Source organism: Lissotriton vulgaris, chromosome 9 (assembly GCF_964263255.1).
Source record: "Lissotriton vulgaris chromosome 9, aLisVul1.2, whole genome shotgun sequence".
NCBI classification, from domain to species: Eukaryota; Metazoa; Chordata; class Amphibia; order Caudata; family Salamandridae; genus Lissotriton; species Lissotriton vulgaris.
In genome coordinates this window covers 613,832,532-614,120,889 of record NC_141697.1, presented here as the reverse complement: position 1 = coordinate 614,120,889, position 288,358 = coordinate 613,832,532, and the positions used below count along the sequence as shown (strand labels likewise).

General features: G+C 45.3%; 1 protein-coding gene across 1 annotated transcript; it reads right to left on the bottom strand.

The window, feature by feature from the left end:
• Nucleotides 1–55,132: 55,132 nt before the first annotated feature.
• On the bottom strand, nucleotides 55,133–204,114 carry LOC147691956 (flavin reductase (NADPH)-like). The gene is made up of 5 exons (XM_086938243.1): nucleotides 203,901–204,114; nucleotides 176,849–177,010; nucleotides 104,859–104,948; nucleotides 73,075–73,206; nucleotides 55,133–55,995 (listed from the first exon to the last, which is right to left on the bottom strand). Exons 1-5 carry the CDS (start codon nucleotides 203,983–203,985, stop codon nucleotides 55,844–55,846), a joined length of 621 nt encoding a protein of 206 aa, XP_086794369.1. The 5' UTR covers nucleotides 203,986–204,114; the 3' UTR covers nucleotides 55,133–55,843.
• Nucleotides 204,115–288,358: the final 84,244 nt, after the last annotated feature.

Here is a 288,358-nt window from a genome sequence, read left to right as displayed (position 1 = left end):
TAAAAAAGTATCCCTGACAATTTTTCTGCAATTGTAGTCTGCGACACAACTTTATTGATATTTAGTATGATGAAGTTCACTACATTTTCTCTTCTTTCCGCTAGTTCATTAGTGCTTTGCTCTTGGTACTCGTAGGTTGGTGGCAGCACTTACAAGGTCCCGCTTGAGCATTTGGGGGCAGACTGCGAGCCTGTTAGAGGTGTGGAGCTCTTCTGCCACTCTTTTTTACCACTTTACCTCTCTGATGAATTTTTAAATTGAAATAACCATTGTTTCTGAACTATTTTAATTTTGTAACTGCCTTGTACTATTTGCCTGACTGGTTCTGGGACAACATCGCAGGTGATTTAATACCTGCAATCGCTCCAGGGTGTGCCTCCCTGCCCCGTTCCACCGTGGCTGATGTGCCGATTGTTGTGGAGGGCAGGCTCCATCTTGGGTGAGGACCCGGATCCCGGTGGGGCCGCTCGCTGCGGTCTAGCTGGGGGTGGGGCTAAGTTACAAATTGCAATGGCCATCAGGACGCGCAGCGGACGAGCGCAGCGGGAGCGCCGAAGGGAAGCCAAAGGGAAGCCCGGTTTTTATTTCTTCTCTCCTTCACCACTACCTCCCATCGCGCAACCTTTGTTCCTTCCATCTCGCCCTCCTCACGACTCCCACTTTTAAGCGCAAAAAGCATGGTGGCCTCAGATTTCCGTTTCTCGTCCCCTCGCGCTGGAATACACTCCCTCTGGAGCTCAGACTTACCGCTTCTTACGCCCATTTTAGGTCCCGCCTGAAAACTTTCTCGTTCTGTAAAGCTTATGACTAAAAACTCCTTCTCTCTGTTGCCTTGACTTTTGACTGTCCGTCCTCTTTTGCTCACAGCGCCATGAAACCGTTGGGTGTAAGTGCGCTTTACAAGAATTTTAACATAACATAAAATAACATCTCTTCTAACCATACCACTGCTTAGCAATTCCTCCCAAGTCTGCCTATAAGCTGTCCTAGTAATCTGTGCCAGTGAGTTTTCTATTAAACTAAGTAGTTTTATTTACTCTACCAACTCCAATATCTCTGTTATTACCTGTCTTTCTCAGATCTGCTCTGGGTGCCAAACTATCGAATCTCTGCCACTGTGAACAAGACAATATGTCTGCTATTGTATTATCACACCTGGCACATGTTTGGCTCTAAATATATTGCTGAATATTAAGCACTGAAGCATGAAACATTGCAACAAATTCAACAACCTTTTTTTGTTTGCTTTCTACCCATTCACCAGGGATACACTGTGGTGTTATAAACATGAAATGTCACTGTCTTGTGAGACAAGTCATTTATCCACAAAGTTAGGGCCACCAATCGTAGAAAGAATTCAAAGAACACAATAATCCTCCCTTCTTGTATCCAGTGCTAAGGCCATCGCTTTGAGTACTACTCGTCTTCACAAAAAGGCCAAATCTGTCCGCATGTGCAACATCCGGAAAAATCTCAACTTGCCAGTGAAAATCCTCATCTGCTTTCCACATGGTTGTCCATTGAAGCCTTTTAAAAACATTCTCCAGACTTCCAGATATGCCCGTACTGAAGCTGAGACTCTGATCCTGTGATGTGGTAGTTTAGCCTCTGCATGGCATAGCCAATTCTCCTACAGAATTACCTGCCAACTCTAACTACCTTACAAGGAAGTTAAGATGACCTAGTAATCTTTGTATTTGTTGAAGCTGTAACTTAGGTTCATCCTTAGATTCATCCAAAAGCTGTACCAACTATTTGATCTTGTTCTCAGGTAATCTAGACTCCATCTTAACAGTCTCAAGTTCAATGCCCAAAAACACCAATACTGTGCATTGACCTTTTATCTTTTCCGGTGCAAGTGAAACCCCAAGCTTCCTGAAATTGCTGTAAGGCCCAGTTGCACCTTCCTGTGCCTTCAATTCCTACAAACAAGAAGTCATCTTAATGCTGTGCAACATACTCCTAGTCAGTTGCCACAGTAAAAAACCATTGCAAAAAAGTACTGAAACATTCAAATAACCTACAAAACACATTACATCCCATGGGTAATACCTTATCCACATACATTTTCCATCAAACAAAGCCCAACAAAGAGAAATCAAGCAGGTGTACTGGAAGCAGCCACAAGGCAGATTTTGTGTCAACTTTTGCCACGTTGGCACCCACTCCACACCAATAATAAATCATAGGGCTAGTGTTCCTTGGTGAAACTGGAAAGTAAGGGAGGCACAGATCCCCTAAAATGTAGAGGGTGCCTCTGTTGGGGTATTGGGAGAGACAGACAATAAGACTGTTTATGTTGCTCTCACACATCCCCAACAGGATGTCATGCTTCATCATTGGGCAATGCTCCTCATTGAGCAGGCATTGCAATGCCCAATGGGTCCCCCAAAGGGTCGCTTTGGCGAAGATCTTTTCCAAGGCTGTCGTGTAGATGAGTGCAAGTGAGGAATGTTATTTTTGATGTGGGGTGTGGGGTGTAAGGTAACTGGTAAGGGAGTTTCCTAACACAACACTTAATTGACAGGAATACCCTTTGATGGATAAAAAGCCTATTGTAGGTTGGGGCTACCTCTGGGTTTCAAAGGAAACAAGGTAGTCTACAAGTGTGAAAACAGGTAAGAGAACTACACATACTGTCTTGAGAGTGAGACCTAATGGTGGGTGCCCCTCAAACCAAAAAGGGGCTTCATCAGGACAACAAAACGTACAAATGTATAGTGGATAAACTACCCCACCATGAGCAGTGCCAGTTCGCGCTACCTACTGTGTGTGTGTTATGTTGTTCGAAGTCCGACCTGTAGGGAGAGAGAAAGCACAGTGGTCGTAATATTAAAGCACTTCTAAAGTGGGTTTAGTTCCAGCAGTGAAGTCCCATGGTCGGAAGGTTCTCCCATAGTACTCCAGTCATGCATCAAATTGACTATGGTGGCGAATAAAAACAAAATTATATACAAGTGAATTAAAACATGATTAGCAAAAGAAACTCAGAATGATGGTCATTGTATGGAACCCACAAGGTTCTCGTAGGTGTAGTGCAGTCCATAGAAGATGCTGTGGTCTGGAGCTTTCAACCTATATGTATCTTGCTGGAGAAACCTGAGGGAGATCTAAAACATATATTGATGTTGATTCAAGTGTTACCATCTGTATAGCTTCGTAGAGTCTACCTGAATGGTATATATATCAAATGCAAACTACAGACACGAGCCCCGTAAACTGTCTCAAGATGGTGTATGTTGCTTGTATATAGCCTAAGATCCTGGTTGTTTATGTACCCATGGTTGGTGTCACCTTGTATCTTACCCCATGTGTAGATAATCGTTGGTGTCATAGGAAGATGTTGTTATTACTTGAGGCATACACTGTACTCATACAGTGCAGCGTTAAGGTATGGGCACAGATGGACACATATATATATTTTTTTGGGGGGGGGGAAACATGGCGGCAGTCGGCTGACTGCCGTAGTGCTCCGCTCCGTCCCCGCTGTTCGTGACAGCTCGCTAATATGCCACCTAAAAGTAAAAGCGAGGTGTAATTTTGGCAAAAAGACTGAAACTGGTTTTTTTCCGCGTTGTATGCACATTCGGACTACGAGGACTACGAGGCTCATATTCACCGCGGCTCCAGCCCCGCCTCGATGTGCGTGGATTAAGGTGTGGAGGCGGAGAGCTCCGAAGCCGACAGCGGGAGACGCCCAGCGAGAGAGCAGCGGGCGTCTGAGCTGCTGCACTGGAGGCAGGCCGCCCTGGAGCTCCGGAAGAACAGGCACAAACGGAGTCTCCGTAAGGACTCCCACACGAGCCAAAGTAGAGAGAGTGCGCTAGCTTCCAGCGCTGACACCAGACTACATGTAAGTGGACTGCTTGAAGAGGAAGACGAGGCTGACTGTACAAATGAGGTAAAGGGGAAGAAGGGAGGGTGTGAGTTGAAAGCCTCTGAATTACCCCCCCTCGCATATGAAAGCAGCAGAAACTTTCAAATGAATCCAAAGCAAAAGTTTAGTAATAGATCTGGGAAATACTGAAAATAGCCTGGAAGCTGATGTGCAAATACCTCCTGAGTCTCTTTTGGCTTCTTGTCCCGCTGACGGCAGTGTTTTTCTTAGTCTTGAGGAAAATGGAGCCTTGGATCCTAGTTCCGTTCCTATTTCTGTCGCTTCATTGCAGCAGATGTTTGCAGCACTATCAGCCGAGATTAAGCGAGACTTTGAGGAGTCTGCCTCAAACCAAAGAGAAATAAGAAGTTTCTGCGAGTCCCTAGACGAAAAGATTGTTGGTCTCTCGGTAAGAACTCAAGCATTAGAAGAGACAGTGGGGCAAATCTCTATGCGTGCAGAAGGCGCTCAGGAAGATATACTGAAGTTAAAAAGAGAAGACATGGCCTTATCAGAGAGAATGGAGGTTGTGGAGAACAATGCCAGACGAAGCAATATCCGCATTTTAAATGTCCCAGAAGGCAGTGAAGGCACAGACATCAAGGGCTTCATTATCTCGCTGCTAAAAGAGTCTCTTAACCTGCAGCACTCCAATGAGGGCCTAGCAATGGATATACAACGTATCCACAGGGATCCATTCAGCGTAACCCGCAGAGGACCAAGCCGAGGAAAATCCTTGTGAACTTCCACACGTATACTTTGAAAGAGCAAATTTTGAACCTCGCCTTAAAACAAAAATCTTTAGCAGGCAAAGGATTTAATTTCCAAATACGCTCGGACCTGTCTAGATTTACTCTCGACAAACAGTGGGAGCTGGGCAGGAGAATGGATGCTTTTCGAAAGCTGGGTGCTACGGTGCAGATGGGTTTCCTCGCATCTCTTAAAATAATGCATGACAACAAAATGCACAATATTCGATTGGTTCAGGCTGCAGATGAGTTGCTACTGTCTCTAGGCAGTAGGAAGGAGAATCCGACTTGGTAAGTAGCTCTCAACTAGGCACAGGACCAAACAAAAAAACCCCAATTCCCTATCTAACTGAGGTTCGGACATGAGACGCTTAAACGAAATATACCTTATTTTCAGCGTCCCATTCCGACATCGATCGTGAAGCGAGTGGACGGCCATCAAGCCCTACTCGAACAACTCAACATCTTTACCCACTAACCAAGGTAGGCTTAACACACCTTAGGTAATAGGTTCTTCGACCTGACCCAACCGACCAAGTCTCTAACAGCTTCATCCTATTAACTTTAAGTATTCCTTTCTAGCCCGCCAAACCAGGCTCAATTGAAAGAACCAGGACACCTTCCCTCCATATTCCCAATGGATTCTAACAGGAGTGTAAAACATAGCAACTAACGGGTATGCATCTTTATACACTCTCTCCACTTCCCCTGTTCCAACGTCATCTGGGCCCACATTTACCAGTTTTCATTGTTCCCACAGTTCGGCTCAATGCCGCAACGGAACACATGAGAATATTTCCAGCGCTACCTGCGCTTCGGCTTGGATATCTAAAGAACATCCCACCCATATGTTCCATTTTTGAGACCAGCCCATTCATTTCCCTAACTCCAAACCTCTCAACCAGAGGTATGTCCGTTGTATATTCTCCAGCCTTATTGAATCACCGGGATACAGATCCCCAAACATATATAGATGCTCGGCTCAACCACCAACTCACTGAGCCCTGAGCATGTCCTACACACACGTCCTGCACGATCCAGTTCAGTCACTTGTTCTGCACAATCCTTAGCTTTCATCGCACCAATGTCACTGCGATTCCGAGGTTTACTGTTTATAAAAGAGTGTATTATGATCTGTAAACAAGCACTGTCACCCCACACAGTCACACACTGCGATTCCGAATTCTGTTGCAAAGATGAAAGACATGCGCTGACCGCCCTCCATCATTTTTAATTCTTTAAAATTCTTTCACCTTCTCTTTTTCTCCCAACAGGCTTTGTTACATTCAGGCAAATCTAATTTTAAGTCCTGATGATGATCCCAGTTATGTAATTGAGCAATAGGGATCGAAACGTCGACACCCATGAGTGGGCATACATGCAGTATATTGTAAATGTAATTGTGTATGTTCCACTCCAGGCGACACTGTCACTATCCTTTAATTTACTTACAGTGCCATGTTTGCTCCTTTTTCTTGCCTGAAAACACCCTTTTCACTCTGTTCGACTTTCTTCCTCCTTTAGTACGGCACAGGCTTGTGCCACACTACTTGTGTAGAAACATACTGTAACTATATTTGACATTGTTTTATAAATAAATTCCTTGTCCGGCTGGGCAAGGAGACTTTCACGTATAGCAGCCTATTGTGTTCAATACTGTATTGTGATGATTCAAAATAAGCTAGGAACCTCTGTTTCCATAACGTAGGAAGGAGAAGGGGCCAGCTGACTAGGACAATAGGATGATCCATTATCTAAAGTTCTTATAAGTTCTCCCTACAGCATCCTTTACTACTACAGGTTTAGGTCCAGGAGGCCATGGTAGAGTCAACACATAACAAAAGGAAAAAATACACATAAATAGAAAAAAAAGTTGAATAATTTCTAGCTAAAGCTTGGTAAGGAACTATACCAAGTCTCCTAGGATGAAATAATAACAACAATAATCATTTGTAATAAAATAAAAAAAAGGGAAAAAAAGGTGTAAGGTGAACATAACACGATAAAATAAAAATGAGAGGCACTTGTGGTGGGGGCTGGGAAGAGTAGGGGCACTTACTTCCGGAACTTCCGGATAGGGAGTACAAGGGTTTCTCATGGGAGGGGGGGAGGTTTGGGGTGTCACTGGGGGGTGAAGGGACGCAATAAAAAGAAAAAAAATATCTATTCTCGATTGAGCTCCAATCAAAGTACATTTGGGAGTTTTCTCTTATTTTTATTTGGCAGATAAACGTGGAATTGTACAAACTGGCAGTTTTTTCTTTTAACATCAACTCCCAGGGCTATGAGTAGGCTCAAGATTCTATCCTGGAATGTTAATGGTCTCCGCACCAAACCCCGTGCTAATAAAATTATGCAGTATCTACGGGACGCTGATGCAGGAATCATTATACTCCAGGAGACACATTTAATTGAGAGTGTAATGCTTGAGCTAGTTAAGAAGAACAGGTGGATAGATACATCAGTCTCTACTTCTCAATCATTGAATATAAGGGGTGTGTCTATCCTGTTCAAAAAACCCATGAACATGAAAATCTTACAGCAGAAGGCGGACACCAGAGGGAGATGGGCCATTGTAGCAGTCGAGATAGGTGGCACTGCTTTAACATTAGCAGGTTATTACAGGCCTAACTGCGATGACCCTACTACACTAGAATCATTATTTTTACACCTCCTAAGATTTCCAGAGCCAGTTATAATAACCGGCGATTTTAACATCGTTCTGAATCCTTCATTGGACAAGTCCCCTACTAGTAGACAGCAGGCTTTTTCTAAATCTAGAAACTGCTTATTAGGGTGTATGAACCAATACGGTTACGTCGACATCTGGGAGGGTTAGAGAGGGGCAGAGGCAAGGCTTCTCGTTCAGAAACCTCAAATATCGTCATCGATCAAGGATAGATTTTATCCTAATTAGCCGAGCCCTGGTTGACTCTGTCAAGAGTGTAGACTACATTCCTTCGCACCTCTCCGACCATTCTGCTATGAAGCTGGAACTTGAGTGGGGGGATAAGCCTCCCATCCGAATGTGGTCCTTTGATAGATCTCTCCTTACCTCTATGGAAGATATAGAGTTTATACAATCAGAAGCACAGGAGTTTTTCATTACCAATACTGGCACTGCACCAATTGGCATAGTTTGGGATGCTTTCAAGTGTTCATTAAGAGGAATAATTAAGAGCAGGACTGTATATAGAACAAGGCAGTATATGGAAGAGGTGTCTTCTATTGAGACTAGTATGACAGCAGCTCAGTTAGATATCGATATCTGCTGGGCTGACGACAGCCACGACTTATCTTTGAAACTTGCAGAATTAGATGAACTGAAGAATAAACTGTCATCGGTCCTCGACAAGCGTGTCTTGCAGAGATGGGAGGCAAGCAAACTATCTCATTTTCAATACGGGAAGGGGCTGGCAGATTGTTTGCCTGGAAAGTTAAATCTGACCGGGTCCGAAATAACATCGACTCGGTTACATCAGACAGAGGCACCTTCACAAGAGACGCAGAAATTAGGGAAACTTTCAAAGACTTCTTCCAATCAATATATCATGAAGATCTTAGTGTTACATCTGACGACATTACGAGCTGGTTAGAGGATATTTCCCTACCATCCTTGTCATCTGAACAGAGCAGTTTCCTGGACAAGGAAATAACTAAGGCTGAGGTAGAGCAGGCCATAAGGGGAGCTAAGGGATGCAAGGCTGCAGGAACCGACGGCTTACCGAATGAAATGTACAAAAACCTGATATTAGAAGTGTCTCCTATTCTGGCGGCCTTATTCAACCAAATATTGAGGGAAGGAGAGGCCCCCCCCGCCTCCTGGGATAACGCCTCTATAACACTCATCTTGAAGCCAGGAAAGCCTTCATCTGACTGCGGCTCGTATCGGCCAATATCAATTCTAAATGCCGACTACAAAATCTTTGCTACCATATTGGCCAAAAGGCTTGGCCAGGTAGCCCCCGACATATTGCATCCCAAACAAAAAGGTTTTGTAAAAGGGAGGCAGCTATATGAGCTCACTTACGATCTAGTAGGCGCCATAGACGTGGCCACAAAGGAAGCTTTGCCCCTATCGGTTCTCACGTTGGACGCTACCAAGGCCTTCGGCAGGGTGAACTGCTTATACCTGTTGGAGGCCCTGCAAAAATTCAACGTCGGGGACAAATTTCGTAGAGCAATAAACCTGCTTTATGGAAGCCCTTCAGCCTCAATTTTGATCAATGGGGGCCTATCTGAGCCATTTAGGGTAACGAGGGGAACGAGACAGGGGTGTCCCCTGTCTCCTTTGCTATTCGACTTATACATACAGCCATTTGCGCATAACTTAAGAGAAAACAAACTGATAAAACCTTTTGTTTTTGGCGATTGGGAAAAAAAAGTGGCACTCTACGCAGATGACATTATGATTTTTTCAACAGATATCAACACTGCGTACCCAGAGGTCATAGACTTAGCTCTGAAATTTGGGAAAGTTTCAGGTTACAAGGTGAATGCCTCCAAATCAGAGTCAATGTCATGGAATGTTAACTCAATTATCCATAAAGAAACATCAAGAGCTCACTTGCGGTACCTGGGGATTAATATAGTTAAAGATATAAATCTGATAGCCTCTTCAAATTTTGTTAAAGTAGCTGCGCAGTGCCGAAAACTGATGAGAGACTGGACACACCTCCCGCTTACCATTCTGGGTAAGGTAAATCTTGTAAAAATGTCCATTCTGCCAAAGGTTTCTTTCTTATTTAATTCAATTCCGCTTTTTTTTATCCCAAATTAATTACTAAGCTGCAGAGCGCGATTTCTACTTTCATTTGGAGCAACAAGAATCCAAGAATCTCTTGGAAAAAGATAAGACGTCGCAGGGAGAAGGGCGGGTTGGCGGGCCCAGATCTCCAGGTTTACGCATGGGCATTTCAGCTATCACATGCACGAATGCTATTAAAAACACCAACAGAAACAGGCGTAGTTCACATGTTTTCCACCTTGTTGAAGTGTGTGGGAGTTGGACAGGGCAGCTTCTTGTTTAAATTTGGAGACCCCAAATTTAAAAAAAAATAAAGCTGAAGGTACTACAGGGGATGGCCAATACGTGGCATAAAGTGAGGCACACGGTCAAACTAGGGTATTACTCAAGTAGAGCTCCAATATGGGATTTACCCGCGCCCCCAGCCTGGGCGGAAGATGTACTAACACTACCACTTAAAGAGGCTGAAATTGTATCCTGGGGCGACCTGTTTATAGATGGATCTCTACTCCTTTGGGATTATTTGGTCAACAAAGTTGGGCCTAGGCTTTCAAGATTCAAATATATACAAATATCAAGCTGGGCTCAGGCATCCCGCACACAGCCTTCGCGGAACAGCAGCTTAACTATAGGGGGAGGTAGCGAATTAGAGACGTGTCTGCTGGACAATCCCTCTGCAAAGAAGGAGATCTCGCTTTGGTACAATATGTTCTTAGAGGAAGCAGACGGTAAATTTTGTCTCCCAACGCTACTGTGGGCTGACTCAATGCCAGGTAAAGACGTGGAAGAACTTTGGTCAACTTCATGCAGGGTGATGTGGGACTTGGTCAAACCGAAGGAACCATCTATTTACAATGCATAGGGCCTACTACTCCCAGCAGAGGCTGTCAAAATTTTCCCCGACAGGCCCGGTCTCTTGCCCAAGTTGTGGACTAGAGGCAGCGTCTGACATCCACATGCTTTATGAATGTCTGCAAATTACCTCATTCTGGGATTCCATTAGTAGCAAATTGTCCTCGTTATTGGACTCTCACATCTCCATTGATCTCGGCCTTGTCATCTTTGGTCTGAGCGGAAAGTCCCGCAGCGCTGCCTCTAACTTGATGTTTTATTCCATTCTGGCGGCGCGTAGGGAAATTTGCAGACACTGGAAGGACGTCTTGCCGCCCACCTTCTATGAATGGCGTTCCTCAATCCTCCAGATCTCAAAACTCGATCTGGCAAGGGGTGGGAACCAGGGTAGGAGAGCATTTTGGAAACAGCTGGAGCAGTCATGTTGAGCCTGGTTTTTTTTTCCCCCAGGTCCTATGATTAATGCAGACATGGCTCACCCTTGGTTCTACGGCAGGACGCCGTGGCGCCTTTGGGGCCCTGGTACCTCGGGCACTATTGACCACAAAATTGCCCAAACGCTTGAGTTTTCATGGCTTGCTAGTAGTTACTGTTGGGACTTGGCCGCCACCCTCCCCTATGCTATCCCTGCCAGCTGACGCTGAGACAGTACAGAGGCACAGCCTGATTTCCTGCTCTGTGGTAGCTCTTGCTTTGATAGATTGGAGCCATGTATGCCAATGAGGAAACAAAAAAAAAAAAGATGGACACATATACATTGACATACAAACACAAAAATAGTGCCCACTCAGTAAATGCAAGGTGTTAACTGCAGAGGCTGTGGTGGATGATATAGCTATGTCAAGTTATCACCATGATTGTGCGGCCACACACACACTGTGCTTGCCAAAAAATATCCGATCTCATAACTCGTGGTGCAAAAAAAGGGGATGGTCTAGAAGGGAGTCCAGGATATCGAGCTTACCTAAGTTCTGTGGATTCCTGCATCATCGGGTGACTCGGAGGTGCCGCATGATACGCATGCTACCTCAAAGTATTTATACAAATTACAACCCATCAGTAATTGTAACCGACAGAGGAGCAAGTTAGTTGGTATAGGATTGGACTGTACTCATGGTTTTGTTGTGCGGCCCAATCGACAGCACCTACCTTCCTCCGAGTCCCCAGAAGAATCTGATCCACAGTAGATGCAGTTGATTTAAGACTTGTTCCAGCCTTGGCCAGGCTAGAGCACTAACCTGTCTAATTGACGGTACTGCGCAAGACTAGCGGCCATCTTAAAATGGAGGGGTGTCCCGGGGGGGTGTCCCAGAGAAAAAGAGAAAAATAGAAAGAAAAAGAGAGAGAGAAAGCATTGTAATCCATCCGATTGGTGCAAAATTTACAAAGGCCCCTTAGAAATTAGGCTGAGATCCTCCTAACATGGATAATGCAAATGTTGAAGTCTTAGTATGAAATCATCCTTATCCCTGGTAAAGATTAACAGAATAAAGGAACTAAGCATGGTGTGAGGTAAGCCTCAAATTGTTAGTGCAGCAAGTGCAATAGCAGGCGCATAGAGTGTGTCATCCAGGTTTCCCCTATTTATAGCTCAAGGCTGTAGTGACCTATACATCCTGTAAAGGCGAATTGTGCAGCATGCTTGGACCCTGGTGGTGTGAGGGTGATCCAATATGTGTACCAAACTGAGTAATGAGGCTGATGTTAGACCTCAGAGTATCATAAGTAAGCAGGTGACATTGAGTGAGGTTGTCTCTATCTCAGTCCAGGGAATCTCTTCATTGAGCCCATTGGTGTTGGTCTGGAGGAGGAACACCCACCGTTGTTCACATCTGAAGATAGTGCTTCTGCTCTAGGACGGATCCGACTCTAACACAGTCCACCTGAAGTCGGCGGTTGCATGGTTAGCCTCTTTAAAGTGGTTGCTTATTTTTGTAGCATTCCTGGCGCATCTGATGGTACTTCTATGTTCCCCCATTCTTACCTTGACTGGTCGAAACAAGAGATTTCATGTAAAGTATGTTGGCCAGACGAAACACTCCCTATGATATGAAACAAGAGTTTTTTTGTGATAAATGGGGAACATGGCTGTGGTAAGTCAAGACGGCTTTCAGGACCTAACATATATTTATTTGTCTGGAACATGGAAATCCTGATGTAATAATTCTGAAATTGGGTGCCGCTCGTAGTCGGGGATTGAACTCGCGCTGCAGAGACTTTCTTGCTCTGACCTGCCATTGTCCAGAGGAACTCTGACCTGTAACCTGGGAGCCCGTGTGCTCGGTTACCAACCTTGCTGGGTGCTGCTGTGGGGAGAGCCTACGCCTGACACCGGGAGCGGGACTGTGAGGACCAGAGGTGCTTGCGCCAGGATATCGCGCGCACCTGGTGCCTCTTCCTACTTAGCAAAGCCCACTGACGCGAACGCGGGACGCGCGCAGACGAAAGCGCGGGCGAAGACCGGGCAAAGAGCGGGCTGTTTGAGGCCGTTCGAGGACAGAAGAGACCGGACCGGGCCACCCTCATATTGAGGCTGTAAACCTCCCTCCGTATACCATTACTAGGACTTTGCCAGCCTCCATAAGCAGTTCTGCTACAATGAGCAAAATGGAGACTAGGAGCAAAACCAATTTGGCTGCGGTTGGACCTACCACTGCCGCAACGGCCCAAGGTAAAATTGACAATTACTTTCTCAAGGCGGGTTCCTTGCTGATCGATGATATTACTGTTTTAGAAAGACGCATCTCCCAGGAAATTGAGTGGGTTAGGAGATCATCCATGGGCATCCTAGCGCTGGCTAAAACCCCTGAGGAAAGGTTGAACATAAATGGCTCGCTCGATGGAGCTTGTGGAGGGGACCAACCACCTATCAGTCTAGATCTCTCCGAGGAAACCTTAAGCGACCTTGAAGACATGAGTCTACTGACACTCCCACTGACCCAAATTGCACAACCTTCAACCTCTATTATTGTGGAGGAACACACTGAACTAATTCCTAACTCATCTAGGGAAGAACTCCCATCGGTAATGAACATCTTAGGCGCAATAGATCCACCAAGTATAGCTAGGGGTGCAAGGGAAGGAGCAATACAAAAAAGGAAAATGGGGAAACCAAGTTATAGAGAAAGGAAGGCTAAAATGCCGAGGCTAGGCACATTACATAACAAAGGCAGTCCTGACAACATCAGACTGGAGACTCCACCACAAGTTAGAACGGAGCCCCCCCCCCCCTCCAGTCAACGCTTCCATTGAACTTCCACCTTCCACAGCAGATCATATCACGGAGATAGTCGAAGAGGACATTACACTCGCAGACATAGGAAACTTGCACAGGTCATTGCTCAGTCCCATAGAAGCTCGCCTGATTAAGATAGAAGCGAGGCTCACTAAATTCGAGAAATCCACCACCCAGTTTATGGATAGCTGGAAAGTTGTGAACAACTCCCCCATAGTACCAAGTGCAGACCCAAAACACAAGAAGGGCTTTGAGTCTCAGACCTCGACCAAGAAAAAGGAGGCTGAAAACACGAAATCTTCAACCTTAACTGTAAATCCAAAACCAGCCACCCATCATGCACCTAGCCTAAAGCAAAATAATCCCTCCTCCAGTGCACAGCAACCAGCAACTCCCGCAGGCGTATCTCACAAACAACCCCCCTGCTTACAGCAAACAGCAGCAGCTACCGACGCATTACATTCACAGTCACTAACCACAACTGTATCCAAACCTCTACAAATCAATACAAAAAACCCCCAAAACCCTAATACTACATTGCAAAAAACACAAAAAACAGTAACAGTAAATCTTCCACCAGAGGTAGCTGCATACACTGTCATTTTAGCCGGGGCACCAGAATTAAAACCTGCGACCAGCGAAACAGGGGCCTCGTTAACAAAGAAAGTTATTAACTGGCTATCTACATTTAGACCACTTCCCAGAGGCATGACTAGTGATATTCGTATGGTGAGAAGAGTTTCATGGGTAGGGAAGACGCCCAAAACAATCAGTGGCGACTGTATACTGGTCAGCTTTAAAGAACCAGGAACAGTTTCCTACATTTGTGGTTGTTTCCCAGAGGACGAGGGAAACAATACTCACCCACTTCCCCTCCCATTCTTCTATCCATCAAATACCCACATAGCCTACGATCAGAGATGGGAATACCCACATGAGTCACTGGGAAACTGGGGGGGAAATCAGGGAGGGAGGAGGAACCCTTATAACCAAATGCGAATGGCACCGGGTCACCCTTTGACTCATGATGACAATCAGGGATGGGAAACTGTCCAAAGAAGAGGGATGGGAAGGGGCGGCTTTGAGCGAGGAGCAATCTGGCCCCCCAGATACTATCAGCCCCCATTCCTTCCGACTTTCAACCGATTTGATTGCCTTGAAATGGTGGATTGACAGCATGACTTTGAAGACAGGGCACACCCGTAGCTACTTGGACAAGCCGCACCCAACACCACCGGTGACGGAGGGCATAAACCCTCCAACTTTACCCATGGGGATGAGCAGTCTGCTCTCAGAAATTCAGAAAATTCCCCACAGAGAGTAGACAGGGAAATAGAACCAGTGGATGTACATAGGGGACAAGGGTCCACACGGGGGACATCCCCAAAAGTTCATACCAATTTAATGACAAACCAAGGCACAAGGGGAAACAGCAAGCATGCCCCTCACATACTAAAGCTGCAGTCATGGAACGTCACAGGACTGGCCAATAAAATAGATTCCCAATCATGGGCTGAATTAATCAACTCTAAAAAAAAAAGTGTCTGCCTCTTCCAAGAGACTTGGGCAAGGGAGGAGCATACCTCTAGGGGCTTCGAGATATTTTCGATACCAGCAAAATGGGGCGGGAGAGGCCGCCCATCGGGAGGTTTGGCAATCTGGGTGGCATCGCACCTGGGCTGCCTAGCTACACAACACAGTGCGGACTCAGAAGACATACTGGCTGTCCTTCTTGAATGGCCTAGATCATTTAAATTACTTATAATAAATGTCTATTCCAGACCACTCTCTATATCCAGCACTTCAAAAACCATTGAAGAACTGTCCTCTCTCCTAGAGGCCATTCCGGAGGGTACATCATACCTAGTAGGGGGGGACTTCAACTCGCATTTTGAGCCACTACCGGGCCTACTTGATGGACCCTCCCTAGAGGAGGATTCAAGTTGGCAGGTTCCACCGACTGAGGCCCCCCTCCGAGAGCATGGACACCATTAGCCGTGCAGATAAATATGCTTACCCTTACTCATGGCCTCAGGGCTTGTAACGGTCGTGTTAAGTCCGATATCCCGAGCAAATGCACATACAATAAAATCGGGAGAGAATCAAGATTAGATTACTTTCTGGTGCAATTATATGCTTGGAAAAGGGTGATAGACTTCAGAGTAATATCCAGAGAAGACAGTGACCACAATGCGTTGGAACTGGAATACGCCATCCCCCGTACTGAGGATAGGGCATCGAACGGACAAAACCCCAGGGAAGGTTACCTCCTAGAAAACAACAGAAGGAGGATAAGATGGGAAAAGCTGTCCACTAGAGAAGATAAGTTAGCTACTCTTTACGCTAGGATTACTCCAATTTTAGCAGAGGCATTTGCCTCATGGACCCCAGTGAGCACGCAGGAAAACAGAGAGCATCTCCGGCACGTACATGAACAACTAATTAAAACTCTAGAGACGGACCTCTTTAGCAGCGGACCTCCCAAGACCCAGGGATCACACAAAGGCACCTGGTTTAATATCTCATGTCGAAACGCTAAAAGTGACCTTCTACTTACCATCAAAGCTGGAGGTCCGAGGGAGGAAATCCGCACTAGAAGGGGGGCATATAATACACTCGTGGCTAATGCCAAGATAGAGTGGGATCTCCAATACTGGGAGAACCTCTCGGAGTCATTAGCAACGAGGGACTCCCGCAAATTTTGGCGTGTAGTCAATTATGGTTCTGAAGACCTTCCCTCGGCAATTGAACCAAACATTGCCCCGAGTGTCTGGCAAAATCACTATCAGTCATTATACTCCCCGGAGGCTGGAGGGTTAGAATCTCCACTTCCTATCACTCAAAACAATCAGGTTCCGGATCCTTTCACTGAGAAAGAGGTTAGGATGGCGATAGCAGGGTTATCCTGTGGAAAGGCACCTGGCCTGGATGGGGTGCTGGGCGATTTATTCAAACAGGAACCAGGAATCTGGGCACCTTATCTGCTAGTGATGTTCAATGCAGTGCTTGAGGGGATGGAATTACCTGATACTTGGCTGGGGGCAGAGGTGGTCCCGATTTCTAAAAAGGGTTCTCCCCTGCTCCCAGCCAATTATCGCCCAATAAGCCTCATTGACGTCTCGCAGAAGTTATTTGGCAGACTAATACTCAACAGGCTACAAACTTGGTTAGAGGAGACTGATATCCTTAGTCCATTGCAGGCGGGATTTGGAAAAGGAGTTTCCACAGTCGACCAAATAGTCCGATTAAACATCATTTACTGGAAGACAGTACTGATCGAGGGCGGTACACTTTATGCGGTCTTTGTGGACCTTCGTGCCGCCTTCGATCTGGTCCCACGGGTCAAACTGTGGGAGGTACTGGCCAAGTTGGATGTCCCAGGAGACATCCTTCATATCCTAATTAGGCTGCACAAAGACAATTATGCCCGAGTTAGATGAGGGAAAGGTGGCAGGTTGACCGACAGGTTTCCTTTTCGCAGAGGGGTACGGCAGGGTTGCGTATAAGCCCCGACCCTGTTTTGCCTCTTTGTGAACGGGGTGAAAGAGCATCTGAGCAGAATTCCCAATATTGATGCACCACAATTGAACGGCAGCAGGGTGCCCGCGATCATGTTTGCGGACGACACCCTGCTGCTGTCCAAATCGCCAATGGGGTTACAGAGGGTCTTGGATGGCTTTTTGGGTTTCTGCAATGAAAGGGGGCTTGAAATAAACCCTTCAAAAACAAAATTTATAATCCTTAACCCCAAGCCCAAAAACTGCCCAAACCCTCGCCTGGGCTCAACATCCCTGGAAAGGGTTTACACAATAGAATATCTCGGAATAACCCTAAACCAGAACCTAACATGGTCGGCCCACATAACAAAAGCGACCACAAAACTAGCTCAGAGGGCGGGAGGCATCACAAGAATTGCTAGGAAATCCCCTCTTCGCCCGCTGGCACCTGCCATTCATATTTACAAAGCTCAAGCTCGGGGGGGAATCACTTATGGGGGCGAGCTCTGGGGACACATCTTGTCACACACTATCCAGGCTACAGAAAATAATTTTATCAGACAACTGGTTGCACTCCCCCCTAGCACCCCGCTTCTCCCGCTAAGACTGGACCTGGCACTGCGACCCATCACTGAGGAACTGGGCCTCAAACCGCTGACCTATTGGCGTCGCCTGTGGAGTAGTCAGGACCTTGCTAATTACAGAAATGAGTTGCAGGAATTTCTCAAGTTACCTAATGCCACTAAAATCCCCTGGCTAAAGTACATCAGGAGTATGTGCACGACTCTCGGAGTGCCAGAGTTATGGACAGACCCGGAAACTGCGTCTGTAAGGATCTCCAGAAAAGCACTTTCCAACCTATTCTATAGCTTCATGCTCCAAAAAATACTGAACACCACCCGGGAAGGGTCTCTAACCGACCTCTTCATCAAAAGAAAAGACTCATACCGCCATGAATGCGTATTAGATGGCATGACACCAGTGTTCGCACGGAAGATCTACCTGCAATGGAGGTACTGGTCTCTCCCTTTAAGGTCCTTCACAAAATCTTGGGTTGGTCGATTGGAGACAGGGGCATGTCCGGCCTGTGCATACAAACTGGAAAGCGATCTGCACGTGGTTTTGTTCTGTAGAGCCTACAGTAGAATTAGGAGTTACTGGTTGGTCCCTCACCTAAAAAACCTGGGATTCAGAACATATGCCCCGGCCTACAGAGTTCTAAAGACAGATCTATCTGTACCAACAGTGTTTGCTATGGCAAAATTCTTGACTGCAATGTGGCGAGCGCGTGCACGAATAATTAAGGACACTATAACTGTGTGAAACATCTTTTTTACCCCTCTTACAATTGGTCTAGCTGTGTTTCTTAATAATTGTACTTTACGTACCATCGGCATAACCATCTCTTTCGGAAATTGTATTTTAAAAGATAGTATATTTTTATAATGCTTTTTAAATTGTTCACAATGTTTAATTAAATTGTACATCTTTTATGATCTATCATGATCGAAATAAAGATCTTTGAATTGAATTGAAATTGGAAGGGATCAGGTTTCCGATTCGTGAGGACCGTAACCATCTGCAAAATAGTGGAGAAATAAGAATCTACAGACATTGGTCATATGGGAGATAGGTATGTATTAGCCCAAATAATGGATAGGGAGTATGAGCCTCTTTGAAACCTCCTTTTGGATACCCAGGGGTTTATTATGTTCTTTATTGTTACAAGGATCCTGCTCATACACAGAACTGTGCACAGAGACATAGGACATCATTGAATAGTGGTGTACCAAAATCTCACCTTAGTACCTAGAAAAACACCAACCAGCTAGCAACAGTGTCACATTAGCTGTTCGTCCTATAGCAAAGTAACCAATGATTAGACAACCTAGAACATGCGACTTAGGACCATCTCCGGAAGGGTGGGAAGTGAGAACACTCTTTCATTATACTCTCATACCAGTCCACAACAGGAGTAAATAAGAGACACAGTAAGGTTAAAATATTTATTTTAACAACAGGATCTCATGTGCAGTATCTTAGCCAACATAAGCATACATATGATTAAAAATAATATGGTCAGAATTGTTACAATTCCATAAAATACAAAAGGAGAAATCATATTACAATGATGGTGAAAACAGGTCTTATAGCGCCTAGTGTTAACACAGTCCCTATATAGGATCTATGTATTATAAACTACAGAAGGTCTCTTGGGCTTGTTTGGGGGACCCCATTACCTTTCCCCTCAGTAAGAGTAAACCACATCTGGATCAGGATAAACTCTCTGCATCCCTGGAAACGGAAATCTTCCAAGTGTGTGGAATCATGGCAAGTGTGCAATAATAAGGGCGCCAGAATCGATCATGTCGAAAAACAGCTACCATGTTTTGATAACCTTGACGGCTACAGCACTCACTGTGTAGACTAGGGGCACAATGTAAGTCTAGAGATGTCGAAAACAAAACCCTTTCTCATGTGTAGACCTTCACGAAGGCTAACTTACAAAAACAGCTATGCAGTGTTGTATGCAAAACCAGCAAAAGGTAAAATGGCGTTTAAACTTCTAATAAGCCATGCTAACATAACATAACATACGCGCAAAGCAGACCTTCGGCCATACTACATTATTGCTTACACATATAGACCCCTTCATCTTTATTGCTACTTGCACAGTGTGTCACTTTTGAAATATACAGGTAATTATGTCCTGTTTTATTGGCCTGTAGAGTGATGAGGATATCTATAATTCCCTATTTGTAAATTAATTGTTTTTTTATAGATTTTAAACCTTTTATTGGGACACTGGACCAGAATCACTCGGCCACACGTCTCTAAATGCCTTAGAGTATATCGAAGACTCTTAAGAGCTGGTGTGATTCAGAAATAAACCTGGAAAGGTATCACACCTAATGAGTTTTCTACACCTGGGTGTGATGTGAGCATGAGTTGGAATGTGGTAGCATGATTCAGCTGGTTGCGGTGATGATTGTATCATCAAGATATACATGATTTTTATTAGAATTGTAAATTTAGGAAACTTCTTATGCCAGATTTTTGTCTTTGCATTCCTTTTTCTTCTCTTTGTGTATATGTATTTTAGATTATACAATTGATAACCTGGAGTTATCAACAATCCTGAAGGAGGTGATTTTAACAGACTGCTACCCATCAAAACGCGTCAATGCTTTTTATGTATAGACACTAGATCACTAGGATATCTGCAAGTCAATAAAAAAGACTATGAAAAGTATTTCAACTGTGACAGATAATCTAATAGTTACTGGTGGTTCTATACAATGATATGAACTGTTTTTGTCTATTGCTCTCTTCCACTTTTTTGTATAAAAATGAAAAATTGTTTGATTTTTATGTTTTTTTATGTATGTATACAATTGAGTACGTATAAGATATGCAAAGATTTTTTCAAGCTTTTTTAACACAAATGTGTTTTAATTAAATTGTTTTTACTATTTGAAATAAATATTTGCTATAAGCATTTTAGATTTGGTACATTTATGCTCGGATTATGCGATTTGGATATTTTGTGTGGTTGTAATTGAGATAATTCAGCTGTGACTGTGCCAAAGAGGATATTTATTTTTTTACTTAATTCTATTTGGTGCTCTACGTCTTTTGGTTTTAGGAGCCCCTCTCATTTGTTGAGATAAGATGGTCTTGTGGTCATGCCACATAGTACAAAGTGCATGGGCAGGTAATGAGGTAGATACAATTTTTTGTGTTACAATTTGTATGTTCTCTTTGTATCCACCTAAAACTGCACAGCTGTAGGACATTCAAGTGGCTAGTGGAGTTACATGCAATACTGTTCCCACACGGATGGTGTCCTGTGACTGGTGGGAGGTTCCAAAGGGTGCCTTGAGTGTTATTTTTTAGTCCATGGTCTAGTATGTACCAGTTGGTCCCTCAAGTTCGGTGTTCTCTTGAATACGAAGCGTGGGCATTCCAATGTCATGCTCCCCGTATTTAGGATCCTCCAGTGCTTTAAAATTATAGATTTCACTTTGTTGGAGAGCAGGGTGAAGAAGGTGACGCACGCCACAATGTTTTCTTTGGTGCACACATTGTCTTCCAATAGACGTTCTCTGTTATTATTGCAGGCCCTCCGTTCTGCTAGTATCACCATCCTTAGTGGATATTGTCTTTCCAGAAGATTGTGCCAGAGTTCCTTGGCCTGTTCTTGGTAATCTGTAAGGTTGGCACAGTTCCGCTGGAGGCGAAGGAACAGTCCGTAAGGGAGATTCTCCCAGAGGGCCTTAGGATGGTGGCTCGTGAAGGGGAGGAGGCTGTTACAGTCCGTACTTTTTCCATATATTTTGGTTAACAGTTAGCCTTGTTTAAGGCTGATCTGGAGGTCTAAGAAAGGGATTTCCTAGTTGGAAACAGGTAAGGGTTGCGAGTGTTAATCCATTCTGTGAAGTAGGTACAGCTCTTCGACTCTTCCTTCCAGAGGACCAAGACATTGTCTATATAACACCTCCACAGCACCTAATCAATGCCATCCCCACATCTACTGATACAAATAATACCATAGTATTCTCTCTCGCAATAAAGTCATTCACTAAGAAAACGTCTGGCCAAGACAAGTGATGTATCAATCTGTATTCCACTGAGCTTTCTTTTGTATCAAACCCATTTGGGAAATCATTCAATCTTACAAAGGCCAGTAATCACAGGGACCCGCTAGCCTGCGTTCAGCAACCTTCTTACACAATTCTGCCTTACCACTTGCGGCAGTTCTTGGTCAGATTTCAGATTGTCAGCAAATCTCGACTCTCTTGGTCCCTGATATCCCAGCCTGAAACCTTCTTTGAAACCCTGTTTCAAAATCAACACTACCTATCAATGTATATCTACTTTAATTCATGTAGAAGCCTTTTTGCCCAAATTGGTTTTTCCTATTCTCCCTCTACCTTGCACCATGAATCCAAAATGTGTCTATTTCCCAAAGTATTGCAAAACTGAATGTTTGCCTCTGCACCCTGCACATTCATGTTTGTATTTGCAGGGATTCCTGGGGCAGTAGCTTCTTTTAAAACTCCAGCAAACTCCTGAGTTGGGGGTGGTCTACCTATTCCAAGAACACCCCCCTCCAGGGGTGGGTCTACCAAGAAAGGGCAGATATTGCACTGTTAGACCACTGGTGATATGCGGCATTGGATAGACCACTAGCAGTATGCAGCATTGGAGGCAGATGCATCGGATACATCAATTGTAGCCACAGCTCATTATCCAATTCATCCCATGGTTTACCTACCTTTAAGATTAGCCTAGCACTGAACTCCTCATCAAAGTGTAGCCATGCATTTCCTCTGAAATTCATGTGTGCTTTCCATATAATATCCATATACTTAAATATGGACACTGATCTGTCCAGAAATTAGACCCTTACGTATATTAGAAAAACTGACATCCATGTCTCATTGTTTGTGGGCTCCCTAGGGCATTTTGCTAACTCCATTATTCTTCTTTGGATCCCTGCTTGGTCTGCACTTCCCTATGCAATTACTTATACACATTTGCAAATTCTCCCTCCCACTTTTTCTCTTTAGTGGCTGATGAAAGTTGTGCACCCAATGGCAAGCATTTTAAACCTTTTGATTTTGACTTACAATCAACTTCTATTGACTGTCCCTTCCCGTCTTTAACATCTTTCACTTCATTACTGGTTTCTTTGTTTTTTAGAACACAACATGTATGTTGCTTGGCAGTTTAGACCCCCACCATTTCATCAGTCCCCACACGGAATTTCCCCTTCTAGTTCTTCTTCGTCCCCTTCATAATCCAATTCATTCTCATTGTCCCAACATGCATCTACATTTTTACTTCCACTTGGAAGTTTGCCATCACCCACACCACCATTAAATTCTCTCCAATCTACTTTATGTGGGGTATTACACATTTTAGTCTGTTTTTATCTCCTTTGCTGTTGGAATGGATGTAGTGATCCCCTCCTTCTCTTCAGCCTAGTGCCCGCAGGCCACTTCAGACCATACTGGTGTCTGCAAGCCTCACTTGGACTCTGTATCCAGCATCTTCCGTATAGTCTTTCAGGTCACCTCAACCTGATGGAACTGTGGTCCCCTGCTGTTCACCTACTTTAGTTACCTGGTCTTGTGTTAGGTCTCTTGCCCCCTCGTCATCGGCATCCCTCGACGTGAAAACATCAGCCAACACCTACGAAGTCTCCACTGGCTCCTTGTGGAGAAAAGAGTCACTATCAAAATCCTCACTATGCCTACAAATGTCTAAACAACAACAGACCCAAAGACCTCAACAACAGAATCAACGTCCACATACCCAAAAGAAACCTCTGAACTTCCAACCTTGCACTGGCCAAAACACCACGCATCCACAGAGCCAGAGCAGACGGAAGATCCTTCTCTCACATTGCAGCCAAGACCTGGAACGAGCTACCGGCAGACATCAGACGCGCCTCCTCCCTGAACACCTTCAAGAAGACCCTCAAGACCTGGCTCTTTGGCTAAACAGATCTGCGGAACGCCCTCCTCAGTGCTTTGAGACCCTCACAGGTGAGTAGCGTGCTTACAGTTCCCTGATTGATTGATTGATACTGATATAAAAGTACTCAATACCCATGTATATGCTATATGTCAATGGCCATTAAATCAAAAATATCGTTGTCTGCTTCTACTTCCTATTGTACTCTAAGATATCTGCATGCTAGTTTCTACTCTGTAGGAGATAGAACCTTAACTACAGAAAGTGAAAGGATGCCTTTACTACATAACTGTTGCACCAGCAACAACACTGAATGCAACACAAACCTACAACGTTTAGTACAAATAACTAGAAGTGCAGGAACAAACTTTTTAACTATCCCATTGGTAGCCAAGACCATAGGCAGGACCAGTCCATGAAGTCTGTTACTTTCTCTGCGCTTACAAATATTTTAACAGCGTGCTTAATTTGGGCAGCATCCATTGTGATTTTGCCACTTCTGCTGACATAGTAGCAACGGAACAAATTCATTACAACATACTCATCCCTGTTGGAAGGTCAGAAGGTCAAGCGCAATTCTATTTTGAATTGTCATGACGCCCACCGAAGTAATTTAAATCTGGAACTCTTGAAGTGCAAACCTAGTTGCATTGAATGCAATAGGTAATTCTGAAGAAATGTTAACAAGGGTCAATTCTAAGTCATATATACCATATCCAGGGAGAAATAGACACATTAGTTAAAAAACAGACCATGCCCTGTCTCTAAAATAGGAGCATGTCTTCTATAACTATGAGTCAAACTCCCCAAATTTAATGGCTCATGTGCTGCAACGTGCTGCAAAACTGAAATGTTGGGTGTTAGATAAGTGATGACACACATACCTTCCCAATGATGGGGAAGCACCTTGTAGGCTCTTGTGCCATGAATTAAATACATACCTACCAGTAACTGTGTGTCTAATGTGTGATATTTGCTAGCCGGAACGCTTACCCCCTCTAGGAAAGTGCTTTGAACTTTATCACACAATTTATAATTAATCCAGGTGGCATTGACAAGTGTAACATTTGCCCACGGTGTCATGTGAGAACAGTGAGCTGGCCATGAGGGATATTCTAATATCTTAGAAATCACACGCAGTGTAATAGCATCATCATTCTGTCTTTCTATTAGCAGGTCATATAAAAGACTATCAGGTGTTACCAACAATGTCTCTTCTTATATAATGAACTTCCAATACCATAAAGTGTAGTTCTATTGTTTCCCATCTACCTAAGTGGTCGAGTGCCTACTCACTAACTCTCTGCCCTTCATGTACCTATTATTGGTGGTGTTATCAAATTTAATATGTTAGGGCACTTATTGCTTGCTAAATTCCCTAAGTATCGGGCTGCTGAGTTACACCCTGAAACATGATGCTTAATACATACAGGAAATGCATTGTCTTTGGCGATGTCTTTCACAACTGGTGACACTTGATATTGGGTCCATCGGGTGCCATCCTATCCTCCCTGCTCCACAGTTACATTAGATATTTGACATCTTCAGGTGTTTCATAAAGTCCAAGAGGGGCACTAGGGTATCTTTATAACTGTCCACAAATCATCTAGCCCTACAACTTGGGCACATTTCTCATGTACTTTGATGAGGGGATGGTCAGTTGGTGGCCGTAATATAGGTAGTGCATACATTAATAAGGAGCTAAAAAATATTGTTTGCTTTATGTGATGAATTACAGTAAAAGTGGTAAATATAGACATAAAAATTAAAAAAGTTTAGTCCTTGGACACTTCCTCTAGGTCTCACTAATGCAAAGGCATGTGATTTTTTTGTCATCTGCTTCTCCTCCTGGTCTGCAGTTATCATGTTCATGGGCGGTTTCTCAGACCTGCCCTGTGGTGTCCTCTTTTTTCGCTGTCCTTCACTCAACAGCATCAGTTGGTGTCACAGTTCCGGTGACACAAAGAAGTGGGTCCTCAGCTTGGCTTCCTGTAGTTGACTGGGATTGGCTCCCCCTTTACTAGTGTTTTGCTTTGCCCCTCAGGCGACAGATGCTCATCATTTCATGGTGCCTCAATCTCAGACTTTGTTGGTGCAGCTCGGTATCTTGTCCCATGACTGCACTCAGAAAATCCTTCCACCGTGACTGCCATCCATATCACCAGGAGCACGAGGGTTGGCCCAGTCCACCCAGAACTAAGAGAAACATCTTTTATTTTTCTCACCATGACCATGTCTTCAGTTTTAAAGGGGTGAATTGGCTCGGAGTACGGATTGAGCAAACTTTCCTTCACCTGGAGATGATAGTGCCTCAAGACAGCAGACAATTGTACAGTATCATCAAAAATGTTCTCATCTGTCCACAGCAGTGCTGCTTGGGAGGTTGTGAGAGGCAACCTCACCCGCATGGACATAGGCCACCCCATCAGTACCTAGTGTGGGGACAAAAGAGTTGTTCTACTAGGCATTGTAGTTATTGCATGCATCAGGCCATTCAGGGCCTGCTGCATCAGTAGTTTTTGCCAATCTATTTTTAAGTTCTCTCTCTTCATTTGGCCAGCACTTTGTGGGTGGTAGGGTTGTGCAGTTTCAGCTCCATTCCCAAACATTCACACATCTTTTGCACAAAGGTAGCCAAAAACTCACCCCCACGGTCACTATTTATTCTTTGGGGGACCCCAGACTGGTGTATAATGCAACTACTGCTGCATCATTCTTTCTTCTGGGAAATGCCTCCACCCACTTTGAAAATTGATCAACACACACTAGCAATCCATTCACCAGGGCATGTAAGTGAAATCCATCAGAATGTTTGTGAAGGGACCCTGTGATACAGGCAAATGATCATGTGTAGCAGTGGACCCCCCTTTAGAATGTTGGGTACAGACAAGGCATTGGGAGCAGAATTATGCAGTGAAAACTGTTATCCTTGGTGCAAACCACTCTTGTCTAATCAAAGCATTATTCCCTCCTTTTGCCATGTGAGTTGGTCCTTGCACAAGTCTTCTAAGGGGAAAGAACATTTGTAGGGCCAGAGGCCTTCTATCAGGGTGGACCAATAGTCCCTCTTCATTTTGTTCACATCCTCATCTGGTGTGCCGACCCTTGTAATTCCTTTACATCATCTTGTACTGAAATGCTGGTATGCTTTTGGCCATTAAAGGAACCGTCTGTACTGGCTGTAACATGCTGTCTCTTGCTGCTGTGCAGCCATTATGTGTCTCTGGCAATTTCAGAGTTGGGTTTCACACTTTATTACAGCTAGTGTGTGAGGTAGTAATACTGCCTTCAACAAGTTTTTACTAAGGGGCCATTTTGAATGAGCCGCCCTGCAGCTGTTATGAAACCACTATACTGCCACAGTTTGCCAAAATCAGGAACAACTCCAAAGGCAAAACATGAGTCAGTGTAAATCTTACCTGTCTTCCCTTCACATAGGATGCGTACAGTTCAGCTTGTTGGGCAGAAGTGCCAGGATGCAGGGCAGAGTGCTCTACTATGGTGTCAACTGTGGTAATAGCATAACCAGCTCTGTAGTCAGTGTCTGTCAGTCTGCTGGAAGAACTATCAGTTTACCACTCATAGTCAGCCTGGTGTAATGGTGTCTGCTGCAAGTCTGGTCTGGGTGTGGTGCATTTCTCTACAAGCTCAAGACAATCATATTCAGTGGTGTCCTCAGAATCAAGCGTGGCAGCTAATACTGTTGCCAAATTAACAAGTGGGCATCTTTTAATGGTATTATTGTTGTTAGACAGCAAAGTGACCTCATAACCTGTGTGCCTAGCAGTCAGTGTTCCTGCACAGAGCAACAACAACTGCACCAAATGTGGCACATAAACAATACAAGGATAATCTAACACAATGGGAGCTGTCCTCTCTACCATCACAGCGATTGCAGCCACAGCTCACAAAAAGGAAGGATGACCAATCACTGCTGAAGGCAAAGTCCCAGAGTAGTATGCCACATGTCTTTTTCCAGAGCCATGTTGCTATGTCAGCACATCATTTGCAAAGTCATCTTGTTCTGCCACATAGAGTTGGAAGGGCAGTTTGTAATCTGGCAACCCAAACACTGGTGCATTGCATAATGTGTCTTTCAGTTTCTTGAAACAGTCTGCAAGTTCATTAGTTCACACAATTGTGCTTGGGGGCATCTTTTAGTATGCCTTGTCTTAAGGTACCATCAAGGGATCAGTAGTCAGGGATCCTTTTGTGGCAATAGTTCATCATTCCCAATAAGGCCATCGTTCCTTTCTTGGTGGAAGGGGGCTGCATGCTTTGAATCAATTTTATTCTGTCAGGTTACATGCGGCATATACCTTTCAACACCACATAACTCAAGTAAGTCACTTCTGGTTGGCAGCACTGCCATTTTGACAATGAGGCTTTGTGTCCTCTCTCCTGTGGGTGGTTCAACAGTGCTTTAGTATCTTTTTCACATGCCTAAAGTGAAGGAGATGCCACAAGGAAGCCGCCAACATACTAAAAGATGACAAAACCACATTCCAGGTATAGACTGTCAAGGTCACTCTATACTGCCTGGGAATAGATGGTTGAAATATCAAGAAAGCCTTGCACAAGTTTTTTACTAGTGTACTAGGTATTTTTTAATGTACAAGCAAAGAGGAATTTGATCCTAGGGTGTATTCCTATTGAAAAGAACGCAGAGGCCAGGTTAATAATGCTAAATACCTCTGCCTCTACTGGAATAGATGATAATATAGCATTCGTCTCAGGCACAACAGGTGCCGAGGGAACCACAATGTTGTTTATCTGGCATAAAAACCTGCACACATCTATAGTGTCCTGCATTGTCCTTGGGCAGAGGAATAATATGACTTTTACAAGGGCTGGTGGTCTTTTTTATGATACCCTGTTGTAACAGGGACTCAATCATAGGCCTTATTCCTTCCTCTGTCTGAGGTGATAATCTATACTGATGCACATAAGGCAAATCTTCATTTTCTTTGAGTGCCACTTTATGGAGAGGGCATGTTTTCAACAATCATGCCTCATTTTGTGTTTTGCCCAAGGGTCTGGGTGCACACCATCAAGAACCTTGGTTTTAGTCATCTGTAAAATCACATTCCCTAAAATTTTGACAAAAAGGCAGTCCTGTCATTTGTGAGCATGCACAAAGTCCAACACCATCCTTGACAATTTCCCAACAGTGACACAACACCCAAAGGAAATATAAATTCTTTAGTTCTTGGTAAGTCTAGAAGACGTTTTACCATGGGGCCCAAATCTTAGGGGTGTAAGCCTGGTGCCACAACTATAGACATGTGGTTCTGAATCTGGTACTTGGAATAACTGCTCCTCTTGTGGTCCTAACTCAATGCTAACTGCACAACCTTCCTCGTCCACATACAATGTGTCCTCTAGAAACTGCAGTGTTTCGTACAGGTGTCTAACTGCCATGTAGGCCGTAACACTCAGGCACTAGAGTGGGCAGGTCCTGCAATTAATGTCACCTGCAGGAAATTAATAAACAAGGCAGTGTCAATTTCAGAGCTGTATTTATACAGTTCTTGAAACATATTACCATAAAAATCTCCCTGCTAGGGAGACCTTTGGTACCATATTGGAGAAAGAGACAAGACAGGGGGTTCACACAACACTGAACCCTCACTCAATTTGCAAGCAGTTAGTGCTCTATTAGCCATGTACTTGTAGGAAATTCCCATTTTGTGAAAATTATAAGGTGCCATGCAATTTACAAAGCAGGTCCCGACCCATCAAATTGATGGGTACATCTGGTGATAAATGAAACTGGTGAGTCATTTTATACTCCTCAACATATACTGGATGGGGTTCAGTTAACTCTTCGTGCATCAGCATTCCATTCACAGCCACAGTGGTCACTTTCTGGCCACTGCTTAGTTCTTCCTTATGATCCCTTACCGCTGATACAGTGGCCCCACTATCTATTGAGAGATCAAGCTCTTTACCGCCTACCTTAATTTGAAACACGGGATTCTCCTCGGGCGTGTCCGATACCTTCATCATAAAACACTGGTCTGGGGTTTCTTAAATTTTGGTCACCGTCCTTCTCTCCGCATTGCTCTATGCTGATCTCTGTTGTCCTCCGAAAGGGTTCATTACTTCTGTAATTCCTTTCCCCATCTTTCTCTTCTATTCTCTCTCCCTCGGTTACTTCAACACTCTCAGCCCTAATGTCCGTATCTTTTACAAACATAGCGCTCTTGTCTCTTCTCTTGTATCTTTGCCATCCATCCTGTCTACGTGATAGCCCTTGGTAGTACATTCCCTCAGGGGTCTGTGAAGTATTCTCAATAAATCCAGAAGAGGTGTTGATTCATAAAATGAAGTTTAATCCAGGAAATAAAGATCCCATCCACATACAATGCCAGCAGACATCAACTGACACCAATTAGAACATTTCCATGACACATACAGTGACATAGCTAGTGATGTCCTTAAGATTCTATTAAAGCTGCAGTGATAAATATCACACATCCTCTTCCCTCAAAACAAACAAAGAAGAGAAAAATAAATAAATAAATAAGTTATGCAAGGTACACAAAATTATCAAGATACACAGATCATACAAAATCAGTGAGATAACTAGGCCTTTTAGACACACGTGTAGAAGACCTAATGTTTCCAGAAACCATTGCTTTACTATTTTCCAAATCCTTTTCCTTGGAATCAGAAGTCAGTCCTTCTTGCAATTTCCTTCTAACAATGACAACTCTATTTAAGTTCCAAATGCGATGCTCTTGAGTTTGCACTGCATTGTTGAAAATTTTGATTACTTTGATAGGCTTCATGAACTTTGTTTCAGAACAGCCCACCATGCCAGGTCGTTTCACCATGACCATATCGCCAACACAGACAACTGTTTTTTTAACATTTTTTTTAACATCAAAATATGCTTTTCTACGTTCTGCTTTATCATTCTCATTTTCAACAATTTCATCTTTGTTGCACACACATTCTTTACCCTTTGACACTTCATACTTATTAACCCAGAAAGGTTCAACCTGCGTGTTCGGAATTCTCCCACGAAACAACAAAAATGGAGTCTTACCAGTTGTGGCATGAGGAGTATAACGGTATTCTTCTATTTTTGCCAAAACACATTTCCTCCAATCAGAAGACAAGTTCCTAGCTAAACTAATAGTGTCCTTAATTACTTTGTTAAATCTCTCGACCATACCATTGGCCTCAGGGTGGTAAAGAGAACAGGTCTTATGAGCAATACCCCTGGAAGATAAATAATGTTCCATTTCCTTGGAAACAAATTGAACACCATTATCTGACAAGATGGTCGCAGGAAAACCTTCTCTGCAAAATAACTCACTCAAACATTGAATAATCCTACTTGAATCAATTCCTGACAAAAAAAATACCTCAGGCCATCTTGAGTACATGTCAATAACCACCAGTATAAAAACCTGAGAATCTCTATGTTGTATGGGACCCACTAAATCCAGAGCTATGTCCTGCCAAGGACCATTAGGTCTTCTTCTCAAAAACATAGGTTGTGTGTGCGTACTATAAGACTTGTCACTAACATTACAGTGTATAAAATCTCTAATCACCCTTTCAACCATTTTATCCATGCCCGGCCACCAATATGACATGCGAAGCCTCTCCTTACTTTTGGATAAACCGGAATGAGCAACATGAACTAAATCTATCAAATCTTTCCTAAGACTAGATGGAGGAATCAACCTTGTCCCACGAAACAGTAAATCATTATCAACAGATAATTCACTGCGAACAGTCCAAAAAGGCTTAGTCAAAGCAGAACCTACTTTGCAATTGACCCAACCATTTTTCAACAAAGGCATAACCTCACATAACGTAACATCTTTTCCCAACTCTTCAGACCATTTCTTCTCAGATAGAAATTCATAATCCACAGAACAAACTAGTTCATCATCAAAATCCAAATAATCATCTTCCAAATCTTTTTTAGAAACTAAACGTGAGAGAACATCTGCTATACCATTCTCCACACCCGGAATGTATTGAATACCAAAGCTATATTCTTGTAAGCCAATAACCCATTTTGATATCCTACCAGATACCAGATCCAAACCTTTCTTGCTAAAAATTTCCACTAAGGGTTTATGATCAGTATGGACATCAAAGACCAGACCCCAAAGAAATTTCTTTAGCTTTCTCACTGCCCAAAATACAGCCAAAGCTTCCCTCTCCACAACGGAATAACGAGTTTCAGCATCTCTCAAACTTCTGGACAGAAACATTATGGTTTGCATGCCTTCAGGACCATTCTGCTTCAAAACAGCACCTAACCCTTTCTCACTAGCATCAGTGGCTAGAATAGATTTGAACTTAGGATTGAAACTTTTTAGCACAGGAGCACTGTTTAACCTTTGTTTAATTTTGACAAATTCATTCTCACATTGATCAGACCACTGAAATTCCACACCTTTCCTCAACAAACACCTCATGTTTACTGTTAATTCAGCAAAGCCTTTGACGAATTTTGCATAATATTCTATCATGCCTAAAAGCTTCATGAGTTCAGTTTTATTTTCCGGTGCCACCATTTTGTTTATGGTGTCTACCAATTCGGATTTAGGTTTTACGCCATCACCTGAAATGTTATGTCCTAAATAATTAATAGAATCAGACCTGAATTTACATTTGCTTGCTTTCACAGTGAGATTATGTTTGCTGAATCTTTCCAATACCACATTTAATGTAATATCGTGGTCACACACATTATCTGCAAAGATTAAAACATCATCTTGATATATACAAACACCAGGAACATCTTTTAATACTTTTTCCATAACCCGCTGAAACACAGAAGAAGCGGATACTAATCCAAATGGCATCCTCTTGAATCTATATGTGCCAAAAGGTGTAATAAAGGACGTTAGATCTCTGCAAGACTCCTCCAATTCAATCTGGTGATAGGCAGAGGTAAGATCTATTGTGCTAAAGACATTAGCATTTCCTAACAATACCAATAACTCTGCAATATTGGGTAAAGGATATCTATCCACTATTACACATTTATTCAGTTGCCTGAGATCAATGCATAAACGCAAATCGCCATTAGGTTTTCGCGCTGCGACGACTGGAGCCATCCATTCACAACCCTCTATTTCTTCAATTATGCCATTTTCCATGAGTTTTCCAATTTCTATTTTCATATCTTTCTTTACGGCTAAAGGTACACCCCGGACCTTACAGCTTACAGGAATGGAATCATTCTTTACCCGTATCTTGTGTTGATAACCTTTAAGACAAACTAGAGTTTCTTTAAAAACATTGGGAAATTTCTCTTTTAACTCACTTGTAAATTTGTCTCCAATTAATTTCCCATCAATTAATTTCTTCTCTTCAATTAATTTTTCTTCTTCATTTGTAACATTGAGAATTCTGTCTCTCAATTGTATGCAAGGAGTGGCATTGGGATCTAAATATACACCCAAATCACCTTGATGAAACCAGCTGATGATACTATCTCCCTTCTTCGAGACATACACTTTACCAGACACAAGCCTAGACTTGTATTCTATAAGACCCCAAAAATAACCATGTAGTTTTATGGGTTTCTTATCATATCCTAGTGGAATGATGTCCGGTTTTATCAGAGATACTTTACCTTTCAATTTCCTAGTGAAAAATTCATCAGAAATGATGGTAATTTTGGCACCAGAATCGAACAGAACTTTGGTTTTTTCGCCATCAACTAAAATTTCATCTATAGGATCAGGTCTTTTACGCGGGATTACCCCACCATCCCCAATAGCTTGAACAACTTCAATATCACAATCAGATCCAGAAGAAGTTCTCTCAAAAATTTCTACCTCTTTTACCTTAGATCTACTTTTTGTTTTACATAAAGAGGAAACATGACCTTTCAATTTACATTTAGAACATGTTTGTTTGAGAGCAGGACATTTTTTGTCATTGGCAAGATGACCTGGTTTGCCGCATCTGAAACATTTAAGTTCGGAACCAGATTTTTTAAACTCTGGTCTAGTGGCATCTTTGACATATTTATCATTTTTAGTCTTTACCATCTGGACCTTATTTTATTTTTCAGCATTTTACCTATTTATTCAACATTATTTTAGTTTCTTATTTATTTATTATGGTGTCTTTTCAGATAATAACAAAATGCAAAACGTTACAGCTGCTCCATTTTTCTTATCCTGTCCTGGTGAACCTCCAATCAGATGGAAAAAATGGAAAGTAGTTTTTGAACGCTATGCCAAGGTTTGTGGGACTTCTCTTAGCGCTGAAAGAAAATGCTCTTTGTTACTTCATTGTTTAGGATCTGAAGGCCAGGACATTTTTGATGATTTGCCTGACCTTTCACCTTCAGAGGCAAATGGTTTAAATGAATATGAAATTAGCATAAAAAAGTTAGATATTCATTTTTTGCCTAAAGTTAGTACTATTCTTGAAAGGTACCAATTCACCAAATGCATGCAAAATGATGAAGAAACTATTGAATCGTATGTAACTCGTTTAAGAAAGCTTGCATCTTCATGCAAATTTGGAGCTTTAATTGATGAACGTATTCGTGATCAATTTATGTTTGGTTGTGGGATAGAAAAAGTTCGAGATGAGTTATGGCTAAAAGATGAACCTTCACTTGATGAGGTATTATGTATTGCCAACCGTGTTTAAATGTGAAGACACGAGAAGACTGCACAGCTGTATTAGTCTAAGAGGCAGCATTCAAAGTTTCTGCATTTCCGTGTTTACGTGTGAAGAAAACAAGCAGACTGCAATAATAAAGCCTTGGGAGCTCGCGTTTAAAGTCGCGTTAATTCAGCTCACGAGGTAACAGCGTCTCATGTTACTTCCAATTAGAGACACAGGCTCATTCTCGTTCAGTCAGGCTCAGCTCCCGAAGCAACAGGGTGTAATGTTTACTTTTAATAAAAGACACGAGCCCATTTACACGAGCCCATTTACTTTCAGTCAGGCCACGAGATCGAGCGCGAGCATAACGTTCAATGACAGCTTTCCTTCACGTCAGCTGCTAGCGCTTCCTCTTTCACGCTCGGGTGCTCGCGCATAACCTGTTTATTTTCAATTAAGTTGCATCAGGCACGGCTGCTCGCGCTTGGGTTAAGCTGTTAATTAGAGTCCTTCACGCTTGGCTGTTCGCGCTTGGCTGCACTTGAAAGTTGAAAGGGATAATAATTCAAAAGTGCATAAGTATTGCAACGTAGGAGTTAAACTAAAGTTTTGCGCTTATCACACGAGGAGAGTTTATGCAGTTAGCATATGAGGAAAATAAAAGCGCAAAGCACAGAAATAAAGCAGATTACTCACAAGTCGATTGAGTTCTTACTTTTCATTGATGTCGATTGACATTAATTCTTGCCAAAAAGAATAAAGATGATTCTTCTCCTCACAAAGGTTTGTGTTGGGATCTGTTCTTGATGATTCCTGAATGAGTATCCTGCCGACTACGCCAGTGAAGTATTCTCAATAAATCCAGAAGAGGTGTTGATTCATAAAATGAAGTTTAATCCAGGAAATAAAGATCCCATCCACATACAATGCCAGCAGACATCAACTGACACCAATTAGAACATTTCCATGACACATACAGTGACATAGCTAGTGATGTCCTTAAGATTCTATTAAAGCTGCAGTGATAAATATCACACACTCCTCTCTTTACACCTGCTGCATCATCATCCCTTTGTCACTTTTGGCTGTGTCTTTCTTTTCCTTAACATTGCCATCTCTTTCCATATTTATCATAAGCATGCACAACTCTTCATACCCTTTAGAAGTCCAATCAGTGTGGCGCAGTTTACAACTAAGGTCCACTGAAACTAATAATCCATTCATAAGGGTCTGAGTAGCCAACACTTTATATGCTTCTGTTGTCCGTGGTACCCCAGCACTATTGTCCCATGATTCATTGTACCTTAAAATGTAATCAGCCACAGATTAACCTGGCTTCTGCAATGTGGCCATAACCTGGGAAAAATCTTCAATGTTTTATGGCTAGGCCATTAATTGTGTCCTGTACAGAAACTAATTAAACCCTCATTTGATGTTCTGTGGAATCCATATTATTATTCAGCTCTGTACAATCTCTTTCTTGTGGGTAAGCACTCTTTACTAGTGGCAATCTCCTTCCATAGCATATATCTAATAACATTTCTACATCTTTAGGGAGTGGAATGTATGCTATGCACATTTTATGGAGCCACTCACAATATTTTACACTGGCTGTGAACGGGTCAGGGGCATCTTTAGCCATCTGTGCTGCCTCCATGGGTGTCCATGGTTTTAGCATTACTGTCCCTCCTAGAACTATTTTTGCTGCAGCTATTTTAGGTCCCAATAGTGATGTAGCTGTACATATGTCCTCTCCCTTCTCTCCTAGTGTCTGTGCATGTGACCATGTAATCATGTGTTGTTCCCACTCCTCTATCGGACCCTTAAGTTTATTATGGGAATGGTGTATTTTTTCCACTTCTCTATCCTTCACCTGGTACGATTCTGCTGCCTCCGTCTGCACTGTGTCCTAAATCATCCCTTGGGAGAGAAGCAGGGATCTCCATAGTTCCTGCCATTTCCCCTCCAAAAGATGTGTGCCTGTTCTGGACAGGAGTTCTAAAGCCACTTTTTCAAGGGGCCAGTCAGCGTTGCAGACATCATCGTCAAAAAATGAAAATAAGAGACACATGTAAATCCAGTTTGTGAACCACATGTCTGTGCATGCCTTATTCCTTTAAAATTGTAAGTAGGGGCCTGTAAAAGATGAATAAACAGAAGTTGACAGAGGAGGGGCTGCAAAGTGAGACGCAGATGGAACAATCTGTGCAGAAAAGAGGCTGCCAGCTAAACCCCATTCTTGTACCGTGTGACCCCTCCAGCTGCTGTTGTCTTTACTCAATCAATCAATCAATCAATCTCAATCAAAGCATTTATATAGCGCACTACTCACCCGGAGGGTCTCAAGGCGCTAGGGGAGGGGGGATCCGCTACTGCTCGAACAGCCAGGTCTTGAGCTGCTTCCTGAAGGCAAGGTGGTCGTGGGTCGGGAGGGAGTTCCAAGTCTTGGCGGCCAGGTAGGAGAAGGACCTTCCCCCTGTGGTGGCTCTTCGGATGCGGGGGACGGAGGCGAGGGCGTGGCCAGTCGATCGAAGCTGGCGTGTGGGGGCGTAGAAGTTGAGGCGGCTGTTGAGGTATCCTGGGCCTTGGTTGTGTAGGGCTTTGTGTGCGTGGGTGAGGAGACGGAAGGTGATTCTCTTGTTGACCGCCATGCCATGAATTATTACCTCCACTCCTATTCATCTTGTCATTTCCTTTCTTCTTAGGCTAACAAACAGACCTCTGTTTCACTTCATGTAGAATTAACAACATGCTTCCTCCCTCCACCAGCTTGACATACAGTCCTTTTAGTTGAGCGGCAACAAACAATTTCTTTAACTTATTAATGTCAACATGAACTTGTCTGTGCATCCACAGACACATTAAAGCTGCACACATGCGAGAGAAAGTGGGGTTGTGAATTGCTCTACTCCAATCTGCTTCAGCTGTTGCAAAACCACAGTGTTTGCACAGTGACAGAAAATGTTGCTCTGCTAGCACGCTGTTACTGAGCTCTAGTAAACACTGGCTATACAACAAAGGCCACTCTTTCCCTCATTCCATTTCTTTCCTATTTGTCAGCGCACACTCACTCTTCACTGCAGAACAGTCATCAGGTGCTGTGACAAGAGGCAGCTGCGGTTTCATATTTCCTTGTCCTTTCTTCTTTGGCTCTCCTTTTAGCAGCTCAATGTCCCTGCTACAAGCAATCAGTCATGTAGTGGAAATCCCATGCAGGGCCAACACTTAAATCTATAGTCTATATCAAATATTTAATATTGTCTATGTCAAGGGAACCATATTCAGGCCCCTTCTCGCTAGTACATTTCCACACTACAGAACAGAAAGGAATTGCATAATTTGCACAGTTCATCTCCTCGACCAACTGAGCTGTGGAGCTATCTGGTGGCAACTTGAAACCTTTCTTTTCTGCTAACTGTTTAACACTACCTCCCCAGTGCTGCCGTCGGGCAATGGCCGACGCGGCCCCGCCCGCGCACGGAAACGCCCGCACCGCGGCGGAATTACCGCCACGGTTAACGGGTTAAATAACGTTTTCGCTTTTTCTGCATGGGGACCTATCACCTTCCCCCTAGTGTAGACCGTATAATGCCCATCATACTCATGTAATGTACATCTTTCAGTACAACGTGCATTTACTATCTGAAAAAGAAACACAATAAAACTTATTCTGCAAGGGAAAAGAGGTTAGGCAGCAGACAAGAAAAATCAACAGCTGACGACAACTCAGAGACATCTTCCATGAAAACTGTTCAACAACCACCTCAGGGAAACACCACTTCACATATAATGCATTCAAGCACTGTTCAATATATAATGCAATGAGAACACATGTTGATATCAACACCATTCAACATATATTTTCAAACGAAACCACTATTCAACAGACAATTTCAAATAAGTGTACTTTTAAAAATCATTTCCCTGTGTTCTTATGCAACCAAATACTAAGGGTGGGCGGTGAACTCCTCTCCGCCAGCAGAGTTTTGCCAGGCCTGCTGGGAGCGCAGAATTCAGTAAAAACTCTGATTCCTCTGGTGGAGTTTGACCCTACCGCCCTCTCATAGGTAACGCGTATGGAGTGAATTTCTGCTGGCAAGCAGACTCCTCCTAATGGCGGCATTGACAGGACTCAGGGGCATATTAGCAACAAATAGCGATAATTATAGCTAAATGTGCTTAGCGCATTTTTTTTTTTATCGCCGGCTATCACCGGATATCATTGCAGAGATAACGTGCTATTAGCAACGTTTATCTCCAAAGCGATAAAATATCCGGCAATATCAGCGAAATGTGTGAATATCGCGGGGAATCCAGCGATATTCAGGCATCATCGCTAATGGGGACTTAACCTGAATAACCACTTCCCATTGGATATACAGGTTAAGAAGTGGTCTGAGCAGGTGTTAGGTTCGATTTTTTTTATTGCTTCGCCTGCCTTGCTAATAGGCGATAGCTGTGTTAGCAACTGTTTTCAGTCGCTAACAGTTTGGGTACGCCCACATTGCATGTCATTAGCGATAAATATCGCTAACATGCAAAGCGGGCCCCAAACCTGTAGCTATCGCCTAAAAGCTGTTGCTAACTGCTGTGGCAGGGTATGCTCAGACGTGAGTCCCTTGCTCACTTTACCACTGGATTCAAGCAAACCGGGCTGAAGACGGCTGGATTGCCAGAAACCGGTCCTCGGAAGCTTGTTTCCGGTCCAGGGAAGGCATGGCTTGGCAGTTCGGGCTGGACTGTTCCCATGAGGCACAGGGTCAGATTGATTTGCATATAGCCATGTCTGAACTGAGGTGGCAAAGTGTGCTAAAGAACGGTGATGGATCAAACCCAGATCTTCTGACTGGGTGTGAGTTTTTGATTGGTTCAGATGCTCCGTCCATCACCACCCTCTTTTGTATCGCCTTTTGGCCGCCATAAGCGTGGCAGGGTATGCTCAGACGTGAGTCCCTTGCTCACTTTACCACTGGATTCAAGCAAGCTGGGCTGGAGACGGCTGGAATGCCAGAAACCGGTCCTCGGAAGCTTGTTTCCGGTCCAGGGAAGGCATGGCTTTGCAGTTCGGGCTGGACTGTTCCCATGAGGCACAGGGTCAAACTGATTTGCATATAGCCATGTCTGAACTGGGGTGGCAAAGTGGGCTAAAGAACAGTGATGGATCAAACCCAGATCTTTTGACTGGGTGTGAGTGTTTGATTGGTTCAGATGCTCCGTCCATCACCACCCCCTTTTGTACCGCTTTTGGCCGCCATAAGTGTGGCCGGGTATGCTCAGACGTGAGTCCCTTGCTCACTTTGCCACTGGATTTAAGCAAGCCGGGCTGAAGACGGCTGGAATGCCAGAAACCGGTCCTCGGAAGCTTGTTTCCGGTCCAGGGAAGGCATGGCTTGGCAGTTCGGGCTCGACTGTTCCCAGGAGGCACAGGGTCAGACTGATTTGCATATAGCCATGTCTGAACTGGGGTGGCAAAGTGGGCTAAAGAACGGTGATGGATCAAACCCAGATCTTTTGACTGGGTGTGATTGTTTGATTGGTTCAGATGCTCCGTCCGTCACCACCCCCTTTTGTACCGCTAACTGCTGTTAGTGACAGCTTGCTAATAGGGCGATAAAAATATTGCCGCTTTAGCGGGAAAAAGTCCCGCTAAAGCGGCGATATGGCCCACAGTCTCTGCCCCACAGCAGCTCTCGATGCACCATCCATCGCCGAAAGCCATCCAACTTGTATCGACATCGCAAGTGAGTCACGTCCGCTGCCCATTCCTGTATATTATCATTCCTGCATAAGACATTTGAACAAACCAGCACTGACAGTGTCATCAAAATGAGAGGCTGTCTACGAACCTGGATGAAGGTAATGGGCGAGAAATCAGAAGATTTCTTTTTTTTTTTTTTAGTTTCCCTTTTAAACGTTTTTCACAAGTTGTGGAAGTGGCTGTGGAAGGGGCCGGCTAGGTGGTGGCAACTGAAACTCGAGGGAGGGGGTGGGAGCTCTTCATGCGCTGCCTTTCTGTAGGCACTGGACACCCCATGCACAAACACCATGGCTGGCGAGGATGAACCCAGCACAGTCAGGTGCCCACCACCACAGCTGTCAGCTTGGTGGCCGTCCAGGCAGGGGACTGTAGGCCTGTGGTGCCCATGCAAAAGGTACGTCCCTGACACCTTGCTTCCTGACCTTCTCACACTAATAAGATATTGAGCCTTTTCTGTTGAAAGGTGTGTCTTTAGTACTTGCGACTTTTATGACACTTAAGCACGATACCCTGCAGGCCAGATCTCAAATGCTTATGATGTAGGTTCCGTTTTCAAACTAAAATAATAAGAATGTGTTAACATTCAGGAAGAAGGTCTTAAACCAATAATTTACTTTTTTCCACTTTCAGAAAAAATATTTAAAAAATTCCAGTTGCAGAAGTAAGCCAGTGGAGTTACTTCTTAAACTGGTAGGCCGATATATTTTGAAAAATGCATGCACGCTTTAGAGAAGGTAACCTTGGCTTGTCCAGCTCGGACCATGTGCTTGCTAATGCCCACTGAAAGCTGGAGATATTAGGGCAGAGCATAACTCCACGGAATTCCACTGAGGTTTTATGCAACTTTTCGGAATTTTGCATATTACAACTCCGCAAACTCCACCCACCCCTACCCAGTAGTCAGATGCCTCCCTACCACACTCCGGAAGTGTACCCCTGGAGTCTCCCAAATCCCTCCAGCACTGGCTCTGCTGCACAGAATTTACGATTTCCCCTTAGGGATCTGGCATTGTCGGCCAACTTACCGACATGGAGCCACTCATGGTTAACCCCTCAGTCTCCGGTTCTACTGCCTGAGAGGAGAGAAAGACCGCACTCAGTGTTGAAAGGTCACAGTGGGAGGGTACTTACCATTCACTGGCAGGACCTTCCCCACTTCCCTGAAACAGCCACCATTTGTCAGGGAATAACGCCTCACCCTTGGCAGAAGGACGGAAAGAAGGACTCCAGGTGCTCAGGAACAAACAGCAGCAGTTTCTTCATGAGGCCGGCGGAGGGTCTCCCCGCCCAATGCGAGATGTGCAGGAAAAAATAAAACAGCAATGTAAAGATTTCATTGGCGTTTTATTTGTTACTGATATGCACACCGCACAAACCAGTCTTCCCCCAAGCCCAGAGACATGAGGGGTGTGTCCTTTGCTACCGACAGGCAGCATAAAGGACTGAAGCAGTGGCTGGCCCCGACACTTTAAAGTGTGCCTTTCACTTTAGCTGCCTGTCCTGCCCGGGCAAAGTGACATGCCCACTTGGAAGCTCTCCACCCAGCTGTTTAAGACAGCTGGATAGCTGGGTGGGACAAAGCACAGGCCTCCAGGGCCTGAAAGAGCGTACCGCAAGCCTGCTCCAGCCAATCCAGGCACTTCAATTATCTTGATTGGTGAGGGGAGTTCGACTTCCACAGCAGACTGCAGATTCAGAAGTGAAACACCGAGGAGGATTTGCAGCCATAGGTAAGTAAAATGTAGTTAAAATGTTATTGTCGTTTTTTTGGGGCTTTTAGAGGGAGGAGGTGTTTTATTTTAGGCTTTTGGAGGGAGGGGGTATTTTATTTTGGCCTTTTGGAGGTAGGGGTGTTTTACTTTTGGGTTTTGGAGGGAGGGGGTGTTTTATTTTGTTTTTTGGGAAGTGGTGAGGCACTTCACTCGCCCCACCACTTTCAAGGGGTACCAGCTACCCCTGCGAACAAACCGAATATATATGTGCGTACCAATGCATAACTCATAATATTGGCTGTCAGAGACTTGGGAAAAGAAGTGTCAGGTATGTCTACGTCTTTAGAATGTTATAATTAGCTTGCCTAATATGGGAGACTTGCTATCAGATGTTTAAGGTCCGAGAGAGAGCAGGCAAGAGAAAGGGAGTTGAGTCTTGGTTCCGGGCTGGAATACGATCTGGGAGAGAGGGGGTAAGCTGAAGAGGCAGTTCCTGTAGTTAGAGGAAAGATCGTTCAGTGGGTTGGGAAGGAGCAGATAACAACTGGAAATAGATACGTAGTACATACATACATCAAACTGCCATAATAGCCCCTCCCCTATGTCTGAATCCTCCAATCCATGACCACCATGGGCCTGGAATGCACCACTCGCCCAAGTAACCCAGGAGGGGACTTCCATATGGATGCTACCCCGAGGGGCCCACATTTGTAATTTTTCAGATCTGTATTGTTTTGAAAAATAATCAGGGATTCTGTAATTACCATCTTTAAATGCTATGATGAATACAACAAGACAGCCTTTGGTCTATGGTGAGTGTAAGGACTGACAGAAACAGCACGCAAAAGCCAAACACCTCACCTAAGGTGTGGGTGCAGGTTCTGAGAAAAGCATGTCAAGCTGAGAGTTGCTAGTGACGTAGGCAAACGCTAGTTTCACTTTTAGTAGGACTTATGGTCATGGATTGCTTTAACAATACAAAAGGCCCCTTATCCAGCAATTGATTCACAGAAGCCCTATGTGGTTTGGGTACTCATGTCAGAGTTTACACACAGGATTTTCCTTGTTTTTTTTCTTCATTGCCAACTCAAAACCTTCCTGCTAATCCTGTTAGCATTTATGCTGCACACTTCCCTGTACGGCTTTGGTTCGTCAGAGATCAGAGGAAGAAGCAAATATGCAACAATCTGAGACATACTGGGGCTTATTCATGAGCCCTTGCGTCACTTTTGCATCGCCTGTGCGTCACTTTTTGTGACGCACCAGCAGGGTAAAAAATGCGCCACCTCGAGTCATATTTACAAAGTGACGCATCCAGGTATAATGTATGCAGGGTGGGCGTTCTGACGCAAGTAAGCCTCGTAGAAGTGACCCAGTGAAATCTATGAGATTTCACTGCATCACTTCTAGGACACAAATGTGTCAATATCTTACGCTTTCCTCACAGTTGGCGTTAAACTGACGCAGGCACAGTTGAAATGGGACTTGCCAATGTGAATTGACCCAATGATGGAGTTGCGTCACTTTCGTGACACACTCCAGCAATGCGTCATTTTTGCACCTACTGTTACTTCAGAAATACGGACGTATCTGTAACTGCAAGGAGGGCTCGATGAACAGTGACGCATCGCTGTTTTCACGCATCGATGCATCACTTTTCATAAATGAAGCCCACTGTATCTGAATGTATTCTCTAAACATTTGTTCTAGAATTCCTGTTTCTTCCCTCTCTTTGGACTTGTGTACTGTGTTTTCCTCTCTTTAACTTCACCCCAATGCCTGGAGCAACAAGCAGCAGTAAATCATTGAAGAACCCATACCAAGGGCCATTTGAATTATGCAAGGGGATGGACCAAATTATGAGGCAAGTAATAGCAAATTAAGCGCCGTAATGTGGCACATCTTGTGCTTGCATTACCTTTTTTCTTTTTTACTCATGTTAACACTAAAGCAGCAAACGTTTCACCCCATTAATACCAATTTAACACCCTAACACATTGAGAAACTAAAATATTACCTCTTTGATGTCTTCATCTTCTATGTCTTCAATAGCGTGGTCCGGACAACATTATGGAAGAGATTATCTGACCTAGGAGTGGAGGCCAACCTGGTGCAGTTCCTGAGAGCATAACATAATGACTTGTCATCTTCAGTTAGGTTTGGCCCATCAGGAGAATGGACAGACAGCTTTAAGTTGGGAAGTGGGGTGCGTCAGGGTTCCCTTATTGTTTCTTCTGTATGTTAATGGCCTGGGTGCTGCCCTTTCCAATATAGTTTTGGATGCCCCCTCAGTTGGCAAGAAAAAGGTCTGAGTTTTATTACATGCAGAAGATGCTATTTTACTTTCTAGAACACTTAATGGTCTTAATATTTTATTTCAATTTTTTAAATCTTTTATGGGGACATTAAATTTGGTCACCAATCAAACTAAAACTTTTATTATGATCTGCAAGCCTAGACAATATAAGATGCAGGGCATAACTTTGCAAGACCAACCTGTTGCTCAGACCCAGCACTTTTCATATTTGGGCTTAGTTAGGGATGCAAAAAGAAACTGGGTACCATTCATTGCTAAAGTGCCACATAAAATGTTCAAGTTCGGTGGGGTATATTTTAAACATGGCTAACCGCATTGGGAGGTCCTTTCTTATGGTGCAGGAATTTCAGTTTATTCTAATATAAGCTCCCTCCAAATTGAGAAAAATAGGGTCCTCAAGCAAATCCTGGGTGTTTCACCTGCATGCTCCACTTACTTTATGTACCAGAAGTTTTGGATGGAGTATTCTGACGATCTTATCATAATGCCTCTCCTGCCTCTGTTGTGTGCATGCTTTGTTAAATAGAGAGATTATTAACAATCACCCCGCATGCAAGAAAGGCTCGAAAATCCCCTGGTTAGGCTATATTAAGTCAAGAGTGATGAAGCTGGGAAGGCTGACTCTTTTTACTAATCCATCCACTATAACCTAAACTGATCTTTTATTCAAGTTAAGGACCTGGACAAGAGCTCTTAGGGGGATCTCAAACTCAACAGACTGTTGAGTTCTTCGCGCTTGGAACCATACTTGGAATGGATTGACGGTTCCTGGAATAGACTATTAACTAGGCTCAGATTAGGATTTGTGAGGTGGTACCTTGGTTTCCCCCTTGGCCAATTTGAGTCATCAAAGGTATTGTTATATCCCTGTGATGAATCCTCCCCACAAAGTTTGTTGCATTTTATTTCGTCAATTTTATGATGATCTTCCCAAAAGGGTTTTAATTCCTAATATATGGGAGCGGGGAATCAGAACTTCTCGATTAGCCTCGGTTTACCTGCAACAACTTGATTTCCGATCTAACTGAGTCGGTATTTGTTCTTTTCCAAATGTGCAATTAGCAAGAAGAAAACCATTCATGTTTTAACGGGACGGTATTTTTCATGGTGGGTTGTAATATGTTTTTCACTGAGCCTTCTGCTGTGATTGCTGATTTATAAGAACATTTTTTTTTATTATTACCATTTTATCTTGGCCCGTGTGTGATTTTATGTTATATGACATTTGAACTTCCATACATTTGTTTGCAAGAAGGAAAGAAATCTGCACTTTATTGAAAATCGCTTTGTAAGCTATGACCAAGGTAATGACATTTGCATTTTATATGCACTTATCTCTCATGTAAAATGGAATTATTTGTGCACTTAATTGAATTAGCGTCACAACATATGATTATGGTATACTGTGGTGATGTTTCCTTTTGTTTTTTTTTAACAGGGACGTGTATCAGCTGGTGTTATTATTCTAACTTTCTATGTAAATTTAATCTGAGGATTTGTTGGATGAATTTTTTTAAACTACTATGTGCTTTTATGGCTACATTTGTAACCGAAACCAAGTGAATTTGAACTTTGATCCAAACACATCAAGCAACAGAAATGTGACCAGTTAAACTTTGTGAAGGGTCCTCCACAGCGTCGTAACAGTGTTTTTTGTTTTTAGTAAATATTTGACTTGCTAGAACTAGAAAGATTTTTTGTTAAAAGTCTGAAGATTATTTGGTAAATCCATAGTAATGTAGAAAACGCTGCTGCTGGAGAATCGCATAATTCCAGTGGACCTGCCCATATCACATTGTAGTGCGTTCCCTTTTCTTACCTCTGTTTTCCCCACTGGAATGGAGTTTACTCTACTTTGGTTGTAGAGCTGGTGCTGAGCCTGGGAGGACCGGTTGGCGCTTTATCTGCATACAACTGCTTTGTTGTTAACCTGACCACATGTTTGAATGGAGTAAACTGTGTTTGTGCAACATCTCCATAGGGAATGTTGTTTGCTACTTTTTGTTCGTGGCCACTAGTCACACATAAAATTGCAATGGTGGCTGTTGGTGTATGAGGACCTTCTGTGAAGTATTTGAATAAGGACATGCTATTTAATATCTAGAAACAATATTCTTTGTTGTGTTCTAGTGTTAGTTCAACATTGCATTTGTTTTGATTTAGCAACTCAATATCAAGTAATACATCATTTATACCTATATGAGCACTATTTACTATTTGTAGAGTCTAGTAACAACTGAAATGCTATATATGTAAATATGTATGCACTAATATTTCAACTACAGGTAATTTCATTACACTCGAGCCTCTTTTTCCTCGTTCGAATCCTTACTTTTGAGGAGCCCGTCTCCACCAGCAGATTACCTATTAGTCCCACCCCATATATAGAGCCATGCCTTACTCTTATTTTGTTTATTTATTTAAAGAGATTTATATAGCGCTGGCTAGACCTGAAGGTATCAGAGCGCTTTACATAAGGTTCCACATAGTTGCAAACTTACATCAGTTACAAGTTACCAAAGATACGAGTAAAAACATTTAAAGAGCGTAGAAGAAAAGGAAAATGGGGGGGGGAAGGGAGAGGGGGTAAGGGAAAAAGGGGTAGGGTATAGATACAATGTAGAGACCAAAGGGAAGTTTGCCCAAGGTCCAGCTGGGTAGGTGATGGCCGAGGGGGAGTCTGCAGCCCATCTCCTCTTCAGCTAACAGGTAGCTCCACCGGGCATCGGTCAAATAGCTAGGTCTCAACAGAAACACATAAAATGGTAGAAGGCAAGAAGAAGGGAGCATAGAGGTGGAAAGGGGTAGGGTGAAGGAGTAGGAGGGGGGTACAACAGAGAGATGAAGGAACGTCTGCCCAAAGTCCGGCTGGGTAGGTGAAGGCCGAGGGGAAATCCACAGCACATATTCTCTTCAGCTAACAGGTAGCTCCACCGGGCATCGGTCAAATAGCAGGGTCTCCAAGGTCGAAGGAAAGTTCAAAGAGAATATGTCCTCTTACAGCTCTTGAAAAATACAGCCATGGGCCTACAACCGCGGGGGCTGGCCGCTAGATAGAGTAAGACCACCGATATTACAGTACTACACAGCCCATCAGCCGACAACCCAGAGGTTTGGCGGCGATTCAGGACAAAACTGGTATAAGAATGCATAATTAAGTTTCAGAATAAGTCAAAGGTTGCGTTTTGTATTATATGAGAGAGAATCAGGTGCCATACAATCAAACCAAATAATGCGGGGGACAGGGTAAGAAACAGGATAGACACATAATAACCACTGTGATGGAGAATCGGCACCAAAGGATACAGATCGATGCAAATGAACACACAATATACATTCCATGTTGCGCCAATTCTCGGAGCCTGCCCACCCGGAAATCGGATATCAGAAAAGCATGAGCACTAGAGACAAGCATACGATAAAAGTCCGAATGATTCGTAGCTATACTGATCCTTAAGAAAGAAATGAAAGGAAAAGAAAAGCCATAGAAAATAAAAAAGGCAAAATAAAAAAAAAAACGTCCAGCCCCCCACCCTGCAGATGGCTACAGCCTAACCCCACTAGCAGCGTGCCTGTCGCCCCTAATAACTAAAACCCTAAAGGAAGGAAAAAGAATGGAGGAGGGCATAGACATTCGGGCTCCCAGCCCCTTTAGACCCCCCGCCAGATACAGCCACCCCCTATTAATAAAAGAACACTTATGACAACACTATAGAAGAGAGTAGAGGGTACCGGAAAACACCGCCCAGCCTCTTAGAGCAAGCAGTTACAGGTCGAACACTTGTGAAAGTCACTCCTACCCTTCCCAACCTAGTCAATCCTAACCTTGGCCCTTCCGAACAAGAACACGGACCCCTCCCGTCGAGACCCAAAGGCACACAAAGAGGTAATAAAGGAGAAAAGAGTCATCAAAAAGCAATCCATGGCGACTCGCAGGCAGTAGGTCCACAGGAACTTTAGACACTGAAGACCTCTCCCTCCTGGCTGAACAGTCCCAATGTATTCTGCACAGGAGTCGTAGAGTCACCAAGAGAGGAGAAGACGACCACAAAGTGAAAGGAAAGTCACAAACAAAAGTCTCCGGGAGGGGAACGCCCTTTGATATCTCCAGAGCCGGTAGCGGCGGAAGGTTCGGTGATACCATAACATCCTCGGGAACACCGTCTCCCAGGGCACCATCCGATGGTTCCAATGCCGGTTTCCTCACGGGGCTCTCGCACAAAGTCAAAATGGCCACGGTTTGAATGGCTGCAGATTCCAGTTTCAATCGTAAGGCCGGGTCCGGGTCTAGCAAGAGCATCTCTGATAGGCGCGAGTCCAATTTGCTCAATAAGACATCAACCTGTGATCGAAACGCCCACATTTCCGCCAGTACTGACTTCAGCGATGGCTCATGCATCGTTCGATCCACGGTCTCATTCCCGATATCAATCCCAATCACCTCCCCGGGTGAATCCGACATCCTCGGGGGGGGGGGGGACAAACAGGATCGCGAACGTGCAGATGCGGAGGGTGACGGGTCTTTGCTCGCAGCCACGGTCCACACCGTTAAGGCCGCAGGCCAGAGGCCCCGAATCACGAACCTCGGCGGCCCCACTTACCGGGTCCGCGGGACAGGGACCCCCACTCACAGCCAGCAATAAGCAGGATCACTCCTCCATCGATAATGAGCTATTGAAACGATCGCCGCCAAATTCGGGCTTAAACAAAGCCTCCACTCCAGTTGACCGGACCCAGCCTGGTTCTTCTGGCCGATGTTGTTGCACTGCAGCCTGGCTGTGAAAGTAATCGAGGCCCCGGCTTCACCGCTGGAGCAGGCCGCAAACTTCAACATAACAGAACTTCTTCCAACAAGCCGATAAAAGTTTCCGGATTTCACCATCGGAGTGCGGAACAGTTCATGCACACAGAGACCAGGCGTAAAGTCAGGATAATGCACAGGATATCGCCGCAGGTTACGGAGGTCGGCGGAGCTGGGAGCCTAAGCAGCCATCTTGTTTGCTGACGTAGCTCCTCCTCTTACAACTCTTAATACTCTTACAACGCCTGTCATATTTAAGCCCTTAAGCCTGGCCTAAAGTGCAACCACAAGAGTGTGGATGGATCTTAATGACTGGTGTGAGGAAGAAAGAATCTGAGTAACGAAATACTAGTAAGTAATTGAAACATCACCTCCTTGTTAACTTCCTCGCTCCAGTCTTTAGTTTTGAGGCACATCCAAGCTTTTGCCATTTTGGGTTATAACACAGAGAAACTAGAATAAATGGATATAAATGAGATTTAATCAGCTCAAGAAATTACAACAGTTAAGAATTCACAGCTGTAGAAAGCACTATTGTACCAAAATCCCCGGAACGCTCAGTGCCACACTGGATTCTGTAATGATTTACAAATGTAGAAGACAGAGCCCACATAGCTGCTCTACACACAAAATCAAAGCACCTTGAACCTCACCCAAAGACATGGACATCCATCTACATAAAGAGGAGACTGATGGTTTCATATCTTTACTTGCTGAAGGAATAGTAACAAACAATCAGCCTTTCTAATAGAAAAAACCCTCTCTAAGCAAATAAGAACTGTTCTCTCAATATCCAAAGTACCTAGAGATATCTCTTCCACAGTAGCAGGATCATGAACACATTCAGGTAGGATTTCTTCCTGCTACAAATGGAACTGTAACTGGCTTTACCAAGGAAAGAGGCACCCAGTATACAGGCCAGTTTATCGGTGTAAATTCCCAAGTATGGAGGTCTACAGGACTAAGCTCAAACCTCACTAACCTTGTAGCAGATGTTAACTGGACAAAAACTTTCCTTGTCAAAAACTGGAGACTGTAAAGAATCAATCAATCAGGATTTATAAAGCGTGGCTAACTGCCCGATAGATTATCCAGGCCTTTGCAGGCCCAAGAGGCTCATTCGAACAGCCAGGTCTCTAGGGCCATTCGGAATTCCGGAAGTGAGGTGATGGTCCAGAGGTGCATGGGAAGGCTGTTCCAAGTATTTGCCGCGATGTGGGAGAAAAAAGCCTCATCCACTTCTGCTTTGGTAGATGCGGGGAATATGGGCAAGTGAAAGGGAGGAGGGGCGTAGTCTTTTCGATGGTTAGGTGAGTCAACAGCTTGAATCAGCACCTCTTCTGTACAGGGAGCCAGTGGAGTTTCCTGAGGAGGGGTGTGATGTGGGTTTGTCGGGGAAGGCCAAGGATGATTCTGGCTGCGGAGTTCTGTATGGTCTGATGTCGCTGTAGAAGATAAGGCGATTCCTACGTTGAGGGCATTGCCATAGTCCAGCCGGAGGGTGATGAGGGATTGTGTCACAGTAAGTCTTGTGCGTAGGGTTAGCCACTTGAAGCTTTTGCATAGCATGTGCAGAGTGAAGAAGCAGGCGAAGGAGATGGTGTTGATCTGTGATTTCATGGTGAACTTGTTGTCAATGAGGATTCCGAGGTTTCTGGTGTGGTTGGAGGGAGTGGGTGTGGCTCCTAGATCTGATGTCCACCAGGAATTGTTTATTGTGTTGCTGGTGTTGCCATAGATCAGCACTTCCGTCTTGTCTGTGTTCAGCTGCAGGCAGTTGTTCTTCAGCCAGTCGGTGTCGTTTGTCATACATCTGTGGGGTTGTCAGTGAGTGAGAGAAGGAGCTGGGTGTTGTCTGCATAGGAAATTATTCTGAGACCGTGGGATCTGACAATGTTGGCCAGCACATCGCAGGTGATCTCCTTGGGTTCAAAGGTGAAAGGTGGGAGTGGATCCTCTAAGTTCTTCTGTTGAGGAAGAAGGTGATCCATCTGTCCCCTTGGATGTCGATGTGGTTGAGTCTTTCAATCAGTGTATGGTGGGATACAGTGTTGAAGGCTGCTGAGAGCTTGAGGAGAATAAAAGCTGCTGTTTCTCCTCGGTCAAGGAGGGTTCACATGTCATCTGTAGCTGCGATCAGGACAGTTTTGGTGCTGTGGTTGCTGCAGTAGCTGTATTAGGAGGTGCTGAATAGCTGGTTCTGCTCCAGGTGTATCATGAGTTGATTGTTGATGATCTTTTCCAGTACCTTATGTGGGATTGGGAGCAGGGAGATTGGCCGGTAGATTTTGAGTCCGCTGGGGCTGGCGGAGGTTTTTTTGAGTAGTGGGCTGACTTTGGCGTGTTGCCCGGTGTTAGGAAATGTTGCAGTGGTGTCAGAGGTGTTGAGTAGGGTGGTGATTTTTTGGCATTACTGTCTCTAACAAAAAATTTCAATTGTGGCGGAATATACTTTGGGATAATGGAATGTATTTGCGGCTCAGAATTAGTAATACTTGATAGACAACTGAGATTGGATATTGCCTACTCAAGTGTTCAAGAGTCTGGATCAGATCTGGGGCCCTTGTGTGCAGGAGCTGTTTGCATCACAACTAAACAAACAACTCCTGATTTTCTACAGCTGAACACTGGATCAGATACACTCAGCCACTGATGAGTTTCTCCAGGACTGGTCTGGGAACAGAAACTATGCCTCTCCCCTGTTTGTGATGATCCCAGGTTCTTGACTCAGGTGAGATGTTAGAGAGCGGAGCTAGTCTTAGCGACTGCAATGTGGAAAGCTCAACCATGGTTTCCATTGTTACTCGTAATGTCGCCTGAGTCACCAATAAGGTTTCAATATTTTAGGGAACTCCTGGTGGATCAGTTGGTCCTCACAGGGCAGACAACCCTTGTAGCCTTGAGGGTTTCAGGGAAAGTTGGAACATGCCTAGGATTTCCCAGCAAGATAGTTTTTACATCCAACAAGCCTGGTCAGCTAATACCTGTAAACAATATGCTTCAGCATGGAGAAGATGGGTTAGCTGGTGGAACAAACAGGGTGTGGAGGGTGAGCCAGTAGGGCAAGATACCCTGGTATGCAAGCTACTGAGAGGCATTAGATTAGCTAATCCTCCCACTCCTTGGTACACAATTCTATGAGAAGAGAATGTAGTTCTTACATTTTTGGAGAAATGGCCAGATAATGAAGATTAATCCCGCAAACAGTTGTCTGACAAATTAACGATTTTGTTATACCTGATATCATGGTTTGAAGTTATCTGAAATATTTGTTCTCGACTTAATCATAGAGCGTTTTCTCTGAGTGGAGTTTCTTTTGCAGTTAAAAATTTCTTTTACAGTTACGAAACATCCTAACACTAATTCATGCTGTATGTCCTATCCTTCCTTTCCTCACAACCATAAGTTATGCATAGTATGATATTTAGGAGGAGGTCTTCGAGGCATGCACTAGAGAAATAAGACAAGATACATCTTGGATGTTCTACTCTTGAGAAAAGAAAGTGTTGAAAAGATGTCTCTCATACTTAAGGACAAATGTACTATCTGATTGGTGGATGGATCACATGACAAGTCAGAAAATGGGCATGGTGGACAGTTTATAATCTGTAATATTTTCATTGGCTGCTGGACGTTTGCAGTAAAGTAAAGAATATCATTTTTCCCTCTGGGTCCTTAATAGAGCTAAAAATTCTTGATGGGACAGGTAGAAATGTTTGCGCTGTATACCGCAAGCCTACCTGAAATGCATTGGAGTGCTGTACATGCCTGAAGACTGAGATTCATTTGTATAGTGATAGTGTTGGTGGGCGGGTAATGGAGAGGAGTTGCTGGATTGAGAGAGTAGAGGAGAATAACTAGTTACAATGTTTAATGTAACCACTTAAATAAAAGAAAATACAGAGCCCTCAATTCTGCTTACTTGCCGCATTTGCAACCAGTATCTACCGCTGTCACTCGGGGAGAACCGGGGACGCCTGCTGCTGATTGGGGCTGAGAACTACATTACCCATCATCCCGTGCTCCACGCCGCGTCCTGCATAGAGTGCGCCAGGAGGTGCTTAAAAGGGGCACAGGGCTCCCGCGGCGTGGGATCGCCCGGGCCAAGGGCGGGCCCGTCCTTGCCCGTCATCGACCGAAAGAGGCTGGGCTGGACCACGGCTCTTGGCTGTTTGCTGCAATATGGGTATTTGAAGGTACTGTGTTCCTGATTCCACGCATATATAGTATAAGGGAACTGTCTGCACCCGTATTTGTATCGGACTAATTGGAAACAAAGTATATTGTCGGACCAACTGTGTACTTGTAATACCGTGGGAATCCGTGAATTATTGACAGTTTCTATTGTGTGAAATTGGATGTAGAATTACGTTTTTTAGTATTAAGCAAGAGGATCTTATTAGTAAGCAAGAGGATCTTAATAATTTTACTCATTTATCAAACGTGAAACTGAGCCAGCATGGGGAAGAGAAAAACATCAACCATATCACAAAAGAAGAAACAGAGTAAAACGGGGAAGGTCCTTGACTATCCTTATTAAATTATTTAACAGGCACAATGGGCACAATAGAAAAGCAAATTTTAACTGTAGAAGAGGCCATGAACCCAGATAGGAATAATACTGCAGAGGGTCCCATTATATTTGATAATGATAATGATAAAGTGATAACCAATCCCCAGGTGGGAAGGTGTAGTGGACTAGAAGAAAAAAATGGTTGTGTCGTGAATGTCTCAGACCACATCATAGAATGTGATCCTGAGAGTCATCCTCAACCGCCTTCTAAGCGACCTAGAAATCCAGATAATCCACCAAAGCAGAAGAAAGAAACTAGTATAAAGGATCTGGTAACATCAATTTTAACACAAATAAAAGTTTTAAAGAAGGGTATGACTCCTGTAATGAACAAAATGTGCGGGTGGGAAAAGGCGTTAGCTAGTTCAAATTCAGGTGCACTGAATGAAGTTTTAAAAGTGAGAAATAAATTGGGATGACCTCGATAGCTACCTTAGGAAAACTTTAAATAATATGAGTGGAAGATTGAGGGCAATAGAAGACGTTTTGTCCAAATGCTATAACAAATGTGAGTTTCTATCCGATTCCAATGACACACATAGCGCTTGTAGAGTGAACACCAATCCCAATACCAGTATCCAGCCAAACACCCTTACTCCAAGTGTGCATTCGATAACTGGTAATAGAATCACAGGGTCTTGTCCCAAGCCAATTATCCACGGTGGAACTACAGCTAATCAGGCAGAGGGGCCCAAGGTGATGAAAGAACTTAGAGCTATGTAGGGGCCCGAGCTTGAAAACCAGGCGACATACATAGACTTACCTCCAGTGGCAACCCCTTACACAGTGGTTCTAGCTAATGTCCCTAAGTTGCGACAGGGGATGGTTGAGCCATGTGAAAGTCTGAGAAATAAATTGTTATCTTGACTCGGGACTAGGACTGGTCTAACTGATAGACTCTTTCTAGAGTTCAAAATGGCAAGAAGGGTGAGCTGGATAGGGAGGGGGCGTAAGGACCTGGCTGGTGATTGTGTTATAATACATTTTAAAACCCACAATTGATTCAGTCAGTCTTGAGCAGGGTGGGTAATAGTTCGATTTTAGCAGAACATATTACTATTGTTCCACTAGGATATTTTTATAAACCCAGTTATCTTGACTATGGCGGACAGAGCAGGGTGGTCCCGCTGACAATTCACAATACAAGATATGGCATACCCACTCATAATCGTTTTAATGTACTACCTTGTCTGGAAGAAGTGGATTGACAGAAGGTGACTGTCAAGAATGGAGTTAAATCTAAGTATATGAGTAGTTCATTTAAGAATCCAATTGACTCTTTAATTCCCGACACAAGTAGTAGGAATGAAGTATCAATGATCCGTGAGGTCGAAAATGTAATAGGGGGAATAGATTAATTTGGCCCACATGATAATACAGTACAATGCGATACATCAGACATAGACTTAGCGCAGACTATTTGTAAAGGAAACACCGCAACCATTTATGATGCAAGACTTACTCCCTCCTTACCTATTACTGTGGCTGCGCCAATATTATCTACTTCACTGGAGAACAACCAATTGACATCAAGTAGAGAGGAAAGTCTGATTTCTAATATAGGTGTCATTGGATGTGGCAGATGTCATTTTATGTTTTGGAATGTAGCCGATTTAAAATCTAAAGTGACAAATGGATTGTGGAATTATTCAGCAATTTGAACTTATTAGTCTGCAGGAAACAGGGGCGGTGGAGTCTATCCATATAAATGGTTATAAAACCCTACATGCACCCGCAATAGCCTCTATGCACGGAAGAGCCAAAGGGGGGCTCTGCACCTCTGTCTCGAACCCAATGAAATGAGCTTGAAGAAGTGACGCCCAGTGTGACACGCAGATCTCTGAATTAGTGCCTTACTGGTTATTCTTTATGTTCTCAATCACGTTCTAAACTGTGATGAACCAGCAAAGAAAATGTAGACAAACACCCGACACACAGCAGTTTAATATGACTTGAGTGCAGAAACAATGAAGAATTTTGATTACATTAAATATTACTCATGAGACTTAAAAACATTTTATCAACAGACTCTGCAGCCTTCCGTTATGGTCCAGCTTCCACCTCACGTTAGCTACTTCGAACCTGTTCCTCGCGGCCAGGCACAACAATCTCGAGCATTATTTCTGAAATCAAGTAGCAATTGTCTGCAGAACAAATCCTGCAGAATTCCAATACCAAGATGTTGAAAAGCTATGTTCTCCCAATTCCTATCCTCGTTCCAGCCACCAAGGATTGGAAGTCTGCTGTTTTTAATCCAATGACTCAAGTTGCCAAAGCCGGTAGTAATTCTAAAAGTGTCTGAATACACTTTAGAGACTGGTGCATGCACAGAAGAGGCAAGGATACAATTTGCTTCACTTTTCTGTTAGATTTATAAATTGGAAAGAGAGGCTGAGCAGAATTAGATATCAGCATTAGAAACCTATCTGGAAGGTTTGGAAAAAGAATGAATGTTTTATTTATAAGCATTAGTGCTGTTGCTTGATAGGTAAAATAGAAAAGAACAATAAGAACCATATGTCTAAAGACAGAATCTGTAAAGGCTGGATCATCTTAAAGAAGGAAGGGGGATGTTGGATACAACCGATGCTGGGGCCTTTAGTCTGGATTGGAAATGTCGCTGCTGTACCAGACATTTCAATAATCTTTGAAGAGTGTGACTCGCTTCCCATCATACTCCGATGTTGTCAGGCATTTGAGGAAGAAGTGAGCCAGGTCAGGTTTAGAGATGACTTTTCCACCCCAGGCCTCAATCGAAATACCGTAATCTCCAGTGAAAGGCTTGTCACCTGGATAAAAATATACAAAAACAAAGGTTACAGATTTTTCCAAATTTCCTTTACACTAGTTTTGAAATTCGTTTTTTGCAATTAAATCCAATCTATCTTGGTTTCCTTCTCTCTACCTGCACCCTACAAGCTGCATTTAGATTCTGTGGATTTATAGGAAACCGATTCTACAGGCACTCTAAGGACCACATTTACTAGAAAATGAGGGAGTGAGGCGCTGCAAGCCATCTTGCTACGCTGTACTGCGTCATTAGGATGTGCAGGGATGCATCGTATTTACAGCAATATGATACATCCCTGTGCTGGAGCACAGTTGGCTGCCTAGCGCCAACGCAGGCACCCTTGCACCGTGCCTGCTTGCAGGGATGATTGTTTTTGTGCAAACCAATCATTGATGGTGTTTTCCTCCTTCTTTGAGGACTGCGGAATGCAGCACACATAGAAAGAGCAAATAAAGAGTAGAAATAAAGGTATTTCTCCTTGTTGCCCACTTTAACACCTCCCCTAGCAAGGGTCTGATGCATCCCTAGGTTTACGAAACTGTGTAAATATGGGAATGCGGCACAATCCATGGGTGTTGCATAGCACAAAGCAACACCCATGGAACGCCCCTTTCACGCAGAGTAATGTGTGAAAGCAGCCATAATAAAATGAAAAGCCATGCAGGGTGGCTTTGTGTGGCCTTGTAAATATGGCTCAGCATTACGTGCCACTGGAACATCCAAAAAATGACACTTCAGTGGTGCAGGGGCCTTGTAAATATACCCTTATGTCTACTAATCTACCTATTCTAAAGCAGAATCAGACCCTAATGTGATTTCATAGATGAGGCATGCAGGCTGCATCTGGAAGCCTTAGGGAATGCTATGATATTGCTGCCCATGAGGAACCACTACAATACCAGTATCTCTCCGTCCCTACTGTCTTCTCTTTTGTACCACAATCATTGTCCTATTCAAATTAGCAGCAAAGCTCCTGCCCCAATGTGGTTGGTTTCATTATAGTCTACAGCCATTGGTATACTCTGACAGGCTACTAGATGTCAGTATTACATCTTCACTTGTCTTTTTTTCTCTCTTACGACCAATGTCCCATTATCTAATCCACCTTGTTTCAACTGCAGCGTTTTCAGCAATCTGGCACGTTCAATAAAGCCAAAGGGGGATGGAATTCTATTGGCTGATTCCGAGTTTGTTGGTTTCTAAAAACCCTTCTTTTCAGGGCAAACCCTAAATTCGAAGTGGATTCACCATCTGAATTGCTTCACAATGATTTCCCAATGGAGGAAATTAAGGCGGTGGATTCTGCTACCACTACTCGCACCCAATATACATTCTCGTGCTTTTAATGCCCATACTGTGAAAAACATTTCCTTCTTGAGCCCCCCCCCATCCCTTATGAGGAGAGGAGTGCTAAATTTGCTTTTGTCTAATTAAACACAATTACACAAAATTTACGCAAAGTTGCACAAAATCCAAAACAGGAATTTAGCGTAATATATTAGATGGCACAAGAACGAATATCATGCAAAACAAAAAAAGTACAAAATACACAAGTGTTGTGAACAACAGCCACTCACATTCTGGTAGTTTGTGTTGTGCCGGTGTCCCTTTGGCATAATTATGCGACGTGGCAGTATGGGGAATTTCAATCAAAGAGGGGGGACTGAGGGCGTTTAAAAGGTCCAGCATACGTGCCCTAATGAGAATACAAAACAAATAGGTATGCAGTTCCTAGGGGGGAGAGAAAGATGAGAAGGCGATATCCTAAGGCGGAAGCACACAGGTTATTCACGAGAGGAGGGAAGGGGAAGTCCTTCCTTTCGGACAGGTGGCCTTCACACACCCAGCCCGCTGGGTGTCATGCTTCATCATCGGGCATGCTCCTCGTTGGGTCGACGCTGCAATACCCGACGTGCACCCTATGCATGGGCTCTTTGGCGGAGATGTACAAGTTACTTACCTTCGGTAACAATATATCTGTAAGAAGCATTAGTAGTGATAGATTCCTTACCTTAGAATTCGCCCAGGTGTCAGAATGGATCCGGAAAGTTTTTCGTCAGCACTACCCCTGCGGATCGGTAGGCGTCGTCGTGCGGCTCCGCGTTCGTCATTGGCGCCGGGATGAAGTCGCTGGAGCTACTTAGATGCGCCCATGCGCGCTGACGTCAGTCCTGTACACGACCTTGCGTGCCAGGAACGCATAGCCATGCAAGAAACTGACCACTAGTGCCATGAATACTAAGGCCCTGAAAGGGATGACCTTAACCCTAGAAATCAGTTCGCAGAACGGGGATGATGGGTGGGGTGGTAAGGAATCTATCACTACTAATGTTTCTTACAGATATATCGTTACCGGAGGTAAGTAACTTGTGCATCTGAAAGAAACACGTAGTGAAATATTCCTTAGCTTAGAATAGATTGTGAGAAGTTAGCCTGGCATATGATGTCCACTAGTTCTAGTGGGCACCTTGCACCAGTCTAATCAACCCTTATTGATGGTGGTTGTAAAGTCAACCTTATAGAAAGCTATCCTAGTGGTAGTATGAACCAGCAGTCATCAGGCTAAGACTTCAGTGAGCGAGTTCAGCAAGTTGTTTTACCAATTATAACCCCTTGTTTACCAAATGAAAGGACACAACACAAGGTATATATCAAATATATATGCATTTAATCTAAACACAACCCTTCTGCACTCTTTATGAGGTCAGAGGTAAAAATGCAATACAAGTCACACAATTAATATACAATAAGTTGCACAGTATACTTTATGCCCTCGGGGCCTCACGAACCATATACTAAAATAGTGGAATAAGAACCACGAGAGAGTTAGAAAGCAGGCCTGGGGCCTGTGGAATCGCTGGGGCTACTCTACACAACCAAAGGTTAGGACGGAGGAGGCCCACGGGAGACATGTGCAGTGTCTAAATACCAGCGCGGGTTACCATTGACTTTCTATGGGAAACGTAAAAGTTACAGATATACAATTTAAGGACACTTCCAGATGGACAAGGATGGAACCCTTTTAAACTAGAACACTTCGAGAGTCAAGACCCACGGGAGCACCGGAATACTCGTGTTACCTCACCCAGGGAAGCCGGGTGCCTAGGTGTCTTTTCGTGTCGGGTTTCGCCGTCGTTTTCTATGGAGTGCTGCAGGCGACCAGAGGAAAAGTGTCCGGGTGGATCTAAGGGTGGATCGAAGATCTGAAGAACCTGAAAGCAGAAGGGACAGAGTCTGGGTCACTAACCAGTGACCAGGAAGGAACCAGGCGATGCCGGGTGATTTCAGGTGAAGTAGTCGAAATTGTCTCTTCAGCCACGAGGTCAAGGAGGCATCGACGGTGACCAGGCGCTGGATTTGAGCTGTCCCATGACGGATCTAGTTGATTGCGGTGTCGGTATCCGGATTGGACCAAATAAGCCTTGGCAACCGCAACCCATGCAGGATGTCGAGATTGGCTCTGTTGCAGGCCAGCAAGGTCTGTGGCGCTTCTCCTTTGCAAGGAAGCTGGAGCAAGCCTGGAGCAACCAGGCAAGCAAGTTAAGTTCAAAGAAAAGTCTTCAGGGGGCTTACTAGCCAATGGGCAATAAACCAAGAAGACGCGGCGAGCTCAAAAGCAAAAGCGGGGCCCACGGAACACTCGTGGAGTGTGGGGGCCTGGGCTTCGGTGCAAATGGTGCTCGGGGTTGGGGCTTCAAGCACCCCAAAGCACAACTTCGAGATACCTCTTAGAAAGAGTGCAGCTTGCAAAATGCAGGATGTCCAGGAGTTCCGGTTCCACGTGTGAGTCGGGGTCAGAGATGTCTGGAAGTCCGTGTCCTGTGTCGCAGATTCTTCGGGATCCGGCGGGAGCCTCGAAAAAATGCAGACCGGCAAAGTTGCTGTTGGTGCCTGTTTGAACAGGGTGGTCACTCCTTGACCACAAGGGAGATGTCTTCCGTCTTCCAGTTGAAATGGAATGTCGAAGGTCCAGGATTCTGTATCAAAGTTTCGTCCAGGGTAATCTATAGTCCTAGGGACACAGCTCCTACATTTATACTAAGGATGGGGGCTGGACTACCTGGCTAGGTCCCTCCTATGGGTGGACCTGGGAAGGGGGTGGTTACACTCCTTTCCCTTTGTCCAGTTTCGTGCCTATGCTGGGGCTGTGTGCCCCAGCAACCGGTTTGAACTGAGCTATGCATGGAGGACCTTGTGTGCCCCAGGCAGTGTCTGGAAAGCATTCACTGAATGCAGCCCTCCCTGCCCAAACACACTAAAAGTCTGTCTAGGGAGGTGCCAGCACCTCCCTGGATAGGAAACCTATTGTCCAGGCCTCCCCTGCCGGAGTTTCGTCCAGCAGGAGGAGGTCAGACTAGGGTCTGTGGCAGCAGCATCCATTTTGTGATGCTGAGGCTCTGTTTAACTTTAACCGGGTAAACCAGTAACTACATGTCTTCTCCCTCTAGAAGGGTGGAATGCTACCCCCACTGCCAGGACTGGCGGGAGGGTGGTATTCCAAAGTGTTTAACACCTTACACGACATGTTTTGGTAAAGCCAAATCAAAGTTAGCATTAACCGCGAGGATTATAATGCACTTAAGAGTATATGGTATGGCTATATCATAGAACAGCTATAAGGAGATGGTTCCAAAAGCTGCAGAGGGGCTCAGCTCATGCTAGGGCACCCTCTCACATAAAACCAAGCACTCTGCCTCAAGGATTGTTGAGGCCTACCATAGGAGTGACTTATAGGTGTATATGTGTCTATATGTATAGGTAGATATAGGGATACTATATCTAAGTAAGGGGTGATTACACCACCTTAGCCAGGCTGGGTGAACAGACCTGTGGTGTCCGTTTGGAAGGCAAACCAGTGGTGGCACAATACATGCTGCAGCCCCTGGTAGGCCTAAGGTGCACCTATGCCCTGGGTACCTATGGTACACTATACCGGGGCTCACAAGGGTGACCCAGTAACCAATCTGGTATGTACCTAAAGTGCATGGTTTCAATTTAGAGAGAGAACAGCTGGGCTATGGGTCTGATTGGCAGGCTCACAGCCACACTAAAGTCGAAAAACCAGAGAATCACAGCAAAAAGTGGGGGTAACCATAGGAAGCAGACCCTACTCTCCTACATAGATACCCCAGCAATACCAACCCCGGTGGTGGGTTTGCGAACCAAGGTCAACCCAGAAAGTCCTGGAGAACAGAACGGCCAAAGAAGCCGTCTCTTCGGACTTGGCTGTCCAGGGAGTAGTGCTTGGTAAACGTGTGCAGCGAAGCTCACGTAACATCCTGACAGATGTCTTCCAAGGGAACTCCTCGTCCCAGAGCAGTAGTGGCTGCCGTCGCCCAGGTAGAGTGGACGTGCAACCCCACCGGAGGCTTCTTTTTAGCCAAGGAGTAACAAGCTTTTATGCACAGAACGACCCACCGAGAGATGGTTCGTTTGTGCACAGCCCGGCCTTTCTAGGCGCCCACGTAGCCAACAAAGAGCTGGTCATCCACCCGGAACTGTTGTCTGCGGCTCAGATAGAAAGAGAGGGCACATTTTGGGTCCAGACGGTGGAGTCTCTCTTCCTCTTTAGAAGGATTCGGATGCGGAAAGAAGGTGGGTAAAGTGATGGCCTGCCTGATGTGACAGGCAGTGACAACCTTTGGCAGAAAAGAAGGAATAGTCCTTAGAACAACTTTGACCGGATGGACAGAGAGAAAAGGAGGATTAGAAGAAAGAGTCTGGAGCTCACTGACTCTTCTGGCTGAAGTGATGGCAACCAGGAAAGCAGTCTTTAGAGTGAGAAGACGAAGAGGGCAATTATGAAGTGGCTATAAGGGAGCGCACACCAGTAAGTTAAGAACTAGATTCAAGTCCCACTGAGGCAGCACGAAAGGAACAGGAGGAAACATGTGCGTGATGCCTTTAAGAATCTATTTACAACAGGGCACTTGAAAAGGGAAGGCTGATTTGGGAGCCTTAAAAAGGCAGAAATGGCAGAGATATAGCCTCTGATAGTGTCCAGAGTAGATCCCTGCTAGGCCAGAGAGAAAAAAAAGAAGGACCTCTGAAAGAGGGGCAAATAAGGGGATCCACAGCCTTTGCTGTGCACCATGCCACAAACTTATTCCACCTACAGGAGCATACTGTCTTAGAGGAGGGATGCCTGGCTGCCAAGATAACAATACAGACTTCGGGCGGCAGGCCAAAAGACGTCAACTGTCGCTGCTCAATCTCCACGCAAGGAGGTGGAGGCTGGACAGGTTCGGGTGGAGGACCGTCCCCTGCTGCTGCGACAAAAGATCCTTTCGAAGAGGAAGACAGATCGGGGGATCGATGCTCATACTGAGTTTCTCGGGATACCACACTCTTCGAGCCCAGTCCAGAGCCACAAGAATAACGTGGGCCGGTCGTGCCTGATCTTCTTCAGCACTCTGGGCAGAAGTGGTATAGTCAGAAAGGCATACACAGACCGCAACTCCACTCGTGACGAAAAGCATCGCTGAGCGAGTGCCGCATTGGAAATTCCAACGCGCAGAACTGATGACATTAGGTGTTCTCTTCGGTGGCGAATAGATCGAACGAACGCTCTCCCTTCTGCTGAAAGAGACCCTGCGCCACGTCCGAGTTCAGACGCCATTCGTGATCTATCATGCACCGGCAGCTGAGTTCGTCCGCCCTGACGTTCAGAGAAGCTGGTGTTGAATCACCAGGGACATGCCCTGATGTTCCAGCCAAGCCCATAGGCGCAGAGCCTCTTGGCATAGGGTCAACGACCCCACCACGCCCTGTTTGTTGCAGTACCACTTGGTGGTGGTTTTGTCTGTGAACACCTGCACTACTCTCCCCATGACAGAGGGGAGGAATGCCTTCAGTGCAAGTCTGATCGCCCGAAGCTTCAGCAGGTTGATGTGGCGCCTGGCCTCTGAGCTCCGCCTTTCCCATGTGGCCGCCCCATCCCAGAAGGGACGCGTCCGTCACAACTGTATGTTCCAGTTGGGGAAGGGAGAGGGTCCTGCCATTGACCCAATCGCGATTCGTGAGCCACCACTGCAATTGCTGTGCAGTGCCCTACTAGATCTGGACGTGATCGGACATGTTGCCCTGATGATGTGCTGACTGGAAATTCAGGTCCCACTGCAGAGGCTGCATATGCCATCTGGCATGATCCACAAGCAGGATGCAGGAGGCCGGAGGCCATCAGGCCCAGTAGTCGAAAGGTCATCCTGACCGAAACCCGGGACAAAGGCTGAAAGATCAGAATTAGAGCCTGATGTCCCGGACTTGCTGTTCGGGCGGATAACCCCGAAACCGCGCCGAGTCCAAAACCGCTCCGATGAAAAGGACGTAGTGTGAGGGAATCAGGTGCGACTTCGGCACATTAATGGAGAACCCGAGCAAATGCAGGAGGTCGGCCGTAGTCTGGAGTTGGGAGACAACAGCCTGGGGCGAGCCCGCCTTCAACAGCCAGTTGTCGAGATAGGGGAAGACTGAAACCCCTGATCTGCGCAGATGAGCTGCGACCACCGCCATCACTTTCATGAACACCCGAGGGGCGCTGTAAAGGCCGAAGGGGAGCATTGTGAACTGAAAATGCTTGTGGCCTTCTGTGAATCGCAGGTAGCGCTTGTGGGCAGGCAGGACGGGAATATGAAAATAGGCGTCCTACAAGTCCAACGCCACCATCCAGCCTTGCGGGTCCAGGGCAGACAAGACCTGAGCAAGTGTGAGCATCTTGAACTTCTACTTACGGAGTAAGCGATTGACGTTCCAAAGGTCTAAGATAGGACGCAGGCCCTTGTCCTTCTTGGGAATGAGAAAGTAATGGGAATAACAACCACGACCTACTTCTGGGGTCGGAACGCGCTCAATGGCCCCCTTGGTCAAGAGGGCCACAACTTCCTGATGGAGACGTGCCAAGTGATCCCCTGACATGCGGTGGCACTGAAGTGGCAAGGCTGGAGGGGTTGTCTCGAAGGGGAGGGAGTAGCCCCTTTGGACAATTTGCAGCACCCACTTGTACGAAGTGATGTTGCGCCAGTGGTGGAGATGATGGCATATGCGTCCACCCACTGGCGTCTGCTGGACCTGAAAGGTCGTACTAGGAAGACTTGGAAGCGGATGCTGTGGGGGTGGAGGTGGACTGAACCACCCGATGGCCCCCTGAACCGCCTCAACGGTTCCCACGTCCGGGGCCACGCTGAGGTTGTTGCTGTTGTGGCCTGTGGCTCTGCAAACGCTGTGGGGCACCCCTTCCGTGGCCACAAAAGGAGCAAAAAGCAGAAGGCAGAGGAGGCCGAGCTGCCGACAGGCCCAAGGACTTGGCCGTAGCCTGGGAGTCCTTGAAGCGCTCCAACGCACTGTCTGCCTTTTTGCCAAAAAGACGAATGCCATCAAAGGGCATGTCCATCAAGGTGTTCTGGACATCCCCTGAGAAGCCAGTTGTCCTCAACCAGACATTGTACCGAAGCGCCACCGTCGGTGAAATCGACCTGACCTGTGTTTCTTCCAGCCGCAATCGCCTGGGAAAGAACTGCCTGGGCCTTCTCCGGGCAGTACCTGCGCAACCGTGTCCCACAGAGAGGTGGTATGACGGCCCAAGAGGCATGCAGTGTTCACCAACCGCAGCCCTAAGCTGGCAGATGAAAACAGCTTCTTGCCAAGCTGATCCTGCTTCTTGGATTCCCTATTGGAGGTGAGGTAGGGAACGCGCTCTGGGATATGGAGGCTTGGACAACCAAGCTCGAAGGGGTGGGGTGTTGGGTAAGGAAGAGGGGGGTCGCCCAGAGCCGGGCGATGGCGTCGGGCCACGTTCCTATCCACAGGAGCCCCTGTGTTGGGCCTGGACCAGGTGCCCAAAAGATCGTCTGAAAGTGCTTCATTAAAAGGCAGCAAGGGATTCGAAGAGGTAGCCACTGGTTGGAGCACTTCTGTCAGGAGGTAAGTCCTGACGGCCTCGGTAGGGAGTTCGAGGTGGAGAGCCTTGGCTGCCCTACGCAGCACCACTACGTAACTGGCTCCCTCCTCCGTAGCCACGATAGGAGGAGACAGCATGCCAAGGTCAGGTGTGGTGTCAAGGCCACTGACCTCCCCCAAATGCTCTCCCCAGTCCGCATCATAAGTACAGTCATGTGCTAGAGGGTCCTCAGACCCCTCCCAGTCCTCACCTTCCTCCGAAGTCTGTGGAACAGGCTCAAAATAATGAGGACGGACATAGGGCACAAAAGGTCCCATCAGCGTCAGGCGATGCCGATACGGCACCATGTCCAGGTCAGGGCTGAACCTTGGGACGACGTTGTCCCGGGGAGCGGGCGATGTCGGAAGTGGTGCCGGGGAGATTAGCGCCGGTGGAGGTGTCACTAGGTCAACCGGTGTCGATCGGGATCCAATCCCTGGAGGGCCTGCAGTGTCGGGCCGTAGCTGGCAGCGACACCGGGGCCGTAGCCGCCGTAGATGGCAAAGCAGGAGGCAACGTTGCAGGCTCCGCCGGAGCAGCAGGGGTGGCACTGCCTGCTCCCACGTCGCGAGAGGGGGAAGTGAAAGAGCGACAATGCTTCTTCTACTTCTTTTTGGAATGCTTCCACTTATCTGACCCCGAGTGTGAAGACTTTGATCCAGAAAAATGGTGATGAGGACTCCGCGACCGGTCTCTCGACCTCCCATGGGAACGGGCGCGGAGCCGACTGCCGGACTTCAAGCAACCTTCGGGTGCTCCCGCAAAGTCTTCGCGCCATGGTCCTGAGTCGGGGCACGACTTGGGGTCGTGGTCGCGCCCCAGGCAGTAGAGACACACGCAGTGGGAGTCTGTCACCAACATCATGTGATAACAGTCCCCACAGTTCTTAAAACCCTGCATCCCTATGATACCAGGAGTCAATCGACTCAAAAAGATAATGTAAAAGGCCTCAAAAAGCTCAGTCAAAAAATGACTGGGGGTACTTGCTCTTCCCGGATCTGTGGTTGCTGGCGCGGAAAAAGAAAGAACTGATGTCAGCGCATGAGGGAGCGTCTAAGTAGCTCCAGCGATGTCACCTACCGACGCGCAGGGGTACTGCTGAGGAAAAACTTTCTAGATCCAGTCTGACGCCTGGGGGTAATTCTAAAGTAAGGAATCTATCACTACGTGTTTCTTTCAGACCTTTTATTTCTTGCAATTTGGTGCAGTGTGTGTAAGGGGCCTAGGAAGTGTATTAGTGTAAATATGTTGGTAGTGTAGACCATGTGAGTTAAAACAGGGATAAGGAAGAGTAAGGTGAAATAATTTTAATGATTTTGCCTTTCACCCTGGTTAAAAAAGCAGATGATAATGCAGTGTGTTGCTCTCAATCTTATGCGGTAAACATGTTTCTTGCCTATTACTCAGAGCGATCTAGCGGTAATTCTATAGGACCTAGTGATAAATGTGGTGAATCTACACTAAAACCAATGGTAATGAGGTGTTCTAACCTAATAATACCATAAGTGGCACCAAGAGGTGTAGTACCTGTCAATGCGGCAGCCAATCTATAAAGAGAAAAAGTGAGAAATTCATTGCAGTCAAGGTAAATGAATACAGGATTGCTTTGAGGATCACACCATCATTCTTCCCTATAAAACACCAAAGTGGGTGCACACGCTACAAAAGTGAGCTTTGTTTTGTGAAGGGGGCTGAGAACAACTGAATGCAGCCAAGCTCGCTCCATATTGGACAAACACAATTAGTGTAGCTGCAGTGATAAAAATGTGCTTAAAAAGTAGTAGCAGAGTGGTGAGATCAAACAACTCACCTACGAATTAATAGCGACTGGCCCCATGAAATCACGCCATGCCATGGACACGTTAAAGTAACAAGTGTCCTATGTAGTGGGCCAAAAGATGTGAACCGTTCCTACAGGTAGGCAGGGAGTTGAGGTCCCCTCTATATATTCAGAATGAAATAACAGCCTTTGATGCAGTGAGAGTAGTTACTGAGGTGACTAGTAGTCAGAGCCCCATGTCATGGTCCATAAATCACAGTCTTATGATGCCTGCACCGGAAAATACAGTTATCGGCAGCAACTCGTGGAGATTTGCCCCAGGTCGCTAGTGAACTGCTGCTATTGAAAAGGATATCATAGCCTAAAACCTCAATAGCTCACTTCGTACAACCAGTAACTGCTAGATATCCTGTGGATGGAAGAAGCGAGGATACTCACATCAGAGTCGCGCCCAGGGGACGGAAGACCTACTCCGCAATGCTGGATCCGGGAGGTAAATACCCACTCGGTTATGGCAGCTATATACTAGCGGAAAATTGCGCGCATTGAGGTCCGTCTCCAAAGGCAGCAGAACACTAGAAAGTTACCGGCTTCAACGTGAGGAGAAAATAGTGGCGGTCATGTTGGAAGTGCCAGAATAGCGGGAAGCACCATGGGCGCCATCTTGAAGGGTGCAAGTGTGCGTGGTAACGCTTATAGGTGTATAATAACAGACCAAGGAGAGCCTAAATTAGGGCAAAATGTCATCTTATAGAGTGGTAGTAAGCGTGAGACTGTTTGTTATTGTATAGTAACAGACCACTGAGATCCTCAAAATGAAGCAAAGAGTTGAAATGGCAAAAGGGTGAAGACTCAATTTGATACTATGGTAATCGAGCACACCCTGAGGAACAAGTTTAATCGCACAAATGCTGGCATGATGTAGTGCCCAGAACCGGGGGCCTGTCCTCAGCAACTGTAATATTGACTATCCTTGTATACTCCCATTCCCTCTTGAATTCAGCACCCCTTCCCTAATTTATAGTATACTCTTGTGATATCATGCCTATTGTATGACTCTTTGACTCCGCTCTGATACCCTAACAGGTCAAGTTCGGGCTCTATAAAACACTAAAATAAATAAATAAATATCCATAATTGGGCTAAGGGAAGTAGGTCAACGATGATGCGGTTGCACCCGGCGGCACCATATTGGAAGGAACTATGTAGGGGTCGCACTCCGGGGGTGTGGCTACTTCAGGGCTACATGCCCCTTGGGAACAGGGTTTGGCGACTGGTTTCCACTCTCTGCTCCCCATGCCAGCCTGTCTACCTAAACAATGGGGCAGTCCTACTCCCTAGTACGATACATCACCCTTCAAAGGTGGCTTGCCCTTTGAAGCCTGCCTTTTGGGGTTGTCATCTTCCTGCAGGAGTTAGGTAACACCTCCCTGGCTTGCAATCCCTCATTGTTCTCATTCTTGAGGGTCACTGGTCCGTCTCTCCAGGAGGGCGGAAATCTGTGTCATGGAACAGGCTCCATGTGGGACTGGAAAGGCACGAGTATTATAGGCAACAAAGTGGCAGCTTGGCTGTACACAATCCTAAGCTGACTCAAAGCAACACCGTTTAAACCAATCCACAAAGAGGATTTGAAGTTTCTCTCCAAGAAAATGGCTTTACTTCTGATGCTGACCTCTTTCAGAACAGTAAGTGAACTGGACTACCTATAACACAGACCATCCTAGCGAGGTAACTGCCTATTTTACCCGTCTTTTTCCCCTTACCTCCTCTCCTTGTGCACGTATTTCTCCCACCTCCACCTTTATCACACTGCAAGGTGTAGCACCCCATCACAAGGGAACCTCTCTGGTCACCAAAGTACAACATTAAAATACTTTCCAATAGGATCAAAGCAAATACAACACTCTTTCACAGTGTAGCATGGTGCCTGCCTAAAAAGGATGCACTTTAGTGCCCAATGTAGAGATATGAAGCACTATATAAACGCTATAATACAATACAATTACATCAAGAAACCCTTTCTCAAAAGACAAACTGGTACTGTACCTAAATTCAAGGTTTATGCCTTAAGTACAATGAGGCCTCTATGAACTGGTGGTACTCTTTTCCTGAACCCTGTCTTACATGCCGTGTCGAGTGATCCTTGCACTCTCTGGAGATGCGCATGCTTCTTAAATTTTTATCTGAAAAAGAGGCACTGATCAGATCTTCGTGGCCTTTGGCTATCCTGGGAGGGGTTGACCTGTATCTATGCAAGACTTTAAGCCTGCCTCGTTTTCTCCAACATAAAAAATAAAATCATCCTTTGTGAGGAAGAGTGTTTGTGCACACCAATAGAAGTGTGTTTCCAACAACATGCTGGAGTGCCTCAACATCTCATCGTGTCCTGCTGTGACCTGGAATAGAAGGCGCATGCTCACAAGCTCTACTGCCTGCATATGGATGCAGCAGATACTCCCTGTGACAAGCAGGGCCGGGTCCTGCTCGCTGACCCTTATTCTGAAGCCGTGTTCATTGGCTGTGCTCTGCTCTGCATATGCTTTGTAGGCTCAGCAGACTGTGGATAAGGACACCAAACTAGAGAATTTTATTAAAATGAATAAACCTTTGCCTTTGATTAAACAAACATTAAAATCATTAAATGTCTATGAACAATGATACAACAGCTCAAAACTCAGATCAACATTTCGGTTGAACGGCATTCCTCTAAACCAGTTTCATGACACCCCATACTTTAAGTGTGGCTTTCCGGGTCCAGAATCTAGTCACTGATATATCTCATCAACTTGGAGGGTATCATACTGGTCAACCCTCTGTTCCAAATTATGGTTTTCACACACGTCACTCAAATCCACCAGCAGAGAGCCCGTGATGACTTTACCTGCCCGGATGTGGTCGGTGGGCATAGTTTGCGAAAAAGACTCAACGGCGTTGCAAGATAACATAAAGTCATCTACTGCAAAGAAAATTTTCAAAGGGATACATGCTCTTTTCGTTTTTCTCCAAAATGCTGGGCTACGTTCTACGCTTGCACTCTTTCACACTCAAACTAAAGAGCAGTGGTCACTCTAGGCTTGATAGCCACAATACTTTGTGTTTAAGGCTTCCCAAATATCTTACTGCTGACAAAGAGCACAAAGCCCTGCATCATTTTGGGCCCACATTTTCCGAAACTGAGCCACATCTTTTCTCTTCTGACAAAAATGTACTTGCTAGTGGCTGAGATGGGAGATCTGCTGACCTTCTCTAGAGATATGTCTTCAACCCCCTGTGGAACGCTTGCACGACAGTAGCGTGAAAGCACTAGTATTAATATACATTGAATTGGAGCATCTAACAACCTGATCCTCCCATGAAGTTTACGTGGACTGGGAGAAAGAACAAGAAAGTGGGACGACATCAGATTTTGTTTCAGAAAATAAATCTGCAAGCCTCAAAATAAATGGTCACAGTTCACTTTTCAAAACCAATTTTTTTTGGGCACAGCAAATAGACAAGATCTGTGACTCAGTCAATGTAAACTTGCAGAATGCTTGAATTGTCAACTATGAAGGATTAGAATTAGGCCTGGGCAAAACTTAAATGACGGCGGAGTTATTTCAGGAATTTATTGTTACACTTGTTATGCGAATTAAACGAAAATACTTTGCTATGCCACTTCCCTTGATTATGGGCCATTTGTGGTAAAAAAAAATTCCACTAAACGTGCCATTTATGCCAAACATTTAGTGATCACAAGCCAACAACAGAACGCAAGCAGTTAATGATTGGAGTGATTTCATTAAATACATCCTTGATGAAAGGATGCATTTTACACTAAAATATAGGGTGACATGATGGATTTGCATTTTGCGTGATTTAGCAGAACATTGAGAAATTTTGGAAAAGCAAATTATCGGTGTGGAGGAAGTGGGAATCGAGGATGGTCAGCGTAGTCTAAGACTTGCCTCATCTTCAATTTTCCGGTGGGTAAAACTCAATCCATCATTTTATTTTTCAAAATAATTTCTCCATCAGTGAAAAAGCAATCAATGTTAAGACTACAGTTGTTTTATCTCACTGACAGAAATGATTAGCTCCAACAACGTTTTCAAACAAATTTACATCAAACTGATGAAAAACCCAGGGTTTTAGAGTCATATCACAACATCTACAATCTGTCAAATCCTGGAAAACACCCCTGATAACAAAAATACATTATTTTACAAGACCTACCATTGATTGCGGAGGAGATTTTATTTTTTTTGCGTTTGGAACTAGTAGATCTTTTATATGAAGACATACAAATGGTGGCAGCAGGATTATACAGTATATTGTTTGCTTGTCTTCTGTTTATCCAAACAAGCTCACAGATTATCCTGCATAAAAAAACATGCTAAATTCCCATCCTTAATACAATGTAACTTCACTGAGAAGTGCTGACTGCAAAGGTCTGCATTCTCCATTTTTATATAAGGAAAGCAGGAACTAATGTGCTGAAACACATCAAGATAATTAATATGTGAATTAACTCTGAACTTGTTTACACTAGCCAGCATTCGACTTGCATTCCTCAGATATATTTTAAATATCTTTTGAACAAACTACAGATGTTTATAAACTAACCCTGTGAATTTTGTCAGAGAGTTTCTGTGCTCAGACGTACGTTCCCGGATGTAGGTATAAACCTTTCAGCTGGGGTCTTATCTGCAGGACCAAGACATCTAAGATCCCATGGCCCCAAGGTAGAGCATATTAAAAGTCTTACCCTGGACCCTCCACATGCTACTAATGGTGAGAGTGGGCAGACTCCCAGCTTCATGGCCTACACTGGTGTAGTCCACCATTTGAATCGGTGAGATAATACTAAGGGCCTGACTTACATCTTGGCGGAAGGGTTACTCTGTCACAACGGTGATGGATATCCAGACCACCAAAATATAAATCCAATAGTTTATAATGAGATTTATATTTAGGCGGATGGGATATCCTTCACAGGGTTTGCCAAGATCTAAATCAGGGCCTAACTCCATTCATTACAGCACTGGAGATAAACTGTCAAGAGCCATTTGGTGACACCGACACAGCACTATGCCATTGTGGGCAGAGAAGTGCAGAAAGGTTGAAAGGAAAAAACGAGAGATCGAGTAAATTATTGGTTTACTTTGGTCCAAGTGCCTTCATTTGAGAATAGTTTTAACTGGCACACAAATTGAGGTTGTCGCCTTAATTATTCACGACACCTTTAAGCATTGTGCACATATAGATGTTAAAATAAATAGAATACTAAACTTTACTGTGCAGACTTCATCTAATATTATCGATGTGTTGTTTTTGGAGGGAAATTTCCTTATCTATTCCCTCCCTTCCTAAAGGGAGACAAGGTGGACTCACCTGTTAAGAAACAAATCACCCTGGGAGATGTTTTGTTATTCTTTTGAAGGAGCATGTTTAGTGGTGGCATCCACCTTTATTCCAGGTGGTCCTTCTTCTTGTCACATGCTTGGAGAGCTCAGATCATTGACCCTCAAAGTCAGGAGGAATGAGGCCCATCCATGTTACATCACATGCCACCTTCATCCATGTATGGCACATAGAAAGGTGGGACTGATGTGCACAGAGAGGGGCGAAAAAATGCTTAGAGTGACATAGATTTGTATTACTAACTGTCAGTAAGTGGATATAAGGTTAGTAAATAGAAGATAAATACAGGAGCGGAGTTGTGTGATTCCCACATAACTCGATCCAGAACAATTCCATTGGATGACGGACACACTCATTAGTAAAATTGGATGCAGTATTTGCAAACCACATTGGACATCATGACCTTGGGGATTGCTAAAAGGTTTTATGAGAGGTTATTCCAGTGAGAGCTGAAGGGAAGGAACGGAATGGTTGGCTGAAACATTAAAAAGATCACATTATCTACTAATCAAGGTTACTAATTTCACTGGCAAACTACTGTATGCGCCCACAGTGTCCAATTCCACCATAAAGCAGCACAGCATATCAATGACATTGTCTTTATTTCACACTTACCTTTGTTTGTGGCAGTTAAATCTATCAAATGCTCTTTCTCTTGGGTCACTTGAAGTTGCCTTAAAGCTACCTAGTGGACCCCACTGTTACTGGAAGGCATATTCAAGAACACAAGATCTCCAGCAACAACTAGAAATAATTCATGTGCATAAAGATACTTTTGAGCAATCTATCACTCCAGTGCACTCATAAAGCACCCAGATGGCTAGGAAACCAAATCAATCAAGCCTTCTTGTCTGCACCTCTTCCCTTTACATTTAATATAAAAAAATAACTCTGACTTTCAGTGATACAGTTCCCCAAAACTAACACATGCTCCTCTAACCGAGAAATGAACTCACTTGCAATATGAGGAGGGAGCACAGCAACATAGTCCAGGCCACACTCCTTTAGGACTTCATACTTGCGGATGTGATCTTCTGTCAGGGCGACGGCGGGCGGCGGTATCTTAGCGAAATCCCAGAACAAGAAGGCTGAAAAGATCAGTCAGAAATAAATCTTACTCAAGGGCTTAGGAAGGCTTAGAACTTGAAGTTGGAACAGAGCATGCTATGGAACAATTGGGGAAGGGGGTTGAGAAATCTGAAAGTTCTGAAATATTCTCAAGTGAAAGGTGGAAGGGAGTAGGAGTTGGAAAGGAGACATACAATGAGACCAAGTGGAAAGACGGAAAAGGTGACCGGGTTAGAACTTTTGTACCCAGCCTTTTAAAAGCAATATGGATCTACTGGCTTTGCTGCCGAACACCATGATCTGCACATGTGCTCAGTCTTCACGCATGCAGGCTTATGTGTCATGATGCTAAAGCGGCCCAGCGTGATGACCCATGCATGAGCATGCATCACCACGGATGCATGTGCATTCGGAATGACGAGACAACCATTTGACATTAAGAAAGGAACAGCTCGGCAGCAAACTGCGACCAGCAGATCCTACAAACAAAAAAGGAACAAGAAATAAAAACAAATGCCACTGAGATGGGTGGGGGAAAGACAGACTATAGGGTGGGCTGAGGAGCAAAAGGAGGAGGGTTTAAAAGTTGAAAACAAACCCTGCAGGACAAACAACACAAAGATGGGGATATACAAGATGGAAGAAGCACATGTAGGAGAAAGTAAGAAAACACACACACTCCCATGGAGTGCAAGAAGAAAAAGAAAAAAAACGTTTGCTGAATGTAAGCAGTGGACACAAGTAATCCAATCAGAAAACAGTACAAAAGAAATGCTCCTGGTGTGGGACAAACAAAGAATAGGTAGGAAAGTAATCAAATGACTGCGGAAAAAAAGACAGACAAGCTAACAAATCAAATTGCCTGGTTGCCACTGTAGATCGGAGAGAAGGCTTAGAATATGTTTTGTGTCTTGGATGAAGGAGGGAAGGTTGCGTACAAGAGGCCCTAAGAATAGATCTACATACTCCAATAGTCTTTCAGTTGGTCTCCCAATGCCCGATATAATGGGTCTGCCCGGAGGAAAAGGGAGGTTTTTGTGTACCTTTGGCAGGGTGTGGAGCCATGGGTAAGAGGGTTTGAAGATTTTCAAATAGAGGTATTCATCTTCATTTAAAAGACCCTCCTCTTTCCATGTCAAAAGGAATCGGTTGATGACAGTGGTGAGAGAAGCAATAGGATTGTAGTTCAGAGCTTCATAGCATGTAGTGTCCTGTAGTTGACCTAGGATCTCGTCATAGTAGTCTTTCTTGTTCATAACAACAATGTTACCCCCCTTGTCCGCTTCTCTAATAATGATGTCATGGTCTCTAGTGAGGGAATTTAAAGCTGTCCGTTTGACATGGAAAGAGGAGGGTCTTTTAAATATATTTAAACATATTCTAAGCCTTCTCTCCGATCTACAGTGGCAACCAGGCAATTTTTTAGTAACTATGGATGTGGTGGCACTTTACACCAGTATCAAACCAGATCTGGGGTTAGACACAATAACTAAAGCCCTACAGAACCGACCTGCCACTAGGCTGGCTTGCTTTGAATAATAAAAGAGGAACCGAAATACTGATGTTCCACACCCTCGCCCATGGATTTTGAACTTTATGTCCATTGTGACATCCTTTTTGCTTGAACTTATATATAAGTGTGCAGCAGGTCCTGCTTTCATTGTATTCAGTGTGTCTTTCTAAGCACATTTTGAGGGGTTTCAGGGACTTTCCCCCTACCTGCATGCACCTTTTACATTACAGCATCCCTTCTACGTGTAATCTGAGCAGTGCGTCCGGTATTTCCCTCAAACTAAAACCCTGTCCTGTGTAAGGAGCCTGCACAGATGGTCAAATGAGGCTGCCAGCACTGGCCCCCAGCAGCGCAAGGAGCATGCACAGCTGGGCAGGTGTAAGGAATTAATAAGTTAGAAATGGATCACTGACACAATATCGTGTAACAAAACTATTGTGTCATAAATATCATTTAGAAAAATAGTGTTTCATTATCCTTATAATGGTTAGTACAAAAATATTGAAAAATATATATATATAATTTCACACTAATATAGTAAAAGACCTATAAAAATATTGTTTCTTAATATGCATAGATAATTAAAATAGTACATCTTAAATATTTTATTATATGCCATTAATATAATGTTCATGAAATAAATGTAATTAATATTTAATATTATATATAAATATATATTATTACAAATATATATACATGTATATATATATGGGTTCATGTTTATATATCTATATTTTTATATATATAAAAAATGTAACAAGTAAAATATATATTTTACATGATATTACGTTTTTCTGGTCAATTATTTGAAGGTACTACTAATATATACATATTTATATATGTGTGTGTGTGTGTGTGTATATCTCAAAACGATACCCTTTCAGGCTTAGAGTGCCATACGAGTTATGCAAACAAGGCAGAAAGGAACTCTGGACAGTTCCCAAGTTTGGGTGGAGAGCATCTCCTGTATAGAGCACCCTACAACACCACCCACACTCTAAATCTGCTCACCTCAAATGTCTATTTTTCTATCAAAGTTTGGAAGCATAGGATTAGCACAGTGCCATCCACGCCGAGCTAGAAAGTGACAAAGTCTCTTGCCATTTTTACAGCGAAGTCTTTAAGCATAGGATTAGCATGTGTCATCTTTGTTGAGCTGTAAAATGACATAAGACTTGTGTCTGGACAAAGCTAAACATCTCTGAAGAGCTGCAATGACAGCTAAACACATGTCAGGGGTAGCTTTTATTCATTTCAGGTTGGCTTGGATGTTATTTCCCCAATCCAAAACTGTAATACTGTGCCTGGAGTGGTAAACGTCCTTGTGAGACTATAAATTACTATTAATAAACAAATAAAAAATTGAAAATCACTTAAAATCACAAAATATATTTTTAAAAAAAATAACAATTATAATACTAATAATAATAACACATAACATTAATATATGAACTAAAACACATTAAAATAACTATATCATTGAAAAAGATATTAATAACAATATTTTCAATAACGATATTACTTACCTGAAAAGAACAATATTCTTTACAACGATATTTCTGCATCACAATATTTTTGTATTACAATATTTTTTGTCAATATTTCTGTCTTCCGGTTTTACAACTCGATATTTTGTCTAAATGCCTTTAGCAATGGAGGGCAGTGTGTGAAACAAGAACTGGTGGGAAGAACGAGGAGCTGACCAAGTGGGAAATACCTGCAGGTATGACTAGCTGGCAATAGGAGAAGTGGGTTTTGGTTGGTAGTGCAAAAAGAAAAGTCAACAGTGACAGCTAAATCTAAAAGTTAAAGCCCAATCTGTTTGTAGCCAAACGCTAAAAAGATCGTTAGTCTGGAACCGAGTCTGTGGAATGACTATTCTTATAGGTCGACTGAATAAAGAATTGCAATTTTATTAAAAACTAGGAGGCTAGCATTATGCATAAACCTTTTATTCACTCTTCTGAACAGTACTTAAAAGCTTCCAAAATAGAACTTTGAAACATCACAATACAATAGAACTCTCAGTCCCATAAAAACTCCTTGTCCTCCATTGTTCTCCTCTTTTGATTGATTGCTCTAGCTAAGTTATTCTTCATCACTCCTATGTCATATTTTCATTTAGCATATAATGAAGTTGAAAAAAGAAATAAATCAAGAAGAAACTTCTATCTATATCCACTTTTCTTAATCACCAAAAATATCCAAATTGTAAACAGCAATACTTAAACTATTCCACTCTCAACAAACATACATGTCCATTCAAGATTTTCCTACCACCCTAAAGAACGTCCTTCAATGGGAAGCGTGGGTAGGTGGGTGGGATAATGCAAGCACGATCCTTTCTGTTTTACGCCATCCTGCTGGCAAGACGGCAGATATGTATGCAATGGGTGGACACCACCCCTCCCACCCACTCAGTGAAGCGGCTCAATCGCCAGGGTCTTGCTCCTAGAGGCAGTGAGATGATTGGTTGGTTCCTCCCGCATCTAAGGGACGTGTGTCGGGCAGATGAGGATAAAAAAAAAAAGCCTCCTAGTCTTTAATAATATTGTGATTCTTTATTCAGTCAACCTTTAAGAATCATCCTTTTATGTCAAGACAGGAGGCTAGCATTAAGCATGATCAAAGCTTTTCAAGGCATAACTTGAAACATGTTCCACAGCCCTAAAATAAAACCTCCTCAACTTGTCTGCCTTAGACCAATCTGCTGCTTTTAACATGTCTTCTAAAAGCCCTCCTAACATACACACTATCCTCGCCATTGCCCTTCTAACCGAATGAGCTGTACATTTTGACAAATCTACGCCCAATTCTTTCATCATCGATTTCACCCATCTTGCAATTGTAGCATTTGATATACCTTTAAATGGCTGTACATAAGAGATCAGCAACTGATCTTCTCCTGCATATCTTTTCCATAACATTCTACACTCATACTTTTTTAAACACCTCACAACACATAACTTTGGGATATTATCAAAACTTGGATAAAAAAATAGAACAAGAGATAGGCGCCCATTAGGATGTAGGGCGGATCCCCACCGCCTGCATGGCGGTGGCGATCCGCCCTACATCCTAGCCCGCCCGCAACCAATTTCCCCCCGCCACATTAGTATGGCGTGGGGGACCGCGGTGGACCGGAAGACCATCCGCCGCTTTTCCGCCCGGTCAACGAGTTGACTAGGCGGAAAAGGGTTTCATATGGTGGCAGTGTCTGCTAGACACCGCCATCCATATCAGGATGCAGGCGGGAGGGAGCCTTTCCGTGGCGGCAACGGCATGCGGTTTTTGTGTTTGGGGGCCCGTTGCGGGCCCCCAGGATGTTGGGGGGGGCACATGGGGGGTACCTATGGTACCCACACTTCCATGGACAACATGGCAGGCACCGCAGGGTGCCTGCCATGCTGTGCATGGAAGTGCACAACATGACTTCCTGGCATTCAGCACCGCCCGCCACAATGCCAGGAATGCAGGATGCGCCCGCCACTGTGGCGGTTGCATCCTAATTGCCCCCACGGGACCCCCGCCCTTATGGCGGGCGGTCCCTTTTACCGTGACTGACCAATTTTCAAATAGCTCGAGTACTACATGCATATCCCATAACGTCCGATACTTAGTGGCCCTTGCAACTTAACTCCTTTCATTACTCTACACACCAAAGGGCTTCTTGCAATAGAAAACCCTTGTACCAAAGAATGACCTGCCGCTATAACAGACTTATAACGATTAATTGTCCTATTTGATAAACCTTTTCCAAACGATTCTGCTAAGAAATTCACCACTTCTACCTCATTCAAATCCCTTTCCATGCACCAATGTGCCCAAACTCGCCAAGCTCCTCTTTACTTCTTCCTTGTACCAGGTGTCCAAGACTCATTCAGCAGTTCTGAAGCTGCTTCCGAAATGCCTGAGAATCTTCCAGAATTCCTGACACCTTCCATTGTGGAAGGTCGAGCAAACCCACCGATACTAAAGGATGTTCCCCTTCCTCCACTCCTTTCAAAAGTCCTTTGCACAAATTAAATAAATATGAAATGTCGACTGCCATCTCCAACAGAGTTGGAAATCAAACTTGTGTTTTACAAAACAGGGTCATCATCAATACCCGACGCATTTGTTTCCTCACCTGAACTAACACCGTCTGTATCGTTGAAAAAGGAGGGAATGCATAACCCTTCATTCTCTACCAATTTTAGGTGAAAGCCCCCACTGCTATCGCTTGTGGATCTGGTCTCCAACTTACATAATTTAGTAATGAATTGTCAATCTGGACTCAAAAAGATCTACCCCAAAAGGACCTAAAATCTCCGGAATCTTCTGAAACAAATCCACCCTCGGCTTCCAATTCCAGTAATCCGCCATTACATTGCATATACTAGGTTAAAACTCTGCCATCAGGTTCATTTTGTGTCCTAAACAAAACTCCTATATTTCCAGAGTTAAATCAAACAATCTCTTTGATCTTGTTCCTCCCAATTTGTTTATATAGGTCACTACCGATATATTGACCATCCTTAAAGGAACAGAATGACCTTCCAACTGTCTCCTGAAAATCTCCAAAACAAAGAATTGTGCTTTCATCTTCAAACAATTTATGTGACTCTCTGATGTGATTTTCGAATGTATTCCATACACCCAGTTTCCTGACCGACGCAACAAGCCTGCCATCCAAATTTGCTTGCATCCAATTCCAAAATGGAATTTGGGTTTACCCCAAATATCACATTTCCATTCGATGTGTCGACATTCTCCTTCCACCATTGCAACTCTGCCTCCGTATCCTGACTCAAAACTAATCTGTCTGCATACCATCGACCTCGAGAAAGACCCAACATCTTCAACTACTTTAATGCCCGGTAATGTAATAGTCCAGGAAAAAATGCCTGAATTGATGAAGACAACAGGCCAATCACTCGAGCTAACTCCCTCAACATCACTTCATCTTTCTTCAACAAGGATTTCACTTCTCATCTTATCTTTCTCACTTTCTTCTCCGGTAACTGCAACTAACAAGACATCGTGTCCACGCCAAACCCCAAAACTCCAATTGCTGTGTTGGAATTAAAATCGATTTCTCCATGTTCACTATGAATCCCAAATTCTCCAACAAATCATTCACTAGAACCAGCTGTGTAAAGATGACCAAAGCAGTTGTAGTAGGATGATTACTTTATTAAGTAAGTAATACAATACAGGTGAGAGCCAGGGAGCAGCTGCAATGGAAGACCGCTCCTCTATAACTGACCTTCACATGAAAGATGCCAAGCCTACATTCTAAGAACATACAAACCTACTAGCATCATAACATTCTAAAAGGAACCTGAACACTAGTCTTAAAGGTACACAGCAAAAGCAACATAACAAGCTGGCTCTTGAACTCCTCCAGATCCTGCCCTATCTACAGGATATCGACCTGGTATATTATCATCTGAACTCCTCTTTCCCTTAAATATCCTACTACAGACGTTAAAACATTTATAAAACACCAAGGGGCTGCAGATAACCCAAACGGAATACACTGCGACTGGTATAAAACCCCTTTTCACCTGAATTGCAGATATTTACTGCTCTCCTTCCCTACTGAAATTATGAAATAGACATCCCTGAGATCCAATTTCACCATCCAACCCTGTTCTTGCAGCATGTCTCGCAACATTTGCACCTTTTCCATTTTAATTTCAAATTTGTTTTATCTGATTCAAAAGCAGAGAAAGGCATTTCAAAACAGCAAGAGCATAGCAGGTGTATAAAGCGGGCGAGACAGACAGGCACGTCTTCTCTAGAAATCAGCAAGAGAGCAAGAGTAATACACCAACGGAGAGATGTAGAGCCTGTGCTATAACCAAGGTGCCATGCGAAAGGGTCAAGTGAGCAGAACAAAAGGAACCCAACCCCCTCCCCCATCCCAACTCCCCTTCCCTCCCTCCACCCCGACCAGTATGCCGTGCACAAGAGACCTGTGGTATGACACTGTTAAAGCCGCGCATTGATGGGCGCTCGAGCTCACAGCGGGTTACGCGCTGGCTCCGTGAGTCGCAGGAGGCGAAGATACTTGGGGCATGTGATTTCATTAAATTCTTTGGATAACAAAGAGAGAAGCGGTTGCCAGGCCTTCTGAAAGGAGTCCGTGGAGTGTGTCAACGTGGCTTGGATGCGCTCCATGCCTAATGTAAACCATAATTTGTGTAACCAGCCCGTGTGGGTAGGGGCAGTGGGTGAGCCCCAGAGTGATAGGATATGCTGTGACGCTGCTTGCATGGCGATGCCCATCTGTTTGCCGCGTATGGACCTCAGGGGGAATGTGAGCGCGTTGGGTAATCCTAGAACTGCATATGCGGGGAAGCGCGGAATTTCTGTCTGGAAGGTGGAGTCAATGTCATCCAGGACCTCCTTCCAGTAGTCCCGGACAAAGTGGCAGTCCCACAGCAGATGTGTTAACGTACCTTGCTCACTGCATCCTCTCCAGCACAGCGCACTCCGAAGGGGATTGCCCCGGTTGAGTCTGACTGGGGTAAGATGCCAGTATATGGCCAGTTTCATCGCTGCTTCCCTGGCAGCTGTGTTACGGGTGGTATGTGCCGCTCTGTAATAAATAAACCTCCATTCTTTGGGTGACAATGCCCTGCCAAGTTCCGATTCCCAGCGTTTCTGCCCCGCCGTTTTGTTCGGGCTAGCTGCCGGAGAGAGCATCTTGTAAATGTCTGAGATAAGGTGTTTGTCGGAGTCTTTTGTGATCAGCCATTTTTCGAACGGAGTCAACAGCCGATACATCAGGGGAGCACGATCGGGGTGTGTCATCCAATGACGAAGTTGGAAGTACTGGAACCTGTGAGGGTTGGCCACCCCATAGTCTTCCACAATGTCGGCAAGAGAAAGGAAGCTTTCGGATTCAAAAAAGTAGCCAGCCGAGCGGCATTCTGTACCGCGCCATTGTGGAAAGGCGCAGGGGTTATTGCCTGGTGGGAAATCCGGATTGTCTAGAATTGGGGTGAGTGGGGAGGGGAAAGTTGTTCACTCTCTCTTGACCGCTACTGCTTCCCAAGCCCTTAAGATGGTGCGCATGATGGGGGAGTTAAGGAGATATCTCGGCCTATGTTGACGGGTGAGAAATGGTATTTTCCATAGGGAGGTCTGGGCCATCGCCCTGTCCTGGAACAGCCACCTTTTTTCGGATTCCAGCCTATACCATTCTACCAGGTAGCGGATTTGTGAGTCGCAGAAGTATTGTAGGAGGTTGGGGACCCCAAGACCACCCTCATCCACCGTCCTGTATGCAACCTGTTTGTGCAGGCGTGCGCGCTGTTTCCACAGATAAACTGGTGGAGAGCGGTTTGCAGGTTTGACAATGCGCCGGCCGGCGGGGGGATTGGGAGGGTTTGAAAGATGTACAAAATCTTAGGCAGGGCTGACATTTTCACCGCCGCTATACAACCTAACAGGGAGAGGGGTTGTTTTGACCAGCGGGCAAGATCAGCTTGGATCTGGGAGGTGAGCGTTTTATAATTAAGGAATGCCGTCGCAGCAGTGCTGGAAGTGAGGGTGACTCCCAAGTATGGGAGTTGTGAGGAGGTTTGGAGGTCGCATCCAAAAGTTGGTGCAGGGGTGCGCGAAAGGGCATTGCTGCCCAGAGGCAGAATCAAAGATTTCCCCCGATTGATTGATTGATTGCCAGAGATTGCTCCGAATGTGTCCAACTCCTCTAGGAAAGCGGGTATAGAGCGGGATGGATCATTGAGAGTGGCAATGATATCATCAGCGTAGAGGCTCACCACGTGCGGTTCACAGCCGAAGGTGATACCGTGAATGTTAGGGTTATCCCTTAGTTTCTGCGCCAGCGGTTCCACGTAAAGGGCGAACAGGAGGGGTGAAAGAGGGCATCCCTGACGCGTTCCCCGCTGTATCTCAAAGGGATTTGATTTAAGACTGCCTAAGCGGACCTTGGCTTGAGGGTGGTAGTAGCAACTCGCTATCCATGATTGGAATCGGTCGCCCAGCTGATAGCGCTGCAGGACTTTCTGCAGGTAGGTCCAGTCGACACGATCAAACGCCTTCTCTGCGTCTATAGCTAACAGTGCCGAGTCCGAGTTCTGAAAATGCGTTTTGTCTACCAAGTGCAGGAGCCTTTTAGTGTTCTCACTGCATTGGCCGTTCGGGACGAACCCCGATTGATCTGGTTCGAGAATTCCCGGGAGGCAGGGGCCTAGGCGTGCTGCCAGTATCCCAGTGAATAATTTCAAGTCCAGGTTAAGTAAGGAGATGGGACGGAAGGCCGAGCAATGCTTAGGGCTCTTGCCCGGTTTAGGCAACACTACTATGTCCGCTGCAAGCATGTCGGGGGTATGGAACTCGGGCCTTCAAACGAGTTGAACAGCCTCGTGAGGATCGGCGCCAGGAGTGGGCCAAACAATTTGTAGAAGCCTGATGAGAAGCCATCAGGGCCCGGAGATTTGAGCGGCCGTAGGCGGGAGATTGCGGCCAGGACCTCGTCCGGCCGAATAGGGGCGTCTAGGGCATCTGAAATCGATTTGGACAGTGGTGTGATATGCGCTGAGTGTAAATAGGCATCTATGTCCGTGGGTGGTATTTGGTCTTCCTTGTATAGGGAGGCGTAAAATGAGCGGAAGGCGTCTGCAACCTTTGCCTCGTCAGTGATGGTCTCCCCAGAGTCATTCAGGAGAGTGGTGATTTTAGAACGCTGGGTTTTGGCATTGAGAGCGCTAGCTAAAAGGCGCCCGGTGCGGTTGCCCCCCACGTAGTAGGAATGGCGGAGTCTGAGGGCAGCGAATTCAGCTCTGTCGGTATCAAGGCTAGCTAATTGGGCCCTGGTGGCTTTTAACTGCTTCCAGATCCTCGGGGCACCAGTGCGGTTGTGGACCCGTTCAAGTTCAGCCACTTGAGCCGTGAGGTCGTCCCTTTTTTCCTTTCGTAGTTTGGCGTCTGCTGCTGCTATAGCGATCAGTTCCCCCCTTACTACGGCCTTCAAAGCGCCCCAGAGGGCCGAAGTGGAAGTGACAGAGCCATCGTTAGTGGCAAGGTATTCCGAAATGCATTTACGGATTTGCGCGGCGACAGCCGGTCTCTGCAGCATGGTTTCGTTGAGCCTCCATGAGGTCGGAGCGCGCGCGGTGACGGGCACGGCGAGCGTCAGTTCCACCGCGTCGTGGTCGGAGAGAGCTGCTGGGACTATGGAAACGTCGGTGACGAGAGGTGCTAGGTCGGAGGAGCCCAGGAAATGATCTAAGCGCGCGTAGGTGCGATGGACATGGGAGAAGAATGTGAACTGTGTTGAGTTGGGGTGTGCTGCTCTCCAGAGATCTAACAGGCCCCTGTCTTTTAGCCACGACCCGCCCGCCTCAGATAACGCGCCAGTGTCCCCATAGCGGTGTCCAGACCTGTCTTTATGTGTGTCCATAACCAGGTTGAGCTCCCCCCCAATGAGTAAGTGGGTGCTAGGGGGCTGCAGCGCTTCCGAGAGTGCATTCCTAAGGAATGCTTCCTGGCCGGTGTTGGGGGCGTATATGGAACCAACTGTCATCGACTAGTACCCACCAGAAGGGTGTATGATAGGAGGCGGCCCTTGATTTCTCCCGCTTTGACCCCCACCCGGCCTCGAAAGCGTCGGGACACGAGCATCGCTACCCCCGCCATTTTAGTGGTGAGTGATGAAAAGAATTGTTGAGGGAAGGCTCTGGAGCGCATCCTGTGCCAGTCCTTAGCTAAGAGGTGGGTTTCCTGTAATAGGCATATGTCCGCCCCTGAGTGTCCTAGATATGAAATCACAGCCCGCCTCTTAATGGGGTTGTGGAGGCCCTTTACATTGAGAGACAATACCTTAAGTGTGTCAGGCATCTTGGGAGGTTGTGGGTGTGGCGTAGCGCGGTGGCAATGCTATCCTCGTGCATGGCGAGCAGTCTGCAGTGCGCGAAGCTTGTTCATGTCCCTTGGCATACTGGTCCCCTCCCTCAATCCCACCCCTACCCCCCCGCCCAAATGAACCTTGTCTGGATCCCAAACCCCACCCGGAGTGGCGCAGTGTCCGTAGTCCCACCGGGTCAGAACTGTCCCAACTCCCCCCACCCAGCAACCATATTCTCCCTTTCCCTCCCTAACCCCAACTTCCAACATCCAACCAGTAGTCATAGTCCCGTGCCTATTGAAATGAAATGAAATGAAAAAATTGCATTTGTATAGCGCATAACCGCCCTGGGGCCTCGCAGCGCTTGAAGATAAAATGGTTTTAGCGCAGGCTCGGGGCAGATCAGAGAGATTTAGCAAACAAATGCGTTTTTAGGGCCTTTCTGAACGAGAGGAGGTTGCTGTTACCCCGGATGGCAAAGGGGAGGGCATTCCAGAGTCTGGTCGCCGAATGGGAAAAAGAGCGGCCACCCCAACAGGCTTTGTTAATTTTAGAGGAGGTGGCCAGCTGCAGGGTACCAGACCGAAGGGGGCGTGTTGGAACATAAGGCGTAACCAGAGGGTGCAGAATCGCTGGGCCTACACGGTGGAAGGATTTGTGCATGATGCACAGAGCTTTGAACTGCACTCTGGCAGCCATTGGGAGCCAATGAAGGTCCTTCAGAGCCTTCCTCGCCGACTGCCGACGGGACAGATTGAACAATAGGCGGGCCGCACTGTTTTGTGTGACCTGGAGCCTCTGAAGGACCGAAGCCGGTGCTCCCAGGTAGAGAGCGTTCCCGTAATCCAGGCGAGAGAGAATGAGGGCCCGGACCATGATCCTCCTCGCCTGGAAAGGGAGCAAAGGGAGCACCCGCCGGAGCATCCTCATTAGTCCGAAGCAAGTGGCAGCAGTCTTAGTAGCCTGGACAGAGAAATCAAGGGCAGTGTCAAGCCAGATCCCGAGGCTCTTTATCTGGGACTTGGGCGCAGGAGGAGCGCCAAGACATGGTGGCCAGACGGGTGCAAGAGCAGACGGGGAGGGATTTCCAAGGAGAATGATGTCTGTCTTCTCCCCGTTAAGCTTGAGACAGGAAGCTTGCATCCAACTGGCAACAGCCTCTAGACAGGGGCCTAAGGTGTAGGATGATCCATCTGCGTGGTCTAACGAGACCACCGGCTGCGTATCATCCGCGTAGGTGACTATACGCACACCAAAGGGATGGACTATCCTGTCCAGAGGTTCCATGTAGGCGTTAAAGAGGGTCGGGCTCAGGGAGGAGCCCTGAGGGACCCCACACCTGAGAGGATGTTTAGGAGAGACTGTCTCACCCTCAAAGACCCGGAAAAAGCGCTCACTCAAAAAGGAGGTGAGCCAGTCCAGAGCTGCGCCCGACACGCCCATGCCCGCCAGTCGGTATACTAGCGTGGCATGGTTCACCGTGTCGAACGCGGCACTAAGGTCTAACAGGATAATGGCCACCTTTCCTCCCCGATCCAAAATCGTTCTTGCTTCCTCTGTGACCACCAACATGGCAGTTTCTGTGCCATGTTGAGGGCGAAAACCTGTCTGGGAGGCAAGCAACAGACAGTTGGACTCCAGATAGTCTGTTAAGATATTGTTGGTGTGCCTCTCCAGCAGTTTACTCAACCAGGGAAGCAACGAAATGGGGCGGTAGTTGGACAGGTTGTTCTGGTCCAGGGAGGGTTTCTTGAGAAGCGCCCTCACCATGGCACACTTCCAAGCGAGTGGGACCGACCTGGACACAATGGAGGTGTTTAAAGCTTCCAGGATCACAGGACGAATAACGTCCAGTGCCTTGACAAGGATCCGGGGGGGTGCCGGGTCACTGGGGGAGCCAGAAGAAACTTTGGAGATTAATCTATCCAGGCTGGCGGCATCAAGAAGCGGAATTGTGTCCAGTTTGCAGGGAACCGAGGAGTCAGCTGGCCTAGGAGGGACGGAGGGGGTATTGACTGTAGGATTACTAAAAGATGAATATATGGTCGAGATTTTCTTGGAAAAAAAGGCAGCTAGCTCATTACAGCGGTCTTGTGCCCCTTCAACAGAAGGACGCTCAGCCGGAGCTGAAATGAGGGACTTAGCTATCCTAAAGATTTCCCTAGGCGCATTTGCTGCAGCACAAATTTTACCTTCATAGAAGGAGGTTTGCGCCATTTTAATCTCTGTTTTATAGAGCCTCATTGCGGACCTGTATTCGTCTTTCCTAGACTGAGAATGGTCCTTCCTCCACGCTCTCTCTAGTTTGCGGCAGTCAAGCTTTAATAACCTCAGAGCAGGAGTGTACCAGGGTGCAACTTTAGGTCTTCTGATGAGATTACAAGGGCGTTTGGGAAGAACTTGGTCTAAAGTGCTGGAGATCCAGTGATCAAAGTTGCTAGAAGCTGAGGCAGGGTTCAAGGCCTTTCTCGGGGGGTCTTGAGTAAGGGCCGTTGTCCAATCGGTGAGGGGAAGTGAAGACCATTTCCTGCCCATGTACTTTATAGAGGCTTCAGGAGGGGGACAAGAGTTAGAAAGCCAGGTGAACGGTATCAAAAAATGATCGGTCCAAGGCAGAGAAACAGGGGACTCTACATTAAGGTTGATATTACTGTATATGTGATCGAGAAGATGTCCCTTCTTATGGGTCGCCTGATAGCCTCTCTGGCAGAGGTCTAACGCTTGCATGTTGGCCCGCAAGTTATTAGCTGCCGTATCCTGGGGGTCATCTGAATGGATATTAAAATCCCCAAGCAGAGTGAGGTTAGATGAGGTCACGGCTGCGTTAGCGGTGAGATCAGTAATTTGAGTGATAAAATTGTTGAGGGAGCCTGGTGGTCGATAGAGTAGAATACCAGAAAAAGTGGTAGTAGGGGAGAGATCAAGTGCAAAGTGTAAGCTCTCACAGGTCAGCAAGGAATTAGAAATGACCCGACACTTAAAGGTGTCCCTATATATAATAGCTAAGCCCCCGCCTCTCCCCGATTGGCGGTCGAGGTGCTTAAGGGTGTAGCCTGGAGGAGTGGCCCATATTAAGGACGGGTCGTTGTCAATCTGAAGCCAAGTTTCCGTTAAAAATAGGACATCAGGATTAAGCTCAATCAACAGATGCAACTCTGTGGAGTGTTTAGGTAGCGACCGGCAATTAAGGAGATACAATCTCCAAAACTCTCCCAACGGGAGGGAGCCGCTACATGGGCGGGAGGTGCTCCATGTACAGTGCTTGCAGTGATGGTCGGTGTTAGCTGGAGAGACGGAATGGCAGCAGGAAGGACTGACAGGGGGGCGTAAGGAGTGTAACCACAAAGAGTTGTAGACAACTTGATTACCGACCATGATGCCGGTCACCACCCCAGACCAGGACCAGCGAGAAGCGTCTGGACGCGGACTGGCGCAGACTGGCTTCTCTTTGGCGCCTCTTCGGCGCGTATACAGCGCTACCGCAGCGCGTCACCGCTGCGCGGGATAGGAAGAGGTCATATAGATTAGGCCAGGGTGGAGACTAGCCCGTCAACCTCCCCAAGATGGCTGCCCAGAATGGGACAACCAGGAAGTGGTGTCGCTTAAGCCTCCCTCCACACAATCAGCACAAGCTGTGGTGGACCGGGGAGTAGCGACCAGAAAACAGGTAAGAGGCACAGCAATGTAATTTAAAAACACATATTCTTCAATCAATAGGTTTTTAAATTGTTAAAACGAAGTAGCAGCAATCTAATTTTAAAAACACATAATCTTAGTCAATAGGTCTTAAAAATTATCAAAAACGAAAGTAGCAGCTTGCAGAACTCCTGGTCGCATTCAAGCACTAGCGCTATGATCTTTGTTGGTAAGTGATCGTGCGCGCAATACTCCCGCCTTAAAATAGTGAGGGCCAGGGGGGGAGACTAGCCCGTCAACCTCCCCAAGATGGCTGCCCAGAATGGGACAACCAGGAAGTGGTGTCGCTTAAGCCTCCCTCCACACAATCAGCACAAGCTGTGGTGGACCGGGGAGTAGCGACCAGAAAACAGGTAAGAGGCACAGCAATGTAATTTAAAAACACATATTCTTCAATCAATAGGTTTTTAAATTGTTAAAACGAAGTAGCAGCAATCTAATTTTAAAAACACATAATCTTAGTCAATAGGTCTTAAAAATTATCAAAAACGAAAGTAGCAGCTTGCAGAACTCCTGGTCGCATTCAAGCACTAGCACTATGATCTTTGTTGGTAAGTGATCGTGCGCGCAATACTCCCGCCTTAAAATAGTGAGGGCCAGGGGGGGAGACTAGCCCGTCAACCTCCCCAAGATGGCTGCCCAGAATGGGACAACCAGGAAGTGGTGTCGCTTAAGCCTCCCTCCACACAATCAGCACAAGCTGTGGTGGACCGGGGAGTAGCGACCAGAAAACAGGTAAGAGGCACAGCAATGTAATTTAAAAACACATATTCTTCAATCAATAGGTTTTTAAATTGTTAAAACGAAGTAGCAGCAATCTAATTTTAAAAACACATAATCTTAGTCAATAGGTCTTAAAAATTATTAAAAACGAAAGTAGCAGCTTGCAGAACTCCTGGTCGCATTCAAGCACTAGCGCTATGATCTTTGTTGGTAAGTGATCGTGCGCGCAATACTCCCGCCTTAAAATAGTGAGGGCCAGGGGGGGAGACTAGCCCGTCAACCTCCCCAAGATGGCTGCCCAGAATGGGACAACCAGGAAGTGGTGTGGCTTAAGCCTCCCTCCACACAATCAGCACAAGCTGTGGTGGACCGAGGAGTAGCGACCAGAAAACAGGTAAGAGGCACAGCAATGTAATTTAAAAACACATATTCTTCAATCAATAGGTTTTTAAATTGTTAAAACGAAGTAGCAGCAATCTAATTTTAAAAACACATAATCTTAGTCAATAGGTCTTAAAAATTATTAAAAACGAAAGTAGCAGCTTGCAGAACTCCTGGTCGCATTCAAGCACTAGCGCTATGATCTTTGTTGGTAAGTGATCGTGCGCGCAATACTCCCGCCTTAAAATAGTGAGGGCCAGGGGGGGAGACTAGCCCGTCAACCTCCCCAAGATGGCTGCCCAGAATGGGACAACCAGGAAGTGGTGTCGCTTAAGCCTCCCTCCACACAATCAGCACAAGCTGTGGTGGACCGGGGAGTAGCGACCAGAAAACAGGTAAGAGGCACAGCAATGTAATTTAAAAACACATATTCTTCAATCAATAGGTTTTTAAATTGTTAAAACGAAGTAGCAGCAATCTAATTTTAAAAACACATAATCTTAGTCAATAGGTCTTAAAAATTATTAAAAACGAAAGTAGCAGCTTGCAGAACTCCTGGTCGCATTCAAGCACTAGCGCTATGATCTTTGTTGGTAAGTGATCGTGCGCGCAATACTCCCGCCTTAAAATAGTGAGGGCCAGGGGGGGAGACTAGCCCGTCAACCTCCCCAAGATGGCTGCCCAGAATGGGACAACCAGGAAGTGGTGTCGCTTAAGCCTCCCTCCACACAATCAGCACAAGCTGTGGTGGACCGGGGAGTAGCGACCAGAAAACAGGTAAGAGGCACAGCAATGTAATTTAAAAACACATATTCTTCAATCAATAGGTTTTTAAATTGTTAAAACGAAGTAGCAGCAATCTAATTTTAAAAACACATAATCTTAGTCAATAGGTCTTAAAAATTATCAAAAACGAAAGTAGCAGCTTGCAGAACTCCTGGTCGCATTCAAGCACTAGCGCTATGATCTTTGTTGGTAAGTGATCGTGCGCGCAATACTCCCGCCTTAAAATAGTGAGGGCCAGGGGGGGAGACTAGCCCGTCAACCTCCCCAAGATGGCTGCCCAGAATGGGACAACCAGGAAGTGGTGTCGCTTAAGCCTCCCTCCACACAATCAGCACAAGCTGTGGTGGACCGGGGAGTAGCGACCAGAAAACAGGTAAGAGGCACAGCAATGTAATTTAAAAACACATATTCTTCAATCAATAGGTTTTTAAATTGTTAAAACGAAGTAGCAGCAATCTAATTTTAAAAACACATAATCTTAGTCAATAGGTCTTAAAAATTATCAAAAACGAAAGTAGCAGCTTGCAGAACTCCTGGTCGCATTCAAGCACTAGCGCTATGATCTTTGTTGGTAAGTGATCGTGCGCGCAATACTCCCGCCTTAAAATAGTGAGGGCCAGGGGGGGAGACTAGCCCGTCAACCTCCCCAAGATGGCTGCCCAGAATGGGACAACCAGGAAGTGGTGTCGCTTAAGCCTCCCTCCACACAATCAGCACAAGCTGTGGTGGACCGGGGAGTAGCGACCAGAAAACAGGTAAGAGGCACAGCAATGTAATTTAAAAACACATATTCTTCAATCAATAGGTTTTTAAATTGTTAAAACGAAGTAGCAGCAATCTAATTTTAAAAACACATAATCTTAGTCAATAGGTCTTAAAAATTATTAAAAACGAAAGTAGCAGCTTGCAGAACTCCTGGTCGCATTCAAGCACTAGCGCTATGATCTTTGTTGGTAAGTGATCGTGCGCGCAATACTCCCGCCTTAAAATAGTGAGGGCCAGGGGGGGAGACTAGCCCGTCAACCTCCCCAAGATGGCTGCCCAGAATGGGACAACCAGGAAGTGGTGTCGCTTAAGCCTCCCTCCACACAATCAGCACAAGCTGTGGTGGACCGGGGTGTAGCGACCAGAAAACAGGTAAGAGGCACAGCAATGTAATTTAAAAACACATATTCTTCAATCAATAGGTTTTTAAATTGTTAAAACGAAGTAGCAGCAATCTAATTTTAAAAACACATAATCTTAGTCAATAGGTCTTAAAAATTATCAAAAACGAAAGTAGCAGCTTGCAGAACTCCTGGTCGCATTCAAGCACTAGCGCTATGATCTTTGTTGGTAAGTGATCGTGCGCGCAATACTCCCGCCTTAAAATAGTGAGGGCCAGGGGGGGAGACTAGCCCGTCAACCTCCCCAAGATGGCTGCCCAGAATGGGACAACCAGGAAGTGGTGTCGCTTAAGCCTCCCTCCACACAATCAGCACAAGCTGTGGTGGACCGGGGAGTAGCGACCAGAAAACAGGTAAGAGGCACAGCAATGTAATTTAAAAACACATATTCTTCAATCAATAGGTTTTTAAATTGTTAAAACGAAGTAGCAGCAATCTAATTTTAAAAACACATAATCTTAGTCAATAGGTCTTAAAAATTATCAAAAACGAAAGTAGCAGCTTGCAGAACTCCTGGTCGCATTCAAGCACTAGCGCTATGATCTTTGTTGGTAAGTGATCGTGCGCGCAATACTCCCGCCTTAAAATAGTGAGGGCCAGGGGGGGAGACTAGCCCGTCAACCTCCCCAAGATGGCTGCCCAGAATGGGACAACCAGGAAGTGGTGTCGCTTAAGCCTCCCTCCACACAATCAGCACAAGCTGTGGTGGACCGGGGAGTAGCGACCAGAAAACAGGTAAGAGGCACAGCAATGTAATTTAAAAACACATATTCTTCAATCAATAGGTTTTTAAATTGTTAAAACGAAGTAGCAGCAATCTAATTTTAAAAACACATAATCTTAGTCAATAGGTCTTAAAAATTATTAAAAACGAAAGTAGCAGCTTGCAGAACTCCTGGTCGCATTCAAGCACTAGCGCTATGATCTTTGTTGGTAAGTGATCGTGCGCGCAATACTCCCGCCTTAAAATAGTGAGGGCCAGGGGGGGAGACTAGCCCGTCAACCTCCCCAAGATGGCTGCCCAGAATGGGACAACCAGGAAGTGGTGTCGCTTAAGCCTCCCTCCACACAATCAGCACAAGCTGTGGTGGACCGGGGAGTAGCGACCAGAAAACAGGTAAGAGGCACAGCAATGTAATTTAAAAACACATATTCTTCAATCAATAGGTTTTTAAATTGTTAAAACGAAGTAGCAGCAATCTAATTTTAAAAACACATAATCTTAGTCAATAGGTCTTAAAAATTATCAAAAACGAAAGTAGCAGCTTGCAGAACTCCTGGTCGCATTCAAGCACTAGCGCTATGATCTTTGTTGGTAAGTGATCGTGCGCGCAATACTCCCGCCTTAAAATAGTGAGGGCCAGGGGGGGAGACTAGCCCGTCAACCTCCCCAAGATGGCTGCCCAGAATGGGACAACCAGGAAGTGGTGTCGCTTAAGCCTCCCTCCACACAATCAGCACAAGCTGTGGTGGACCGGGGAGTAGCGACCAGAAAACAGGTAAGAGGCACAGCAATGTAATTTAAAAACACATATTCTTCAATCAATAGGTTTTTAAATTGTTAAAACGAAGTAGCAGCAATCTAATTTTAAAAACACATAATCTTAGTCAATAGGTCTTAAAAATTATTAAAAACGAAAGTAGCAGCTTGCAGAACTCCTGGTCGCATTCAAGCACTAGCGCTATGATCTTTGTTGGTAAGTGATCGTGCGCGCAATACTCCCGCCTTAAAATAGTGAGGGCCAGGGGGGGAGACTAGCCCGTCAACCTCCCCAAGATGGCTGCCCAGAATGGGACAACCAGGAAGTGGTGTCGCTTAAGCCTCCCTCCACACAATCAGCACAAGCTGTGGTGGACCGGGGAGTAGCGACCAGAAAACAGGTAAGAGGCACAGCAATGTAATTTAAAAACACATATTCTTCAATCAATAGGTTTTTAAATTGTTAAAACGAAGTAGCAGCAATCTAATTTTAAAAACACATAATCTTAGTCAATAGGTCTTAAAAATTATTAAAAACGAAAGTAGCAGCTTGCAGAACTCCTGGTCGCATTCAAGCACTAGCGCTATGATCTTTGTTGGTAAGTGATCGTGCGCGCAATACTCCCGCCTTAAAATAGTGAGGGCCAGGGGGGGAGACTAGCCCGTCAACCTCCCCAAGATGGCTGCCCAGAATGGGACAACCAGGAAGTGGTGTGGCTTAAGCCTCCCTCCACACAATCAGCACAAGCTGTGGTGGACCGAGGAGTAGCGACCAGAAAACAGGTAAGAGGCACAGCAATGTAATTTAAAAACACATATTCTTCAATCAATAGGTTTTTAAATTGTTAAAACGAAGTAGCAGCAATCTAATTTTAAAAACACATAATCTTAGTCAATAGGTCTTAAAAATTATTAAAAACGAAAGTAGCAGCTTGCAGAACTCCTGGTCGCATTCAAGCACTAGCGCTATGATCTTTGTTGGTAAGTGATCGTGCGCGCAATACTTCCGCCTTAAAATAGTGAGGGCCAGGGGGGGAGACTAGCCCGTCAACCTCCCCAAGATGGCTGCCCAGAATGGGACAACCAGGAAGTGGTGTCGCTTAAGCCTCCCTCCACACAATCAGCACAAGCTGTGGTGGACCGGGGAGTAGCGACCAGAAAACAGGTAAGAGGCACAGCAATGTAATTTAAAAACACATATTCTTCAATCAATAGGTTTTTAAATTGTTAAAACGAAGTAGCAGCAATCTAATTTTAAAAACACATAATCTTAGTCAATAGGTCTTAAAAATTATTAAAAACGAAAGTAGCAGCTTGCAGAACTCCTGGTCGCATTCAAGCACTAGCGCTATGATCTTTGTTGGTAAGTGATCGTGCGCGCAATACTCCCGCCTTAAAATAGTGAGGGCCAGGGGGGGAGACTAGCCCGTCAACCTCCCCAAGATGGCTGCCCAGAATGGGACAACCAGGAAGTGGTGTCGCTTAAGCCTCCCTCCACACAATCAGCACAAGCTGTGGTGGACCGGGGAGTAGCGACCAGAAAACAGGTAAGAGGCACAGCAATGTAATTTAAAAACACATATTCTTCAATCAATAGGTTTTTAAATTGTTAAAACGAAGAAGCAGCAATCTAATTTTAAAAACACATAATCTTAGTCAATAGGTCTTAAAAATTATTAAAAACGAAAGTAGCAGCTTGCAGAACTCCTGGTCGCATTCAAGCACTAGCGCTATGATCTTTGTTGGTAAGTGATCGTGCGCGCAATACTCCCGCCTTAAAATAGTGAGGGCCAGGGGGGGAGACTAGCCCGTCAACCTCCCCAAGATGGCTGCCCAGAATGGGACAACCAGGAAGTGGTGTCGCTTAAGCCTCCCTCCACACAATCAGCACAAGCTGTGGTGGACCGGGGAGTAGCGACCAGAAAACAGGTAAGAGGCACAGCAATGTAATTTAAAAACACATATTCTTCAATCAATAGGTTTTTAAATTGTTAAAACGAAGTAGCAGCAATCTAATTTTAAAAACACATAATCTTAGTCAATAGGTCTTAAAAATTATTAAAAACGAAAGTAGCAGCTTGCAGAACTCCTGGTCGCATTCAAGCACTAGCGCTATGATCTTTGTTGGTAAGTGATCGTGCGCGCAATACTCCCGCCTTAAAATAGTGAGGGCCAGGGGGGGAGACTAGCCCGTCAACCTCCCCAAGATGGCTGCCCAGAATGGGACAACCAGGAAGTGGTGTCGCTTAAGCCTCCCTCCACACAATCAGCACAAGCTGTGGTGGACCGGGGAGTAGCGACCAGAAAACAGGTAAGAGGCACAGCAATGTAATTTAAAAACACATATTCTTCAATCAATAGGTTTTTAAATTGTTAAAACGAAGTAGCAGCAATCTAATTTTAAAAACACATAATCTTAGTCAATAGGTCTTAAAAATTATTAAAAACGAAAGTAGCAGCTTGCAGAACTCCTGGTCGCATTCAAGCACTAGCGCTATGATCTTTGTTGGTAAGTGATCGTGCGCGCAATACTCCCGCCTTAAAATAGTGAGGGCCAGGGGGGGAGACTAGCCCGTCAACCTCCCCAAGATGGCTGCCCAGAATGGGACAACCAGGAAGTGGTGTCGCTTAAGCCTCCCTCCACACAATCAGCACAAGCTGTGGTGGACCGGGGAGTAGCGACCAGAAAACAGGTAAGAGGCACAGCAATGTAATTTAAAAACACATATTCTTCAATCAATAGGTTTTTAAATTGTTAAAACGAAGTAGCAGCAATCTAATTTTAAAAACACATAATCTTAGTGTTGGAAATGGGGGTTGCCCAAGTCTCAAAGGGGGTAGCATGGCATCAAGCGGGCAGGCCAAACTTCAAGGACATGTGAAGCATTCACGCAGTACCCTCAGTCAACACACCAGGCACACCACAAAAGAGGCAGGACACCAGTTCGAGTTGGAAAAAGATATGTAGTTTAGTAGTGTTTCCAACCTGCAAGGCAAAAGAATGCAAAACAGTAGTGTCACAACATGACGCCAATTGGCGCCAGAGCCAAGTGAATAAAGGGGGGATTATTTACATAGGAAGTAGTCCAAAGTGTCTAGCTGAAACATAAAAAGGTTAGCATTTGGCACGCACATCAGTGACACCTATATAAGGGAAAAATGCACTTAGCGTATTTGCCCATTAAACATGCAATCAAACATTAGGGGTAAGAACCCAAAATAGCTGGCATTGGCGACTCCTGCAAAAAGAGTAGTAATCACCTGGCATTAACATTAGGCAGGAACACCTGTAATAAAACATCAGGTTTCTTCCCCCCTCCCTCTAGGGAAATACGCATCAGGCAGGGCCTACTCAGGCCTTCATCCTTGGGAGGTTGGCTGAAATTGTAAATTGCATACTAGCATAATTACACCTCATGCGTGACCACGCCAACCCAACCCCTGTAAAGGAAACTTCAGGGCGTCACAGTAAATCCCAACATACAGGAACACCTGCAATAAATCAGCATAGGGATATCAAACATCGGGCGAAAGCATTAACATGCATTGGCATCAGTAAACTCATATAACTCCAACACGACCCTTGTAAGGGAAACTTCAGGGCATCATGGCACAGAATAGACAGGAACACCTGTAACAATTCAGCATGGGATGCAACCAGGGACCTAGTATTACATGTCAGGCCAACCTATAGATCAATGTTATGCAGAACGCCCTCCATCCGCGTCTCTTGACGAAAGAACATTACCCATCTTACATGACGACAGGCATAGGCCTAAATCAGGGGGCAGGACACCTGCAATAAAAGGGCATAAGACTTCAGGCGGAGCTTGTGATGCTTGAACTCTTCCAGGGCCATAACTAACAATAGCTACCCTCAACACAAACAACAGGCAGTGCATTGGCATAAACTTCTTCCCCGGGTCATCTTAAGGGGACAATAACCCATGGGGCCCAGGAACTAAGCATAGGATACCTTCAAGGCCACCATGACCAGTCCCGGTGTCCAACAGAAGAAGATATGGGGGGGGGCGAGCACCGACTTTGTGCCCCGTTGCCTTCTCCACCTCCCTCACAGTCCGTAAATGGCCCCACTCACCGGCTGCTCCTCGACTCTCTGTTGATTTGGGACCTCAGCAGGCACGGAGCTTCACCCTGGGAAGCGCAGGCACCAAGAAGGTGCCACGAGGCCCCTCCACACCCTCTCTGGACTCCACCTTTCAGGAGTCCTCGGGGACTTCCACTAGACGCAGGGTGAGAGACAGGCACCGACCCTGTACCTCGACGCTCCCTCTCCCTCTGCAGCTGCTCCTCCTCGATGGGGGCGGCCGGCGATCTAGCCCATGAGGCCCTCTTCAGCATAGGTGACACACGCGGGGCTCTCCTCCGCACACGAGGGCCCTGTCCTCTGCACCACTTGGCCGGTCCTCTCTTTGTCAGGGCTCCCTCTGCACCCGGGGGCCCTGCAACGGCGTGGAAGCATGCGGGGGCTCTCTCAAAGCATGAGAGCTCCTGGGCGGTGATTCCCTCACAGCGTTGTCATCCGGGTTCCTCCCAGTGTCTCCTCCGGCCTCACCGAGGGCACAGACCGGCGGGGTGGCCTCCCGCTCCGGTCGCTCTTGCTCCGGCGCTTCACCCGGGTCCTCCGCCTTCCCCACGGGTACCCGGGGCTTAGACTCGGCTCCCTTCCGCCTTCCGCGTTACCCGGGCCAGCAGCCAATCCCTGCGCGGCGTTGGCGGGGGCGGGCCAATGACGCGGCCGGTCGCCCCCGTCACATGGGCAGGTCGAGGCTGGCTTCTCGGGCCCAGCGCGGCCCTTTCTCTACTCCGGCGGCCCTCTCCTCACAGCGGGGGCCGCCGCAACGCTGCACACCCCAGCAAGGGGGGGGGGTCTCCTCACGGCGGCGGCGGATTCCGGCGCTACCACGCAGCGCGTGGCGAGGACAAGGGGTAGGCTCCCTTTTTCAATTAATTATTTATTTAGCAGACAGCGCAATGACGCGAGGGTAGGCTCCTCCCAGTATGATTCTCCTCAGGAGAATAGCGCTATTTACAGCGCACTGCTCCTTGCCACAGTCTCCTCCGGAAACAGCGTTTTCCACCACGCACTACTCCTCAGACCACAGCGCTATTCACAGCGCACTGCTCCTTGCGCACACACGGCAGTTCTGGGGCAGATTAGCGCTTCCAGATTATAGCGCTTCCTAGGGGGAACACAGCAGGCCCTCAGAACGCGTTTTTCTTCCCGCAGCACTATTTCTCCTCACAATCTTCTCAGCACTATGGCGCTATTCACAGCGCACTGCTTGTTCAGCAGTCCGGGGGCCGGTTGACTGAGGCAGATTAGTGAGGCACAGTTCCTCGGGGGCACTATCCTCCCCGGGCAGCTCCTCCCGGTACAGCGCTTCCACGGGGGCCACAGCTTCCTGGGGGCACCAACCTCCCCAAACAGCGTCTGACAGGCGCTCCTCACGGAGGGGGGCGAATAGTTCCACAGCCAGCCCCAGGGGCACACTCCTCACCTCCTGGGGGGTTCAGGCCCACAGCATTCCTCCTCATGTGGGCACCTCTTTCTTTCAGCGCTGGCATAGTTCAAGGCCCCACAGCGTCAGTGTCCTGGGTAGGACCCTCCCTTGTCAGGGGCCCATGGGGACAGCAGCGGGGGGGGGGTTTATAGGGGTGCAGGGCCCAGCTCACAGGCCCATGTGGCGGTCGCACCTCACAGCAGGTCCCCCTCCCTTCCTTGTCCTAGCGCTGACCTGACCTCTGGTGACACTTTCCCCTATTTATACCCTCCTCCCAGGCAGTGCCAGGACCTTCTAGAATGTTGGCACATCTAGCCTAAACTGGTTCTAGGGGAGGGGGTGAGCACCCTGGGTGCCAGGCTTTCCCTCCAAAACTAGGGGTAGCTGGGTAATATTATCTAGACCGCTGACCTATGTCAGTCCAGTGGCAAAACCCATGGCCATGGCATCCATTTTAAAAACAATACATTTCAGTCAGGTACATTTCCAAAATGGGGGTGCAGTTTTAAAATGGGGGATTTTACAAGTGCTCACATTATGTCAGGTAATTACATTTTCACAAGGTGTCTCACACCACTCATGGCCTATACAGGTTTAATCCCATGGGGAGACAATCCAGATAAGGGGGTCAAAAGCGAAAAATTTGGGGGAAAAAGGCCAAGTCCAACACTTAGTCAATAGGTCTTAAAAATTATTAAAAACGAAAGTAGCAGCTTGCAGAACTCCTGGTCGCATTCAAGCACTAGCGCTATGATCTTTGTTGGTAAGTGATCGTGCGCGCAATACTCCCGCCTTAAAATAGTGAGGGCCAGGGGGGGAGACTAGCCCGTCAACCTCCCCAAGATGGCTGCCCAGAATGGGACAACCAGGAAGTGGTGTCGCTTAAGCCTCCCTCCACACAATCAGCACAAGCTGTGGTGGACCGGGGAGTAGCGACCAGAAAACAGGTAAGAGGCACAGCAATGTAATTTAAAAACACATATTCTTCAATCAATAGGTTTTTAAATTGTTAAAACGAAGTAGCAGCAATCTAATTTTAAAAACACATAATCTTAGTCAATAGGTCTTTAAAATTATTAAAAACGAAAGTAGCAGCTTGCAGAACTCCTGGTCGCATTCAAGCACTAGCGCTATGATCTTTGTTGGTAAGTGATCGTGCGCGCAATACTCCCGCCTTAAAATAGTGAGGGCCAGGGGGGGAGACTAGCCCGTCAACCTCCCCAAGATGGCTGCCCAGAATGGGACAACCAGGAAGTGGTGTCGCTTAAGCCTCTCTCCACACAATCAGCACAAGCTGTGGTGGACCGGGGAGTAGCGACCAGAAAACAGGTAAGAGGCACAGCAATGTAATTTAAAAACACATATTCTTCAATCAATAGGTTTTTAAATTGTTAAAACGAAGTAGCAGCAATCTAATTTTAAAAACACATAATCTTAGTCAATAGGTCTTTAAAATTATTAAAAACGAAAGTAGCAGCTTGCAGAACTCCTGGTCGCATTCAAGCACTAGCGCTATGATCTTTGTTGGTAAGTGCCAGAGTCAGTTCAGGCCCGTGGGGTGAAAAAGTAGAAGAGGCTGTGGCTGTGGCGACCCATGTGGCCCCCCGCCCCCTCCCCCTCTCCGCCACTCGGAAGAAGTGAGATTGCTATGGCTCCCCCGTTGAGTCATGCTTAGGAAGGAGCGGAAGTGTCCTTAACGACTTCCTCTATGGCTGCAGCTTTGTCTTTGGCAATGGTCCCTGGATCCGGGCGGAGGCGATGCTTGGGTGCCCGGCGTCTTCGTACTTGTTGCCAGTCGTTGCCTGGGGGTTGCGGGCGGGTAGCTGGGGAGGATCCCATGTTAGAGTCTCTGTCAGAAGCATCATCTGGCAACTCCAGGCCTAACAGGGCGCATGTGTCCTGCAGCGAGCGGAGCTGGTGCACTTTGCCTTCCCATTTAAAGATCAGGCGGAACGGATGTCCCCAGGAGTAAGGCACGCCCTGGTCCCTCAGAAACATGGTGACCGGCTTGAAGTCCTTGCGCTTCTGGAGAGTGATGGCAGAGAGGTCTTGGAAGAGCTGAATAGAGTTGTCTCGGAAGCGGATAGGCTGCGCTTGGCGCACTTCTCTCAGTATTCTCTCCTTCAAGGGAAAGTCCGGGAGGAATGCCAGGATGTCCGGAGGGGGCGCAGGGGCACGGCGGAGCAGACCCACTCGGTGCGCCCTATCAATACGGATGGGGAATTCGGCGGATTCGTTGAGGACCTATCGAAAGAGGTCTTGGAGATATTCCGTGACGTTATTCCCCTCCGCTTTCGATGGCACGCCTCTGACCCGTATGTTATTCCGTCTGGAACGGTTTTCGAGGTCTTCCGCGTGTGCCTGAAGACCCACCTGCTGTTCCTGAAGGCGGAGAACTTCTTGCTGGAGGAGTGCCAGGTCCTCGCCACGGGTCTGACTAGATTCCTCCATTGCTACCACTCTCTCCCCCAGCCCATCCAGATCCCTGCGCAGTTCTCTCTGTTCACTGACCAGTTCGTGTTTCAGGGTCTGGAAGTCAGTGCGCAGCGTGTTGAAGAGGCTTTCAAGAAACGATTCATCTTCTTTGGTCGGGGTGGCCGCCGACGTCGAGGGTGATGTAGGTGCACAAGATTTCTCGGGTTTAGAGGACGTTTTCATGAGCAGTTCGTTGATCGGTCGGCCCCCTCTGCGGTTGATGGAAGATATCGTGATGTGAGGCGAGGATCAATTCTGAGCCTCAGGGGCCAGAGGCGCGCCGCCGGAGGGTGAGCGCCAAAAGGACAGTCAAAAGGACAGTCCTGGGAGGGCCCAGAAAGCGCCACCGGGCACGGTCCGCACCGGCGTGGCAATTCTTGGCGCGGAGGGATCGTGAGTGGAGGCAAGCCGCGCCAGGGGCGCGATCCGCGCCCCCTGAGTATAGGTGAGGGCTAGGCGCCGCTGTTTGGGTCGAGCACTAGGGCACAGTGTCAGTTTAGGGTGCTGGCGGAACTCAGGCTGCGTCCGCTCCGTTCTCCAGTGCGAGCCCCAGTGAGGTTAAAGGTGGGTTAACAGTGGGTATGTGCCAGTGCTCCTTCCGCCAGAGGCGCGACCACCAGGCCCCACGAGTATTCCCCTCTCCTCACCTTGGAGTCCTGTAGACGTGGTCCGCCGGGTGCCACATAGATGTCGCCAAAAGGTCTGCTCACAGCTGGGGGAGGGTCCGATACCCTAGAAGAGAGTGAGTCCCAGTCGCTCACCGGAGATGGAGCGCCTCGTTGTAGGCCGCAGCGCCTCACACGTGGCACTCACAGCACCGCAGATGCCCTTCAGAGATTCCAGGCCGCAGGTGGCACACTGTAGTAGGGGCCCGTGAAAGTAGACGGGCTGTGTGAGGACTCCTGCTGCAGCACCGGATTTAGGCCGTTGGGGGCTCTTGCCCAGGCCGCCCTCCAGTCCAGGCCCCAACCGGGGACCAGCGCAAATCGCGCCCGGGCCGCAGTCCTCCCAGGTCGCTCTCGTGCTCATGTGGCAGCGCTTTGGTTTGGATGGGGGTAGGCAGCCACTCACTTGCACCAGCAAAGGTCCCGCGCTGGAAGGCAGCGCTGTCGGTGTGGCCCGGGAGTTGTGGCTGGGTCTCGGGCCTCTCTTCCACCCAGCAGGCAATCCACGGCTCAGGAGGGGCCGGCAGTCTCGGGGGGGCACTCCGGTCGTAGGGGAAGCAGGATTGGAATAAAAATCGCCTGTTTCCTCCGTGCAGCGGGGCCGAGTGGCGCCCGGCCCAGGCGCAGGCTGTCTCCCGCCGCGGCAGGCGGCTGCGGCTGCTGCGGTGAAGGCGGATGGCCGCTCCGTTTCCAGGTCTCTCTGCGGGGCTGTGGGCCTCTCCGCGTCGTGGGGTGAGCAGGGGAGCCAGTATAAGCTTAATTAGGGGCGATCGTGGGGGATTAGGGGATCAAGGGCGAGGAGCTCCGCAGTTATGCCTCCGTCCCGGTCACCATCTTGGCCACCCCCCCACCTTTTCCATTTTGAAATGCCTGTACACTACATATTGATTCAAATTTCTTACATTTATTACAGGCCTCCATCTTTTGCCCTTTTTCCTACATGAAAAAAACTGTACTCATAAAGTATTTCTTCTCCTCTTCTACCTTCACTGCTCCTTTAGCTAACATCTGCTTTATCTCCTCTATCACAAGGTGTTCCAACTCTTTGTTGTACTCCAACTTGCTTGGCTCCCTTACCAGATGGGCAGTCTTACAAACTCTTATTTGATATCCTCTCACAAACTCTAAAATCCACACGTCTTGTTATTTGTCTCTACTGATCGTGGAACAATCTTAAACTTCCTCCCACCTTTATGGGGATAAAAACAATAAAGGTCTTCGTACTTACCTTGTCCTGAATTGGACATTTGCCCTTGACCTTTATTCAATATATATTTTCCTCCTTTTCCCCTTTGGAGCTATAAACCTCCTTGATTTCCTCTGAAACCATAATTTCCATTAGCTTGGTAACCAGAATAATGACTCTTATAATTCGCGCAGCTGAAAGGTTGCCCTCTCCTTCCAGGCCGCCCAGAAAAACTACCCCTATTGAAACACTGTTCATACTGAACAGCGATCAAAGAACAGTATACTTTGGGCCAATTAAACTGATGATCCAATGAAAAAATACAAATTGATTTATTATTTTAAAAGAGAGAGACACAGTTGTTATTCATAACATAGCTAGTTGTCATGATTCATCACATAGTTCATTAACAATTCTTACCACAACGTAATTACATAAAACATTAAAAACCAAGACAGCTAAAAAAGGAGAGTCACTAACATAGACAAACACAGTATGTCATTTTCATATACACATCCGTGATGTAACAATGGAGAGGGCGTGGAAATAATTATAATTATCTCTGTAAAATCTTCAACAGTTCTTTCGAGACTGCAACCTTCCCGGAGAGCTGGAAACACGCAGAGATCAACGCCCTGCTCAAGAAACCCAAGGCAGACCCAAAATACCTCACAAACTTCCGGCCCATCTCCCTGCTCCCGTTCCCGGCAAAAGTCATCGAGAAGATCGTCAACAGACAACTGACCCAATTCCTCAAAGAGAACAACACCCTGGACTCGTCCCAATCAGGATTCCGCAGCAACCACAGGACCGAAACCGCACTCATCGCAGCCACCGACAAAATCAGAGCCCTGCAGGACAGCGGTAAAACTGCAGCCCTCATCTTCCTGGACCTCTCGGCCGCCTTCGACAAAGTCTGCCACCACACCCTGCGCACACGCCTCTACAAAGCGGGTATCTGTGACAAAGCCCTGGACTGGATCACCTCCTTCCTCACCCACAGAACCTAGAGAGTCCGCCTCCCTCCATTCTGATCCGAAGCCAATAAGATCACCTGCGGCATACCCCAAGGGTCATCCCTCAGCCCGACCCTTTTCAACGTCTACATGACACCGCTTGCAAACATCGTCCAATCACACGACCTCAACATAGTCTCATACGCCGACGACACCCAGCTGATCCTCTCACTCACCAAAGACCCCGCCACTGCCATAACCAGCTTCCACGCAAGGATGAAGGCCGTCGCCGAATGGATGAAGAGCAGTCGCCTGAATCTGAACTCAGACGAGATGGAGGTCCTCATCCTCGGCTCCACCCCTTCCGCCAGGAACGACTACTGGTGGCCAGCCTCGCTGGCAACTGCGCCGACACCCACCTACCACGCACGCAACCTCGGGTTCATCCTGGACTCCTCTCTGTCAATGACCCAATAAGTCAACACCGTCTCCTCCTCTTGCTTCAACACCCTCCATATGCTTCGCAAGATCTACAGATGGATCCCCACTGAAACCAGAAAGAACGGTCACCCAGGCCCTCGTCACCAGCAGCTGGAATACGGCAACGCCCCCTATGCGGGAACCGGGGCCAAACTCCAGAAAAGACTCCACCGCATACAAAACGTCTCTGCACGCCTCATCCTCGACATCCCTCGCCACAGCCACATACCCGCCCACCTGAAGGACCTGCATGGGCTCGCCGCCAACAAGAGAATCACCTTCTAGCTTCTCACCCACGCTCACAAAGTACTCCACGACGCTGGACCAGCATACCTCAACAAGCGACTCACCTTCTACATCCCCAACCGCTAGCTTCGCTCTGCCCACCTCGCCACCGTTCCACGCATCCAACAGGGACAGATCCTTCTCCAACCTCGCCGCCAAGACATGGAACATCCTCCCCATCCACCTGAGACAGACCCAGGACCTGCTGACCTCCAGGCGACTCCTCAAGACCTGGCTGTTTGACCAGTAGCTGCTCCCAAGGCACCCCACCCCTGCGCCTTGAGACCCTCACTGGTGAGTAGCACGCTTTACAAATGTTTGATTGATTGATATTGTTTGCAGATCTGTGCAGCACAATCAAATTATATCTTACTTCTTGGGAAGGGAACTGATCATAGTTTTCAATTTCAGACATGTTGTGAATTACTAAAGAAATTGCAGCACATTTTCTCGACTGTACAAAATAGAATGCAACGGTGCTTCCGCCAGAACTTACATGACATGCAGGCGACAATTTTTCTGATGCCATGTTTCTTCATCGCTTCCACTATATTTTTGGTGCCCTCAGACATCACTGTGGTGGGACCTAGATTTATTGAAAAAAGCGGAGTGAGTTCATCAGATGGAGAGGACAGGAAAAACATTCTGATAAGTTTTTTAAAAATGCCACTTGAATCTGTGATTCAGGTGTTCTATTTCAGAGATCGCTGAAGTTCTCAGGATCCAAAGGTGTAAACAGAGTTTCACTTCATTCAAGACAAACTACCAATATACAGTGAGAGCAAGACACTTGTATTGTTTGCCAATAAATAGTAAATTAGCAACTAACTATAATTCAGCAAGTGCTAAGACAAGGATTGGAACACACTTTACAAAATACAACACCTTATACGCCAGTAAAGTATGGGCCTTTTGAGGCAGACTAATATATTTTTCACGCGTAGATAATTAAGTCACTTTTTTTCCTTGTGAAGAAGACACATTACAGAACAACAAATACAATGGGCGGTTCGCCACATAATGTCTCAATTTTATTTAAAAATAAAGATCTCAAGGGTACATTTTAAGCACTTTCCCACCCAAACAGACTTACCTGTGACCAGTCCTCAGACTGTTCTCGACCATTGTGAACCCAGCTCCTGCCTTGCTTCTCTCTCTCGCGCCATCGTGCCCTCTTGCTCTCTCTTCCTCCTTTCACACTTCTCTCACTATTTTGTGCCACTGTTCTTCTCACTCTGTGTGCCACTGTTTCTCTTTTGCGCCTGCTTCACCACTTTTCTCTTTTTTCCTTCCCTATGTCTAGCCAATGTTTTGCACCTGTTTTGTTTTACCACTGCTTTGTGCCTTTTGTCTTGCCAGTCTCTTTTGTGCCCATTTTGCCACTCTTTTGTGCTCTTAGTTTGCTAGTATTTCTTTTGTGCCCTTTTGTTTGCCACTGCTTTGTGCCTTTTGTCTTGCCAGTGTTTCCAGTCCCTCTGTTTTACCACAGTTTCCTCCTTCTGCGAGTTGCCACTGTTGCGTTTTTCTGTGCCCGCTGCCTCTGTCCACTTGTCCGTCTGTTTTCTGCTCCATCTTCCTCCACCCCTACACTCTTTCCCTGCCCTTTCCTGCACTGCCTCCTCCAACTACCATCCCAATCTACCCCCCTCCGCTCCATGCACTCCTCCCCCTCCTTACACCTACTTAATGGAAGCTGAACAGTGGACACACAGCAGGCGTGCCAGTCTGCACCTGGACCGCTCCCAGTGTCAGAAACCCTGGTCCTCACCCGACCCACCATTACCCTGCTGTGTTACTCCAAGACACCAATCCCAGCTGGCGCTCGCGCACTGCTGTTGTGCTACATCACACAACACAGAAGCAGCCTGCAGCTCCTGCCGATTCACCTGCACCACCACACCCACTGCTCCAACATCCATCACGACTACATCAATAGCACCCATCAACCCACACACTCAAGCACCATCGAACCAACACCCACTCACACTCCACTCCTTGACATCATACATGTTCCCCGACACCTTCACACTTAACAAACATGCTATGGAGATCTCAGACCCACTGGATGAGGCCTCCCCGGGCCTCCTGTCCATCAGCACCAGACCTCACCACACTCATCCTTGCCGGACCCAAAAGCAAAATACCAATGGTAAATACCGGTATCTACATACTTTCCAGTAACCACCTACTGCCACAGTCAAGTCAAGTCAAAAGGTATGTTTATTATGACCTTAGTCATTTAAACAGGTGCAAGAGAGTATCAAAAAGTTAAAACGCTGAGCTCAACTCATTTAAAACATTATCACAATAAAATCCATCACATATTAGTTAAAACTCTTACACACGCTTCATCCTTTGTCGACGCCCTTAAAATTGCATTTTAGTTAACATTCCACAGTTATGAATAAAACAAACCCATTCTACTTCCTTCAGCTAAACTAGTTTCCTTAATTTAAAATGCTTTAGAATATACCTGTTATTCCCGGATTCTTAGCTCACTTAATGCTGCTTTAATGTATTTCCCAAGAGCAATCGCAATGTCGATAGTGGGTATTTCAGTTAGCAGGTTGGCTGCCTGCGCTCTAGAGCTTATATCATATTTTAGGAACACGGGACGTAACCACAGTTTCCGCTGTTCCAGTAAAAACAGACAATCGAGTAGGATGTGTACCAGGTCTCCTTTGCACCCCAAATTACATTTACAACATCCATTTTTATCTAACAGTTTATTTTTCAGATCTTTATTTGTTAACAATGGGTTTAGACCAACCCTCAGCCTTAAGATCTCCTGCCTAAGTCCGCGGTTGGGAAGGATGTCTAGGTATGGGAACCAGTTTTCATTTAGCCATGCGCCCATCATATGTGTTATTGATTTCTTTTTCGCTAGATATTCCATATCGGACAATCCCGATATTTCCTTCCCCTTTGATTTCAACTCACTCCTAGTACAAAGGAGTTGATGAGTTTCCTGGTTTACCTCTACCTTTAATTTTTTACAGATTTGCGTAACTCTTTCCCTGCACATTTTTGCCCATTTTAGGTTACTCGTTTGGATTTCCTTCTTGCACCATTGTGCTACTTTTTGTCCCTCGGGGTCTTCCAGACGTTTCCAAAGTCTAAGTATTGCCATTTGAGTTAATGTCTCCCAGGACTTTGTGCCTATTTCCCTTCTTATGGCTTGCACCATCGCAGATTGTGGGAGAGAGAGGAGTCCTTTGAGGCATTTACCCTCTACCAAGTCCCAGGCACCTTTACCGCTCAAATAAAGGATTTCTGCCCCATACAGCACTTGGGGGGGTATCATTGCCTCAAAGGCCCTTAGCATTGGTCTGTGCGACATCTCACCGTAATCCCTGTTGAACATTTTTAGGCCACATATCGATGGTCCAGTGGGTACGTTTCAGCCATGGACTAGGATACATGACATCTGTTTTAAGCTTTATGACTTCACCTAATTATGCTGGAATTAAACACAGATTTCAAAAGCTGGGTTGGGCCCACAATACAGTGACATTTCCCTGGAAAGGAGTGCCCGTTGGCCTTGCCATCAGAAGCATTGCCACCCACCCCAGTAGTAGTCTAGCAGACTAGATGGAAATGTGGAACTAGAAGACACTGTTTCTAATCCTAGCTTTACATTTGGACAAAGTGGGTGCTCTTGGGCAGTCACATTTTGTTTGACCTTATTCCTCTACTCCCTTTTTTTTCTGGCGAGACTGGGAAAATTCAAAATCAGAGTAAAAGCTGCTAGCAAGTCTGTGTTTAAAACATTGTACTGAATATTGCCTGTAAGAATGGAGAAGTGCCCAGTCTCATGGTATATTTACCAATAAACAATTTCATACATGAGAATGGACTTGATTCAGGCGGGAGTCTCAGGATGTTAAAGCCAAAAATGTTTTTTATTTAGCTATCTAACAACCTGAAATCGTCCCAACTTCAATAAAAAACGTACCCAATTATTATTCTTTTTTTTTTAAGTCTCCCTCTTTTTTTCACAATGAAAAGATTAAGCATGGGCGAATTTTGCGAATCTCGCGTTCGCGAATTTTGCGGATTTGCGAACTCGCAATCCGCAAAATCCGCGAATTCCCGCGAATTTGCGGATTTTTATTTTTTTTGTGTTCGCCCGTGTTTCTGCCAGTTCGTGAGGGTTTTTACAATTTCGCAATTTGCGAACTTACCTGTCGGGTCGCAAGTTTTGCGAACTTGTTGTTTCTACGTGTCCAGCCTGTTTGGGACACTCTTCTTCATCACTGCCACTCTCTGTCACCACTGCCACTCTCTGACTACTCATGCCACCCTCTGGCCCACCCATGCCACCCTCTGTTTCATCACCACACCCTCTGGTTGTCCAGTGTACATTATTTTCGGCAAAGCAAAGCACACCTTCCCTGCCTCAAGTGACCTGAATTAATTTGGGGCTGATTAATGTGTCACAGAATATTTTTTTAGCTGGCACCTGCTTCCTTAGTGCGCCCTGATCAGTGATCTTTTGCACTTGCTAAGTGCTTTCATTGTTGCAAAATTAGTTACAACACCTGCCCTGCCCCAACTGACAATAATGAATTAGGGGCTGATTAATGGATTTTAACTTCCAGCCTGGCTCTTGCTTGTCTCCCTTAGCTGTAATTCAGGACCTTTGTGGCATATGTGTAACTATTCTGAGGTTCAGAGCAGGGTCACATAATAGTTGCAACTGGCAACTGAACTCTGGAGGGGCCCCTCAGGAAGCACTACAGGAAATGGCTACTAATGATGAGCCTGAACTTTTGAACCTGGTAAGTAGTTTCAGTTTTGCTAAGATCGTATTTCTGCAATTTAGCACTTATTCGCGGGGCGCGAAGTTGTACTGGGAAGCCGCGAACTCACGCGAACAGTGCGAGCAGTGCGAGCAAAATCCGCTGCTCGCGGATTTGCGGGAGATTCGCGAATCTCGCGGATTGCGAATTTCCCGAAAATCCGCAAAATCCGCGAGCGAAACGGATTTTCCGCCCATGCTTAGAAAAGATACACAGTCCCTATCCCTAGTTGATTCCTTGCCCTGATAATAAAATCACCAATCCTGTGATCTAGAAGGACAACTAAGAACACCCGAACCCACGGCAAGCAACCCAAGTTCTAATGACCGCACTCTGTTTACACAAAAAAACACGGAAATGATCAGCGTGAATAAATTGATAGGAACAATAAAATGTTGCCTACCTTACTGTAGATACTGCCATCTGAGATTTACTTGAACTTAGTATGATCAGCCTAACGGAAACAAGGCTCAACCTCTCAGCTCACCATATGTTAATCCTATCAGTTGCAAAAAACTATTACATACAATGCAAAGAAGCGACGAGAGATGCACAGAGTAGGTGCATTAGTCCTCTATCCATAAAGACAAAATAAAATGCCTGCCACCCCTCCCTTGCAACACACACATTCAAATGCTTCCATATAAAAATTCAAATATCCAAAACCAACCAAATCAACATCTTAATAATGCGCCATCCTCCAGGTGACAACTCATTCATTCAGGAACTAGTAGACGGATATGTAACTATCTTCCACAGATTTCCTGCTGCTAGGTGATTCCAACCTGCACTTGAATGATAATAAAGATGATGAGTTAAATTCTCTAACCTATATCACCCATCACTACAGCCCGCTCATTGCAGGGGTGCCAAACCGGATGTGATCTTCACTGACCCTGCAATGATAGCAGTGGAATACCCCATACAAGTTAACTGGTCAGATTGCACTTTTATCCCCTCTCTATCAACACCCTTTGACCAACAACAACTTAATCCTCAGTCTCTCTAAAGAAAGGGAAAGCAAATGCTGACTTAACCAAACACTACACCGCCTCAATACTTAAAATGATGATCACATTAGCATCCATCTTACACCCCTCTATCTAGAAAGACAACAATAGCACACAAAAAAGAACACAAGTGGAACAAAAAATATCTTGCTTTTCCTAACTAAACCAACTTAGAGGCACATATAAATCTAGCTTACTATGCACCAAAATATATTTCTGCAAGACCAAGAAAAAGCAGCCAAAAAAACCCTGAAACTCTTTGCAGTTTTTAAAGCCCACACAACTGTTCTCTCTGACGGATCACTGACAGAATATCGAGGAGCAGAATATCGAGCTGCCAGAATATCGATGAGAAAATATCGAGTGACAGAATATCGAATTACTATCTACAAACAGGTAAGTACAAAAATATTGAATACTAAAAATCGTTGTCAATAATATAGTTTGCTAAAATGTCGACTTTTTAAAATATCCTAAAAGTAATATAAAATTAATTAAATAATAAATATTATTAAGTAAAACATACCTAAAAATAATAAAAAAACATTAACATTTATAAGTAATAAATGTAATGTAAACAAAAATTAAACATGCATTTTGTATTTGTTATTATATATATTAACTTAATATTGAAAAATATTTAATATTTTTAATAATAAAATGTAAAAGAATATCATTTAAAATATATTCACACCCTATGATCTAGGGTGTGATCAAGACAGCTTTTGCTGTAAAAATGCATAGCCTTTGAAAAATAAAACTTTTGTCATATTCCGAGTACGTCTTTGAAGAAAGTGTGCTGTGGGGAATATATATTATTGGTTCTTAAATGTATAGACTTTGGGCTATTAATATGTAGTCCCTTGTTTGTTTCCTTGTAAAAAGCTCATGAAATTGGATAAGAAGGCGTGATGAATTTTGTCCGCCCTCTATGTTGAGTACAAAAATCCATTGCTAGGTAATGTGACCTTACCATGTGATCAAGACTGTAGGAACAGTCGAAACGCGTTATGGCGGACAGGCTCAGCAATATACTTAAATAAAACACCCTGTTATGTGCACAGAAGTTGGGTTCAGCTCTTCGTTCTTTCCTTGCCGATTGATTGAAATAATTGGTGGCACAGGCTTGTGCCGGGACGAGTTCTGTTTCATACGTCGCACTGGGAAGGCTTTCAGCAGTGCGAGTTGAACCCCTCCCCCTTTTGCCGGGCTCGGCGGCGGAAAGCTTTCAGTTCCTTTCGGGAATTGAATTTACATTTCTTCGGCGAGAAGTTGGCTGCCTGGAGCCCCCGGACAACTACAGAGTCCTGCCTTCATATGGGAGTCGGAGCCTTCAGTTTCAAGTGAGGCGTTGGCGTGCAAGACAGCTCACGAAGGTAGGAGACGTCGGAATCTCCGGAGGGGAGTGTGTTTGAACATTGCGGCATATATAGGAGTGGGTAACTCGGAACTGACTGCGAACGTTCGAAACAGTGGTGTTTTTTTAATTTCATTGCTACACCGGAGTCATGTCCGCGGAAGCGTTGCGGAGCAGAGAGGAGGCGGCTAGCCTCATTTTCGTGCAGCCCCCGGCTGGGGGCACAGAAATGCCAAAACAAACAGCACAAGGAAATACCAATCCCTCAATACGGGAACAGTTTAGAAAATTGGAGAAACTCAGGCTTAAGGAACAGTCCAAATGGTGGGAGAACAAGTCCCTAAACATGTACTTACAAGAGTACAGGGTACCGAGAGGTCTTAGGATCAATTTAGCACACAGCTATGAGGCACCTGACCCAAACATGCTTACTGAGTGGGCGGAGGCTAACTTGGAATCATCTGCTAAATTAATGGCAATTCTGGTGAAATATGCTGAATCTGACCGAGTTAAAATCCAAGCCCAAATTGAAAAATTGGAAGAAGAACTGGCATGTTTGGGCTCCAGTGAAGCAATTGATAAAATGAGGGCGGAAATGGAGTTCAGAGTTAAAAAAGAAGAAGAAATGATTAAAAAGCGGAAAGCTTTTAAATTTGAGCGAGATCGCTTGGACTATCTCAACGGCCAAATTTTCACGTATGCAAAACGTTACGAAAATGTAAAAACAAGGGCCAGAAAAACACGCACTACACAGCTGAACAGCACAGTAAGTGTTCCCTCTTCATCAGATGCGAGTTCATTGGGCAGTGCATCGGAAAATGAGGGTATGATAAACAAGGACTTGGGGTTTACCAAACTAACACTGGCACAAGAAGTCAGTGTTATGTGCCAAGACCGTCGAGAAACCCTGAGACCCCGATTTCCAGCTGGAGGGCCAAACGCACAAGAAACAACAGGAAGCGCAACCAAAGGCGCAAGTGCAGGGCCTGGAAAATCCGAAAACAAAAAACAACCGCAAGAACAGAAAAAACGCTGGAACAAGAAGACCACGAAGAAACAGGGGTCAGTTCCAACGCAGTAGTGAACCTAACCTCATTCGAACTTTCGGACAATGATAGAAAGATCTTAAGCCTTGGTTTAACGTATTGCCCTCCGTGCAACTTTAATTATGCGGACACCAGAATGGATGCTTTCAGATTCGTTAGGAAGTTGAAACTCAAAAAATTCTTCCAGCAAAAACCAACTAAAAAGACAATTGTAACGGAACCAAACAGCCCAAACCTCCTCAATGTTGATGATCGCACAGACTTTGATGAGATATGGGCTTTACAGGAGGAAGGGGGGACATCGAGGTATATCCCTTTTGAGACTTCGAGTATTGATATTGCAACATGTATGACCCCCTTTAAACCTAAATCTGTTTTTCTTCCTATTGCTACCCATGATAATATAGATGTGTATCAAGATTTGGTCACAAAAGATCTCAAGAAACTCTATACTATCACAAATAAAAAACATTTGATGATAAGCAAAATGAACCAAAGTTACCACACCCTAATAAAAAAAACTGGAATTAGATAGTACCATCATAGTCCGCCAGGCGGATAAAGGCGGGAATGTGGTTCTCTGGCCAAGACAAATGTATATAGAGGAGGCTGAACATCAACTCAATGATCTTCTTTGTTACAAAAAGAGCAATTTGGGAGCTATCAAATTGGCATGGCAGGATCAGAATGCCAAATTGGTTACATGGAGGAGTTCCAATTTGATTACAAAAGAGGAATTTGGATATTTGAAAAAGGAATTTCCAGTAATCCCTACGTTTTATTTACTTCCTAAAATACATAAACAAATTGATAACCCACCAGGACGTCTAATAATCTCTGCAATCAATAGTTCAACTGAACATATGTCATCTTACATTGACTATTTCTTGCAAGAGTATGTAAAAACTTTGAATTCCTATGTGCAGGACTCTTCAGACTTTATAAGAAAGCTCAAAAATATACCATGGGAACCAGATTACATGCTTATGACGCTAGATGTTTCATCTCTATACACATCTATTAGACATCATGATGGTATAGCAGCGGTGAAGTATTTTCTTAACAGACGCTTAATCAATTTCTCAGCACATAATAACATGCTTATCACTATGATCAAAATATGCTTGGAACAAAACTACTTTTTGTTCAATAACCAAGTTTACCAACAGATACAGGGAGTAGCGATGGGTGCCTGTTTCTCCCCCAGCCTAGCGTGCTTGCACATGGGCTGGTGGGAGGAACAGGTACTGTGGGGAAAACATCGCACTTCTATGGAAAAACATGTTCCCCTGTACCTTCGTTATATTGACGATCTATTTTTGATTTGGCAAGGATCTCAAGTGGAGGCGGAGTCATTTGTTAATCAACTTAACAAAAATGATTTAAATCTAGAATTTACTTCAACTATAAGTGCTTCTTCAGTATGTTTCCTGGACTTGGAGGTATATATTAGGTCTGACACAATAGCAACTAGGCTATATAGGAAGCCGACTGCCGGCAACACTATTCTTCATGCGGCAAGCCAACATCCTCCCCACCTAATACGCAGCATCCCTTTTGGAGAGATGTTGCGTATTAGAAGAATCTGTAGTACAGATGATGAATGTTTGAAAGCCCAGGAGGCTAGTAAATCTCGCTTCCTGGCTAGGGGTTATTCTGTGAAAACAGTGGATAAGGCCATTACTCGTTCGAACAACATAACGAGAACACAGGCGCTAGTTACTAGACCTAAAACAGATGTTTCCTGCACTCCGAACAAATCAGAGTCATCCAGGGTCATAATTTCTTACAACAAACAACATAAGGAAATTCGGCAGATCTTCAGCCGCAATTGGAACCTGATAACCGGGTATCCGGTAATTGGGGAACTAGTTGGCAGAAAACCCGAATTTTCCTTCAGAAAATCTATTTCAATGGCCGACAGACTGGTCAAAAATCACCTAGATCAACCGCCATCTAAGACCTTTATTTTGTAGAGAAAAGGAGTATGGTCCTGGGATGCAGGGGAAGCTGGACCGGCCATAAAGGTCTTAGATCCTACGATAATGATTATTACGGAAGATTTAATCAAGAACGCACAAACAAAGAAACTCTTCAGTTTGTGCAGGTATTTTATTTCAACCTGTTGAAATTAATTTATCAAATTCAAGTTTTCATGGAAGAGAAAGATACTTCTAAACCATACTTATACATATTTACAACATTTAAAAAGACAAACATATATACAAATATTCAACAATCTTCTTTTACAAAAGCTACGTGTTCACAAATATTTACTCGTTGTGAAATATTTCGTTGCCTTTAAGAAATATTTCTCACTTATGATTACCAAGAATAGAAACAAAAGAAAGCAACCCTTTCATTGCAGGGGAAAATTGATTCAAAAACAATTAATAATGCAGTCAACAATAAATTTATAACTTTTCTTTAAGTGCCAAAAGAAAAGTTATAAATTTATTGTAAAGGGGTGCACTACTTAGGGTCCTGGAGACAAGATATATTCTTGAATTAGACAGTCGTACTCCAGCGGGGCTGAATGCGAGCGAGGATCTGTATACCTGTTTATGATTTATATATTTATATACATTACCATCCATATAAATACAAATTGAAAAATACAACTGCATAAATGTTTATGGGATGTTTATAGTCAATGATGAATTGTTTACACAAATTGTGTTCCATTATTCTTTATGGATTTAGATCCCATAACAAGTATTTTTCTAATAAGTCCATGTTTACTTGGTATACATTTCAGTCTCAGGATTTCTATTACTTACTTTAGTGGGGGCTCCCACTATAAGTTTCTGTGCATTGAATAAGTCTTTTGGGGATTTTGATGTATGTTTTTAATTACTTGATATTTTGCACTAAAAAATAGCACTAACACTTTATCTAATTATTTGCACTATGTTGTGATTGCTGCTCTTAACCTTTTTTGCATTGGATTCTAGCATTTCATTAATCTATCAAAATTGGAATATTATGAATTAGCACTAAGCACTTTAATATAACCCCACTGTGGGGTATATTCCATCTTTTCTTGAGCTTTTTCTAGATGAAAAATTGTGAGAATTATTCTATGAACTTAAAAGACTAGTTCATAGTAAGCACGATGATATATTTATTTATTTATTGTAAATATGTAAATATGTATATATGATACTTTGCTTAATGTATTATAGTTGTGCAATTGTATATACTCACTATGAGTTTAATTAGTCCCTTGTTTGTTTCCTTGTAAAAAGCTCATGAAATTGGATAAGAAGGCGTGATGAATTTTGTCCGCCCTCTATGTTGATTATAAAAATCCATTGCTAGGTAATGTGACCTTACCATGTGATCAAGACTGTAGGAAGAGTCGAAACGCGTTATGGCGGACAGGCTCAGCAATATACTTAAATAAAACACCCTGTTATTTGCACAGAAGTTGGGTTCAGCTCTTCGTTCTTTCCTTGCCGATTGATTGAAATAATTGGTGGCACAGGCTTGTGCCGGGAATAAATATATATATATATATATATATATATATATATATATATATATATATATATATATATATATATATATATATATATATATATATATATATATATATATATATATATATATATATATATATATATATATATATATATATATATATATATATATATATATATATATATATATATATATATATATATATATATATATATATATATATATATATATATATATATATATATATATATATATATATATATATATATATATATATATATATATATATATATATATAGTCCAAAGTGCCCTGAAGCAGTAGAAGGTCACACGACAGCGCCTCACCATGCGGTTCCTTAATGCAGCCTGCCTTTCCTGCTCATGTTTTAGCTGCCAACGCGTTTCGAGGAACAACCTCTTCTTCTCGGGCTGCCAGAAATGAAAGCACCTGAGCCTCGCACTTTTTTCTTTTTTGCAGCTTTATTTTAATTAACATCACTGCCCCCAGTGGGCGTTAATTTCGTTAGAGTCTTTGGTGTATGCTGGGACACAGAGTCCTAAGTGCGAGCATTCAAATGTTCATTTCAAAATAATGGCACATTTAAGTCCTGTAGTAGGTTCTGAGCATTTTCGGCGGACAATTTTAGCATATAGGCACTGTGCTGGTCAGTCTTGATTAGTGCAAAGACCACAGCCTCACCTTGCTGGTAAACGGACTTCCCCTCCAGCTTTCACGGTGATGGTGCTCCTTCTCACGGCCAGGCTGCCGTGTTAAATGTTTGTAGTCCAAAGTGCCCTGAAGCAGTAGAAGGTCACACGACAGCGCCTCACCATGCGGTTCCTTAATGCAGCCTGCCTTTCCTGCTCATGTTTTAGCTGCCAACGCGTTTCGAGGAACAACCTCTTCTTCTCGGGCTGCCAGAAATGAAAGCACCTGAGCCTCGCACTTTTTTCTTTTTTGCAGCTTTATTTTAATTAACATCACTGCCCCCAGTGGGCGTTAATTTCGTTAGAGTCTTTGGTGTATGCTGGGACACAGAGTCCTAAGTGCGAGCATTCAAATGTTCATTTCAAAATAATGGCACATTTAAGTCCTGTAGTAGGTTCTGAGCCTTTTGGGCGGACAATTTTAGCATATAGGCACTGTGCTGGTCAGTCTTGATTAGTGCAAAGACCACAGCCTCACCTTGCTGGTAAACGGACTTCCCCTCCAGCTTTCACGGTGATGGTGCTCCTTCTCACGGCCAGGCTGCCGTGTTAAATGTTTGTAGTCCAAAGTGCCCTGAAGCAGTAGAAGGTCACACGACAGCGCCTCACCATGCGGTTCCTTAATGCAGCCTGCCTTTCCTGCTCATGTTTTAGCTGCCAACGCGTTTCGAGGAACAACCTCTTCTTCTCGGGCTGCCAGAAATGAAAGCACCTGAGCCTCGCACTTTTTTCTTTTTTGCAGCTTTATTTTAATTAACATCACTGCCCCCAGTGGGCGTTAATTTCGTTAGAGTCTTTGGTGTATGCTGGGACACAGAGTCCTAAGTGCGAGCATTCAAATGTTCATTTCAAAATAATGGCACATTTTTTATATATATATATATATATATTTTGTTTCACAAAGGGAGACGAAGCTGCACTTCTGGGGGCTTCAGTCACAGCATTTTTTTATTTGGCAGACAGCATTTCGCACCACAACGCGTTTCAACATCCGTCTTTCTCAAGTGGTGCCAAAATCATGTTGCTCTAATTGACACGCCTTAAATACAATTAATGGCATCCTGGGAATTGTAGTGTCCTTATGTTAGTACATAAAAATCCAAGAATCACTTGCACAGTGATGCCATTAATTGTATTTAAGGTGTGTCAATTAGAGCAACATGATTTTGGCACCACTTGAGAAAGACGGATGTTGAAACGCGTTGTGGTGCGAAATGCTGTCTGACAAATAAAAAAATGCTGTGACTGAAGCCCCCAGAAGTGCAGCTTTGTCTCCCTTTGTGAAACAATTAACTTGGGTTGTGGTCTTTAACCCCTCGCTGCAAGAGCGCGCAGCTTGTTGACCACTTTGTTCTGAATATATATATATATATTATATATATATATATATGATATTAATATAAAAAAGATTTAATTTCACAAGGTTAACACATTTAAATACATATTTTTTTAATAATATTTTACTCTACATTAAATAGAACAATACTAAATACGTTGCATAGCGCAAAGTATGAAATTACTATTTCCACTCCAATGAGTGGTACAGTAGGGAAGGTGTTGGATAGCGGGAGGATTAAAATTACTATTCCCACTCCAGTGAGTGCAACAGTAGGGAAAGTGTTGGAAAGCGGATGGGTAAAAATTACTATTAGAGAAGTGCTCCTAATAGGTCATTAGTTGCATCCCCACAGGCACACTTTTGTTCCTCTGTCAAAAATGAGGATTCCACACTCTTTTCGAAAGTGATGATACTTCTTATTTTATTGTTTGTGATTTCAAAGAATTTTCTTTTTCATTCAATGATTTAGTTACTCACACATCATTACTGAAGCATACTCCTAAGCATTTCGGGCATGTGGACCGCCCTTCTTCAGGGAGCAGTACTAAAAAAAATGGATAATGAAACATTATGTAATCTCTGACGAATTGTGACACATATGACCATGTTATAGTGCAGTTCTGTAGTGCATAGTGCTCAATGGTTGTGTCTAGTGAAAACAAAAATCTATGTTTGGTACAGTGCTCAGCGCCACCTTATAACCAAGTGTCCACCAAAACAAAACAAAACGAACATTAACCAAAGAATATCGGGAATGCACTTACATGAGGTCGGCTAACGAATTATAAGCAATCTGTTGGTGTCATAATCTCATTCCTCGTGGCCGCAAAACTCCCGGTTCGCTTCCTTTAACCGGCACGCCAAACGCGCATCCGTATCTAATGCTATTCACATTGTGGTTGGTTAGTATCGTGATCATGTGACAAGCTGCGTCATCGTTAACATGAAAGAAAGACTATCCACTGTGAAACGCCAACTGTGACAAAGACTACTAATTTGCCCATCGTAACGCGGGGAAAATCAAGCAAAATTACGAGCTCCAAAAACCACTAGCGGGTTAATAAAGAGTTGAAAAAATTACTCAAAAAAGAATTACTGATAGTTAAAAATCACGGGACAGAGCATATGAGTCCTACCATCTGTGGTGGTGTAGAGAGTGCATGTGGTTGTGTGTGCTATTACAGAAACATGGTCAAATTGCAATGTGTGTAATAACATGGTGATAATTACATGAGTCCAACTGGTACGAAGGGAACATACATTACAATATACCAATGCATTATAAATAACATGACAGTTCAATGTGGTCATTGAGACCATTCGGTTTGCGAGAACCCAGTCTCTGAATCCAAACATTTTCTCTCTGTAATAAGTACTTTGTGTTGTCTCTTTCTTTCTCTGTTTTCAACACACTCCAAGACCAAAAACTTAAGTTGCGATATATTATGGTGTTCTTCACTGAAGTGCACTGCAATTGTAGATTTCCTGTTTTTGGTACTTTGTACTTATAGTCCTTGCTTATGAGAACCAAGGCTGGCAGTCTCCTTTACTGCAAGCCTTGCTTCTCGTAAGCAAGGACTATACATACAAAGTGCATGGTTATGCGCCGCTTGCAGGTTCTCAAAACAAATGAATAAAAGGCATTGTCTATACAATGCCAATAGCTCCAACTCTCGCAAATGCGAGACCTTTTGCATTGCAAATGCTTGTTGCTGTCTATCAAGGACACTTAAACTATCCCAAGCTATGTGCATACAATGTATCCATTCGACCACTAAACTAACTGTGAGAATGTCTGCACATTCAATGTCGAGCTACCATGAGTAAATCCTCAACTGCATTCTAGGGTAACATGGTTCTTATTGCTGGTTACCTATTGAATGTCCTGAGATACGCGTACCCTTGTAGAATTTATGACTGTCTTGGTCTGAAACTCTATACATGGATGTGTAGATTTCTATGGGGAAGAGAACCCTTTCCACACTCTTAGAAGGTGAATCTACGTCGGATTTCACAAGAAGTGTACTGAGTTCCTTGTACTTATGATTTATATGCTTTGATGCTGATTTCCCTAATGCCATATTTCTGTAATCTTATCAAATTCTTTATATAAAGATTTAAAACCTCAACCCTGGTCTGTCATTCTTACAAAGAATATTCATCACCTGCTACTAAACTAAACTAAGTTAACTTAAGCGATGGTTCCAGTTGCGGAGCACCAAAGTCCATTTAGACTACAATGCTCCCAATTCAAGTTAGCGTGTCCCATGAATAGAATTTAAGATATAGTGTTCCATGCTTACAGTCTATTGACTTCATAAATGATTGCATGACTAAAATACAAAACTAGATGTCCACTCAAACTGAACCAAAACAAAGCTGAATGCTTTATAAATCAGCTCCAATACTAATAGTCCAATTGTAGCAATAGAAACTAAAGCACACTTATGATTAACAATAACTGACCATGCTAAATCCGTCAGTTTGACCCTGGGTAGTAAATTCAAACAAAATATGCACATAAGAACAAGGCAAAAGAAGTATATCCATCAACTAAAACTTACAAAATTAATCAAGTACTATAGAACTGTGATGAGCTACAAGTGGTTCAACCATTCGATCTTATTCAAATAACATACTGTGAGATCCGCATACCTGTTGACTACATTTGTGTCTTATGAAACCCAACACAAAGTGTAATATAACAGTTGGTAGTACATTATTTTATTGTGTACTTGAAAACTGAAAAACAAATGCTACAATACGGCCCCGTAGTCGGACTTTCACAACAATGATGAGTTCACAACTTGAATCAATGCCCCAAATTCACAAATCCCATGCACAGACATCGCTGTACCGGGGCATTCTTTGAGTTCTCAAAATGTACCTCAGTTTTGACTTGCATCAAGCACTGCTGCCCCGTGTTAAGAAAACCACTATTCTCCCAAAGCATTGCGTTGCTCCGCTGCACAGATACCTCAATAGTGAGACTTCAAGGGATCCTTTAATCTTACATCATGCAGTGGCCCCCTGTACTAGGACACTGGCTGAGCTTTCATAATGTGTATTTTTCCAGATTTGCAGCAGGGCCTGCTACTAACTACACAGCCTCCTCTCTCGTTGAATCGTTGACAATCCCACAGTCTACTCCATGTCTAGATTCGTTTTGTCAATCATCTTTACTAACCACATAATCCTGCATAAAGTTTAAGTTAATTAATTCCAATTTAATATAGACTACACTTTCACTAAGTGGGAGTTTCAGCAGAGGTTAAGCATTTACTTGTATCTGTGAGGCGCTGGTAAAGCCTACATTATATTTTTTTCATTGTCAATACAGTTTAATTTACCAGCCAGTTTTCAAAGCCAGTTTTCAAAGTTGACTGCTACAGAGTATTGATATAGACATGGCTCATTTCACAGCCTCACCCTGTTCAACACTTACATGACGCCCGGGCCGACATCGTCAGAACCCACAACCTCCTATCCTACGTGGACGACACCCAGCTCATCCTCTTGCTGGCCAAAGACACCTTTACTACCAGAACCAACTTCTACAACTGCATAACAAGCGTCGCCGACTGTATGAAAACAAATTGCCTGAAGCTCAACACTGTTAAGATGGAAGTGCTGACTTTTGGGAACATCACTTCCTGTGGTACAACACTTGGTGGCCCCACCGAACTCGGACCCACATCGACTGAGCCCAGCGTGGAGAACCCCGCCTGGATACCCTTGCGGGTTTTTAGCTGCACTATAAAAATCCGACAAATCCGACAAACTGCCGAAGGACGGTGCTATAGTGAAACACATACTTCTAACCTTTTCTGAAGATTTATTGCCATCTAGTGGTGAATTAAAATATTGACCATCTGAAAGGCAATTTATGCACTGAACACACACCCACCCCAAAAATAGAACTGAAATTCAGACGCACATGTGATTCGACAGTGGTTCAGAGAAAAAAAAAAGTTTTATTTTCTTTATTTTTTTTTCGTGAAAAACGGTCCCTGGTCAGGTTACTAGGGTGACAGGCACATTTTAATACTGTCTGCACCAGGAAAGTATGTCAAAAATCCCACCAGCGCCTAATTTTTGAGTGTCCCTTGCAATTTTCAGACTAAAATTATGTAAACAATGAATAGTGCGAAAGCCAGCAGGTACTGAGGCAGGTATGCTGGACACTTTGAATGATCGAAGGTCACTGTCTCGCCAGTTGTGCACTGTCCCTACAGCAGGTATTGGTACCAGACAAAGATGGCATGGCTGAAGGTTACATGTGGTATCTGAAGCCTACCCTGCTACTGATGTCATGGTGTCTTGGTAACCCAAGAACCTATACTAGATATTGGCAGCCCAGGTTATATAATGTGTTGATTCAAATGTGCAAACAAGCTGTTGGCTGTGACTGGCTGGGACCTGTATGGGTTTCTTCTTACTAAGAATTAAACTTGAAGTTCTTCTCTACAACCTGCCTCTGCGTGATCCTTTCAGCTGCCTCTAGGATCTTACATTGGCGTCGTTGGCAGGATTCAAACCTGCGTGGGGAAACCCAACTCGCCCCTTGGAGTCCATTTTGGGTTTGAGAGAATTCGAAGCAGGCTCGTCATTTGTGTGTGGGAAGTGATTTTGACTGAGGTGCCTGGGGGAGAGCTCTGAGCTGCACATTTGCTGCTGTTCTTGGATGGATTATAAGTGTTGGTGTGTGTGTGGTGCGCTTCCTTACACCCTTTCAAGCAAAGCCAGGTGTGTGCCGCGAGTGGACCCCGCACTGCACCATTCTCTCTTTGCCATCTAAAAATACACTTCTAACCTTACGTGGCCAGCGCAAGCCTCACAAGCCTTTGGAGCTTCTCCAAACACTTCCCTCTGTGTTTGAGTATTCGGTGTTTCGAACACCTTCTCCTGTGTTCCCCGCCTCCTCCATTGCCTCCGATTGGCTCTACACGCATCCTCACAAGTCACCAACGCGCATCTCCAAGCCAGCGGTGTCACTCTGTTGACCTTACGTGACCCAACGCGGCCGCCATCTTATATTTAACGCACTGCTCCTACTCTGCATGCCACTTGTGTGACATGCACACATTAAGGCACATCTTCATGTGTTCCTCAGCTGGTCCACCGCGTTTCTTCATTAATTCGGTGTGCCACATCTGTGGCACGCACACAATTTTCTCAAAACTTTGCGAGCTGCATCTTTGATATGTTCTAATCACTTGCCTTGTGTGTGCCCTGTATACAGTTTCTGTGGCATGCACACAGTTTATCAGTCTCACACTTTTCAATACGTGCTGCAACTGTGGCATGCACACTTTTCTTTAAAATTGTGGGTTGATGCTACGCACCCAGTTAATATTGGTTGAAACCAGCATGCCACATCCATCATATTTGTACGATTTTAAACTTCATGCCCTGAATCCAAGATTTTTTTCTATCAATTTTAAACAACATTCACATTGTTAAAAAAAATTCCTTTGCTATTTTATCTCATTTTGTAGGTAACTATGCAGAATGTAACTGCTCCTCAATTTTTCCTGATGCCACCTGGGAAGCCTCCCATCAAATGGCGGAAATGGAAAAGAGTGTTTGAGCGTTATGCCAGAGTTTGTGGAATAAGTGTACGTGCGGAGCGTAGGCCTTTGCTCCAGCTTCACTGCTTAGGGTCGGAGTAGCAGGATGTCTTTGATCATCTTCCTGAACTCAGTGATGCAGAAGTGACAGACCTAAATGAATTTGAAATTTGCATGAAGAAACTTGACAAGCATTACCTACCCAAGGTTAGCACTATATTAGAAAGATACCAATTCGCCAAAAGGCTGCAAAATGAAGGTGAGACTTTTGAGGGTTACATTACCCAACTAAGAAAACTCGCTTCATCCTGCAAGTTTGCTGAATTGTTGGATGAAAGGATCAGGGATTAATTCATGTCAGGATGCAACATAGAAAGAATCCGGGAGAAGCTTTGGTTAAGGGATGAACCTTCCATTAAAAGAGAGAAGCAAGCAGCTGTTCAAGCTGTTAGAGAAGATTCAAAAACTGTATCTAAACCTGAAAGTGTGGTTAGAGGTAAAAACAAATCCTTCATTCCTAAGGGTTAAAGGTGTGACAAACTTGGCCATTTGGCAAATGATAAGAAATGTCCTGTCCGTATCAAGATTTGTTCCAAATGCAAAAAGAAAGGCCATCTTGCCATTGTTTGCAAAACAAAGGTGGTTACCCCTAATGTTAAATGTATTGAAACAGAGATGCCGGAGGAAGATTTTGTTTGTGGCCTGGTCGTAGTTCAAGTACAGCCGGGTGTCTTAAACAAATCATGCCCTATTGATACCATTAGGGTGGAAGGTGAACCTACCAAGGTTCTTTTTGATTTGGGTGCCAAGATTACTTTGATCTCGAAAATCAAACAGGCTCACAAGATATCACTGCTTAAACCAGACATACATCCCTTAGCCTATGGTGGGGAACCCATACCCCAACGTGGTTATTTCATAGGCTTCATTGAATATAAGGAACGTTACACCTCTGGCAAGGTCTATGTGTCAGAGAAAGGGGACAGTATCATTAGCTGGTTCCACCAAGGGGATTTGGGTGTTATGCTTAACCCGGGTAGCTCTCCTCCTATCAAGTTAAAGGGGGAGGTCAATGCTGTTCAGGGAGATCCTGATGCTGATTTTGAAATCCGGATCAAGCAGAAATTCCCAAACGTGTTTAGGGATGAACTTGGTTGGCTCAAAGGGTTCAAACTTGAGATACGTCTACATCCTGATTCTCAACCCTCAAGCTGCAAAGTGAGGAATGTACCTTTAGCCATTAGAGATGAGATGAAAAAAGAATTGGAGAAGCTAAAGAAGGGCGGATTAATTGAAGAAGTCGAAGAGTCTGATTGGTTGGCCACAGTGGTCGCAGCTCGCAAGGCCACTGGGTCCCACCGTCTATGTGTGGACTTGAGGCAATTAAACAAATGTGTTATAGTTGATTGAAATGCTCTCCCTAACATTTCTGAACTGTTTGTCTTACTTGGGGGAGACAAAGTCTTCAGCACTATTGACTTAGCCTCGGCGTATCATCAGGTTGAATTAGCTGAAGCTTCAAGGGACTACACGGCCTTCATCACTCAGTTTGGCACATTCAGATTTGTAAGGATGCTGTTTGGCTTGGTGTCTGCGGCATCCGTCTTCCAACGTGCCATGGAAAGGACACTCAGGGGCTGTGACAGGTTCTGTGTCTACCAGGACGACATCCTTATGTTTGGGAAGGTTGATAAAGAACATGAAGAGTGTCTTAATGTTGTCCTAGGTAGACTTGATGAGGCAAACCTCACCTTTAAGTCAGAAAAGTGTAAGTTTGGTACCCCCACCATTAACTACTTAGGCCACACTGTGTCGGGTGAGGGAATCACACCCAAGTCCAATCTGGTGGATACAATTTCCCATATGTGTGCCCGTACTTGTAGAGAGGAACTCGTGAATTTCTTCGGGATGGTGGAATATTACAAAAAGTTCGTTGAAAACTTTGCTGAACTCAGTGCCAATATGAGGACACTCTTAAGAAATGACGTTGAGTTCAAATGGAATGAGGTATGTGACCAAGAATTTGTTGCCCTCAAAAAGAAACTTAGTTCTGCTCCCAAGCTTAAAAGCTTTGACCCCTCTAAGACATCAATCTTTACAACTGATGCGAGTTTCAAAGGTCTAGGGGCTGTCCTCTAACAAGAAGGTAAAGGGGGAATGAAAACCTCTCTCTCGGGCTTAAGGGCGCTGAGTCACGCTACTCTGTCATTGATAGGGAGGCCTTTGCAGTGTTTTGGGCTATTAAGAAACTGAAAAAGTTTCTTTGGAGTACCCAGTTTTTGATCAAAACGGACCATGAGCCCCTCTGTGAAATCTTCACCAAGAAGGCCTTTGACCTGGTCCCCAGCATAATAACTAAATGGGTTATTGCCCTACAGGAGTATGATTTTGATATTAGATACATTCCCGGTGTTGAAAATGGCATAGCAGACACCCTTTCGAGACTAGTGGGGAAGTTTGAAGAGAGTGTCTCTGATGAAGATTGCGAGGAGAGAGATTTTCATGTGTGTATTGTTGGAGAGCAAATCATTGCTGAAGATCAGTGGCGTCTTGACTTATCATCTGATCCTGTAATTACTGAAGTTCTGTCTCTCATTCACAAAGGGTTGCACACACAAAAAAACAAGCTCTGGTCTCAATTGGACGGAGGAGGTCCTCAAAAAGGTAGAGACCTATAGGGTGACCCCACATAGTACTACTGGCAAGTCACCTTTTGTTCTTCTCAGGGGCAGATCTCCTTGTACTATGGTTGAACTCTCTTGGGTGACAAACTTGGAGGTGTCTGCTACTCCAACTTCATCTAAGAATGTCTATGCTGACTGGCGGCAGAGGGAGAAGACTAAGAGTTTAGCTAGGAAATCCTACTTCGACTCCAAGAAACCTACAAAGGATACTGTAGTGGTGGTAGGTGACATGGTTGTCATCAGGCATCTTGTTCGAAAGTTATGTTTTCTAAACCCATTTGTGTCATTAAGGTGTTCAACAACGCAGTTAGAACCCAAGATCACAGAGTTTGGAATTTGAGCAGGGTTGCACTGTACAAAGGGACTATGGGTCTTGATGGTTTCTCTGTTGGAGAAAAGCCTACATTGGCTACTCCAATCGTTTCTTCACGCTTGTCCTCTAGGGTTGTCATGAGGCCAGGCTATTTAAAGGACTATGTATCATGAAACCTGCATGTGATAGTCAATATTTTTCTTTGTGCTTGCTCTTCCCCTTCTGTTTTTTTTCCCTTCTCTGCCCCTTCCCGTTTCTCTCTCTCATTCACTCCTTCTTTCGCTGTGTTAACAGGGGAAGATGTGTGGCATCTAAAGCCTACCCAGCTTCTGATGTCATGGTGTCTTGGTAATCTAAGAACATATACTGGATGTTGGTATCCCATGTTATAGAATGTGTTGATTCAAATGTGCGAACGAGCTGTTGGCTGTGGCTGGCTGGGACCTGGATGGGTTTCTTCTTACTGGGAATTAAACTTGAAGTTCTTCTCTACAACCTGCCTCTCCGTGATCCTTTCAGCTGCCTCTAGGATCTTACATCATGCCTAGTACTAAGTGGTCAAGAGACACAGTCGAGATTTATGATCTCTTGAGGAATGGTATACCCTGTGGCAGTCCGTGGAGAGAAACATGCCTGTTTCATCCTGTGTAGCCGCGTCAGATTTTAGCATGCGACTAACTGGGAATGTTTCCTCCTCATAGAAATGAGGACGCAAGTCCCCTGAGAAGTGGTTCACATTAATGCTTAATGTGGCTTGCAGTAGAGCACTTGACTCTTCTGGCTAGAGAGGTCCAAAGAAAGTGTTTCTCCATTTAATATAGAGGTAGGCGAGCCAACAAAATAACAGGGCAAGCCGAGCCAGAGCCGAGCCAAGGGTCTGGCATGGCTCTTAGAGGCAGGAAAATGTTTCTCATGTAAAATCATACAACAAACGACGTTAAGAGGATTATCAATAGGCACTGGCGGATTCTCACATCAAACCAGATGACCTACGCGAAACCCCTCTTCTCCTTCAGAAGAAAATAGGAGCATTAGGGATCAGCTAGTCATTACAAAAATCAGGAAACAAAACACTGAGAGAATACCCTATGGAATTTACCACTGGAATCCGGCCATTACCCATATGAAAACTGCTGTGTGTGCTCCCTAACCAAACACTCAAAAACCCTAGCCCTTCACGATAGCAAAGCGGAACATCGCACAACGTTGGGGATCCAGGGTTGTCCCTACTCTCAGCCAATGGTACAAAGATATGGACACAGCAATGGTGGCGGAAAAATCTGTGCATATTCACGGAGGGTGTCCAAGAAAGTGGGTGAAGGTTTGGGGAGGATGGAACATTTATAGAGGTAATATATGTGAACCTCCCCGTGGATGATTCTGAGTCTGATACTAGCACATGAATACGCTCTGTCAAGGGTTCCTTTTAGAATGTATATTTTTCTAGAAACATGTAGACACAAAGGGGGGAAACATTATAACAGTACTGGTGGATCTGTACTTCGAAGATAATGAGAATAATGGTAAACATGATACTGGATATATGTCTGTATGCCATACAAAAATATTGTCATTGCAATACTATTCGGAATGTTCAATAAAAATTGTTTTTAAAAAAAAAACCCTAGCCCTTGGATTATTTACACCATGGGAGCAAGAAACACCAATTGCAAAAGGACAGTGTGGTATATATGATAGAATGCCTGTGCCTACTGCGAAACATAGGGTTGACCTCAAGGAAAATTAAGGTCAGGATAGGTAAACATAGAAGCACCATTTGGTGCAAGAGAGCATCTCCTAAACTCACCACTCACTGCCTTGAAAAAAATCATAATGATAGTGACATGTACTGGACAGGGGAAACAACCTTTACAACGCAACTTTTACACCACACTACCGTTACAACGAAACTTTTACAACGCAACATCCATTACAACGCATGCATTTACAATGCAACCATTACAACGCATGACACTACAACGCACACCACTACAACGCATGCCATTACAACGCAGTCATTACAACGCATACCATTACAACGCATAGCATTACAACACATAGTACCCTTACACTATCCAACACGTACCCTACTGTTGCACCCCCTGGAGTTAGAATAGTAATTTTTACCCCTACACTATCCAACACTTACCCTTCTGTTGCACCCCCTGGAGTTAGAATAGTAATTTTAACCCCTACACTATCCAACACTTACCTTACATGTAATGTAATGTTATGCGTTGTAATGGTATGCGTTGTAGTGGAATGCGTTGTAAAGGTAGTTTCAAAGAATTCGTTGTAATGGCATGCGTTGTAATGGTATGCGTTGTAATGGATGTTTCGGTGTAAAAATTGCGTTGTAAAGGTAGGCGTTGTAAAAGTATGCCTTGTAACGTCATACATCCACTGGACAGTGTTTGAGAAAATAACCAAACAGACGGAGGTCACTTCAAGACTCCTCGAGAGGGAGACAGAGCAAAGGTGGGAGTATACACTTCACACTAACAAGACTGGACTCAATGATGACATCCCATGGTACCAACTTAATTCCAGACGAGGAAAACACGTATGGTATATCTTCCGGAAGCCGTCATAGCAATGTACCTCTGTGCTGAGTTCCTTCAGTGCCACTTAGGCCCCTGAATGAGAAACCATGCAACTATATCGCCAGACACAGGGCTTCTACCTAAAAGTTATAGTTTTAGGAGTAGTCATATTAATATAAACAATTTCGTGGAATTAACATGGCTTTGACACTACTCTTAACATCTTCAGCGCGGCGCAAATTTTAGCGTAGTGCTGAAGGTTCTAAGAAACGGGCGTGGCCGTGACGGAACGGTTCCGTCATAAGCACAGCCCAACCGGCGCTCGTGACGGAACCGTTCCGTCACAAGCATCGAAGGGGTTAAATTACTGCGATTCTAAGCTATTTTCTCTCGTTTAACTATGCTCATCATTCCATTGTGCCTTAAAGTTCCGCACAGGAGCGAATATGGGTGGAAGCACAAACTACTGCACTTTAAACAGGTGTTTTTATCATCGGGCATTCACTTTATTTTTAGTGAACTCCACATAAGAGCCTAATCTATTTTCACAAGGATTGAGACCCAGTAATGATTATTTGCGGGACGGAATATGGGTGTATCGCCAACCACTATGCTTTAAACTGGCTTTTTTTAATCATATGGGCATTCACTTTATTTTTAACAAAATCCCCATTAGAGCATGGTTGGTACCTCTGTCTGTATTCATAAGGATCGATGCCCAGTAAGTATCATTTGCACATGGCATGTTATTAGTCGCATCTATCCCCTGATTCCAAACATGTTTCTACACGAAGGAGAATTAACTCCATCCCCCCATCAGCTGTGCGTAACATCGGAAACATAACGCCTTAAACGTCATACCATGTGATAATAACCTGTTACAAATGGGATTAGCCTGGGGAGTTAAATTCTCTTCCCAGAGCCGCTTTCTTTGTACAGAAAGCCAGGCAAGTGCAGAACCAAGCAGGTAGGCAGGTGATTTTGAGGCCCTTGAAGACTCTGCTATAGGGACAGTAGTTCCAGGCAGTGAATGTCTTGTTGTGGATTTAGGGTCCAAGAGACCGTGTTTCTGAGCAGTGGCCTCATTGTTACTAATGTGTCTGTTTGTTTGTTGCAATATACTCAGTTTCCCAATATCGTATGGGCAACAGTGTCTTGACTACAGCCCCCGCGGGTTCAAACAATACACCTGTATGGGTAAGTTACAATGACCACCATAAGTAGTGCATGCCTAACGTGTCAAATATGCCAGCCGCGCTACTACACGCACTGGTGTTTTTTTGCATGCGCACCACGGGATCTCCACTTATGCACCTTGATAACATATGTATCTATGTTTCTCCATTTACAGGTACCACTTATCAGTCGATCAGGTGCCATACATTGATCAGGCGAGTACAATACTCCCTGTGCACACTATTTAGAATTGCTTGCTGCAGTACAAAGAGATTCCCAGGTCGTCCCCAGGGTAGTGACAGCACATGGAACCTGCCCTGATGAATGCCCTGGATCATTTTTGCCTTAGACTAGGGCAGAAACATGTTGATGCAACGAGGGTCATAGGACCATTATATCCTCCATTGTCCCCAATACTGTTTTTATATTGTGCCCATCCACTCCACTAATAAAGGGATACCTGGGTGTGGATGATTTTTTAAAATTATACTTAGCTTCCCCCCGGTCACCATAATATCAAAAAAGCTTCCTGGAATACGGTAGAGCCCATGCTGGCTCTTAGGGGCCAGGATGGACCCAATGATGAAGCATGCCACTACTAGAAGGATGAGGGTTATGCAATATTCGCAAAAGTGGTGTATATCCGTGAGGTGCACTCTAGTTTTGTTTAGGCAGAGGTATACTCTCATGTGCTTTGTAGTCACGTTTTAGGAGAACGTATCCTTGTATTCCTTCTTCTAAAAACGGTCTCCCCTCCCTCATGGTAAGCAGGTCCCCGTCACAGGGCCTCCCATATCGTTGTTTGAAAATAAGGCTTATTTCGCTCCCCAACAACAAGCTATCATGAGTCTCATATTCACTCCCCAACAAGGTCCATCAATGCATAATTCTGGGTGACTTTTACCGTCATTGGAAAGTAGGAAGTCTGGCAAAACATCATCATCATCATTCTTTAACAATAACTTAAACCAAATCTTCTGAAATGTGACGCACATTAAATTGCTTACTCTACAAGTACTGTTTCCCCAAACAGCATTTGAACAGCTCATTTTATTAAACTGGTTAGGGCATTTTCTGAACCTGTTGTTCACTAAAACATCTAAGGTATTGCACAAACCTCATCCATAATCCATATATCCACGCATCAGAATACAACAAACCAGGGGCTGCACCTCTGCAATGACGGAGGAGCATCGCACCACTGGCTCAGAGCCAGAACCTGAAAAATAAAACGATATACTATCATCGTTTTACTTCTCATTTGTTGGCTCTGAGCCAGAGTGTGCAGGGAGAGGCAGGGCTGGGGCAATCGGAGGGGGGTGGAGGGGGGAGACTGGTTGTGTTGCAGGGATTCTGCTCCTACACAGAACTGTGCACAGAGACTTAGGACCTTAGTGAATTAGGGTGTGCCAAAACTCACCTTAGTACCCAACATCCCCTACCAGACTAGCATCAGTATCACATTGGTTCTTCGTCCTATAGCAAAAATACCAGTGAAAAGACAACCCAGGACATGCAACTTAGGTTACCTCAGGTAATGTGGAAACCCAGAACACTCTTTCGTTATGCTCTCATACCAGTCAAAAACATGGAGTAAAAGGAGACACGAGCAAGTTTGAAATATTTATTTCTAACACCGTGATCTCATTAGCAGCACCTTAGCTAATACAAGCAGACATGTTATCAGAAACAAGATTATCAGCATAGTTACCATTCTATAAAATACAAAGGAAGAAAGCATGTTAGAATGCTAAATGGAAACATGTTTAAAATATACATATATTTCACTCTCCCTTGCTAGTAGGTTATTTTTAGGGCTCCCGGTTTTCCGTTTAAACGGATTTTTACATATAAATACAGACGGAAAACGTTTTGGGTTTTGTCTGTATTTATATATAAAAACGGGAAAATACTTATAAAATAAATGATCCTCCTGCCTCGGTGCTCCTCTGTAAAATCCGAGTCAGAGGTGCACAGGGGCGGTGCTGCCCTGAAACTGCTCCAGAGAGGGGGGAACTGAGAGCGCCGTGCCTGCAGAGACACTCAACCACGCCTCTCAGCAGTAGATCACGCAGATAATCGTCGGAGCATTGCAAGCAGCCGATGTCCATTAAGAGGTGTGAAAACACCCCAGGACATCGTCTGCAGCTCCAGTAACATTTTGTTTTGTGTTGTGTTGTGTGGGAGGGGGGAGGAGGTGGGGGGGGGGGGCTGGGGGCCGAAATGCCTTCAACAACTATTAGTACAAAGCTTTTAGGGTTCAGAAGAACTTCACCCTTTGTGTAAACATTATTTTATGTTTAGTACACAGACAAGGCATGTGCACACTGTCACAGCACCAGTCAGTGCAGGCACGAGCAGGGGATCTCTGATGCAGAACTATAAAGATGGACATTCCTTTCCTGTGCTGACAATGGTAATTTTCATCCTCCCCTTAAAAAAATGTCATTTTTGGAACCGTACCGATGGTGGGTAACAGAACAACGACCCAGGTTCATTTGACCGATAACTGAAAACGATTGCAAGGCAGCAGCGCAAACAAACATTAATGGGTTTATCATTGGTTTCTCGGTTCTTTGGGTGAGTTGAAACCCTATGTCCCAAAATCATTAGCAAATGTTTAGGATTGGAGAAGTCTAGTGTATTCTGTTTGTTACTTTGCTAATATTATGGCTGGTGTGAACATTTTTATGCCGCTCGGGTGCCTCTCCTCGCCTCAGCCCTCTACCCTTGCTCCCCCCTTCCCATCCCCTCCCCTTCCCTTTCAGTACTTGTGTAAACCAAGGAAGAGAACAACAGCACTCTGAAATAGGACACTGCCAGCTTGCGAAGACACTGACAAATAAGGCTGCTTTTTATCACTCAGTGATTTTCTTCTCGCTAGCACACTGGTTGGTAATGTACAATGGCCGATCAGGTGCCTCTCCTCGATTCTTGCGCTGGTCTGTGCCTTACAGACGGTGCATACACTTGTGCATTAATTGCTGAGCTGCATATCCAAAAATAGTATTTATGAATGGACGGCATGTTTTCAAAAGGGACATTTTTACATTAGACGTGTTTAAGATCTTTCATGTACACCCCGTTCTGTAAACACTCTTTAGAAAGTTGTTATGGTTCAAGGGGACATTTGGTTAAAAAGTGCAGCGCATTCTTAACAATTAGAAAGGGCAGAGCTTTCCCACGAAAATCTATACATTCAATCCATATATTCCATTTAGAGGCATGGTGCAAGAAGCCCAAAATATTCAGGGAGCCCCCATTTCTTTAAAGGCCTATGAATATCTGAGATATGAGATGCTGTGGGGACCCACATATTAGACAGGGAATGATCAGATATTCTCCAAGCAGACACTCTCTGTGATGGTCGATTAAATGTGAGTAAAAGAGGTAGTAATGCGTTTACATTTTGCAAGACAGCTGCGCAAATGGGACCTCATCAAAATCATGAATTAATGCATCTTTTCTTAGAGGACAGGGAAGAAATTGACTCCCAATATGTAAAGTGCACTAAGCATAGGCTCCAATAAAAAAAAATCAGCTATAACAAACCTAGTGCAAGTGTGCATGTCAATTTAAATAAATGTGGAAAAATACAAGCTTTAGCGCTTTTTTTCTTGCGTCAAAAAATAGATGTGGATAAATACAGATAATATGACCCAAAAATAAATATGGATAAATACAGACGGAAATGTGAAAAAAATAAATACCATAAAACCGGGAGCCCTATTTTATATCTATAGAAGGTTTCCTTAAGATTACATAGGCGGCCCCATACCTCTGGTATTTAGCAGAAGTGGATCACATCCGATTCTGCACAAGCTCCCAGCATACAAATGTTCTCCAAGTGTGTGTGATCATGCCTACGCAGTGCATTATTAAACGCGCCAATATCAGAGGTGGCCACAGCTGCATATGTGTTTTGGCTAGAACGTGCGCTGATCAGTTAGAACAGCTACAGTGTCTAAGATAACCTTGACTGTCTCAGCACTCATTGTACAGACTAAACCAATGAGGCAATTTAGAAATGCAGCAAAACAAGTTATTCTCATGTGAAGCAAAATAACCAGCCTTCTCTAAACAATAGCGTAAGTGCGTGTCGTTTGCAAAGCAGAGCAGGAAAGTAAAAATGGCGTTTAAACTTATAATAAGCCCATGCCAACTTTACACTGTGTAAATGTACAGCTCATCCCCACGACAGTTGGTGCACTTATAAGTGTACATGTTTGTTTGGCCATCTCAGGCCTGCCAAACACACATGCGCACTTAGGTTTCTCCAACCTGGCTGTATTGAACAGCCAGGCTCGAGAAACAGCACAGACTCCTTGTTCTGACAGGAGTGTCAACGCAGCCCGCTCAGAACAATCCCTGCAATGCTCTCCTAGCAGGAGAGCAGCCAGGGCATTGCACAGGGAGTCTGTGACGTGACCAGGAAGAACACCACCGTGACACGGAAGTCGGCCGGCAACTTCAGGTAAGTGTTCCATTCTTTCAAAATTAAACTCCCTCGCGCCCTCACCTGGCCCCTCACCCGCCCCACTAGGTTTCGTTTGTTGTGGCCACCACTGCAAGAAACATCACTGCTGCATTCATAAACACAAAGATCAAAGCTTTCCCTGTCACAAACACTGAGCACATCCAACCACACCGACCAATATAATACCCTCTCTAACTCCCTTTGATAAGCAAAGTGACCAAACCAGGTATCAGTCGTTTGCCAGGAAGGCTGGAAGGGTGGAGGTCCGGTTTTGTTACTGGGGTTCGATTTTGTAGCAGTGCAGCAGTTTAAAAAGCAGCTGCTGCAGACTTCCTTGAATATCTAGTAGTTTTCAGGCAATAATAAAAGTGTCACGCTAACTGTTGATTAATATACTTTCTGGAGAGAGATGGGAGCTTTGTCTAGTGGTAGTTTTGACTAATCTAAGGTAGCGCAGAGGGTTAACATGCCTGCATGCATATCAAAGACCAGTATTTTATTTGTATTGCTCAGTGGGTTATGGATTTTGTCACAGAGATCCCTTTGTTACTGTGCAATTCATAACTTCCAAACGTAATCTAGCACAGTGCGCTATGAACTGCCAAAGAGCTGCACGCAAACTGCATGGCACAGTTTGTGTTGAAATTTTTTATTAAAATATTGAATAAAAAAGTTATGTTTATTCCCATTCGTTCATTATCTTAATGTTTCTAAAAAGGGTGTGAGGGGGCGTGGCCAAGATGGCGGGCTGAGAGGTCGCACTTGCCGAGAGCTCCCGTGCCCCTGAAACCCTGCACCGCTCGCAACCGCTGATTCCCCCCCGGATCAAGCGGTGACTGAGCCTGGAGACCCCGGTGGTGGTGTGGAGTGATCGTTGAGCCTTGATTGCCCCGCCGGAGGTGCGATTCTGACCGAGATAGCCTGGCGCGGAGCCCGCTGGGCGGCTTGTGTGCGATCCGGAGGCCGCGAGACCTCCAGGCTTGGGGTCTCGACGGTGTGCTCTGCTGCCGGTGAGTGACCCGCTGGAGTGCTTGCACCGCGGTGCCCGAGTGGGTGCCGAAGGGGACTTCGCCAGCGGAGCGGAGCCGACAGGAGGAGGTCGACGAGAGCGGAGCTGAACGGAGGAGGTCGACGGAGGCGGAGCTGGCATCCGGCTGCTACGCAAGTCCGGGGCTTGAGAGTACTCGCCTCGTGCGGCCGTTCCGGCCCAACCCCGGTTGTGGAGGAGTGGTGTTGCGCCCCCGGAGCAGATATTCCCCTAAGAGTGCCGGCCCCGGCTGCCCATGTCCCGCGAGCCTGCCCTCCGGCTGTGTTTCTCGCCACTGGACTTGCGACAGGGGTAGGCCTCACTCCCTGGGCGTTGGCCCATTGACTGTAACGGGCGGCCATTTTGTGAACTCCGGCCCGGCTGCCCGGCCTTGCTCGGGGTCTCTGTGTGGCGGTGCTTCCTGGCCGGTGTTTAGCTGCCCTGGCCCTGGTGACCTCTTTGCCGAGCGACGGCCATCGTTGACTCCCGTGCCGCCAGGATGTCGAATGCTAGGGGACAAAGGAGGGGCGATCGGACATTGCCGGACATGTTGGGGCGCGGTGCCCTACGCAGCGGAGGGAGCCAAACCGCCACGACCTCCCCGGCCCCTTCCAGGGGCGCTGATGGCGGAGAGCCCCCGGTGACACGATCGTTCCTGGAGTCGCTGTTCAGCTCCTTGCGGGAGGATTTTCAGACTTTGAAGCAGGAGGTGGCCGGGGAGGTCCGTGAGGTACGGAGAGAGGTGGACTCCCTGGGGGAGCGGATTAACACTGTGGAGGAAGCTGGTCACTCCAGGGACGAGGAGATCACCCACCTGCAGCAAGAGGTCCTGCGGCTGCGGGAGCAACAGATCGAACTGCAGGCCCACGCCGAGGACCTCGAAAATCGGTCCAGGCGGAATAACATCAGGGTCCGAGGCGTCCAGTCCGGCGAGGAGGGTGAAGACGTGATCGCATACCTGGAGGCCCTCTTCCGTGCAATTTTAGGGGAGTCAGAAGACTTTCAGGTTCGCATCGACAGGGCGCACCGGGTGGGCCGCCCCCGCAGGGCTACAGCGCCCCCCCCCGGACATCCTGGCCTTCCTGCCGGACTTCCCCCTGAAGGAGCGGATCCTCCGCGAAGCGCGGCGGCAGCAGCCTTTCCGATTCCGAGACCACCCGGTGGCCCTCTATCAGGATTTATCTACGGGCACACTGCAGAAGAGAAAATCCTTTAAAATCGCCACGGACTTCCTCCGGGAGCAGGGGACGCAGTATTCTTGGGGGCACCCTTTCCGCCTGATTTTTCGGTGGAACGGAACATTGCACCAGCTCCGGTCCCTCCAGGATGTCTGCGCGGTGTTGGGCATCACAGCATCGGATACGGACACCCCGGCGCCGCGCCGCAGACGAAGCACTCGGGACGGTTGGCAGCAGGCTGGGAAGAGGCGCTCCCCACCGCCGGAGCGACCGGACTCGCCCACGATTCGGGCGGACATGTCGGCCGCCATTCAGGAGGCCTCCAGAGCGACGACGACCGGTGAAGTGGCCCTGACGGCCTGAACTTACTCCGGGGGGAATCTGCACTAGCCTTTTCTTATCGCAGGTGCGGGGGTTCTGGGGGTGGGTGGGGCAGGATGGCGAGTGCAGGTGGTGGTGGCTGGACGTCCACTAGACTGACTTTCCACGGCCTTGTCCGATAAGGACTGGACTGGGACAATGACTTCTTTGCATAGTTTGAGAAGCGGGGAGCAGGAATGGGAATTGCAGGGGGGTGTTTTGAGTTTGGGGGTTTGTAAGGGGGCTGGAAGTTGGGAGTGGTGTGGGGTTGGGTGTGTGAGGTTCCAAGGGGAGGGGGGGGTTCCTCTAGTTGTGGAGTTTTGGGGTTCGGGGACTGTGCTGTGCCGTAGGGATGTCTGTGTTTGCTGTGCGCTGAGGTTTCGAGAGGTGGCCTCCATGTTCGCTTGCTGGGCCTTGCCCACCTATGTGCGTTTCAATGATTCCCCTCCTTGATGGCTCTTAAAGTTGTTACTCTGAATGTGAAAGGGCTGAACAATCCGGTTAAAAGGCGGGCGGTATTGTCTCTGTTGGAGAACTCCCAGGCTGATATCTGCCTGCTACAAGAGACCCATTTGCTGGCCAAAGACTGTCCCAGAATGCGTACCCCCAAGTTCCCCAAGCAGCTTTTCTCCTCCAGCGCTTCCAAAACGGCAGGGGTGGCACTTCTGTTCTCCAGGGGGTTCAGGGGGGAGATCTTACACAAAGTGGCGGAACAGAAGGGAAGGCTCTCGGCATACAGGATTAGGGTGGGAGGCCTGGTGCTGACTGTAGGCTCTATCTACGGCCCCAATGATCGCCAGGATCAATTCTTGCACAGGGCACTGGAAGACGTGGCGTCCACTTCTGATAGGCACATCGTGTTGGGGGGTGATCTGAATCTGGTTTTCGACGCGGCTCTGGACAGGTCCGTGCAACGGCGCCACCAGTTGGGAGAGCTTTCGGGCTCGGTTCGCACCCGACTTGAGGAGCTGGACTTGCATGACATGTGGCGCCACCTCCACCCTACTACCCGCGCGTACTCTTACTTCTCACACGCACACAAGTCCTATGCGCGACTGGACCATCTACTTGTGTCGGGTCCGATGCTCGTTTTAGCCTCGAACGCTGACATGGGGGTCCTCTCTCTTTCCGATCATGCGCCGGTGGAGGGTACTTTCAATCTGCCCTCGGTGGCTCGGCCGAGAGGGGTCTGGCGACTCCGGGACACGCTATTGCACAGACGGTCGACGGTGGAACAGATTCGCGCGGCCATTGCGGAATTCCAGCGCGTAAACGACAATGACGACACCTCCCGCGCGACGCAGTGGGCAGCCCTGAAGGCTGTGCTCCGGGGTGAATTTATCGCTATCTCCTCGGTGGAGAACAAGGATCGACAGCTCAAAAGGGACGAGCTTACCCGGCAGGTGCGGGAGCTGGAGCAGGTTCATCATAGAACGGGAGCCCCCAGAGTCTGGAGGCAGCTGAAAGCCGCCAGGAAACTCTTGTCTGCCCTGGACACGGACCGGGCGGAGTACGCGATGCTTCGTCTGAAGCACAAGTATTATACCGGTGGCAACCGTTGCGGACGGCTCCTGGCCAACAAGCTCAGAGTGCAACACCAACAGCACCGAGTGAAGGTGCTGGTTAACCCGGCCGGAGGTTCTGTCACGGAAGATGAGCAAATAGCGGACGTTTTCCGTAGTTTTTACGCAGACCTCTACACTGGCGAGGCTCCCTCCGCCCGGGCGGAGACGGACTATCTGAAGTCGGTGCCGCTCCCGTCGTTAACGCAGGATCAGGCTCAGTATCTGGAACGGGAGATCCGTATCGAGGAGGTAGGTCACGGCGATCTCCCGGCTCAAACCGGGCAAGGCCCCGGGACCGGATGGCTTCATCCCTCTGTTTTATAAGACCTTCTGTCAGGAGCTGGCGCCTCTGTTGACCCGCCTTTTCAACACGTTCGCGGAGCCGGGTGCCATTCCCCCCGAATTTCTTCAGGCCACGGTCTCTGTGATTCCGAAACCGGGCAAGGACAGGACTGCCTGTGGGTCCTACCGTCCCATCTCGCTGCTGAACACGGACTTGAAAGTGTTCACCAGCATATTGGCAGCACGCTTGGCACTTCATCTCCCGGGCATGGTCGATTCGGATCAAGCGGGCTTTGTGCCTGGCAGGCAGACAGTGGACAACACGAAGAGGGTGACTCATATTCTTGAGAAGGCCTCCAGGATCCCCGGGGAAAGGATGCTCCTTTCCATAGACGCGGAGAAGGCGTTTGACAGGGTGCACTGGCCCTACATGGAGAGGGTCTTGGGCAAGTTCGGGATAGGCGAGAAGTTCCGGCATCTGATCTTCAACTGCTACCGGTTCCCGTCCGCGGTGGTCCGAGTGAACGGAGGCAGTTCCCGGCCCTTTCCCATAGAACGGGGTACGCGACAAGGATGCCCACTGTCCCCTTTGCTCTTTGCTCTTTATATGGAGCCGTTTGCTCAAAGGGTTCGGCAGAACCCCGATATCGTCGGAGTCAAAATGGGCGAATTTCATCACGCGATTAGCCTATATGCAGATGACGTCATTTTGACGCTCGATGACCCACGGAGGTCGCTGCCGGCTTGCATTGCGGAATTGGACCTCTTCGCCGCGGTGGCGGGCTTTAAGGTGAACCTCGGGAAATCAGCTGCCCTCGACATTTCGCTCACCAGCGCCACCAGGGTGGAACTGCAGAGGCTTTACCCTCTGAGCTGGTCCGGGGACCGGATTCCGTATTTAGGGATCCTGTTGGCGCCCTCCCTCCCGGCGATGGTCACGGCCAACTATGCGGCTTTGAGCACGAAAATCAGAGAGGAACTGAGTCGGTGGGATAAGGGCACGTTGTTGCTGCTAGGTAGGGTGGCCGCAGTGAAGATGACCCTCCTGCCTCAGGTACTATACCTGTTTAGGGCGTTGCCGCTCCAGCCCCCCACAGGGTGGTTCGCGGAGACTCAATCGGCCATTGCGCGGTTTGTGTGGCAGGGCCGTAGACCACGGATTAAGAGGAACATCGCTACGCTGGCGCCTGAATCTGGGGGGCTAGGGATACCAGATTTACGGAAATACTTCCAGGCCGCCCAACTCCGCTATCTGGTGGAATGGAGCCGGTGGGAGTCAGACAAACACTGGCTGTTCCAGGACCAGGCGGTAGCAGGCAGGAGGCTACAGGAGGTCCCATTCTTGAGGCGGGCTCATCGACCCCCTAACCTTTACGCATCTCTTGTGACGCATGTCCCGCTTCGGGCGTGGGACTCAGTGGCCACTAGGCATGAACTTACTACTTTTCCCTCTCCCTTCACGCCGTTAATTGGCAATCCGGACTTCGGTCCGGGAACTGAGCCTGGTGCTTACGAGCGCTGGCGGGCAGCCCGCTGTTGCACTTTGTATCACCTATACGGCCCTGAGGGTGTCATCCCCTTCCAGGACTTGCAGCGGGACTACGGCTTCCCTGAGACAGAGCGCATGAGGTATATGCAGGCGCGCCACTGGGCACTACAACCCCAAGTGCGCGAAACGGCGGACCGGGAGATCACGGTGTACGAGCGCTGGTTAATCACTCGCACGTCGGACGCTAAACTAATCTCCGATTTGTATAATATGCTGCAGCCCCCCCCCCCTTTCACATTCACAACCCCGGTCGGGAGCGTTGGGAACGGGAGCTCGGACGAGTGTTGAGCCACACAGAGTGGGACCACATCTCCTACCGCTCACGCCACTCGGCCTATCACACGGGGCTCATGGAGACCTTCACCAAAATTTCGACCTACTGGTACCGCACTCCTGAGAAATTAGATGAGATGGATAGGTCAATACCGGGGACGTGCTGGCGTAACTGTGGCCAAACAGGCACGCTTACACACATACTGTGGGACTGTCCCCTTTTGGCTTCTTATTGGGAGGAGGTTCTGGGTGAGGTGGACAAATGTTTTGAGATAGAGCTGCCGCGGTTCCCTGCCTATGTTCTACTGGGTTTGCCGAATGGGTTGATGTACCCCCTCAGGTCTAGAAGGGGTAGACAGATTGCGATAGCTCTAGGATCAGCGGTGCAAAACATTCTCATACACTGGCGCTCCACCACACTCCCCACTGTTGTCGGCTGGCTGCATAGATTGTGGCATGTCCTTGGCATGGAAAAGATGTCCTTAGTGGCCCTGGGGGATACAGATGCTTTTGAGGAGCTGTGGGCGCCTTTCCATGGCCTGTTGTGTTCTGAGTTCAGGGAGATCACCTGCCCTAGGTATCTCAGGTTGTTACGGCTGACACCGCCACCGGATCCGCCTGTTTGATTGGTCGGAGTTGGCATTGAGTAGCGGAGTCAACCGGAGGGTCGATACGAGGGGAGAGCAGATGGTCATTGGCACAGTACAGGGGGTGGGTTGGGGTGCGGTAGTTGGGGTTTTTTTGTTGGTTGGGTAAGTTGTGGAGCAGGGTTGTTTCCCCACCCCTTCCCCCCCCCCCTTTTTTTTTCCCCTCCCTTCCCCCCCTTCCCTCTTCCCTTTCCCCCCTCCCCCCTCTTCCTTTTTATCTTTAACCACAGGCGCACAAGCTGTGTTTCCAAGCCGGATGGTGCCTACTGAAGGGACAGAACTGCTTTGATGTATCTACTGTATTGTACGCATTGATTGTGGGGCACCTGTGGTTTTTCTTTTTCTTGCCCTGTTGTTTCCTTCCTTACCCTGCTTCAATAAAATACTTTAAACCTAAAAAGGGTGTGTTTTGGTAATAAATTCTGAATAGCCAAGCCAATCCTAACCACTGTGTTACATTCTGAATCCTGAGTTAGTGCTTTCGGTCGACCAAGCACTCTTAAAAAATGCGTACCAGTATGGGTGACGTGAATCCTACCCCTTGTAGTCACCTTTGTGTTATCCAACATTTTCTATACACAGATTTACACTCGTATGATTTATTGTGTCTGTATGTGTGTGTGTGCTGTAAAGTGCTCCAAAACCCTACACCGGGATGAGAGGCGCTATAACACAAATGAAATACTTGTGAGAGAGGGGCTATGGAGAGATAAGAGGTCCCTTTTGGAGGGTGATAGCGAGGTAATCATTGAAGAATCCCAAAAAAGATTGTCAATCCTGATACACTGTAAGGTCGTCTTTTACTATGTTTTACGACTTAATAATGTTGAATATATACTGGAAAATGTGTTGCAGAATGCACCATATTTGCAATTTTTTAAAAACATTTCGGGGAGGGGGGGAACCTCTCAAACCCCCCTTTTAGTGGGCAGGATAGCTTGCTGCACTCTATGCACTTTAAGGCAGCTGTTCTGAAAAAATATGCTCGGGCTGACTTGGGTTCACTGTCCTGCTTGGGGGGGAATAACTAGGCTGCCAGGTGAACCCCATACTCATGTCAAACTGTTGTTTTTAGCCAAAAGTGCATTTTATTCTGGAATTTGTAGTTTTGAATTTTGTAAGAGCTGTTGGCTTTAAAGCCATAACTAGTATCACTTCAGGAAGAATCAGCTTGTGTCAATTGTTCCTTCTCGTGCAGATTGCCTGCTATAAGGCCATTGCCCACAATTATGTGGGCTGCTTCATCTTCTGGCTTCCAACACCTAAGACCCCATGTGAGTACAAGGTGGGCTCTATCCCTAAAGCTGGTAGCAAAGGTTTTTTTAACTGTTAAGACAAACACGAACTCTCCCAAAAATAAAGTGATATATTCTTGGATGTTCTGGGTGGAATTAAAAGTAGAAATTAATTTAAAAGGGTGAACGAGGGTTTTTATTACCTGGACATTCATTTGTTTTGCATCAACGTTTCGGCAGGACCAATTTTTGCCCTATGGGCCAACAGCCTTCCTCAGGATAAAAAGGTCTTTGGCAAACGTATGTATTGTTGTATTACCCTTTGTATCCCACCACTGTGTCTTCTATTCATGTATGTGGTCATCACAGTGTATAAAAGTACAACTTCACAATACCAGCATGATGACTTAGTACAATCGTAATTATTAGGAGAGTTATACTCCTAGTGTTAAGCTAGTTGTTCTCAACAAAGGGATATCCCCTTATAGTCAAACTACATCAAAGAATAGATGCGCTCATCTCCTGCCTTGTCATTCCCTCTGCCGATTCTCAGCCTTGATTCACTAGATGCAATAGTTGCAAACACTAAACCTTCCCTCCATCTTCTAGACACCATAACCTCTAATCTACAGAACTCTGGCTTTATCCCTCCTTCCTCATTGGCAGGATGCTATAAACTCGCCATATTCCCATGGAGATGTACCCGCGTCTCTAAAACAAGTATTTGCAAAAGCAATACATTTGATGTTGCTCTCCCCTCTATGGGAAAAGCCCAGTCATTGACAAAGGGAGTGTTAACTAGGCAGCCAGGTGAACCCAATCATCATGCAAAACTTTGGTTTATAACCAACGGCAACTTTTATTCTGGAATTTGTAGTTTCGCCTGTCGTAAAGGCTGTTGGCTACTAAGCCAGGTGGTCACACAAGTGCTGATGAGCTGTACATCAGTGACACACAATGGACACTCCACCTGGAAAGTGGTGTCAACCCGCAAGAACAAACAAAGACTCAACTGCCCGGTATCATAGCTCAGTCTCTTACCAAAGCCGTACTGTCAGTTGCATGTGGCTGTGCAGCGACAGGCTGGGTATCATGTCATAGGTGCAGGTGATACGTCGCTGTAAACCAAGACTCTTATGGTTAAGGGAGGCCCTTTGCAGGAGTTTCAGCTGTAAAAGTACACGGGCTATCGAACAAATCGTGGTAGGCCCTCAGGTCACGTTCGTTCCCACGATCAGCTGTCCAATACTTTGGTCAGTATTACACTACATCTTTTCCCCTACTGGAGTGCCATTTCAAGGCAGTGAGCCATGCAGGAGGCCAAGGAGTTGGCAGCAGCTTTGTCACATATGGGCCATGCCTTAAACATCTACTCTAGTGACTGCAAATTCAGAAATCAAGGAGCACTTGACATTATGTTCTTGTCAAACGACGTGTCTTGTTGCAAGGAACACCTAAATATATGTTCCTCTAATAAGAGCTTGATGACCAATGAACACGTCACCACTATGCAATGCCTACGATTTTAATAACAAAACAATTGCTGTCACATGTCTAATGCTGATGAAAGGAATTTTTTTTGGGTGCATGGATAACAACCTGGATGAGCATTTCATTGCCAGAAGTGGTTTTAGGGAAAGCACCAACACTCTGAACTCTGCATGCTTTAATCCACTGATATATCATACCCTGTACTTGTGACCCATGCATTACAAAGTTATGTCTACAGTCTACAGACATAATGCAGTCTACAGTGGATGCATTATTTCCAATAAATTGCTCATACCAGTATTAAAACATGAATCTATTCTTGAGTCACATTAAAAATCTGAGCTAGGTGGCCAGGCGCCGTCGAAAATGGCCGCCTAAAGCCAGAGCTCCGCCGGGACCGTTGAGACTCAGAGGACCCGCTGGTGGAATAGGGCGTAAACGACTATAGTTAAGTAGCGGTTGAAGGCCAATATGCTGCTACATATGGCTGGTCAACTACGGTGAGGAGCACAGAAGTGAGCACCGCAGTAAATCCTTTGGTGGGACCCGGCCCGAGTGATACCCTGAGAGAGGAAATTGGCGGCGGCTGCTGCGGGCTGGACTTCAGAGTGGGGCCTGAGTCGGCGCGGACCCACAGACTGTCGCCGATCGACCATGCGGCCCAAAGGGGGAACATTGACCCAAACTAACAAACTGGACCACTACGCGGTGCCAAGAACGCAGCCGCAGCCTGGTGGGGCGGCAAAGGACGGCAAAGACCAGGCAGAACCCTCCCTGACCTCCATAATGACTGCAATTCAGACCATCGGCACCAGCCTCGAGACGAAAATGGACAAAATCACTATTGAGGTGAACCTGCTGCGCGCAGACCTGGGGAAAACCACAGACAGATCTAAGGCCAACGAAGTGGACATAAAAGCATTACAGGCCTCTGAAAAACGGCTGGAGGGCAGGGTGAACGAGCTTGTCCACCAACACAGGCAGATGGCCTTGAGGCTCGAGGACCAGGAAGGGAGGGCCCGGAGAAGCAACATATGCGTGGTAGGTGTACCGGAAGGACTGGAGGGGGATAGTATGGAGCTCTTCCTTGAAGATCTGATCCTCCGCCGCCTAAAGCCAAAGAGACTATCAAAGATCTTCACCATCGAACGGGCTCACCGAGCTCCGATCCCGAAACCCAAACCCGGGGCCCCGCCGAGAACAATTATCGCGAAAGTACTCAACTATCGGGATCGTGATGCAATCCTCCAGGTCGCTACACAGAAAGGTGATCTACAATATGAGGGGGCTACAGTTCGCTTCTTCCCGGACTTTACGCTTCAGGTCCAGCAAGAGAGACGCTAATTCGAGGGGGTTAAGGCTGCGCTCCGAGAACGCGGAATTAAGTACATGATGTTCTTCCCAGCGAAACTGAAAATTATCACTGGAGGTAAATCCCTCTTCTTCACTTCGCCAGCAGCCGTACAGGAATGGTTGGACACAACGGAGCTGGAGGCACAGGCGAGTCAAGATGGCGGACAATGGCGGGAAACCAAGGCCCCCTCCCCGGGGTCTGCAATGGGAAGATCGGAAGGTGATGAGCAAAGCCAACGTTCCTGGCGTTCCAGATCGAATAGTCCCCGCTGGGACTCGGCCAGAGACAACACAGCGCGATGAAGACACGAACATTGCATCAGAATCCATCGAACTGTAATGTATATACAATGCTTTATGGAAGGTTGGGCCGCTGAGGCTGGGTAGCATACCGGTCGGCTCCCGGTCTCTGAGACTTCATAATAGTTCTCAAATATACTTTAGGCCTGTGGGACCTACTTTATTGGGGCAAGGCGGGAATGGCGGCCAGGGATGGGGCCGGCCCACGTGGTTCCCAAGCAGAGTTTCCTCTGAGGGGGTTTCACTCCCCGGGGCAGGGTTGGGCGACAGGCGCTCTGCTAATTGGGGTGCTGGGTAGTTTGAAACCCACAGAGCAGGGGGCAGGGTGGGGGTGCTTGTTCAACAGAGGAGGGGAGGGATGCAGCATAAAGTTGAAGGGGACGGAGGGGGGGCCACATGTTTGAGATAACCATAAACACTTGCATTGAATGTAAATGCTGGTTGGGGACCAGGGAGGGATGGGGAGTTGGGAAGGTTTTACGGTCAAGTAGAGCACGTAATCATGGAGTCGATGGTGGTTCCGAGGTGCAGAGACAGGTAACCTCACACAGCAACGGTTATGGCTAAGAGATGGGAGAAAAGTCTAAAAGTTCTGAGTTGGAATGTGAACGGGTTAGGAGACAGACTCAAACGCACCATAGTCCTGCAGTTCATTAAACGGTACCAGCCGGACGCAGTACTGCTGCAAGAAACGCATCTTATGGGGAATGCATGTCAAGCCCTTAATAGGTGGGGTTACACTCTTGCAGCTCACTCCGGCTTCACCTCCGGTTCTAGGGGGGTGGGGATCCTGCTGCGTCACTCACTGCCCATACACATAGATCGTACTGAATCTGATCCGCAGGGCCGCTTTGCAGCAGTGTCCGGAAGATGGGAGGGCTACACACTGAACCTACTTACTGTATATATTCCACAAAGCCTCCAAACTCAGGTCTATACAGACCTGGGCAAATTGTTACTCTCCCTCCCCGACGGTAAGTTGGTTATGGGAGGAGACTATAACGCTGTGGTGTCAGGGATCCTAGACAGACGACCCCCAAGAGATTTACCCCAGGGCGGAAATGGCTGGCTGACTTCCTTGAGGTCTTCGGGCTCACAGACGTATGGCGCCTGCTTCACCCCACGGATAGCCACTTCACCTTTTTCTCTGGGCCACATTACTCATTCTCCCGCCTGGACTACATCCTCACCTTGCTACAACACGACACTACAGTACAAGAAGCAACACACCTAACCCGGGGTATATCGGACCACTCTCCGTTCTTTACACACATAACATTCGGGACCAGACGTGAGGGCGGCGTTGCGCCAATAAACGCCTGGCTTTTAAAGAACGAAGACACTAGGAGAAAGGTATCCAAGTCCATTACCCAGTACTTCGACAATAACGTCGGATCGGTGGACTCCCCTGCCACCCTGTGGGAGGCCTTTAAGACAGTGATTAGAGGGGAGGCGCTGTCTGCCATCTCAGGCAAATGAAAACAAAAACAAAATCAGGTCGCATCAGTTGAGGCAGATCTCGAAGAACTTGACAGGGAGGCACGAGATAATGGGGCCACTGGGGTGTGACATAGACTGCAGCTTAAAACAGCAGAGTATAAAGACCTGGTGACTCAGGAAGCCCAAACGGTAGCTAGGCACAAGATGGGTAGGCTATACGATTAGGGCGACAAAGCCGGAAAACTTATAGCGTGGCTCGATAAAAAGCAGCAGGCCAGGAAGGTAGTGCCGGAAATACGCACGGAAGCAGGGACTGTAGTTACTGAGCCCAGAGAGATAGTGGAGGAATTTGCGAGACACTACAAACAGGTCTACAGTCGAGAGTCGGACCGTCCAGAGGAGGACTGGATAGCCCTCCTGACGGATATCCGAATGCCTTATCTAACGGATGTGGACCGGGAAGCCCTTGATAGCCCGCTTACTGAAGCCAAAATCCAGCGTGCTATAGCAGACCTTCGACCGGGCAAAGCCCTAGGACCCAACGGCCTCCCAATAGAGCTCTACAAGCTCAAACCAGACGTCATCAGTAAACACCTTAAACTCATGTTCGAAAGAAGCATGGAGGAGGGACTGCTGCCACGAGACCAACGCATAGCGACCATAGTGGCGATACCTAAAGAGGGGAAACCCAGAGAATCCTGCACCTCATATAGACCAATTTCGCTACTCAACGCGGAGCCAAAAATACTAGCCAAAACACTTGCTAATCGGCTCCAATCGGTACTGACTACCCTGGTCTACCCGGACCAATCAGGGTTCATGCCCCATCGCAATACCGCACTTAACATTCCGCGTCTCAATGGGGTACTGGGGCAACGCCATACGCTGCAGGAAGACGCGGTGGTGGTCTCACTCGACGCCACCATGGCATTCGACACCTTAGAATGGCCCTACATGATCGCAGTCCTACGTAAATTGGGCTCTGGACCTCACTTTATAACTTGGATCTGTCTCTTATATACGGAACCGTTGGCACAGATACTAGTAAACAACAAGGTCTCCGAGGTTTTCACTTTGGAGAGAGGGACTAGTCAAGGCTGCCCCCTCTCTCCCCTTCTATTCGCGCTTTCCCTTGAACCGCTTGCTGCCTGGATACGACAGGATGTTTACCTGAAAGGGATATTGTGGGCGGAAGGATGGGAGGAAAAAATCTCCCTCTACGCCGACGACATCCTTCTGTACCTCTCCAAACCGCGAAGGTCAATAATGGCGGCACTTGATATCTTCACAAGCTTCAGACGTAACTCCGGCTTTCGTATAAATTGGAGCAAATCACACCTCTATGTCCTCCGAGGCAGCCCCCCTAGGCTCCCCGACACGTGCCCCATAACAGTGGCAGAGGACGGGTTCAAATACCTAGGAGTCTTCGTTACCACAGATAAGGCTCTGCTGTATGAAAGAAACCTAAAGCCACCTCTCAGTCGGCTTCAACGCGAGGCCAAATCCTGGCAGCACCTTCCATTATCGTTGCTGGGCCGAGCAGCCTTATTTAAAATGATGGCATTGCCACGACGTACTTTGCAGGAATTGAGGCCGCGCAGGGCGACCTCCTCTGGGCCGGAGCGCCGAGAATCGCACTGCGAAAACTCACACTGGGGTGGTATGACGGTGGAATAGCCCTCCCAGACATCCGCAAATATTACTGGGAAGCCCACCTCTCGGCGATCAACCAGGGGACGTACAGTGACGGCAATGATCCCGGTTACGGGATGGACAGATGTTTGCTTCCTGGGGGAAACTATGAGGTTGCACTCTACTCTAAACCAGGCACTCACCGACTCACTGGACTGACACAACACTCTGTACAGATATGGCACATTGCACAGAAGAAACTCGGATGGTCGGACGTCCTCACAATGGCCACACCACTATGGGCCTCCGAAAAACTGGATAACTTGGGGCACACTAAGGGGTTCCGGAACTGGGACCTGATTGGAATCTCCCAAATCAAAGACATCTGGGGCCCTAAAGGGATCCACACGTTCGCCTACTTGCAAGACACACATATGAATTGACACAAACCGAATTCTTTAGATACATGCAAGTGCGACACTCCCTGCAGGCGAACATCCCACCAGAGACTAAATTACCACAAATCTCCCCACTCGAAGACAGACTACTCGATGGACACATGACAGAACACGCCATCTCTCTCACATGTAAAAAATTAATCAATAACCCCCCTGACATGCTCCTTCCCCTAAAAGAGAAATGGGTAGCTGACGGGCTAGAGATAGATGAAGAGGAATGGTCATATGCTCTTTCCTCCCCACGGGAGGTGGCGATTTCAGCCCGACTACGACTAGTCCAACTGAAAATATTGCACAGAATATATATTTCATGTACGAGATTACAAATGATGGGGAGGGGAGGTGAAGGACTTTGCAGGAGGGGGTGTGGCGGAACGGGCACCTTTTTCCATATACTATGGGATTGCCCAAAGGTGCAAAGGTACTGGAGATGGGTGGTGCAATGTATGCAGGAGGTGTGGGAGGTGGAGGTTCTTCCAGAGGCCAAGAGGTGTCTCCTGAACATCTGGGAGCCTACAGACCTGTCACCAAAGGGGAGAATGTGGGTGACGCTTGGTCAGATGGTGGCAAAAAGGAACATTGCCAGATTGTGGGGTAACCCTAACCCACCAAAACTGATAGACTGGCAAAGCGACATGGACTGGTGTATGCTGCAAGAAAAGACTGTGTACGTAGCAAGAGGGTGCCCTCAGAAATGGGTAGAAATATGGACACGCTGGAATGACTTTAGGGGGAACATCTGCGAGCCTCCGCATACCCCACAGACTAGCTCAGAAGATATAGAATAAAATTGACTTCTCAATGGCTATGTACGCATGAAACACGCTGTACCGTCACTGTATCATTGGTGCTGCAACAGACTCGATTGTGATGTAACTTGATGACCGTGTTTGTGTTTTCTGGTTTTTAATACTAAAATGAAAAAGAATTTTAAACAAGCATTTACAATGCAACGGTTTCGCCTTTGCAAAAGTTAGAGCTATTGGCATTGTAAATGACAACATTTTTATTTATGTGTTGGTTTTGAAAACAGATAAATAAATGGCATTGTCATTTACAATGCCAATAGCTTAATCTCTCGCAAATGCCACACACACACACACACACACAGAGAGTCCCCCCACACAGAGCCCCCCCCACACACACACAAAGAGCCCCCCCACACACACAGAGCCCCCCCACACACACCCAGAGCCCCCCCACACACAGAGCCCCCCCACACACAGAGCCCCCCCACACACACAGAGCCTCCCCCACACACACAGAGCCTCCCCCACACACACAGAGCCTCCCCCACACACACTGCGAGCCCCCCCACACACACTGAGAGCCCCCCCACATCAATAGAACAGCGGGTGTGCTGGCATGGAGGTACAGGGGTCTGCAGGGCCTACTGCACCTCAAACACTACTGCCTTTTTACTACCAAATCAGGGGAGTATGCCCATTTTCCAGATTCTATTGGGTACAAGGGCATCCTTGCTGTGCCACTTCGGGCAGCCCAAACACATTCAAATGGCCTACATTTTCCCTTCTTGCATCAGCAACATTTACTATCCGACTATTAATCAGGTGTGGCATGCTGGGGTTGTTTGCTGTCACGTTCACAATTAAATGGGGCATCAAGATTGGAAGTGTCACTGGTGGCTTTGTGCAATGATAACCAAGCCCAGGAAATGAAGCAAAAGCGTAAGTATTATTGTATGACCAAATGAAAGCCTGGGCAGTGTTTGCCTATTCTCGGCGATTAGTGATTGCTGAATAACTGAGAAATGGAAGAATTAATTAACATCCTCATTGTGTAAGAAATATGTGGCAAATGTCAGAATGAAAAGGTTCACAGTCCATGTGCATACGAACCACAAGGTCATCGTGAAGCAATTGTGGCTTTATAACAACCACTGTTGTAATGCATTCAACTTCCATTTTCCGCATGCGCCCAAATATGTTTTATTTGCTATTTTACAGTGACGTCATTACCATGTTGTGGACTCGTAACGATCCTCTTGCGTGCATGCAATGCTTAATTTGAGCTGGTGGTTTCTGTGCTAGGCACTGGCACATAATTGTGAACACCAGCACGTATGACAGTCAGCTACATGGTGGCGCTGCCTGTGTAATTTCGAGATACACAGAGTAACAACTGTTTATTAATTCAATATATATTAAAAAGATTCATTTCTGCTGCCCAAGCCATTCCTATAGCTTTGGTGCCTGTAAATGTTTGAACTATCACATTTGTAGGAGTGTTAGGGTTAATAGTTGTGCAGGTATTGTTGGCAGTGCTGGCTGGTGCAATGGGTGGTTAAAGCTGCAGTGGCCACCGGACAAGGGCCATGGCGCACATTGTATTCCTAATTAAGCACTACGTGCTTGCCTGCTCTATCCCTCATGCAGAATAGCCAAGTACGCAGGGCTGGTGTTTCTACTGAAAGAGTAACAAATCAGCCCTACTGTGAAGTCAAAACCCATCTCTGTGATGCAAAATGCACCTTCTTGCGTTGTCTCATGCTAGCTCTCCCGAGATTCTTATGTAACTTCCACTGCTCGTGCACTGTGACAAATTACCTCGCACTAGCACTTCAGTTATACAAGAACATTAGAGTTATTGTGATGTCATAACTTGCCCTACATGTCGCCTTAGTTCACAATTGTGACATCATAATAGCCCTCCCTTTAAGAAGAAATAGTGTAGGTACCGTGATGCCATGCTGCACTGCTGTGATGCCCAGGCCCCCCGTTGTACTGCACTGTGGCAAGCTACACCGCACTGGTGCGGCCACCCAGTAGGATGGTAGAGCTATTGTGATCTCAGATCGCGCATTTGTGACGTCACACGTGACCTTTTTGGAAGTCCAGATGCCAGGACCTGCGGGCCCTTATTCTAAGTACCCCCCCTGCACTCGGGCAAGCTACACTGCATCAGCACTTACGCTGAACATGAATGGTAGAGTTACTGTGATGTCATGGCTCACCATCTGCGACGTCAAAACCCAGTTAAGGTGATAGAATAATGGATTATGTACTCATTGACACCTTCCCCCAAAGAGAAATGAAAGTTACTGAGATGTCACTATCCACTTCCTATGACGTCATGATGACCCACCGTGTATCGCCCCGTGCCCCTTCCGCTCGACTTTGAGAACTATCCACCTTGCAAGTTTCCGAGCTCTCCGTTACTCGTTCGTGACATCATTGTGCCCGACTTTGTGATGGCCAATGGCCGCACTGTGATTTTAGAATGCTGGAACTGTGGCGTCATCCTGCTCCCACTTTGATGTCATCATAACACCCCCTTCACGCAACCTGTTCTTGCGACTAGTGGCTCTTCTGACAGTGACAGTATCAGACATATTGAGTGTGTACAGAAATACAACAGAGTATTGGGGGGTCCTAGGGGAGTTAGTTTATAGACAATGTGAGTACCTTGTCCCCCAACTACTACTACAAAAAACAAGAGAGGTACTAAGAGTCTGTGAAATGAAGAAATGACAGGACCAGGTTGTGTCCAGTATAAGTGTTCAGATCAAACCATTGATCTTGAGCACATGACACTATTATGTCATAGAGGTGAGGATAGGAAGATACAGGGTTAAGAAAGTAAGAACATAGTACCCATCCGCCCACTCATCAGTGGAATTTCGTCATCTGGGTTGGTGAAAAGAAAGGTGTCCTATGGGCTTCTCCTCAGGGCGAGTCTGAGGTAGCCAGATGTTGGACCCTTAAGAACCACATCCAACCAGCAGAGGATAGTGTGTGAGTGGAAGGGGCAAATAAATTTGCAGTGCTCAGAAAAGAAAAAGGAAACTAATCCTAGTGATTAAAAATACCTACTTTGATGACATAAGAAGACTTTTATTCGGTGTGACCATCAAAGTGGTATCGTTAAAAACAGTAAGCTGATAGCATGTAAGGAATTGCTATCTATCACGTGTATTAATCGGTCGACATGTTTCAGCCTATACCGGCTTTCTTCAGGACCTATGATAAGCTACTGCAACATATACTTATCGTGAGTTGGAGCTTGAACATGAACAATCTCCAACAATTGAAGGTGTATCTCCTCCTGTGCATAGAAATGTGGGAAACAAAAAGACACAGTGTTAAATGTATACAAACTATGTAGTGTTTACCTCAACCTCTTGAAATGCAAAGAAAACATAGTCTTCACTCACCCCAATTGTAGGGAGAAAAAAAAACCTCACCTCGCCTGGCAACAGCTCAGGTTGGAAGGAGGCCACGCACTAAAAAGATAAGTGCGAGAAAGGGAATTAGTAATGCAGTAACTAGATAAGTCCTGCATTTTGTTATAGACTTTTACAAACAGTGACACCAGAAGGCATAAGGAGGCGGCTGGATTGAGAAGTTGATGTGAAATTCATCTCTAAAAATTATATCAAACCCCTTAATGTTTCAAGGTTGTACTATCAGTAGAGTTATTCAAGGGTGGCCAAAACCGCCATATCATGTTGTTAGCGTTAAGTTAAATAAAAGGGAGATGGAGTCTTCCTATTCAGAGCCCTCTCAGAAAGAAGCGCAGCATAGAGCGCTAAAGAACTCACCTCTCCGTCGTTACCTCGGGTAGAATCCTGAGCCGAGGGGGAGGTGACTGGCTCACTGAGAATGGCTGTTAATAACAGCCGGTGGCGGACCTGAGAGAGAACTCTCAGTATATGCGTTGTGATAGGTTGTGAGAAATCGACCAATGGTGGCGATGCAAGTCAAGCCTGCAAAGGCGCAGACCTCTTGGTGCGTTCTCATTGGTTGAGACTTAAACCAATGACAGCGGATGTAGGCTATTTTGCGGAGCTGTGTAAAATGCGTACCGCTAGTCTTTTATCAGTCATTTATGGTGATCATAAGTCTGTTTAGGCGAACGACCTCGTCTGAGGACTGCATGTGGAGCATTTAGCATGGAAAACGTATATCGCCCAATGACTCTGAGAATATCAGGGAAATGTCTAAATGGGCTTTGGCACAAGGTGCGTGATTGGTGAGCTTGCAACCAATCACGCACTGTTTAGTAAAAAAGGGGGTTTGTTTTGTTTACTTTACGTAATGCCAGTGTAATATGTTACAGACCAAGTCCGCTTTCAATGAGAGCTCCGCGGTTGCAGAGAAGTGATAGAAAGCAAGGTGATGTTGATCTGCACTCCGTGGTTACATCAGGTGGTATGTAACAAAAGAAGGTATCATATCTAACCGGTCGTATCCGAGTGTGAACAAATGAATAGACAGATCAACCGGTAAATTGCAACCAAGTCGTGTATACCAAAGGGAAGGCAGTATGTCGGAGGCTTGTCCAATATTATGTACAATCCCTAGGTTACGGCTGCGTGTGACAGTAAAGTCGGGCAAGAATAAATTAACATGGTGTCAATACCAAATGGGAAGTCAATTCTATGGACCAAAGAGAGCGGGCCTAGACGCTGACAACCTCCCGTGTGGGACCAATGAGGTGGAGGTGGTGTGCACCCATGTTTGAGATGTTAGCCCCAGGTGCCCAAAAGCCAAGGTGAACTGTAAATCTGATGATGTTTAAGATGGATGCTCACAGTTGCATCCAGGGTATATCATCGTTGAGCCCTTGTGTGTCGCTTCGCAGTTTGTAGACCCACCTTTGCTCTTTTCTTAGAAGGAACAATGAAATGTCTGTGATGTGACTGGGTATGTGTGGTTGTTCCAGGATAAGCCACCTCAGTTCATCAGGATGATGTTTTTTCTCCAGAAAATGTGAGGTAAGGCGGGTAGCCTGTTTTGTGCGTCTGATTGTACTTTTGTGCTCTTGGATGCGCAGTTTGATTTTTCTTGCTGTCATCCCTATGTACCTTAAGCCACAAGGACAGGTGATCTGATAGATGACTTTGTCACTATTACAGTTTGTGTGACGTTTTAGTTTCGAGGGTGTAGTGGTGCCAATATCAACTTCCAGGATTTTGCTGGTTTGGGCACACACTGAGCAGTTGCCACAGGGATAATGGCCCTGCACTGGAGGAAGATTCCATAGGTTAGGAGTGGATTCTGCAATGTCATCACGAGGTCTTGTGTGTACAAGAGCATCTCTAAGATTAGCCCCTCTCTTAAAAGAGAACAGTGGTAGAGAGATGTGTTCACCAGAGCTATTTAAAATGCGCCATTTCTGTCTAATTATTTTCTGTATTTTAGACGAAGAGGTGTTGTATGTGGTGACGCACACTATTCTGTCGAGGGGTGGTTTAGCAACTGGTGGTTCAAGTAGGGCCTCACGATGATTGTTGGCAGCACGTTTGAAAGACTTGTGAACCAGAGATTTAGGATATCGTCGCATTCTCAGTTTGCTAGTAAGATCCTTAGCTTTTGCACGGAAGTCTGCAGTGTCAGAGCAGTTCCTCCGGACCCTGAGGAACTGGCCAAAAGGAAGGTTTTCCCTCAGGGAGCGGGGATGATGGCTGTCGAATCTGAGCAATGAGTTCCGTGCCATAGGTTTTCGATATAGAGAACTGGCCAAGTGCCCTTCTTGTGGAAAGATTGTCAAATCAAGAAAGGGTAGTTCGGTTTTACTATGCTCTAAAGTGAACCGAAGGTAAGGATTTTGTCCATTCAACCAGTCTTGAAAAAGCAAAAGGGATTGTGTATCTCCTTGCCAGACCACTATGCTGTCATCAATGTACCGTTTCCACATCTTCAAATGATGAAGATGTGGATTGATGTTGTTCAGTACCTGTTGGGTCTCAAAATGATGGACATAAAGATTCGCTAAGCTGGGTGCGAATTTGCTGCCCATAGATGTCCCCGAGATCTGTAAATACAGAGAGTCCTCGAAGGCGAAAAAGTTTTCGGTCATGGCAATCCTTGCCAGTTCCATTATAAAATGGATGGGAGTTCCAATATCTGCCGAAAAATCTTCAAGAAGTGTTTTAACCGTCTCCAGTGTCTCAGTCTGTGGTATACACGTGTAGAGTGATTCGACATCAAAACTTGCTAAAATGTCAGTATTGATGTCGAAAGGGACATCGGGTAGTTTCCGTAAGATGTCCTTGGTATCTTGGAGATATGTTGGCATGGTTTTCACAATCGGACTGAGAAAAACATCAACAAAGCTTGATAGAGGCTCTAACAAAGATCCAATCCCAGAGATAATTGGGCGGCCAGGCGGTGGTCTGGCCGGTTTATGAATCTTTGGAAGGGTGTAGAAATACGGAATGACGGGGCATTTCGTGACTAGAAAGTTGGCCTCTTGTGGTGTAATCCATCCCTCAGTCTTTCTTTCAAATCTTGCAACACTGCTGCCTCCAAGGTTGGCACTTTTGAGGCAGCAGTGTTGCAAGATTTGAATTGTATAAACTTCTCCAAAGAAGGTAACTACCAGAACCTTTCAAAGAAAGACAGAGCCGCCCTTAATTCGCTTTCCAAAGACACCACGATAGTGATCAAACCGGCGGACAAGGGGGGAGCCATTGTCGTTCAAGACATCACTACATATCGTAATGAATGTCTCAGACAATTAGGCAACACACAGTTCTACACCCTCCTTGCTGATAATCCCACTGCCAGACTCTCCAATGAGATTAAGTGTCTAGTGGAAGAAGCGAGCACTGAGGGATGGATTACCCCACAAGAGGCCAACTTTCTAGTCACGAAATGCCCCGTCATTCCGTATTTCTACACCCTTCCAAAAACCGGCCAGACCACCGCCTGGCCGCCCAATTATCTCTGGGATTGGATCTTTGTTAGAGCCTCTATCAAGCTTTGTTGATGTTTTTCTCAGTCCGATTGTGAAAACCATGCCAACATATCTCCAAGATACCAAGGACATCTTACGGAAACTACCCGATGTCCCTTTCGACATCAATACTGACATTTTAGCAAGTTTTGATGTCGAATCACTCTACACGTGTATACCACAGACTGAGACACTGGAGACGGTTAAAACACTTCTTGAAGATTTTTCGGCAGATATTGGAACTCCCATCCATTTTATAATGGAACTGGCAAGGATTGCCATGACCGAAAACTTTTTCGCCTTCGAGGACTCTCTGTATTTACAGATCTCGGGGACATCTATGGGCAGCAAATTCGCACCCAGCTTAGCGAATCTTTATGTCCATCATTTTGAGACCCAACAGGTACTGAACAACATCAATCCACATCTTCATCATTTGAAGATGTGGAAACGGTACATTGATGACATCATAGTGGTCTGGCAAGGAGATACACAATCCCTTTTGCTTTTTCAAGACTGGTTGAATGGACAAAATCCTTACCTTCGGTTCACTTTAGAGCATAGTAAAACCGAACTACCCTTTCTTGATTTGACAATCTTTCCACAAGAAGGGCACTTGGCCAGTTCTCTATATCGAAAACCTATGGCACGGAACTCATTGCTCAGATTCGACAGCCATCATCCCCGCTCCCTGAGGGAAAACCTTCCTTTTGGCCAGTTCCTCAGGGTCCGGAGGAACTGCTCTGACACTGCAGACTTCCGTGCAAAAGCTAAGGATCTTACTAGCAAACTGAGAATGCGACGATATCCTAAATCTCTGGTTCACAAGTCTTTCAAACGTGCTGCCAACAATCATCGTGAGGCCCTACTTGAACCACCAGTTGCTAAACCACCCCTCGACAGAATAGTGTGTGTCACCACATACAACACCTCTTCGTCTAAAATACAGAAAATAATTAGACAGAAATGGCGCATTTTAAATAGCTCTGGTGAACACATCTCTCTACCACTGTTCTCTTTTAAGAGAGGGGCTAATCTTAGAGATGCTCTTGTACACACAAGACCTCGTGATGACATTGCAGAATCCACTCCTAACCTATGGAATCTTCCTCCAGTGCAGGGCCATTATCCCTGTGGCAACTGCTCAGTGTGTGCCCAAACCAGCAAAATCCTGGAAGTTGATATTGGCACCACTACACCCTGGAAACTAAAACGTCACACAAACTGTAATAGAGACAAAGTCATCTATCAGATCACCTGTCCTTGTGGCTTAAGGTACATAGGGATGACAGCAAGAAAAATCAAACTGCGCATCCAAGAGCACAAAAGTACAATCAGACGCACAAAACAGGCTACCCGCCTTACCTCACATTTTCTGGAGAAAAAACATCATCCTGATGAACTGAGGTGGCTTATCCTGGAACAACCACACATACCCAGTCACATCACAGACATTTCATTGTTCCTTCTAAGAAAAGAGCAAAGGTGGGTCTACAAACTGCGAAGCGACACACAAGGGCTCAACGATGATATACCCTGGATGCAACTGTGAGCATCCATCTTAAACATCATCAGATTTACAGTTCACCTTGGCTTTTGGGCACCTGGGGCTAACATCTCAAACATGGGTGCACACCACCTCCACCTCATTGGTCCCACACGGGAGGTTGTCAGCGTCTAGGCCCGCTCTCTTTGGTCCATAGAATTGACTTCCCATTTGGTATTGACACCATGTTAATTTATTCTTGCCCGACTTTACTGTCACACGCAGCCGTAACCTAGGGATTGTACATAATATTGGACAAGCCTCCGACATACTGCCTTCCCTTTGGTATACACGACTTGGTTGCAATTTACCGGTTGATCTGTCTATTCATTTGTTCACACTCGGATACGACCGGTTAGATATGATACCTTCTTTTGTTACATACCACCTGATGTAACCACGGAGTGCAGATCAACATCACCTTGCTTTCTATCACTTCTCTGCAACCGCGGAGCTCTCATTGAAAGCGGACTTGGTCTGTAACATATTACACTGGCATTACGTAAAGTAAACAAAACAAACCCCCTTTTTTACTAAACAGTGCGTGATTGGTTGCAAGCTCACCAATCACGCACCTTGTGCCAAAGCCCATTTAGACATTTCCCTGATATTCTCAGAGTCATTGGGCGATATACGTTTTCCATGCTAAATGCTCCACATGCAGTCCTCAGACGAGGTCGTTCGCCTAAACAGACTTATGATCACCATAAATGACTGATAAAAGACTAGCGGTACGCATTTTACACAGCTCCGCAAAATAGCCTACATCCGCTGTCATTGGTTTAAGTCTCAACCAATGAGAACGCGCCAAGAGGTCTGCGCCTTTGCAGGCTTGACTTGCATCGCCACCATTGGTCGATTTCTCACAACCTATCACAACGCATATACTGAGAGTTCTCTCTCAGGTCCGCCACCGGCTGTTATTAACAGCCATTCTCAGTGAGCCAGTCACCTCCCCCTCGGCTCAGGATTCTACCCGAGGTAACGACGGAGAGGTGAGTTCTTTAGCGCTCTATGCTGCGCTTCTTTCTGAGAGGGCTCTGAATAGGAAGACTCCATCTCCCTTTGATTTAACTTAACGCTAACAACATGATATGGCGGTTTTGGCCACCCTTGAATAACTCTACTGATAGTACAACCTTGAAACATTAAGGGGTTGGATATAATTTTTAGAGATGAATTTCACATCAGCTTCTCAATCCAGCCGCCTCCTTATGCCTTCTGGTGTCACTGTTTGTAAAAGTCTATAACAAAATGCAGGACTTATCTAGTTACTGCATTACTAATTCCCTTTCTCGCACTTATCTTTTTAGTGCGTGGCCTCCTTCCAACCTGAGCTGTTGCCAGGCGAGGTGAGGTTTTTTTTCTCCCTACAATTGGGGTGAGTGAAGACTATGTTTTCTTTGCATTTCAAGAGGTTGAGGTAAACACTACATAGTTTGTATACATTTAACACTGTGTCTTTTTGTTTCCCACATTTCTATGCACAGGAGGAGATACACCTTCAATTGTTGGAGATTGTTCATGTTCAAGCTCCAACTCACGATAAGTATATGTTGCAGTAGCTTATCATAGGTCCTGAAGAAAGCCGGTATAGGCTGAAACATGTCGACCGATTAATACACGTGATAGATAGCAATTCCTTACATGCTATCAGCTTACTGTTTTTAACGATACCACTTTGATGGTCACACCGAATAAAAGTCTTCTTATGTCATCAAAGTAGGTATTTTTAATCACTAGGATTAGTTTCCTTTTTCTTTTCTGAGCACTGCAAATTTATTTGCCCCTTCCACTCACACACTATCCTCTGCTGGTTGGATGTGGTTCTTAAGGGTCCAACATCTGGCTACCTCAGACTCTCCCTGAGGAGAAGCCCATAGGACACCTTTCTTTTTACCAACCCAGATGACGAAATTCCACTGATGAGTGGGCGGATGGGTACTATGTTCTTACTTTCTTAACCCTGTATCTTCCTATCCTCACCTCTATGACATAATAGTGTCATGTGCTCAAGATCAATGGTTTGATCTGAACACTTATACTGGACACAACCTGGTCCTGTCATTTCTTCATTTCACAGACTCTTAGTACCTCTCTTGTTTTTTATATTGAGTGTGTAACCAGTGACAGTTCAGAATGCCGGAGTCATCCTTCTACCATCGTCCCGCGGTCCCCTCCCCTCTCTTACCTTTGCCGCTCCCTCCCTCCCGTTCCTTCCCACCTCTGCCATCTTGCGGCCCCGGCTCTCCACACAGGCGCTGCGACTAGAGAAAGACCCAGTTAATTCCAGCCTAAACAGCCGAGTGTGTGTATTTATAAAAGCCGATAAGCGCTCCCGGCCTGCTGCTGTCTGGGCGGGGGAGGCTCACTGGAAACCGATCAGTCTCACTCTGGCATTGGAGTGCTTATCCAGACCCGGGCCGGGAGGGCGGGGTGATGGAGAGTGGAGAGGGGCCTGCCGAAGATCCCGAGGTCTGTGCGCACATCGGGGGAAGCAGCCTTCGAGCGGAGGCCGTCAGACACCTACATTTGGAGGCCCCTTCCCACGGATCTTTGCGTAAGAAAGCGGCCTGATCAGGTGTCTACATAATACCCCATGCATCTTTGCTTATCATATTATGGTGCGCGCAACAATAAAAACGATATAGAAATGTATACGAGTAACAATCATCAACACAAATACAATTAAGGCAATCAAATCTATAGTACCTACAGAAGTCAAATGGAAAACTACCCAAATATCATAGAAGTCTATCAACCGTGGCGTTCACTATTTGCCGACAGGTATGCATGTATCCGCTCAATATGACCCTTCACACCACCCTTATAGATTTTCCGGGTTCTCCCCATTGACACCCCATTTCTCAACCCACCTCTCCTCAGAGTCCTTGCACTTTATCTGCGTGGCCACCAGCTGGTTGAAGAGGAGGTCAGCCATTTCCACTCTGGTACTCTCCGGGGAGCGGCTTTTTGGGTGTCCCCACTTCTGTCCGCAGGATCTCAGGTTCCAAAGGATTTCCAGCTTTGAGTTTGGCGCTCCCTGCCCGCCGTTGCTGAGACTACAGGCAACCACCCGCAGCGCCGACGTAATGAGGGACCTCTAACCTCACGCACGAAGGGCGGAACCGGAGGCAGCAGGGCAAGGAGCCATCATTGTGCGAGGCAACCGCCCGCAGCGCCGACGTAATGAGGGACCTCTAACCTCACGCACGAAGGGCGGAACCGGTGGCAGCAGGGCAAGGAGCCATCATTGTGCGGGGCACACAGCCTACTTCTTGATCCTAAATTGGTACACTAGTTGTGTGCCGATTTCCCCGACGTACTATTCTAGGAAATAGGTTACATTGTGCTATTTTGGACGCTGTGTAATATAGAGATTAATTACATAATAATGTACACTCCACTGTTTTGCAGTATTCCCAATTGCTAGGCAGCGAAGTACATAATAGAGTCACAGTCTGATGGATCCCAACCTAAATGTAATGTCGTTACTGTGTCGTTCTTATCTACAGACAAAACAAAACAAGTCAGGTCCCGGGCCGGCAGCCAATCACAGCGCGGCCCGGGGAATGACGTCACCGGGGTGTCCCGGACGGCAGATTCGGGGGCGTGTTTTTCGCCCTCTCCCCTTCCCATTGGCTGGAAGGTAAAATTCCAGCCAATGGGAAGAGGAGAGGGTGGGACTTAAAAAAAGACACGGAAACGCCCCCGAATCGCGTTTTCAGGGGAAAGCGTGATTGACAGCCTCTGTCTCCCAATGGCTAGTCTCCATTTATGGAGCTAGCCAATTGGAAACAGAGGCGGTCTGAACATCCCTACTGAAAACAAAAGTTTTCAAACTGGGAGGGGCACTTCGTGCACCTCGCCAGGCCGAAACCTAAAAAGGACAATACCGTTTAAAGTTATAAAATATAAAACCGGACCTACACTAATCCGCTTTCTAACGCGAACCACATACACACGCTGATTTATGACGCCGCCGAACCCCCGGGTTGACGGCACAGGGGCTGTGTAACTACTGTATAACATGAAGAAGTGTTGCGGCCGGCCCGAGGGGTTGTCGGCCAGAAGCTGTGTGTTGATTAATGGCAAAATAAAGGTCTTGGAAAAAAAAAATCTGAGCTATTTACCTGGATTTGAATCTACAACCTCCACCTCACACACAGATCTTTCAAGTCAGCACATAAACCCACATACAAGTATCACAATGTCAGCAGTGGTTGCATTAATTATAGTTCAGTGGTCCTTAATCTTTTTACTTCCGTGGACCCCCACTTTGAACATCAAAATAATACACGAATATGCAGAAACAAGCGGACCAAAAAAATATGAAAACAATTTTTCATTCACAAACAAAAACATTTGCAAAAATCTATTTTTTTATTTTAATAGCAAGGATGGAGCTTTTCAAAATATCGCTTTTTAAAAAATTAAAAAATAAAAGACAAAGTGATGAGCTAGACTCTGCAAATCATTTTGTCTTTTTTGCAACTAATGCATGTTGTCTTTTGGTCAATCCTTCAATTACGGCCACTAATGTCCATACTGGATTCCTTTTGCTCTGCTTGCGCGGCTTCCACAAATCAAGATAAGGATACCAACTTCATTTTTAGCCTCCAGTTCCAAATTCCCTTACATTTTGCTTTTTTAAGTAGATATACTTCATTAAGCTGCAAATATGATTGAATTTTCGTTAAAAGTAGCGGACCCCCTGAGTAGGTGTTGAGGACACCAAGGGTTCTGCGGACCACAGATTAACAGTTACCGCTCTAGTTTAGCATACAGAAGTAGTACCTGTGACCTTCAGGTTATACACCTATCTACAGTTGAGAGGACGTAAACTGCATCAAACACAAAGGATGTGCAACAGTGCATAAGTGTATATCACATTGACTACTTTGCAAGTGAGGTGAATTGATGAGGGGAACTGTTATTATGCAGGTAGAAGCGGGATCACAGCATCAAAAACTAAAATTACAACTCTAGCACAAAAAGTGCATTGCCAGTAACTTGCATAACAAAAAACACATCTGATACCAGTAGGAGAGTAGATTGAGTAGAAAATATGTCATGGTGGGGCATTTTCTGTGTAAACCAGTCTCCCACGGTTGTGTACTGCAACATTTGGAGACATTTCACCAATTTCGAGCAAGGCCAAAGTCACTCATTTCGCTGGTATAATGTACATTTTCCCAGGTCTATGGATAACAAACATGTGCGCCACAATAAACACAAGCCACCAAAACATCGGGATACTGGACACAAGGCAAGGGCAGGAAGCGAGCAGTTGCCTCCAGAGGGATGCACAAATGCAAGCGGAGACGTTTCGTTAGCAGGGGTGGCGTGCAGTAAGAGAAGTGTAGATAGCTACAAACCAGAACATGTCAGCCATTGTTTTAACAGCTAAGTATTGCCTTTCTAGGCTGCCCTTCAGCTGTTGCTCTCTTTAGAGATGGGACAGTATGCTCACAGCAATAACAAGAGAAGCGGAGTAAGCATCTTCAGCGCATTCATGACCCCTCTAGCCAACGTCATCCACACACACAACATCAACATTCTCACTTCTGGAGACGAAACTCAACTCATACTCTCGGAAAAGACCCCAACACAAAAAACACTTTAACTGCCTGCATGAACTAAGTTGCCAACTGGATGAAAACCAACTGTCTTAAGTTCAACACTGACAAGACAGAAGTAGTGATCCTCAGCAAGAGCACCTCACTATGGCACTATAATTGGTGGTTGGCTGACTTTGGACCCACACCAAGAACCCAAGCCAGAAACTTGGGAATAATCATCTATTGCTAACTGGACATGACCGCACAAGTCAATGTCATCTCTGCATCTTGCTTCCACACCCTGAAGATGCAGGGGAAGATCTTCAAATGGCTTCCAAGCAACACTAGAAAACTGTCACTCAAGCCCTAGTCACCAGCAAATTGAACTACGGTAACACCGTCTACGCCAGGATCACAAACCTTCCAGAACTTGTCAGCCAGACTCATCCTCAACCTTCCACAAGGAACTCACATCACAAGGAACTACACTGGCTCCTGGTGCACAAACGTGCTCAATTCCCACTCATCAGACAAACATTCAAGGCACTACACAACTCAGGCCCCACCTACCTGAAAAGTTGCATCTCCTTCCACCACCTATCCAGACACCTCTGCTCTACAGGACTCCTATTTGCACACATTACATGCATACACGGAATCAGATTGGGAGGATGGGAATTCTCTTACATCGCCCCTAAAGGGTAGAATAACCTCCCCTCCACATCAGAGCCTTCTCCTCTCTACAGAATTCTGTAAGAACCTGAAGACTAGAATTTTAAATTACCAATCTACCATAGGCAGGGCTAGGCACACTGAGCTGCTCAGTGCCAGGATACCCATGCGGGTGATGGCGTGCTTTATAAATACATATGACAAAACACTACAACTAAAAATGGAGATGGCGACTCTGAACTGAAGTGTACAAGGCACTGAAAGTAAAAAACAATGGGATAGAGCTGAACACCGCAGAAGATTGAAGAAGGAGGTGAGGGTGGTGCAAGTGAGGGAACAGATGAGCATGGCCACTGTCCCAGCTAATGTCAGCTCTTCCTCTTCTCGTCCTAGTTCCCACAGTCTTAACCTAAGCCTGGAGCTCCTTGGAGTCCAAAATTTGCTTGGAGTACCCAATCATAAATATAACGACGACCCTCATGTAATTCTTTGTTCAAATCAGAACACATCAACTGAGCACAAAAACATCTATCTGCATTCATAAGTGACTGGATGAGCCAGGCTACAGCAAAATTAAACCCTGCTAAACATATACTATTCTGCACCAGCAGGTAAGATCCCAAAAGCAACACAGCTACATCATGGCAGGGAAACCTTAAAAATCAAAACTATACTTAAATGTTAAATCAATGGCAAAATGTGCCTATTCCAAAGTGAGAATGCCAAAATTCACCAAAGCCTTTCGTCTAAATAGGATCTTAGGCACATGCCTAGGCCGCAATTAAATCACAACTACATTCTGCAGTTTACCTTCTTACAGGTATCCTTGCAACCAATCTGCCAAGCAGAAGCCCAGAAGAATATCTGAGACCAAAAAAGAACGACTAAATTACTCCTCTGCTAAAACAATTTTAATAGTTCCCCAAGAAACTGGCTGCATATTTACATCAGCAAGCATTATCTTCAAAGGCATGAAACTGAGCAAGCCCACTTGAGGAAACTGAAAGCTTCGCAGGGCAAAGATTCTGCTTAGAAAACCACGCCCACCCTAAGATTTTTAACAATAAATCTAGAGAGGTTAGAATAGCCCCTTTATTTCATCTGACACCTGCGTCTTATGTACCTCTCAATTAAATATCCATCTCTCAGTGCCAAAGGTTTTAATCCTCTTGGCCCCTGTTGGCAGCTCCCCCATTACTATACATTTCAAGCGTTTTGCTCCTTCTGTTTTCTAGGGTTTGTGGAATACACACAATATACTTTTGTGTATTTATGCGAAATTTTTGAAAAAATACACAAAATGTATGCAAAATGCCAATCTGGCATGCACTATTTTTTTTTTCTTCAAAACGTTTTATTGTGAGATCGCATAGAAAATCATACAGCATTCCGCATGTACCACTATTTTTAGCATTAAGTATGTACTCATATCTATTTTGTATGCTAGGACGCATTCTGTACACAAAAAAGCGCAACAAAAAGTGCCACAAACAACAGCCGCTTGTGTTCTTCTTGTTAGTGCCGTTACCATGCTTCAGCAAAAATATTTTTTACGAGAATGGACTAGAAATTACCTGACGTGGGGTAATGGTGTACTTTAGGGATTTTTGGATTACAAATGTGATATTAAATTCTAGAAATTATGCAACATTACAATGTTGCTGGACTAATGAAATATGTGCATAGTTTCTATAACTTTCTAAGCATAATGCCCCCCTACATGTACTACCATTTTGTGCGAACCTCTCGAACTTCAAGAAAGGGCAATGACATCATTCTTTATTTGGCTTCAGGAAAATTTAAATATAAATAAATCAACAGATTACTTAATTGTGTATATTTATTATTCTATGGCTATAGCTCAAAGTGATGCACATTAGGAAGGATGTTGCCCAAAATATCAATGTCAAGAATCATTCTGATCAATCACATAAAGCTGAGAGGTTTCATTACCCAGGATTAAACCCTTTACAACCAGACCATCCAGGATATTGAGGCATGGATTAGAACATTATGTGGCACAAAAATTGAAATTTTGTAGCACACCATTGCGTTTTTTGCTGCACCTTATTTTAGTGACATTTAATAGTTATGTACTAATAACATGGGAATTTGGAGGAGAACCCCTATGATCTATGCTTCCCTAATCACAACAGCATAGGGCCTCGTCTCACAATGGCACTATCTTGGGGTACCAGTGTCGGCTACGCCCCTGGTGGAGGAGAACTCTTGAGGTGTAAACTGGTGGTGTGGGGGTTACAGTCTATTTAAGTGGAATCGGTAGGATGGAACAGGAATGATATAAAACTGCTAACACTACCTTCTCTTGGATCTCAAATTTGAACCTTGTCCACAGTGGGTGTCGGCGTGAGGACGAGCCCTGCCTGGAGTATTCTTTGTACTGCTATTCAATAGTTATGTAAACTTTCTTGTGTATTTTTCATGCCACCATCAACCACAATCTGTTGTTCACATTTTATTTAAAAATAAAATAAAAGGACTGTGGGCTGAGAATATGTAACAGCTGGTGGTTCCATTTAAAAATTATGGTTGGCCGGGGAGTTCTAGTGCTACAATGGCCCCTCACCAACACTCTTCGGTCACTAATAGCTTTGTAATCAAGGCCCAAGGCAGTAATGTTATGATTTTCATTTCATGTTTAAACACTCGCACATTTACTAAATACCTCACAATGCGGATACAGAATCGGGCAAGGGTCACTCCCCTTTATTGGAGACATGTTTTGGTTGTTTTCTGCTTCCCCCCCCGAGGGTCAGATCAGCCATATTTATAGGCCCATTTGCCCCCATGGGCGGCAGAAAGCCACTAGAGCACAAGTATTTTATATACATAGCGGAATTTTTGGGGGGGAGGGGCTTGGGCAGGGGTTGATCCCCTTTCGGGAGTGAATATTTTGGGTGCTTTTGCTCCCCTTGCGGGCAGATCAGCCATATATTTTTAGGCCCATCTGCCCCCAAGAGGGACAGAAGCCACTAGACCACCAGGAATTATCTTATGTATGGTGCCTAATGTTTTGGGGGGTGGCCCATTGGGGAAATGTCTCGCCCATTTTTGGGGTTAATGTTTTGGCCGTGTCTGTCCCCTTGGGGGCATATCAGCTTATATTTTTAGGCCCATCTTCCTCCAAGGGGACAGCAGCCACTAGACCAACAGAGAATTTTATTATATGTGGCACATTATGTTTAGGGAGCGGCCCCTTGAACAAGGGTTGCTTCCCTTCTGGGGTGAATGTTTTGGCCTTTTCTGCCTCCTTCGGGGGCCGCTCAGCCATATATTTTTAGGCCCATCTGTCCCCAAGGGGCTCAGAAGCCACTAGACACCAGGGAAAGTTTGTGTGTGAACTGTAGTTTGGCTGATGGTCTGCGTGATGTGGAATTTGGCTGGCTGTGTGTGGACTGGCGCTAGGCTGGCATAGGCAGACTTCATAGTGTTTTATAATGTTAACTATTTTAGGTTTTGTCATCATTTGCATTTGTGATCACAATGTTTTATTTCTCCTTTTTTTCTAGTGCAAAGCTTTTGTTGTTCTTTGAGTTTCCTCCTTGCAGTTTCATCACTGGTTGATTTGCAGTGTGTGTAGTTGCATCTGTTTGGTAAGAACATGATTTTTCTGTTTTTACTCCAAATGAGTATCACATTGCTCTGAATGAATGTGCTTTTTGTAAATGGTGTAACAGCAGGATATTTAGCTTCTGCTTTATTGTGTGTGAAATTCTACTAGTAATTGTGCTTTATGTGTATTGTGTTGTCTTGTGTGTAATTTTCTTTTGTTTTTCCTTTCTAGTGGGATATCATTTGTGCTTGCTGTGCCTGTGCAGAGTGGGTGCTGGTGAATCTAGCGGTCACTGGCAAATGAGTGATATAGTTATTTCAAATAATAAGTCTTTGTGTGGTTTGTATCAATTGACTTTTCATTTCAGACTACCAATAGTTTGACTTTACGTTTGATAAAGCCACACTTTGTTGATTACTTATTTTAAACAGTGTTGGGTATTGTTGACTTATTTTTCAAATTACTTTTCTTAGTGAGGATTATGGCTAGACAACGGAATTACCATTCTGCAGGTTGGTAAATATGCTTTTCGAGTCTTCCTCTGACTATGATTATGAAAGTGACTGCATAAGAGGCAGAGGGGGAAGTCCAAGATCCTGGCAGTGAATGTTCTGTCCGATAGAAATCATCTGATGATAAAGCCACTTTCAGTGCGGATGAAGTGCAGCTTTTAGAGAGAGGAAACTGATATGCCATAGTGCAGCAAGAGGCATCAGGATTACAGTCTGGGGCTGAAAGGCTTCCCATTGAAGTGGTGGACTCTGGTTTGTCCAAACAAAAATTGTTGTGTTGTTCCTGAGAAAGAGAAACAAAAACTACAGTCTGGGATGCAGGTGAATTATGGCAGGGTAACCGGGCGGTAACCCTGGGAATCCACTTTGTTGGATTTAATGTCCTCACACACCCTTTCAGGTGTCATGCTTCATCATTTGGGCCTGCTCCTCGTTGGGTCGGCGGTGCAATACCGAACGGGCAACACCTCGTAGAGGAGCTCTTTGGCGGAGATCTTTTTCCAACTGCCGTATGGATGAAGTGCGGGTGTGGGGCCAGAACAAAGGGGTAGACGTGATGTAGTGTGGGAATTTAAAATAAAGCTAGTGGTACCGGTAATACTTTATTCATAAGGGCCACTGCTTTGGTTAAAAACGATATATTCTAGAGGAGAGTGGTGGAAATTAATGTTTCCAACTATCGTCTAGAAATTCAATAGTCCGGTCGACATGTTTCTCGCTACTGAGAAATTTGATTAGCGATTCTTCAGGACCTAGTTGACTATTAGCAGATATCTAATCTTGTAAGACTGTCTACGCTACTTGAAAGTGGTGTCTATGTGTTTGTATGACTACCACAAATGTGGTTGAAGGGGAAACAGTATTATATTACCCTTCTTCTAGTTGTGATTGTTAGTACCTGTCGAAAGAAAAGGGGAAAACATATCACAAACCGAATGGTAACAGGTGCATCAGTGACTGTAGAACTTGTGTATTTTTCATGCCAGTAAAAGTCAGGCGTGCCACAACACCATAACACAAGTGTATCAAACCCTCTCACGTGTGAGAATTTGGTGAGAGTGGCATGTAAAAATATCTAAAAGCATTAGGATAAAATAGGAATACACATTCGGTATTCATAACTCACAGTCATCCAAAACTCACCTATAGTTAAAAACAATCAGACAATGACAGTGTCCAGTGTCTGGTTTGTCCCAAACATGGTGCAGCCCTGCTTATAGTGGTGTTGCAGGGTGTAGAGGGATTTCTTTTTACCTATAAATGTCTTTTAGTTGTTTATGACTATATATTTTTGGATGAGATGGTTGACCAGACTAATTTGTATGCTGAACACTATTTGGGGGACAATAGTGCCAGACTTAAGCCCCACTCTAGAGTGAAGAAGTACCAGAGTTTAAGTTTTTGTTGGGCTTGATATGGAAGCAGTCGCTGTCTTGATATTAGTCTACTAGTCCCTTGATGGCAAAAGCTACATTTCCTGCAACCATATGTTGTGATTGTTATTTCCTTCTTCTTCAGATGCTGCATTGTATTGATAATGTTTCAGCACTGCCACAAGATCACCCTGATTGTGGCAGTCCTTTTAAGATTCGGCCTGTCCTTGATCACTTTGTAGATTGATTTTCAAATATCTATGTTCCAGGGAGAGAAATAGCTGTGGATGAGTCTTTGGTTCTATTTAAGGGGCGTTTGGTTTTTAGGCAGCACATTCCTAGCAAGAGGGCACAATATGGAATTAAGCTGTATATGCTGTCTGAGAGTGCTACTGGATATGTCTATAATGTCAGGGTGTACACTGGTAGGGATTCAAGTATTGACCCCCCTGGTGGTCTGTCCACTTTCGGAGTAAGTGAGAAAACTGTGTGGGATCTTGGTAGATGACTTTTCAACAAAGGTCACCATTTACACGCAGATAACATATACACTGGTACGCAATTGTTCAGGGAATTGTTCAAAGAGGACACTATTGCTTGGGGCACAATACGCTCTACCCATAAAAGTTAGCCAAAAGTGCTTGTTTGTAAAAGAAATTGAGAAGAGGCAGTGCAGTGCCTTGCGTAGCGGTGAACTTCTGGCTGTGACATTTTCTGACAGGAGAGATGTCTACATGCGGTCTACCATCCATGATGTAAGTAATTCACCTGTGACTGTTTGGGGTCAGGTTGCTGAAATGCAAAAACCTGTGTACATTTTAGACTACAAAAAGCACATGGTAGATGACAATAGAGTAGATTAGAGGCTGGAACCTTACACTGCTGTTCGTAAGGCTTACGTTAGGTACAAGAAGTTGGCTTTCTACTTATTCCATTTAGTAAACTTCAATGCTTTTGTTGTATTCAAGGCTTGTTCTCCAGAGTCGAGATTGGCATTTGATCAGTTTCAGATAGGCAGCCTTGCTATAGTGGAACAGGCAGGCGTTCCTGGAGGTGCAGCAGGGAAGGATGTGGCTAGATTGAAAGATCACCACTTTCATGATCACATTCCTCCCACAGGCAAAAAAGACTTTGCCACTGAGAAATGTAGTGTCTGTGCCTGAAGAGGTATGCAAAAGGAGAGTCGTATTTACTGCCCCGATTGTCCTTCTAATCCTGGGCTGTGTGCGCCCACATGTTCTAAATTGTAACACATGCAACAGAGTTTTTGGTTGCAACCATGAGAGTAAAAATAAACTGACAGGTCTGTATCATATTTCTTGTTCAAGGTTGCCATTTGTGTGATGTATTTAGAACGGTTATGTTTGTAGTTATAGTTTTGTATCTACGTTCAATTGGTTTGTGTTAAAAGAAATGTGATGGCGGTCTGCATGGACTGGCACTTGGCTTGCGGTGTGTGGATGGGCGCTTGGCTGGCGCTATATGTGAGCTGGTGCTTGACGGGCAGTGTGTGTGAGCTGGCATTTGGCTGGCGGTGTTTGAGTAGTGACTTTCTGCTGGTCACTACACACACTGCTAGCCAAATGCCAGTATACACACTTGGTCAGCCACCAGCCGGTGTGATTGCTCTGTCAGTCATGTCGGTGTACGAAAGTGCTGGGCCCTTGAATTGTATTGTCTGTAGATATGAACGGTGACCCTCAAGGACTAACTCGCTACTTTGTACCGCCACGTGGCACTTTCTCCATGATCCCTTGACCCATGCTGCAGTTCGGGCTGGACTGTTCCCATGAGGCACAGGGTCAAGGCTGATTTGCATATGGCCATGTCTGAACTGGTGTGGTGTGGAGTGCAAAAAAACGATTGATTTAGGCACAGATCCCTGTACTGGGGTGAATGTATGACATTGTTCTGCATTCTGTCCATCAACTATTGTTTTTGCATTTGTCACCCCGAGTGGGATAGATATGCTCAGACGTGAGTCCCATGCGCTCCACACCACTGGAGTCAAGCTATCCTGGCTGAAAACGGCTGATAGCCAGAAACCAGTCCTAGGATGCTTGATTCCGGTCCAGGAAAGGCATGGCTTGGCAGATCGAGCTGGACTGTTCCCATGAGGCACAGGGTCAAGGCTGATTTGCATATGGCCATGTCTGAACTGGGGTGGTGTGGAGTGCAAAAAAACGATGGATTTAGGCCCAGATCTCTGTACTGGGGTGAATGTATGACATTGTTCTGCATTCTGTCCATCAACTATTGTTTTTGCATTTGTCACCCCGAGTGGGATGGGTATGCTCAGACGTGAGTCCCATGCTCTCCACACCACTGGAGTCAAGCTATCCTGGCTGAAGACGGCTCATAGCCAGAAACCGGTCCTAGGATGCTTGATTTCGGTCCAGGAAAGACATGGCTTGGCAGTTCGGGCTGGACTGTTCCCATGAGGCACAGGGTCAAGGCTTATTTGCATATGGCCATGTCTGAACTGGGGTGGTGTGGAGTGCAAAAAAACGATGGATTTAGGCCCAGATCTCTGTACTGGGGTGAATGTATGACATTGTTCTGCATTCTGTCCATCAACTATTGTTTTTGCATTTGTCACCCCGAGTGGGATGAGTATGCTCAGACGTGAGTCCCATGCTCTCCACACCACTGGAGTCAAGCTATCCTGGCTGAAGACGGCTCATAGCCAGAAACCGGTCCTAGGATGCTTGATTTCGGTCCAGGAAAGACATGGCTTGGCAGTTCGGGCTGGACTGTTCCCATGAGGCACAGGGTCAAGGCTAATTTGCATATGGCCATGTCTGAACTGGGGTGGTGTGGAGTGCAAAAAAACAATGGATTTCGGCCCAGATCTCTGTACTGGGGTGAATGTATGACATTGTTCTGCATTCTGTCCATCAACTATTGTTTTTGCATTTGTCACCCCGAGTGGGATGAGTATGCTCAGACGTGAGTCCCATGCTCTCCACACCACTGGAGTCAAGCTATCCTGGCTAAAGACGGTTGACAGACAGAAACCGGTCCTAGGATGCTTAATTCCGGTCCAGGAAAGACATGGCTTGGCAGTTCGGGCTGGACTGTTCCCATGAGGCACAGGGTCAAGGCTAATTTGCATATGGCCATGTCTGAACTGGGGTGGTGTGGAGGGCAAAAAAACGATGGATTTAGGCCCAGATCTCTTTACTGGAGTGAATGTAGGACATTGTTCTGCATTCTGTCAATCAACTATTGTTTTTGCAGGAGGCGGGAGCTTGAGCGCAGGAGTGCTATATCAGCGGTAGAGGCATCCCTCTGTGCAGGACCCTCAAGGACTAACTCGCTACTTTGCACTGCCACGATGTACTTTCTTCATGATCCCTTGACCCCTGCTGGAGGCGGGAGCTTGAGCGCAGGAGTGCTAGATCAGCGTTAGAGGTGTCCTGTAGCGCGGGACGCACGCACGGCGTGCCCAGGCTCGGCCAGGGTAAAGACCGGACCAAGACGGGCCCTTCTTAGCAGTCATAGACCGGAGGCCAGGCTGGGCCATCTCTCTTGGTCTCTCACTGTTTTGCTGCTGGTAAGTACTCAAAGTGGGAGACCACCAGTAATTCCTATATTCAGTCAGTCAGTCAATATAGCTTTATTCGATTTTGATTAAAAAATCATAAAAGCATACAGTTTAAAACAGTTGTAAATAAAGCATACTTACATACAATAATACATAATATCTACATGTTAAAAACTTTTGCCCAGCCCGTGGGAGTAAGTGTCTTGGTTATAACGTACTATACACAGGTCAAAATTTGATCAACCAACAATTAATAGGGGTTCCAGTACTTACAACTACAGAGAAATGATTCTTGACGGGTATGAGTAGGAAAACTTCTGCCCATTAACATGTTGCACCCTGCCTTTATACTGGATGTGGGGGACCACGACATTCTGGGGTAAAAATCTTGCAAATCCCAGACGGAGATTGGGCTGTTTCCCACTTGGGGTGAGCAGGTACGCAGATACGGGGCAAAATGTCTCTGCCTAAATCTTACAAGCACTAAGTCACCAACGATATCTTTTTGGAGGGAACCCAGCCAGCCCACCCTTTATTGTACCCACAAGGTTGGGTGGCAAGGGTCTATTTTTGGTCAGCCAAAATGTGACCTTGTTCATCAAAGTGTTCTTTACCTCATCTTAGCATGTAATCACGAAATCAAGGGGGATGGCCCCATCCCGTCCTCCTCGGGTCTCTGAGGGCCTAAGAGGGGCCGCCCTTTGCCCGGGCTTAGCCCGGCGATGCCGCGCGCGTCCCGCGTAGCGGGAGGCGTTACACAGCTTTGTAGCGCCGCTGGGCGCAGGCTTCCTCGTGACTGGTGCGCCTGGGACAGCTGGGGCACCTGGGAGCTGGAGTCTTCTGCCGTTTCCCTCACGGCAATGCGAGTGGTGACTTTCGGAGCCCCTGCAGCCGTTTCCCTCACGGCGGGAGCTTGTGCGTCAGGGTCCGGGATAGAGCAGGGTCCGGTAAGTTTAATGCCCCCCAGAGCGCTCGGCGCTCCACAGCTTTGTAGCGCCGCCGGGCGCAGGCTTACTCGTGACTGGTGCGCCTGGGACAGCTGGGGCACCTGGGAGCTGGAGTCTTCTGCCGTTTCCCTCACGGCAATTCGAGTGGTGACTTTCGGAGCCCGCAGCCGTTTCCCTCACGGCAGGAGCTTGTGCGTCAGGGTCCGGGATAGAGCAGGGTCCGGTAAGTTTAATGCCCAATATTTATCGTGGCACCTCAAGAAAATCTGATGACTATAACTTTACCAGCGACTGTGAGGCCCGCAGTTTCGATTATAAGCTCCCAGATCTTTTCTAGGCCATTAAAAAACAAAAAAGTACATCAAATATCCTTGTTGATTTTTCCCATTTTAAGATCGAATAATGGGGAAAAAGAAGGCTGAAGCTAATAAAATATCTCTCACAAAGTATGTGCCTAAGATGGCTACGGGCTCACGTTCATCTCTCTTGAACTACCTCATGGGGCGATGGGGGAAATTGAAAAGCAGATATCCACAGTAGAGGAGACTTTAAATTTGGAAACTAGGGCAGAAAGTCAGAGTGAGCAGACACTTTTAAAAGAAAGTCCTCTAACATCTGAAGGAACTGAAAACGGATTGCCTAAAAACGGTTGTGTGTAAAATGTATCGGACCATGTGTGGGTTAGTGATGAGGACAGTGATACCCAACCCCCGCTAAAGCGCCCTAGGAACCCGGGGGAGGAAAAACAGGGCAGTACAAGATGATCAAAAAATTCTGAGTAAAAAGCCGCAAAAGAGGGTAACAAAGCAGGAAAAAAGTATTAATATCATCCCAAGTAGGTAGGTCATAGTGTGAAACTACCAACCTCCACAGAGCCTTACTGCTCAAAAGACGATTTAAGAAAATTATCTGGACAAATAGAAGGGTTAGAGAGTATCCTTAAAGAAGCTCTAGCCAAGATGGCAGAGAGGTTAAAATATATAGAGGCATTATTAGAAAAACATCTCGGAAACGCTACCCTTAGTAGAAAAAATGATATAAGTGAACGTGTGGATTCCACGAGTTCTAGGACCAATAGAGTATCCAATGTAATATCACTAGAACTGTTAACCATGCAAATTACACACAAAGGGGCATTACGGTCGCCGGTAAAGTTATAGTCCTCATATTTTCTTGAGGTGCCCTGATAAATATAGGAAGTACTGGGGGTTCTTTATATATGGAAGCCCTGTATAGACTTACCCAACCTAGGTGAATGCCAAGGCTAGGCTTTCATAAGGTTGCCCTCTCCTGACCCGGACACCTCGGCCTACCAGAAGCCCAAGCACCCAGGAAAAGAGAGCACAATACCTTCTAGCCCCATACTCTGCTCTCTCTACAGCTCTCTCCAGTTGGGGGTGTCCAGGAATTAAGCTGATTAAGGAGAAGCAGCATGAAAGGTCCAACTCCGAACGCAGTGGGTGTGCAGAGAACAGCATCACACAACTTCCTAGAACCTCTTTTGTTAGCTATAGTACCTCTCCAACCACCTCTCAGGAGTTACACGTCTCCATCCTGGCCAGTCAAACGGTACAAAATCCCACTCCATTCACAAGACTCCCTCCTCACTCTGATTCTCTTGTAGCCATACCTTTCTCAGACCCTCCTTTCCATCTCCTTCTCCTGTCAGCACAATGAGGTCATCTTACGGTGGCACGAGGAGCTACACAAGCAGCCAATACAACATTCCTATTTACACAAGCAAGGCATTCTTACTTCGGTCAGTCCCAGTGCCCAGGATATCGATGACTGCATCCTGCCCTTCCACCGCTTTGCTGACATCGCTCTTATTCAACACATCTCCAACGATGACTTTGGCCACTGCAACACCAGCAGGTAGCCGTGATGCGTCTCGCACCAGCACTGTGACGTTGTAGCCTAAAAGATAAAAGCAGACACTGTTTTAAAATAGTTTATTCAGTTATGGCCAGAATATATGAACAGAAATGACATACTATGCAGGCTTCACTTCTGTGTAGTGCATGCAGACAGACACACATCATACTGGTACACATGCACAGAAAGAGCACGTATGCAGACCAACAAGCATTAATGCGTCATTTCATACACACTAACAGTCATGCATAACCATTTGCAGAAGGGTGCATAAGAAATGGTGCATAAATACAGCACAGAATGATAAGCAGCAAGGAGGTGCAGAGAAAGAGCAGCAGCGAGTACAAGGTAATGTGTAGCCATTGGAAGCACAGTGAGATGCATTCTAAAGGCATCATGCAGTGGTGCTCGCAATGGGAGCATAGGGTGTTGTGCTTCAGGAGCAAAGCCAGTGGTCAAAGTTGGTGGGTCTGAGGGGCACGATGTGCCTTTACTTTTTTAATTAAAGAAAAGTAATCCCCCTACTTTATGTGTATAGACAACAGTCCCAGGACGGTTCATTGAGACAGTTGAAATGCGTCAGCTGAAGTTTAAGGCCATGAGTCTCTAGTGCTGTGAAATCAAGGGAGGGGCAGACAGCTAAGCAAGCCTTCTTGCCAGGATGTCTGCTGCCTGAAAGAAATTTAAATGTGTACAAATGGTTAATCTGCATTTGTAGAGGGTGCTTGGAAACATATTGGCTTAAATTGAAGAAATCACTTGAGGCTTCCTCATAACACAGATGTATTCTTTTTTGGGTGGTACTGAAACGGAGTTATCAGCTGGGCTGTGAAGTGTGGACTTAAACAGGACAGTTATAAAAATATTGCACTATGTACAGTCTGAGTATTACTAAAATCTATATTTCGGAAGCCCTTTTTTAACTTCATCCTTGTTCACGTTTTGTAGCAGCCTAATACAAGTTTAAAATAATAACTTACACATACACAGTACTTTCTGTCACAGAATGGAACCTCATAGCTCTAAACATACATGTCACTATTCTCCATGGCACCAACCACGATTCAACTTATTATTATTATATATGCTTCTATAGCGCCTGAATAAATCCCCGAAGGGGTATCTCCGCGCTCATGTTGGAAAGGGGGATTGGACCTGTGTCTGATCATTACAGAGGTGAGAAATCATAAACTAGATTAATTAGTGCTGAAAAGATGGGTCTTGAGAGTTTTACGAAAGGATAAGTGATTGGTGATTAGTTTAAGTTCAAGGGGAAGGGAGTTCCAGAGAGCAGGGCCTGTATGTGCCAGAGCACGACCTCCTTGACGGGATTTTTTTATTTTGGGGACCTGAAGTAAATGAAGATTACTCGATCGAAGTGATCGGCCTGGCACATAGGGTTGAAAGGCTCTGGTCAAATATTTATGGCCCTTTCCTGTCAGGCATCTATGAATAGTGCAAAGGATTTTGAACTTTGTACGTTGCCGCACTGGCAACCAATGAAGCTTGGCTAGTAGAGGGCGGGAGGGAGTTCTTGATGGAACATTGAGAACTAACCTTGCCGCCGTATTCTGGACCACTTGTAATTTATTTAGTTGGCCTTCATTAGTTGACAATAGAAGGCCATTACAGTAGTCCAGTCTACTAATCACTAGTGCCTGGACTAGGGTTTTCCTGTGACCATCATGTATAAAAGGGAACACCTTTTTTAATAGTCCGATGGCCCTAAAGCATGTGCCCGCAACTTGGTTGACATGATGTTTGAAAGTCAGGGCCTGATCGAATAACACCCCCAAGTTTTTGACCGTCTGCTTTGGGACAGGGACTGGTCCTAATTCTGTGGGCCACCACTCCCCAGGCCATGATGTTGCCGCCTCCCCAAACAATAAGACTTCCGTTTTGCCCACGTTGCATTGAAGGCAATTCTCGGCCATCCAATTTGCGACGGCTCTCATACCTTCAGCAAAAGATTTTTGCAGGGCAGGGGTGAAAGTTTTAAAGGGGAACATCAGCTGGGTGTCGTCAGCGTAGGATATCGGGGTAAACCCATAAGGCCTCACTAAGTCGGCCAGGGGGGCCACGTACACATTAAATAATGTGGGGCTGAGGCATGAGCCCTGTGGCACACCCCTGGTGAGCTCCCTAGAGGTGGATTTATGGGAGCCCAACCTGACTTCTTGAGAGCGGCAGAAAAGAAAACTTTCCACCCAGGACAGGGCTGTACCTCCCACCCCTACATCCCTCAGACGACCGAGAAGCACTTTGTGGGACACCGTATCGAAAGCAGCAGACAGATCCAACAGCACCAGAATCATAGATCCCCCACTATCCAGTGTCAACCTGATGTTATTGGTCACTTCAAGTAGAGCTGATTCGGTGCTGTGGTTAGGCCTGAACCCAGATTGTGAAGGGTCCAGGCCTTCTGCTGCTTCCAGGTGATTCGATAGGTGGGTGTTAACGTGCTTCTCTGTCATTTTACCGATGTAGGGTAGGAGGGAGATGGGCCGAAGGTTGGAAAGGTCTGTCCAGGGGGAGGTCGCCTTCTTCCTTATGGGGTTTACCACCGCTATTTTCCATTCCCTCAGGACTTGTCCTTTCGCCAGCGAGGTATTCATAACTGACTGAATGGAGGGTCCTAGGATGGAGATCAGAGGGGCCACCATTTTAGCAGGAAGGTGATCATTTGGGGAGCCGGTTTTCATGTGGGTAATGAGGAGTGGGAGGTCTAAGTCACTGACAGGTGGAATGGTAAGAAAGGTGCTTTTTATAGGTACCGAAGATACACATGAAGGGGGGGACCTAGTTCCTGTGCCTTGAGAAGCAATGATTTTATTATAAATCAGATTTATTTTATCTTCAAAGAAGATGGAAATCTCATCACACAGAGTCTGTGAGGCATCGTCAGGGCTCTCAGTAGCAGACGGTTTTACAAAGCTGAGCAGAATTTTGAATAATTCCCTCGGACAGTTACCCGCCTCCTCTAATTGTAAAGATAAGTTGTTTTTCCTAGCAAGTTTTATATTCTTGTAATAGTTTGACTGAGCAAGTAGAAATATTTCCCTTTCCTGCTCTTTTTTTGATTTCCTCCACACTTTTTCAAGCCTCCTACATTTCTGTTTTTCTTTCCTAAGGTCAAGGGTATACCACTTTTCTTGTTTAGTAGGGGAATACTGCTTATGAAGTTTAAGCGGGGCAAGAGTATCTATAGCTTGTTTAAGAGATTTGTTATACTTTTCCAATGCCACTTCAGCAGAGTCTGTTTCAGAGAACTGAGGCTGTTGACAATGTTCACGCAGATTTTCAGCTGATATTTTATGCCACTGGCGGCGGTAGATAGGAGGAGGTGGTGTTCTAGGTTGTTTTTTAGTAGGTCCTGCCAAATAGAACTCCACCAGAAAATGATCTGTCCAGTGGATTTCAATGGCAGGGAGGCACCTAATTTTAGAGCAATTGGAAAATATAGAGTCAAGAGTGTGACCCGCTCTATGGGTAGCCCCACTATTTTTAATCTCAAGTTCAAGATTGGACAAGTCTGCTGTTAATTGTATTGATTCAGGGTCTTCATAGTTATCCATATGTACATTAAAATCACTGAGGAGGAAAAAATCCTCCTTAGCTCTACCATGGGGGGCCAGTAATTCCAGGAGAGAAAGAGCAAAATCTGAATTGTGTCCCGGTGGGCGATATATTAATGCTCCTTTCCATGAGATGTTGCTTGCTAGGTTGATTTTAAATACCATGATTTCCAAAAAAGGAGTAAAACTTTGTTCTGACATTGCTATCTTAAAGGAGTCTTTAAATAGGATAGCAAGCCCCCCTCCTGTCTTAATTGGCCTATCCGCATGTATGATTCTATAACCTACTGGGACCCCCAGTGTAATAGCAGTTATAGTATGTGGTTTCATCCAAGTTTCGGTTAAAAAACATATATCCGGTTGCTGGGAAGAAATCAGGTCCCAGATCTGAAGTTGGTGTTTGGGGAAAGAGCGTACATTAAGCAGAAGACACTTCAGTTCTAGAGGGGATACTAAAGAAGTTACATTGTCAAAGGAACACTCTATTGTCCCCATTGATTGATAGCGGCATTGTCGACAAGAAAAACAACCCTCGAGTTGTGAGCAAGACAGTCGTGTGGTACAAATGCCTATGGGTTCAAGCTGGCGTAAGAAGCTAGCGGAGTAGGAAAGATAACGAGTACCTGAGTCAGGAGGGTCCATAACACATGGGCCCTGGCCCCTACGCCCCGTCCTGTCGCGGACGGGCGCAGACGGGCAGCTCTTTGGCGGGGCTACGCGCGATCGCTGCGCGCCCGTGGTCCTGCGAGGGCTAAATAGCCCTGAGGAAGTGGTTCACTAGAGCGCTAACCGCTCTTCGTGCCGGCCGACCGGAAGTGCCTGCAGGTCCCCACGAGATTTGTCAGGGAGGCAGATCCGGTATTCAGTCAGTGGTGGCGTGTGGTGCGGGGGTAATGAGTTTTAAAAAACAGCAATTTAAAATGCACAATATCACAGCAATATTACAATTCAATTTTAAAAGCGCTAGCAATTATTTCTGTTTCTCGATCTCTTACTGGCCAGGTTAGGTCAAAACGCCAAGCGGGTTAGAGACACTGCCACTGTCTCCTTCCCACAGCGAAAAGCTCCCCTGCTCCGCCTAAATAGCCCTGAGGAAGTGGTTCACTAGAGCGCTAACCGCTCTTCGTGCCGGCCGACCGGAAGTGCCTGCAGGTCCCCACGAGATTTGTCAGGGAGGCAGCTCCGGTATTCAGTCAGTGGTGGCGTGTGGTGCGGGGGTAATGAGTTTTAAAAAACAGCAATTTAAAATGCACAATATCACAGCAATATTACAATTCAATTTTAAAAGCGCTAGCAATTATTTCTGTTTCTCGATCTCTTACTGGCCAGGTTAGGTCAAAACGCCAAGCGGGTTAGAGACACTGCCACTGTCTCCTTCCCACAGCGAAAAGCTTCCCTGCTCCGCCTAAATAGCCCTGAGGAAGTGGTTCACTAGAGCGCTAACCGCTCTTCGTGCCGGCCGACCGGAAGTGTCTGCAGGTCCCCACGAGATTTGTCAGGGAGGCAGCTCCGGTATTCAGTCAGTGGTGGCGTGTGGTGCGGGGGTAATGAGTTTTAAAAAACAGCAATTTAAAATGCACAATATCACAGCAATATTACAATTCAATTTTAAAAGCGCTAGCAATTATTTCTGTTTCTCGATCTCTTACTGGCCAGGTTAGGTCAAAACGCCAAGCGGGTTAGAGACACTGCCACTGTCTCCTTCCCAACTATGTGGCTCTCTGGTTACGGACACAGACCTCTGCAGTGCAGTCACTAATAGAGGTTTCATAATGTACGAGAGTGCATTTCCCACTTAACTTGCATTTATTTTTTAACTAAGCTGTGCCCTATTTTAGATGTTGTTACCTGAAGGTGAAAGACGTGGTAACGGAATGACTGAAGCCCACCTCCATGCCTGGGAAGAGAAAAGGCGGTGTTGTTTTCATTGAAGGCACGTTGGGCTAGTTGGACTTCCGACCCTGCCCCAGCTGCAGTTTGACCTGTGGCAAGGGGGTTGCTGCGGTTGGGGAGCTGAGGAGGCGGCGATATTTGGCGAATACACTCGAATTGGGGGCCAAAAGTCATCTGTAATAACATCCACCCCCGCAACACTGACCCACCTCAAACAAAGGCATTCTGGGACTTGTAGTAACCAGACAACAGGTTACTCAAAGGAAGTGCATGCAAGGACTACTTACCTTGGGGGCGGACTTGTGCATTACTTAACAGGATGGGGCAGGGCATTTTTTTCCCCAGATTAAAGCAATCATCCTGACTCATAAACCCGGCGCTGATGAAGGCGATACAGACGCCGAAATGCATTCGCCATACCGGGTGTGTTGCTGCTAATAAAGGTGCCTCCACTGTTTCCTCTGCTGTGGCCTCTCTTCATTGCTTGGAGGAGTTCTTTTCATTTACACAGCGTGAGTACCAGAGTCGCGCTTTAGGAGGCCCCCGCAGTTTCAAGTTGGCTTCAGCAACGACTGGTGTCTGCTTTGGTGAAATTTTGCTCAAATCCGTGGTAACGGAATGACTGAAGCCCACCTCCATGCCTGGGAAGAGATAAGGCGGTGTTGTTTTCATTGAAGGCACGTTGGGCTAGTTGGACTTCCAACCCTGCCCCAGCTGCAGTTTGACCCGTGGCAAGGGGGTTGCTGCGGTTGGGGAGCTGAGGAGGCGGCGATATTTGGCGAATACACTCGAATTGGGGGCCAAAAGTCATCTGTAATAACATCCACCCCCACAACACTGACCCACCTCAAACAAAGGCATTCTGGGACTTGTAGTAACCAGACAACACGTTACTCACAGGAAGTGCATGCAAGGACTACTTACCTTGGGGGCGGACTTGTGCATTACTTAACAGGATGGGGCAGGGCATTTTTTCCCCAGATTAAAGCCCGCATCCTGACTCATACCCCCGGCGCTGATGAAGGCGATACAGACGCCGAAATACATTCGCCATACCGGGTGTGTTGCTGCTAATAAAGGTGCCTCCACTGTTTCCCCTGCTGTGGCCTCTCTTCATTGCTTGGAGGAGTTCTTTTCATTTACACAGCGTGAGTACCAGAGTCGCGCTTTAGGAGGCCCCTGCAGTTTCAAGTTGGCTTCAGCAACGACTGGTGTCCGCTTCGGTGGAATTTTGCTCAAATACGTGGTAACGGAATGACTGAAGCCCACCTCCATGCCTGGGAAAAGATAAGGCGGTGCTGTTTTCATTGAAGGCACGTTGGGCTAGTTGGACTTCCGACCCTGCCCCCGCTGCAGTTTGACCCGTGGCAAGGGGGTTGCTGCGGTTGCGGAGCTGAGGAGGCGGCGATATTTGGCGAATACACTCGAATTAGGGGCCGAAAGTCATCTGGCATAACATCCACCCCCACAACACTGACCCACATCAAACAAAGGCATTCTGGGACTTGTAGTAACCAGACAACAGGTTACTCACAGGAAGTGCATGCAAGGACTACTTACCTTGGGGGCGGACTTGTGCATTACTTAACAGGATGGGGCAGGGCATTTTTCCCCAGATGGAAGCCCGCATCCTGACTCATACCCCCGGCGCTGATGAAGGCGATACAGACGCCGAAATGCATTCGCCATACCGGGTGTGTTGCTGCTAATAAAGGTGCCTCCACTGTTTCCCCTGCTGTGGCCTCTCTTCTTCATTGCTTTGAGGAATATATATATATAAGTCACCAGAAGTCCCTTGTCTTCTCGTAGCGTTCCCAGAGCTTCTTCTGCCACAAATATTTATTGCTGTTTCCTTGCTACGCATTTCGGGCACCACTAGCCCTTGTTCACACACATATATATATTTTTAGCCATGCCTTTGACTCTGCCACCATGCTCACTCACCCTGCCCCTTTTGCGCACAGTATCACAGTTCCCATACTTTTTTTAATGCACTTCGACCACTGAACATAGTGCAATGCTTTCTAGGGGAGCACTGGGTGATTTGCCTTAAGGGACCATGAGGTGATGCGCTTCAAGAGGAATCCTGGCTGTTCTGCCTTAGGTGAGCCCAATGTGATGCACAGTTCATGTGCACATGGCTCCATGCATTATGGATGTACAGTGGGGCACGTGGTGAAATCCAATAGTAGGGAAAACGACGATGTGCTCTATGGCATGAGTGACATAACTTCAGCCTTTCATTTCTTTTTTGCACAGCAAACTGTACATGGTGCAATTTTTAAGCTTAGAATGTTAAAAGCCAAACTACAAGTCCAACAATGCAAAGTTCAGACACAACCAGCCCATGGAAATGATCATTATTTTGGGATGTGCAAAAACAGGTAAGAAACTTGCCTGAATCTGACTGTCACCTTTCAGTGAACATTCCGATTGTTAATACCTGTGCAATACATATTTCAAAACCAATGAAAACATAATTTGAATGTTAGTCTGATTTTGTGCAGGACAAAACTCCACAGCTGAAGCATGACCATAGCAGCTCAACCAATTGCAAAGTTGACAATTACACTTCTGACGTCACTGTCCAGGTTACCTCTATTAGAACTTGACCTATGGAAATACTGGTATGAGACATTCATGAGCCAGACCTGAAAAGGAGTTTAGAGAAATAGACATTGCTGCATCATAGGACTTTGTGGTTCAGTGTGTTTGACTCAATCCGAGGGGTGACGATTCTGTGGAAAAATGTGCATGATATAAGTGTGGAATTGCTGGTAGTGGTATAAGTTGAGTCTGGTTACTGAGTATTGAACTCTGCCCTAATACTAATTCCCATCCTGCAGCTGACCTGTAACCTTGGCAAGACTAAAGAAGGATCCTACATGATCTGAAGCAGAAGAGCCGCATTATCACGATAGGAACCTGTTACAAAAAGTCCCAGCTGGGCCACTAAGTTAAACACAAAGATGGACAATGGGCTAAGCCACTTGACATGGCTTCATTAGAGAAAGCGACAAAAGAAATACAGATTGCCCCGCAGGAGTACATTTAGTATTGTCAGAACCCATTTTGCGGGCCACTGGGCATGCAGGGGCTACAGGGCCTCAGCCTTGGAGGCTGGGATAGTTTCACCCATATGTCCCGGGGTCTGTCCTCCCAGGGCTCTGCAAACTGGGCCAAGTACAGCCACTTCAGCACTTTACTCTCACAGGTATTAATGGCGAACAGTCACTGGCTTCTCAGGGAGGTAGTGCGGGGTGCATAAACTCAGAACACAACAACCAACCAGCAGCACAATGAATGAATGCCCCGCCCTCTGCTTTACTCAGATATGAAACATACTTATATACGTACACTTAAAATGGGATACCACCCATACCATAACAGCAGGTACAATGAGAACTCTGGCACTTGGGCTATGGCGCCTCGGGATTCCGGCCCACCCTTTCCATTCCTCCCACGTGCTCCTTCTTTCATGAATCTAGGCCGGTTCCTTTTTAGGTTAGAGTTCTGTGCAGCATGAATCAGGGCTCCGGTGCAGGTAACCCAGTTCAATAATGGGTGTGCTCAGGTCAGTACCTTCAGGCCTTCTTGTTCTTTCAGTGGTCCTTGGGAAACCAGTAACACAGGTCTCTGATTCCACCCTCTTCTGGGTAGAGATTAGCTACGGCCGTGGCCCTCTATATCCCTTTCTGCAGTTTCCTCACTATAAATCCCCAGGCCTCTTCAGATGATCATCAGTGTACATTTTATGTTTTGTTTTCATTTGGCACAAGAGCAGACACATGTATACACAGCTGCATCAGCAGTAACAGAGCATCTTTATACATATATATCAAAGTTATTATTCAGCATAATTAATTGCTTATAATTAAACAAACAATGGTCCCCATTATAGGATGGTTGATCTTTCTGGCATAGATACCCCTACTTTTTGCCTCGTGTCAGTGTGTTTGGACTGTAGTTCACTGGGATCCTGCTGATCAGGACACCAGTGGCAGTGCACTATCTCTAAATTGTGTGATAAGTACTTTGTACACCTTTGTTAGGGAACCCTCACGATATTTACTGCAGCTACTGCGAGAATACGTCAGGTTTGGGCTGCTAGGAGGTCTGGCTGTGAACTGGGATAAATCCATTATTATTCCTCTGACAGAAAACACACCCAACCAGCTATGGAATATCCATTGGTTTGGACAGCGGACCCGGTCACATACCTAGGGATCTGGGTCCACCGTGATCCAGTCGTGGTCATACAAGAAAACTATGGCCGGGCCTGGAGCACTCTAGACCAGCAAGTCGAAAGTTGGGTCACCCTGCCGCTCTCTCTTGTGGATCGCATTGTACTCACGAAGATGGTTGTGTTGCCGCGTTTTTTGTATCACTTTTCTAATATCCCAATTCCGTTGACAAAGAGTTTTTTAGCACTTTACGAACAGCGCTCCTCTGGTTGGTCTGGGGGGGTAAACAGGCCTGTGTGAGCTGGGCAACTGTAACACTAGATTACAGTAAAGGAGGATTTATCGCTCCAGACTTCTATGTTTACTATCTGAGTGCTGAAGCACAATATGCATACTTTTGGTACAAATCACACGAATGCATTCCACATGTTGCTGTGGAAAATGGAGATGCCTCCCCCACCCCACTACATAGTATACTTACACACACGAAACTTGCAGTCCCGAAAACGGAAAAAAATACAATAGATACCACAGTAGCGGCATGGCAGACGATAGGACGACGGGCCAACAAATTACCAATATACGTCCCGGCGATACCGTTGTAGCATCATGCAGTGCTATCTGTGACGCATGAGATGGGGGCGGTCCGCCTGCTCCGGGAGGCGGGTATGCAGACAATGCAGGACCTGTATCCGGAAGGAATGTTTCACACTGCAGAGACCTTACAGTACATCAGTAACCAGGGCACGAGTCGGGGTACCACGCGGGTGGACGGCATCCCCCCACTTATTTTCGAGGGTTTTCCAGGGTGGACGCCGTCGACCCAGCTCAATCAAAACGCCGTCCACCCTTTTCCATCAAAACCGCGTCCATCCTTGCCTGCTGCCTGACCTGCCTCCGCCTCCCACTCCAGACTTCCCTGCTCGAGACTCGAGACTCCTCTCCCGGCCATGAGCCCCCCTCCGCGCCCCCCCCCCCCCCCCCCCCCCCCCCGGCAGACAGTCGCCTCCCTCGTTTGTAAATTACTTTGAGTCGGTATGTCGCCCCCACTCCCTTACACCTTACTGTGCTCCCATCAGCCAGCATCAATAGCTCCTCAGGTGTCAGTTCAGACAAAGGGTGGCCCAGCTCTCCATGGCGCCGGTGCCAGTCTGATGGGCGGCAGGCTCCTGCCATCCCCTTCATCAACCTAAATGAGGTGTGAAAGGCAGGCTGGAAATGCACCAAGCAAAGGTCACACCTCCAGGCTACCTTCAAAGACTGGTGAATAACACCAGTCAGACCAGCCCCTCCGAACTGCGGTAGGACCGGGGGCCCCTGGACTGGTAGCGGGAGGGGGAGGGTTAACGACACCATGCCTCCTGCCATACTCTCGCACTGTAGTCCAATGAATGCACTAGGATGAACCCAAACTGCACAGACAAGATCAATATAAAACTGTCTGTGAGAGTGCTACATTTTTAACACCTCGCCCGTGTAAACAAACAGACACTGTCTCAAGGGAGATATCAACACAGCGATTGTAGAATCTCCTCCTGCATGCAGCAGGGGCTGGTGGACGCTATGCAGAATATTGAACTGGTTGGGAAGAAATACAGGGGTTCAAGTAGCTGTTAAACATGCACTTCAAACAGCAGGTGGAAAGAAACGAGGGTTCAGGGCAATCTATAGGCGGCTTATGCCAGAGCTGCTCAAATGCAGGGAGCAAGTTAAACAAGGAGTGCACCATTTAAACCACTGCTGGGAAATCAACAGGTGGCATTTTAGGAAATCAACAATGTATTGTCATTTTGAGATTCTTTGTATATTTGTATTTACTTTGCTGTCGCAGAAGCCTATTCTTAAAACCTTCATGGGCCCTTAAACAGCATGAGTTCTGAAGTTTTCAAGGTCTGTGCGTGATTAGTTTATTCACTCCAGGATCTTCTGTTGCATTGTGGTCCTTGCAGTCTTGTTTATTTAATTATAAAAACAGCGATAAAAGAGCCAGAAGTCAGAGCAAAACTGGGCTACAAGGCCTACTCACGTATGAACGTAAAAAAATGAGATCTTTCAAACATAGTTGATTACACTGCATATTTTGTGAGATGCGTGTGTAAACCTTTCTGGACTTGTTTGACGCACTTTATAAAGAGTCATCCAGGGACAGCGGGTTTTCAATTGTCAACCACACTTTTTTGACTAAAACAATTTGCAAGAAAAGCACATCATGTAAGGTAATGTGGCACATTTTGTGATGCTGTTATTTCATAATTTTGCAATTTTTTTTACATTTTAACACTGTTAGGGCAAATGTTTCACACAATTAGTACAAGTGTACCATTTAAATACAGTAATAAGCAACTGAAAGGCGACCAGCCAACATCTGCATAGGGCCTTCCACTGCCCGGCTAGACGCATTTTCTTTGTTCAAGTCTGCAGATTATTAAACAGATGACGGATTGTGTGACCAATGCAGTAAATCAGAAATTATGTGGAAAATGTGCAGCAGCAGATTTGCATTATTCGAGTGACAACGTTTAGAACCGGGTACGTATGTCCAAGGAGTATAGAGAACCAAGGCTCCAACTCTGACCTATACTAGGTTGCTAAATGAAATAGTTGGACATCAGATATGGTTATCGTGGCCCAGCAAGGGTGCCTGGACCCTAATGCCAACATAGAAATAATAATAATTATGTGGAGTGTTTCCTTCACAGCGTTGAGCCCCATTGTCACTACACCTGCTGCACCATTGGTAGCCATGTCCTTGTGTAGTGGGTCCGCCTGCAATGTAGTCATTTTTGCTCTTTGGATGTTATAAAGGGTTTGGCGGATGCAGGACATTTCCTGTGTTGGCAGATGCCCAACTCATCCCTTTTACAGAGTATGTACACTCCTGTAGAAATTCTAAATCCATACATATACTCTTAATAGGGCAGAAGAAACATATGACACATTTTGCAGTATAAATCTCAACTACCGTAATATATAAAACCAATGTATATAATCACATCCTACAGAGGCTGATATAGAATCCTCTCTTCGGTTAGACAGATTGCACCCCCCTCACCCTTCCCCCCACCAGCGCCTTGAGACCCTCACAGGTGAGTAGCACACTTACAATTCCCCTGATTGCTTGATCCTGCTCAGCCATTCCTCCGCATTTCTCACTGACTGTCTCACTTCAAGTCTGAGACTCAGAGATTTCGAATTATCTCATACCAACCTTGTTGCAACAGGACCATTGTGTTCTATGAAGAGGACAAGGACATGTTGCAGATCTCCCACTTCAGTTTCATTTATTTGTCTCCCACCCTCAGAGAAAGAGGAGGCATCTCTCTGCAAAAGATTTGCATATCACATACATATCTCATCCCAAAACTGTGTGGGTCAGCCTTCTCCAAGTACTCTCCAGGCTCCTGATGGCAAGAGGAGGATGGAGGCCGAGGCACGATCTACCTACGGAGCTTAGAGTACTGTACAAAAACACAATCTAGCTACATATTGCTGCTTAAAAACATACACTCTGTAGGTAAGTGCCTGGACTGTGCATGTCTGAGGGGCATAGGTCAACCAAACCCTTCCCAAAGTAACAAACCATTTATTGAGCAGATATACTGCGCATTCCTCAGTCAGCACAGTATAATTGCTCAAATGTGGATGTCAAAGCACACATCAGTGCATCGCACGAGTCAATGACAAGGCACCCAGAGTCGGTAGAGGAAGGGTCCCCAGCACTATCTCAGCTACTTATGGGGGTGTGTTTCCAGTCCAATCAAGAAGCTGGCAGGGGTCTATCCCTTTTCAAACATGGCCTTGCTGCTTCGTCTGGCCCCTCTTTGGCAATCATGGCTTTCTGGCTTTGACGTCTGGCACCAAATTCCTGCTCTCTTGATAGTGAGAACCAGGGCACGAGTCAGGGTACCACGCGGGTGGACGGCATCCCCCCACTTATTTTCGTGGGTTTTCCAGGGTGGACGCCGTCGACCCAGCTCAATCAAAACGCCGTCCACCCTTTTCCATCAAGACCGCGTCCATCCTTGCCTGCTGCCTGACCTGCCTCCGCCTCCCACTCCAGACTTCCCTGCTCGAGACTCGAGACTCCACTCCCGGCCTCAGCTGCTGCCTGCTCGTAGATCGAGTGTGGAACTAAGTTATGCTAATAACATGTACGAAGCGATTAACATTATGGCCTTTAACTCGTCCCAATCAGGAACTACTCTGTTGCTCTGAAAATAAACAGTTTGAATGTTGAACTTGGCGGGGACGGAGGGGGGAGGAGGGAGGAGGGGAGGGGTGCGATCACAAGGTAGAAAGAGCTAAACATTATTAAGACTGTGAGGAGAACAGGGCGACGTGGGAAAATAGGTCACCGCTGTCAAGCAATAGGGTAACTGTCTCAGATCTTGGAGATGCAAATAGATGGGTGCATTGATCTTATGTGGTGCATAGCGCGTTCTTCTTGGGAGAGATCTCTCAGATAGAGTTGTTTTTAGGTCTTTCTGAAGTGAGTGCCAATTCTCTGCTAAGGGGTGCTTGCAGAGTCCCATGGCCTATTCTACATGCAGCACATGGCTCTTGGTGCCAGCCCACCTGAGAACGTCCTAGTTCCATGAAGCCAGGGAAGGTGGAACTTTGGACTTCAAGTGGGGATGCACTTTGCTATGAGTAGGGCCAGGTTAGCCAGTCTCTTGTTACATCCTTAATGTGACAACCTTAAAGGCCTGGGTGGTCCTGTCGTACCATCTCTTAGTTGTGTACACCATGGACAGATAATGTTTGCATTAATCACAAAGACCAGGTGAAGTATTTTTTCGTGAGAAAAGGAAAGTGAAGTGTCATGGTTCGAGACACAAAGAAACATGTTTTCCCTTTTGTTTTGTGGCGCTAAAGACGTGCTGTATAAGTGAACTGGTCGCCGGAAACCCACAGCTTAAGAAACATACTTCATGCACCCTCTGAGGGATCATGCTAAAAGTTTGTCTTTCTCGTGCAAGTAGTCTTAGTGCAGTTTTAACTTTTAGACCACAATCAATTCTCACACCTATGAAGGTGTGAGAAATGCTTGTGGAGTAAAAGTTAAAACTGTGGGGGCGCCAAAATGCTGGACAATGGGGCCCACACAGTGTCTGTGAAGGGTTTCCTTGCAAGGGGCCACTTATGTAAATTAGAGGGGGCCTTGCACGTGCCCTTTCAGCCCAGGGCCTCGCAAATCCTAGAACCGGCCCCAGGTAGAGCTTTGAAACCTTTAGCAGAACGCAAAGCTAGTGGGACACCTCAATGCTTAAATGAAGTGCAGCACAGGTATGTTCATAGAAAGACAGACCTAAAAAGGAAACGCTGAGATTTCCCTGAAAATCTGGGTTGCATCTATGCGCCACAACTGGCTTGTTTTGGTATGACCATACTACAGGCTACACCCATGACATCTCCTAGGCCAGAGGAAGTCACCTGGAGGGGCTGAGACAACTAGGCTCTTATTGGACTTGTGCACAACAGAGGGCAGTGTTAAAAACTGTGCAGTTCTATTCCCGAGGCTCATTATGCAATCTGCCTATTCGGGAGATGACCAAATTAATGTAGACAGTAGACAGTAAACACATTGTTTTCTGTCTGTATTTATCTGTAAACTGCTAATTCCTCCATACAGGGACCTTAAGTCACAGGCTTAAGTACCAAGCAGCTTCAATTGTTAAATCTTGCAATATATGCAAATGATAGCTCTGCCTTACATGTGATGTCACTTCCTGTCGTGTTGTCACTTCCTTTGACCACGCCTACCTTGGAGAGTCCCCCCACTTCTTTTTTTAGGACTTGTGCCCTGTCAGTAACCCTACAATTCTGTTTCGGTTCGCGTTTCATAGACTTCGACAAGCCATCAAATCACATTATAATACCTACCCCGCCGAGCCCCCAACCCTCCATTCATTGCAATTGTTAATAACCACCCCCACTAAGATGAAATTAATCACTAAACTGTATAGGGCAATTCGGGATGGAACAATTGTTAGCTCAGACAAGAGTCATGAGAGATGGAATGAACAGTTGATCTCACTCTCAGAAATGGAACACATGTGGTCTAACTGGTAAACTGACTCCAAATTGAAATGTACGTATTATTCAGTTCGAATACATACACCAAGTATACTACATGCCAGGGCGACTGTACCGATATGGGTTGCATGTCTTTAATCAGTGCGAAAGATGCGGTCACTTGGTGGCAGACTTTCTGCAACTTGCGTGGCAGTGTAGAAAGGTGGCCTGTTTCTGGAGGAATGTGGTGCGGAATTGGCGCAGAGATCTGGGTTGGAAATACAATGTACTCCTTTGGTATGCTTACTATGTTGTGTTCCACATGAGAGGGGGTCATAGGAAAATTCATAAGCAAAGCGCTGCTATTGGCTAAGCGCAGGGTTGCCATAACTTGGGAGGGAAACGCACACTGGTCGTTGAACACTGGCTTAAGGATTTGGTGTATTGCAAAGACAATTTGGAATTATGGGCAGAGGAATTACCAACATCATCAAGGCCCAATAGCATATGGGAGCCACTGAGACAATTCCTATATCAGAGGGCATCAGCAGACTCACAGAATGAACCGGGTTAGAAAAGCTATAGCTAACTGTACTGGCGCTGTGAAGGTATAATACAAGTAAAGATGCATGGAGAATGCTATGTAATAAAATTATGTTTTATGTTGATAAGAGTTATTGATTTTGTTTTGTTATGATTTGTTTTTGGTAGTGTAACTAAATGTACTACCTTGCATGGTAGAGCTTCTGTGTATAATCCAAAATGCAATAAATAGATTTTTTTTAAAAGTACTTTGTACATGCCACAATTGGAATACTGGGGACCATTATAAGTCCCTACTATATGGTACTGAGGTAACCAGGGCATTGGTACATCAGGGGTCTCCTCTGGGCTGCAGCATGGATTATGCCACCCTTCGGAGCTCATGCAAACTGTGCCTGCAGAGCTGCCATTGCAGTCTGCGTGAAATGATGCTTGCACCTTTCACTTTGGATATAAGGTTTTCCTTAGATCCCGTTAACTGCACTTTTAACCTATAAGTCACCCCAAAGATAGGCCCTTCAGTCCAAGGGCAGAGTGCATGGTTAGAAGTGTATGGGTACTCCTGCATTAGGTAACCCAACAAACCTCGGACTCCATTCTCTGGGCTTTGTAAGTGCAGTACTGCCATTATAAGGTATTTGGTGGGCACTGGTAAGTCGAGTTGTCCAACTACATAACGGCTGCCCTTAACCTGGTCATATTTGGTATCAAACATGCTGGAATAATGCAACTACTCTGATTCCAGTGTTAGTTCCATGATACCATTCACTGGGGGGGCTCCTTAGAGGACCCCCAATACCCACCTGTGTAGCCTTACAGGGTCTGCCTGCCACCCTGCACTGCTGCCGACCCTAGAAAGTGTTCTGCCCCCCTGCTGATCAGATATCCCTGCCCAAGTTAAGCTTAAAGGATTTCCTGCGAAGGACAGGTGTCACCAGTGGCCACCTCTCCTTTAGAATTAGGTAGGGTTGGGGGTGCTACCGGGCACCACCAGACTGCATTGAGAGGGACATTTGGTGATCTCCATGCATAAACTAGTTTTTCCCAGTTCAAGAGCCTTTAGCTCCCACTCTGGCGTAAAACCACACAAAGGATAGGGGAGTGTCCATCGCCCTGTCCAGCTCCTCCCTAGGGAGGTGCCCAGAGCTCCTCAAGGTGGCCACTTGATTCTGCCATGTTGAATCTTGGCCCCTGTGATCATCTTACTGGCTAGGACAGCTGAGCAGCGTCCCTGACCCCCTATGATAGGTGGGTCACTAGTGAAGAGATCCTTCCCCTTTTTAGGGTTACTAAATAGCTCCCCTGAGGGTGGGTCCTTAGGTAAGTCCCAACAAAAACTTCTAGATCCTACTACCTGTCGTCAGAAGATGGTCCAAAGACTCTTCTGTTGGCGGACAAAGAAACTCTGCTGCTCTTGAAGCCAGGACCTACAAGACCGCTTCGGTGGGAAGACTCCTGATGCATCTTCGTCCCTGTGCTTTTCCCCAAGTTCTGCAACTCTGTGGCCGTGCATCCTCCAAACCACCAAGCCTGCATCCCAGCCAGAAGGAATCTCCCTTGGAGTGAAGGAGTCACTCTCCGGCATCCGCAGGCACCTTTACGTCGACTGGTTTGCAGATCCTGTTGTCCCATGGATATCACCCGGCTTTGTAACACAGGTGTGGTTTGTTGGTTCTCTGGAGGCCGGACCACTCTTACTTCCAACTTGGGTGACTGTAATCCCTCTCCACCTGATATGAACAGCCTCCCTGTGCACCCTGTCTGTTTGATGTTACCAAGGCTTGTTGGCTCTCTTCACAAAAGATCTTCAAGCTTCAAGAAGCCCCAGCCTCCAGCACTGCACAGCTCCAAGAACGATGTCCTGCCTGCATCCTCTGCATCGTGGGCCTTCATCTCCTGTGTGCTGTTGAGGTTTCCTTGCAACTCCCTGTGTTTGCCAGAGGGTCCTCGAGGAGGGTCCATCAATTCCTGCTGGCTCTCCTGTGTGCGGAGGGCCGCCCCTGACTTACCCTTGCTAGGTTAGTCCCACAGAAGTTGTTGATCTGTAACACAGCATCTTCTCCCACAAACCGTTGTTTGCCAAGGCTTGTTGGTGGTCCTGTCAGCCACTGACTTTCCTACACTCGTTGACTGGGGTAGGACAGCTCATGGATGGCTCCTGTGCTCCTGCATCGTGACCTGGGCTCCACAGCTGCAGCTTCATTCTCACCGTGCTACAGCAAGAACCTCCAACCAAGGCTGATTTTGTGCGTCTGATCACCTCTGGGAGGCTTGGACTCTGTCCCCTCGGCTTTCAGGTTCTTCTCATTTGGATTCCTCATCTTGATTCCACCTGCTTGCTCCACGAGACACCGCTGCTGCTCATCTTTCATGTACCTCCATTGGCGTCTACGGGCGTTTCCGACTCACTTCATTCCTATGCACCTAGGCTACCTGGTGTAGGTATCCTGGTTCCTGGGGTTTACACAGGTGGGGTGGCTCTCCAACCTCCCTTGATCCAAGTTGTTCCATTAGAGTCCTTTGAGAAGGATCCTAGAACTGTAAAATTCCAACCGTGACTTACCCAGTGTTATCCTATGGACATTTGACCCTGTGCAACCACTCTGCACCCGGTCGCCTTGGGGTCCCTGGCTATTCACCTTAGGTGATTCCGTGTTTCCTCGGAGGTCCTCCATCCTTGGGTACTTGTCCCGTTTTGGTACCTATCTCATATCCCACTAGTCTAGCATATGGTTTGGCCCCCAGGTTGGTCCCTATGTGTTTTCTTATGCTACTTACCAATTTCCAATGTATGTCTTATAATTGATTTTTCTGGGCAGGAGATATACCAAGTTAGTGTCTAGTGTGTACTAATACATACTAAGTATTTTTATACTCACCTGGTGTGGTTCTTTCTTTTGAAAACGTATTGGCTGACTATAGTCGTACATGCACTTGCTTTACACCCCTCCTGAATAAGCCTTAGCTGCTCTCCACAGCTGCCCCTTGAGAGCTCTGGGTTTCAGGGACCTAAACACTATCACAAATAGTTGCCTGGACTCAGTGCACAATGCCTCACCATAGGTGGACACTATATACTGAGAGAGCCTCCTACACCCATTTCCTATAAAACAAGCATTTGCAATGCAATAGGTCTTGCATTAGGAAAGTTTGAGCTATTGGTATTGTAAATGACAATTTTTTTATTTATGTTTTGGCTTTGAAAATAGCAAAATTAATAGCTTTGTCATTTACAATGCCAATACTTTTAACTTTTGCAAATGTGACACCTATAGCATTTGTAATGCAATATGTGTTGTATTTACGTGACTTAGATGTATTGATATTTCAAATAACAATGGCTTTTAATTTTTGTTTAATAATTAATACTTAAATACAAGTTATTGAAATTTATAATGGCAATAGCTTAAACTTTTGTAAATAACTTTTGTGAAGATTATGTTCAGTGTATTTTATTGTGACGAAAATCTAAGAACAGAAGTGAAATATTAACATCTTTTTGTGACATTTGTAATAAAGTTTGAAACATTGAGAGAACATATTTGAACCAGTTGTTGTTGAATGGTTGCACAGACTGATGCTGTGGTGGCGCTGAGTGATGTTGTGGTGGCGACGAGTGATGCTGTAGCGTTCAGTGATGCTGTGGTAGCGGATAGTGATGCTGTGGTAGCGCATAGTGATGTTGTGGTGCCCCTGAGTGATGCTGTAGTGATGCGATAGATAGATAGAGTGAGTGCGATAGATAGAGTGAGGGAGATAGATAGATGGAGGGAGGGTGATAGATAGAGGAAGGGTGATAGATAGAGGGAGGGCGATAGATAGACAGAGGTAGATAGATAGAGTGAGGGCGATAGATAGAGTGAGGGCGATAGATAGTGGGAGGGAGGGTAATAGATAGATAGAGGGAGGGTGATAGATACATAGAGTGAGGGCGATAGATAGAAGGAGAGCAATAGATAGATAGACAGATAGAGTGAGGGCGATAGATAGACAGATAGAATGAGGGCGATCGATAGATACATAGAGTGAGAGCGTTAGCTAGACAGATAGAGTGAGGGCGATAGATAGATAGAGTGAGGGCGATACATAGATCGAGAGAGAGGGCGATAGATAGATAGAGTGAGTGCGATAGCTAGACAGATAGAGTGAGGGCGATAGATAGATAGATAGATAGATAGATAGATAGATAGATAGAGTGAGGGCGATAGATAGAGTGAGGGTGATAGAGTAAGGGCGATAGATAGAGTGAGGGCGATAGATAGAGTGAGGGCGATAGATAGATAGAGTGAGGGCGATAGATAGATAGAGTGAGGGCGATAGATAGATAGATTGATAGAGTGAGGGGCGATAGATAGAGTGAGGGCGATAGATAGAGTGAGGGCGATAGATAGAGTGAGGACGATAGATAGAATGAGGGCGATAGATAGAATGAGGGCGATAGATAGATAGATAGATAGATAGATAGATAGATAGATAGATAGATAGATAGATAGATAGATAGATAGATAGATAGGATAGAGTGAGAGCGATAGATAGACTGAGGGCGATAGATAGATATAGATAGATAGATAGATAGATAGATAGATAGATAGATAGATAGATAGATAGATAGATAGATAGATAGATAGTGTAATTATGTGGTGTGTAGTTATATGGCACTGAGTCGTATTTGGAGTGTATGTTGCATTGAGTGCAGTGTAATTATGTGGCGTGTAACTATGTGGTACTGAGTGGCATTTGGAGTGTATGTTGCATGGAGTGCAGTGTAATTATGTGGCGTGTAATTATGTGGCACTGAGTGGTATTTGGAGTGTATGTTGCATGGAGCGCAGTGTAATTATGTGGCATGTAATTATGTGGCACTGAGTGGTATTTGGAGTGTATGTTGCGTTGAGGGCAGTGTAAATATGTAGCATATAATTATGTGGCACTGATTGGTATTATGTGGCACTGAGTGGTATTTGGCGTGTATGTTGCATTGAGTGCAGTGTAATTATGTGGCGTGTAATTATGTGGCACTGAGTGGTATTTGGAGTGTATGTTGCATTGAGTGCAGTGTAATTATGTGGCGTGTAATTATGTGGCACTGAGTGGTATTTGGAGTGTATGTTGCATTGAGAGCAGTTACAACCAAATGGAACTTTGACTCCGCACTCTATTTTGTTTTTTGACGGTGTACTTTTTTTGAAACAAATTTCTGGAGTGTGGTTGGTGCGTGATGTGAGTACCCTTCTGAGCCTCAGGGTCGAAGTATAAGTATCAATGCGTGTTTCTTGTGTCACAAGATTCACAATCACATCCGCACTCTCCGTTATTTTCATATGCAGGAGAACAAATTGTTTAATAAACTTCTTACTCATTTAGTTGTCTGTTCATTTCATTTAATTCTCATGACATTTTTTCAGTTTTCATTTTTCATTTTCCTTATTACTTCAGTAATTTAATGATTGTCATTAATTCATACATTGCCCGATGCATTTCGAGCTACACAGCTCTTCCTCAGGGGACTTTATATCTGAAAACAAATACATTCCTTTACTAATGGTGTACCGGACTTATTTAAGACAAGCAATTCATGTTAATGGTCAAACGCTCAAACATTTGCTTAAACTGATCAAATTGCGAATGAGATCACATTTCTCAAGTTCCCCAGCGTGCAAAAACCTCGAGCTGGTGTGTCACCTTATGTCCCAGTGTTTGAAAAAATAAATAAATAAACGCGTGTGTGTATGAAGAAACTTCCATGTAACTGACCTGTACCCTTGTAGTTTTGTAAGCAGGTCTGTGTGCTGTAAAAAAGAATTCTTTTTTACAGCACACAGACCTGCTTACAAAACTACAAGGGTACAGGTCAGTTACATGGAAGTAATAAGGAAAATGAAAAATGAAAACTGAAAAAAATTCATGAGAATTAAATGAAATGAACAGACAACTAAATGAGTAAAGAAGTTTATTAAACAATTTGTTCACCTGCATATGAAAATAACGGAGAGTGCATTGAGAGCAGTGTCATTATGTGGCCTGTAATTAGGTGGCATTGAGTGGTATGTAGCATATAATTATGTGGCACTGAGTGGTATTGTTTGGAGTGTATGTTGCATTGTAATTATGTAGCATATAATTATGTGGCACTGAGTGGTATTGTGCGGAGTGTGTGTTGCATTCAGTAGAGTGTAATTATGTGGAGTGTAATTATGTGGCACTGAGTGGTATTTGGAGTGTATGTTGCATTGAGCGCAGTCTAATTATGTGCATATAATTATGTGGCACTGAGTGGTATGGTGTGGAGTGTATGTCGTATTCAGTAGAGTGTAATTGTGTGTGAGGGAACAGAGTGTGTGAGGGTGCAGTACAAAGAGAGTCTACTAATAAATTTGTTACCACGAAGTAACAATAAGGAGCCAGTTAGAAAAAAAGGTAAAATACCGGCAACTAGCAAACACAAGTAAAGGCTTCATAAATTAATGAAGCGCAATAAATAAAAGCGTCTGTAACGGAAAAAGTACAGGCTCTATTGATTAATACAGTGCAGTCAAGTGATGTTCTCGCCCAAAACACGCAAACACATGCGCTTCACGAGGTAACAGACTCGCCAATAGGAACAAACGGTCTGGCCTAGGCAAGGTGGTGTGACAGGGAACAAGGACTGGGCGAGAAGGGAGGGGGGAATGCCAGCAGGACGGGAGGGGGTGGCAAAGCAGCTGGGGTGTTGCTCGTAAACAACAAGCTCTGGCATTGTGCGGAGGGGGCGGGGGAGCTGATTCCTTTGAAGTGTAAACCAGCATGAGTGCGGAGAGAGCCTCACAGGCTGACAAATGGTGTGCAATGTGCGCGCGCTCGTACACATGCACTGTAGGCAATCCGCCTAGAAAAGCCTTTGGGTGCATTTTTTAAAGCCCCTACATAATATCTCGCCAACAAGCATTGCTAAAGCAATGCCTTAAGCGAGACCTAAACAGCCTTTTCTCTAAGCAAACTTTAATTGTTTGCAAAGCTGCTTCCATTTCATACATATAGTAGATGAAAGTCCAGCAATTCTCAATATTTAGAGGGTGCTAGTTAATCCATTTGAGGGCTATACATAAAGTTGCACTTGTGATTACATTACAAATAAACTATGAGGTTGAATGACTGTATCGTCGAAGACGGTAAGATCATTTTCGTCATTGGCGCATTGTCTAGCTTTAGTAAGTCAGAAATTGCTGCAGTGATTTTAGTCCAGAATTCTGTCAGGCAATTACAGCTTACGAAGTTTATAATTCGTAAGCATTTTCTACATCAGTGTGTAATCAAAATATAATTACTGTAGTAGTGACCTTCCATACAGCTCTCAGCTTACCCCACGTGATATGTGTGAGGTTCAACCAGCCAAGTCTTTACAGCATACATACCTTTGGATTCCAGTATCTGTAAATAGAAAGATAATACTACAAGTATAAAAATACAAATATGTTGAAGATAAAGGTCTGGGCTTTAGGAACATTTCACACCACCCATAGAACTATGAGTACTCTCACAAATGAAACTCTTGCACTTAATTGCCACTTCGGGAGGACAAAAGTGATGGATGGAAACTATTGAATCTATCTGAACCACTTGTAATTGCTCCGGACACAATATTTTGCATGGTTTTACCAGCATTTCTGTGAAATGTACGACAAGGATCAATCTTATGCATACCAAGTGTCCTCAAAATGATTGTATTTGGTGTCTCTGTTTATAATGGCACATTGAGCTAAAAGAACCATGGAATCTAAAGATGCCTTAAATATATCTGTCAAAGTAAAAAGAGTATGCCTACTGTGCCCCATGTCCTTCTAACACAAGAGTGGTGGGCTCAGGAGTTTCACGTAACAGAATTTTACGGAAGTCCCAAACATTGCTGATCTGCACGCTTAAAATTAGAAAGTTGCTTCAGAGAAGGGGGTTAACAGAGTGCAGTGGTACTTGGCAACTGCTCAGTTATTGTCGGCGAATTCTGCTGAGTCACTGTGCGCTCAGCTAAAACGGCTGAATACTCGGGCCACATGGAGCTAAGCACCGGCTGCTGAAAAGTGATGTGGTAAGCTTATTTTGCAGTTCGAGCATATTCCAGCAGGCCCAACATTACAAACCAGAAGTGGTGCTTGGTAGCTCAGAAAGGACAGGCACTGCCATGGTGATAAACATCAAAAAGCACCAAATACTCACAATCGAGGAACTTACATTTCAGGATGGCACAGTGTTTAATATTTACCGCTTACAAGAAGAAAACTATGGAGGGAACTACTTTCTCCCTTCAAGCCATCAAACTATGGAATTCCCTACCTAGCAAAGATTAAAGCTATTAGAATCCCTTAAAGCTCAGAAGAATGGTTGAGATCTGGTTATTGCCAACTTAATACATCATAGAATCTACATGATCCAATTCACAAAAACTAGTGCCGTTTCAAATTGTGGCCTCTCTGCCTAGAGACAGATGCCCCTGCAGGACACTAATATCAAAGGAGAACCAAACCAACTCAAACAACCAAACCAAACAACCAAAGAAGCAACAGCATATAGCACCTGCCGACAGCACCTGCCCACATGTGACAACAATCAACCCGTATTTCTACACTTGCAACATCCTCAGATTGGATATAGTCCTCTTCCTCCCACTATATTTCTCCATTTCCTTTGTAACAAATAATACTCTTTTTACCTTCCATCCTCTCTCTGCATATCTTATTATAAGAGGGTAGCCTACATTGTCACATGCCTGTCTGCTTCTCTCTCTACCATATTTCTGTAAACTAGCCATGCCTCTCCTCACAAACCCTCCGTCTGTGCGACCAGTCCTTGCATTCTAACAATATCTAACAAAGCCTTATAGCCCTCTTTACTGGCCATTAAAGTCCAGCTGCAGCGTTAACGGCCCGAGCCGAAGGTGAGGGCCATTAACAAGGGAGCAGCTTTAATGCTAGTATAGCCCAACTTCTAGAGGCTATAAGGCTATCAGAACATTCCGCCACTAGCAGGCAGAATGTTCTAACAAATAAGACAAAGGCCGCAAGGAGCACGAGGAGATTGAAGTCCCCTCAGGCTAAACGAGGCTTTTGTTCACAGCAACAGCTGTGAAGGACAACATTGGAATGTTAAAGATCCGGGCTTCTACCGGCCAAAAGAAGCCCAAGCTACTCCATTGTTTTCAATGGAGCTCCCAACATTCCTCTGTTCGAAGACCCTTTAGCTTATCTACTCTTCCAACCTTCTGTTTACAACTCACATTATTGATCTTACCCAACTCCTATTAACTTAAATGTCCCATAAATAAAATGGAGAAATTGAATGGAACAATTTCCTGGGAGGACAAGACTAATACCAATAACAAAAAATAACCAACAATTACCACAAAAATACCACTAACCTTAGGTTCTGGAGTAGCGTACTACCCACCATAATGCACTTAAATACCTCATCTGGGGTAGTAAGTGCAATGTAAATTAAATTACAATAAAATATAATACGTTCTCCCTTGAAGATACAAATTATTCCTGCAGCTCTTTTGTTTCAGCAATGTGAGCAGGTTTTCGTCGAGGAGGAAACAAGCGCTCAGATGGCAGTTTCAATGACCACTACCAGAACTTTAAATGGATCAGTACTGAGTACCGCCACTTTTTTATTTTGAGAGGGAGAGTAACTGCACTTCTCAAGAGTGACGTAATATGTTTAATTGGATAGTACCAGCACTTCTCAGAAAAAAGCAGGTACTCTGGTTCAGAGAACCTGCACTTCTATTTTTCCATTTCAAGAACTGACCGCTTCCATGAGCAAACAGAAGTTTGTGGTCGTAAACTAAAGTCCTCGCTCAGGCACTTGACACCTTGTGTGATCATGGGCATATCATGTGATCCTCCTGGCTACATGAACAGTTCTATGGCAAGTAATTGAAGTATACACAGGGGCGTTTTGGGGGTTTACACCCCCTTAATAAATCATTTTTTTTATACACTAGGGGTTAGAGGTGCTTTCATTTGGGTATGGTGAGGAGTCTGTCGGATTTCACCTGGAATTTTTGCAGGCATACACTGACAAATACAAACACACACACATCTTTGTTTTGAAATTCCCCCAAAAACGTTCTTTTACTAAATATGAATTGTGCTTCTCTCACTTAGCACTTATACCAATCCGCATTCCTTTCCCTTTCCGCTGCCCCTTAAGGCTTTCTCATGGGCCCTGCTTGTCGTAAAATATGTTTTTAACATTAAATGTCAGATTGGTTGCCAGGAAATCTGAAGCTCAACCTCCCACGCCCCCCCCCCCCCCCCTTACCGACTAAGCTACGCCGGAGTATACAGCAGGATCTTCATTTCCAACCACGCTGCCAACTAACTGCTTACCTCCCTTACACGTGCACTGCTTGTCTCTTCTTGTGTAATGATTGCTCCCTCACATGTGCACTGCTTGTCTCTTCTTGTATAATGAATGCTCCCAAACACCTGCACTACCTGTCTTCTCTTCTTGTGTAATGAATGCGCCCTTACACGTGCACTACATGTCTCTTCTAGTGTAATGAACACCTCGCTATTCCCAGTCTCTGTGCCTTGCAGCTTTTTTTTTCCATTTAAGACCTTGTACAGAGGTGCCCTTGAACTCCACGTCAGTGACGTCACGCTTTGTTTTCGTGAACACGTGCATCCGCAGCCCCCACCGTGACGCTGTCTGCGTGTGTTACGTAAGGTTCCTGCGGCTCCTCACCTGCTTGGACGGCTTGCTCCAGTATCGTCTTCCCCGTCATTCCGGTGGCTCCGAAGATGACGATGTTTTTAGGCGGGGGTGCCATGTTGAACGGTCTCGAGGTGACAGGGCTCGGGGAAGTGGCTTTCCAGATGTGAAGTACTGCAGCAACAGACAACCCTCACTGTGGCAGGAGCATGTTGTACGGTTTACTTCCTGTGCAGTCAGGGACCCGCCTCTAAGGCGTGTTTAGGGGTGGGAGTTGGATTCAGGGGAGTGCAATTTCATAACCCGCGGTCTTAAAGGAACAATATATTTACAGTTAAGAGGCTAGGGAGAGTTGCAAAACTTGCTTCCAAATTTCCAAATGTTGAAGCCATAACGAAGCACAATGCAGCCTACAGAAGGGTTTGTTGGCATATCCAGGGGTGTTTGAAGTTGGCGTATTTGCCAACACGACACGTATGATGGACATTTTAGGTGATAAATAAATAATACATAATTTGAGCCGAAACAGCTGTCAAAATGAACAAGTTCTAGGTTAATGAGCCAGGACGCAAGAACTTTCCAGCTGAGGTATGCAGTCACTGCAAACCAGGGGCGCAACTAGGTCTTAATTTCGGGGGGGGGGGGCTAACATGGCAGATGAAGGGGCGTGGCTAATGTAAATCAATGGGGCGGAGCTCAAATGGCAGATAATCAGGATCGGTTAATGCTCAGGTCAAGCTGAGAAAAAAATGTGGTGAATTCTGCATTTGAAACTGGACAACAATTAAAGCACACATTTTTGTTAGCTTGATGCATTGCCCCCCAAAACCCATACTCACCCTGAATCTTAAAATTACCCCTGGCACACCAAAACACATACCCACGCTGAACCCTAAAATTAACCCCCTCACACCCTAAAACCTATACCCGCCCTGAAATCTATAATTACCCCTGGCACCCCAAAACCCATACCCATCCTATCCCTAAAATTATCCCTCCCTGGCACCCCAAAACCCATACCCACCCCACACCCTTAAATTACCCCCTGGCACCCCAAAACCCAATACCACCCTGAACCCTAAAATCACCCCCTGGAGCCCCAAAACCCATACCCGCCCTGAACCTTAAATTACCCCTGGCACCCCAGAAACCATACCCATGCTGAACCATAAATTCCCCCTTGCCCCCCAAAACCCAAACCCACCCTGAACCTTAAAATTACCCCAGGCACCCCAAAACCCATACCCATACCCATGCTGAACAATAAATTCCCATCTGGCACCCCATAACCCATACCCACCATGAACCCTAAAATAGCCCCCTGACATCCCAAACCCACACCTGCCCTAAACCCTAAAATTACCCCTGGCACTATAAAACACATACCCACGCTGAACCCTAAATTTAATCCCATGGCACCCCAAAACCCACACCTACCCTGTACCTTAAAATTACCCCTGGCACCCCAAAACCCATACCCATGCTGAACCATAAATTCCCCCCCGGCACCCCATAACCCATACCCACCCTGAACCATAAATTCCCCGCTGGCACCCCATAACCCATACCCACCCTGAACCCTAAAATTGCCCCCTGACACCCCAAAACCCACACCTGCCCTGAAACCTAAAATTACCCCTGGCACACCAAAACACATACCCATGCTGAACCCTAAAATGTCCCCTGGCACCCCATACCCACCCTGAACCCTAAAATAGCCCCCTGACATCCGAAAACCCACACCTGCCCTAAACCCTAAAATTACCCCTGGCACCCCAAAACCCATACCCATGCTGAACCATAAATTCCCCCGGCACCCCATAACCCATACCCACCCTGAACCATAAATTCCCCCCTGGCACCCCATAACCCATACCCACCCTGAACCCTAAAATTGCCCCCTGACATCCCAAAACCCACACTTGCCCTGAACCCTAAAATTACCCCTGGCACACCAAAACACATACCCACGCTGAACCCTAAAATGTCCCCTGGCACCCCAAAACCCATACCTACCCTGAACCCTAAAATTGCCCCCTGGAATCCCAAAACCCATACCCGCTCAGAACCCTAAAATTACCCCCTGGCACCCCAATCCGTAACCCACCCTGAACCATAAAATTACTCACTGGCACCCTAAAACTCACACCCACCCTGAACTCTAAAATTACCCACTAGCACCCCAAAAAAAAATAAACACTACAAACTTACACTACATTTGCATATTTGGAGGGGACTGTCCTCTTTGACGTTTCTATGTATGTAAGTCAAGAACAACATTCACAGTAACCTAGATATGCAGGCAGTAGGTAATGCTGTGCTGAAAAATGCATTAAAGTTACTGGAACTTACACAAAAACTGCTGCCTGCTCTTCTGATACTATACTGTGGCGTCTGGCTGATCAGCAGCACTGTGTCCTGGCATCCAGCCCCTCCCGAAGGTCTCACTGTGTAGATCAATGTGGGTCAAATGCACAGACAGCAGGGGGAAAGGGATGGCCAGTGCAGGTGAAGCTTTTCCTTTGTAAATTAATTCCTGCTGGCGTCATAGCCCAGGGTTTGCTGTCTGTGCACTTGTATGGAATACACATTTATACAAGTGCACAGACAGCACACCCAGGGCTAAGATGCCAGCAGAAATTCCTTTACAAAGGAAAAGAATCACCTTAACTGGCCATGCCTTCCCCCTGCTGTGCACATCTTCACACCCCATGCTCACAACCCATCAAGTGCTTAGGTGAAATCCCTGCCTTCAGGCAAGGATTTCACCTCTGCGCCACTCTAAAGGAAACACAAGAAGTCAGGGCAGGGGGGTCGGTTCACTCGCTGAAACTTTTCAGAGGCTCGCTGTCTGGCTCGGGCTGCTGGGCCTCTCAGAAATCATTAAAACAATCACATTCTCGGATCGGATGCGCAGCCTTCCTGCACCATTTCAGTGCGTGTCATCTTAGCCCGGGCAGAGGAGGCGACGGGGGGGGGGGGGCTGAAGCCCGGTGAGCCCAATGGGTGTTGCGCGCCTGCTGCAAACTGAGTACGCTGATGAATGCTGCGGCCGGATCGTAGGAGTGCTTAATCATTGATAAGAAAGTAAATTACCAATGTGCAGACCCGATAACTAAAAAATAAATAAAAAGATCAAATAATGAATCCGAAAAAATTCAACAAATGAAGAGACGGTGGCATAGCTGCCAAGGTTTCAGATTGCCATGTGTGACATTTTTATAATTTCAGTGAAATTATGAGTGACATTTCAACGACCATGAGTGACACTTTCTCGCGAGCAAAAAACATGCAATAAAGACGAGGGAAACTTATAAATATCAGAAATTACAGCCATGGAAACTTATAAATATCAGAAATTACAGCCATTTCAGCAACAAGAAACTCCAAGAAGTTCTTGAAACTGCTGCAGAGCACCAGAAATAAAAGTACACTAACCCTAGTACTCACTACTGTAACCTGACTGTACTGTTAACGACTGCATAACCATGATATTAAACACGTTTTTCAGTACCAGTACTTTATTAAAGTTCTGTGTACATATGCTGACTCTTGCAAATTAAATACAAAAATACTTACTGGATGCAACACATAGAGCACAGAGAGCCCTAGTGGCAAAACACGCACAGCACCCTGTAGACTCAGAAGAATACCCTCAAGTGATTAGTACTGGAACCCAAGAAGGAAGACAAGACAGAGCAGCCCTGCGGCCAGTGCTGAGATTATTTCTGTGAGACCGTCTGAATTTAAAATGAAATCTCAGATCTTGCAGATCACGTAAACCTCAAGGATGATGAGAGAGACCAGCCCTGCGCTTGCAGATTTTACTGTGTCTGAATTAACAGATCTCATCTCATCTGCAATGCGTAGTGCGCTCCGTGCTGTGAAGTAAGTTACAACATGAGAGAGGACAGGGGGCCTCTGAGGAATGATGCGGCGGCACTGACAGACACAATTACAATAAACTAACTGTGTACAGTGCAGTCAGTCAGTCTCTGGTACGCAGCGCGTTGGCCAAAGTAAGTACTGTAACAACACTTACTCAATGAACTAGACGAGTTCAGACTGCTGTCTCTGCGTCGTTGTCCCGGTCCGTCCGGCAGCCGAGGCACGAGCTGCACATGGACCTGCGGCCGCACAGCAGTTGCAGCACACTGAGTGCAGACTCACTGACTCGTCGCCCGCCGGCTGCGCTAGTTTGCGCACCCGATTATCACTGATGCCTCTGATGCGCTGCGCGGGCAACCCTCAGTGTCGACAGTCCTGTCGGTGAGTGAATAATCTGTAGACAACCGCCTTCTACCATTTCTAATACTGCCAAAATTATGCAGGAGGAAGCTCGCTGTGCATGGAAACATGCGTGATCAAAAACATTCCTGCTACCACACGGGATAGCGCAACCGCTGTAACAAAGGAGAGTCAGTCTACATCATGTTGTGAGATATAATATACAAAAACACAGTGACTTTACTGGCCACTCAATTACAGAAATAAAGGGGCGACTTCGCGTGGGAACTAAACCCAGTTTGATGAAACGTTCCCTTTTCACGAGCACTGCCTCAGGAAGGCTGCACTTTTCACCGGCTAGCTGAAATGATGAAAAAGAAAGTACGTGCAGGTTTTAAAGCAACCTTCGAAAGCGGACTTGGAATTTACTAGGGATGCATTTATATTTCGGGACAACACACAACCCAGCCGTATGTTTCTGGGCGGCATATTGAATGTGTTAGATTTCTGTCTCAGGAATTTTTTTTTTGTGAAACAGAAGTTCAAGCTGTAAACACAGCAGATGTGCGAGCGGGTTGCGCCCTGTCAGTGACTTGTCAGTTACAGAAATTATTCAGTCACTCACTCTGGTCTCGATCTTGCCTCTGCTCCACGCTGCTCTGGCAATGTGAACACCAGGGGTTTTATTGTGGCGCTGCACACCGCAGACAGTCAGCAGTGCACCGACTCGACTCGTGGACTCAGATTGAGTCTCCCGCCGCTTTCGACTCACCTATCTCACTTCCTGTTCATCCGGATGGGCACAGCTAGTAGCTACCACTGAGGGCAGGCCCCGCCCGGCTGACGTCTAATGAGTTTTAAAAAAAACGCGCTGCGAGGCAGGCAGTATACAGCAAGGCACGGAAGGCTGCTGAAATGGGCAGAACAATTGTAACAGTGTAACAGTCACTCTCACCCCCTCGAGCTGAGAGCAGACATTAAATAATTAACTATTAACTTACTGAGCCCAGCAGCTGCTGGCAGGCAGCACGCCTCGGAACAGCACTGAGAGCCAGCGCACAGGTGCCGGCGGCACGCACTGGCACCCCGTGTAGCCAGTTTCGGAATGAGGCATTCATGCGTGACAATGCATTTCAGTGCGGTGTTGCGGAACACCGCACTGAAATGCGTGAGCGTCACACCTGATGTGTGATGCTTGGCCGGCATGCAGTGGGGCTGGGTGCTCTCTCTCCCACTACTTAAAATGCAAGAAAAAATGCTTGCTAGGATTGCTGCTATGTCGTAGGTGCATTCACTCACGCCTCTTAAATGCCAGCATTTGTAGAGTGCACAGCTACCTCCAACAGTAGTGTCCCGGCGCTGTCTGTATACCGCTTAGGAACCCTTCTTGGCTTTTCTCTGTGAAATGTCCACTCCTGGGCACCCCCAAGGTGAAGCCAGGCATCCCGGCGCTGTTGGGGCCATTGTGGAGATTAAGCAAACTATTGCCCAGAAATGTAGAGTGGGACCCATGATTAGAATAGGCACCAATGTGAGAATTATCAGGTCCGAAGAAATTGAGCCCAAGACGCCCTGAGGCAGGTATTGAACCCTGGTCCCAGGCCAGACCTCTGCATCAGGGTCTGCCGTTCTAACCATTGAGCCACACTTCTCCACTGCTGTGCTTTTAGGCTTATTTTCCCTTCCACCATGTGATATCTGCTCCTGACCTGTTAACCGTGTGGGTTGGCAGGTCTGAATGTGTTTTCGGCTATTGGTTCCCTTAGGTGCCAGTGCATGACCAGGGCCTGGCTGTCGTTGTGCTTGTATTAAACTTGTTATTGGCCAGGTGAATGGATGGGCGTGTCTGAAGTCTGCCTAGGCCAGAATGTACTGGGGATTAGGCTGAAAGAGTGCTAAGAAGGTAAGATACCTTGAGGAGAGGAGGCTGGCGCTTAGCACCATCCATGGCGTTTTCCTGGGGGCTTGCATGGAAGGATCCACCAGTGAATGGACAGGGACCCAGGGGTAGCACTAGAAGAAGACAATGGGACCCTAGGTTCATCTTGAGAAGCTGCCAGGTGTTATCTCTGGCTAACTGCAAGTTTCGATTTGCTTCAGGCATAAAATGGTATTGTGAGATCTGTTTTTTAAAAGTATCATACACAAGGTATGAGAAATCGAGCTTGCGCAAACTTAAAATAACTTTGTTTTTCATCCATCTTGGATGCGATGAAGTAGTATACCACATAATTGTTTTGTTATGTATGTCATTTTCCCGATTCATGCCCATATATAGGTATAAATCACCCGATCCTTATATAGGAATAGAAATCATACCCTTATTTAGACTGAGCCTAACAGCTCAAATACGGTATGACTACTTCCACTAAGTTCCGAGAAACCACAACAATTTCTTCGAAAAACCCGCCTTCAGCAGCTAGGGACTTCCCGTTGCCTGAATACTAATTTATCTAGGAAATAATGAAGTTTTCAAAGAACTGAGTCTTTGATGACGTTATTATGTCCAATCATACGTCAAACTCGACACCTTCAAGGTATAAATATACCTACATTTGCCCAGAAAAACACACGGTGGTTCGGAGCAGATCGAATATCTACTTGCCCAACGCGCCCTGCAGCAGCAAGTGCCTGAAGGACGCTGACCCTCCAGCTGACGCACTAAGAGACGCTGACATTTCTCCTGCCGAGAAATCCAACTCCAGTGTTTCCAGGCTACCCTTGCGGGTTGCTGGGAAATCAAGTCCTGAGAGAGAGATACAAGACCTGCTTCATTCTAAAACCAAGGTACGGAGCTGATTGGACCCTTAGAGAATTCTTGGAATAGATTCTTGGCAAGAAGAATACTAGACTTAAGCTACGCCTCACTTACTTCTTCCCTTGTACTAGACTTAGGTTAGGTACACCGGGGTAGGCGTATTTTAGAAACACCAGTTGAGTACTTTTTAGTCATTATTTTATCACTGTATGTATTTGAAGCATTTTAGGTATTCTATGGCTTAGAAACCATATCATGCTATTACAATATTATTTTGTGATACTCTTTTTACTGTATGCACTTTACTTCATGCTAAGTATTGCGATTGTAGCAGTTCATTGCTTATGCTTGAGAAAGAAGACTATTCAATAAAAACCCTTTTATTGAAAATGCCAGTCTCTCTATTTTTCTCAGCACTTCTGGTGAAACGAAGCATGCACGATTGACTGAGAAAAATAGCTATCTATTGTTTCCGCGACTCTAGAGATTGATTTCTTATTCTTGGGAAACAAAGTTGTCATGTTTATGCGGTTGTCAGAAACTAATCCCTTCTTGTGAATTCGAGAAAGTTTCTAGTGACCTCTGAGCTAGCTGGCACTGACAATTAAGTCTAATATATTCGATAGAGACCTAGTCGACCTCAGTCCTACGTCTAAACTATAGAATATGTTATTCCAATGCGCAGAGCCTATTGGGAATATAGGAACTACACTACAGGGCGCCCAACGTTTGGTAAGGCGATAATTTAACGCTAGATACTTGAGTAACTCAGTCGTGCTTTTCACATAGACCTTTTTTCCCGTGAAATACTCCAATAGACGTCTGGAGTGGGTAAAAGGATAATATCCGCCAAAACTGAGTAAGACGAAAAATCCTATGTATTAGTTTTTGGTTTGTTCAACGTTGAAGGATACAGTGTTCCAAAATATTGTGCACCTAATCTTTGTTTCCTTGAAACTTGTTCTGCAAAACTCTTCAGTCAGAAAAACAATGAATAGTGACAAAGAATTAGCTGCAGCTGAAGCCCAAGCAGTTTTAGATGACAGAAATCTCCTACAGAATGACCCGGAGGTTATAATCCTCCCGGTAAATGTAAGAAAAACTATAACTTACGAACTCATAAATAATGGAGTGTCAATGATAGGTGGTAAAGTAATCTTTGTTATACAGGCACATGAATATCGGCAGACAGAAGTGTTCTATTCATGGATTCACTTTCCTCCAGCAGATGGAGGGACACACGAGTTCCACTACTACAAAGTAGAGGAACCTCCAACAGAATACGTTCCTTACAAGGACGTTGAAATTCCAATAACTTACCAAGAGCATCAGCTCTGGTTTAAAGGCGCCCTACAACATGAAAATCACATAAGCAGGCTCGGTCCACTAGGTAGACCAGGAGCTACATGGCCGGTACTAGCCAGCTATACACCACATCCTGACATTGAAAACGTGACAGGTCCAGAACTGTTAGTACAGCTAAAACAGACAATTAAAATACATAGACAATTAGTTCAATATGTCATGCGGACCTTAACAGTCCAACCCACTGTAAGGATTCCACAGCACACCCCTCACCAGGGAAATACAAACAAAATCACACCACAGACTATACAATCAGTCATTCGTAAATTGCCCGCAAAAAGGGAACACATTCCATCCTGGTTAGCTCAGAAAATTACTGAAAATAGAGGCAGTATTCCCTGATAGTACACCTCATGAGAAAAACAGCATTCTGACAATCTGTTTACCAATGGGGATAGCACCACATGTGGAGGACTGTGACACTTGGGGTACAGTCTTTTCTTCAATCTACACAAAAACACATGGTGTTCCGTCTATGGCGGTAATACCAGACGTTCTGAGACAAATTCAAAATGAATACGGACCAGAACCTGCTTTAAATCTTGGTATGAAATTACTAAAAGATTTCAAACAGGTCTCGCCTATACTATTAGCCAACATCAAAGGTGAAGCAGCATCAGTGGCAATCCGCCAAAAGTTAAAAGAAACAGATATAACAGACCAACCATACAAGCTTACTAGAATTATTGAAAAATCATATGAAGAACTAGGTAGAGATAGTTTGGGTGGGAAACCATTAAAACCCCAACTAACATAAAATCCTGAAAAAGTTTTTATTAAAAATAGTCTCACCACTCCTAAAAAGAAGTGGGAAAATACAAAACAGACACTTCCTAAACAGAAACGTTCTCAGTCCAGAGGAAGAGCTCCCCCACGGGGAGGTAGGTCTCCACAACGGGAGCCCTCTGAAAAAAGATATAACCTTAGAAATAGGGATAATCAGGGAAAACCTGACAGATGTCAAGATACTGATACACGTTCCTCTCGTACCTTTCAGACTTCCTCGCAGAAATCCGAGAGGAGAGGACAATCAGAACAAAAAAAAGAACGTGTGAAGTCAAAAGACGAACAGCACGTTCCAAAAAATAAGAAAACTCAATTCACCAAGAAGAAGGTAGCAAGCGTAAAGATCAGACATGCCGAGGATCTTGAAGACACAACTCAAGAACGGGGAGTGGGCCCAGACAATGCTAGACAGCGCAGCAGAAGTAACCATAGCTCGCAAGATCCTGAGGATCATCTGGACACAGTGGAGTTGAATGAATCCATTCAAGTTGAAACTGCAGACACCAGGGTTAGTGTACCCCAAACGTTATATGAAATAACGCTCCGGATAGAAGGTGACATTACTAGAAAAATAAAAGCACTCTTTTGGGAGAAGCTATCAAAGGGCTATGACATTCGTCTAGCTGAACAAGACTGGCCATCTGAATTTGTCAGGGAGTGCCCACAAGGCGAAGAGATAATTATGCCAGCCTTCTCAAATCACATTCCGATTCATAAAAAGTACACATATGCCAGGAAATGGGCAGTGGCTCAAGCTTCAGCATTGTATAAAAATCATGCAGGATGGGATGAGGACTCTCCTCACCATAAAATCCAGTTAAAAAATCAGCCTACTGCACAAAGACAGTATCCAGTTAAGCAAGAAGCTAAAAAACAAGCCAGGGAGATAATAAATCAACTTGAATACCAAGGGGTGATTGAAACATGCACCTCGTCAATAAACAATCCTTTGTTTCCTGTCTCCAAACCAGACAATTCATATTGTCTAGTGTTGGATTACAGACATTTAAACTCCTGTTGCAAAACCTTTGCAGTACAAAATGCACACAGTGCAGCACTGATGAATAACATTGTGTGCAAAAATGAAAAAAGCACATTAGATATTTCTGACAGCGGTTCAAACTTCAGAAGCAAAAGAGAGCTCTCGCGCAGGGAAAACGCATAATGATCGTTACACCTTTACCTGCAATACAGCGCTACGAGGCCTCCGGGTTGTTTGCGCTCAACAAAACCCTATTAATAATAATAATAATAACCTGCCTTAGGAGGCAGTGACGAAAGCAAGCATTCCCAATGCTAAAGCTTTACATCCGAGATGGATTCAATAGGTTAACTCTCTTGATGCAACAGACGTTGAATACGTCTTCGACCCCTATTTGAAGACACAGGAATTCCTACAGTATGAACACGAATGTCCTCTACCGACCAAAATTCTGCCTCTAGAACATTACGGATGTATAATCTGTACAGAAGGATCAGCACAACCCGCGATTGGGGGTAAACAAGCCTACAGTGCTGTATGCGCAATTGTCAAAGGTCACTGGCACGAAGGTAAATTTAGACCGATGGTCACTAAAACTCAATCACTCAGAGACTGTACAGCTCAGCGAGCCGAACTACAGGCTTTCAAGATGTCGCTTGATAATACCGATCGCGAATTCCCTACACTAATAGTGTGCGATTCGTATTTCTGCGTTGAATCCTACAACGAGCACTTGCAGAACTGGGTTCGAAACGGTTTCAAAAACACAAAAGGTGGCACAATTAAGCATAAAATGCTTTGGGAACAAATAGTTTTTTTACAGAAAGAACTAAAAAGACTCACGTGATTCACACACTGAGTCATCAGCGTGATGGCGTTCACGTTGCAGGGAATTCATTGGCTGACGAGGCCGCTAAGGCAGCTGTGCAAACGGGTTCCGTAGCTACAATCGCTCGCTCAAAAAGAGTAATAGACGGTGAAACGTTACTAGTGGTAAAAGCCTCAATGGAAGGCAGCTATGCAGCGTTACCTCTAAACTATCCACTCACGTATACATACATAATTGATGCAAACTCCGTTCCTTTTGATCAAATCCCTGGAGTGGGGGACAGAGTAATCCCAAACAGGAACCGAAGAGCTGCTTTGGTACACGAAGCACATATGGGAGAGGGTCTGAAACATCAAGGGATCTTAAAATCTCTAATAGAATTAGAAGAGATGTACTGGTGGCCAGGAATGAGTGTCCAAGTTTACGAATTTGGAATAAACTGTGATACCTGTTACAGATATCATAGCTTTGAAGACCACCAGATACCTGACTACAGTGTAGCCAGCCCATTTCAGACACCATTCTTAGACAGCATTAGACTATCAACACGTAGACGTCACCATGGACAGATGCGGTCCCACAACTACTAGGACAAAATTTATTTGGATGTGGACCCAGCGCTCGGCTGACGCCCGAACTGTTATAAAAGATTTGCGAGTCTTTATCGGCACAGACGCAATCGGCACACTACATTCTGACCAGGGGCCTGCGTTTAGCTCTCGAGCATACAAAGAGGCCATGGCTAGATTGGGCCTTGCATTGCGGTATTCTAGTCCCTTCCATCCTGAGGGTAATGCGGTAGTGGAAAGAAAAAAACGTGACATAAAGCAATCCATAACAGCTAAGGTATTAGGTTCGGGTGATGGGTGGGTCAAACATCTCATAAGTGTCCAATATAGTCTTAACAATCTGCCAAGAAATTCTCTGGGGGGAATCGCTCCATATGAATTACTGTTTGGCACTAGAATGATAATCGAAGACCTTGATTGTCAAACTTCAGTGGTGGAACAAAAACCCTTTGATGTCAAAGATCGTTTGGCTGTTTTACAGGACTTAAATGAAACAAGAAGAAGTCTGAGTAACACGATACAGAAGCCAACGGCCACTGAAGAAAAACCACCTGTCCCAGCAAGGCCTGTCTAGATTCCAAAGATTGGGGATCTAGTCAAGGAAAAGATCGCGGTAAAGAAGGAATTTGGGCCTTCTTACAGAAAAGCAGTACCCTTCTTAGCAATCCACGGAACAAGATCAGTGTTACTACCGCCCCTTGCTGGTAAAAGGGAGAACAGAGTTGTGTCCATCGACCTGGTCAAACCACATCATGTGGCCGATAAAAGTAGTAGGGCCAGTGGACTCCCGAGATGTAGCAGACAACCAAATCTTGCTACAATCCAAGAGGTTCAAACTGAAAGACTTATCACGTTTGATAAACCTGCAGTAAGAAATGGAGGACTATGCAACAAAGCCATGTAACTGTGCCTCTGGATACCCAAATAACAGTTCGTCAAGATACACCTGTCTACAACGATGTAGCATCTGACTACACAAATATGACAATGGAAGAAGCAGCTCCAAAGATTTATAACAATCCTGATGCAATTCCAACAATTGACAGAACTGTCTCTGGCTACTTCATCAACTTTGATACATTTTCTGAGGATCCCAGTGAACCTGAAAATACCCCAACAAATAAAACTTTCAAAGAAAAAATAACAGAACTCTTTCATCAACTAGAAAAAACATATCTGGCTTCACAATGGATTGAATTTTGAATTGTGTTTGGCGTACTTTTTCTCCTGCTCTGGCTCATTCTTTTTTTAAGCTTGGGAAAAATGATAGATGGAAAATACAGTACAATGGACACAGCAAGTAAGAAAATCAACTTGCTCCTGAAGCCTCACAAATCATCTCATCGTGAAAGAAGAGACCTATCATCAGTAAACATCACAGCCGTTCCTATACCTGGTGGTATAGCATGGGATAGAACTGATTATGACGTATATGGCCCGGTGGAATTGCTGAAGATTCCACACCAGTTCAAGGTTTCTTTGAGTGATTTTGTATCACCCAGCTCATTTAGTGATGACTGGGACTTTGAAACTGTTAAGAACATGATGACAGACTTAGAAATGTCAGCTAAATTCACAGAACATGAATACTTAGAAGGTTCATCAGATTATGAACAAATGTATTGTTTTATTCATTATGGTCACCATTATTTGCATAAATCTGCAAGCCCTAGAAATGTTTTTACTCATAATCAATGGGAACATTGTCCAATGCCACCAAAGGGTAGCTCAAAAACATTTAATGAAAAGTTTCCGTACTACTCCGGATTTAATGTTACAAATCCAGAAACGTTTTATTTCAAAAATATGAATAGAACAGGAATAAAAACAATGTTGACCAATACAAAACAAATGTATTCTGCAAACGTTAATGCTCAGCTGTCTACATTAGGTTTTGACTTTTGGAAAGACAACATTGAGACAAAAACTGTCTGGGGCACAAAAGACTGGCAGGTGCAAGGTTTAGAAGCCCTGTTCAGAGCCTGCATTATACCAGAACAAATAATGTTTTTAAATGACACTGTTCAACAAACATCTTGTCTTGGCCTGGCTAAGATAAAAGATTTAAATAAACCGTCTATACCTAAACCCACATCTGACAGTAATGATACTACAGAAGAGGAGGTAGACGTGCCCTATATTTTGAAACAAAACAGAACTAATCCTGATTGGAAAAAATGGTTAATCTGGCCCACAGACACAAATAACTGTCAAGATAGATTCCTGAACAAAACACAAGGGTCCATAATGAATAGGCCGGATCCAAGATTCTCCAAGAGACAACATGCTGGGATAGTAATTACTTACAGTGTAGGAAAGCTATGCCTTGAGTGGCTACAGAAATGTACACTTCCAGAAATCAAACAATAAGGCAATGATTTGTGAGATTTCTTAATGGGGCCTCGCAAACCACGTCAAAAACGTTTCATATACGCCGGTATATACGCTGCGTACAACGAAGCTTGGAAAATAACATAAATGGAAACTGCAGAAAGAATACGAGAAATTGATCGTATTAATCTAGAGAAATCTCTCTCTGTAGTGGACAATGGGTTAACGACTCTGTCCTCCAGAATATATTCTTTGGACAGCATTGTATCCTCTGCAATTGACATAATAGAGCAGGACTTGCTAATGTTACAACATGGTCAGTCTCAATTGCGTTCTATAATGCAGCTAGGCTGGACATTACAAAATCTTCGTTCAGGCTACACGCCATGGCGTCTAATCAACACAACGCCATTGTTTGCTGTATTTAACCTTACAGATAAACAAATCTCTTTGGCACAAAGAGGAGCAGACTATACGGTGCTGAGCATTGAAAAACTGGAAAGATTACCATTGAAAGTTTCTGAGAAGCCTGTTGTTGAATGGATAATACATGGGACCATCACAATACCAGTGATGATTTTCCAATTTCAGTATTGTCTATGGCATTTACCAGCGGGCTTGTATGAAAGGTTGGGTAAAGAATACATTAAGTCAACCTAGACTTTACCGTATAACGTAAATGTTGGAATGGGGGAAAAGAGGTATTTCATAGTGGCAAAAAGTGTAGGAACTCACTAAGTGGTGTACTTTTGTGCCAGGGTATTAATTTACACGGAGCCTGCGAGGGTTCTGCAAATAACCTCTTGTGCCACCTGCACAGTACACCCTCCACAGTGATAGAACCAATTTTCAGGCAGCTATCCAATGGCAGCTACGTTATGCTCAATAACCACAGCTGTTGTGGAATGTTGCCAGGAAAAGCGTATCTAGTTAGTGTGTCATCCAGGGTCACTTGTTCTATGCAAGTATTGTATCCAAAGAGAACGACAGACAGGGAGATAGCGTTATGGCCTTCACAGAATATCTCTTCTATACAAATTGATACTTTAAGCAGAATGAAAGCCATTCTTTTGCAAAAAACAGTGCCACTGACCTCGTCCAGAGTAACGTATGATCTGCAGGTTGCAAGGACTTCTGCGATACATGCATTATTATCAACAAATTGCCCAGTACATTTCACGGAAATGTTAGGTCAAATCTTAAACATGTCTGATACCAGCGGCATCGCACATGTATTTAGGACAATTTTTTTGGGACGATTAACACCATTTGAAGCAGTCCTCTGCATTTTTCCAATTTCGTGCACTCTGTGTTCTCGGCCTGCCTCTCATTTTGGGACTCGTAGCAGTAATTATATTTTTATTCCTTCTGCTCCGATATGGCAAGTCCAGTCACCAGCGATACTGAGACTACCATGGAACAGCTCTCCTTGCCATGAGGTATCGTGAACGCATTACACAGATTCTTGGCTTGGTTCGTTTAAGAGATCTGAACACCACTTGGTTCCTTTCATTCAGACCAATCTGGCAAGATTGCATCTTACCAGTTCTACGATGCCTGCTTTGCGGAGAAGAATGCGTGTTGGACATTTGTCTTACACTTCCATCAGTCCTGTCATCGGATGTTGACGCCTTGCTAGGTCCGGTAACGACTCATGCATTGTGTTGCCCCCAACGGCTGCCAATTCTGATGACGGCATTCATTGAGGGCTCACCGGCAAGTCTAACTGAGGGTGAGATACCTGACACTACAGGCACACAGGTACTACCTACTGCGGACATTGCTAATGCATCAAACGCTGATGGCGATGATCCTCCTCTATGCACATTTGACATGCTAACTGAAGTGGCTCCACTTTCACCAACTATGGTAGACAGTTTCTTTGCCAGCCTAGACAATCTGATGTTTTCACCTGACACCAAGAATAACTTTTGATTCATGCAGACAGCGTTCCTTTAAATCTGAAATTTGGCCTTCGTTTTTTCAAAACAAACCATCTAGCAATTTTAACTTTTTCCGAAATAGAACTTTTGGCACAGAATAATCTGCTTAAAGTAGAACTATTCTTAGAGAACAAGATTTCTTTTGAAAAACTTTCTAAATGACAATATTTGAACTTGTCCTAAAAACTTAACTAGTTTGTACATTATGCTATGGGTTCGTCTCAACCTTTTTTATGTACCTTCAAGACATTCCATGAATGTAATTTCATATTTGATAAAGGTTAGAATGTATGCTCTCTAAATATGCTTCATATCTATTGAGACCTACTTTTTCATGCAATTTATAATCATTTCATGTGAACAACCGTTTTTCAAAATGCAATTTGTATTTTGGGTGGGATCATAAACACTTGCCTAAGATATGTTCAGTGCTTATACATTTTATCTTATTGAACATAATATCCTGGAGTGGGTGTTATGTAAGAATCTAGGACCCTAGTGTAATTTTCCTGATTCATGCCCATATATAGGTATAAATCACCCGATCCTTATATAGGCATAGAAATCATACCCTTATTTAGACTGAGCCTAGGCGGCCCAAATACGGCATGGCTACTTCCACTAAGTTACAAGAATCCACAACGATTTCTTAGAAAAACCCGCCTTCAGAAGCTAGGGACTTCCCCTTGCCTGAATACTAATTTATCTAGGAAATCATGGAGTTTTCAAAGAACTGAGTCTCTGATGACGTTATTATGTCCAATCATACGTCAAACTCTGCACCTTCAGGGTATAAATATGCCTACATTTGCCCAGATAAACACACAGTGGTTTGGAGCAGATCGACTATCTACTTGCCTTACGCGGCCTGCAGCAGCAAGTGCCGAAGGAAGCCGACCCTCCAGCTGACGCACTAAGAGACACTGTCTTTTCTCCTGCCGAGAAATCAAGCTCCAGAGTTTCCAGGCTACCCTTGTGGGTTGCTGGGAAATCGTGTCCTGAGAGAGAGCTACAAGACCTCCTTCATTCTAAAACCAAGGTATAGAGCTGATTGGACCCTAAGAGATTTCTTGGAATAGATTCTTGGCAAAAAGAATACTAGACTTAAGCTACACCTCACTTACTTCTTCCCTTGTACTAGACTTAGGTTAGGTACACCGTGGTAGGCGTATTTTAGAAACACCAGTTGAGTACTTTTTAGTCATTATTTTATCACTGTATGTATTTTATGCATTTTAGGTATTCTATTGCTTAGAAACCATATCATGCTATTACAATATTATTTTGTGATACTCTTTTTACTGTACGCACTTTACTTCATGCTAAGTATTCCGCTTGTAGCAGTTCATTTCTTATGCTTGAGAAAGAAGACTGTTCAATAAAAACCCTTTTATTGAAAACGTCTGTCTCTCTATTTTTCTCAGCACTTCTGGGGATACGAAGCATGGACGATTGACTGAGAAAAATAGCTATCTATTCTTTCCGCGACTCTAGAGATTGATTGATTTCTTATTCTTGTGAAACAAATTTGTCCTGTTTATGCGGTTGTCAGAAACTAATCTCTTCTTATGAATTCAAGAAAATTTCTAGTGACCTCTGAGCTAGCTGGCACTCACAATTAAGTCTAATATATACGATAGACACCCAGTCGACCTCAGTCCTACGTCTAAACTATAGTATATGTTATTCCAATGCGCAGAGCCTTTTGGGAATATAGGAACTACACTACTGTTTCTGATGTTATTTGTTGTGATAAAGGAATGTCGGCTCTGCAAATAAAAAGACCAAGACTTTCCATCCCGAATTGAATGTGATGTACCTATCCAAGACAGCCTAACTGTCTTAGACTAAATAACATGCTCTGTAACAAGTCATGTCACATGTATAAGACTCTGGGAACGTCCGAGTCTATGTAGTAGGGGGGCATTGCTGACCAACTGAGACCCATTGCCGTGAGGGAAACGGCCCAACGCAACATCGCAACATCCGGGACCCAAGCGCCGCGAGGTGAACGGCTTCAGCGCCAGTACCGGGAGGGCAGGGACTACAATCCCCAGGTGCCCCGGCGGTTGAGGCGCGTCAGTGACGCCAGCGCTGCGCCTGGAGGTGCGTGAAAAGGCCGGAGCGGCGAGCGCTGAACGGGGGCATTGCTGACCAGCTGAGGCCCATTGCCGTGAGGGAAACGGCCCAATGCAACATCGCAACATCCGGGACCCAAGCGCCGTGAGGTGAACGGCTTGAGCGCCAGTACCGCAGGGGCAGGGACTACAATCCCCAGGTGCCACGGCGGTTGTGGCACATCAGTGACGCCAGCGCTGCGCCTGGAGGCGCGTGAAAAGGCCGGAACGCCTCTCGCCACGCGAGTCGCGCGCAGGAGCTGCCCGGGAGAAGCCCGGGACAAGGGCGGGGCAGTCTGTGCAGTCCGGGCAGAAGGAGGCAGGGCTGGGCCATCCCCCTAAGAAGTAAGATCTACGAACTTTTAGATTATATTGTACATGTCATTTCGGTTCTTAAGTTAAATTTGGAAGTACATAGACGTTATAAATCACTGCTCCTGTTTTCCTGCCTAGTACCAGTGGTTATCTAAAAGACATTGCTATCGAAGGGGCCAGTACTCAGTTACTATCAATGGCTAAAAGTAAAGTCACCATGGACAATTACCTAGTGAAAGTTGTGAGCAAAATTAACAATGATAGAAGGAAGTCACTGGGGCAGGATAATCTACCAGAGACAATAATGACTGTATCTGATGCCAGTGGTGGATCGGACTTAGCCCCCCCTTCCACTACTGATGTCACCTCCAGTGCTCTTATAGTGGAACCCCAGGAGATAAATATGGTAGACCAGTATACTTTGGATGATGACGCGCTTGATGATCCTATGGATGTTACCATCCACTGCTCACCGGCCAAGAGAGCAGTAAGAAAATGTAGGAAAACAGCGTCCAAACGGGGAGGTACACACCTTAAGAGAAAGCCTGATACAACCAGGAGGAGTAGTCCCAGCCACATGGGAACTATGACTACAGACATTGGCATTAACATAAATCTTGATCTTTTGGACCATATTGCTAAGCTGCTAGAAGACAAACTAGAAGTGATTGTAAAGCATCTAGTGGCAAAAATCGATGCCCTGACTACTGAAGTGTCTAGATTGGGGGAGCTTCTAAACCAGACAACTAATGTTGAGAGCCCTAAAACGAGGGAAAGGAATGTCATATCTGACAATGCTCTACAGCAATCAATGGTGGGGGGCTCAAATACGGCTACAGCTAAGGTGACGAGTGTACAGGATGGTCAATCTACTCAGATCAAAGCGACCCCAACAAGTATGGAGGGGCCCTCTACCCCAGTAAGGAAAATACGACCAGTCAACCTCCCACCAGCTTGTGAACCATACGTAGTTGTACTTTCAAAAGTTCCATCTTTACACCCTACCGAGTCTAATTTCCGCCAGGAGTCACATGACTCACTCAAACATAAAACTGTTTCCTGACTGAACAAAAACTGTGGGTTCCCGATACATTGCTCCGATCAGATACTGTCAACTAGACGAGCACCCTGGATTGGAAATGCCAGGAAAACCTGCAGGGGTGATTGTGTTATTGTTAATTTTAGACACCCCCAGCACGTTGCGACTGTATTACTTAGAGCTGCTTCTTTGAAGCAGGGTGAGAATAGCGTGGGTGTACACCCCTTGGGATATTTCTATAGCCACTTAGACAAGGTCCCCCAGCGTAATAATCCAGCAAGGCCCCTTAATTCCTATAGGAGTCCAATCTTTGAGATCATAACGCACAACAGATATCAAGCACTGAGTGCGTTGGATCAGTATGATTGACTCCCATTGACTGATAGTGTTAGTCTGGGGACAACTCTAAGTAACGAAGTAGGCAAGCCAAATATGATAAATCCAGAGTCTGAATATACACAGGAACAGGTAGTGGTGCAGATACTGAACCACAATGACAGGTCCACACTTTGGCCCGTTCAAATGGCAGAGGAAACGGACAAGATTACTAATTGTGTTGGTGATATCTGTGATATCCCAGAAGAGGGGAGTATATGCCAAATAGACAGAAGTGCGCTTGAGGGTCCTACTATAGGAAAGAACACTCTGGAAGAAACAAGTAGCCAAGCTGGCCATCTAGCTGCTAAAATCACACAAGATACATTGCAGGACGTACCCTCATCCAGACCCAGTGATAAACTATTCTTAAAACTAGTATCATGGAATATAGCAGGGCTAGCTAAGAATCTTCGGGACTTCGACTGGTGTACTTACATTGAGGACCATGATATCATCCTCCTTCAGGAGACTTGGTCTTTAATAACTCCACACAGGCTTGGGTTTAAAACTTTCCTTTTTTTTAAATTTAATTTCTTTATTGAGGTAGAGATAACGTGTACAAAATAAAGCAAACAGCTTATCATCAAACAGTTGTAGGGTTGCAAGAACAATGAATTAGGCATTATTTTCCCATAAATGACACAAAAAAAAAGTGCATGGAGCTAGTGACTCTAAAGCAATTACGCCGGCACTGGAAGTTTTCAAAGCAAAGGCCCAATCGGCTGCACTTTACAGTGCTGAGGTCTGGGGGCATTGCTGTAAACACAATTTTGAACGGGAAGAAAACCACTTTTTGCACAGGCTACTAAAAATACAGACTAGAACCCCCTTAGTTCCAGTATTTTTAGATTTGGATCTTAAGCGGACAGATCACCAAGCAGCTCCTAGGCCATTGCTGTATTGGGTAAGGTTATGGACAACCCCGAAGTTGCGCAACTATAAAAATGGATTGATAGAAATTACCCACATTGATGAGTACAAGAAAATTGCATGGTTAAAACACATTGAACTTTGGTGTATCAGTTTAGGGATGTCTTATTTTTGGGACGAACCCCAGAATATGACTTCTGTGTGTAAAAAGATTTTAAAAACTACCTCTTGGTCTTATGTTAATGATGAGCCATCTCACTGTCCATCTATTGGTATACTGACTCAGAAATGTTTGTCCATAAAAGACAATTCTGCATTCGAACCGTTTAGAGAAAGCTCTCTCTGTAGTGGACAATGGGTTAACGACTCTGTCCTCCAGAATATAATCTTTGGACAGAATTGTATCCTCTGCAATTGACATAATAGAGCAGGACTTGCTAATGTTACAACATGGTCAGTCTCAATTGCGTTCTATAATGCAGCTAGGCTGGACATTACAAAATCTTCGTTCAGGCTACACGCCATGGCGTCTAATCAACACAACGTCATTGTTTGCTGTATTTAACCTTACAGAAAAACAAATCTCTTCGGCACAAAGAGGAGCAGACTATACGGTGCTGAGCATTGATAAACTGGAAAGATTACCATTGAAAGTTTCTGAGAAGCCTGTTGTTGAATGGATAATACATGGCACCATCACGATACCAGTGACGATTTTCCAATTTCAGTATTGTCTATGGCATTTACCAGCGGGCTTGTATGAAAAGTTGGGTAAAGAATACATTAAGTCAACCTGGACTTTACCGTATAACGTAAATGTTGGAATGGGGGAAAAGAGGTATTTCATAGTGGAAAAAATTGTAGGAACTCACTAAGTGGTGCACTTTTGTGCCGGGGTATTAATTTACACGGAGCCTGCGAGGGTTCTGCAAATAACCTTTTGTGCCACCTGCACAGTACACCCTCCACAGTGATAGAACCAATTTTCAGGCAGCTATCCAATGGCAGCTACGTTATGCTCAATAACCACAGCTGTTGTGGAATGTTGCCAGGAAAAGCGCATGTAGTTAGTGTGTCATCCAGGGTCACTTGTTGTATGCAAGTATTGTATCCAAAGAGAAAGACAGACAGGGAGACAGCGTTATGGCCTTCCCAGAATATCTCTTCTATACAAATTGATACTTTAAGCAGAATGAAAGCCATTCTTTTGCAAAAAACGGTGCCACTGACCTCGTCCAGAGAAACGTATGATCTGCAGGTTGCAAGGACTTCTGCAGGGATACATGCATTATTATCAACAAATTGCCCTGTACATTTCACGGAAATGTTAGGTCAAATCTTAAACATGTCTGATACCAGCGGCATCGCACATGTATTTAGGACAATTTTTTCGGGACGATTAACACCATTTGAAGCAGTCCTCTGCATTTTTCCAATTTCGTGCACTCTGTGTTCTACGGCCTGCCTCTCATTTTGGGACTCGTAGCAGGAATTCAATTTTTATTCCTTCTGCTCCGATATGGCAAGTCCAGTCACCAGCGATACTGAGACTACCATGGAACAGCTCTCCTTGCCATGAGGTATCGTGAACGCATTACACAGATTCTTGGCTTGGTTCGTTTAAGAGATCTGAACACCACTTGGTTCCTTTCGTTCAGACCAATCTGGCAAGATTGCATCTTACCTGTTCTACGATGCCTGCTTTGCGGAGAAGAATGCGTGTTGGACATTTGTCTTACACTTCCATCAGTTCTGCCATCGGATGTTGACGCCTTGCTAGGTCCGGTAACGACTCATGCATTGTGTTGCCCCCAACGGCTGCCAATTCTGATGACGGCATTCATTGAGGTCTCACCGGCAAGTCTAACTGAGGGTGAGATACCTGACACTACAGGCACACAGGTACTACCTACTGCGGACATTGCTAATGCATCAAACGCTGATGGCGATGATCCTCCTCTATGCACATTTGACATGCTAACTGAAGTGGCTCCACTTTCACCAACTATGGTAGACAGTTTCTTTTCCTGCCTAGACAATCTGATGTTTTCTCCTGACACCAAGAATAACTTTTGATTCATGCAGACAGCGTTCCTTGAAATCTGAAATTCGGCCTTCGTTTTTTCAAAACAAACCATCTAGCAATTTTAACTTTTTCCGAAATAGAACTTTTGGCACAGAATCATCTGCTGAAAGTAGAACTATTCTTAGAGAACAAGATTTCTTTTGAAAAACTTTCTAAATGACAATATTTGAACTTGTCCTAAAAACTAAACTAGTTTGTACATTATGCTATGGGTTTGTCTCAACCTTTTTTATGTACCTTCAAGACATTCCATGAATGTAATTTCATATTTGATAAAGGTTAGAATGTATGCTCTCTAAATATGCTTCATATCTATTGAGACCTACTTTTTCATGCAATTTATAATCATTTCATGTGAACAACCGTTTTTCAAAATGCAATTTGTATTTTGGGTGGGATTATAAACACTTGCCTTAGATATGTTCAGTGCTTATACATTTTATCTTATTGAACTTAATATCCTGGAGTGGGTGTTCTGTACGAATCTAGGACCCTAGTGTAATTTTCCTGATTCATGCCCATATATAGGTATAAATCACCCGATCCTTATATAGGCATAGAAATCATACCCTTATTTAGACTGAGCCTAGGCGGCCCAAATACGGCATGGCTACTTCCACTAAGTTCCAAGAATCCACAACGATTTCTTAGAAAAACCCGCCTTCAGAAGCTAGGGACTTCCCCTTGCCTGAATACTAATTTATTTAGGAAATCATGGAGTTTTCAAAGAACTGAGTCTTTGATGACGCTATTATGTCCAATCATACGTCAAACTCTGCACCTTCAAGGTATAAATATGCCTACATTTGCCCAGACAAACACACAGTGGTTTGGAGCAGATCGACTATCTACTTGCCCGACGCGCCCTGTAGCAGCAAGTGCCGAAGGAAGCCGACCCGCCAGCTGACGCACTAAGAGACACTGTCTTTTCTCCTGCCGAGAAATCCAGCTCCAGTGTTTCCAGGCTACCCTTGTGGGTTGCTGGGAAATCGTGTCCTGAGAGAGAGCTACAAGACCTCCTTCATTCTAAAACCAAGGTATAGAGCTGATTGGACCCTAAGAGATTTCTTAGAATAGATTCTTGGCAAAAAGAATACTAGACTTAAGCTACACCTCACTTACTTCTTCCCTTGTACTAGACTTAGGTTAGGTACACCGGGGTAGGCGTATTTTAGAAACACCAGTTGAGTACTTTTTAGTCATTATTTTATCACTGTATGTATTTTATGCATTTTAGGTATTCTATTGCTTAGAAACCATATCATTCTATTACAATATTATTTTGTGATACTCTTTTTACTGTACGCACTTTACTTCATGATAAGTATTCCGTTTGTAGCAGTTCATTTCTTATGCTTGAGAAAGAAGACTGTTCAATAAAAACCCTTTTATTGAAAACGTCTGTCTCTCTATTTTTCTCAGCACTTCTGGTGAAACGAAACATGCACGATTGACTGAGAAAAATAGCTATCTATTCTTTCCGCGACTCTAGAGATTGATTGATTTCTTATTCTTGTGAAACAAATTTGTCATGTTTATGCGGTTGTAGGAAACAAATCTCTTCTTATGAATTCAAGAAAATTTCTAGTGACCTCTGAGCTAGCTGGCACTCACAATTAAGTCTAATATATACGATAGACACTCAGTCGACCTCAGTCCTACGTCTAAACTATAGTATATGTTATTCCAATGCGCAGAGCCTTTTGGGAATATAGGAAGTACACTACTGTTTCTGCTGTTATTTGTTGTGATAAAGGAATGTCGGCTCTGCAAATAAAAAAACCAAGACTTTCCATCCCGAATTGAATGTGATGTACCTATCCAAGACAACCTAACTGTCTTAGACTAAATAACATGCTCTGTAACAAGTCATGTCACATGTATAAGACTCTGGGAACGTCCGAGTCTATGTAGTAGGGGGGCATTGCTGACCAACTGAGACCCATTGCCGTGAGGGAAACGGCCCAACGCAACATCGCAACATCCGGGACCCAAGCGCCGTGAGGTGAACGGCTTGAGCGCCAGTACCGCGAGGGCAGGGACTACAATCCCCAGGTGTCCCGGCGGTTGTGGCGCATCAGTGACTCCAGCGTTGCGCCTGGAGGCGCGTGAAAAGGCCGGAACTCCTCTCGCCACGCGAGTCGCGCGCGGGAGCTGCCCGGGAGAAGCCCGGGACAAGGGCGGGGCAGTCTGTGCAGTCCGGGCAGAAGGAGGCAGGGCTGGGCCATCCCCCTAAGAAGTAAGATCTACGAACTTTCAGATTATATTGTACATGTCATTTCGGTTCTTAAGTTAAATTTGGAAGTACATAGACGTTATAAATCACTGCTCCTGTTTTCCTGCCTAGTACCAGTGGTTATCTAAAAGACATTGCTATCGAAGGGGCCAGTACTCAGTTACTATCAATGGCTAAAAGTAAAGTTACCATGGACAATTACCTAGTGAAAATTGTGAGCAAAATTAACAATGATAGAAGGAAGTCACTGGGGCGGGATAATCTACCAGAGACAATAATGACTGTATCTGATGCCAGTGGTGGATCGGACTTAGCCTCCCCTTCCACTACTGATGTCACCTCCAGTGCTCTTATAGTGGAACCCCAGGAGATAAATATGGTAGACCAGGATACTTCGGATGATGACGCGCTTGATGATCCTATGGATGTTACCATCCACTGCTCACCGGCCAAGAGAGCAGTAAGGAAATGTAGGAAAACAGCGTCCAAACGGGGAGGTACACACCTTTAAGAGAAAGCCTGATACAGCCAGGAGGAGTACTCCCAGCCACAAGGGAACTATGACTACAGACATTGGCATTAACATAAATCTTGATCTTTTGGACCATATTGCTAAGCTGCTAGAAGACAAACTAGAAGTGATTGTTAAGCATCTAGTGGCAAAAATTGATGCCCTGACTACTGAAGTGTCTAGATTGGGGGAGCTTCTAAACCAGACAACTAATGTTGAGAGCCCTAAAACGAGGGAAAGGAATGTCATATCTGACAATGCTGTACAGCAATCAATGGTGGGGGGCTCAAATACGGCTACAGCTAAGGTGACGAGTGTACAGGATGGTCAATCTACTCAGATCAAAGTGACCCCAACAAGTATGGAGGGGCCCTCTACCCCAGTAAGGAAAATACGACCAGTCAAACTCCCACCAGCTTGTGAACCATACGTAGTTGTACTTTCAAATGTTCCATCTTTACACCCTACCGAGTCTAATTTCTGCCAGGAGTCACACGACTCACTCAAACATAAAACTGTTTCCTGGCTGAACAAAAACTGTGGGTTCCCGATACATTGCTCCGATCAGATACTGTCAACTAGACGAGCACCCTGGATTGGAAATGCCAGGAAAACGTGCAGGGGTGATTGTGTTATCGTTAATTTTAGACACCCCAAGCACGTTGCGACTGTATTACTTAGAGCTGCTTCTTTGAAGCAGGGTGAGAATAGCGTGGGTGTACACCCCTTGGGATATTTCTATAGCCACTTAGACAAGGTCCCCCAGCGTAATAATCCAGCAAGGCCCCTTAATTCCTATAGGAGTCCAATCTTTGAGATCACAACGCACAACAGATATCAAGCACTGAGTGCGTTGGATCAGAATGATTGACTCCCATTGACTGACAGTGTTAGTCTGGGGACAACTCTAAGTAACGAAGTAGGCAAGCCAAATATGATAAATCCAGAGTCTGAATATACACAGGAACAGGTAGTGGTGCACATACTGAACCACAATGACAGGTCCACACTTGGGCCCGTTCAAATGGCAGAGGAAACGGACAAGATTACTAATTTTGTTGGTGATATCTGTGATATCTAGAGTGAAGGGGGAGCTCGCACAGCTTAGGTTTTTGAAGGTGATCCGTTTTGTACAGAGGAACTACAAACTCGAGACTGGGACTGAGGGAGAAGGCACACGCTGCTCGTGATCGAAAACAAATGGGCTGTGGACAATTAAAAAAACTTCCCGGATGGCCTATTGATCATGATGCATAGAAGGATTTGACTGCTATCCTTCATAATAAGAGTAATCCCTGAAGAAGGGCGTGGCCCGAAATGCATCGGGATTTGTGATAATCTGCTTCAAAATGACTTATCTGATGATGGAAATTTAATTTTGGATATCTTACGTTGATTGAATTATAAAGCAGCAATTTCAACAACTGTTGAATAAACAGTGAATACTTAATCAACAATTCGTCGTTTAATCTCCATTACCCCTTGATGTTTAAATGAACTAGACCTACGGGTCCTTTTTGTTGTGCACAGAGGTGCTCTCTCTCAATAGAGTGAGCTTTGTACGAGTTCCTTGGATATCTGTGATATCCCAGAAGAGGGGAGTATATGCCAAATAGACAGAAGTGTGCTTGAGGGTCCTACTATAGGAAATAACACTCTGGAAGAAACAAGTAGCAAAGCTGGCCATCTAGCCGCTAAAATCACACAAGATACATTGCAGGACGTACCCTCATCCAGACCCAGTGATAAACTATTCTTAAAACTAGTATCATGGAATATAGCAGGGCTAGCTAAGAATCTTCGGGACTTCGACTGGTGTACTTACATTGAGGACCATGATATCATCCTCCTTCAGGAGACTAAGGGCCCGATGTAGGTAGGCCGTTACCGATCGGTAACGCCGAAAATACCGATTTTCGGCCCTTACTGATCGGTATCCAGCCATCGAGATGTAGGGCGATGAAAATCGTCCAAATCGGTATATATACCGATTTGGAATAGTTACCGAATCAGAAATAATACGAATCGGAAATACCCCAAATCGGTAAAAGAACGAATCGGTAACATACCGAATCGATAAAAATACCGATCCGGTACATGTACCGAATCGGTAGTGACACCGATTCGGTAAAAATACCGAATCGGTCCATGTATCGAATCGGTAGAGACACCGAATCCGAAATTATTCCGAATCGGATAATCTACCGAATCGGTACAGTTAACGAATCAGCAAATTACAGATTCGGACAGGGCAAAACTCTGATTGAGATGTAGGGAAGCATAGAAATACCGATTTTGCCTCAAATTCGGTATTTCAAATTCGGTATTTACCATGGATTACAATCAGGTGGTAACCAACTGCAACCTATAAAAATAGACCCAAAATGCATTGCAACTTGCAGGATGGCGGCATTTTATGTCATTGCAAGGCGGCTACGGCTACAGCAGGAAGGAGAGAGGAAATGGCAAAGAGAGGAACAGGTCTACAGACAGAGGATCACCCTGTTCATGCTCACAGAGGCAGAGATCCTACAGAGGTACAGGCTGGACTCAGACACCATTCTGGAGCTCATCAGGGACCTCAAACCACTGTTGGACCACCCCACCCCAAGGGCACACGCCATCCCAGTGCACGTGCAGGTGCTATGCAGCCTACACCTGCTTGCGTCTGGCAGCTATCAAAGTGGAGTAGCTGCGGTAGGAGGGGTGACCCAGAGCAGCCTGTCAAGGTTTTTCCACAAATTCCTTGACGCCATGATACAGAGGATGGACCAATACATATCTTTCCCTGCAACCCATGCGGAACTGGTACAAACAAAAGCAGACTTTTACCAGATGGCACAATTTCCCCAAATCATCGGCTGTATAGATGGCACGCACATTCCGATTTGTCCCCCTGCTGACACAGAATACATATACCGCAATAGGAAGCCTACACACACCATCAATGTGCAGGTGATCTGCAATGCGAAGTGCACCATCACAGACCTGGTAGCAAAATTCCCAGGGAGTACCCACGACTCCTACATTTTTCAACAGAGCGGCATTTATGCACGGCTGACGGCTGGCGAATTTGGTGAAGGATACCTCCTAGGTGAGACACATCAGCAGACCCCCATAACACAAAGTAGCTAAGTAAAATACATGTATGCATGTGAGTAATGTTACCCCTTTTCCTTCTAGGCGACAGTGCATATGCCCTCCGCTCATTCATACTCACCCCCTACCTCAACCCCTCTACACCCAGCCAAAGGAGGTATAACCGGGCCCACAAAAGCACAAGGAATGTAGTTGAACGGACCTTTGGCATCTGGAAAAGCAGATTCAGATGCTTGCACAAGAGTGGAGGTGCAAGGCAGTATACCCCCATCACCTGCTGCAAGATCATAGCTGTCTGTGCAATGTTGCACAACCTTGCGGGGAAGAAGGGCACTGAGGTGGAGTTGTCAGACTACGAGGACCATGACGACGACGTTGCTGTGCCACAAACACAACCTGCTGGGGTGTCTACTCCAAGTGATGGCAGATACAGACGTGAGGAGATTACAGAAAACTATTTCTGAGTGAGTACAGATGCACAGACAGGTCAATGGATGTTAGAAAAATAAATATTTAATAATGTTGCAACAACGTTACTGCACTGATGTGCAACAAAAGAAAAGGTAAACAATATGTGGGTAAATGTCAATTGTCCGGGTTGCCTCACCTGCCCTGGCAGTCTTATTTCTTGCTGCGCTTAGCAGCCCCACTAGGATGTGGCTCACCCCCTTCTGTATGTCCAGCAGCCTCAGCTGAGTGCCTGCTGCTCCGGCGCGGCTCTGACACTGCGCTGGCCGGGCTGCTGCGGCTGCTGCTGTCCCCAGCCTCGCCCAGGTCCATGGCTGGATTAACAACTGTGTTCGATATGATAAGTGCCTCCATGGCGGTGGTAATGCGGGCCATGCCCCTAGTCAGCTCTGCCGTGTTCTGGGTGAGGCTGGACTCCATGTTTGCCCCACGTTGGCATAGGTGGGCGGTTACAGCAGCAAGGCGGTTGATAGCCCTATTCTGCACGCGGGCATCCCTGTGGCGAGAGAGCTCGTGTTCATCCATTTTATTACAGAGCTGGGTGATGGCAGTGGTCATTCGCCCAAGACCTGTTGCAATGTCCTTGTTGCTTTCAACAAATGTCTTGAATCCCTGTGCCATCTCCCCCATCTGCAGGTTATGCACCCGCAACTGGCGCTGGCAGGCCAAGATTGATTTTGCCTGCATACTCTGGATCTTGACCATACTGCCCTCCAGCCCTTGGAACACGCTGCCCTCCCGTGCTGGAAGAGCACTGCTGGATGTTCGTGGCCTCCGGGGATTGCTGCTGCCCTGCTGTGTGGGCTGGGGTGCCACAGGTGTAACTGGGTTGTTTGCTGGAGCCTGACCCGCTGCTCCCTCCATGGGGTTTAATGGAGCAACAATTATCCTCCTGGCAGGAGATGTGGCAGGTGCAGGGTGACTCTGTGGTGGTGAGTTCTCCGGTGAGAACTGCAATGAGGGCGTTAGAGACAGTCGGGGGGAGTGTGGAAATGTGAGGGTATGTCCAGTGTCTTCCTCATTTCCCAGGGCACTGCTGTTCTCCTCCTCCTCCTCCTGTGCTGGTAGACTGGTGCTTGGCCCTGCCACCGCACTGGCAGATGGTGCTGGAGCTGGTGCTTGTGTAGCTGCTGCTCCCCCGCCTGATGGTGCCCCTAGGTATAAAGAAGCATTTGTGAACTGAGTGCTAATGTATTACAGTCACTACAATTAAAGCATTGCACATCTCATTTCAAATACTTTGATTCAGTTTTACAGTTCTTTTTATTATGCTTCTGCACTGGCATTTTTGGCTACTTCTGCTGACTACATTTACCATGATGCATTGCTCATGTCTGTTGCTAGCAGTACTGGGCTGGGGTTTGGCTGTGCATTGGGTCTAAAGGGGAGGTGTCTGGTAGGGTGTGTCAAGATGCACATGCTTCTTACCTTTAGCTGTAGCTCTGGATGAGCTATCCAGGTCCCCAACTCCCACCACACTTTCGCTCTCAATGGTAGTCGCCACAAGTTCCTCCAGGTCAGTGAGGGGTGGCGCCGGGTTCCTGCCTCCACCAGTTACTCCTGCCTGCTTGTGCAGCTCAGCCGTTTCCTCTTTGTGAGGCTGCGGATGTCGTAAAACCTCTTCTTGAGGTCGTCCAGGCTCCTGGGGTTGACACCAACAGCGTTCACTCTTTCCCCTATTTCACTCCACAGCTTCCTCTTAGTGCTCTCTGGTACAGTGAGGGACAGCCTCCCAAACAGCTGCCTGTGTACCCTCACCACCTCCTCCACCAACACTTGCAGCTCCATGGTGCTGAATTTGGCCTTCCGCTTGTGCACTGCCTTCTGGCTCTCAGAGCTGCTTGCCATGTTTCACAGAGATCTGGATACTGCTACCACTGCTGCTCACTGTGAATGCTCAGCTCAGGCTGCCTCTCCAGAAAGTTTTAATGAGTTGCACCTGCCTGGGTAGCCACTCCCTGCTAGGGTGGGGGAGGGTGGTTCCACCTCATTGGCTGATGTCTTTGGTTTCAGTTTTACTTGCTCGCCGAATCGGCATTTACCGAATCGGTATTTACCGAATCGGTATTTACCGAATTGGCTACTACCGAATCGGTAAATACCGATTCGGTATTTACAATGCGTTCCTATGGGCCTTTTGGCCCATGGGGGGTATTGCGATTACCGATTCGGTATTTGCCGAATCGGTAGTAGCCGATTCGATAAAGTCCGATTCGGTAAATGCCGATTCGGTACGGATCGAATCACAACACCGATTACTACTGATTCAGTATTTTTCCGAATTTTTTTATCTACATATCATTTTCCGATTTCAAAATACCGATTCGGTACGAGTCGGTATTTTAAAATCGGAAAATGCGTTTTACCTACATCGGGCCCTTGGTCTTTAATAACTCCACACAGGCTTGGGTTTAAAACTTTCCTTTTTTTAAAATTTAATTTCTTTATTGAGGTAGAGATCACGTGTACAAAATAAAGCAAACAGCTTATCATCAAACAGTTGTAGGGTTGCAAGAACAATGAATTAGGCATTATTTTCCCATAAATGACACCAAAAAAAAGTAAATAAAAAGAGATATAAAGGTACAGCCTAATCAAACCGTCAAACCTAGACAGATTTATATTAAATTAGATCCACTGTTTCATATATTATATATTGAGCTGAATATTACAGTATTTCAAAACAGTCCTACAATAAATCAATTATATATTTTACAAGTGGTAGATATAAAGTCAGGGTTGATCAGTCTTCTGCATCCATATATGCTCTAACCGGAACCCATATTTGCTGTCCCAATGCCTTTTTCCTCCTTCCCTTCATGGCGTACAGATTATATTCCATATTATAAGTAAATAAAAACCGAGTTCGCCATGCTTCAAATGAAGGAGGTTCACTTTGTAACCAACATGAGGCAATACAGAGTCTTAAGACAGCCGTGACAACGAAGATCAGATAGTCAGTATTATCGCTAGCCTCTACTTGATCAGATTCTTCATCTATACCCAACAAAATCTGCATTATTGAGAGCTGAAAAGGGGTACGCAAAATCTCAGATATGAACTTGTTTACATGTTTAAACAGTTCCCCTAGTTTTACACAAGTGGCAAAGATATGCTTTACATCCGCCTGTTGGGCGTTACATCTGAAACATTTTCCTTCTGGGTCTCCACCCCACTTTGATATTTTATCTGGAGTATGGTACATATAGAACAGGGTTTTATAATGTTGGGTTATAAGATTAGCAGACATAAGTATTCTTCCAGCAAGTTCAATTGATTTTTCCAGCGGTACTCCTTGACATCCTAACCTATTCTCCCATTTAGTCACTTGTGCTTCTAGATCATTAGGCATAGCCTCTAGCATTAAATTATAAAGTACCCCAATCCGAGCACCTTTCCTATTGGTCTCTATAAGAGGGTTAGATACCATGCTTATAGTATTTTTCATTAAATACTCACGGATTTGTAAGTATTTAAAAAAATGTGCAGTTGGGAGTTGATATTGTTGTTTCAACTGACTGAATGATTTTAAACCATCCCTTGTATATAAATCCCCTATTGTAGTTAACCCTCTTATGTGCCAGCTCACCACTATGCGGTCCCAGCAAATACTGGGGTGTAAGCTTGGGGAAATCAATGGTGTATATATAGAAATCTTATCGATTTTATAGTCGTTTTTTATTGCCTTCCAGACTTTATATGCAGCCGCTACCACCTTAAATCTGGTGCGTTTGTAGTAGTTCCAATACATACTAAGAAAAAGACGGTTCCGGACTTCAGCACCCAATAACAGACCATGTATCGATGGTTGTAGTGCTGGCTCTAAGGGTCCTATCCCTGTAAGCAAAATATTCATACGTACAAGCATACAGGCATAGTAGTATAAAAGAAAGTCGGGTACCGCCCAGCCCCCAACCGTCCTTGGCAGTACCATATACTTTTTAGCGCGCCGCTCCTTTCCTCGAGCCCATACAAATTTCATACAAATCGCTTGCAACTGTGTGATGTATACACGGGGAATCTCTAATGGTACACAGCGATAGTAATATAAAATCTTGGGTAATACCATCATTTTTAATGTATTGCACCTGCCTACAAGAGTCAGATGTAAACATTCAAATTGATCCATTGTTTACGTATCTCTCTAAGCAGATTCTGCCAGTTAGATTTAACCGTAGCCAGAGCCGAGGCGTTAATCTGTATCCCCAGATATGTAACCTCTGCTAGAACCCGGGTATCATGAAAAGTCTTGATGTTAACACATAATATCTGGGTCTTAGCAGTGTTTAATTTATATCCTGATACAACACCATATACCGCTGCTAAATGTTCAATCTCAGGCGTAGCCAGGGCCGGTCTTGAAGAAATCACGGCTACATCATCAGCATACGCTAGGACCCGATATTGTTGATGTTGTATCTTAACTGAGGGGATCTGAGGGCTGTTCTCTATCATTTCCAAAAACGGATCTATGTAGAGGGCGAATAACAGCGGGGAGCACGGGCATCCTTGCCTTGTGCCCATTTGTATTGAAACTAGTTCTGATTGTAGTGCCATTACATAGATCCGTGCACTAGGTTGTTGTTACAGTGTCTGTATTGATGTTATAAATTTTGGCCCAAACCCTCGATGCTTCATCAGATCCCATAGGAAGGCCCACAACACTTGGTCGAAAGCCTTCTCAGCGTCCAGCAATATAAGGCTCAAAGGTGTTCCCAGACCGTTTGCATAATCTATTAAAGCAATCACCCGGTTGACATGGTCAGTTGTGCCCCGCCTAGGAATAAAACCATGTTGATATACTGAGACCAGTGGGGATATCACGTCTGAGAGCCTTGTCGCCAATATTTTCGAATAGATTTTCCCATTAGTGTTAAGCAATGAGATAGGCCGGTATGAAGCTGGCTGATCTTCAGGTTTCCCTTTTTTTCTAAAAACCACAATACTGGCCTCATCCCACCTTTTAGGATACCTCCCAGTCTGTGCCATCCTAAAAGTGGCTAACATATCGTGTTTCAAAACTTGAAAGAAGGATTTATAAACCTCCAGCGGGAGCTTGTCGGGGCCAGCTGCCTTGCCTGCAGGTAATGCCTTAATTGCAGCCTCAAGTTCGAACATCTCTATTGGGGCCTCTGAATTAGTTGCAGTCTCGCTATCTAAGTTTTGCCCAGAGAATTGTCCTAATAAAGCGTTAGCTTTGCTACTGTCATAGTCTTCTCTAGCATATAGACGAGTATAGAATTGCCTGAAGACTTCCACGATTTCCATCTCAGTGTCTACAATTTGCCCATTTATATTTTTAATACATTTGATTCGCTGTGCAACTTCCCTGGTTCTCATTCTCTGGGCCAGGCACCTGCCACTTGCCTCCCCGTACTCATATAGCAACTGACGCTTAGTGGCATAAGTTTTTGCTGCCTCCTTACTCCAATAATAGTTCACCTTTGCCTTACATCAGGCTACCTCTGCTGTAGTATCTTGGATATCTCTACTTAAGCTTATATCCTGAACCAAGCACTCCTCGACCTTTCCTAAATCACTATAGAGCTCCTGAAGTTTTGCGCATAGTTGTTTTTGCGCATATAACCTGAAACTAAGGACCTCCCCTCTAAAAGCCGCTTTAAACGAGTCCCAGACTATCCCCCTCTCAGTACTCCCTCTATTATAATTGAAGAACTCTGTAACCCAGTCTCTCATATACTCTTGAAATTTTATATCTAACAACAACTTGCGGTCAAAAGTAAATTCCCAGGGCTTATTAAGAGGGCAGCTTATCTGAATGGAAAGGACTACAGGACCATGGTCAGATGTGACTCGAGGGTATACTTGCATTTGTGCGCCATGGAGTAAGCTTTGTGGTAGTAGAAAATTATCCAAGCGCACTAGTTTCTTGTGAGGTGCCGAGAAGAAAGTGTAGCCAGGGTTACCCCCTAAAACTTTCCACTGTGACGCAATTCCTTCAATGAGAGGAAGACCATCAGGGGGCCTGGTGATCTGGGTTAAAGTTACTCTAGAAATAGAAGTTACCCCATTAAATATTCCTTCCCCCGATTTGTTAGGACTAAAGATGGTGACAAGGGGGAATGAAACCGTATATTTAATAAACACATATAATAGGACACAGGCAACAAATAAAGAATCTAAGGTAATAGAACTATTAGACTCATTCTTAGATACCTTAGGACCAAATGCCCAAGTAATAGTAGGAGGGGATTTTAATTATAAATATGAACCGATACTGGGACGCGTTAATTTACTTGAAGAGCAGGACACGGCAAATGATATTCCAAACTTGGATGTTATTGGGCCAGTTAAATGCACTGTAGCAGCAATCCAAATTTTTCAGTTGACCGTAGGTCATGAACTAAGAGCTTGTAATGGCCGCCTGCAGTCGGATAGACCGGCAGCCCCAACTTTCTGTAAAGCCAATTGCAAAACACACATAGACTTCATATTGGTCTCCTTGAGCCTATGGTATTTACTCATTGAAATATTGAAAAATAGATGCCAGAACCGAGAGCGATCACCTCCCACTCCAATTATGGTTAAACCCATAACCCTTTATATCCAATCGAGATGAGGAGGTTGCACGAAATAGTTCCCCCGGGGAACCTCACATATCTAATAACAGACGTGCACTAAGATGGCCCAATATCCTGGCTAAAGAAGATGTAATGATAAATATTTATAATACCTTTTCTGATACTGTCACATCTTGCAAGGAACCCTTATTGGGCAGCCAGGGTGTCCTAGATCTACATTATAAGATGGTTGATGCTCTAGGCCCCCTCTTGAGTAAAGCTTGCAAAAGGGAAAAGACCTCAAATCACTTAGAGCTGGTTAACCCCTGGTATAATAAAGAATGTCGCACAGCAAAGTACCATCTGATTCAGGCTGTCCAAACTAAAAACTCCCATTCTATAAGAGAATGCAGACATGCATATAATAAAATTCTGATCCAAACGAAAAAAACTTGGGATGATGCACTGTGGGAAGACTTACTAACAGCAGCCAAACTAAGAGATCAAGGCACCTTCTGGAGCTTAATATCCAAAGGGAATAGAAAGGGTAGATCACCCAAGGATCTTTATTTAGATGAAAAAACCTGGTGCGACCATTTTGCTAAACTTTACTCAGAAGATGAAGAGGGGTCACCCACACAAAATCTAGAGTGCAATTTAGAACTGAGCATAGCGCCATTAAGATTTAGCATAGAGGAGACTATGCAGGCACTAGGGGCTATCAAAGCAGGCAAAGCTCCTGGACCGGACAGGATCCCTGGAGACCTATTAAAACACGATGTGGAAGTATGGGGGCCATATATCAATTTTTTATGTAACTCTATAGTGGCTGGAACGCCAATCCGCGAAAGCTGGAAAGGGGCAGAAATTGTAACAATATTTAAATAAGGAGATCGCTATGATCCGGGCAATTACCGCCCAATTCGTTTAATTGATCTTTTACAGAAGGTTTTTGCCAGGCATATTTTAAACCAACTTACAGAATGGATGGATGAGACACAAATAATGTCCAAATACCAAGCAGGGTTCAGATCAAAAGTTAGTACGGTAGATCAAGTGTTTAGGTTCACGTGCATCTGCTGGAAGTATATTAACATAAGGAAGGGCAGTTTGTACATGGCATTTATAGACTTGTGGGCCGCCTTCGACCTCGTCCCACGGAATCTTCTGTGGATTACACTAAGAGATATGGGAGTCCCAGGCGAGCTACTTAATGAACTCATTCGATTACACACAGGGAATTATGCAAAAGTTAGATGGGGAAAGGGTGGTGAACTATCGAAGCCCATACCTGTGAGCCGTGGTGTACGCCAAGGCTGTGTGCTGGCACCTACTCTCTTTTCATTGTACGTTAATGATATACCCACTTATCTAAGGGATTGTGACCACGACTCTCCTAGGTTAGGAGATGAGGCAATCACGGCATTACTCTTTGCCGACGATACAATCCTCATCTCACAGACCCCGAAGGGCCTTCAAAACCTGGTGAACTCTTTTTATGGTTACTGTGTAAAGAAGGGGTTGTAAATAAACTAATCTAAAACAAAATACATGTCAATAAATCCGCAAAAGTCCTTTAGGAAGAATTTGGCCTTAAATAATCAAAAATTGGAATATGTGGTGAGCTTTAACTACCTAGGTATTACATTGGACAGCAATCGTTCATGGAAGGGACACCTGACAAAAAGTAGGTTGGCTTTCAAGCAAAACTCGATGCCCATTCTAAAAGTGCATGGAGCTAGTGACTCTAAAGCAATTACGCCGGCACTGGAAGTTTTCAAAGCAAAGGCCCAATCGGCTGCACTTTACGGTGCTGAGGTCTGGGGGCATTGCTGTAAACACAATTTTGAACGGGAAGAAAACCACTTTTTGCGCAGGCTACTAAAAATACCGACTAGAACCCCCTTAGTTCCAGTATTTTTAGATTTGGATCTTAAGCGGACAGATCACCAAGCAGCTCCTAGGCCATTGCTGTATTGGTTAAGGTTACGGACAACCCCGGAGTTGTGTAACTATAAAAATGGATTGATAGAAATTACCCAGATTGATGAGTACAAGAAAATTGCATGGTTAAAACACATTGAACTTTGGTGTATCAGGTTAGGGCTGTCCCATTTTTGGGTTGAACCCCAGAATATGACTTCTGTGTGTAAAAAGATTTTAAAAACTACCTATTGGTCTTATGTTAATGATGAGCCATCTCACTGTCCATCTATTGGTATACTGACTCAGAAATTTTTGTCCATAAAAGACAATGCTGCATTCGAACCGTTTATGGATGAGATAAACCCACCATTAGCAAAAACCTTATACTTGCAATTCAGATACGGGGTATTACAGACCAATGCTCATACATGTAGATGGGGAGGTAACAATGAGGATGGTATCTGCACCCTTTGCCCACTAAAGGTCAAGGAAGATGACGCCCATCTATTGTTTTTTTGTTCCGCTTATGCGTCACCTAGACAGCGTTGGATAAAATCCTTGTGTAAAAATATGGGTGTCAGGACGTATAAAGAGGCTGAGCGTATCATAAGGTCTAATACCTCACAACTGGTGGTTTTCTGCATAAGCAGGTTCTTATTCAATGTGTTTCTTATCAGGAAACGTCTTGGACATAAACTGTAATATAATATTGGAATCTGCAGTCTTCACCCACAATACTAAATAACGCAGAATGCACTGAGTTCACTTTTTGTAAAAATTGTGTGGTTTTAAAGATTTTAATCTAGGCTTTAATCTGGCTTTTTATTAGGAATCAACCTTTCTTATGGTTTTATTTTGATTTTATGGAATACGTATAAATAATTGACAGAATCAATTGTTACTCTGCCCCACTATCTTAATTGTAATGTGTCATGTGATCAATTGTTGTCAAGGGCATTCTTTATTTTTTGTTTGTAAATGTTTCTTTGTTTGTACTTCCTGCTTTTATGGCTATAGTAGCCGAAATAAAGTTGAACTGAACTGAATGTAGTAGAATTGTGAGAGAATCTCCAAATGTATTCTGTAGTAAAATGTTTCTTTCTGCTTGTTCCTTATTGATAAAAATCCTTGGAACCAAGTGCTTGTTTAGTGAATGTATGACATCCTTTGTTTAAAGTCCTATAAAACGCTGTGATTTCTCTGTGCTAGAGACTTCTTTTCCCTTTCTTAGAAGGCAAATATATGATGGATTTCCATTAGAACTTTATGGAGTTCCTTTCTGTACTCCTTATGATTTGTACACTTATTGTACAAATGGATTGATGGCCCAGTGTACGCATTTCTGTAACTGATATTCTTTGAGTAAACCTTTAAATCTTAGTCCTTGTCTGTTATTCTTAAAAAAAAGATTTTTGTCCTTATTTTAAATGCGTAAGATTTAACAAACAAGAGGGACAGATCCAGCAGGGCGCACTAAAGCCCAAATAGGGACTAGACTGTTCCGTATCCAAGTTGTTGTGCATACTGAAAATAAATGGGATACGTATTTGCGCGCCAACAGTCACGCAACAACGTGGGCATTGGATACACTAAATTCCTGTATGGGAACAGTGACAGCTGTTCAACAACTAGCTGGGATTTAGAATAATCAGAGGCATCACATGATGTGACATCGCCAGTAGTGACAACACTTGAAGTGATTACAAAAGGCCACAACAAACATACTAGTCTATTTCTCAGGAGCAACCCCAAGAAAGTAAGTTATAGATTTAATCAATCTGGCACCTCTGTCAACTGCAAAGAGTGATTACGATGGCCTACAATCTCCCAGGACGCCATTAGTTTGTTAGTGGACACCATGGGTGAAATATGCTTGGAAGCCAAAACTTCAGTATTATAAAGGATAGGTAGTAGAGGGCAGAGGAAAAAACACATGGAACACAAATGGGATAAGGTTATACCAATTTTTCTTTTGTATCAAACCGCGGGGGATAGGCAGCCCAGCCCAGAAAAAGTACTAGAGACATATGGAATGACTTACAATCAAAGGCAAATTGGAACTGGGTTCACAATACATAGGAATGACATAATCAGCAAGGATTGGAATTGCCCAAAAGTAGTACTTTGCGTTACTCTGCATCAAAGGGGCACTCCATGAGTGGTACATGGGCGTTCCTATATAATCGCTAATGGTTTTCTATGCGAAACCCATTTAAAAACAATAGTAGACAAAGTTTTGCGCCATAAATGTTTCCACTTGAAAGTTGGCATTAAAAGGAGAAATGCTTTTATTTCTCCTAACATTTCCTACTTTGCGTATGAGCTGCACTGTACAGGTCGCATTCAAAGTGGGAAACGTTTTACAGCTTCATCTCTAGGCATAGTATTCTACACTGCATGATCACCTTTCCAGTGCAAAATGTAAGCTACAATCACATAGACACCTTTGCAATGTGGCGCAAAGGTTTTACATGGCACTCTGCAGGCTAATTTTGTGCCAGTGCTAGAAGAGCTAGCAGGATAGTGCCATATCTTAGATAGAAATGGCGCTTTCCTGCTCACTCCCTTTCACACAATGCAGCATAGCAACTTCACTTGCTGTGCTGCATTGTGTGAAGGTTTTGATAATCTGGGCCTTGATTGGTACCCAAGAAAAACAAAACAAGAACATCACCTCCTGTTTGAAACACGTATCTCCGTGATTGAATGGCAGTCATCTCTGAAGTACTCTAAGCTGAACTCCTCAGAGTGGAAGTTTCTTCAGAGAATAATATGCCATTTACTTGCCTAGGGGAACTAGGTGCTATCCAAATACAGGCTCAAGCAAATAAGAACCTTGCGATACAGTTCAAAGACAATTTATCATTTGGCCAACAAATCACTGAGGTGATCTACAACACTAACCCCCACATGCATCATTGTTTCATTTTGCACTTCCTAATTTGCGATTTTTAGGGAATCGCAAATTAGGAAATGCAAAATGGGATGCATGTACATTTGTGCAAAATATTTGAGAATCGGTAAAAATCTCAATTTTTACCGATTCTCAAATATTATGCGAATTCCAAAGTGCGAATTCGCACTTCCCATTGTTTCCTATGGGCCAAAAGGCCCATAGGGATCAATGGGAAGGCTTTAACAAATTGCGATTTTCATTTAGAAAATCGCAATTTGTTAATGCATTTCATGGGTGCAGGGGGGGTCCAAAGAACCCCCCCCTGCACCCCTGAAATGTATTTTTCGCATCATGTTACACACACACATGTCCTAAGGACATGTGTGTCCGTAACATGACTGCTTAAAAAAAGCATTTTTAAGCATTTTTACACCTTTTTCCAAATTTACCGAGTGGTTCAACCACTCGGTAAATTTAACCCCCTAATTGCGAATTCGCAATTTGAAAAATATTCATGCATTGCTTTTAAGAAATCGCATATTTGCGATTTCTTAAAAGCAAATGCAATTTTAGAAATCGCAAAAATGATGCAAATTCTATAATTGAATGATGCATTCCAAAAAGCTATTTTGGAGTCGCAAACGGCCGATTTTAAGGAATCGCACCGTTTGCGATTCCAAAATACTTTGATGCATGTGGGGGTAAGTTCGAGCTTATACTCTTAAGAAGACAGGCACCTGTGTTCAATGTAACTCACCTCATTAAACAAATCAGCAGCGGTGACTCCTTCACTATGGCGGAAGTGCGTTGCCCCCCATCAGCCTCCAAATTAAAAAAACAATAATAAAATGAGTTTATTATCGTTTTATTTTTCTTCCTTTGAATGAGTCATGGGGAAGGGGCCAATGTGGGGCGAGTCACGAGGTGGAGCGGAGGGCAATGCCAACAAGCGCGCATGTGGGTTTGGTCAGCTATTTTAGGACGGCCAAACTGACATGTGCACTGAGCTGTCTCCAACCGGAGCTGCGTTGCCAGGTAGGAGACTGCAGTCATAAGCTCCCAGTCTCCCTAGGAGCGCAAATCCAGAGCGCTCAGGCCAATCCTAAAGCTTCTCTCACGCATGAGAGCACCATCCGGATTGGCTACAGGGGAGACTGGGAGCCTGTGCTACAGTGAGGAAGAAGCCCGAGAACGGAGTTTTGGCAGGCGGCAGGTAAGTTCCTCATTTTACTTTTTATTTTTGTGTTTTTCTCATCCCCCATTGCCCCTCCCCGCCATTACACCAGCCACTACTGCAAACCAGGCCACTGGTGATATCAAGGGTGAACTATGGTAACATAGTTTATATGGGAGCCTCTATCAAAGACATTGTGAAATTGCCTAAGCCTCAGTACAAAGATTCAAGGCTCTGTTCTAAGGAATGGGTTTGGGGCCTGTTGGATCCAATATGGCTGCTTTGTTGGAGGGCTCAGGTGCAGTTCTGGCCTCGAGCATGTGTCTGTCCCTGGGAGCCTTTGACATCTCTGTGGGTCTGTGGTCTCCAATGCACCGATTCAACAGCTTCTGCGCAAAGTCTCAATCTCAACAAGAGCGCACTGCCTCTATAACAGCCAAGAGGGGAGCTGTTGGGAGGTGTGATGGAGTGTATGACTGTTAGCCAATTCATATCAGTAATGGGGGCATGAGCAAGTCCCATCTTGGAGTCAGAGGTGGTGTGGCGCTGAGGTGCTGGCAGAGTAGCGTTCAAGGTGTTGTAGAAGCAGAGGGTGTAGCTGTCTAGATGCCGGTGACCTTCTGCTTCCACTACGTGAAGACACAACCTCCAACAAGCAACAGTGTTCAAAACTCCCTAACAATTTGGGTGACTGAGGATTCCTCCCTAGTAGAACAAACTGGCCAGTGAAGAACAAATATGTTTTTGCCTAAAGGCAGCCGAGTGGGGTACTTGAGGTGTTCTGAAAATACAAGGTATGATCTCACACAGGGAGAGCCCCTGTTAATGAACACTTTGAAAGACTGGCATGTTGCCACACACAACATAGAAAACAAAGTATCCTCATTAAAAAAGCCCCTGGCAGACATCAGGGGTTGTCTCACTAAAACAGAGAGTGATGCTGAAGCCCTCAACCAGCCTATGGCAGCACAGTGTGAGGTTACGAAGTATTTGCCTCAACTGCACATATTTACAAGAAGCTTGTGCCGCCAATGTGTTAAAATGTTTGACACATGGCGGCACAATCACAGCTCCATATTTACAAGGTGACGTATCTTTGAGGATGCGTCGCTTTTTGGACTTGTGAGTCAAGAGGAGCCTGCATCGGAATTGCCTGCATCACATGAGTACTAATATAAGCATGGTAGGTGTTCTATCATAATTTACAGCCGAAAAGTGATGCATGAATATTTATGACATTTTTTTAAAGTGACTCAGTGGCTGTAGAAGTAGCGCAGTGTTGCAGTAATGTGAAAATTCCTGCGCCTATGAACCACACATGTGGGAAATGAGGCCTCAACTCTGCTATAGAAGCAGGGCAGTTTTGCAATCAGAACTACACCATGGAGGTAGTTATTTTGGAACTGCGAGTTGCACAGAGATGACCACCACCATCCACCTACTCCCACTCATCACCACAAAGGCAACGCAGGAGGAGGGAGCACATTTATCACCACTGCCAGAGGATCATTCTGATAGGACTCAGGGAGGAGGAGGTAATCACTTTTTATTGGCTGAGGAGGCAGTCGATCGAAGACCTGCAACACCAGATTGCCCCAAGGCTACAGTGAACAGCTAACAGGGCTACCAACATCCCTCCACAGGTGAAACTCATGGTGGTACTACATATGCTGGCATCAGGCCGTTCCAGACAACAGCCACCAGATTGGCTGGAATCTCCATGCCTTCTTTCTCCTCATTCCTTCCATTCGTCCTAGATGCCATCATCCAACTGACACCCTGCTACCTCCTCTTCCCCAACACCCAGGTACTGCAGCTGGAGACCAAGCAAGCAGATTAAGCCATTGCTGGGTTCCCACACGTGGTGGGTGCCATGGACTGCACAAATGTGCAAGTGGTATCTCCTGCAGCCACAGCACATCTCTATAGGAACCAGAATCACACACGCTGTTCAACATTTACATGGCCCGCTCGCACATGTAGCCTGACAGTATGACCACAACATAATCTCCTACGCTGACGACACTCAGCTGATCATCTCCCTCACCAAGGACCCCATCACCGCCAGAGCCAACCTCTACGAAGGAATGAAGGCCGTCGCCGACCGGATGAAGACCAGCCGTCTGAAGCTGAACTCGGACAAGGCGGAGGTCATCATCCTCGGCTCTAACCCTTCAGCCTGGGACGACTCCTGGTGGCCGACGGCACTGGGGGCAGCCTCGACACCCACCGACCATACATGCAACCTGGGAATCATCCTAAACTCAAAGCTCTCAATGACCAAGCAAGTCAACCCCGTCTCCTCCTCCTGCTTCAACACCCTCCACAAGATCTACAGACGGATCCCGACAGATACAAGAAAGACAGTCACCCAGGCCCTCGTCAGCAGCAGACTCGACTACGGAAACGCCCTCTACGCGGGAGCCCCGACCAAGCTCATCAAACGACTACAATGCATTGCAAAACACCTCGGAACGACAGATCCTCGACGTACCACGCCACGGCCACATCACCCCCCACCTGAGAAACCTGCACTGGCTCCCCGTCAACAAGAGGATATCCTTCAAGCTCCTCACCCACGCACACAAGGCACTCCACAAGACCGGTCCAGCCTACCTCAACAGATGGCTCTCCTTCTACATCCCCAACCGCCAGCTATGCTCCGCCGACCTCTCACTCGCCACCGTCCCGCGCATCCGAAGAACAACCACCGGTGGGAGATCCTTCTCCCACCTCGCCACCAAGACACAAATAGGATTGTCACGCTGCTGCTGCTGTTTTAAAACCTTTGCTGTCTGATAATTATTTTAGGAACACTCTGCCCGTTTTTTAAAAATTGTTCGGAATTGTAAAATTGATTGTGTGGTGGTGCTACATTGTACTACATGACGCTGTGCTAATTTATAATTGTGCCCCTCGCTCCCCCTTTGATTGTAGCGCCTAGAAAATAATCAGACCTAACAGGACTTACCAAATTGGGAAAACTCAGCGCCGCCTCACTCCTGACCGCCATTTTGGGTGTGGGCTCAGAAGCGCTCCAGGGGCTAACGCTCTAGTGGTTGCAAGCACCTTTTTGCCACACACTATTTAAAGTCCAGCATGCCAACGCGCAGCGCTCGCGCCGGAGGAGCGCCAGAGGAAAGCCCGTCTGTGCCCGTCCGTGCCTCGGACGGGCTCAGGTCCAGGACCGATGCCTACTGTAGGTACTCTAGGGACGAGCTATTAGCCATAGGGAAGAGTGTAGAGGGATCTCCTCAAAATACCCTACCACAGTCCGCTGTAGTGCTGGGTTGTGGACTGATCAATAGCAGATCCCTAGTAAAACATCACCTGGAAGTGTCAGAGCTGCTAAATGATATGGACCTAGATGTCCTATTCATCACTGAGACATGGACTACTGTGGATACCACTGTTGAGTTGGGCCTGTCATGCCCTGAAGGATATAAGTTATTTCATAAACCTAGGCCACTGGGAAGAGGAGGAGGGCTTGGAGTGATCTACAAAGATAAGTGGGACTTTTCCCCTCTACAGATCGATGGGGTGGCGGGGGTAGAGTTACTGGGGTTCTCCCTGCAAGAACCAAAAGGTAGGATCCTGACCAGACTGATATGTTACAGACCACCTGGTGCGGAAACACAATACCAGGCGCTGTTTGATACCATTGCTGCCCTCGCCCTGTCCCACTCCAGAATGTTGATTCTAGGAGATTTTAACCTATGGGACAACGGGTCCCTGGGGAGTCACCTGAGGGATCTGAAGGACAACTGTGGAAACTGGGGTCTGGATCAGTTGGTACAGAAACCAACCCATTCAGGGGGACATATCCTAGATATGGTCTTCGCCAACAAGACTGAGACTAGGATGGTTGATATCCTACCTCAGCACTGGACCGACCACTCCCTAATCCACTTCGAGATCTCCATATCTACTGAGGGGAACAGAAGTGAACGACCGGTAACCTATAGGAAGGGACGGAACTGGTCTAAATTACCGAAGGATAAAACAAAGCCTATTTTCATGAGCAATGTTTCCTATGATCCAAAGGAATCGGTAGACCTGAACTATCAAAAATATTGTAATTACATCATAAAGACCCTAGATAGACTTGCCCCTCTGAAAATTATAAAAAATAAGACGAAACCATCTGCCCCCTGGTTTAATGAGGAGCTGAAATCCCTACGCAATGCACGCCGACAGGCAGAAAAGAAATGGCGTAGATATTATTCAGAGATGGACCAAAAACAGCTGAAAGTGGAACAGGCTAAATACAAAGGAGCCATCGCCAAAGCTAAGGCTCTCTTCTATGCCACTACTATTCTTCAGTCCCCTAACAGTACTAAAACCCTTTTTAACATAATAAGGGATCTCTCACATCCCACCTGTACGAGTAATAAGGTGGTTGCTACACAAGAACTTTGTGATGAGATTGCGACCTATTTTCAGGAAAAGATCGCTAAAATTGTGGGGGGGCTGAATGAGGAAAGGGATAGCTGCAAAGATGCAGAGGCACAGACAGAAGAAGAGGAACCCTCACCAATATTGTCATCACTGGAAAATTTCACCCCTCTTACAGAAGAGCTCTTTCATAGACTGGCCCAGAATGTATCATCTGGGTCCCCTTTAGACCCCCTTCCGCACAGGATCTGGAAAGAATATGGGCCAGAGTTGTTCCCCTGGATGCATCAGATCTGTCGCCAATCTCTTGAAGAAGGCATAGTGCCGGAAGCATGGAAACAGGCAGTGGTTACCCCCCTGCTTAAGAAGCCTTCGCTTGACCCTACTATCCCGGCGCATTTTAGACCCATCTCCCTCCTGCCCTACCCGATAAAAATTTTGGAGAAGGTGGTCAGTAGATCCTTGTCAGGTTATCTGGAAGATAACTGCCTTCTAGATAAAGACCAGTTCGGCTTCCGCCCAGGCCACGGAACAGAAACTGCATTGGCAACCATGCGGGACACCCTTCGAATGCGCGCCGACAATGGCAACTCCTCAGTCTTGGTGCTGTTGGACATGTCGGCCGCATTCGATACGGTCAGCCATGCAGTTCTGCTAAACAGGCTGGAAAAACTGGGCGTGAAGGGCAAAGCCCTGAGGTGGATACAATCCTACATGACATGTAGACAACAGGTGGTAACCCTAGCACCCTTTTCATCGCCCAAGTCCCTGGTCAGTCATGGAGTACCTCAGGGCTCCTCGATCAGCCCTATTCTTTTTAATCTTTATCTGCAGCCCCTGATCCCCATGATCAAATCCTTCGGTATAGATCTGATAAACTACGCCGATGACACACAATTGGTGTTCTCTCTAGAAGGAAGACAGGCGGTGACCATGGAGACCTTCCAGAACTGCATGAACAAGGTGTCCAGGTGGTTGACAATAAACTCCCTTCAATTTAATGAGGGGAAGACAGAGGTTGTCTACTGTTCGTCAGCCAAGCTGAGTCAACAACCCTCCCATGAGATCAGGCTCGCGCCGGGAGCAGAACCTTGCATCCCAGTTAAGACCGTGCGCAATCTAGGGGTACTGTTTGATGCGGATCTCCAAATGACCTCTCAGACCAATAAAACCATCAGTGTCTGTTATGGATTGTTGAAGGCACTCAGACAGATTCTGCCCCTCCTGCCTGACGAATCTAGACCACTAGTAGTTAGGAGTGTGATTCTGGCCAGACTGGACTATTGTAACTCGTTATATCTAGGGCCCCCCCTATATATCCTACAGGGGCTCCAGAGGGTCCAGTCTATAGCGGCCAAGCTGGCACTTAAAAGACCTCGCAGTTCTTCCACTACGTCGGCGCTAAGAGATCTACACTGGTTGCCAATCGGGAGTAGAGTTGCCTTCAAGTCCCTATGTATCGTGTACAGAGCCCTGCACAACACAGGACCTATCCCTCTACAGGAAAGGCTCTCCTGGTATAGTCCGTCCAGGTCCCTGCGCTCTGCTAGCCAGAGTTTGGCAGCAATTACCAGGATCAGGAGATCGAGGATGGGAGGCAGAGCGTTTTGTACCTCTGCCTCTAGGCTGTGGAATGAGCTTCCCCAGAACATCAGACAAATTGACACCCTACTGGGTTTCAGAAAGAGCCTGAAAACCTGGCTGTTCGCCAAAGTATAACCCCCCTGACTCTATCTAATAGCTTTGGCGGCTGGTCTATATGTCATGACAGCTAGTGTATTGTATACCATCTGATTACCATCTGACTACTTCCTGTTTGGGCGCCAGGATACCCGTAGGGTGACAGTTGCGCATTACAAATAATAAATACAATACAATACAATACAAGATATGGAACATCCTCCCACTGAGCCTATGACAGACCCAAGACCTGCTGACCTTCAGGAGGATACTTAAGACCTGGCTGTTCGATCAGTAGCGCCCCCCCCAGCGCCTTGAGACCCTCGCGGGTATGTAGTGCGCTTTACAATGATTGATTGATTGACACTCCATAAATGTCCAGGCCATTGTGGAGCATCGGGGCCTCTTCACCAAGGTGTTGGCCAAATACCCTGGCAGTGTGCATGATGTCTACACATTTATGCACTGCATCATCAATGAACGATTCCAGAATGGACAAAATGGGAATGGTCAATGGACAACTTGTAGGTAAACGAAATTCTAATACCTAACACACCTACTAACTGGTAGAAATGGATGAAAGAATACCCATGCCTTTGTCTGTTGAAGCAGATAGGGACTGAAGGAAGAGGGGTGTGGCTCATACATGCACCATGTATCATGGTATATGTGTGAGGCAAACCGACAAACTAACAATGTGAAGACACACAAAGTCACTATGGCTTTCGTTTAATTGTGGAATGGTACAGAGCAGTCCCAAATGCAGTGTATCATCCATGTGTGTAAGGGAGGTTTTCCATGGGAGATAAGGGGTTGTCTGCATGCCCCTTCCATGGTTCATCAGACATGTCATGTATCTCAACACCCTCATCTGTGGTTAACCATGGACATGCATTTTCAGTGTAAGGCATGTCTCCCATGCTAATATCTACCTACTGAGATATACCAAATATGTATCACTATCGGCAAGTCCACACATGTTGTGTGAGCACATAACATTGAGTAGTCACGAGCGACTCCAAATAGACATCACAGAAAATAACAGGATCTACATCACAGTCTTGATGTAGAAGTGTACGATCTATCAGCCCTTGTTCAGAATTTGCTATAACACAGAGTAATGGAAGAGAAGTGTGTCAACCTATCAATAACTGAATGACTAATAATTATTGTGAAGACAATAATTAGATAAATGTATGATTTTGTAGCTACACATAACGCACATGGCCTGCCATGTATCAGTAATAGTTTTCTAAAGTATTGGCAATTCTCCTTTTGCTTCACTATCAGCTGACAAGGGATATGGCATCCAGACGTGGGCCCTGACACTGCTTGCACACCTCCAGACTGAGCCGGAGAAGGCCTATAACCAGGCTCTCAGAAGGACCAGAACATCATCAAAAGAACCTTTCGATTGCTGATGACCAGGTTTCACTGTCTTAACATTTCGGGGAGTAGATTGCTCTACTCCTCCCCAATGGTCTGCAAGATCATGGTGGTCTGTACAATACAGCACAACATATTTTGTGAAGACTAATGGCCCCTGGGCTGGTGACCTACAGCTTCAGGACCCAATGGAGGATGTTTATGAAGAGGAGGATGCAGATGTTTGAGACATCCAGAATAAAGCTGCAGGCCATCGCAGACGTGCACACATTGTGCAATTTTTTTTTACATGAAACACATTTGTGAACGGACCATGAAACAACCTGAATGACAGTTCCATCATGATAATAAATATTTGAAAATATTACTTGTCTTTGTGTCTATGTCACATTTCCTGGAAATATCAACATCCACACATTCCGTCAACTAGAAGTAGCTCTTAGAAGTGTACAATCAAGTCGGATGCCAGGCATCAATGTCAAACCCCCTAAAAAAATGCACCGTGCATTGTCAAGTGTTGTGTGTCACTTGTGCCTTGACCAATTCCATAGCACTGTATCGGTAAACAAATCCATTACAGTAGGGAAGGAGATACTCTAGTAGTAAATGTGGAAATGTGTAATATTTACATTAGCATAAGCAACAGCCATTTTGGCTGAGGCATTCATTTCATTTCCTTCGTAATTCTTTTGTCCTCTGCTGTTCACCTTTTCACCCTGCTTGTGTCATCAACTTTAGTTGACCTCTTTCGTCATGGCTCAGCAATGTACGTGCTGGGGGGTTTGTAGCTGCCGGTGCACCTGGTCTTACAGGCTATCTATTGATTGTTTACTGCTGCCATAAGCATTCCTGTTTCCCCTCACTATTTGCTGGCCAAGTGGTAATCTATCTGCCCTTGTTTGCCGATAGCTATTTCTGTGTCTAAACGTGTTCTTTCCATTTCTGTCCATATGCTTACATTGCAACAAAACTGTATATAAGGACCATGGTTTGTGAGTTCAGTGTACCTCCTCCCACAATACTTGAGAGTGTTGTGTGGTCGTGGTCCCGCTCATGAGTAATTAATAAACTTGTTGTTTTCCTTCAACTCCAGCGCCAATCTCTTTTTGTTAGTCTTTGGACACCTGGACGAGAGGGTGACCCTGCACCAGTGTGCTCACTTTTGGGTACATTTCCACAGAAAGGTGACCGTATACTACAAAAGGTGACACTATTGTATGAAAGGTGAGTTTTCTGTAGTAAATGTGACTTTTTGGCATGGAAAGTCATGCATGACTACTCAAAGTGACATTGGACTAGGTAAAATGACTCAATAGACTGAAAGGTGACTTTTCTATAGGAAACATGAATTTATGGCATCCAAAGTCATGCATGGCCATTAAAAGTGACATTGGACTAGGAGAAATGACTGAATGGAATGAAAAGTGACTTTTCTGTAGGTAACATAACTTTTTGCCATGCAAAGTCATGCATGACCATTAAAAGTGACATTGGGCTAGGAAAAATGACTCAATAGCGTGAAACGTGATGTGATTCTACCATGCAAAGTCATGCATGACCATTAGAAGTGACATTGGACTAGGAAAAGTGACTCAATGGCATGAAAGGTGACTTTTCTGTGGAAAACGTGAATTTGCGGCAGGAAAGTCATGCACGACCATTAAAAGTGACATTTGGCTAGGAGAAATGACCCAATAGAGTGAAACTTGACTCTACTTGATGTGACTCCACCATGCAAAGTCATGCATGACCATTAAAAGTGACATTGGATTAAGAAAAATGATGCAATGGCATGAAAGATGACTTTCATTTATTGACTAGTACGCTTTTTTAAGTAAACTACTAAACGTGACGTTTGAGTGAAAAGAACGTCTCTCGCAAGCCAACCATCAAGGGCACAGCGTCAAAAACAATGCTTTGCCCATAGTGTAACTAGCGACTGGGACATTTGCCTAACAATGCAATAGAACAAAACTAATGTTTAGTTAGAAACATTATGCGAACAACACAAACTTGTCGCATCCATACAGGAAATTATGTAATGGCTCAGCCATGCTGCAAACCAAGAAGTGTGAAGTTTCTTTCAATTTCACTTACTGTCCCTTTGTCTTTTCTTGGTGGTGAGGTGTTTGGTGTTTGCTGGCGAGATTAATGGTGTTTCTTGGTCGTTGAGTTGTCTGCGGAATCTGTGTCATGTCCCTAAATTGTCATATTTGTACTGTTTTTGTATTTTGTGTTGTTTTGTGTAGTGGTTTGTGGAGTGTCTATCTAAATGGGGTTATTAGTCATAGTTGTAGGGGGATCGAGTAGTGCTTTATTTGGGATTAAGGTGATTTGTGGGTATAGGAAAATGTCGGACAGGGGCAGTGCCATAAACCTGACTGAGGAGCAGTTTGATGACCTGCTGCAGCTCATTGTCAAATACCTGCCAAACATGATAGGAAGTGGAGGCAGAGTGCAACTGGGGTGCCCAACCCATGGAGAGGCGGCACCAGTGGGATAAGGTGCGTTTCCAGATGCAAAGAATGTTTAGTGTGGGCTGGAAGCTCAGACAATACAAGAGCCAGTGGGCTGCCATTGTGAACCGTGAGCAGGATCTTCTTGATCACCTGGGCCTAGAAATTGGAGGGAAATTTGGTAAGCTCCCTTCTAGGGCTCACATTTTGGACGTTGGTCACAAGATTAGGGCTTAATTCATCTCTCAAGGAGCGGTTCCTCTGAAATGTAATTTGGGGGCCACTCCCTAAATGCTTTTTTAGGTGGCCATCAGTCATCAATATGTGCCAATGCTTAGTTAGAATTAGAGTTAAAGTTAGAATCTAGAAATGTGAGCCCTAGAGGGAAGGGAGGTTTCAGATGTTGTAGAAACTGCAAAGCTTGCAAATTTAGCACTGACTGTGAGAGCTTGAACATTTTAAATGGCAAGAGAGAGCTTGTAATCAAAAATACTTTGACTTGCAATACAATGTATTGCATTTATGCATTAATCTGTCCATGTCAGAAAATGTATATTGGAAGCACCATCCACAGTGCTAAAAAACGAGTGCTGGAGCATATTAGAGCGATCCGCCATAATAACAACATTTACCCCGTGGCGAGACATTTCTTTGATCAACATATGCAGAATGAAAGATTTCTAAAAATGGTTGTGATTGATGCAGTTGCAGATAATGTACGTGGTGGAAACAGACTTTTGACTCTCTGTAAATTAGAGTCACGGTATATAATCGACTTTGAAACCCTAATTCCAATGGGTATGAATTCGAATGAGGAACTGTCTGTGTATCTACATAATTGAATTTTGTGCTATACAGTTTGTTTGCTGTTATGAAACTGGATGAGTTATTGTTTTTAATGTCACAATTTTGTTTCATTTTAGGGTGTTCTTCTTTGCACTATTTCAAGTGGCCATCTACAATTGAGGTTTATGCCCACTAGGGCTGAATTGCTGCCATATGAACACAACATTGGATATGTCCATTGGATTGATGGATACGTTGGATGTGGATGTTCTGCTGCCAACTTGGGCATAACACAATTGAACTGTATTAGTTGCCTCATAGCGACGGGTGCCGTAACAGTCGGTACTAATGTTGGGGCTGCATTTATTTATTACAATCGGCCGTAGGGACCGCCGATTGATGGCCAGTATATTATGACTGGGTTATTCATGACTATTGATGTCTTTGCCATGACAATGGTTAACCCATATATATATATATATATATATATATATATATATATATATTCTTGCTCCAAAGTTCCTCTCTTCTCTCGAAAGGATACCAGCACTCACGGGGATACGTTTCAGCAATTTCATTTCATTTCTGGTCCACAATCAATGAAAGCTGGACAAAAGAAATAGTGCCATGGTATCAATATATCGATGGCCTTTCCCTGGTATGGAAAGGTCCTGTGAGTAAGGCAGAGGAATATATAGAACACTTGAATAGGAATGAAGTCAATCTACGATTCTCATGGGAGATTAGTTCAGTGGCAGTGAAGTATCTGGACCTGAGGGTGGAGATAAAAGATGGGAAATTAATAAGAGCCCTCTTAAGGAAGCCAGCGGCAGCAACAGTACGTTGCATGCCTCCAGCAGCCACCTCCGAAATTGAAGAACAGCATACCCTACGCGGAGTTCCTTAGATTAAAACGCAATTGTTCTAGGAAGTGTGACTTCGATATGGCAGTGAAAGAGAGTTTTAATCGATTTCTAGTCAGAGGATACAAAAGTGATCTCTTAGAAAGTACCTTAAAAAAGAGTAGAGAATTTACCTTGAGAGGGTCTGTTGAAGAAAACAGAACAAAAAAAAAACAAAACGAGGGTAAATTCCAGATGATAACAACTTGTTCCGAGGATGCAGATACCCTGAAGAAAATCATGAAAAGAAATTGGCATGTGTTCAAAACGGACACAATCATTGGGGCACACATTGATTACCTTCAAAAAAGCTTGCTCATTGAAGGACAGCCTGGTTCACAGTCCTTTAGATATGGTTCCATCTAGAAAGGGAACATTAAATGAGATGAGAGGTTTTTACCCTTGCGGTAAGTGCAAAGCTTGCCCTTTCAGCAAAATGGTACTCAAATATGAAGTTAAAGGACTGAAATCAGGAAAAAGAATCAATCAATAAATTCATGACCTGTCAGAAAACACATGCTGTCTATTGCCTGAAGTGCCTGTGTGGCCTCAGGCATATAGGCAGCATGATACACTGTGTAAAAATAAGAATACTTGAACACGTGTGCCATAGCAAAACAGGATCTGAATTACCCAGCGGCAATGCATTTTGCCATCAAACATAAAAGTGATAGGGATCTATTACAGTTTTTCAGTATCGATTGTTTCCCAGCAAAGAGGGGGGGGACAGAGTGTTGAAACTAAGAAGACTCGAGTCGCAATATATTATCGACCTCCAGACAAAAACCCCAAATGGGTTAACTAGTGCGGAGGAATAGACAGTACATTTGGGGAGTTAGAATGTACATGGATGTATGAAGTCAGTAATCTAGGCATAACACCAAGTGAGAATATGAAATAATAGTGTCAACATTTACTTATTTCTTCTTTCTAATTATTGTCTGTTGGTTGGGTGCAGATAAACGGCGGGATGAAGCAAACTCTAGAGGGAGTACAGGCAATCTCCCATGGGGGGGGAGGGTTGCCAAATGCCGATCCACTGCAAGATTCTTTTTTAAGTGCTGGGATAAAATAATTGTCGAAACATATTATGAATGAATAAGCAATGTACTGCATAATGAAATGATAATTTATCGTAATCCATAAAACGTTATCGATGATGCTTCTCCTCAATAACATTGATGAATAGAAGTAAAAACCATTACAAAATGGCGCGTGCGATATGCTGTTCGCCACACCTCTTCTGTTTCAATGCCCAACTACGTGATGCCTAAAAACATGGTGCCTCTCAGTGCAAAATCTAAACACTGACAAAGGATTGAATCCGAAACGCGTTTGTTTTGCTGCGCTAAGAAATACATTGAAATTGCTGAAACTTATCTCCGTGAGTGCTGGTATCCTGGGAGAGGAACTTTGGAGCAAGAATTTATTGAGGAGCACCGCCGCGCAATAGCACCCGCCCAAAGATTGACGCGCTACATCGGTGCATGGGAGCAGTATATATATATATATATATATACATATATATATATTACCTACTGGCGGTCGCCAGTAGGTAGTTATAGCTAGGACCTAGTTTCCCCAATAACTTTGGCGCCGGTTGACATATCTGCACGAAAATAAAAAAACTTATTACCTGCTCCGGTCAGCTCCTATCTTGAAAGTTTCGGGGTGATTCGGCAAGCGGGGGCCAAGAAAAAAGGGGGGTCCCAAAACGTGTTTTCTCCATGTTAATTGCCATAGGAATCTTTAGACACGGCTACAGCTCGAACTGATGAATGGAATTACACCAAATTTGGCAAAAAGGTAGCCCTTGGTTCAGAAAGAACTCTTTTTGTTAAATGGTGTAAATCCGTCCAGTAGTTCCTGAGAAGTTAAAAAAAAAGTCAAAAAATGAATTTCCCATAGCAAACTTTAGACACGGCTACAGCTCGAACTGCTGAACGGAATTACACCAAATTTTCTTACGTGGTGTAAATCCGTTCAGTAGTTGCTGAGAAAATAAAAAAATAAAAGTTTTGATACATAGAGGCGCAGTGGATCCGTGCACCCTGCCGATCACAAGCTATATTCTAAATGGTTGTCAACACTTCAAACCAGGAAATGTTGGCAGCCCTCTGTGCCTTGGTAGAACGGATCAGAAAAGGGGGTGGTGGTAGAACGGAGGCACAAGAAAAGAGAAAAAGAAAGGCACAAAACAAGAAAAGGGGGCAGGGTAGAAACACCCTGACCCCCTTGGCCTGCTCAGAGGGTCCCACAAGGACCCCCAGGGCCAGAAGAAGGATTAAAAAAAAATCTGCAAAATCCGCAGAGGATCTGCAAATCTGGCCGAGAAAATAAAACAAGCATTTGCAATGCAATAGGTCTCCCATTAGGAAAGTGTGAGCTATTGGTATTGTAAATGACACATTTTTTAAATATGTGTTGGCTTTGAAAATATATTTAATAGCATTGTTATTCACAAAGCCAATAGCTTACACTTTCCTAATGCGAGTCCTATTGGCTATGGCAATGCTTATTGGTAGCAAGTAAGGACAGTGCTGTTGTGGTGCTGAGTGATGATGTGTTGGGCTGAGTGATGTGGTGGTGTATTAGAGTGATGTGGTGGTGTATTAGAGTAATGTGGTGGTGTCCCAGAGTGATGTGGTGGTGTCCCAGAGTGATGTGGTGGTGTCCCCCAGTGATGTGGTGGTGTCCCTGAGTGATGTGGTGGTGCCCCTGAGTGGTGCCTCTGAGTGATGTGGTGGTGTCCCTGACTGATGTGGTGGTGTTCCCGAATGATGTGGCGGTGTCCCTGAGTGATGTGGTGGTGCCCCTGAGTGATGTGGTGGTGTCCCTGAGTGATGTGGTGGTGTTCCCGAGTGATGTGGCGGTGTCCCTGAGTGATGTGGTGGTGCCCCTGAGTGATGTGGTGCTGTCCCTGAGTGATTGAGTGATGTGGTGGTGTTCCTGAGCGATGTGGTGGTGTCCCTGAGTGATGTGGCGGTGTCCCTGAGTGATGTGGTGGTGTTCCTAAACGATGTGTTGGTGTCCCTGAGTGATGTGGTGGTGTCCCCGAGTGATGTGGTGGTGTCCCTGAGTGATGTGGTGGTGTCCCTGAGTGATGTGGTGCCCCTGAGTGATGTGGTGGTGCCCCTGGGTGATGTAGTGGTGTCCCTGAGTGATGTGGTGGTGTCCCTGAGTGATGTGGTGGTGCCCGAGTCATGTGGTGGTGTCCCTGAGTCATGTGGTGGTGCCCGTGAGTGGTGCCCCTGAGTGATGTGGTGGTGCCCCTGAGTTATGTGGTGGTGTCCCTGAGTGATTTGGTGTAGCAGCACATCGACTGAAGCTAAGAACAAGCAGGGTTGAGTGTTACAAAGCGCGTTCAGTTTATCAAAGCACAGAATGATGGAGCCGGGAAAAAGCAAAGTGAAACAGGAAAACACAGGGAGAGTGTATAATGATAGAGGCAATGAGGGCTGGGGCTTGGGCAGCAATCAAGTACGGGGTCGAGAAGGCACTGAATGGGAAAACACGGAAAACACCGAGGGCCATGGAAGGAATATGCAAGCACATGGGAGAGCAGGCGGAGACCAGAGGGCAAGGAGTAGCAAGCAAAACAAGCTCTCGGCATTTCTGTGGTGGACGGGCGGGGCAGCGGCAGCAGAGCGCATTCCTTTGAAGTCTGATGCGGGGGTGGGGGAGCGGCAGCCTTTGAAGTCTGATTGGGGGGAGCGGCAGCCTTTGAAGTCTGATGCGAGGCACATACAAATGGTGGTGTGTGATGTGGCTGGCGCTGTGCACACGCATAGATCACATGAACTGTGTCTAATCCGCCGTTTTGGTAAACTGTTCTTTTCCCCTTACTATAATCTCGCTGGAGCAATGCGCAAGAGCATTGGCGCAGGCGAGACCTAAAATACGAAGTGCGGACTCCCGCACTTCGTTAATACTTAGCCAGGGTGGGCCAGGTCCCGGGGGCAGTGAAAAAAATTAGTGTGGAGGGGTCCCAATCCCCTCCACTATGCCTCGGGGACTGCCACCTCCCCGGTCAAGATAGTTGAGTTGCGGGGGGGCACGCAGACCCCCTGCAGCCCTGGGGACTGCCACCCCCCGGGGCTTCATTGTTATTAATCTATGAGAGGGCCTACAAAGCCCCCCCCAAGCCCCAGGGACCGCCCCCCCCCCCGGGATTTAAAAAAGTATTTGCAGGGGCTCATGGCCCCCCCACAGCCCCGGGGATCGCCACCCCCTGTGGCTTCTATTTTAAAAATAAAACCAACCTGTGTGTGGGGGCTCGAGCCCCCCCTCATGCCCCAGGGACCGCCACCTCCAAGGGGCATTAATTATTCGAATTGGGGGGTTTATAACGGAGCCCCGGGGACCACCACTCCCCGGGGCTTTGTATATGTTGGGAGGGGGGCAGCGACCTCGATCCTGGAGTCTTTGATGGCCCTGGGGACCGCCACCCCCCAGGGCCGGCTTCTGCAGTATCCCGGAGTGCCCACCCCGGGACACTGCTGTTTGCTATGGCAGGGCCGGAGCCTTGCGGCTGCCATAGCAAACTTGGTTTGGATTTTGGAAGAGAGAGCAGGAAACCTGCTTCTCTTCCAAAATGCAAACCAGATTGCTTTATCCACACGGGGGAACTGCTTGTCAGCTCCCCGTGTGGAAAAGTAATGCCGGCAGGAACTGTGGGGGCATTGGGGCTTCCGCCACGGTCCCCAACGGAGAGGACCAGCCCCGGGGGATGGGGTCCCTGGGGCTAGAAGTGGCCCAGGATGGGGCCACAAGGCCCCCTTCCTAAAAATAAATAAATAAAGGCCAGCCCCGGGGATGGGGTCAGCGTGGCCAATAGAGTCCTCAGGAGGGGGGCCATGCAGCCCCCCTCAATAAGAAAAAGATTCGATTTATGTGGCCATGCCCCGGGGATGGGGTCCCTGGGGCTGGAATTGGCCACGAGAGGGGGGCCCATGCGGCCCCCTTCCCGGTCAATTATTATTATTATTTTTTTAATATGGGTAAAGCCCTGGGGGATGGGGTCCCCAGGGCCCAAAAAAAGCAAAAAGAAGGGGGGCCACACAGTCCCCCTTCTAAAAAAATATAAATAAAACAAAACCCGGGATCGTGCCAGAGGCCACGCCCTCTCACAGCAACAGTCTGCAAACGTGCCCTGTGGTGCATTTTACAATGGGGAATTAATTCCCTTTCAATACTGGGGGTCCCTGGGGACCAACTAGCCCACCAGGTACCTCCAGTAAGCGTCTCAGGGCGGCGTTGCAGAGAGGTGGTACAAGCCACGCCCCTTTTTACACCTCTCTGCATTGCAGCTCTGTGGCGCTTACTGGAGGTACCTAGTGGGCTAGTTGGACCCCAGGGACCCTCAGGATTCAAGGGGATTTAATTACCCAACTTAAAACACGCCACATGCCCATTTGCACAGTGGTGAAGGTAGGGGGCAGGGCCTGTGGTGACATGTGTGCAAATACGCCCTGTGGCGTGTTTTAAGTTGGGGAATTAATTCCCCTTCAATCCTGATGGCCCCTGGGGGCCAACTAGCCCATCAGGTACCTTAAAAAAGCGCCAAAGACCTGCGTTGCAGAGAGGTGGTCCAGGCCACGCCCCTTTTTACACCTCTCTGCAACGCAGCCCTGTTGCGCTTACTGGTGGTACCTGGTGGGCTAGTTGGACCACAGGGACCCTCAGGATTCAAGGGGACTTATTCCCCCATTTTAAAACGTGCCACGGGCGTGTTTGCACAATGCTGAAGGGAGGGGGCAGGGCCTGATGTGACATGTGTGCAAACAGGGCCTCTGGCGCATTTTAAGTTGGGGAATCAATTCCCCTTCACTCCCGAGGGCCCCTGGGGGCCAACCAGCCCATCAGGTACCTCCAAAAAGTGCCAGAGGCCTGCCTTGCAGTGAGGTGGTCCAGGCCACGTCCCTTTTTACACCTCTCTGCAGTGCAGCTCTGTGGCACTTACTGGAGGTACCTGATGGGCTAGTTGGACCCTCAGGATCAAGGGGACTTAATCCCCCAACGTAAAACGCACAACAGAGCGCGTTTTCACAGTGGTGAAGGGAGGGGGCGGGCCTGAGGTGATATGTGTGCAAACACGCCCTGTGGCGCTTTTTACGTTCGGGAATTAAGTCCCCTTCAATCCTGTGGGCCCCTGGGGGCTAACTAGCCTACCAGGTTCCACCAGTAAATGCCAGAGGCCTGAGTTGCAGAGAGGTGGTCCAGGCCACGCCCCTTTTTACAACTCTCTGCGACGCTGCTCTGTGGCGCTTACTGGAGGTACCTGGTGGGCTAGTTGGACCCCAGGGACCCTCAGGAATCAAGAGGACTTAATCCCCCAACTTAAAACATGCCACGGGGCGCGTTTGCACAGTGGTGAAGGGAGGGGGCGGGACCTGGGGAGACATGTGTGCAAATAAAGCGCTGTGGCGTGTTTTAAGCTGGGGAATTAATTCCCCTCCAATCCTGATGGCCCCTTGGGGCCAAATAGCCCACCAGGTACCTCCAGTAAGTGCCAGAGGCTTGCTTTGCAGAGAGGTGGTCCAGGTCACGCCACTTTTTACACCTCTCTGCAACACAGCTCTGTGGCACTTACTGAAGGTACCTGGTGGGCTAGTTGGACCCCAGGCATCCCCCGGATTCAAGGGGACTTAATCCTCAACTTAAAACGCGCTACAGGGCACTTTTGCACAGTGGTGAAGGGAGGCGGCGTGCCCTTTCTCAATTTCTGAATTTGAGGTAGTTTAAATCCCCCTGCCCTATTATGTGCTAGGGCCTTACTGAGGAGGTCATGATAATCACAGGGGTACCCCAACGCATATTGTTGCCCAGTGTATGTAGGTGTTTTCACTGTATTTTAATTGTCTTTTAGCATAACACTGGCTCTAGGCCTGGTTAGTCAGAGTCAGTTACCACTAGTACCGGTCTGAGAAAGTTGGGGGCACAGGATGATTTTGCTCCTCTGTTTGTTCTTTCTGCACGTCTTGCTTCTTCCTGCACTTTTCTTCGTCTTTGTGGACTTCTGTTGCCTCTTTCTGCATTTCTTTTGCTTCTTTCTGTGCGTTTTTCTTCTTTCTTCACATGTTCTACCTCTGTAGGCATAATTAGAAACTAGCATTTAAAAAACCTTAGAAATTCACTTAAAAAACGATAGGTTTCAAGCACGTTATAGTTCGAAATTATCATTTAAAAAAACCTTTGAAATTCACTGAAAAACCGATAGGTTTTCAGGCACGTTATAGTTAGAAATTAGCATTAAAAAAACCTTTGAAATTCAGTGAAAGGAACCGTAGGTTTCAGGCACGTTATAGTTAGAAATTAGCATTTACGAAAAAAAATTAGAAATTCACTGAAAAAACCATAGGTTTCAGGGGCGTCATAGTTAGTTGGACATTTCACTCGTAAAAAAACATAGAAATTCCCCCGTTATAGTTAGTTCAGCTAACAACAACTCGCGCGCCCGCAGTGCACTGCTGATAACGTCACATATTACATCACTCATGACATGGTCAGTGACATCACTCATGACATCACTGATGACATCTCAAATGGAATCTCTGACAGAATATCGAGAAACAGGATATCGACAGACAAAATATGGATGCTGGAATATCGAAGGCAAGTATATCGACACCCTATCTACAACATGGTAAGTACAAAAATATCGAAACTAAAATATCGATGTTAAAAATATCGTAATTAAAAATATAGTTTTTTTGTAATAAAAAAAAGAAATATAAAGTAAAAAATACTTTTATATAATTTAAACTTATGTAAAATATTTTAGAATGTTTAAAATGAATAAATAATACATATTTATTGTTAAACATTTAATTAAAATTAAACATACAATATGTAATATATATATTTAATTAATTATAATATTTATTATTTTTTTCATTAATTTAAAAATATTAACAAATACTATAAATTACAAATACATCAACATGCATAAAATAATAACATAAATAATAATAAATATTTATATTTAATACATAAAAACAATGAAATTTACTTTCAATGTTTAAAAAATTAATTAAACACAACATTATGTAACATAATATAAATATAATATAATACATAAATGAATATAAATTATATTGGATAGCGTAAGGCAAAAAATTACTATTCAAACTCCATAGGGTGCAACAGTAGGGAAAGTGTTGGATAGCGGATAGGTAAAAATTACTATTCGCACTCCAATGAGTGCAACATTAGGGAAAGCGTTGGATAGCGTGAGGGTAAAAATTACTATTCCAACTCCAAAGGGTGTAACAGTAGGGAAAGCATTGGATAGTGTAGGGAGAATAATTACAATTCACACTCCAGAGAGTGCAACAGTAGAGAAAACATTGGATAGCGGGTGGGTAAAAATAGCTATTCCCACTCCAGAGAGTGCAACAGTAGGGAAAGCGATGGATAGCAGCTGGGTAAAAATGACTATTCCCACTCCAGTGAGTGCAACAGTAGGGAAAGCGTTGGATGGTGTAGGGGTAAAATTACTATTCGCACTCTAGAGAGTGCAACAGTAGGGAAAGCGTTGGATAGCGGGTGGGTAAAAATTACTATTCCCACTCCAGTGAGTGCAACAGTAGGGAAAGCGTTGGATAGCGTACGGGTAAAAATTACTATTCCCACTCCAGTGGGTGCAACAGTAGGGAAAGCTTTGGCTAGCGTAGGGGGGAAAATTACTATTTCAACTCCAAAGGGTGCAACAGTAGGGAAAGCGTTTAATAACATAGATTTTTATTTTAACATACTTCTAAATAATGTTTATATTTGAAAAATGTATAATTAATTTTCTAAATACATCAACATCAATAAAAAACAAGTAATAATTAATAAAAACAATTACATTTGAATAATGAATTGACAATCGATTAACAACAAACACCAATAAATAATAATTATTAAATATTACTCACCAAATAATAAATATTAAGGAATAAATTATTTCTCATAACAATAAAATATTAATTAAATTTAAATCAATATTAAAAATTAAAATACATTATACAAATTAATATTTTTAAAAAAGTTTAACAATTAATTAATTATTTGTTTCTAGTTATTAAAAAATATTTACAAATTACAAATATTAATCGACCATTTAAAAAATAATTATCTATTAAAATAATTAATTACCAATTACTAATTATTTAATACATTAATTATCCATACCTAAAAATTTATAAATAATTAAATATTTACAATAGAATTACTTTTCACCCAATACCCCTATAAACCCACAACCCGCTCCGGTACTAAAACATAACATTTAATTAAAATTAACATTAATTATCAATTAAATAATTAATTTATCAATTAAAATAATTAATTGCCAATTATTAATTAATTACAAAATAAATTATACATAAATAAATATTTTAATAATTACTATTAAATTACTTCCCACCCTATTCCCCTATAAACCCACAACCCGCTCCGGTACTAAAACATAACATTTAATTATAAATAACATTAATTACCAATTATATAATTAATTTATCAAATAAAATAATTAATTGCCAATTAATAATTAATTACAAAATAAATGATACATAAAAAATATTTTATTAATCACAATTAAATTACTTTCCACCCTATTCCCCTATAAACCCACAACCCGCTCCGGTACTAAAACATATAATTTACTTATAAATACATGTATTAATATATAAAAGTAATACACATATAATATAAATATAAAGAATTTCGATATTACTTACCTTAGGGTCGATATTCTGTCCAACGATATTCTTGACATTGATATTCTGCACCTTCGAAATTTCAAACACGATATTTTGGTAGGTCGAAATTTAAAACTCGATATTTTGACTGTGTACCATCTCAAATGACATCACTGATGGCATCATCCTTGTGATAGAGTGGCAGACCTCCTCTCACCCTAATATAACCTTTGATACACACACTCAAAAATAGAAATCAACATTTTCAAAACAATCGACATACCAATTCTAGTTACAACAACCTATTCAGTAATTATAAGATCTACACACACATCCACTCATTCACCAATAGTCCCATACAGTCACTAATACATGTACTCACTCATCATATGTACTCATACACCTATACATCTTGTTACACACCGATACTCATCCATAGAGTTACTCACACACATAGTTACACATGCAAACAAAGTATCAAACATCCATTTACTTGCATATACAGTTATACACACACCACTACACTTCTACAGAAACATACACATACTTACTCTCTTAAGCAATCACTTATAGAAACACAGACTTATTTATACAGCAACTCTTCCAATCTCTCACTCTCACATACACCAATACTCACATATACTAGTTTAAACATATGTATTTACTCATAAAGACACTATTAAGACAGTCATTCACTCACCAACACACCCATGCACACACTCATCCACCCATACAGTCCTGCACACATGCTGTCTTCAACAAATACAAACAGTGAGTCACTCATTCATGCATCCATGCACTAAGTAATACCCCCACCGAACCATACAGACACTTAGACACTCATACTGATACTCAAAATACGAGATAATAACCCATATAGACACTCATATAGCTACTCACCAACCCATGCAGCCACTTATACACAAAGTGAAAGACTGATACAGCTATTTACATATTTAAACATTACTCACTAACCAATGTATTCACTAAGATACACTTAATTAGTCAGTTATACAATCAATTTTACACAAACAAAATCATCCATTTAGACACTTTTATACCCATTTATTATTCCATCGACCTAAATATATAGATATAAAACATATTTAATTTTCAGAAAAACACACATTCACTGGATGATGTCATCAGTGATGTCATTTGAGATGTCAAGAGTGATGTCATGAGTGATGCCACTGACCATGTCATGAGTGATGTAATATGTGACGTCATCAGCAGTGCGAGTTATGGTTAGCTGAACTAACTATAACGGGAATTTCTATGGTTTTGTACGATTGAAAAGTCCAACTATAACGCCCCTGAAACCTATGGTTTTTTCACTGAATATATATATTTATATGTATATCTATACTTGCACTTTATTGTGTTATATTGGGCTAACCTGTGGTTTCATGGGTTTCAATGCCACTCACAACTATTTTTATTCATACATTTTCTAGCTGTTTTGCACAAATTCTTGCACAAGCACTTTATGTCTATGCACTTTGGGGAGCGTGCAATACTGGTACATGAAGACTAGTTTACATTTTTTTAAAGAGAGGTTTTAACATCTATTTTATCATTGGATGTTTTAAGACAAGTCTTCTATATCTGTTGTTCGTACAGGCATTCTTAAGATTTGGCTTTTTATCCACTGTGATTTGATTGTAAATACATTGTGTATTTATTCAAAAGCCTGTTTTAGCCTGTTTTTCAGGATCAGGAATTTTGTCTGCCTCATCAATACTGGCATGGTTAAACATTGGTTCACTATATCTTTGTACCCATGTCGTGATTCTATACAATGTTCAGTCTGTAACCCGTTGCTATTGCTCAGGGGTGTGGTAGCATTTTTTTCACCAAGGGCGTGTCCTTGCATTGGTATTTATAGGCACTGGATCCGCTAGCGCCTCATGTGATCAAGACCGTGGCAACGCCGTCGAAACGTGTGATGCTAGGCACTTGCCAGTAATTGTTTGTAATGATGATGGATTTTAGTCTGCAATAAAGCACAGCACTTTCAAATCTACAAAGGTGTAGTCCGTACCTGATGTCTCCGTGTCTGTAGATATGGCGTACCAGGAGTTTAACTTTATATATATATATATATCTGCAATACCTCGCAGCTGCAGCTCCACCAATCGAATGGAAACACAAGGCATGGACCAACTTGTTGCAGCATTCAAAATATTTATTTCCTTCTAAACAGTTTTGCCACAACGCGTTTCGGCCGTCCCTGCGGCCTTGATCACATGACAATGCATTGTGCTCAGTCCATTTTTAAAGTGCAAGTGCGTGACATGTCATCATAGACATAGACAATATACTATCCACATTAATGTATTACTGAAATGCCATGGTTACTAGAAGAAACAATTTGTATAAATACAATAATAATCTTTCTTCAAAATACAGTTCTGTTTCCATGAAACAAATAATAATAAACTGCCATATAGAAGTTTGTCTCTCTGCATGAATGCATTTGATTCCATGACATTCTAAGTCTATGTCTTCTCAACATGAATAATTAGATTCCAAATGTTACAGGTGCCCACCCAAACGTGAAAAACAATAAGAAAAGAAAAGAAAACATTTTCAAATTTTTCTAAGAGCATGAGATCAAAGAAGATGTTTTCGCACATTTCATCTTGGCATAATTCAACAATTCATATTCATAAGGCAGATTGTACTTAGAAAGGGTTTTGTACCATAAAAGGTACACTTTAAACTGCATGAAGATACATTTCATACTAATCTATTTAGAATCCTTCGATTTCTAAAATATATAGAACTTTAGATATATTTCTTATGTAAGAATTATATGATATCTATTCGCCACAATTTATTTGGAAGGATCCCCCTCAAGCTAATAAAGTGACACAGTGCTACAGTACAAAATTTAAAGTGACTGGTGCTTCAATAAAGAAAACAAAACCCGATTATCATATGGAATAAACATTCACATATATAGCGGTTTGTTCATCAGTTTGTGGGGATACTCAGTTTGCCAGGAACAGGGTTTGTTTTTCAATTTTAAACAGTTGATCATACAGTACCATATATAAATATATATATATATATATATATATGTATATATATATATATGTACATATATATATATATATATATATATATATATATATATATATATATATATATATATATATATAAAGTCATGTAAAAATGGAATCAGTGACATGTTAAAAGCTTTCAGCTGAGATAAAAAGACATATAGATAAAACCTACCCTAATGTCTAAAATGTACAGCTTAAATCAATCATGACACACAATAAGCATACTGAGATGTTACAAACCTAGGGCTCCATTAGGATATTGGGCGGATTGCCTCCGATAGGGTGGCGGTGGCCCCCTCCACTCAGGCGGAGGCAATCCGCCCGGCAACCACTCTCGTTTTCCCCTCCGCCTGATTAGGATGGCGGAGGGGAACAGTGGCGGACGGAGAGACAGTCCGCTGCTTTACCGCTGCAGTCGCCTTGCGCCTACGGCAGTAATAGATTAATATGGTGGCAGTGTCCAATGGACACCGCCAGCCATATTACGATGGCTTAATTTAGGGGCCTTTCCGCGGCGGCAATGCCGCCACGGAAAGGCAGGCGGTGATTGCTAGGGGGGCCCCCTGTGGGCCCCCAGAGTGACGGCCATAGGGGGGTGGCACACGGGGGGTACCTGTGGTACCCCCTGCATTTGCATAATCGCAGCGGCAGGCACCGCGCGGTGCCTGCCGCTTGGATTATGCAAATGCGTGCATTTGTATTTCACATTGTGGCGGGCGGTGCAGTGAGCACCCCCCGCCACAATGTAAACTTGAGGAATGCTCCCGCCACTGTGGCAGGCGCATCCTAATGCCAATGTCGGGACCCCCGCCCTTTCGGCGGGCAGTCCCGATCTCCGTTTGGGTGGCGGGCGGACTGAGTCTGCCCGCTATCCTAATGGGGCCTTAGTGTTTCACATTTTAAGATGGTTTTCAATAAATAGTGATTAAATTATTATATATATATATATATATATAAATACACCATTACACCAGACAGTATAAATATTGCGAAATTTCAAAACATGAGTCCAAAGTTATATGGTATATCTGTACAATTTCATGTATTATTGAATAATCATAGAGCCTTATACATAAATAGAATATTTACAAATATGTATAAAGATCCTCAGTAGTATTCAATCCTCCTGGGCACTTAGAGTCGAATTCTAGAATGTAATTAGTTTCTGTTCTTCTCATGCAAGCCTCCCTATCCCCTCCTCTGCTAGTCACAGGGATGGATTTGATTGCAAAGTATTTTAGACATTGAGGTTTACTATTGTGACACGCCTCAAAATGCCTGGCAACCGGGTAGGTTTGATCCTTATTGATTATGGCTCGCAGATGCTGCAGAATTCTGTTATGTACCGGCAGCTTCGTACTTCCAACATATCTCAGATGGCATTCACATTCTAGAATATAGATACAATACTCAGTCTTGCATGTAAGATGTTGCTTGATCTCTCTGTTTGCTCTGGGGATAACAGTAGTGTTTTTTAGGTTTCGCCTATTACCATTCGCTTGCGAATTGAATGGCGAAAATTCATGGGCTCGATCGAATAGTCAAACCACTGCGGTTTCCACTGCGGTTTCTTTACAGTGCATGTGAGGTCACGTGACCACAAAAGCGGGTCACGTGACCACACACGCACGAGCATCTCCCTAATCCGCCTGCCCCCACCAGGCTCTCCCGCCCCCATCCGCCTTCCCTCCGCGCATCTGCCTATCACACTTCTCCCCTCGCACGCATTCCCGCCCCCCCACCAGGCTCTCCCGCCCCCATCCGGCCCATCTGCCACCAGGCTCTCCCGCCCCCATCCGGCCCATCTGCCTATCACACTTCTCCCCTCGCACGCATTCCCGCCCCCCCACCAGGCTCTCCCGCCCCCATCCGGCCATTTGCTTTTTCGAGCCGAGCATGGCGGAATAGTCTTGCTTTCCCGGTTTTCTTGTTTTCTCGTCATTCTTCTATACCTTCCCGCCCCCCACCAGGCTCTCCCGTCCCCATCCGGCTTCCCTCCGCGCAGCCATCTGCCTGCCACACTTCTCCCCTATTCCCATCGTTTTTTTGTTTTAAATGTAGAGATGTGTGCGTTCGGTACATCTTTGTCAGTGGCACGAAGGAAGGGTGTTGGATGCAGCATACTCGAGAATCCTTTATTGTGGACCGAGATCAAAGACCAAGTGCGAGTTCGTGGACATTACAGTGGAGGACACATCAAAGGTGGGGACATACACCTTAGTACCATACTGTTGGGTTACAAGCATACAAGCCTAACTACGAGAATACATTTCTCTGCCATTTTGATTACACTACTGTTGCAAAAACATGATGTGTATTGCATTTTACTTGCAGACCATGCACACAGACACTGTCAAAGAAGCCCGCGACAGACACACATCATACCACATTCTTACAATGCTCTGTTCTCCCTGTGTGGTGTCCTGAGGGTAATGGAAGCTTGCACTTTTGTGCTGTAATGTACCTTTTGTGACTGAAGCTTATGTGCTGTTGTCTGTGTTGCTTTTTTTTTTCTGTGTGTGGTGAATTAAGTTTCCACTGATGCTACCTAGACTACGCATCTCCCTAATCCGCCTCCTCCCCTCGCTCGCATTCCCGCCTTCCCACCAGGCTCTCCCGCCCCCATCCGGCTTCCCTCCGGCCATTTGCCAGCATACACTCTCCAAGCACATGGCGCTTTCGCACACAGGCTAACCCTGCTAACTCTTTACCCTCTGTTCTGCGAGCCCTACTTTCTCTCTTCACTCATCTCTTACCTCTCTCCCCTCTCTCGCGTTGGCCTTTCACCCCAGCCCTTCTTGCCCTTTCCCCGTATTTACCTCTGTAACCAGCATGTTTTATGTGCGGCATCACTTGCACTGATTGTCGTGCTGTTTCTTGTTAAGCTAGGTTAGATGTTACTAATGTTTGTTTCCACGTCCATAGGTAAACAGGACCATCTGCTCGTGAATGCTGGTACGCTTGCCCAGCCCCCTCACAGCGCTCATGGCACAAGCATTCTTTTGTGTCAATTTTTTTTCCACCCTTGCGGCTCCCATTTCACCGCCACGTTTATGCTCTTAACATTTCCCCACAGCTCTCACTTTCTTCTTAGACGCCGCGGCAGCGCGTTGGCTGTTTTCTACTTCTTGTGACCCCGGGGCTGCATTCCGGGTTTTGGAGTACTTCTTGTACTCACCACACCGCTAACTTCACCCCCAACGGCGTTTACTAAACACCGACATGGTTGGCTTCGGCAATGTGAGAACTGCGCTAACTCTTGCATATTCACTTGTTTGGAGCAATGTGTTTTCACCGATCACTTTCGGTCACCCGTATTTAACTCGGTAACCAGCAGGTTTAATGTGCGGCATCACTTGCACTGATTGCCGCGCTGTTTCTCGTTAGGCTAGGTTACATTTTAATAATGCTTGTTTCCACGTCCATAGGTCACTTTTTTTTGGTCTGTGTCACACATCTAAAGAGACGTTTGCTTTTTTCAGCAAAATTCCTTCTCTTTGTTTCGAGAGCTCACTCACTGATTAGTGTCTCAGATCCATTCAAGTTCTTAACCCTCACGTTCGTGTGTCCTACTCCTAAGCCCATTACGTTTTCTCCTGTTTTCCGCGCATAAATGCCTCTGAACACGTGAATTCACGCGGGTATTTTTTAGCTCTAGTATTTTCACCCACACGCTTGGCGCATCACGGGGCTCCCTACTCTGCACCTTCTCCTAGAGTCTTTTACTGCTGTAGTTTTGTTTTCTTCACCCCAGACTTTGCATTTTGCTACAGTTGATTATTTTTGTCTTGCTCGCAATCTGTCTTCTTGGATTCAGACACGTATTTCATTTGTTTTACTTCCCAGAAAATCCCCCCCCCCCCCCCCCCCCCCCCTGATGAATTAGCATCAACACATGTGATGAACTGTCCTATGATTTAATCGGGCTGTATTTACAAGGATTAAACATTTACATTTACATTAACTCCCACGAGCAGAAGGCAGCTATAGAGCGACGTCTGGCATCCATCAATGAGGCCTGGCAAAATTCTTGCTGGTGTTATCTTATCTCGAGTGGTTGCTTGTCACTGTAATTCACTTTCGAAAGTGCACACACCCCAGCACAGCGTGAAGGATGCAAAAATCAACTGCCAAGGATAGAGGATGACCATACCAGAGATTCAGGTTACTACTACCATATTATCCACAAACACAGTTTGCCACTGCAGCACCCTAAGTGTTCTTTCTGTGTTTAAAGTTGTTTGTCCTCTCCCAAAAACAAGCACTGGCGTTGCCAATAGGTTTCGCATTTTGAAAGTTGGAGCTATTGGTTTTGTAAATGACATTTTATATTTATATATTGTTATTGACAATGCCAATAACGATATATAAATATAAAATGTTATTTACAAAACCAATAGCTCCAACTTTCAAAATGCGAAACCTATTGGCAACGCCAGTGCTTGTTTTCATGTTTGCCCCATATTGACATGCTTTACACAACAGGCATTTGAAGAAGCCCTTGCTTGTAGGCATCCAATTTTTCTTTTTAAATTATATATATATATTTATATGTGACTATGGCATGATATGTGCTAACTAAATTACAGACACTGAGGGGCTTATTCATAAGCCCATTGCGCCACTTTTTTTGCCACATAGGCTGCACAGTGTGCTTGCCCATATTTACAAGGCCACGTATAGCAACTCTGCCTCGCTTTTCATAGCCTTGTTAATATGCCCCCTTTTGCACATTATTCTGCGTGAAAGGGGCGTCCATGGGTGTTGCTGTGGGTGTTCCCACACAACATCCATGGAACCTGACGCATTCTCTGATTAAAAGGTTTGTGAACCTGGGAATGGGTCAGATTCCTACGCCTCCCCAGGGGAGGAGTAAGGGAGGCGTAAAAGGTAACATACCTTTATTTGTCCTCGTTTTTCCTTTTTCTGTGTGTGCTGAATTCTCCAGCACACATAGAAAGAGGAAAACACCTTTCGTTATTGTTTTTGTGCAAGATGGTGTCCCTTCCTGCACAAAAGCAATCACCCCTACAATGCAGACACTGTTGCACCATGGCGCAAGGGTGTTTGCTGTAGTGCATGGCAGCCTATTATGTACACCAGTGCAGGGGAAAAGGACAGCAATACACCATTTTTTGTAGATACAGCACATTCCTGCCCTTTTCTTTTAATGCACAACAGCTCAGAAGAAAGGCTTACTGCGCTGCTCTGTGTTAAAATATGGCAAATGAGGTCCTGAACATGACAGAGGGGCCTGTTCACAAGTGCACCATAATGGGCAAAACAGATGATTCATTGCAGCGGGGGTCATAGGTGAGATACAACCCATCCTGCACTGTGCAGGAAGTAGTGTCACTCAGCCTGCTAGGTCATTACTGACTCTAATTTGTGTGCCCCCCCCCATATATGATGCATGGGTGCACATTCACATGGCATGAGGCCATGAGTTGAACAGGGTGCCTGTGTCCCACCAAAATAGTCATACATATGTCTCTGTTACATAACTACATCCTTATACCTTTATGACCCTGTATGGTCCGTGATTGAACAGTGATCATTTAGAGTGCGCTGGTCACATATCAGGAGCTAAGTAAAGGAGACGAACAAGAATGGCTATAGTCGATGTGTGTAGGCTGGTAAAGTTTACGTATGAACTTGAGAAGGCTCCAGCACTGTCATTCTGTCCAGAGTGTGGACAATCAATTAGGACTGTTCATATAGGCATCAAAGCCAGGCACCCTAGAACCATGTTACAATCTAGTCTGTTTTTTTTACCTTGTCTGTACTCTGTGCACCTCGTGTATGATGTGCCTGCTATAATCTAAATACACTGCAACATGGGATACATATGTCCATCATGACGGCATTCCAAATGTGCCTTGTGTGCCAGGCGTGTGTGAAGACAATATACTGTGCGTCATATGTACACAGGGCAAATGTTCAGCATTCACAGAGCTAAGTACCATGATTTTGTCTTGTAGGTGGACCTAACCCATTCACCCTTGCAGAAGTTGCAACATTCAGAAATGCCAATGCTACCAGTGAGTGTCGTTTTGCTGTGAGATGTGCAAGGGGAATCATCAGTCTGCAGAGATGAGCTACATTGTACATGTAGATTCATGACAGGAGGAAGATTAAGTTCTATCTGGTAATGACAGGCCCAAGTTGCCATTTGGAATGATAAGCAATGTGTGCATGCCCACATGATGTATGTCTCTTAATTTGCTGTGCTACTGTTGTGTCAGCTGTGGTGTTGAGATTTATGGCACATGTACCATAATTTGCCCCAAACCCAATGATGGTAATTTATTATAATGTCTGTCACTCACACTATGGTCCACAATTGCAAACATGTTACCCCAAGTATGTGACACAAATGTTGCAAGGTCTAGGCTGTGAACTCCCTGACAGAGAATGTGTGCCCAAGTCATATCTTTGCCAGGACACAGGTGTTGTTGGGGTGTAACACATATCCCACACTAAAAATCCTATACTCCAGGGAAGAAGGGAGCTATAAGTCACCAGCTCAAGGACATTTCCATTACTTTGTAGACTTTGGTGAGACATAAAGCCCATGTGTACAATCCCACAGGCATGTATACACTGTGTTGTCCGGATACAGGGCCTTACAGATGACTCAAACTGCTGCAGGTATCTATATGTTATCACCTGGATTCAACAGGTTTTTGAAAAATACCTGACAGATAAAGCTCTAAACACTCACCAATATGCACTCCAAGGCATGCATGTACACAATCCATACAGGAAAGTTGGAACAGACTATTGGGTATGTCATGGAGCACATGTTCTTGTTTAATTTTCAGTATTTGATATATGGTATCATGGTGTTGGTATGGCCATGTGTTAATCTCTATAAAAAGAATTACTGTTGAATGTGAGGTAGATCGCAACAATCTGTCTATGTGTACTTGCTACACATCACTCATTTCACTTAGTTGCTTGTCCCTAGATTGTACCCTCTGGCATGTGTCATGGCATACGCCAGGGAGCACATAGATAGACTATGTGTACAATTCCATGTGTACATAACAGCATATTCCAATATCTGTCTGCATACGCACATGGCTACATGGCAATGAGGCCTATCACTGGCCTCTCAGGGAACCCCACAACCACAACCTCAGTGATTTACCATTGTTATCTTAAAAAAAGGACATAATTCTCATGATGGTTACATAGATGTAAGTGTGGTAGACAGGCCATGCCACTTGTGCTGCAAACAGTGAATGATGCATGTAATTGTGGTCAAATGTGACAAAAAAGCTGTGTCTGATTCATGTGTTCTTTCTCTCAAACATCTCAAAATAAATGAGAGTGGCTCTCTTTCGACCGAAAGGTAATGGAGCACCAGGTTACTTATTGTAAAAACAAGATTTTTCCCTTCAGGTAATTAGTATACTGTTAAACACAACCAACATTCAAATTCTTCGCTCATTCAACTTTTGAAAAACACTTCAAACTGTAGTGAAACACTTGCAAAGGGAAAAATATATTCCAAATTAATTATATAAAAAACAGACTGTTTATTATAAAGTTAAAAAGACATTCCACTGAATGTACAATAAATACACATATACATAAAAAACATTTGTTTAGATTAAAAAAAGAACATTAGAATTCATACAATTGCAAAGGAGAAATGGCAAACAAAGACAGTCAACTTTGTTTTCGGGTTGTTAATCTAGAAACCTTTGGTACAACATAGAGTTGGGTTTGATTCCCTATCCCCTCAATGATATTGACCACTCCAAATTTTAACTTGTATCGAAGCGTTGACGCGTTTCGGTGGTATTAAATTATTACGACCACCTTCTTCAGGACAATACAAATTAGCTTCTCCTTTTTATCAGCATCACCTGTGCATTGGCACATGGGTGAGGTTCCTTGTTCAATTGTTCACTCGTTTTGATTTGTCGAGATCTCTATTATACTGTAAGTAGTAGGACAATTTAGATACTTGTTTATGTAGGGGACTGGTTGTTGCCTTTAATGTCGTTCCCCCAATTGTGAAGATTAAAATCTGGAGATACCCTGATTTTACAATTTCTATATGTATCTATATGTACCCCCCAATTGACCTTCTCCTGTATCTGCTATGTTGCACAATCCTTGTTTTAGGAAAGTAGCTGGTTTGTTCCCAAGCCGATGCAGTGCATTCGGTTCTTGACCCCGGGTATTGAACGCTCGTGGCTTTTAATTCCAACGATACGTTTCCCCGCTGGGTGTTCCAAACAGACGAGATCTGCAGGAACACCCATGGGAACAGTCCAGCCCGAACTGCCAAGCCAGGTCCTCCCTGGACTGGAAACAAGCATCCAAGGACCGGTTTCGGGCTTTCAGCCCTCATCAGCCTGGATAGCTTGATTCCAGTGGCATGGAGAGCAAGGGACTCACGTCTGAGCATACCAGCCCCACTCGGGGTGACAAATGCAAAAACAACAGGTGATGGACAGAATGCAGACTAATGTCATACATTCACCCCAGTACAGAGATCTTGGCCTAAATCCATTGTTTTTTGCTCACCATGTCATTCCAGTTTGAACCCAGCCATATGCAAATCAGTCTTGACGCTGTGCCCCATGGGAACAGTCCAGCCCGAACTGCCAAGCCAGGTCCTCCCTGGACTGGTAACAAGCATCCAAGGACCGGTTTCGGGCTTTCAGCCCTCATCAGCCTGGATAGCTTGATTCCAGAGGCATGGAGAGCACGGGACTCACGTCTGAGCATACCTGCCCCACTCGGGGTGACAAACGCAAAAACAACAGGTGATGGACAGAATGCAGAACAATGTCATACATTCACCCCAGTACAGAGATCTGGGCCTACATTCATAGTTTTTTTGCTCACCATGCCATTCCAGTTTGAACCCAGCCATTTGCAAATCAGTGTTGACTCTGTGCCCCATGGGAACAGTCCAGCCCGAACTGCCAAGCCAGGTCCTCCCTGGACTGGAAACAAGAATCCAAGGACCGGTTTCGGGCTTTCAGCCCTCATCAGCCTGGATAGCTTGATTCCAGTGGCATGGAGAGCACGGGACTCACGTCTGAGCATACCTGCCCCACTCGGGGTGACAAACGCAAAAACAACAGGTGATGGACAGAATGCAGAACAATGTCATACATTCACCCCAGTACAGAGATCTAGGCCTAAATTCATAGTTTTTCTGCTCACCATGCCATTCCAGTTTGAACCCAGCCATATGCAAATCAGTGTTGACTCTGTGCCCCATGGGAACAGTCCAGCCCGAACTGCCAAGCCAGGTCCTCCCTGGACTGGAAACAAGCATCCAAGGACCGGTTTCGGGCTTTCAGCCCTCATCAGCCTGGATAGCTTGATTCCAGTGGCATGGAGAGCACGGGACTCACGTCTGAGCATACCCGCCCCACTCGGGGTGACAAATGCAAAAACAACAGGTGATAGACAGAATGCAGAACAATGTCATACATTCACCCCAGTACAGAGATCTGGGCCTAAATTAATCGTTTTTTTTCTCACCATGCCATTCCAGTTTGAACACACCCATATGTAAATCAGTCTTGACCCAGTGCCCCATGGGAACAGTCCAGCCCGAACTGCCAAGCCAGGTCCTCCCTGGACTGGAAACAAGCATCCAAGGACTGATTTCAGGCTTTCAGTCCTCATCAGCCTGGATAGCTTGATTCCAGTGGCATGGAGAGCACAGGACTCACGTCTGAGCATACCCGCCCCACTCGGGGTGACAAATGCAAAAACAACAGGTGATGGACAGAATGCAGAACAATGTCATACATTCACTCCAGTACAGAGATCTGGGCCTAAATCCATCGTTTTTTGCTCACCATGCCATTCCAGTTTGAACCCAGCAATATGCAAATCAGTCTTGACCCTGTACCTCATGGGAACAGTCCAGCCCAAACAGCAAAGCCAGGTCCTCCCTGGACTGGAAACAAGCATCCAAGGACCGGGTTCAGGTTTTCAGCCCTCATCAGTCTTGATAACTTGATTCCAGTGCAGGGCCGGACTGGGAACCAGAACCGGCCCTGGCAAAGTGCTCGGCCGGCCCCCCTCCGGGAGGAGAGGGGAGGGGGGAGAGGTGCGACCAGCGCTCTATGACAGGGCCGGTTTTCGGCCGTTTTTGTTACAGGGCCGTTTTGCAGCATAACGGCCCTGTAACAAAAACGGCCCCAGGGGCCCAAAACCGGCACCCAACCATGCGGCCCACCGGGGAATTGCCCGGTGCCCTCAACGGCCAGTCCGGGCCTGTTCCAGTGGCATGGAGAGCACGGGACTCAAGTCTGAGCATACCCGCCCTACTCAGGGTGACAAATGCAAAAACAACAGTTGCTGGGCAGAATGCAGAACAATGTCATACATTCACCCCAGTACAGAGATCTGGGCATAAATCCATTGTTTTTTTGCTCACCATGCCATTCCAGTTTGAACCCAGCCATATGCAAATCAGTCTTGACCCATTGCCCCATGGGAACAGTCCAGCCCGAACTGCCAAGCCAGGTCCTCCCTCGACTGGAAACAAGCATCCAAGGACCGGTTTTGGGCTTTCAGCCCTCATCAGCCGGGATAGCTTCTTCCCAGTGGCATGGAGAGCACGGGACTCACGTCTGAGCATACCCGCCCCACTCGGGGTGACAAATGCAAAAACAACAGGTGATGGACAGAATGCAGAACAATGTCATACATTCACCCCAGTACAGAGATCTGGGTCTAAATCCATAGTTTTTTGCTCACCATGTCATTCCAGTTTGAACCCAGCCATATGCAAATCAGTCTTGACCCTGTGCACCATGGGAACAGTCCAGCCCGAACTGCCAAGCCAGGTCCTCCCTGGACTGGTAACAAGCATCCAAGGACCGGTTTCGGGCTTTCAGCCCTCATCAGCCTGGATAGCTTGATTCCAGTGGCATGGAGAGCACGGGACTCACGTCTGAGCATACCCGCCCCACTCGGGGTGACAAATGCAAAAACAACAGGTGATGGACAGAATGCAGAACAATGTCATACATTCACCCCAGTACAGAGATCTGGGCCTAAATTAATCGTTTTTTTGCTCACCATGCCATTCCAGTTTGAATGCACCCATATGCAAATCAGTCTTGACCCAGTGCTCCATGGGAACAGTCCAGCCCGAACTGCCAAGCCAGGTCCTCCCTGGACTGGAAACAAGCATCCAAGGACTGATTTCAGGCTTTCAGCCCTCATCAGCCTTGATAGCTTGATTCCACTGGCATGGAGAGCACGGGACTCAAGTCTGAGCATACCCGCCCTACTCAGGGTGACAAATGCAAAAACAAGAGTTGCTGGGCAGAATGCAGAACAATGTCATACATTCACCCCAGTACAGAGATCTGGGCATAAATCCATTGTTTTTTTGCTCACCATGCCATTCCAGTTTGAACCCAGCCATATGCAAATCAGTCTTGACCCATTGCCCCATTGGAACAGTCCAGCCCGAACTGCCAAGCCAGGTCCTCCCTCGACTGGAAACAAGCATCCAAGGACCGGTTTTGGGCTTTCAGCCCTCATCAGCCGGGATAGCTTCTTCCCAGTGGCATGGAGAGCACGGGACTCACGTCTGAGCATACCCGCCCCACTCGGGGTGACAAATACAAAAACAACAGGTGATGGACAGAATGCAGAACAATGTCATACATTCACCCCAGTACAGAGATCTGGGCTTAAATCCATAGTTTTTTGCTCACCATGTCATTCCAGTTTGAACCCAGCCATATGCAAATCAGTCTTGAACCTGTGCACCATGGGAACAGTCCAGCCCGAACTGCCAAGCCAGGTCCTCCCTGGACTGGTAAAAGCATCCAAGGACCGGTTTCGGGCTTTCAGCCCTCATCAGCCTGGATAGCTTGATTCCAGTGGCATGGAGAGCATGGGACTCACGTCTGAGCATACCCGCCCCACTCGGGGTGACAAATGCAAAAACAACAGGTGATGGACAGAATGCAGAACAATGTCATACATTCACCCCAGTACAGAGATATGGGCCTAAATTAATCGTTTATTTGCTCACCATGCCATTCCAGTTTGAACGCACCCATATGTAAATCAGTCTTGACCCAGTGCCCCATGGGAACAGTCCAGCCCGAACTGCCAAGCCAGGTCCTCCCTGGACTGGAAACAAGCATCCAAGGACTGATTTCAGGCTTTCAGTCCTCATCAGCCTGGATAGCTTGATTCCAGTGGCATGGAGAGCACGGGACTCACGTCTGAGCATACCCGCCCCACTCGGGGTGACAAATGCAAAAACAACAGGTGATGGACAGAATGCAGAACAATGTCATACATTCACCCCAGTACAGAGATCTGGGCCTAAATTAATCGTTTTTTTGCTCACCATGCCATTCCAGTTTGAACACACCCATATGTAAATCAGTCTTGACCCAGTGCCCCATGGGAACAGTCCAGCCCGAACTGCCAAGCCAGGTCCTCCCTGGACTGGAAACAAGCATCCAAGGACTGATTTCAGGCTTTCAGTCCTCATCAGCCTGGATAGCTTGATTCCAGTGGCATGGAGAGCACAGGACTCACGTCTGAGCATACCCGCCCCACTCGGGGTGACAAATGCAAAAACAACAGGTGATGGACAGAATGCAGAACAATGTCATACATTCACTCCAGTACAGAGATCTGGGCCTAAATCCATCGTTTTTTTGCTCACCATGCCATTCCAGTTTGAACCCAGCAATATGCAAATCAGTCTTGACCCTGTACCTCATGGGAACAGTCCAGCCCAAACAGCAAAGCCAGGTCCTCCCTGGACTGGAAACAAGCATCCAAGGACCGGGTTCAGGTTTTCAGCCCTCATCAGTCTTGATAACTTGATTCCAGTGCAGGGCCGGACTGGGAACCAGAACCGGCCCTGGCAAAGTGCTCGGCCGGCCCCCCTCCGGGAGGAGAGGGGAGGGGGGAGAGGTGCGACCAGCGCTCTATGACAGGGCCGGTTTTCGGCCGTTTTTGTTACAGGGCCGTTTTGCAGCATAACGGCCCTGTAACAAAAACGGCCCCAGGGGCCCAAAACCGGCACCCAACCATGCGGCCCACCGGGGAATTGCCCGGTGCCCTCAACGGCCAGTCCGGGCCTGTTCCAGTGGCATGGAGAGCACGGGACTCAAGTCTGAGCATACCCGCCCTACTCAGGGTGACAAATGCAAAAACAACAGTTGCTGGGCAGAATGCAGAACAATGTCATACATTCACCCCAGTACAGAGATCTGGGCATAAATCCATTGTTTTTTTGCTCACCATGCCTTTCCAGTTTGAACCCAGCCATATGCAAATCAGTCTTGACCCATTGCCCCATGGGAACAGTCCAGCCCGAACTGCCAAGCCAGGTCCTCCCTCGACTGGAAACAAGCATCCAAGGACCGGTTTTGGGCTTTCAGCCCTCATCAGCCGGGATAGCTTCTTCCCAGTGGCATGGAGAGCACGGGACTCACGTCTGAGCATACCCGCCCCACTCGGGGTGACAAATGCAAAAACAACAGGTGATGGACAGAATGCAGAACAATGTCATACATTCACCCCAGTACAGAGATCTGGGCCTAAATCCATAGTTTTTTGCTCACCATGTCATTCCAGTTTGAACCCAGCCATATGCAAATCAGTCTTGACCCTGTGCACCATGGGAACAGTCCAGCCCGAACTGCCAAGCCAGGTCCTCCCTGGACTGGTAACAAGCATCCAAGGACCGGTTTCGGGCTTTCAGCCCTCATCAGCCTGGATAGCTTGATTCCAGTGGCATGGAGAGCACGGGACTCACGTCTGAGCATACCCGCCCCACTCGGGTGACAAATGCAAAAACAACAGGTGATGGACAGAATGCAGAACAATGTCATACATTCACCCCAGTACAGAGATCTGGGCCTAAATTAATCGTTTTTTTGCTCACCATGCCATTCCAGTTTGAATGCACCCATATGCAAATCAGTCTTGACCCAGTGCTCCATGGGAACAGTCCAGCCCGAACTGCCAAGCCAGGTCCTCCCTGGACTGGAAACAAGCATCCAAGGACTGATTTCAGGCTTTCAGCCCTCATCAGCCTTGATAGCTTGATTCCACTGGCATGGAGAGCACGGGACTCAAGTCTGAGCATACCCGCCCTACTCAGGGTGACAAATGCAAAAACAAGAGTTGCTGGGCAGAATGCAGAACAATGTCATACATTCACCCCAGTACAGAGATCTGGGCATAAATCCATTGTTTTTTTGCTCACCATGCCATTCCAGTTTGAACCCAGCCATATGCAAATCAGTCTTGACCCATTGCCCCATTGGAACAGTCCAGCCCGAACTGCCAAGCCAGGTCCTCCCTCGACTGGAAACAAGCATCCAAGGACCGGTTTGGGGCTTTCAGCCCTCATCAGCCGGGATAGCTTCTTCCCAGTGGCATGGAGAGCACGGGACTCACGTCTGAGCATACCCGCCCCACTCGGGGTGACAAATACAAAAACAACAGGTGATGGACAGAATGCAGAACAATGTCATACATTCACCCCAGTACAGAGATCTGGGCTTAAATCCATAGTTTTTTGCTCACCATGTCATTCCAGTTTGAACCCAGCCATATGCAAATCAGTCTTGAACCTGTGCACCATGGGAACAGTCCAGCCCGAACTGCCAAGCCAGGTCCTCCCTGGACTGGTAAAAGCATCCAAGGACCGGTTTCGGGCTTTCAGCCCTCATCAGCCTGGATAGCTTGATTCCAGTGGCATGGAGAGCATGGGACTCACGTCTGAGCATACCCGCCCCACTCGGGGTGACAAATGCAAAAACAACAGGTGATGGACAGAATGCAGAACAATGTCATACATTCACCCCAGTACAGAGATATGGGCCTAAATTAATCGTTTATTTGCTCACCATGCCATTCCAGTTTGAACGCACCCATATGCAAATCAGTCTTGACCCAGTGCCCCATGGGAACAGTCCAGCCCGAACTGCCAAGCCAGGTCCTCCCTGGACTGGAAACAAGCATCCAAGGACTGATTTCAGGCTTTCAGCCCTCATCAGCCTTGATAGCTTGATTCCACTGGCATGGAGAGCACGGGACTCAAGTCTGAGCATACCCGCCCTACTCAGGGTGACAAATGCAAAAACAACAGGTGCTGGGCAGAATGCAGAACAATGTCATACATTCACCCCAGTACAGAGATCTGGGCCTAAATCCATCGTTTTTTTGCTCACCATGCCATTCCAGTTTGAACCCAGCAATATGCAAATCAGTCTTGACCCTGTACCTCATGGGAACAGTCCAGCCCAAACAGCAAAGCCAGGTCCTCCCTGGACTGGAAACAAGAATCCAAGGACCGGGTTCAGGTTTTCAGCCCTCATCAGCCTTGATAGCTTGATTCCAGTGGCATGGAGAGCACGGGACTCAAGTCTGAGCATACCCGCCCTACTCAGGGTGACAAATGCAAAAACAACAGGTGCTGGGCAGAATGCAGACAATGTCATACATTCACCCCAGTACAGAGATCTGGGCATAAATCCATAGTTTTTTTGCTCACCATGACATTCCAGTTTGAACCCAGCCATATGCAAATCAGTCTTGACCCATTGCCCCATGGGAACAGTCCAGCCCGAACTGCCAAGCCAGGTCCTCCCTCGACTGGAAACAAGCATCCAAGGACCGGTTTTGGGCTTTCAGCCCTCATCAGCCGGGATAGCTTCTTTCCAGTGGCATGGAGAGCACGGGACTCACGTCTGAGCATACCCGCCCCACTTGGGGTGACAAATGCAAAAACAACAGGTAATGGACAGAATGCAGAACAATGTCATACATTCACCCCAGTACAGAGATCTGGGCCTAAATCCATCGTTTATTTGCTCACCATGCCATTCCAGTTTGAATCCAGCCATATGCAAATCAGTCTTGACCCTGTGCCCTATGGGAACAGTCCAGTCCGAACTGCCAAGCCAGGTCCTCCCTGGACTGGAAACAAGCATCCAAGGACCGGTTTAAGGCTTTTAGCCCTCATCAGCCTGGATAGCTTGATTTCAGTGGCATGGAGAGCACAGGACTCACGTCTGAGCATACCCGCCCCACTCGGGGTGACAAATGCAAAAACAACATGATTTAGGCCCAGATCTCTGTACTGGGGTGAATGTATGACATTGTTCTGCATTCTGTCCATCAACTTGTTTTTGCACCAGCAGTGACAGCACAGCCGGGTGATACACAATTCCAGCAATTAAGGTACATGTTGCAGCAGTTCCAGAAGGGCCAACAGGACATAAATTTGAAGTTGGCCAGAGTCCAATTGCAGCTGGCGACGCTGCTGTGGATGGTGAAGAGTTTGCAACAGGCTGTGTACCAAATGGAGCAACTGATGTAGGACCTACCTCAAACTTCCAGCCCTCCCCAGTTTTACTTGTGAATATAAGAGTGGGTAGTTTGGTAAGTGAGTGGGGGTTGATCTTTAGTCAGTGTTTATAGAAAAAATATACAATTCTGAAAAAATACAAAAACAATATATTTTTGCGATATATGTGTAGAGTAGGATAAGTTAAGGTCAGGTAGGTTAGGTTGGTTTTAAGTTAGGATAGTGTAGGTCAGTTAGATTGGGTAAGATTAGTGTAGGTTAAGGTATTTAGAATTTTACATCAACAGTGTTTTAAATAAACCTTGTTTCACACTTTCACAACTGCTTGCTTTTTTCATGCTTGTCAGTTGTGACATCTGCTTAGGTTGTGTTAAGCACATGCTGTGGGAGTTGCTGCCAGTGTTTGTATACGTGTGTTAGTAGGTGGAGTACCTAAGGCGTCAACATTTAGATGCTTGCAATGGAGTTACTTAAGGGATATTCAAACATCAATGGTCACTGTAAGTCACTCTCTTGCTGTGAATGGACACACAGGCCAAAACAGGTATTAACATAATGGTGCACTGTGTGTGTATGTGATGCAACATGTTTTGTATGGAAGATGAAGTAAAACCGTTGTGACTAATCTAGGATGTGTCTGGTGCCACATTGATGGCAGTCACATACACACTCTCCCTAGCACTAACTTGTAGTAGACTCACTGTTGTCTCCTGGCTAGTATACATGGTTGTAACAGCCACCTGGGCAGAACCTACATCTAGTCTTAACATTATTGATCGACTAGTGTTGCACTTAATGCATATGACCTTGGATTACGACTTGATCGTTTTGTAGTAGTTAGGGATCGCATGTACTATTTTGCATGCCCCGTGCATATTTATCCCTGGATGTCAGACCCACATTATTCTTTAGATGTCAGATAGTGCCTTGTGAGTCAGCACATCCACCATGGACTACTTACTCCACTCATGACCAGAAATTCTACATGCTGATAAGTGAAACTAGATTTATTTACATGACAGCCAAGGAAAACGGAACAACTGACAGTTCTTGGGGCAACAACCCAATATAGTTAGTGAGCCATTGGATGTCCAGTCAAAGTCCATGGGGGATACATGTTGAGGAGAGGAATGTTCCAGTGTGGAGGAAGATCCAAGTGCCATTATGAAAGAAAGTTCACGGAGACAGTCCACACAGGGATGGGCTCAACAGGTGGGCAAGCACATAGAGGACAGTACCTGTTGAGAGGTGCACTGGCATGGTCATAAGCACAAGGCATTGGAGAAACTGGCCATGTGGCACAGAGATATGCATCGGGGTAGTTGTTATTTGCAAAGAACTGAAGTCCATATCTTTCTCCTCTGATGTCGGTGGTACCACACGTGAGGGTGGTGTTGAAGGTCCTGGAGTCAAAGAAGGCACACACACATTAGGGGCTGAAGATGTGGACCCCTGGTTATGGACAGGTAGTCTGCTCTTTAAATGCTGCAGACTGGGTTGCGTGTGGTGCTTTTTCACGAGGCCTATGACGGAGCTATCATTGATCTCCTCCCAATTCCCAAGATATATGTTGTAAACAGTACACTCTACTGTTAGAATGAAAAGAACTTTGCCTGGTCCCTACATATGTAACTCACTTCTGTCAATCAGCCTGAGAACCAATTTAACCCCATAAAAAAAGAAGCACTGTAAATCGCCACAGACCTCCATAAAAATGTCATGCCCCCTATCAACCTCACCACTCTCAGACTTCACCAGCCACCTCTGGTTATTCCACTTGGCCAGGGCCGGGCTGGCCACAGCGGGCACCGGGCATTTCCCTGGTGGGCCGTCATGGTGGGGGACGGTTTTGAGGACCCTGATGGATGTTTATGTTACCAGGGGCCATAAATATCGCCCCCCTGTAACAAAATCAGCTGAAACCGGCCCTAGCAAAGAGCTCGGCCGCATACCCCTGCCCCCCCTCCCCAGGGGGGCCAGCCGAGCAGTTTGCCATGGCTGGTTTCAGTTCCGAGTACGGCCCTGCGCTTGGCATTATATTTTAACTAGTTTTATTTTTACTTCCTTATTTTCTATGATCAGAATCAGAACAGGCTATATTCTATTTTATACATATTAAATTATAAAAGCAAACACAACAAATGAAAACAATTCATCTTATAAACAGACTTGCATGAAATCCATAAAAAAAAATCTCATAGAATTAAATCCACAATAGACGTCAACCACCCAGATCCTGGTGAGATTTAAATAACAATAGACTTTCTGATTCTGAACATATTTTTAAAAAACAGACAAAGGCTACAGTAAAACATTCATTGTGTAAAATTTGTAAATATAAAAAAGCCGGTC

Coding starts and splice junctions, on each gene's coding strand:
- LOC147691956 (XM_086938243.1), bottom strand. CDS start 203,985: ATGGCACCCCCGCCTAAAAACATCGTCATCTTCGGAGCCACCGGAATG. Junction 73,207..104,858: donor AATTGTCGCCTGCATGTCAT/GTAAGTTCTGGC, acceptor TGATCTTTTCAG/CCTTCTTGTTCTGGGATTTC. Junction 55,996..73,074: donor GCTCCCTCCTCATATTGCAA/GTGAGTTCATTT, acceptor ATTTTTATCCAG/GTGACAAGCCTTTCACTGGA.